Raw genomic sequence first — 288,358 nt, forward strand, 5'->3', positions numbered from 1 at the left:
AATTGACCCCTGGGCCCGTAGCATCAGCGTCACCTGGGTACTTGTTGGAAATGCAAATTCTCACTATTCCTTCCTCCAGCATCACTCACCAACCAGACCTACTGAGTCAGAAACTCTGGGGGTGAGACCCAGCAATCTGAGTTTCAATAAGTCTTCCGCTAAAGTTCAAGGACTACTGCTTTAAAGAAACAAGAAACTATTAGCACCTGACAGAGTACCCCATCGACATACACACAGTCAGCCCTCAATAAATGTTTTGTTGGGTAGGTGTTTAAATGATACAGCCCTTAACATGCTGGTAATTGTAATCCACAGTGGAAAACAAGACACCTGAAGATGCACGTCCTCAACAGAGATGAGAGCACAAACACGGAACTAGCCAGCACTCCATCCCACTAGTTCATCTTGAACCAGCATAAAATGTTTCAAAAGATCATTCCACATAACAGCAGGTATTCAGTCCAAATCAGCTGATAACAGCTTTCTTTCTGAGACATTCCTGAAATGTGTACTAGCAAGAGTTCTTCATTATTAAGGATAGTATCAACTTGGACAGTTCTGAGACTTCTGTTTTCATCCGAAGCTGTTTCACATACTTACAGGATGGAGGCTGCAGCTTTTGGGAGCCCTGGCAGAGGAGGCAGGCAATAACGGTGCTTATTATTGTATAGATCCAATAAAAGCAGGTCAAAATCCTGTTCCCTGGAACACGAAAGCTATCTAGAATAACAGTCTGAAATAACACAGCTGTCCTGTAAACTATTATTATTTTCCTCTACTACCTACTGCGAAGGGTTTCACTTTACCTACCTTCCTAAAGAAAGATTCCTAGTTCCAAAAAAAAAGATACCAGTCCCCTGACCCAGATCTTTTCTATCACAGGATTTTCCCCCTGACAATATCGTGTGTGTATTTTTTCCCACAACCAGATTTTAACAACGCAAATAGGATAATGTCTCGCCAGAGCATTTTTTTTTCTCCTTACTGCTCTTTTCCCCCATTTAATTCTTTCCTTCTATTTAGTTGCATTTTATTTCTTTAAGGAGGGTCAGTGCATTTCGATCATAATGTATACCGGTTTGCTAGAGCTATTGATGAAAGAGTTCAAAGCTCAGCCACTCAGTTCATTTAGCTGGGAACTACCAAGTTCAATGAGAAAAGCAAAGGGTAAAATGAAATTACACAGCCTTTTGGCTGGTTTCCCATTTCTGTGTATATAAAGGCACAGGATGGCCTTTGATGCCCCAGATTCAGGAACAATAATGCCCTAGGAGGAGTTCATATAATATTAATAGTGTGTTATTGAGGGAGATAAATATAAAACCCAAATTTAAAAAGAAAAACTGACTTGGCAAATAAATATTATCAAAAGTCCTTTCTCCCTTACTTCAAAATAACTATCATCACCTAAATAATAACTAACATTTGTACAGTTTACAAATGCTTTACAGTTTACAAAATGCTTTTACATCCATTAAGTCCATTAACCAGCATGGTGATTACTAATAGTTAAGATTTATATGGAGCTTACAATACACCAGGCATTGAGCCAAGCACCTTAACGTGGATTATTTAACTTAATCTTCATAACAGCCCTCGGGTATGTCCTCATTTTATGTACACGAAAACTGAAGTTAAGTGACTTACACTAGGTCACACAGCTTGTAAGTCAATCTAAGACGGAAACCCAAGCTTTTTGATTCTACCAGCATCACTAGCAGCATTTTATAGGAAAGAATTTCAGGCCCAGCCAGTTTAGGTGATTTGATCAGGGTCATCCACCAGTAAATGGCAGAGCCTAAATAGGAACACAAATGTCCTGACTACCAGGTCAAGGTGATGCCACGTGGCCTCTTCACACTGTGACCACAGATGGGTCCAAGAATGAGAAAGGTCCCTGTTGCTATCCCAGCCTGCCTCCTCTGCAGACAGAACTCCTTATATCTAGTTTAATCTTCCTTCTATAACTAACTCACACAGTAAAAAATGAAAGAAAAAGAAGAAAAACTGTGAAGGATGAGTAATAAGTGCTACTGAAAAGGAACATAAGCAGAAGCAAAGCACAGGCAGTGTGTGGGGGGGTGTGGGGGTGGAGGCCTGCAGATTGGAGTGTGAGAATGCAGACTGGAGATGGAGACCTCTTGTGCGTGCTAAAAGCAGAAAGGCCACAGTATACTGCATAGTGGAATCAACCCAAACTGACTCCATGTGCCAAGGAATTCCACTGCAGAACTGTCCTTTGCAGTGACGTGTCATTCAGTGGGAGGACACAAGGGTGACAAGACTTTAGCAGGGCTTCCCTGACTAGATGACTAGATCGTGGGCTTTTTCAGGGCAATGTCCATGCCTGCAGCCACAGCACCTTGCAATGTGCCTGGCACATTTGGAACTCCCAAAGAGTTTTGTTGAATTGAAATACACAGAATCTGGCTGTTATTATCAGCAAGACATGATGCTTCCACTTCTCTGGCTTAGTTCTCTTCCACAAAATGGGGACAATAATAGCACCCCCTTCAGGGACTGTCCTAAAGATTACATACGATGAGGTATATAAGACATACAGCACATGGTCTGGGCCACAGTGCGTGTTCAATAGCTGGTGGTGGTGGTGGTGGCTGTGAAGCTGACATTGGCATCAGATAAAGGCATGTCACTATGTTCTATAATTACTTTGACCATTTAGGCTAGATTCCTCATTTTACAGATGAAGAAGCTGAGGCCCAGAGAGGGAAATAGCTTATCCACAGTTGCTCTGTTTAGCAAGGAGAGAAACAGAAGGCCAAGTCTACCTCCTGCCTCCTGCTCCAGTGTTTGTTTCCACTGGCATGTGCTTCACTGACATAAAGGATGGAGTTTAAGCAGAAGCATCTGAGAGCTGCTCCCAGTCTAGGAAGGCAGAGGGTTGGAGGAGCTGATTCAGAGTCAAAGCTGGATAACTTTCTTTCTTATTTATTCATTTGTATATATTCAAGGTATACAATATGTTTTGATGTACATATACATAGTGAAAAGATTACTACAGTAAAAGCAAATTAAAATATCCACATATCCATCACCTCATATAGTTACCTTTCATGTCTGTGCGTGTGTGTAAAGAGCATCTAAAATCTACCCTTAGATAATTTTCTGTGTATGATACAACATTATTAACTGTAGTCCTCATGCTGTACATTAAATCTCTAGACTATTCATCCTACGTAACTGGAAGTTTGTACCCTTTGACCTACATCTCCCCATTTCTTCCCCCTCCACACTCCTAGTAACCTCTGTTCTACTCTCTGGTTCTATATATTCTGTATTTTTAAAATTCTACATGTAAGTGAGATCATGCAGTATTTTTCTTTCTGTTTCTGGCTTTATTTCACTTAGTATAATGTCCTCCAGTTTCATCCATGTTGTTGCAAATGGCACTATCTATTTTTAAGGCTGAATAATATTTCATCATCTATGTATACCACAATTTCTTTATACATTTATCTGTCGATGGCCACTTAAGTTGTTTCCATATCTTGACTCTGTGATCAACATGGGATCACCTCCCACCTTTTAGGATGGCTATTGCTAAAAAGATAAGAGATCAGTGTTGGCAAGGGTGTGGAGAAAAGGGAACCTTTGTACACCATTGGTAGGAATGGAAATTGGTACAACCATTATGAAAAGAAGAATGAAGTTTCCTTAAAAAATTAAAAATAGAACAACTGTATGACCCAGCAATCCCTCTGCTGGATATACATCCAAAACAAATAATTTCATTGAGAGCCTACGTATTAGTCTGTTTGTGTTGCTGTAACAGAAATACCTGAGACTGGGTAATTTATAAAGAAGAGAGGTTTATTTGGCTTACGATTCTGGGACAGCTGCATCTGGCACAGGCCTCAGGCTGCTTCTATTCATGGTAGAAAGCAGCAGAAAGCAGCAGGCAGCCGGTGGGTACAAGCAGATCACATGGTGAGAGGAAGCAAGAGAGAGAGAGGAGGTGCCAGGGTCTATTAAACAACCAGCTCTCGTGGGAACTTATAGAACAAGAACTCACTCATTAATCCCCCCCCACCTAGGGAGAGCATTAATCCATTCGTGAGAGATCTGCCCCCATGACTCAATCAGTTTGCAACATTTCCACAATGGGGATCAGATTTCCACAATGGGGATCAGATTTCCACAAGAGTTTTGGCAGGGACAACACATCCGAACTCTATGAGCCTACTAAATACTAAATAACTTCACAAATACTATCTCATGTGACACTTCAGAGTAAACCTGCAAAAAGCTGGCATTATTATTATTAAGTCCATTTTGCAGTAGAGGAAACTGAGGGTTGGAGATATTAAATTAAAAAGCTATCCAGTCAACCATTTCCTAAGTGTTGAAGCAAGGAGTCCAATCTAGGTCTGTCTTACTCTGAAGCCCAAGATCTTTCACCAAGACACACTAGAGCTGGAGACAAAAAAGCAAAGTCTAAAGTACCAAGGAAAGCCGCTGTTACTTTTACTCCCAATGACAAGTAGAATTCAAAGCGCAAGAAGCCAGGGAAAATATTTCAGAGTTATCAAATCAACAAAATGTTTTCACCAACATGGGTAAGACTCCTGATTTAGGGCAAGCTTGTCTGCAGTCTAAGCCACCATCTGCCACCCCACCTACCACCATCTCTAGTGACATGTGCCTTAGTCCAAATGGCAATAACATCGCCAGAACCACTGTGATATCTCCTAACTGGTCTCCCTTTTCCCACTCACTCACCCCTATAAGATATTCTCCACCTGTCAGCCAAAGCGATCTTTCCAAACATACATCAAATGAGACCATTCCCCCTGCTTAAACCCGCCAATGGCTTCCACTCTCTTAGAATAAATTCTGAACTCTTTATTGTGTCCTTGAAGGTCCCGCATGGTTTGGCCTCTATCTGTCTCTCTGACTTTATCTGCTACCTCTTTCTAGCTTCCTTCAGATCATCAAACAGACCCCGATCTCTCCTGTCTCAAGCTGTGGTGTGAGGTCCTCCACTGCCTGGAGTGCTCTTCCCCTACGTTCTTCACATGGCTGCTCTTCTTGTCATTAAGATCTCAGCTTAAATGTCACCTCCACAAACAGCTCTTCCCTGGTCACTCTACTCAAGTAGCAGCCCCCAGCTCTGACTCTCCATTACGTCACCTCTTTTATTTTCTTCATAACAATTCTCACAAACTGAAAGTTTCTTGTCTATTTGTCTACGTAATAATTTTCTGACTCTCTCTAGGCACCAAGAGTTACAAGTTTTATGAACAAACAGTTGTGAACAAAAGATTCTAGTGAACAAGCTATCCTAAGAGTGCCTGCCTCCAAGAAGGAGGAAGGCGATAGGTACTGATAATCATCATGTAATTATGGCTAAGGGAGATGAGAGGGCTACTGTCTACAGAGAGGAGAGACCTTCTTCTGTCTTGCAAATGGGTGGTGGTGGGGGCACTATTTTTAAGACTATTTGAGGGAGACACATAGCAGGAAGGAATCCATCAACTGTCTACCCTTGGTGATAGTTACCCTGACAGCAGCCACTGTGGATACATTTCCTGAATACTAAACTGGGTTCATACAGGGTTTCAGATTCCCAAATTTGACAAGAGTCATACTCGAGCCCTGAACCATCAACCTGAAACAGCTCAAACAGTTCCCCAGGGCAAAACAGCACCTGTGAAACCTCAAGTTGACAAGGGAGTGTTGAAACCAAGAGCTGAACAGGTGCACGTACCCCCCACTACAAGGTAAGAAGTGATTTGTACCAAAGAGAGAATTTTCACAAGGTTTACTTCTCTGCTCCCTTCCCTACCCCACCTGCACTATTATTTTTGCAGGCTTTTACTGATAAATATGGGTTTGATCTTAAGACATCAGATTTTCATTTTGAAATCAAGGTAGCTAATGTGAAGGATGATAGAAACAGAAATAACTCTTTTTATAATGATACTAAATCAATGGCTCACTGGTCATGCTTTCAGCCACAAAGAAAGTTTAAGTACTCTTCAGGGTAAATTTTTATAGTTACTCAAAAATGAGAGGGAGAGAGCCAAAGACCACATTAGTTTCTATTTGTTGAAGTCTTTCTATGTACCAGGCATTTTAATTGCATCATCACTACATCTTGCAAATCCCTGCAAAATAAGTGGTAGTATCCCCATTTTACAGATGAAGAAAGAAAACCTCAGAGAGACTAATAAACTTACCCACACTTTCTAGTCAGGAAGTTGCAGAGCCAAGATTTGGACCAAGGTATGCCTAACTCCAAGGTCCATGCATTTTCTGCTATGTTTTGACTCCCAGACCTCTGAGGGCTCAGATCTTAGACTCAAAGACTCTAGGAGCCTACAAAACCCAAAAGCAACAGCCAAATTAAAGAGTACAGAAGTTAAGGATGTAGGGCTGGCCCGTGGTTCACTTGGGAGAGTGTGGTGCTGATAACACCAAGGCCATGGGTTTGGATCCCTATATAGGGATGGCCGATTAGCTCACTTGGGAGAGCGTGGTGCTGACAACACCAAGTCAAGGGTTAAGATCCCCTTACCAGTCATCTTTTAAAAAATAAAAAAAGAAGTAAGGACATGTCCCCTTTGTCTGAGCAAGGCACCTTTCCATCCCTACTCACAGCCAAGCTTCTCCCCCAAGAGCAGTGCTTTACCAAAAATAACTTGATGGTAGGCTAAAATGAAAAAAAGAGCACAGATAAAATGTGGCAAGTTGCCCAAAGGGATTTCCTCACGGACTCACACTCTCCAAGGTAGTGAATTTGCCTTCAGGTAAAATACAAAGATGTGTGAAGTTTAAAAAAAAAAAAAACTGGCAGCAGGGCTGGGTGGCCTACTTCACTGTACCAAACAGGCTCAAGGTAATTAACACCAGCTCTTGAATAAGATGACCATAGTTTTTGTTAAGCATTTCTCTCTAAGTCAACCAAAAAGTATCAATTCTCCTGATAATTTGTATAGAAGAAAATGAAATTGCTTAGAGGGCTATCACAGCAGTGGCTGCCCTGGGTCTACACACCCTGGCCAGAGCACTGCCTTACAAACTCATTCATTCATTTGTGTATTCATTCAGCAAATGGTTCCTGAATGCCTGTATGTGCGAAGCATCTGCTAGATATTGAAGATAAAGAGGGAAATAAATTACAGCTCCTTTCCCCAGAGAGTTGATTCTGGTAAGGAAGAGAGACGAATCAGCACACAATTTAGTGTTGCTAGATAAACAGTAAAAGAAGGTCCATTGTGGAACAATTGGAGCAAAGATAGAAACAAACAGCTCTGTGGGGGAAGGGACTTCTTGAGGCAGACTCTGAAAGACAAAGAGGTCTTTATAAGAGATTTGAGAAGCAGGACAATATCCCAAGCAGAGGGACCAGGCATGGAAATCAGGAACAGGGTGACTCCAGGTTGAAAATGATTCAAAGTGTGGGAGGTTTGGGGGGAGGGGGCAGGGAGAAGGTCACATGCATCAGGCAAACATAAGGTAAAATCAGTGCTTTTCCACTCGTTTCCTTGTTACCCAGTGATGCACCGAAAAAGATACATATGGAAAGGGAAACTCTCATAAGCCAACCAAGGGACATACTACACCCCCTATTCTGCAAGGTGGGTTTTCATCACACCTGAATTTCTGTCCACATATGTGAGGTCTGGTTCTTGAGCAGGTATGTGCCTAATAAGATTCCTACTCCACTCCACCACTGCCTCATCAGAGAGAAGTAAAGAGAAATGTCACAGTGGATCTGTATCTCAAACAAACCCATCGGGAGTATGAAAGGGAAGTGGAGTTTAAAGAATGATATCACCCATTGCTACCTCAGGCACAAGGCTTCCTCTTGGGCAGCTCATGGCTCTTCTGAGTGCTGCCTGTGCACCTTGGGAATATGCAGGAAAAGCTCTGCCTCTTAGCCTCCTCCTGTGTAAAATGGGGAGAATGGTGCCTGTTGCACAGGGTTATCATTAGGATTACAGGGGCTCTATCATGTTAATGTGTATTGCAGTGTTAGACACATACTATTTCCTTACTATCCATGTTAGTTCCCATTCTCTTCTCCTTAATTGAAGAGCCATTTGTAGTAATGGCCATGAAACACAATATTGCCAATTTCTCCTATTATTCTTAGTAAATGATCCACCACGTATGAGCAGAACGTTACAGTTTTAAAAGCACTTTAACATCTGTTACCTGATATAGTTATCTCAGTAACCTCTGTTAGGTAGAAGGAGTTATGTATGGGTGAGGAAATGAGTGCCTTGTCCAAATTCACAGTCATCAAGTGGCAGAACATGAACTGGAAGCTTCAGCCTTTGTCTCCAAAGCCCCAAACCTTTTGACCATATGGCACTATCTCTGAGTACTCTTCTAGAAAAAAATAAAAATCATAACTTGGCAGCCATTAGCAACAAAACCCATCTAACTAAATGCAATGTCAGTGACAATTCCTTATAAACTATGTTAACTTTCTAAGACATGGGTCGTCTATCCATCTGGAGATTTGGAAGACAGAGACCATATCTTATGCTTACTGTACCCCTAAGTGGCTGACAATATTCCCATCATGTAGGCCAAGTTCAACACATTCTCTGAATGAATGGATGGATTTTATAGGCACTTAATAATTTACAAAGTACTTCCACATTCTTCACCATATTTGATTTTCCAAAAAGCCCTGAAACATAAAAGGAAGCTGATATCATTATCTGCATCTCACAGATGATGATGGGCGGGTCACACCCAGGCTGCTGTTTTCTTTCTTTTGAGAATCACAATGGACTCTTACTCCACCTGCAAACAGAACCCAGCTGAATTCCATGCTCTGCTGTTGGCCCTGCCACCCGAGTCTGCTTAAAAGCCAAAATAGACACTGTTTTATTACCTTTCATATCTTATGAAATACATTGAAATATGAAAAACTCTGTGATAATTAGACTAGAAGATAAAAAGAGAAAAGAAAAAGATGAAGCTGAACCATTCAACCTGGAACTCTAATGTGCGGTGATTGTTATATTCCTATTCATTCCATTTCTCACCTCCTTTTGGTTTCCATTGTCTATAGCAAGGAGTATTCATCTTCCTCCACAAAAAGAATCGCTTCCTACAGAATAGAGCCGTCAGGATTGTGGGAGCTTCGCTCTCTGTGTTAACCCTTCCTGTTGGGTTTCACAGCACACAGCTTCCCCTGAATGGCCCCACCACCAGTTTCTCATCTAGCACACTGAGGGCTCTTCCCAAAAGTGGATCTCTTGCTTATACCAGGACCATAAGACTTCCCCCAAGAACTACTGCACATTTTGTTTCTCCTGGTTCTTCAAGGTATCCAAAATCTATATCCTACCTATTTTGCAGCCTCATCTCTCAGGTTTCCTCTCCATGTGTCCTGCCTTCTACCAGACTCAAACTGTCGATGGTTCCCCGAACAACTCCTCACACCCTCCCTGCCCCATTGCCTCTACCGAGGGTGAAGGCTCCACTTGGAAAAGCCCTCCCCATCCTTCAAGAGATTTCCCTTGAAACCTCCTCTAGTTCCCTTCAGCAAGTCATTCAGAAAATATTCAGTAAGTAACTCCTTTATGTTCAACAAATTCTATCCTTAAGGAGCTTAATATCTACTGAACAAAAGAGACTCAGCTAAGAGAAACCCAACTCAGTGAGGGCACTGTGACAGTGGCATTGGAAAGCAGTGGGCCAGCTGCTGAAGGGAGTGTGTACCGAGAGTCCATTCCAACCCTCACTGAGACTGCAATCTAGGCAAAATGTGAGGAGGGGGAAACACTCCCCCGATCCAGCTTGAAACAGACAGGAGTCCTATGTGATGCATTCCTCCATCCATTCACTCATTCATTTGTTAGCACTGTGCTAGGAATGCAGAAATGAATGTTACGTGGTTGCTACTCTCAGGAATTTACAATCTACCAGGAGAAGAAGAGATATACAAGTATACACAGGGCTCCACCACAGGTAAGAAGCACCTGTACCAAGTACTAGAGGACTAAAGCAGAGTGACTGGCAGAGTCCAGAAAAGTTCCAGAAAATATTTGTCAGAGCTCTAAAAGGGAATAGGAGTTTACCAATTAGAGAGAAAAAAAAGGAAGGAATATAAGGAAAGGGAAGGGAGAAAGAACATTGTATCAGTCAGGTACAGGGGAAAATAACTATGTCAGTTATTTTACCATAGAGACTTCAATATGAAAAAAGTTTTAAACAGGTATAAAATAAAATTATCAGCCAAGTAACTGAGAGATTAAAAGGACCTCTAAGGCATCATGAAGGTAGCAGTTGCAAGAGGCAGCTACCACCCCTACAGCTGGAGGAACAGAGGGAGAAACTTAGAAACACAGAAGAGGAACCCCATTGGCGGGTGGTGGTGTGGAACTCAGATCTTCGAGAAGGGGCTCTGCTCAGCTGGGGCTGTGTCTCTGAGCTAAGAGGAGAGCCCCATGGGCTGGCCCAGACCTCTGACAGGGGCCGCTAGCCAGCTGGTGCTAGTGTCACCTGATTGAGGTGTGACAAAAGGGGTCTGCAAGTGTTGGGAAAAGTGTAGCCTGGATTCAGTGGCTACTGTGGGAAGGAACTGCAGCTGCCAGGGTGAAGAAGTGTGTCCATAGCTACACTCTAGGTCAGTGGTTCTAAACCAGGGAGGATTTTACCCCCCAAGGGACAACTGTCAGTGTCCGGAGACATTCTCGGTTGCTACTGAATTTAGTAGGTAGAGGATAGGAATGCTGCTAAACATCCTACAATGGACAAGATAGCACCCCCAACAAAGAATTATCCAGTCCAAAATGTCAACAATGCCAAAGTTGAGAAACCTATTCTAAGTTAACACTTGAGAGGAACAGGAAGCAAACAAGGAGGAGCAAGTCCTCTCTTCCCCCATCCAGCCGTGGCATTTCTCTATTGGCAGAGCCTAAGAGGGAGCCAGTGGGCAAAGCAGGAAAACAGATTTGTCCAAGCCCCTGCAGCACAGAGCTGAGTACAGAAAGATGGGCTTGCAGCTGAGCGCCAGTAACTTAATCATGCACGGCATCACACACCAGGTTCTCAGAACAAGCAGAGACCTCATGGCAGACATAGGAATGGCATTTGAGAGGAAGCGTCAGCAACCAGGAGTGCTTAAAGCAATGCCTGGCATATTGTAGGTGCCCAGCACAGAGTGGGATTCGGCAGGCATTTATTCGATAAATGACTTTGTACTGAAAGATTCCCAAGAAATACTGCTTCCAAACTAACATTCCTTATGGTATTTAAAATTCTTCAATTTGAGAATGAACACAATGCCTCCCCATAGTGAAATTTGCTCTGTTCACGAATTTGCTATTTTCCTTCTGCTTCTCTGTTGTCTTCTGAGGAAGAGAGTACTTCCTGATGTCCAGTTCTCAGAGTTTGTCAAAAGTGTGAGTCCTTTTTGTTCTGTAATTACTTTATATGCAGATGAGATTTCACCTCACTTTCATTCATCATTAGTGTCCTGGAGATATTTGCATAATACTGACAAAGATTTATTTAGTGCTATTATGTCTTCCAATGTACTTTACCACTCTTATCTCACTTTATCTGGCACTTTCTTCCCCATTTTTGCATGAGAAAACTTAGGCTCAAACCAGGTGAAGTGATTGGGTCCCAAGTAGCATCTTAAGTGAAGTAGTAAAACTAGAACCTTCAGAGGTGGCAGAAAAGTGGCTTCTCGGGCTGGCCCCGTGGCTCACTCAGGAGAGTGTGGTGCTGGTAGAGCTGAGGCCACAGGTTCAGATCCTATATAGGGGTGGCTGGTGCGCTCACTGGCTGAGCGTGGTGTGGATGACACCTTGCCAAGGGTTGCGATCCCCTTACGGGTCAAAAAAAAAAAAAAAAGAAAAGAAAAGTGGCTTCTCAGTTACCTTGAGGTGACTGACATTGCTTTGTCCCTGGCTCTTCCCAATCTGGGCATGTTTCAACTGTGGCTAGGTTCCTGTGGGATGCTAAACCTTTAACTTTTCTCTCATGTGCCTTCTATCCCCACTCATTTCTAGAATCAACAGAGCAATTCAGAATGTTAATTTTCCCCAATGAACTGCAGTCTAGGGAGACAGACAGAAGAGATAGCAGACAATCTCAGTACAAAGTGTTAGGACAGAGGTGGGCTTAGGGTAGGGTGCATGGTATCATATAGACAGGGAAGGGCACCCAATCCTGAGAGGTCAGGGAAGCTTTTATGCCTGAGACAAGACCTGAAAGACAGGGAGAAAACAGGTGAAGGAGAGGGCAGGCTGCATAGGACAGAAGAGCATGTGCAAAGTGCAGAGGTAAGAAAGACCATGATACATTAAAGGTCTACCAGTTGACTGTGGAAGGAGTTTAGACTGAGAGAAAAGTAATGTTGCAAGAGGATACCAGTGTGATAAGTGGGAACCAGAACAACAGAGGATTGTAAGCTATAGGAAGGAATTTGTACTTTATAATGGTACTAGCTAATTATGTGAGCACAGCCATTTATCTTCCTTAAATTTCGGTCTTCACTTGTGTAAAATGATGGTAACAGCATCTGCTCTGCCTACCAAACGGGGTCTGGGCTGTGCAAATAAAATACATACACATGTGCATGCACACACACACCAAGTCACATGGAGATTTGCTTAGAAAACCCTCACACATCGTCACTACAGCAACCCAGGTCAGCTTCAAAAAATAGAAGCAGCAGCCTTTCCCTTCCTCTAATTTCTCTCAACCCCTGCAGAGGAAAAAAACTCCCTCTGGGAAAGAAAACTCTCCTTAGTCCTTTGCCAAAGCTTCCTTAAGCAATAATCCGTAATGCAATCTTCACTGAAATTGTATTTCAGCCCCCCTCTGCTAAAAATATAAATACATGTGACTGCAGCCTCGGAATGGCCTTTGTGCCTCCCTGCCCCTGGTGTGCACCTTCCTAAATGGCTGTCCTCACCATGGACACCAGCTTGTGTGATAACATTATAATTTTGTGTACACTGAGCTCTTGGAGGGCATGCTGAGGCCAGCATGAGGGAATGGTAATTGACAGCAGGCCCAGGCTTCTTTGTGAAGCTCTGAGATTTCCTCCTCTTTGGGGTCATTGGATTCCACCCACTGGAATTGGGTGGCTGTCCCCAAGAGGCATGGGCACAGGCACCATTTTGCCTCTAGTTTCAGTGCTTTGCAGAAAAGGAGATAGCTTGAAATTGAGGGTGTTCCAGGCATAGAAAACGGCTTGTGGTGGAGGGCAAATGACAGACCCAGAACTTAGTCACCCGGACCATGTATACTCTGAGTTGCTGGAATCCAGAAACAAATCCGGCAGGGCCTTAGAAATCACCAGGGCATTGGTATTTATCTCCTATTAGTCCATGATCTTTCTACTATATTGCAACAGCTCTCTACCCAAGTAACTTTTACGCTGTTAATTAACAACTCTACAAACATTTGAGAAGTACTTATTAAATGCCTGTTATGAGATAATACTTACGGGCACTGGGAATACAGTGGTGAACAAGGCACAATTTATCATATACTGGGTAAGAATCAATGGAGCAATTAGTGCAAATGTTGATCTGTCTTGATTAAGAAAGGTTGCAAAAGGACAACAGTCCACAAGGGGTTAAAAGAAAAGCCATAATCTGCCTGTCCTAGTGATTCTAAGGCCAGTATTCAAAAAGTTTCAACCACCCTCCCTTTTTACCTTTACTTATTCTCTTTATTTGCATCAAGGAAGGAAGGCCAAAGCCTCTTACCAATTACCTTTTGCACTGAGCCACAGACCCAGAACTAAGATTACGTATTTGATTCTCCAGCCTGCAAGGGGGCATTTACGCATTGTCTGTATCTTATCCAAACGTAATGGATTAGTTCAGAGCCCTGGGGAAAAGGCATGAATACCATGTTTAGAAGGAAAGTTATACAGAGTGGAGATATGAATTCAGAGGATGCCTTTATAAAGGAGAAACATCTAGTGAGTTTGTGGGCAACCCCTGTGAGCCCGGGCATCAGGTCTGGCTGTTCAAAGCCAAGACTCTCTCTCAGTCCACATCCCGATGGCCTTCTGTACTCTGCCAAAAGCTGCCCCAGCCCCAAGCCCACCCAGACAAAGGGTCATCCATCAACAGGGGAACAAGGTGGGGCTCAAGGGTGGGAGGACAGCAAGTCAGGCTACATGCAGGGGAGAAAAACCTACTGCAGCCGGCGTTTCCTTAGAAACCCCCACAAGCTGAGAATGGGAAAGTAGCCGCACAGTCAGACAGAGCTTTGCCTGATTCCTTCATCAAAGATCACAGAGGAGGAAGACATCGTTAAACAGCTTAATCTTTCAGGCAAGACCCAGAGAAAGCAGCTTCCTGCAAAGGCAAGAAAGAAGTGTAACTGGATCCAAAAACAAGGCCAAGTGAGTCAAATTTACACAGGTGAGAAGCAAGGAAGAGGAGATGTTCTGCTGGAATATTCAGATGAAATGAGAGTTCCCATAGAGACCCCTTTGTGAATAACCACACAATAATCATATGACCTTCAGTATAAAACTGGGAACAAATCTGATTTAATCTAATTCTGAAAACACATCAAGCTCTTGCCTTTGCTGGCGAGCTCAGCTCTGGAACCAATTGAATGAGAATTCTGTCTCTACCACTTAACAGCTCTGTGACTTGAGGCAAATTACTTAACTTCTCTGAGCCATATCCATGAAAGGAAGATAAAATCCCTACCTTAGGGTAGTGTGAGCAATTGAGATAATACATGTAAAGCACTTAGGACAGTGTCTGGATCATTCAAAGGACTCATTCAAGTCAACAGAGAAGAATGAACTATAATCCATATACAACATGGAATGAATCCCACTGAAGTTATCCATTCCAATAGACTGGAAGAAGCCAGAGACAAAGAGAACATGCTGTATAATTCCATTTATATGAGGCTCAAGAACAGGCAAAACTAACTGATGGTTAGAAAAGTAATCCCTTGGAGGTACTAACTTAAAGGGCATGAGTGGAATTGCTGGGGTGCTGGACCTGTTCTGTACACTGATACAGTGGTTATATGAGTGTGTACATATGAAAAACCTCCCCACACTGTACATGTAACATTACTGCAATGTGACAGAGCCTACAGATCATCAGTTTTATCACTGGTCCTTACCCTGTGTGACAGCAGATTGAAGGAAGACAGGAGGATTGGGTTGAACCTGGGGTATGTAGTGGCTGATGCCTTCTGCAGTGCACAGTATGTAGATGTTGATGATTAGAACCCTGATTCTTTCCAGCAGACCTCGGGCTAACTCATCCTGTGAGCTTAACAAGAAAGGCGCTCTTATTCTTACTGCTCAGCAGAGGAAAACAAGACTCAAGGTGAGGAGTCCACGAACACAGCTGGTGATGGCAGAGTTAAGGGGTGAAGGCAAGTCTTCACACTCCAAGATACTTCCCCCAGTTTAGAGAAGTTCTTCTCATCTATTAGAAGATAATTCCCTAGTCCTGAAGGAAGAAATAAACACAGGAACTTTTTTCTTGCTTAAGTAGTTCTTCCATAGAGAAACAGACCTTCCAAATATGAGTGAAAAAGAAAAGTAAACTTCATTGCTACTTGCAGCCTCTGTGAGATCCAGTGGCAGAAAGAAACAAGAGGATCTGTGGTCTAAGGCAGAGTTGGCATCACCAGTCCCACTATCCCAGAAGGTGCAGCAGCAGGTGAGGCCATGGGGTAGGGAGGGGTAGTAGGAAGTATCATGCAGTCTGTGGGGCTCTGAAAAGCTCTGGGTGCTTTCCCTAGAGGGAAAAGACTGAGTTTTATTCGAGTTTCAGCAGGTATAAAAGTAGAGCATAGTAGTTCCCTGTTGCCTCAGGCTGCTCTGGATAAGAAAGCAAACATTCAGGGGGCTCCTACTATGTACCCAGCACTATTACAAGAACTCAGGACACAGTAACACCCCCAAAAAGGCAGACCCTGCCCTCATGGGGCTGATGTTCTAATGGGAGAGACAGACCATAAACAAGCAAAGGGATACAAAAATAGTATAATGTAGGGCTATGATTAAGTGGAATAAGTAAGAGCAGAGCAAGATAAGGAGTGAAGAGTGGTGATGAGGGGCTATGTATACAGGGCATTCAGGGAAAGCCTCTCCACAAAGTAGAAATTCAAACAGCAGCCTTTCAAGGCATGAAATTGGGTTGAGTTAGAGTTCTTATGGGGACAACCAGATATATGTGTGTTGGTCCTCACCAGAACAAGTTTCCCTCCAACACACTCTAACTAGATCCCTGAAAACCAATCACATTCTTATAATCCAAGCACAGCATTTACACTTAAATCTAATTGGACTATAAGAAAGTTATATCACTCTGCTATGACATTGGTCCTATAGACTTCAAATAATTTAGGACAGAGGTACCAGACTAAAAGAAGAAAGTCTCTTTATAAAAGATAATATGCTTGGAGTGCCCAGGCCCTGAGACACCTATCAATACCAGTGCAGTGCTTTTAATGTTGTATCACTAATATATGCTGGGAGATTGGGAGGCAAATGAACAAGACAGCTTCTGATTTTGAAAAAAGATACAATCTAATAGGAGAAGCAGTCACATGCATACCTGACCAAGTAGAATACAGGAAGTGCTATAATTGTAGTGTATCTACAGTACTGAGCTGATGTAAGGTGTATCTACAGTCCTAAGCCAAGAAATGTATGGAATATATAAGGGTCCATCAGCCTACTAAATAGAGATTATAACCTAGATAGAAAGATGAGACACAAGTAGAAACAACTCTTACCACCAAAAGTAGTACCATAGTGCTGAGGGAGTCTCAAATAATGGAGTCTTCCTTTCTCACCCACTTAAAAAATATTTAATGAATGTCAACTATATGCTAGGCACTTAATAGGCATGTGATAAATCCCAGGCAGCCCTCCTCCCACCCAAACAAAAGGCAGGAATATATCCCACAACCAGGGACCCAGGCAGAAGCCCCAGACAGCCTCCCCCTACCCAAACAGAAGGCAGGAGCACACATCAAACACTGCTTCTGTGAAGATGGTACATCACAGCCACTTCCACAGCTACTGCCACCACAAGGACAGCTCACCACCACAGTAGCAGCCAGGACAACCCTGCAGAAAGCATGCTGCACACTCAACTGCATTGACACAAGGCAAGTCACCAGCTGAGCCTGCAAAAACTGGAGGAAGTCTTTCTTCTCAAAGCCCACTACTCCAGGATAATAGAAGAAAAAATTGCTCTACCAGATGACCAGACAACAATGTAGAGATAACAGAAATATAAACAAACAAGAAAATATGATGCCACCAAAGAAATACAGTAATTCTCAAGTACCAGACCCCATAGAGCAGGAAACCCTTGAAAAGACTGAAAAAGAATTCTGAGCAACAATCCTAAGGAAACTCAAAGAGATGAAAGAAGACTCAATTAGAGAACACAATGAAATGAGAAAAAATATCCAGGATTTGAAGGAAGAAATTTACAAAGAATTAATACCCTAAAAAAGAATTTAGCAGAACTCCTGAAAATGAAGGATTAATTCAATGAAATAAAAAACACAACTGAGAGCTTAAGAAAAAGGTTAGAGCAAGCAGAAGAGGGAATTGAAAGTCTTGAATATGCTCTTTTCAAAATAACCCAGGCAGACAAAAAAAAAAAAAGGAGAAAAGAATTTTTTTAAAAAATGAAGAGAATGTTAAGAGAGCTAGCAGACAACCTTAAGCACACAAACATGGATTTCCTGAGGAGGAAAAGAAAAGGAATTTAAAGCCTATTCAGTGAAATAATAATAGAAAACTTCCATTATCAGACTAACAGCAGACTTCTCAACAGAACTCTATAGGCCAGATGAGAATGAGATGATATAGTCAAAATAGTAAAAGAAAAACACTGCCAGCCAAGAATACTGTACCCAGCAAGGCTATCCTTCAGAAATGAAAGAGAAATAGTGTATTTCCCAGACAAACAAACTTCAGGAGTTCACCACCACATGACCAGTCCTGCAAGAAATCCTCAAGGAAGTCCTGCATCTGGAATCTGAAAAACAATAATCACGAATACACAGGAAAGAACAAAACCCATTGGTGAAACAAAAATGCAAATGAGAAAGAACGAAACTTAATCTTACCACCTTAAAAAGCCAACAAACTTTGAGGATGAATAATAAAAGGGGAAAAAGGAACAGAAGATATTTAAAACTAAAACATCTAAACAAAAAGCAATAAAATGTCAAGAGTAAGACAATACCCTTCAATAGCAACCCTAAATGTAAGTGGATTAAACTCCCCACTCAAAAGACACAGACTGATGGATTGGATTAAAAAGCTAGAATCATCTATATGCTGTCTTCCAGAGACTCACCTCACCTGTAAAGACACACAAAGACTAAAAGCAAAGGGATAGAAAAAGATATACCATGCCAATGGAAAACAAAAACAAGCAGAAGTAGCTATTCTTATATCATATAAAATAGACTTTAAACCAAAAACCATAAAAAGAGACGAAGGCCATTATATAATGACAAAGGGATATATTCAGCAAGAAGACATAGCAATCATAAATATGTATGTACCCAACACAGTAGCACCCAGATTTATAAAGCAAATATTATTGACCTAAAGAAAGAGATAGATCCCAATATGATAATAGTGGGAGACCTGAACACCCCTCTCTCAGCATTCAACACATCATCTAGGCAACAAATCAACAGAGAAACATGGGATTTAAACTACACCTTGGACCTGGCAGATATTTACAGAGCATTTCATCCAACAGCTACAGGATGTACATTCTTCTCATCAACAAAAGGAATATTCGCCAGGATAAACCACATGTTAGGTCACAAATCAAATCTCAGCAGATTTTAAAGAGTCAAAATCATTTCAAATATCTTTTCAGACCACAATGGATTAAAATAGGAAAACAATAGCAAGCAAAACACTGGAAACTATACAAATACATGGAAATTAAACAACAAGTTCCTGAATGACCTATGGGTCCAAGAAAAAATTAAATGGGAAATCAAAAAAAGTTCTTGAAACTAACAAAAATAAAGACACATCATACCAAAACATGTGGGATACTGCAAAAGCAGTACTAAGAGGGAGATTTATTGCAATAAATTCTTACATCAAAATAATAGAAAGACTTCAAATAAATGACCTAACGCAACACCTCAAAAAACTGGAAAAACAAGAACAATCCAACCCTAAAAGTAGTGGACAAGAAATAATTAAGATCAGAGCAAAACTAAATGAAATAGAGACCCCAAAAATGATACAAAAGATCAACAAAACAAAAAGTTGGGTTTTTATTTTTTTGAGAAGATAAAAAAAATAGACAAACCATTAGCTAGGTTAACAAAAAAGGAAGAGGGAATACCCAAATAACAAAAATCAGAAATGAAATAGGAGACATTACAACTGATACCACAGAAATACAAAGAATCATTAGAGACTATTACAAACAACTTTATGCCAACAAATATGAAAACCTGGAGGAAATTTCTGGACACACACAAACAACCAAGACTGAACTAAGAAGAAACAGAAAACCTGAGTAGACCAAGCAATGAGCAACGAGACTGAGCAATGAGACTGAAGCAGTAATCAGCAGTCTCCCAACAAAGAAAAGTTCAGGACCAGATAGTTTTACTGCTGAATTCTACCAAAGCTTTAAGAGGAATTAATATCAAACTAATCCAAAAAATTGAGACAGAGGACAGTCTCCCAAACTCATTCTGTGAGGCCAGCATCTCCCTGATACCAAAACCAGACAAAGATACAACAAAAAAAGAAAATCACAGGCTGATATTTCTGATGAACATATATGTAAAAATCCTCAACAAAATATTATTAATCAGAATACAGCAACACATCAAAAAAATTATACACCACGATCAAGTGGGATTCATCCCAGGGAGGCAAGGATGGTTCAATATACATAAGTCAATAAATGTGACACATCACATCAACAAAATTAAGGACAAAAACCATATGATTATCTCAATAGACACAGAAAAAGCATTTGACAAAATTGAACATCATTTCATGTTAAAGGCTCTCAGCAAATTAGTTTTATAAGGAAAGTATCTCAATACAGTAAAAGCCATATATGTCAAACCAAATGCCAATATCATCCTGAATGGCAAGAAGCTGAATGTTTTCCCCTTAAGAACAGGAACAAGACAAGGATGCCCACTATCACCACTCCTATGTAACATAGTATTAGCCAGATCAATCAAGCAAGAGAAAGAAATAAAGGGCATCAAGCCTGAAAAAGACAAAGTTAAACTGTCCCTGTTTGCAGATGACATAACTGTATATATAGAAAAACCTAAAGACTCTACCAAAAAACTCTTAGAGTTGAAAAACAATTTAAATAATGTTGCAGAACACAAAGTCAACATGCAAAAATTAGTAGCATTTTAATGCTCCAGTAATGAGCTAGAAAAAAAAATCAAGAAAGCAAGTTCATTTACTATTGTTACCAGAAATATAAAATACCTAGGAATCGACTTAACCAAGAAGGTGAAAGATCTCTACGATAACTACAAAACACTACTGAAATTAAAGAGGACACAAAAGGGTGGAAAGACATTTCATGGCCTCAGATTGGAAGAATTAACATTGTTAAAATGTCCCTACTACCCAAAGTGATTTACAGATTCAATGAAATCCCCATCAAAATACCAATGACATTCTTCACAGAAATAGAAAAAATAATCCTAACATTCATATGGAACAACAAAAGACCCCGAATAGCCAAAGCAATCATTAGCAAAAAACAAAGTCCCACACATAACAATGCCCAACTTCAAATTATACTACAAAGCTATCATAACCAAAACAGCATGACACTGGCAGAAAAACAGACACTGAGACCAATGGAACAGAATAGGGAACTCAGAAATCAAACCACATACTTGCAGCCAACTGATCTTTGACAAAGGTAACAAGAACATACAGTGGGGAAAAGACTGCCACTTCAATAAATGGTGCTGGGAAAATTGGACCTCTATCTGCAGAAGAATAAAACTAGACCTATACCTCTTGCCAAAATCAATTCAATATAGATTAAAAGCTTAAATATAAGACCCAAAACCATAAAACTACTAAAAGAAAACATAAGGGAAACACTTCAAGAAGTAAGACCATCAGGTTTTCAAGATGGCGGCGGCTGCAGCGGCTGGCGCGGAGTAGCTGAGGTGGAAAAGGTGGCCACTGGGACTCAGGCAGCCGGGAAACTTGTGGACCTTCCTCTCGCCATCTCTTAAGGGAGGACTGCTGCTGCTGGCCGGTCGTGGGGGGTGACCGCCACTTTACCCCCGGCAGGAAAGGCTGCCTCATTTACAGGCAACAGCTTTGAAGTGTGGAGCAGGAAAAGAACTGTTTCTTTGCTGCAAAAGCGAGTCTCGAAAGAGGGAACACAGCGCCAGGGCTGCTGTGGATGCAGACAGGACCCCGGAGGCCGGGGCTGCGCTGAAGGCGGCCAGCGGCCCTATTCAGGATTCGAGGTTTCAGGCCAGCATTAAAGAAGATTCCTGGGAGCGCCCGAGCCGCGCCACGACTGAACAACCCGAGGCGGCAGCGGCCGAGAACTGGGAAAAGAGGCAAACCAGAGACAGAGCGAGCGCCCGACCTGGCACAGCACTGTGAGTGACCACTGGCACAGCTCTGTTTGGGGGGTGGATGCCCACGGGGCTCCCGCCTGCACCACCAGGCCACTCACCGCCCCGGTGCTGCCTCCATTTTCCCAGGTGTGGGCAGCTCCGCCCTGCTCGGCCATCACTGAGCTCTCCCACTTGCCTGGCCAGGCGCGGGGCTTTCCGGAGCCTGCAGACCGGCCTCTGCTCCCACTCCCTCCACGGTTCTCTGGCGGGGCTGGTGGCGGGGGGCTTCCCCGGCCAGTGTCGGGAGGGCAAGGAAGTACGGGCGGGCCGACTGTCACTCCACCACACCCTGGACTCCGGCCCCAGGTAAACTCCCTGTTACTGGGAGGCAGATACCATCTCTGCGGCCACCAGTTTGGAAAAAAGCCTAACGAATTTCTGGTTGGGAATAGTGTGGTAGGAGAGTTCCCAGGTCCGCTTGAACCTGCCGGAGACCAGGCTGCAGGTGGGCGCTAGACTCGGTTTATACTGGGGGGATACAAAGGTGAACAAGACCCGAGAAAGATCTACATAGTGCTACAAAGGCACCCAGAGAGACCGGTCGTCTGTGCCTAGCAGAAACCTGGTAGACTTCCTGGGTGAGGCGGTGCCGAGCAGGGTCTTGAAGGCCCAGCTGACAGACGAGGGGTGCAGAAGACACGCCCCAGCCCAGCACAGTGCGCACAGAGTGGGGAAACGTGCGGCCAGGGAGGCGGAGACTCGACAGAAACCACACACCCAGTGGGGTCGCCACTGCACGATCTAACAGCCTGGGCCAGAGCACACGGAACAGGGAGAAGTCCTACACAAGAAGTGAAAGCTCAACAGAGATCACACACCCTGTGGTACGTGATCCACCAGCCCAGCAGAGTCCAAGCTGACCAGAAAGGTGGCTCCCCGGAGAAGCCCAAGACCCAAGGCAACCACACACACAAGGCACTAGAGGCCAACTGAGCAGTCACGGAGGGAGCCATACCAAATTGGCAACCACAGCAACATCCTAGTTAGTCATTAGTCTCAAACCGGTGGACTGTGAAACCCCCTGCCACAATGAATAAACACCAAAGAAAAGATACCAGAAATACAAAAATTCAAGAAAGTACACCACCAAAAGTTAATAAATCTCAAACTCTAGATCCTATAGAACAAGAAGCCTTTGAAATAACTGATAAGGAATTTCAAGTGATAATTCTAAGGAAACTGAATGAGATACAAGAAAACTCAGCTAGACATCATGATGAAATGAGGAAAAGTATACAGGATCTGAAAGAGGAAATGTACAAGGAAATCAATGTCCTGAAAAAAAATGTAGCAGAACTTGCTGAACTGGAGAAGTTATTCAACGAAATAAAAAACACAACGGAGAGTTTAACCAGCAGGCTTGTCGAAGTTGAAGAGAGAACCTCTGAACTTGAAGATGGGCTTTTTGAAATAACACAAGCAGACAAAAAGAAAGAAAAAAGAATCAAGGACATGGAAGAAAATCTGAGAGAGATATCAGACAACCATAAGCGATCAAATATCCGAGTCATGGGTATTCCAGAAGGGGAGGAAAATGGAGATTCCATTGAAAACATATTCAACAAAATAGTGGCAGAAAACTTCCCAGGTATAGGAAAAATCACAGATCTTCAGATCCAGGAAACTCAACGATCTCCAAATGTATTCAACCCAAAAAGACCTTCTCCAAGACGTGTCATAGTCAAATTGGCAAAACTCAGAGATAAAGAGAGAATCTTAAAAGCTGCAAGAGAGAAGCGTCAAATCACCTATAAGGGAGCCCCAATCAGGTTAACATCAGACTTTTCATCACAAACCCTAAAAGCTAGAAAGGAATGGGATGATATTTTCAAAATACTAAAAGACAAAGATTGCCAGCCAAGAATACTCTACCCTGCAAGGCTATCCTTCCGAAATGAGGGGCAAATAGTGTATTTCTCAGACAAACAAAAACTGCGGGAGTTTACTACCACACGACCACCCTTACAAGAAATCCTCAAGGGAGTACTGGGTTTGGTTCCTGAAAAATAACTACCACTGCCATAAAAACCCAAGAAAAATCTAAACCCGCTAGTATAATAAAAATGGCATTCATGAAGAGAAAACAAGCTAACAAAAACACTACCTACAACCTAAAGAACCAACAAACACAGAAAACAAACAGTAAATCAGAAAGCAAGGAACAAAAGACACCTAAGACAACCAAACAACCAATAAAATGCTAGGAATAAATCAACACCTTTCAATAACAACTCTCAATGTAAAAGGCTTAAATTCCCCAATTGAAAGACACAGACTGGCTGACTGGATCAAAAAGCAGGACCCAACTATATGCTGCCTACAAGAGACCAAACTCACCCATAAAGATTCACACAGACTAAGAGTGAAAGGATGGAAAAAGATTTACCATGCAAACAGAAAAGAAAAACAAGCTGGAGTAGCTATTCTTATATCTGACAAAATAGACTTTAAACTAAAAACCATAAAAAGAGACAATGAGGGACACTACTTAATGATAAAAGGACTGATTCATCAAGAAGACATAACAATCCTAAATATGTACGCACCCAATGTTGGAGCAGCCAGATTTATAAAACAAACTCTATTAGACCTAAAGAAGGAAATAGACACTAATACCATAATAGCAGGGGACCTGAACACCCCACTGTCAATATTAGACAGATTATCTAGGCAAAGAATCAGTAGAGAAACACAAGATCTAAACAATACTCTAGACAAATTGGAATTGGCAGATATCTACAGAACATTCCACCCAACAACCTCAGAATATTCATTCTTCTCATCAGCACATGGATCATTCTCCAGGATAGATCACATATTAGGTCACAAATCAAGTCTCAATAAATTCAAAAAAATTGGAATTATCCCATGTATCTTCTCAGACCACAATGGATTAAAACTAGAAATTAATAACAAACGAAACTCTGGAAACTATACAAACACATGGAAATTAAACAGCATTCTACTTAATGACATATGGGTCCAAGAAGAAATCAAGCAGGAAATCAAAAAATTTATTGAAACTAATGAAAACAATGATACATCATACCAAAACCTGTGGGATACTGCAAAAGCAGTATTGAGGGGAAAATTTATTGCATTAAATGCTCACTTCAGAAGAATAGAAAGATGGCAAGTGAACAACCTAACACTTCACCTTAAAGAACTAGAAAAACAAGAACAATCCAAACCTAAAGTTAGCAGACGGAAAGAAATCATTAAGATCAGAGCAGAATTGAATGAAATTGAAAACCAAAAAACAATTCAAAAGATCAACGAATCAAAAAGTTGGTTTTTTGAAAAGATAAATAAAATTGACAAACCATTAGCATGGCTAACAAAAAAAAGAAGAGAGAAGACTCAAATAACAAAAATTAGAAATGAAAAAGGCGATATTACAACTGATTCATCTGAAATACAAGGAATCATTCGAGACTACTATAAACAACTATACGCCAACAAATTTGAAAATCTGGAGGAAATGGATAAATTTCTGGACACACACAAGCTCCCAAAACTGAACCGTGAAGACGTAGAAAGTTTGAACAGACCAATAACAATAAAGGAGATTGAAGCTGTTATCAGAAGGCTCCCAACAAAGAAAAGCCCAGGACCAGATGGATTCACAGCAGAATTTTACCAAACATTCAAACAGGAATTGACACTGATTCTTTACAAACTATTCCAAAAGATTGAAATGGACGCAAATCTCCCAAACTCATTCTATGAAGCAAACATCATCCTGATACCAAAATCAGGTAAAGATATAACCAAAAAAGAAAACTACAGGCCAATATCCTTGATGAATATAGATGCAAAAATCCTCACTAAAATACTAGCAAACAGAATACAGCAACACATACGTAAAATTATTCATCACGATCAAGTGGGATTCATCCCAGGGATGCACGGTTGGTTCAACATACACAAATCAATAAATGTGATACACCATATTAATAAACTCAAACACAAGGACCATATGATCATCTCTATAGATGCTGAAAAAGCATTTGATAAAGTTCAGCACTCATTCATGACAAAGACCCTCTATAAGTTAGGTATAGAGGGAAAGTGTCTCAACATAATTAAAGCCATATATGCCAAACCCACAGCCAATATCATCCTGAATGGGGAAAAGCTGAAAGCTTTTCCTTTAAGAACAGGAACTAGACAAGGATGCCCACTCTCACCACTCCTATTCAACATAGTGTTGGAAGTACGAGCCAGAGCAATCAGAGAAGAGAAGGAAATAAAGGGCATCCAGATTGGAAAAGATGAAGTCAAACTGTCCCTGTTTGCAGATGACATGATCCTATATATCGAACAGCCTAAAACCTCTACAAAAAAACTGTTGGAATTGATAAATGATTTCAGCACAGTAGCAGGATACAAAATCAACACACAAAAATCAGTAGCATTTCTTTTCTCCAATAGTGAACATGCAGAAAGAGAAATCAAGAAAGCCTGCCCATTTACAATAGCCACCAAAAAAATAAAATACTTAGGAATTGAGTTAACCAAGGAGGTGAAAAATCTCTATAATGAGAACTACAAACCACTGCTGAGAGAAATTAGAGAGGATACAAGAAGATGGAAAGATATCCCATGCTCTTGGATTGGAAGAATCAACATAGTGAAAATGTCCATACTACCCAAAGTGATATACAAATTCAATGCAATCCCCATCAAAATTCCAAAGACATTTTTCTCAGAAATGGAAAGAACTATCCAGACACTTATATGGAACAATAAAAGACCACGCATAGCCAAAGCAATGCTGAGCAAAAAAAATAAAGCTGGAGGCATAACACTACCTGACTTTAAGCTATACTACAAAGCTATAATAACCAAAACAGTATGGTACTGGCATAAAAACAGACACACTGACCAATGGAATAGAATAGAGAATCCAGAAATCAACCCACACTCTTACTGTCAGCTGATCTTTGACAAAGGCATCAAGCCTATTTACTGGCGAAGGGACTGCCTCTTCAGCAAATGGTGCTGGGATAATTGGATATCCATATGCAGGAGAATGAAACTAGATCCATACCTCTCACCGTATACTAAAAGCAACTCAAAATGGATTAAGGCTTTAAATATACATCCTGAAACAATAAAACTTCTTAAAGAAAACATAGGAGAAACACTTCAGGATATAGGACTGGGCACAGACTTCATGAATACGACCCCAAAAGCACGGGCAACCAAAGAAAAATAAACAAATGGGATTATATCAAACTAAAAAGCTTCTGCACAGCAAAAGAAACAATTAACAGAGTTAAAAGACAACCAAGAGAGTGCAGAAAATATTTGCAAAATATACATCTGACAAAGGATTAATATCCAGAATATATAAGGAACTCAAACAACTTTACAAGAAGAAAACAAGCAACCCAATTAAAAAATGGGCAAAAGAGCTAAGTAGGCATTTCTCTAAGGAAGATATACAAATGGCCAACAGACATATGAAAAAATGCTCAACATCACTCAGCATCCGGGAAATGCAAATCAAAACCACATTGAGATACCATCTAACTCCAGTTAGGATGGCTAATATCCAAAAGACTCTGAACGATAAATGCTGGCGAGGCTGCGGAGAAAAAGGAACTCTCATACATTGTTGGTGGGACTGCAAAATGGTGCAGCCTCTATGGAAAATGGTATGGAGGTTCCTCAAACAATTGCAGATAGATCTACCATACGACCCAGCTATCCCACTGTTGGGAATATACCCAGAGGAATGGAAATCATCAAGTCGAAGGTATACCTGTTTCCCAATGTTTATCGCAGCACTCTTTACAATAGCCAAGAGTTGGAACCAGCCCAAATGCCCATCATCGGATGAGTGGATACGGAAAATGTGGTACATCTACACAATGGAATACTACTCAGCTATAAAAACGAATGAAATACTGCCATTTGCAACAACATGGATGGACCTCGAGAGAATTATATTAAGTGAAACAAGTCAGGCACAGAAAGAGAAATACCACATGTTCTCACTTATTGGTGGGAGCTAAAAATTAATATATAAATTCACACACACACACACACACACACACACACACACACACACAAAAACCGGGGGGGGGGGGGAAGAAGATATAACAACCACAATTATTTGAAGTTGATACGACAAGCAAACAGAAAGGACATTGTTGGGGGGGAGGGGGGAGGGGGGAGGGAGAAGGGAGGGAGGTTTTGGTGATGGGGAGCAATAATCAGCCACAATGTATATCGACAAAATAAAATTTAAAAAAAAAAAAAAAAAAAAAGAAGTAAGACCAGACAAAGACTTTATGAATAAGACCCCAAAAGCACAAGCAACAAAAGAAAAAATAAATAGATGGGATTATATCAAACTAAAAAGGAAACAATCAACAGAGTGAAAAGACAACCTAAAGAATGTGAGAAAATATTTACAAACTATACATCTAACAAGGGATTAATACCCAGAATCTGCAAGGAATCTAAACAACTTCACAGTAAAATAAACAAGCAAACAAAGTGTCCAATTAAAAAATGGGCAAGGGAGCTGAATAGACATCTTTCAAAGGATGACATATGAATAGTCAATAGATACATGAAATACTGCTCAGCATCACTAATCATCAGGGAAATGTAAATCAAAACCACATTGAGATATCATCTCACCTCTGTTAGACTGGCCATTATCAAAAAGACAGAATAAATGCTGACGAGGATGTGGAGAAAGGGGACCCCTGCTACACGGTTGGTGGGACTGTGAAATAGTACAGCCATTATGGAAAACAGTACGGAGGTTTCTCAAACGACTAAGGATAGAACTACCACATGATCCAGCAATGCCACTTCTGGATATACACATAAAGAAAAGGAAATCATCATGTCGAAGGGATGCCTGCACTCCAATATTTATCACAGCTCTACTTACAATAGCTAAGATATGGAACCAACGTAAATGTCTATAATGGATGACTAGATAAGGAAAATGTGGTATATACAATGGAATACTACTCAGCCATAAAAATGAATGAAGTACTGCCATTCATAGCAACATGGATGAGCTTGGAGAAAATTATGTTAAATGAAATAAGCCAGGCACAGAAAGAGAAATACTGTATGTCCTCACTCATAAGTGGTTCTAATAAAGAAGGAAAGAAAGAAAGAGAGAGAGAAAGGAAGGAAGATCATAATAATATACTGAATTTTCAGAAGGAGAGAACAGACCTATGGTTACTAGAGGTGGGAAAGGAGGAGGGGGAGTGAGGTTATGGAGAAATTGGGTAAGAGACACAAAGAATAACTATGATTTATAATAACAAATATGCTAATAATATTGATTTGATCATCACATACTGTACACAAATACTGAAAGTCAACACTGTACCCCCAAAATATGTGTAGTCAATTATGGTTCAATTAAAAATAAAAATATATAAATAAATAAATGAAATGAAATTTTAAAAAATTAATAGGCATTTGATAAACAGGCCAAGGTCCCTGCCTTAGGGAGCTCAAGTCCAATAGAGAGAAAAAGCTTATAAAACAGACCCTCACAACTGCATATTTATGACATATACATAGAGTAGCAAGAGAACAGGCACAAGAGGATTTTTACTTCTAGGACTTAGAAATGCTTTGAGGCATAAAAGATGAGAGACTGGACCTTGCATTTTAAGCAACAGGAACATCATTCAGAATCACAGAAGTCTGGAAAAGCAAGGTGCTTTACAAAACTGTGGTATAGGTAGCCTACAAGATAAGTTATTAGAGCTGTAGAAGAGAGACAATAATAAAAACTAAAATTTATGGAATGCTTTCTGAGTGCCAGACACTGTTCTCAGCAACATATACGTGCATTCATACATATATATATATATACACACATATATATACACATATTTATGTATATATATGTATATGTGTATGTATATATATGTGTGTGTGTGTGTGTGTGTGTGTGTGTGTGTGTGTGTATCATCTTCTCAGTAACTGTACAGGTAGATATTATCATCCTCATTTCACAGAAGAGAAAATTGAGCATAAGTAACTTGCTTCAGGTCATTCAGCTAATAAGTAGTAAAACTGGGATCTGAATTCCAGAATTAGTGCCTTAATTGCTACATGGTCACCAAGATCCTGAAGGCCAAGTTCAAGACTATTTATTGATTTTATTATTTGGGAATAGGAATCCATTTAAGGCTTTTAAGCTGATTTACATTTTGGAAAGATTGGGCTGGCTGGCAGACAAAGAATGGGATTCAGGGGATACAAGACCAAAAACATGATGAACAGTTAAAAGACTTTGCAATGGTAAAGGAAAGAGAGGCTGAGGATCCAAGGGTAGGAGGTATCAACAGGCACAGAGAGGCTGAGGAAGGCTATTTAAGGGCAAGAGGTGACAGTACTTGGTGACAGACTGGACGCAGGGCATGAGAGAGAGGGAGGTATAAAGGATAATCCTCTGAAGTGCAGATCTTGCCGTTAAAGTAATAGTAAAAGAGGATGTTCTTATCATGGCAAAGGGCAGTGTTAAAAGAGACTGAGGACGATGGTTCTGTCAAGTCTCTTAGCCCAGGTGTGTGATTCAGAGGGCTGATCGAAAGAACAACTCTTCTTAAGCTGGCTGTCAGACCCACCACAACCTCCCTCCCTCCCTTCCTTCCTTTCTTTTGCTTTTAAATGAGGACAATCATATTGGGTTTTTTTAATTGTAAAATAACCCATGTACGTGTAGAAAATTTAAGCAGTACAGAAAAATACAAAGAGAAGAATAGTTAAGTGAAACCTAAAACCTCGGTGAAGATCTTTCCAGGCAGTCGTCACTGCACAGCACACATATGAACATACACATTCACATACTTGCACACATTGTGACTTCTTTATTTTGGAAACCTGTTTTTTTTTCACTTATTCTATTACAGACATCTTTCAAAGTCAATGAATACGGATCTAAATCAACTTTTTCAGTGGCTAGGTGGTATTCCATTGCTGGTATAGATCATACTTTATTATAAGTTCCAACGATGTATGTGGGGATATATATAAAGCTAGACAAAAAAAAATCAACCATTTCAAGCACTCTGGAAATTGACCAACAGCATAAAATCTGGGAAGCATTTATGCTTGGAAATCTGCTGAGCTTTGGGTCAGAATGGGAATCTGTTGCATTCTTGCCTGGGACTGCTCCCATTTCCCCCACCCCTCAGGTTCTGCTGATGTGGAAGTTCTAAAAGGGCAGGGTGAGCCTGAAGACCATACTTTCTCCACCAGGTAGAAGGGGTTCACTGGGTTTGAAAACGTGGGGATGCCCATGCTCAAGGGTATCTTCAGTGGAAGTGATGATTGTCGATGCAGCCAGTGGGGAGGGCCAACAGCTCCACTGGTCTGAGACAAGCATATTCCTGACTGAGGCTACTCATCTGTCCCAAGCTGTTCACACACTCCCGGTTGATCTTGAGGCCAAGTAGATTCACATAGCTCACAAGGAAAGACACAGTAGAAATCTAAGCCAGAGCAGCTCCAAGAAACACCTGAACTTTTCAGTGTACTCTTCTGCCCACACACAGTTTGAAGGAAGCCTTTCTAGCTTGCTCTGTCTGAATACAATCTCTGTCCAGTCACTGGCTGACCGCTAAGCTATGCAAACACAAGGCAACCCCTAGGGCTTAAAAATAAAAAACATGAACAGAAAAGAAAACAACAAAAAACTGAGCAGACATCAGCAGCTGCACACTGCAGAGGAGAGGAAGGGAGGTGAGTTCACTGATTTAGCCCATGCAAGTTACTAAACAACTCAACAGAGCTCAGTTTAAAAAAAATAGTAATTATGAGTGACCAAAGTTGAGAAGAGCTCCTTTTCTGAACTCCAATACTCATACCCAGTTTTAAAGCTCTACAACACATCTCCAAGCAATGGTGGGTAGTGATAACTTTACTTCCATGGAAGATCTTCTCCATTTTTCAAAGTTGGCCTGAAGACACTAAAATCAGCAGTGAATGTGATAGAAGCCATAAAAAATATATCTAATCAGGTGATGGTATTTCCTCAAAAATATCTCCTATCTAAAGCAGAGGTGAGCACGCCCATTCAGAACTGGCATTTAGTGCAAAGCCTTTTCCAATCAGCTCTCATTTTTCACAGCCCTTCTGAGTTTCATAGTTTATAATCGCTTTCTTTTTTTAAAATCTTGAGTCATTATTAAAATGTAGAATGGGCAGGCAAAGGAAAATGGATGTGATTCTCATGCAGATGTTACAACAGACATCATGAAGTGCTACCACTGGTGTTGCCTGTTGCAAATAGCCAGGATGTGGCTGCAGCCTCCAGCCTGGTCCTCTGATATCAGAGAATTAAAAAAGAGAAAGGAGCCTCAATAATAATCTAGTCTACCCTTTACTAAATGTGAGAATCTTCTCTACCACATCCTCATGGGCTCCTTTCTGCTCTTGCTTGAACAATCATAATGGGTACAGAAGATTACTTTAGAACGGAGGTCAGATTTGGGGTCATTCTTGGGTCATGTCCAGTCAGTAGATGTATTTTTTAAAAAATGATAGCAATATTTAAAAATTAGGCTCTTTCACACAAAAACCTGAATGTCTAGTTTTTTTTTAAGGAAACAGTTCTGGCCACTCTGGGCCCCAATTCTACCTGGAAACAACAGGATGAGGCTGATGAACAGTTGCCACCTTTGAAAGGAGCATGGGCCCCCTAGTTCACCACAGTCCTTGCCACTCCCCAATGTCCACAGGACAGTCACCACACTCACACCGTTGTTTTTCTGGAAGTGAAGAAAAATAGATGTGCCCCTGGACCTCTCTCCAATGACAGGAAATGAAAGACAGACTGAAAGCTCTGGTTTCTCACATCCAGGTCACTCACTAAGTGCCTGTCCCTGAAGGATGCATGCCTTAGTCTGAGGAAGCCCAAAGGACCCCTTTCCCCTCAGTCACCTCTCTCCTCAGTCTGCCATGAAACTCCTGCAATTCTCTCCAACCTCTGTGCATCATTTTATCGACCTGCAGAAGGAGGCTCTCTTCCTGATCCTGGCTCCCTCCGCCCGCCTGACAGGAATGACATAGAAGCCATTTGATAGCATCTGTAGCAGGGCGGTGAGCTTCCCAGATGTAAGTACATACAACAGAGTACCCATGTTAACATTTTGAGTGTTATTAAAGCTGTTTATCTACCTCCAGTGACACTCATGTAAGTGGCTAGCAACCCATGGTCAGATAATGCTAAGCAGTATTCCAAGCCCAGACTACAACAGCAGACCTACAAACCAACTAAATTCTGTCAAGAAAATCTACAGGTTGTGGGTGGGGAGGCAGTGAGGAGGAGAGGAAGAGGAACTCTGTTGTAACCACTGTTGTTACAGACAACGAATGAGCAGATCGGAGGTCATGAATCCGGAAGACAATGTTGCTCTCATGCATTGTGAGCTTACCATACGCTATACATAACCTTATATGCATGATCTCATTGAATTCTTTAAAAAACGCCATGAGATAGCTATGATTATTTTCATTTTGTGAATGAAGAGCCTGAGCCTTAGAGAGGTTAAGTAAGATTTTCAAAGACACACAACTATAAGTAAGTGGAAAAACTAGAGCTCAGCTTCAGGGCCTGAACTGTTAACTGAGATACAATTTTGCCTCTCTGTATTTATGGGGGAAAAGGAGGAGTTACATTTATTAAGTAGTTATTATATGCCAGGCTAGGTGTTTGGGGTTTTCTTAAGCTCTATCAAGGTATAATCTATATGCTATAAAATTCACTGGTTTTAAGTGCACAGTTCTAAGATTTTTCATAAATTTACAGAATTAATCAACTATCCACACAATTTAGTTTTTGAACATTACCACCACCCCAAACAGATCCCTCATGTCTCTTTGTAGCTCCAGGCAACCACTAATCTACTTTCTGTCTCTATTGATTTGCTCTTCTGGACATTTCTGATAAATAGAATTATGTAATATGTGGTCTTTTGCATCTGGCTTATTTTACTTAGCATAATATTTTTGAGGTTCATTAATGTTTTAGCATTTATCAGTGTTTCATTACTTTTTATTACACTGTATGGATATACTACATTTTATATATCCCTTCACCAGCAGAGGAACATTTGAAATGTTTCCACTTGTTTAGGTTTTATAAATAATGCTGCTATCAACATTCTCAAACAAGTCTTTTGGGAACACATGTTTTCATAAGGATAGATACCTATAAGTGGAACTGCTGGGTGATGTGCTAAATTCATGTTTAACTTTTTAAGAAACTACTAAATTGGTTTCCAAAATAGCTGTACCGTTTCACAGTTTCAGTAGCATTGTATGAGACAATGTAAATCCAGATTCTCTGCATCCTCACCAACATATTATTATTTAACTTTTTGATTAAAGCCATCCTGTTTGGTGTAGAGCACTATCTCATTGAGTACTATCTCATTGTTTTTTTAACTTGCATTCCCTAATGATTAGTGATGTTGAGACTCTTTTTATGTGCTTGTTTTCATTTGTATATTTTCTTTGGTATAATATCTATTCAAAGTTTTTTGCTCATTTTAAAATTGTTATTTGTCTTGTGCTAAGTTTTGCACATAAATTTCCTCACTACCTCACTGGGAAGAGTCAATATAATCCTCACTTCTGCATATGGAGAAACCAAGTCAGAAAGAGGTTAAATAACTTGTCCAGTGTCATCCTCCCGGCTAATAATGGCAGAAGTTCTTCCTGTTCCAAAGTCTCAGGTTCTTTTTCCTATTAAGTTTGCAATCTGGTGGTCAGTGGCTGATCACAGCTCACATACACATGCTCTGTACCATAAAAAAAAATACCACCAAGACATAAAATTGGAAGGATTCATGCAGAAATCCAGATTTCTGGTTTCTTGTGAAATGAAAGAAGATATAGCAGCATTGGGCCAACATTTCACATTCTGTAGGAATATGGAATTCCATAAAGAGCTGATGTAGTAGCAGTCACTCCCTCCAGACAGACCCTGTACTCACCAAGAGCCATGTGCAGTCCAACCTCCACATCCTTCACTGACATTCCTGGCCCTGTGGGCATTCAAGTGTGCAACCGTGCCCCCCTGTACCTGGCTATGCTCTATGCCATCTTAGGAAACTCTTCTTCATATAGGTAAAAAAAACCAAAAACAAACAAAAAAAAGTATTAGAATATATGAATGTAAGAATCAGATAAAGTAGAGTTTGTGCAAAAAGAGTCTGTAATTTAAGGGAACAAAGTTCCCCTGGGGTAGTGGTATAAAAAAAATGGCTTCCAACCTATCTCTTCAAATCCAATATGTAAAACAATATTGAAAACTGGAGTTGCTCTGACTGAAAAAAGGTAGAGTTGGTGTGTTACTCCATTCTGTGCTGCTATAACACAATACCTGAGACTGGGTGGTTTATAATGAACAGAAATCTATGGGCTTACAGTTCTGGAAGCTGAGAAGTCCAAGATCAAGGTGCCGGCATCCGGCAAGGGCCTTCTTGCTGTGTCATCACATAGCAGAAGGCAAGAGGTCAAGAAGGCAGGAAGAGGCTGAATTCACCCTTTTATAATGGTATTAATCCCACCCATGGGGGTAGAGCTCTTATGGCCTAATTACCTCTTACAGGTCCCAATACTGTTACAGTAGCAACTAAATTTCAATGTAAGTTTTGGAGGGGACAAACATTCAAACCGTAACAGTTGAAGTCATATTACCAACCCTATTTTCTAGAAGAAACTGGGGCTCAGAGAAGTTCAGTGACTAGGTCAGAGTCACACAATTGGTGGGGAAATGACATAGTCAGAACTCAACCCCAAATCCTTGGGAACCAAGGTCAGGACTTACCTGCACAAGAGCTGCCTACCATTTGTAATTAGAACAAAAGCTGCCTCATTAACCTCTGTGTTTCCGGAGCTGGGAGCAATATTTGATACACAGAAGATGCTCCATAAATATCTGATTTTTTTAATTTTTTAAATTTATTTTTTTCATTGTACATGCTTATGGGGTACAGTTTGTTGTTTCAGTACACACACATATTGTATAATGATCTAATCAGAATGGTTAGTGTATCTATCACCCAAAACATTGATCATTTCTTTATGGTTATAACATTCAAGATCCTTTTTTCTGGCTATCTTGAGATATACAATACAATATTATTAGCTATTGCCTCCCTAGGGTGCCAGAACTTATTCTTCCTATCTAACTGTGACTTTGAAACTTTGTACCAGTCTACAAACTTTTTCCTGGCTCCCTCCCTCTCCCCACATTTCTCTTTCCCTGCTTCTGGTAAGCACTATTCTACTTTCTACTTCTCTCTTTTATTTTCTCCCTTTTTAATTTATTCTTAACTGACACATGATAATTGTATATATTTATGGAATACAATATGATATTTGGTACATTCGTACTATATGAAATGATCATATCAGGGTGCCTAGTATATCCATCACCTCAAACATTTGTCATTTCTTTGTGTTGGGAACATTCAACATCATCTCAACTAGTTTTCAAAGATACACAGTACTCTGTTGTTAACTGTAGTCTCCCTATATTACTATGGAACACTAGATCCCATTCTTCCTGTCTTTCTACTATTCTGTATCCACTGACCACCCTCTCCCCATCCCTCTTCCTCTTCCTCCCACCAATCTCTAGTAACCACTGTTCTACTCTCTACTTCTACGAGATCAACTTTTTTAGCTTCCACATATGAGTGAGTATAAATGTGTTAAATGAATGAAAATGCTCTGTAAATAATTGTGATTAAAAATGTCACATTTTAATCTGGTAATCAGCATGGAGGTTCAGGTCAGAAAAAGACAAATAAAGTAAATTCAGTAACTGTCTTAATGTAGCTGAATATTCAAGTGTTATTGGAGGTGAAAGTATCACATTTGCTGAACATTTTCTAAGTATAGGGAGTTATGCTTATTGCTATGAGAGATTCAATAGGACTATAATACACAGTGCCTGGTGGGGAAGAAAATGGATTTATTAAGTGCTTATCCACCCTAGTTATTCTGTTTCCTTTAAGTCCTGCAATAACTTTTCAAAGTATACATAAGCATTCCCATCATCTCACAACCAAAAAAAAAAAAAAACCTACTCAAATTTACCCATACTTGATGAAACTGACTTCAAAGTGCACTTCTGTGCACTACACCACAAAAGATTTGACAATTTACATTTACGACCCAAGAATTAAATAACAGAGGAAAACAACACCTGAACTGTTATAAGGTAGTCCAAAAGTCACAGCAGAACTACTCTGACTTAAAAGTAGAATGACTCTCTGAGCCTCAATTTCCTCATCCGTGAAATGGGTCATAAATATGTCCTCCTCCCAGTGGCACTGTGCAGATCAGAGGGTGTGGAAGGGCTTTTGAAGCAGAAAGTATACGGTTAGTTGTCCTTGAGCCTTTGCAATATGGCCTCTGTCCTCTTTGCATTTTTAAAACTTATTTCCAAGATCACCAGTGACCTCTTACTAAAGTAGTAACCTTTTCTCAACCTTTTCCAACCATACTTCCCCAAACCTTTTAGAAATATTTGATGGTAGTGTCCATTCTTTCCCCTCCTTTCTGAAACAATGTCTGTCTCATTTCTCCATCTCTCTTAAGCACACACACACACACACACACACACACACACACACACACACACACACACACACACACACACACTGTTGTGGGCTGAACTACCTCCTCCTCCCTTCATATGCTGAAGTCCTAACCTCTAATACTTTAGATCATGACCTTGTTTGGAAATAAGGTCTTTACAGAGATAACCAAGTTAAAATGCAGTTATTAAGGTGAACCTTAATCCAATATGACTGATGTCCTTATAAAAAGGGGATGTCTGGACACAGAAACAGACACACACTTAGAGAGTGGTGAAGATTGGAGTTACGTTACCACAGCCAAGAGAGGACCAGAAGCTAAAAGAGGGACTTGGTACAGATCCCTCCTCACCACCTTCAGAGGGAGTATGACCCTGCCAACATCTTGATCTCAGACTCCTAGCTTCCAGATCTATGAGACAATAAATTTTCACTGTTTAAACCATTCAGCTTATGGCACTTTGTTAAGGCAACACTAGCAATCGAATACACACACACATCACACCTCTTTGACCATTTCTTCTCTGGTTTCTTTCCTCTCCCCAATATCTTTGTGTAGCTCTTCCCCAAGGATATGCCCCACATCTCTCATTTCTGTACTTTCTCCAGCTCATTGCTGGATATTCTGATCCAATATTATGGCTTCAATGATCTCATATTTATATCTCCTGTTTGACATTTTCATTTCTAGCAGGTGTTGTCAGAAAGTCTACAACTTCAACAGGTACCTTCCAACTGTACCTGAGTGAGTTCTAGCACATTTCATCTTAAGTAACAAAATAATTTCTCTCTGGGGTAATGTGTACCCTTCACAAGCAACAGTATTGAAAAGTCTGGGCTTTGAAAATAACCAGATCTAAGTTCTAAACTTGGTTCAGTTTACTTCCATGAAAAAACGTTTATAAAGAGGAACTAAGATCTTGTATGTCAAATGCCCAGCACAGTGATAGTGACTGGTTTGTAGTAAGCATGATAAATGGTAGATATTATCAGTAGTAGAGGCTTTCTTATGTACTACATATAGTCAGAGGTCAGCAAACTTTTCTATAAAGGAACAAACAGTAAATATTTTAGGTTTTTCAGAATATATAAAGTCTGTTGCATTTTTCTTTGTTTTTTGTTTGTTTTGTAATGATATAAAATGTAAAAAAACATTCATTTGGTGGGTTATACACAAATAGGATGCAGGCCAAATTTAACTTTTGCCAATCCCTGAGCTAGAACTTTCAGTGCAATGTTAAATAGAAGTGGTAACACCAGATTTCCTGTCTTGCTGCTGATTTTAGGGAGAAAACATTCAGTGTCTCACCATTAAGTATGATAGTATCTGCAGGTTTTTCATAGATAGTTTACCAACTAGAAGTTCCTTCTTCTCCTAATTTATGAAGAGTTTTTATCATGAATGGGTGTTTAATTTTGTCAGATTTTTTTTTGGCATGTATTGAGATGATCGTATCGTGTTTGTCCTTTACTCAATTAATATGGTGTGTTATACTAATTGATTTTCAGATGTTGAACCAGGCTTACATTCCGAGATAAATCCCACTCGATCGTTATGTATAATCTTTTTTATATGTTTCTAAGTTCAATTCATAATATTTTATTGAGGATTTTTGCATCTATATTCATGAGGAATATTGACCTATAGTTTCACTTTCTTGTGATATCTTTGTCTGACTTTGGTAACAGGTTAATACTGGCTTCACAGAATGAACTGGGAAATGTTTTCTACTCTTCTGTATCCTGAAAGAATTGCCAAGGATTGATGTTAATTTTTCTTTAAATATTTGTTAGAATTCACCAGTAAAGCCATCTTGGCCTGGGCTTATCTTTGTCAAGAGATTTTTAACTACTAATTTAGTTTCTTCCTTTGTTATTAGTCTCTTCACATTTTTCACCTCTCTTTGAGTTACTTTTGTTAATTTGTATCTTTCTAGGAATTTGTCCATTTCATCTAAGCTGTCCAATTTGTTGGCATACAGTCGTTCATAGAATTCCCTTGTAATACTTCTAATTTCTGTAAGGAGGTTAGGAATGTCATCTCTTTCATTCCAGATTTTGTTTTATTCATTTGTGTTTTGTCCCTTTTTATTCTTGATCAGTCTAGCAAAAGGTTTATAAATTTTGCTAATCTGATATTTTCATTAAACTTTTAGTTTTGTCCATTTTTCTCTATTGTTTTTCTATTTTCTGTTTCATTGTTTTCCATTCTAATTTGCATTATTTCCTTCCTTCTACTTGCTTTGGGTTTGATTTGTTCTTACTTTTTAGATTTTTAAGTGGAAACTAAGTGATTCATTTGAGATCTTTCTTTTTTTCTAATATAGGCATTGAAAGCTATAAATTTTTCTAAGTACTGCTTTAGCTAGACCCTACAAATTCTGATGTTTTGTTTTCATTTTTATTCAGTGCAAAATATTTTCTAATTTCCTCTGTGGTTTATCCTTTGACTCACGGTTTATTCATTGACTGACAGTTTTTTTAGAATTGTATTGTCTAATTTCCAAATACTTGTGGGTTTTCAAAATTTTTCAGTTGTTAATTTTTAATTTCATACTGGTTTCATTGGGGAACAACCCTGAATAATTTCAATTATTTTCAATTTATTGAGACTTTTTTATGTTCTGGCAAGACTTTTTTATGTTCTGGCATGTATCTATCCTGGAGAATTGTTTTATATGTGCTTGAAAAGAATTCATATTCTTCTGCTATTGGGTAGAGTGTTCGATAGATTTCAGTTAGGTCAGACTGGTTGACAGTGTTGTTCAAGTTGTCTATATAATTGCTGATTTTCTGTCTAGTTGGCCTATCAATTATTATGAGTAGAATATGGAGGTCTCCAATTATTATTATCAAATTGCCTATTTCTCCTTTCAGTTCCTTTGTTTTTGCTTAATCTATTTTGACACTCTGTTGTTATGTGCACATGTGTTTATAACTGTTCTATTTTCCTAGTGTATTGTCCCTCTTTGTCTCTAGTAACACTTTTAGTCTTAAAGCCTATTTTGTTTGATGTTAGTGTAGTGACTCCAGCTCTCTTTCAGTTGTTTGCATGGCATATTTTTTTCCATTCTTTTCCTTTCAAACTATTTGACTCTTTGAATCTCAAGGGTGTGTCTTCTAGATAGCACAAAGTTGGATCATCTTTTATTATCTAGTCTGACAATCTGCTTTTTGATAGGACTGCTTAATCAATTTTCATTTCATGAAACTATGTGGTTGGATTTACATCTGTATTTTGATAATTGCTTTCTGCGCTTCATGATTTTTGTGCTCCTCCTTAACTGAATATTCTCTTGTGTAAAATAAGTATTTTCTATTTTACCATTTTAATTCCTTTTTGGATTTTTTACGTATGTCTTTTGAGTTATTGACATAATGATTTTTCCAGTTATTTCAATATGCATCTTAACTTATCAGACTATACTCTGGATTAATACTAACTTAATTCTAGTAAAATATGAAAATTTTGTTTCAATATATCTCCATTTTCTTTTTCATCCTCTGTGCTGTTATAGTCATATATATGCAGTCATGTGCCATGTAACAATGTTTTGGTTAACAATAAACCACATATAAAATGGTGGTCTCATAAGATTATGGTCTCTTAAGATTAATGGCTACAACATATAACCTAAGTGTGTAGTAGTCTATACTATCTAGGCTTACATAAGTGCACTTTATGATGTTCACTCAATGGCAAAATCACCTAACAATGCATTTCTCAGAATGTATCCCCATCAAGTGACACATTACTATATCATTATATGCTATAAGCCCAACAAATACAGTGTTATAATTATTATTTCAAGCAATTGTATTTTTTTTTTTTTTGGACTGGTAAGGGGATCGCAACCCTCGGCATGGTGTGGTCTGCACAACGCTCAGCCAGTGAGCGCACCGGCCATTCCTATATAGGATCCGAACCCACGACCTTGGTGCTACCAGTGCTGCACTCTCCTGAGTGAGCCATGCGGCTGGCCCCAAGCAATTGTATTTTTAATCAGTTAAGAAAAATATACATTTATTGTCTTTTATATTTACCTACATAATTAAATTATAAGAGCTCTTTATTTCTTTATAAATTCAACTTGTCACCTGGTATCATTTCCTTTCAGCCCAAAGAACTTTCTTTATCTGTTGTAAAGTCTGCTAGCAACAAATTTTCTTAGTGTTTATCTGAGAGTATCTTTATTTCACCCTTCTTTGTGAAAAAATAGTTTTGCTGGATATAGAATTCACAGTTGAAATGAAATTCACAGCACTTTGAATATGTCATCATATTGCCTTTTGGCCTCTATTGTTTCTGATGAGAAGTCAGCTGTTAATCTTACTGTGGTTCCTCTAAATGTAATGAGTTATTTTACTCTTGCTGCTCTTAGAATTGTCTCTTTATGTTTGTTTTCCAACTGTTCCACTGTGATGCCTATAGATGCATGTTTTTTGTGTTTATTCTACTTAGAGTTCATTGAAGTTCCTGGATGTGCAGATTAATTTTTTTATTAAATTTGGTAAATTTCTGGCCATTATTTCTTCAAATAATTTTCTGTCCCTTTCTATCTCTCATCTCCTTGTGAGACTGTCATTAAATGTATGTTGATATGCATAATGGTGTCCCATGGGTCTCTGAGGCTCTGTTCATTTTTTCTTCATTTGTTTTTTCTGTCCTTCAAATTGAATAATTTCTATTTATCTGTCTTCAAGTTCACTAATGCTTTCTTTTGACATCTTGAATCTGCTGTTGTGCCCCTCTGACAAATTTTTGCTGCAGTTATTGTACTTTTCAACTCCAGAACTTCCATTTGGTTCTTTCTTATATGTATTTTATATCTCTTTATTGATATTCTCTATATAATAACTTTTTAAACATGGTTTCCTTTAGCCTATGAAAAAATTTATAATAGCTTCTTCGAAGTCTTTTTCTGCTAAGTCCAAATCTGGGCCCTTCAGAGAAAATTTCTATTGACTACTTCTTTCTTCCTGCATATGAGTCACACTTTCCTGTTTCTTTGCACATCTCATAATTTTTTTTTCACAAATGACATTTCAGATAATATATTGTAGGATTTTTAAATTTCAATTTTCTCCCCAGAGGTAGTTGTTATTGCTGGGGCTTTTGTTATTGTTATTTATTTAGTGGCTTTGTTGGACATTCTGTATAATTTGTCTCCCCCAAATTGTGCAGCTGCTAATGTTTCTACTTTGTTTTTCTTTTATTCCTGTTTTTTCTTTTTAAACCTGAGTCCTAGAGGTTGCCCCTGGTCAGCATAGTTTAGAAATCTTGCAACAATTGGTCAGAGGTAGTACTTAAACACATTGATTCAGTAAGATTTCTACCCTTTGCCAATGGATCAGTACACAGGTTGGAAAACACATTCAAAGTTTAGGAAGTTCACAGATTTGCCCTATTTGATTTTCTGATGGGCCTTCTTACATCTCCTCTGTGAGTTCAGCCATGGATGAATAGTTACTGAAGGTTCTCTCTGATGTCTGCAGAATATGCATGCAGTCATGCCCATGTGTGTAGTGTTCCAGACCAAGAGGGATATGTGGAAGCTTATCAAGATCCACAATGGCTATCTCTTTCCCTGATTTCCTTGTTAAATTTCTGGCTAGTCTGTTGACCTGTGACTTGCCCCACTCAGTACTGCCAGTTGGCTTTCCAATAGTTTGCTGCTGAGATTTCTAGTGTCTTTAACAATGTTCCTGAACATGTACACCACTCCAAATCAAGCCAGTCTCCTCTAACTTTCAGTCTTCCCTGCTGTTATAGAACTACCCTGTAAGTAGTAGGCTTTGCTCCTAAAGGAGTAGGGAAGACCTGCTATGGTCCAGAAGTACCCAGAATTATAAATTGAAAGTCTTTATTATTTTGTAATTCAGTATTAAGAAACCCACTTGCCTACAGATTTCAACCATATTCTCCAACATCAGTTTTATTAGAAATAAAGATTTGTTAAATGTCACATGCTCTTTTTCTACCTCTAATCTCTTAATTAATTAGGTTAGATTTTATGTAGAGAAGTCTCAATAGTTAGGACTAGAACCCCAACTCTGCAAATTCTGGCTCAAACAATTTTCAGCTAGACTATCCTGCCTCCTATTCACATTTCCTGTTTTGAATGATAATGTTAAGAAAATGGGAAAGTAGGAGTCCCCAGTCTTTACGTCCACCACCCAAATATGTGGAAAAGCTACTTGGTACAAACCACTTGAAACATAACAAAATTAGGTAAAAACAATGCTCTGTCCTTTAATCCAGTTTGATGGTTATGTCGATTGGCAAGAGCATGAATTCTAAGAAATCACTAGTTGTTCACAGCAGGCACTAAGGTGAATTCATGTTCTGGGGAAGGCCGTGTTTCCTCTGGCTAGCAGATGTTTTGCTAGCTGACATTTAGAAATAAGTCAAAGTTGTCCTTAGTTATTATGCATAATGGGTCTCAAAGAGTAAATTGAAAGCCTTTTACTCTAATTTAGAATTCATTTTACCTCTCCAAAGGATACATTGGTTGAGCTCTTAAAAGCTCAGGCATGTATACAAGAGAATGATGTGGCTTAATTTGTGTCTATGGGAACAGTCAAAGAGACTAGTCATGTTTAGCATGAAGAAGAGCAGACTGCACCCAAATCAGCCATTTACATTAAGGGATGGGAAAGGTTTCTTACTGCCTTCTCAGCTGGATAAATGCTCTTATCCCACATTCTGAATAATAATAATAATAGTAATAGTAATAATAATAATAATAATGTCAGTTGTCTTTTCTATTCCCTGGTATAACATGAGAGAACCTACTACTAGTTTGATAAGAATTTCTACCTAGTCAGAATATTCTGGGTCTTGTCCAACTCATCATTCTCAAAGCTAACCCTTCCTGTGATCTAAAAACATGAGAGGAAACCATAAGAAGGACAAATAAAGTGCCATGGGTTTATGGCTTCATTATCTACAGGAATCTGAGCTTTTCTGTTGTGTGCTGAGGAAACATACATAAATGGCACTCCCAGCAGTATTTTCCTGACACATCTCTAGGGCCTGCAGCAAACACACGCTGGGTGACATCCTGCTGCCAAGTCATATGGCAGTCACCCAGACTGAGTCCTTCTGGCCTGAAGCCCTACTAATGGTTCAGGAACCCAGAATGCTTTCCTGATTGGACAACTGGCCTGGCGATAAGGTTTTGTCTCATGCTGAGTCCTGAAGCCTACCACAGCCTTTTTGAAGACTTTGCATCTCTAATGTATTATACCCCTCTGCCAATATTTCTGGCAAAGTGGTTTCATGCTGGAACTTCAGTTTTAGCCTCCTAGAAGCTTAGTCAATGTCAGCTCCTTCTCTCACTTCCCAGCCAGCAGTGTTGCCTGCACCTACATTGGACCACTCTCTAAAGCTGTTGTGTAATAGAAATAACCAAGCTCTTGACATCTGAAGGCTTATATTCAGGTGGTGCTGCTCTCTACAACCTGTGTAGCGTTAGGCACATCATTGGCTTTCTCTGAACCTTGAGTTGCTCATTTGTGAAATGTGGACAGAGACTTTGACTCCAGAGTTTGTATGGCAGAGAGTGTAGTTTGCCTCACTCAGCACCCACTTTAACCCCTTCTAACTTGCATTCTATTCTACAAGCAAAACTACATTTCCCAAACTCTCTTCCAGAAAGGGTAAAGTCATGTAACGTAATTTCCTCAATTTATAAGCAGCCACACAAAACTTTTGTACAAAGAGTAAAATAAGAAAATGGCCACCCAGAGGGAACAAATCCTCTGGCAAGCCCAGTGGCAGAGATCTCAGATCTCTGCTTCCTCTAGAATGGGGCCATAAGGTGACTGGAAGCATTTCCTGGCCATGGTGTGGTTTTTTTTAGAGGGACAGGGAGGGTAAAACCATTTTTTTAGCATATTCATCATTACAAATCATACTGTCCCCATACCCTCCACCCAACGCATCACTCCCCAACCCCCTCCCTCTTTTTCCCTCATTTCTAGTATCCTTAGCTTTGTTGTCTCCTGGAAGTTCAGCATATTATTGTGTTCTTTCATGGAAACAATCAAAAGAGCAGAAAGACAACCTACAGAATGGGAGAAAATATTCACAAACTCTACATCTGACAAGGGATTTCCAGAATATATATGGCCGTGGTGTTCTTGGTGGTATAACATCAAAGCCTGGTTCTTTGCTTCTTTCCAAAATATTGTGAGCTACCTACTATCTTTAATTGATTTAAGCCTTTCTGCTTAAATCATTTGGGTAGGTTCTGTCATCTGTCACCAAGAAGCTTGAGAATAGCAGTTATAGTAAAGGAGTAAATAAAAATGAAGGTATCTTATAAACTCTAAGGGTTAGACAAATGGTAAAAACTTATGTTTAATAACTTTTTGTTTTCTTTTTAAAGATTAATACACTGCAAAAAATCTGTAAAAGGGAGTTATTATTTAATTCTCAAAACAATTGTGTGGGCAGCCACTTATATATTAGTTCTCGATTTCCGCAATGATGCTAAATAACAAACCACCATAAAACTCAGTTAATTCTTTGGTTTGAGAGTCATCTAGGTGGTTCTCCTGGTTTAGCTTGGATTTTCTTATATGTGTGGGAGTGAACTGGCTGTTGGATAATCTAGCTGGCTTTGGCTAGGGCAATCAGGCTAACTTTCTCTCTCCCCATGTCTCTCTCATCTTCCAATAGGCTAGACCAAGCATGTTTTCATGACCATAGCAGAAGAGCAAGCGTACAAGTGGAAACACACTAGCATTATTTAAGCTTCTGCTCGTATTACATTTGCTAACATCCCATTGGCTAAAGCATGTCGTACAAGATCAGAGTGAGATAGCACTACTAAGTTATATGGAAAAAGGTGTGAACACAGAAAGGAAGGGTGAAGAATTGGGACTATTATTACAATCTGTCACAGCATATATATCTCAATTTTATATATTATTAAAGAGACTCAAAGGGATTAAGTAAATTGTCCTGTCTCCTGAACACAGTAAATGATGGTGCTAAAAAATTAACCCACTTTAATCTGACTCCAAAGCACCTCAAACATTCTGCTAAACATAAATATATACACACATATATTTTTATTTATATATATTTATAAGTATATTTTATATATTGTAAATATATATGCTAGTATATATATGCATATATAAAAACATATGTACACAGAGGTCTATGTATATATAAACATACACACACATATATTATTATCATGTATGCATATATATTTGTGTGAGTGTGTGTGCGCATATGTATGAAGATCAAACATACAGATCAAGGGTTGTCAAACTATGGCTCATAGACCAAATCCAGGTAAAAATCCTGTTTTTTATGACCTATGAGTTAAGAATAGCTTTTCCTTTTTTTTTTGTTTTTGTTTTTGTTTTTGTTTTTGACAGGTAAGGGGATCGCAACCCTCGGCACTGTCTGGTCAGCACCACGCTCAGCCAGTGAGCGCACCGGCCATCTCTATGTATGATCCGAACCCACAGCCTCGGTGCTCCCAGTGCTGCACTCTCCTGAGTGAGCCACGGGGCCAGCCCAACTTTTCCATTTTTAAAGTTTGTATAATGAAACAGAAAAGGAACAAAGAATATGTGACAGAGACCATATGTGGCTGGTCTGCAAAGACTACAATATTTAATGTATGGCCCTTTACAGAAAAAGTTTACTAGAGAATGGATTCAACGCATGATTTATTGATCCTGGGTCTCTACTTTGGACCCATGTTTAGAACTTACAACATGATCTCTATTAACAAGAATTTTCCCCAAACAGAAGAGACTGAGTCTTCAAGAACTGAGTTTCCTAACACCATAAACATTCAAGTGGAAAGTGAACATTCATTAGGAATAACATATTTCTACTTAGAGTGGTAGTTAAACAAGATAACTCCTAAATTCTGTCTAATGCTAGCATCCTATGTTTATAATCATGGAGCTAGGATTTGCTGCATTATGGGTGATCACTGGAAGATTCAGTTGCCCAGTGATAAAAGAGCCTCTCTAGTGGAAATGTTACGGTTCAAAATTATACAATCAAGCCATGGTATCTTACAGCTTGGAATTTATTCAATTATATCATTAACATGTTAAAAATTGATGGTGGTGGTCATGTATATCTGTCACCATCAAAGACAAGGAAAGGAGTTAACTCACTACGTTTTGTTTTTCCCTGTAGACACTTGTATGACCAAAGCGCTGAAGGTAGCTGAGCCTTCCGTAAATGGAAGTTTGCTTGTGTACCTGAATTCCCTGGGTCTTGAATGTTCCACAAGGGAACTGAGCACAGCAAAAGTATTTATACACCACGACCACTAATCAGGGTTTAATTAGCCTTATAATTAGAAGGGTAAACAGAAGTACAATTCCCAAACTGCTCGTTGTGTTTTCTACATGTCTATAGAGCACTGTTTCATCTGCCTTTGCACCCCCCAGCATTTTAGCACAAAATTAATCACTAAAATTTGTTAACTATTGAATGAATTGCTTGCTTGCTTCCTACAAAATTTAGCTTTATCATATGTGGTTAACTACAATGTCCAAGTGTATCAACCACAAGCTCGTTCAGTTCTGTGAGTGTTAACTGAAAGAGAAAAAGGGTGTTTTTGTTCCCAGCCATCCTGCGGTTGTTCTAGTGCAGATTTCTATGGTTTACTGCCATTTAAGTAGCTTTTTAATGATGTTTATTTAATTTTATCTTCAGGAAAGTGGGTTTAAATGTCATTTTCTTCATTTTACAAATAAGGAAACTGACATACAGAGAAGTGAGTATTTTGCCCAAGGTCATTCGGTTGATGATAAGGTTTCTCAAAGAATGATCCCTAGGCCACCCTCATCAGTATCATTTAAAGGTTTATAACAGACACCTTGTATGTGCCACTGGAGATGTGCTTGGCATTGCCTGGCCACCTGATCCACCCCTGCCATCCCTGTAACAACCAGCCCTGCCCAGATCCCTACCAACTTCCCAAGGTGAGTGCACCTTGGTCATGCCAACAGCCTGTTCCTTCATCTCTTGTCCCTACTGCCCTGGCTGAAGCCTAAGACATCACAGGATCTACTTGGCACCATGTATTTTCAATCTGTAAGTACAGAGGAATTAATGCTCCATGGGGCAACCCTTTAACCCACGAGAATGAAAGATAGTGGATAAATTCTTCTCCTTTCCTTCTCCTGGTCTGACGATCCTGAGACACAGTGGATTTCCAGGCTATTGGAAGACAGTCTTGTCAGAAATTGGTTTCACTTGACACCAGGTGGTAGCTGACTCAATAACATGTCCATGTATGTGTACTTCTTCCTTCCTTTCCTCATTCCCTTTTGTCCTCCTGGTACTCCCCTAGGATTTTAGTCCCCAGTAAAGTAGTAGGATATAAGCTTTTGCCTCAGACTGTGCCTTCTGGGACCCCAGCCAGATATTACTGGATTAGAATAAATGGGAGTGGGGCAGTTTTACAAGCTCCCCAGGTGATTTTCAAGCACCCTACAATCTGATGGCCACTAGATCTAAAATGTGAACACAGTGCATGGACTTTAAATTCAGCACTCTTTCCATACTAATATATGCTGAAAAAAGAAAGACAACCCAGTTGTTCTCATGTTGGGTCAAAGATAGAGAGAGAAACCCCTGACTGACTGTATCACATCCACACTCTGCTTCAAGGGGCTGCTGAGTGGTTCCTGACACCTGACAAGACCTGCTCCCACATGGTGAAATAATCACCTGCCCATCTGGCACCTGTCTAGCCTGTCCCAGCTGCACTGATTTGTGATGTCAGAGAGGCTACACTGACAATCTCCTGCTCACAGTCAGTCAGATACACTGCCTGGATGTTGGCCACAATCATCTCTCTCTCTCTCTCTTTTCTTTTTTTCTTCTGTTTTTTTTAACAAACCACTCCAACTTTAAAGAGCCAGATTTCATCCATTGTATCTCTGTTGGGAAAACACCATGTTAAAAAAATAAATAAATAAAATACTCCCTACCCAAAAAATAATCAGGGGGCAGAAGCCTCTGGTGCTTTGTTACAGCTCTTTTCCCCCTCAGTGTCATATCTTTGAAGCAGGATTAAAAGGGACGCTGCCAGCAAACATCTTTAGAAATGCTATAAATAGCAAATCAGCAGGATCGGAGAACAAAAGAGAAGCATGGCCAGTGTAATTAGTTCACTTACTGAGCACGTTGACTATTCTGAGGCTGAGGACTGTGTTCCAGCTGATGAGACTGTGGGACTGGGAAGGAAAGAAAAATCCACTTCCTGCACAGGCCGAGGGAAGGACACCAATGTTGTGACACCCATTGGGTCCTCACAATCCCCATCCCAGACTCTCAGCAGTAGCCCACAGAAGTAATACAGGAAGCCAGGAGTCCAGGGACCGAGTATAGATGGACTGTGGGAGGAAAGTGAGGAGCCTGTTGTTGGAAAGAAACAGAAATACAGGACACAGAAAGGACAGTGCCACACCCAGGTCATCACAGGAAGGGACTGAGAGATGCTTTTATCCAAAATTTTCCAAATAATAATGATAATAACAACTTCAGCTAATGCTTATTAAGTACTTACTATGACTATAAACACATTTGTCCTCATTAGAACTCTTAAAGTAAGTACTGTTAAGGATGAGGAAACTGAGGCTGAGAAAGATTAGGTACATTGCCTAAAGTTACATCTCTAATAGTAAACTTTTTATAGCAATGAAACTTGTTTTCCTTTTCTTCAGTCAAAACCCTACTACTGAAAACAGACGAAAGCAGAGTGGTGAAGGAAAAGATCCCAGACCACTGAATTCCAGCATGCCATAGGATCCAGCTGGAAAACATTCGCTGAATCCAAGCTGAGGAACAGAGAGGGGAACAGGACTGCCCAAGTCCACCAGGATAGCTGACAGGGAAGCGGGAGAACACGAATGTTCTGGAACCCACACCAGTGCTCCTTCCAGCACTATGTTTCGCAGTTCAGGGACCTCTCTCTTGAAAAGTTCATCTCCCCTTGAAGCCACTGCTGGACTGAGAACTTGGTCCTGTGCATATAACACCTATGACACTGACTGGCATCTGTGTCCCCTCTGCTCCTAACTTGTCTGTGAAATCCTTGAGAACAGAGACTGTACCTTTGTATATTCCCAGGTGCCTAGCACAGAGACTGGCACACAGAAGGAACTCATTAAATTCTATTAAATGAATAAATGTTCTTAGGATAGAAGGGGAATTAATTAAGGGATGAATATGCAAACACCTGTTATAAAAAAAATAGCACTGTGGAGAATACAAAATATTTTCATGCCTAATATCATCATTGCTTTCCAAGGCCAAAAAGGGAGTTATTCCCATTTTATAGATGAAGGACCTCAGGCACCTACGAAGTTTATTTTCCAAAGGCACACAGGTAGGAAGTTGAAGAGCTAAGACTGCACTTATATTTTCCAACTCTTAAAAATTAATAGCTAGGAAATATACTGTATGAATTCACTTCTATAAGGTACTTAGAGTAGTCAAATGCATAGAGATAGAAACAAACAAAAAAAAAAGGTAAAATGGTAGTTGCCAGGGGCTGGGGGCTGGGAATGGGAAGCTGTTTTTTAATAGGTACAGAGTCTCAGTTTTGCAAGATAAAAATAGTTGTGTGGGTGGGTGGTGGTGATGGTAGCAAAATGATGTGGATGTATTAATGCCACTGAGCTGTTTACTTAAAAATGGTTAAGATAGTAAATTTTGTGTTATTTGTATTTTACAATTAAGTCTTTAAAAAAACTCAATAGCTAACACTTATTATTCATCTACTCTGAGCAGCCCTATTTCAAATACTTCATCTTCTTTAATCTTCGCTACAACCCTATGAAATAAGTACTGTTATTATCTCTATTTACAAATGAGAGTATTGAATTACAAAGAGGTGAATAATTCATCCAGAGTCACATAGCTAGTAACCTCACAACCAAACCCAAGGAGTCTGCTTCCAGCCACTACAATAAATGAACAAAAGGAATGAGAAAAGACCTTTGATAAGGAATTTATAGCCGGGGCAGAAGTTGGAGATTAGTCATACATACCTATCTCTATCTAAATCCATATCTGTATCAAATGCCTCACCATACTCATTCAACTGGGGCACCTGAGCAATGTGTTTTTATTTTAACTTCCCAGACTGAAAGAGAGCATTCCGGTTAAAGGAAGCTTGGACACTCAAAAAGCAGTGGCTTTGTAACCAGATAGGACCCAAGTTCAAATCCTGCCTGCAGCACTGCTTGCCTATGTGATATCTGACATTTTATCTGGCCTCTGTGAGCCTATAGAATAGAGACAGTAACATTATTGTGAATACTGTTACTGTGAGCACTAAATGAGATAATCTGCATAAAGCAATAGCCCCACGTGGCTCAATAAATGGCAGTTCCCATTCCCATAAAAAAAAAAAAATTGAGGAATAAAAATATCTTGTCCTTAATTCTTAATACTTATCTAGTGCACTCTTCAGCCTCTGGGTATGAGGATGTTCTAATAGTTCTGGGAAGATTAATATTTGTACTACTTTTCAAGACTTACACAGTAAAAGATTTCTCAATAAGTTGAAATGTGGTCATATGAAAGAAACTCTCTTATTTCTAACCTAAATCCACTCTATTACTGACTGCTGACTAACTTTTTTTGTACTTACAAGCCATTCATAGGTTCTGTGTATCTTCTTCCTACAACCCTTCATTCTTCAAGTTGAATAATTCTCCAAGTTGAATAATTCCCTCTTGAATAATGGTGTCCCTCTAGCCATGGTGTTGCTGCAAGCAGAGCGCTAGGGATCTGATATAATCAGAAGTAATATTATATAAGAATACTGCCCTGATAATCATACAAGCACAGCCTAGAATACTGTTCAACCTGTGGTCCATACTAGTATCTCAGTCCCTTTATGCTTTTATTGTTCTCAGTAATTCCTCTAACACAGAAGTAAACTCAATTCTCAGCAAATAAGAGAGAATGATTTAGTTGTTTCTGTGTCTTTCTTTTTCCTTAAGCTATTGAATACACTAAGTATAAGGCATCAGGGAGAATACAACTTACATTCACACTTTAATTCTAGTCTTCAAGGAGCCTACATTATAATAGGAGAGAAGTGTTTAAATAGTTGTAATATAAAGAGGAAAGTTACAAGGGCCACAGAAAGAGAGAGAGGTCACGCTCTGCTTCTCTAGCTGCGCAGGATATGGTAAGAGCTCAAAGCCCCGTGGCTTATTTGTTGAGCCTATAAAATTAAAACAACATACTGCAGTTCTATTTACAACAGCCAAGAGTTGGTACCAACCTAAATGTCCATCGGTGGACAACTGGATAAGGAAAATGTGGTATATATACACAATGGAATATTACTCTGCCATAAAAAAAGAATGAAATTCTGCCATTTGCAGCAATAAAAAAATAAATAAAATTAAAACAATAAAAAGATACTTATATCCAGGAGCAAGGGGTTGGGGTGGGCAAAAGAAACCATCAAAAGCCCCAGAAGAAGATAACTGACTTGAGGAGCAGGATTTGATATCAGAGGCAGAGGAATGGAACTCTCAGGATGGTCACAATGAATGCAGTGAAACAGAGGCACAAAGACAAGGAAACCTAGAGAAGAGAGTGTTTTGAATGGACAGGGTCTGGTGAAAACAACAAGAAGAAAGGATAATGGAAAAAGGAAGAAGGAGTTGGAACACACACAGGACAAAGAACACACCTATTATTTCACCAAGAGCTCTATGGAGAGATTTTCCCGCTTAAAAAATAGAGGCAGTTTTTGTGGGACACTGGTATAACTCATTCATTAATTAATTCATTTATTCAGCAATATTTTCTGAGCATATGATTCAGAGCTAGAATATATTAAAAATGACTAAGAAGATACCATGCCTGTGTTCAAGACACTTAGAGTCTATAAAGTACAACAGATATAGAACAACAGCAAATATTAAGAGGTAATATGTACTGAGTTTGTATTATGTGCCAAACACTACACCGTATTATTTCATTCAAATTTTACAATAGTCCTAACAGTAAGCACTACTGAGATCTCTATCAACACAAGCACACTAAAACTTTGAAATGTTCAGTAATTTACCCAAGGTCACAGAGCTAGCATGCAGTAAAGTTAAGATTTAAATTCAAACCCAGAAACTGTCTGACTCCTTCACTCTTAAGAATTATGCAGTCCTGCCTGTGAACTGTCTTATGCTCTTTGCAGAAGTATGGGTAGGGGAAAGAAGAGAGACATGAGTGGTTACTTCTACCTGGGGTCAGGGAGTATAGCAAAAGGTTTCACAGAAGAATTGAGCTGAATCTTGAAAGATACAGATAGCTATTCAACCAGCAGATGGAAATGGGAGCTGGGAAGGATATTCCAGGCATAGGAACAGCATGTGCAAATGCAGGAAGTGAAAAAGCAGTCTTGTGTGTTCTGGAACAAGAAATTTAGAAAAGTTGGAGCACTGGGTGTAAGGGAGAGCCCTGGGAGAAAACAGGCTGGAGAAGCAGCGCAAGATCAAGAAGGTTTCTGCATGCCATCCACATAATTTAGATTTTCACTTACAGGCACCAGGCAACTACTGAAATAGTTAGGGAAGTGCAAGGTGACAAATGCACTTTAGGTACCTCTGGCGACAATGTGGCCAGACCTTAGACTAACAGAGCAGTTAGTTAAAAGATCACTACAATATTCCAGGTGTGGCAAAGAAGTTTCCTCTTCCTTCTGGGCACACAGCTAAATAAATTTCCCATCCTCCCTTTAGGTGAAGCCCATGTGACTTAGTCCCAAGGAAATGATGGGAATGATGCGTATTACTTCTAGGTCTGGCCCCTGAAAACCTGCCATGAGATTCTCACACTCTCTATTCCACATCTTCTGACTATATGCAGAGAAGAGGCTGCTAGGTGATGTTGGAATTACACAATGGAAGCAACCTGGGTCCCAGAATGACTACACAGAGCAGAAACCCCCTGCAACCTACACTGGCCTGCAACATGAGAGATAAGTAACGTTTATTATACTTGGACTAGGACAGTGGAAATTGGAATAGTGTAGAGGATGGATACAACAGATATACAGAAGGTAAAACAGACAAAACCTGGTCACAGACTGGATCTGAGATATCCCCTGACTCTTCATGGCCTTAGGAAGAACACAACATTCAGTAGAAGGATTACCATCTCTTGAGAACAGTGATAGGGACACACAAGAAAGGCATGATCAAGGTCCTAGTAAAATTCAAAACTACATTTGAGCTCTCCCTCTTCCTTAATTTCTATTTAACTTCTGAGAAAATAATTGTCTGGAAAAATCTCACTTGGAAATTAAACCCCAGGCATAATGTTAGTTCAACATGAGTGCATTAATACTACTTTGTACTTGAAAGCTGTAAACGTAAATCTATTACCATCATCAAAAATTGGACTGAGACTCCCAAGCACAGTAGTTCACACTGCATCTTATTTTCAGTTCCACTACCAGCCATGGAGTGATTCTTCGAAGAAGAATCTATCAGCTTCACATCCTGTAGACAGGACTCATTGACAAGGCCTTCATTTCACTGAATCCCCAATGCTTGCTGATGGAGTTGGTCAAGAAGTGGTGAGAACCGCATACAGAGGAGAGAAAGCCGGAGGACAGGCAGCTTCCCAACACTCAAAGCAACATTTCCCTTAAGGAACTCAAACCCACTTTCTACAGCAAACAACAATTGTTTATTAAGCTCCACCACACACATGGTAAGTAGTACTATGCAGGTTCTGCAGATACCAAGTGGAAAGAGTATTAAGGTGCAGAGTCAGAAGAGACAGGTGCAAGTCTCAAACATGTAATATTCCTTCCTCTCTTCATCCAAAAACTAGCTGTACCAGTCACTGTATCAAGTAGTGGACATGCAAAGGTAAATAGGATAGATTCATTTCATGTAGGGTATTTCATCAAGTTCATGAGTTGTGTGACTTTAAACAAGTCTCTTAACTTCTCTTGGCCTTGGGTTTGTAATAAAGGTCATTAACTATATTTTGGCTGCCCAATGTCCATGCCTTCTTTTGGTAACATCAGCACATTTCCTCTTGTAACCAATTCCTTCTACATTCTCAGTCATGCACTTCTGGTAGAACTGACTCAGATCCCTAGCTCCAAGATCAGACATGTGACTCAGCCTGGCCAATTAGGATAGTGTAGTTCCTTGGCTATAGTGATCTGTTCAAGATTGAGTGCAAGACCTAATCCAATGAGAGGCAGGACTTTTGTTTGCACTATAGGACTTTTGTTTGTACAAGAGCTCTCTCATTTCTGCTAGATTGGACAAACTTAGAGGATAAATGCTGGCCTGCCAGCAGCCATATTGATCCCATAAGAAGTTTTGGAAAGAAGCCAACCTGAAGAAGAGGTGAGACAAGAATATGAGAAAGACTGGTCTTGGCTTGAGCAGTGCCTAAGGCAAGAGAGAGCAACTTCTTGGCTAAAAGTTACGTGAAGTCTTCAGTACCGTTTTGACTTAAATCAGTTTGAGTCATGTTTCTATAGCTCCCAATAACAAGAGTTCTAATTGATACATTCCTCGTCTATGAACTGACAGAAATCACAATGTCTGACCCACCTAATGTGTAAGTCTCTAGTAAGATAGACTTGATCTGCACCAGCTGTGTAGCCTTAGGTAAGTTACTTAATCTCTCTGTTTTAGTTTCCGTATTGTAAAATGGGGATAATAACAGAACCAGCTTACAGAATTGTTCTGAGGATTATATGAGTTAAAATAAGTCGAGTTCTTAGAATAGTGCATGACACATAAGTGTCATTTAAGTATTTACTATAGTGCTAATTCTACTGCAACTAATAATACTATTTTAGTCAGAATACCTGAGACTGGGTAATTTATAAAGAAAAGAAGTTTATTTGGGCTCACAGTTCTGGAGACTAGGAAGTCCAAGGTTGGGTAGCTGCATCTGGTGGGGGCCTCGTGTTACACCACAGCATAGCAGAAAAGCAGAAGGGCAAGGAGCACGTGTGAAAGACATAAGGATGATACTCACTTTATAACAGCCCACTCTCCTGAAAATTAACCCAGTGCCTCAGAACTAACCCAGTCCTGTGAGTATGTCCTCAATCCACCAATAAGGGCTCTATCCACACACGAAAAACACTTCCTACGAGGCCTACTTCCCAACACTGCCACATTGAGGAACCAAGGATTCAACACATGAACTTTTGGGAGACACACTCAACCCATAGAAATATAGTAAATAAACTATTTTAATAGCAAATAACTTACCAATAATTAGAGTTGCCTGTTAAAGTAGTGAGCTTCCCATCTCCTCACATTAATCAGGGTAGTCTGACTGTTATAACACACAACCTTGAATTTCTGGTGGCTTCGCACCACAGAATGTTATTTCTTGCTCATGTCACAAAACAATGCAAGTGGGTAGGATGGAGGGAACTTTGCTCCACGCAGTCATGCAGGGACCCTAGTTCCTTCCATCTTATGGCCCCAGCCACCTCTAAGCCCTTGGAGTGCTTTTCATTTAGCCAAATAATGGGGAAAGAGAGCAAGGGTTGAAGTGGAGGTTTTCATGGGCCAGGCCTGGAATTTATCCATCACTTCCCTTCACATCCCACCTGTCAGAATTCAGACCCATCCATGTAAGGAGAGACTGAGAAATTGTCTAGCTGTGCCTGGTTGCAAAGGAAACCACAGACACTGGTGAGCACCTGTAACTCCTGCCACATCTGAAAGTTGAGGAGTGTCTGAATGACCATCTCTCAGGGATTCAAAATGTTGCTGGGACTGAAAGTGATAGCATTATGAGAGATGAAAAGCCCCTTAAAGCCTGCCAAGCTCCTTATATGAACTTTCCCAATGTCACTCAGATAAATACTGGCAGAGCTGTAACTGGAGCCCACTTCTAACTTCATGTCATTCCTTTGTGCACCCACTCACCTCCTCTCCAAGTTGTCCTTTCCAAATCTAACATATTATTGGCTTTTTGCTCACTGCTTTAGCTGGCTGTTTGCCTTTGGGAGATAATTTACTACTCCTTTCATGTAGCTCTTATCCAGGTACCTTTATTGTCTTATGCCATCTGCCTCCTTTCACAAAACATGAGTTTGAAGGTAAGGCGACCAGGATGGAGGTTACAGTGCCCCCATTCTTATCAAATCAGAGTGACTGTCTAGATGATACAGGTAAGGGAAAATGTTGACTTTAGCAGAGAAAACATGTGACATATCTGGAACTGTAGTCCTACTGATTATTTTTTAACATCTTCTTGCTTTAAGTGGCAGGTTCTTCAGCGGCAATGAGTAAATGAAACATATGTCCATTCATCAAATCTAGCATTTCACCCAAAACCCAGTCTCCACTGACATATTCACCTGCTAACACATGCAACCAAAACATGAGGTCTACTGAAATCAACAAATAAGTAGCCTCACTCAAACAGCTACCAACAGAGCCATTATTTAGAATTTTGCCAATTTCTTTTCCAATTAGCTTGGTTTCCTCCTTACTGTATGCATGGGCTTCATCGGTACTAATCACTACCTATGAATGATGTGTTCTATTTTGTCTTATTAATTAACTCAGTTGTCTCTCCTGAAAATTCAGGCAGTGAACTAGAAATGCCACTCGACAAGTGCCCTTTCAAAATACTGATTCTCTGGACACGTTGATCTTTCCAAGTTTGTGCCTGTGCTTTGCTGAATACCAAAGGTCCATAATCAGAACTGATGAATAATTCAATTGTTTCACTCCATAGGGAGAAAATATTAGGAAACGCTGTCAAGGATGTCTATAATTCCAGAAGTAGACAAATGTATACTTAAAAGGATCCCAGGTCTCTGGGTTTTACAAAGAGCACTGTTCAACATTCTCTACCCACTGTTAGCTCTAGTCCCAGGGAAGTTTTTTCAGAGAGAGGCAATTACCCCTTAGAAAGCACTGAGAAGCTCCTGGCAGAAATCCATGAGGACCTTGAGCAGATATCTAATTTCCTTCTTTCCCAAATTTCTCAGTTTTTTTAGAATTTTCTCAGAATTTCATTGGGAAGTCCAAGTTTCCTCTATCTTTAAATCTGGGACAAACTTTGATTTAATTATTTGTTTTCAAGGTAAGTATCCCCACCCTGAAATGAGAGGAGTGATTTGCTGTACAGGTAATCTACCTGATAGGTAGCAGAGTATGAGAGTGAAGAGCACAGCACCTGGACCAGCATGCCAAACTCTCCTCCACCGTTCACTTGAGCAAGCTACTCAATCCCTCTATGCCTCAGTTTACCCAACAGTGAAATGAGGATGACAACAATCCCAACCTCAGACGGTGACTGTGCAGATGAAACAAGTTAATAAATGTAAGAACCTAAAACAGTGTTTGGCAAGGAGAAAATGCTTTGTGTTAGCTTTAAAGAAAAAAGCGACCTATAATTTAGATGATAGTGTTTAAGACTCCACAGTAGTCAAAGTTCCTACTTCAGTCTTGCCTTCTTACTTTTATTGGATGTATTTCCATAAAGCTATATATTACAATCAGTTATTCCCTTCTTGAAATGAATCAAATGATTTCCCCATTAGTTAAAGATAATAATTGCCACTATCTGAGCACCTAGTGTAACTCTTACAGTGTAGGTATTATCTGCATTTTACAAATGAAACTGAGGCTCAGAGAGGTTAAGTACCAAGGTCACTGCAGTAAAAGACAGTTCTAAAGATTAAACACGGTGCAACTTCTTTGACACCCTTCCACTGAGAGGTGGGATTTATTTCCCCTCTTCTTTGAAGCTGGGCTGGTCTGTGACTGCTCAGGCCAACAGAACACCCCAGAAGTGATGCTACCCAGGTTCCAGCTGTGGCTTCCCCCACTTCAGAAATAAAGTTTCTGACAATATCTGCCAATGTCTGCTTCACAAAGTTGTTAGGATCAGAGGAGTTAATTGATGTGAATGTGTTTTGTAAAATAGAAAGCACTACCCAGGCATCAGAGATTGCTATCATTTGTACCTGTTAATTATACTCTATATTATTCCATGGTAGTAAAAATCACTCTAGGGTTGCTTAATCCATATGTGTAATGTAGACTCTGGGGACCCTAAAGAACAACATGCAACACCTACACCTCCAAATCATTCTCCACAGGTAGGTTATGTCTCTGCAACAGCAAAACATCTGTTCAGTTCAATTCACCCATGTTTATTTAAAATCACTTAAACCAATTGCTTAGTGGCATGTGGACCAAAAGAAAAGAACCTGGACAACCAGCTTTGCAGCATTTATTTCTGGGAAATCAAACTGAGAAATACTTATTGAGTACCTATGCATCAAGCATTGTGCTGGGTTCTTGGAGATTTAAAAAAGGTAAATCAAGTTAAGAAGGTCCTGCCCTCAAAAAGTTGAAAGTCATGATGCAGAAGGGGAGAAGGGGAGAAGGGAGAGGAGCACTCTTAAAGAAAACCCTCAGTGGAACCGTCGGTAAAACAAAGGCTCTTCAGTCATCTGGAAATGTGTTCCTTAAATTTTCCATTTTATGATTATAAACTAAGTAATGATTTGTCTTTAATCAAGACACAATTGTGATAAAAACATTTTACCTGTTTTTGACTCACCATTAGCAATACGTGAACTTTAAATTATTTAGGTCATCTCAGGATGGGTTTGCACCAAGCCAAGCTATAGCCAACACCCTCATACTGCTCCTTCAAGACCTACATTAGAGTTTACCTAATCCAGGAAGCCTTCCTTGATTTCTCCTCCCACACCCAACTCTCCTCCACACACATATATAAACACACACTCAGATACACCCAGACTTTTCTCTCTTCTGCCATAAAATCCTCTACTTCTCTCTGTTATAGTGGTTCTCAAACTCCAGGGAGCATCAGAATCACTGCAAGGCTTATTAAGACAGATTGCTGGCCCCACCAGCAGGGTTTCTGATTTTGTAGATCTGAATGGGTGGGGCCTGCTTTTCCAACTTTTCAGGTGATGCTCATGCTGCAGGTACAAAGACCACACTATGAGAACTACTGCTATATCATAAAACATTGATCACACTACACCGTAATGATCTCTTTGCATGTCTCTTTCAGTCTGAAATGATGTATTAAGGCTCTACTATGTCTACCAGCTGACTGAGTTGAAATTTTCAAATGCAGGCATTTGTCTTCTTCAGTTTTATAAGACCACAGCCTAACCCAAAGCCTGGCATATAGCAGATTGGTGAATGTTTGTTGAACAAGTAACTAAATGAATGTTACATCTTGAGGTCAAACAGCATGCATACATAAGGCATTTGAGAAAGACTCAAGGATTTAGCCAATGGCTATAAAACATGGCCATGTATCTGGTCTACCTAAGGATTTAAGACATTGCCTGAGACAATTGGCCATACTACCTGGTCACAGAGCAAGCATCGAGTTTATTACTAGGCTCAGTTTCAAACTGCCACCATCTGATTACATCCATGTGAACACAGAATTTAGGTTAGTGAGTAAACTGAAACCCAGTCATGAGAGAAATTTTTTAAAGCATTTGGAATGCAGCTTTTGAAGAAAACAAGATTTGGCAGGGCAAGGACTGCTTGGGAGGGAAAGGAATAAAAGCTATGTTGGCACAAAGAACTATCATGAAAAGAACAGAATGAACTTATTCGTTGGATCCTCAGAGGGGAGAACTTAAATTGAAAATTCATTTAGCAAACATTTATCTATCCCCCCAGGACCAAAGTGTTAGTGTTCACAAATAAATCGGACACAGTCCCTACTGTCTTGTGGCACAAAGATTTAAATGCAAGTGGTTTATCTGGGAGGTGATCCTCAGGAGCACCAGTAGAGGAGTGAAGGGAGGCATGGGAGGGCAGGAAGCCAGCACCAGGGGCGATAGTACACGATGATCTCTGTGTCACCTGCAGCTCAGTCCCATCGGGGACCTCTGGGAGACTGTAAAAAATATGATCCAGAGCAGACCCATCCAAAGAATGAAGAAGCTGAGGAATTTATTCACCAACTCCCCTTTGTAGTTGTTTGAGGGCTGCTCTTGGGAGACATTAATTCCCAGGTGCTTCTAGCCTGCTGTATCTGCAGGCAGATGAGTAGAGCACTGGATAGCATCTGCTATACCTACCTACAAAAAGGTCCTATAAGCACAGAGAAAATGTCCATAAACCATCATCTGGGATGCAATTCCAACTAAGTACTAAGAGTTCCTATGAACCATGAGATTCTAAGTTTTACATGACAGCATTAACAACTGGGAACACCAGCTTGAGTCATGTATGTGATATTATTAGCCTGCTAGCAGCCCTGTAATAGAGGTGCTGTTATAATACTACTACCCATTTCACTGATGAAGAGACTGAGGCCAAGGTGACTGAAGTGACTTGCGAAGGTGACACCACAAGCAGGATTACACAGGAACCCACCTGGCTCTAATACCAGGCTCTTGGCTCTGCAGCCCAGAAGTATGCATTAGACATCCGGAATTTACATCCCACAAACAGACTTCCATCTGAGTAAGGCTTCTTCTGGACAACTCCTTCAGGAAAGACTTATTTTTCCTCTCACAGGCTCTAGTCTACTAATAGTGCTGTTCTGTTCTGCAACGACTGCCTGAGTTTAATTCATCTACCTTCCCCAAATCATCACCCTCCCAGGCCTTTTTACTCCCTAGCTTCTGACCTGGCTTATCCCCACATCCACAATAACCTACAGTGTTCCTCTGCAGGAGTGTGTGATTTTCAAGCAACATGTGTTTCTGCAACTGCAGCTTGCTGCTAGTATTTGAGGTCTTCTCACCCACAGGCCCTTAAGGCCCCGAGATCCTGTTTCTGCTAGTTAAGTATATAAAGTGGCCCTAAAGTAGGTTTTAATTAATTCAGCTGTTTAGTTCATTGAACTAAAAAATATCAAATTAAATGGCTCCTTTTTAGCTTACTGCTTTTGTTTTCACTGTTTTCCACTTCACCAGCAGTTGGGGGCAAACTATACGATTTCCCCAACGCTGTCATTAAAATTCTTTAATTGAGCGATGAATGTGAAAGCAAACCTGATGAACACTGTTCAGTGAAAGTAGCATGTAAACACCAAGATGGTACACAGTCACAGGGAGCAGTCCTACCCTCAGTGCTCTGGAACCCTCTCTGATGCTTCCTCCATCTCTATGGTGGAACAGACCCAATCTGTCCAGAGTCAGGAGGAACCCATCAGTCAATTTCAAGTTCGTATCCCTTTCTGAGGTTGACTTATGAAACTTTCTGAAACTGGCCAGCTGAGTATTTTTCTAACCTTAGGGTTTTATTTGTATATATCACTTCCCAGCAAGAATACTTTGCCATTGTATTAAGACTGTGTAATAACCTCCTGCAAATGATACATCAACCTGCTGCACAAACTTCCCTTTATTTCTAGACACCATACCTCCCAGATCTTGTTGTTTTAAGAATGGTGAGGAACACACTTCCAGACATGGTAGTAGGCGCCTGATAATTATATGACTTCTAACGCCTGCTTTCAGTTAAACATTTATTGAGTGTCAGCTTTGTGTTAGGTTAGTAGTTGTGATGGATGGTAAAAATGGCTACAGTCCTTGCACTCGTCCATGTAGTCATGCCCCTTGCTATTTGATTTTGCAGCTCAAGCAGTGGTGTCTATTTCCCTTCCCCTTAAATCTGAGTGGGACTTGTGCCACAATTGGTCAACAGAATGCAATTCCCAGCCTAGGTCCTGGAGGCCTTGCACTCTTCTTCTCGCTGTCTCAGGACCCTGCCTCCACCGTGCAAACAAACTTGCACTAGTGCTGTGGTTTGAATGTCCCCCCAGTATGGTGGTGGAAGGTGGGGCCTTTAAGAGGTGATTGGATCATGAGGACTGTGCCTTCATGAATGGAGTGATCCATTCATAGAGTTATGGTTGATGGTTTAATGGATGGTCACGAGCATAGTTCTGATAGCTTCGTAAAGAGAGCAAGTGAGCAGGTTAGCTCTCTCTTGCTTTGCCCATTCTCACCAAGTGACACCCTGGTCAACATGGGACCCTGTAGAGAGTTCCCACCCAGAAGAAGGCCCTCATCAGATGTGTTCCCTGGACCTTGGGCTTCCTAGCCTCCAAAATTATAAGAAATTAATTTCATTTTCTTTAAACAGAATACCAGTTTCAGGTATTCTGTTATAAGCAACAGAGACAGACTAATACAACTAGCCTACTGAAGGATGAAGGGACCCCATAAAGCAGAACTGAGTGAGCCAATTCATCCCAGCTGGTGCCCTAAACATGTGTGTGAGAACCTAGTCAGGATTAGAAAAACCTCAGCTAACTTGCCAACTAACCCTGCAGATACATGACGAAAGCCATCCAAGATGAGTCAAGCCCCCTAATGAACTTGCAGACTCATGAGTTGGTTAAATATCTGCTGTTACAAACCACTAAGTTTTGGAGTGGTTTGTTATGCAGCAATAGCTAACTGATACAGTGGCTTTCAAATGTGGTAGGGATGGAGGTTAGGATGAGAAGTATAAAGAAATCTCTAGAGTAGGAAAACATATATGCATGGTTGGAAAAGCTCTCTAGTCTCATAGGTGATGCATGCCCATTAATCCCACTCCTATGCCAAGACATGGAACCAACCTAAATGTCCATCAATGGATGATTGGATAAGGAAAATGTGGTGTATATACACCATGGAATACTACTCAGCCATAAAAAAGAATGAAATTCTCCCATTTGCAACAACATTGTGGAGCCTGGAGAGACTTATGTTGAGTGAAATAAGCAAAACACAGAAGGATAAATACCACAGGTACTCACTCATATATGGGAGCTAAGAGAGAAAGAAAGAAGCAAAGAAAGATCACAGTGGTGCTTTGGACTTGCAAAGGGAGAGAACATTCTTTGGGCTACAAAGTGGAGTGGGTGTGGAAGGTGGAGTAGGGGGAGGTTGGGGATAATTGGGTGGGGGACACAGGGTACAAATGCTATTTGTGGTAATGGGTATGCTGCCAGCATGAATCTGGCCTTTACATCATAGGCCTAAGGGGTGACGATCAGCTCTATATCTCATGAATATTGATGAATATTGAAAAAAATCCAAGGCAAAAAAAAAAAAAGCAACATGCTCAGCGCTGAGAATATAAAGATTAGAGGTCAGACTCCTTACCTTCTGGTTATTTATAATCTAGTGAGGGTGACCATGACCAGCCATCATGGTTTTTTGTGACTGGTCTAATTTCAACACTGAAAGTCCCACACTGTAGGAATCTTCAGTGCTGGGCAACCTGGGATGGTTGGTTACTCTAAGTCCTGTAGAAAAGGTAAATATCTAAGAAGAAATTTTAATGAGGTATATACGTGTTTTGATATGGGTAATTGTAGTAATAATAACAGTAGCAGTATCATCAGTAATAAAATCATGCCCAGCATATACTGAACGCTTCTGATAAATCATGCTCTATGTAAAGTACTCAACACGGAGTTCCTTATTAATATTCACATCTACCCTGTAAAGATACTACATTTCATGGAAGAAAATGAAAACTCATAGAGAGTCAGTATCTTGCCCAAGATCACAAAGCTAGAAGGTAGTGTAACTCAAGTTCACTCTCAGGCTGTCTAACTCCAAAATGTATTTTATTAAACACTTAACTGAACTGCCTCTTCCTCATACACATCCCCATCAAAGCAAAGAACAGCATTGGAGAAGGGGATAACAGGGAGGACTCCAAACCAGACTAGGCCATTCAAAGAAGGCTTCCTGGAGACAGTGACACCTGAGATGAGTCTTGAGAGAAAAGTGGGAGTTTGTCAAGAGGTAAGTGAGGTGAGACACCCCAGGCATCTTGTAAGAACAACTTGGACACATGTGCTGGGGCAAGAAACAATGGTGAAACTGTATGCTGATCAGTTCTGATGCAGATGGTGTGTGTATAGGGGTTTGCTAAGAAATGAAGATGAAGGGACAGTTATAGATTGAGGTTCTTCTAGTAAGTAGAGCCCACCAGAATCCAATGACAGATAGCTTTCCTTCTGTTTCAAACATTTACATAAGAAAAACAATTAATCCTCTTTGTTGTAGAACATTTTCCATGTGACAAACTTATTTGAGAACTAACACCACTGCACTTGCTAATCTGGAGCAAAAACATTGTAGTTTCACATGTTGAGAACCTGAGGCTAACAAAAAAAAAAAAAAAAAAGGAAAAAAAACTATCTTATGAAAAATCTTTGGTAAATGTGCTAAGTAGCTGTTTTCCAATGCAAATAGTGAAGAGAATAAAATAAAACCACCATTTAGTCATTGTTTAATGTTTTTTTAAAGACCAGAAATGTCAACACTGTGTAGACCTTTCAGTAGGAAGGCTAAATATGTTTGATTGACATATACGCAACACGTGAGCAAATTAAAGAGCCAATCAAAATATTTGGTCCAATTTTCCTTGCAATATTAAATGTATTTTTCTAACTGATTTAGGATTAATTCATTTATTCATTCATTGAAAGATCTGGTACTCATAGAAGTAGAGAGTAGAATAATGGTTACCAGAGGCTGGGGAGGAGAGAGGGTGAGGGGGAATTGAGAAGTGGTGAACTAACAAGTATGAAATATACTATCTACCCTAAGTGAATCAACATAGTTATCTAGACCGTAGTATATCTGGTACTGTCCTCAGTGATGAAAACATGTCTGGAGAATATCTGAACCATGTCTTTATTACAATTAGATGGGAAAATGAATATGCAGACAATTAGAGAATAGTGGAAAATTCAGTGAATATAAGATGCAGTCAGAAAGTTCCCCTTAGCCTGCCAGGAAGAATTGAAAAAGTCTTCAAATGGCCTTTGACCTAACTCCTAATGAGAAGAGTTTTCCAGAAAGATGTAATGCTAATAGCACTACCATTTAAGAAGAACTTATGTGCCACTCAAAGCAAAAAGCTCCTTATATGTGCTTTCAAATTTAATCCTTGCAACAGCTCTATAAGGTAGGTATTATTATCCCATTTTTTAAAACAGGAAAACTGAGCCTCAAAAAGTCCAGTATTTAGCAGCTAAGCAGTAGAAGCAAGATTTGGATGTGCATCTGCTTGACTCCAAAGCTGAACTTCTTGACCTTATGTTATATGTTTTCCCACTAGGGAAGGGCATTCCAGGTGCAGGGAAGATCACAAGCAAAGACACAGAAGCAGGAATTGGCACAGCATGTTCACAAAACTGTCAGCAGATCTGCATTATAGGACCACAGACTATGAATGGAAAATGAAGGAAGAGATCCTAAAACCACATCACCGAGCACTTTGTATGTCACGAAAAATAGCTTGGATTTTATCTCACACACACAAAGAAAATGGATTAATAGGAAAAGATAATAGCAGAGCATTCTTCCTCATCAATGTTTTCTTTCTGAGTTGAGAAAAGTCTGTTGCAATCAATATCCAGATTATTTCCACTGCCAGGATGAAGATGAGCAGATCATACCCCTCTGGTCCGAAAGGCTTATGTTTGAGAAGCTGTGTTGTTATAGAGAATCTGCATATTCATTGATTCAGTAATCGTTTTTATTCCAGTTGGTTTTTAGTGCCTATTATGTGCCAGGTCTTGTACTAGGGACACAGAATCGTTGGTGAACATAACGAACACAACCTCACTCTTAGAAAGCTCACATGAGGACACAGTAGAAAATAAATGAGGACCACGTACTTAATCACAGACTTAAGTTCTATGAGGGAAAGGTCCTATGGGGGATTAAACGGGAGGAATCTGGAGGCGTAGACACTTTCTTGGAGGAAATGTTATTTGTGGTGAGTTCTGAAAAGTAAGTAGAAATTAACTAGGGGAAGTTGGGGAAGAGAGCATTCTAGGTAGAAGGAACTAACTTTGCAATGGTAGGAGTTTACGTGGTTTGATGGAGGAGTAGATGGAAGCCTAGAGCAGAGACAGAAAGGTGGGAAGAACAGGAGATGAGCCAGAAAGGCAGACAGGGGGTCCCGTAAGCCACAGTAAGGACACTGGTCTGGAATCTGAACCCTTGTAAGAACGTCTTAAGAGTTATTTCCTCACTCAAGATTTGTCCTGAAAAAAGGAACATGTCCACTGTCTGACACAGTTATCTATATAACTTATATAATCTCCCCCTTTTGTCCTGGTTGCTTAAAAAATCAGAGCTAAAATTATTTTAAACATTCCATTCCAATCAATATGGTGATATGTGGGTCTATTCAGTTCTTCTAGAAATTTCCTCTGAAGTGATATTGATTTTTCGCATTTAGAAATTTCATTCTAATGTAATAACTTATTCTGAAGATCACATTGCACCTGCTTTTTGCTTTGTGAGCTTTGCAATGGATTTTAGCCAAAGCATGAGTAGTTGAAATTGCTAGAAGTAACTCATACATCTACCCATTCCAAGCAAACAAATGGAGAAGAAAGGGAAGGTTAACACAAGGAAGTGAGAAAAGACACAATTTTAAATTGCTACAATTATGAAAAGATATTACTTTTCATTGTCTAGGACTTTATGGCTTAAAAAATATTCTCAAGGTGCCTTCTCCTGTATTCTCTAAATTTTCTCTCACAGCAACTCATGATTCTGCCCACTTTTGGGGTGATGAAACTGAGGCAACAAGAGATGAAATAATTTGCCTGTGGTCTTATTGGTAGTGATAGTGGAAATGGGATTCACAGTCAGGTCTAAGACTCCAAAGTCAATGCTCTTTACTGTCCACCTCACTGCTTTCAACAAACACACAAAAATCGTTTTCAGATGCTCTGTCCTTGGGGATGATCCACAGTGCAAACACAGAGAGTGTGCAATCCTTCCAGCATGTCACTTTTCACAACCTTGCAAAATAGCTGTGATCCCTTGCTCCCCAGATCCCACTCTAAACCCCTTCCCTCCTGCTGGGTTAAACATCACCTCACTGTGTGGTTTGGTTCGATAAAGGAAGCACTAGGAAATTAATGGCCTTGTTACCACGGTTGGTGCTTAATGACCCTGCAGTTTCCTGTGGAGTGTATTCTCCCTGGGCCGGTTGTTAATGAACCCCTTCTTCATTCCCTGGTCCCGGTGGAAGTCTCTTATAGCAGCATCACATTTTGGAGCCAGAAGAGAACAGTTTGAACACCCACTAGGTGCCAAGCACTGTAGTCTGTGCTTTACATGCATTGCCTGTTGACAGCTCGTTTAATCTGAAAATTATCTTATGGTGTAGGAATGATCATCCCCATTTTACAGATGAGTAAAGTAAGGCACAGAAAAGTTATTTCACATGCCAAAGACCACACAGTTAGTAAGTGGTAAAGCCAGGATTTGAATCCATGGAGGTGAACTGTGAGGTTCAGTGTTGATACCCTCAGGCCATTCTGTTGGAGGTCTGGATGGTGAGGCCATCTGGTTGGTTTACTTTGGCAAAGACTGGACAAACCTTCCTACATTTAATGTCTCTCCTCTTAGGCACATCAAGAGCTACAGAAATACACTCCCCCCCTTGAAATTAAGACAAATGCAGATGGTAGGCAGAAACTTAAACTCATACCATCTTATGCTAACTTAACGAGGTATTTAACACCTCAAGGTTTTTATTTCTTCCCATCACCCCCACACCAAATTAGGAGGAAAACTTCATCATGAAGACAGAAGGAGTTTACCAGGGTACATTTCATTGGAATGATTTCTAACTTCAAGTTCCATTCAGGTACACGTTAGCTGGTTGTTGAAAACTTTTAGCAGAATAAGACAAACAAAACTGGTTGGAGGTGGTGGGGTTATCAGTTCCAACAGGGTTAAGAAAACCCCAAACATCACCTGTTTTTTTGCTGCCTTTTAATGCTGGTTCTTAGTCAATTACAGAAAGAGGCTAAAAACACTTAAAAAAAAAAAAAAAAAGACGTAACACTGCAGCTATGTTTTTAAGATCAGTATCTTAGGTAAGAATTCAATGTTGGGAAAGATAGATCTGCAGTGTTCATTTTTAGAGGTCAAATTTGGTAAAAGGAATGGGAGTGAAGAGCTATGTGGCTCTGGGCAACTTACTCTTTTGTGAGACTCAGTTTCCATATCTCTACAAAGAGGAGCTTTGAGGCTCACAGGGGCCTTTTCTAGCCAGGACACTTCATAAAAAGAGGTTTTAAGTCTGAAGATTAAAGAGAAGCATGGTGTAAGTTTGGCGAAGCCTACTTACTTTGTTGAACTGCTTGTGTCTGTACTCTGTTGTCTACTTCTCTGTGTTCTCCTAAATCAGGGCTTCAGCACCCGCTCTCTGCACTTAACAGTCTGTGTCTGATGACAAGTCAACCCCCTCTCTTCCTGTGGACACCACCTCAAGCCAAACCACATCATCTCTTACTGGAGTCTTCCAAGGAAGGGCCTTTTCATTATAATCCTGCCTGAGCCTTGTTCCCACTTAACTATCCTTCACTGCAGCCAAAGGGATCATTCTAAAGTCCAAAATAAGTCATTCTCCAGTTTAAACCATTTCAATGTCTCACCACAGTTAAGGGGGAGAGGGGAGGAAAGTAAGGCCTTCAGCAACCTGCTTCTGCTTACCTTCCCACCTTATTTGCTGCCACTTCCTGTCATAAACTTCTTGCTCTATGAATGCCAAACCTGCAAGCCATGCCATGCCAGTAAAGCCGCTTCCTTCCTTTAGAGATGTGCTCTGAGGGGTGAGCTAAACCAGACAGAGCTCATCAGTAGCTTCCAGCAGGAGAGGCTCTGCAGAGAGGAAGGAGGATAGATAGGAAGCCACAGGAGGCACTCCGGAAGCTGAGCCTGGGTCCAGGGCCCATCCCTCCTCATTCTGGTGCTCACATCACTACGTTCTTATGTTCTTAATAATGGATATATATTTTAAATTGAAACAGAGAGAGAGAAAGTGAATGGCCAGGATTCTGGGGGTGGTTACTCCTTAGAAAACCACTTGCTGAGTGTGTCTAAACCTATCTTCAATCCTTTTTTAAAAACCACCCACAATCAAAAAGGAGACTGTCAAGCACCAGTGTTGGTAGCATCTGCTTTTAGGAAGTTTGAATGTACGTCTTTTGGAAACTCGGGGAGATGGACTTTTCTCTCTGCATGTAAAAAGCCATGAACAGAAACTCCCTCTGGGAAAGATGTGGTCATTGAGAGCACAGATTGTAGTCATTGTGAGAGGGAGGGAGGGAGGAAAGGAAGGAAGGAAGGAAAGAGGGAGGGAAGGAGGGAGGGAGGGAGGGAAGGAAGGAAGGAAGGAAGGAAGGAAGGAAGGAAGGAAGGAAGGAAGGAAGGAAGGAAGGAAGGAAGGAAGGAAGGAAGGAAGGAGGGAAATACTTCTCACACATGGAAAAGCAGGCAGTTATGGGGTCATGGAGGAAGACCTGTATTAGTCCATTTCTGTTGTTTATTACAGAATACCTGAAACTGGATAATTTATAAAGTAATAAAATTTATTCTTACAGCTTTAGAGGCTGGGAAGTCCAAAGTCCAGGGAACAAATCTAGTGAGGGTCTTCTTGGAGGTGACTCTCCACAGCAATGCAGGGTGTCACATGGTGAGAATGGCTGAGCCACAGAGAGATAGCTGCTCATTTGCTCTCCTTTTAAAGCCATCAGAACCATGTCCATTACCACCCATTAAACTGTCAATGGATTAATCCATTCACAAGGGCAAAGTCCTCACAATCTAATCACCTCTTAAAGGCTCCACCTTTCAATTACCATAATAGGATTTCCCACCTTCTTAATACTGTTACAATGGAGATCATGTCTCCAACACATGAACCTTTGGTGGACACATTCAACCTACAACAGGCCCATCTACATCTCCTACTGGCTGAGCATCATCTTGGACAGCCACACATTGGGCTATGCATGGTCCCCGGTTAACATCCTTCAAAGGCTTCTCTGTCCTAAATCACCCAGACCAAGCCAGGCCTGCCCAATCCCCCTCCCACCAATCTTTGGGTCCTGTTCCCAGGGCTGGTGACTGGTTGGCCACTTTCCAGTTCCTCGAAAGCATTGGGCACTTTGCAGCCTCAACACCTGCAGCACACAGTTGCCTTGTGCCCTGCTCACCACCACCCCTTCCTTGGTCCCTTCCTGCCTGTACTCCAGGCCTCAGCTTGGAAGGTTGCTCCATTTAGGAAATCCTCCCTGGCCTCCCTGCACTCACATGTGAGTGCATGCACCTGCACCCACACACCCACGGCCAAGGCCACCTTTCACAAGTGCTCTTGCACCCTGCATGTTTCCTCCATAGCACCCATTGCAATTGTAATTAATTTGCTGTGCAACTCAGTTGTTAATAACTGTCTTCCCCCACTCAAGAAGGCTTCCTGAAGGCCGGAGCCACACCCATCTTGCTCATCAGTGACTGTCCAGTGCTTCTAACAGGTTTTTATTTAGCAGGTGTAAGTTCAGTAAATATTTGCTAAATGAAGGGATAAATGAGCCTGTTTCCTCATCTGTAGAGAAAATAATTTTTTTTAGAAAGTGTGAGGATTAAATAAGATAACAGAAGTGACACGTCCTGACCCATAATAAGATTTTGCTTTTGTTCTTTTGGTTGTCTGTTCCCTAAACAGAGGGACTCAAAAATGAAATCAGCTACCTTCTGGGATGGTACACTTTCTGTCTGTGGGTCAAGCAAAAGGTGGGTGAAGGGGTGGCCAGTTAGCTCAGTTGGTTAGAGCACTGTGTTGGTAACACCAAGGTCGAGGATCTGGATCCCTATACCAGCCAGCCACCAAAAAAAAAAAAGATGGGTGAAAACTTTGCAGGAATATTGTAGAAGGAATGGGCAGTGAGTCTAGGTGAGCAGTTCTCAATTTTGGCTGCACATGAGAATCAAATGAAAATTTAAATAATTAAAAAATGACCAATGGCCCCAGAGATTCTGATTAAATGGTCTGGAGTGGAATCCAGGCAAGAATGTGTTATAAAAGCACCCCAGGCGATTCTAATGTGAACCATGGCTGTGAACCACTGGTTTAAAGAAGATGATCTTTACATTTTCTTCTAGTCAGGAGACATCATGCCCATAAAGCAAAGACCACTCATTCAGAGAGAGAGAGAAGGAGGAAGAGGAGGAGAAGGAGGGAGAAAGAGAACCCTTCAGCATAGTAAAAAAAATTTTTTTTAATTTTAAAAATAAAAGACTACAGATGGATAGCTATAGAGCTGGCCACATGGCAATTTGAAGAGCAGTGGACTTAGAGTATCAGATTCTTTCTACTGAAGAACTTTGGGCCTGTCCAGCTGTGCAACTGGGGTAAGTCATTTTCTCCCTCTGAACCCATTTCCCCAATTTAAAATGGAGATAATGTTCCCCTTCTCATAGAGATTCTGGGAGAATTCAATAAAATGAGACATAAAAAGGGGCCCAGCAAGTGCTGGCACAAGGCAAGTCCTCCTTAGAAAGGGTATGTGTGTGTGTGAATGTATAATATATATTATACATTATATATTATATATAATTATTATGTATTATATATACACACACACACATATATATATAAAAGCAATGTAAACACATTTTGTGAACTAAGTGCAGTTATAGGCATTATCATTGTGATTAGTGGTCAGCCCAGGTAGAAAGCTACGGAATTGATTTTTTCTTCTTTTTTTAAACCTAGAAACATTCTTATGTTTCTATGATTTTCTCTTGTGTACTGGCATTGGTTGAGTCTTTTAAAAAATACAGACACACCACCCTCACATATACAAATGTATACACATATGCAGATTCATACATATATCTCTTTTCATTTCATAATCCCCACTGAACTACAGCAAGCCTGAGAAAATACAAATCAGAATTTATTGTGTTGTGCTGCTTTCCCCCTGGGTGGTGGGATCACATATATAGTGCAAGAAATGCTCCACCCACTCGTTGCTCAGAGGGTCCTTATAGAAATGAACACATCACCGCAAATGATGGGGAAAAGATTCAAACATTGAAAGAAATGGAATTTTAAACAGATCTTAGTACTGGCTTGTAAAATGACACCAGCTCTTGAGCATGCCTTGTCTGAAAGTGTAGTCCCTGGCATGTCCTTGCAAGCAAGCCATGTCATATTTCATTACACAGACACAGCCTCTGGGGCCGGAGACATCCCCAGCACACGGTGGCCAGGGAGGCTGCACACCAGGTGAGTGCTGGCTGCAGCCCTGCCTGACTCTGAGACCACAGAAAGTCCCCTACCTCTCTGGACCCCTCACTTTATCTGTGAAATAGGTGTAACAATACCTGTACTGATGACTTCACCAAGTTGCCTGGGGGTCACTGGCATAGTATGCGGGCAGGTGCTTTGTGCCCCTGGAGAGCTCTGCAAATGCAACATGGCAGCACCAGGAATGTGCCAAGGATGGCCAGGACTGCCAGTGATGACTGCACCTCCCAGAGTCGTATGGAAACATCAGTTTGAACAAGATTTTCAAAAACCTGGTTTACTCGTGAAAATGTCCCTGTTCTATAGGTCTGGCAGTTTCTATAATCCTACAATTCAAACACCTAAATGTTCTAGGTTTTAAAACTGCCCAGCTGGGGTAATACTAGGTGGATACCCAGAGGATAGAACTGAAGAGGCCAGATCTGGAGACCAATTGTGTAATCCTTTGGAACAACCCTATAGGCAGAGGGCCAGGAGAATGGGCTAAAATGGTGATGACGAGAGGTAGGCAGACATGGGTTTAGCATCCAGTGGGCTTTTCAAAGTCCTCTGAAACTGTAAGGATCAATTTTAAGGAAGAGGAGGTCATCAGTTTTGTATAAATTCATATCGCTAATGTCCACTACAGATTCTGATATGCCTTGGTCAAGAGGGTGGAGTGGGGTGAGCTGTGAATATGTATTTTTGGAAAAAATCCCCTGGGTAACTGCTGTATGTCTCTCTCTTCTCATCCCGTCATGATTGTGAACTCCTGCTTTAAATCATATCCTATAGTTAGACACTTACTGCACTGAGCGTGGGGCTTGCTCAACTCCACTTCACCTCCCCTTTCTGCAGAGCTAACTTTCCACATTTTCTATTCCTTCTTGTTATAATGATAATAAGAGCAAAATGAATTCTTTCTAGATGTGCAATACCTTACAATTTGCAAACCTCCTGGACATTTAACTATTTTATTTGATCCTTCCAACTTTATTCCCATTGGACCGAAAAGGATGTGACTTGCCTAAGGTCACACAGCTGAGAAGGGGCAGAGCCTTGAGACAAATGCAGGCCTCCCAGATCTTCATCCAGTGTTATCTCCAGTTCTATCACACACACACACAAAACAAACAAACAAAAAAACTACTCATGCTATTATTCAGCCACTTTGTCTCTTTTAAATAATACTAGTTATTATGTGGCAGGCACTGGGCTAAGCATTTTATACACAGTATACTTTATTTCCCAAACAGCCCTTCAGGGTAGGTATTATTGTCCCATTTTACAGCTAAAGACACTGAGGCTCAGAGGTAAAGAAACCAACCCAAGGATGCATTCAGCTGAGGCATCCCCTCCTCCCAGACACGTGCTCTGAGCTCCAGGACTGGGTTAAGGGTCTGCTCTGAGGCTCTTGTAGCACTTATCATGTTTGTTGATAACATTTGTTCATACATGTCTCCAATGTGTGGGAAACTGTGGTCTCTCCAAAGGTGGAGCTGTGCCTTAATCCCAGGGTTCCCCAGCACCAATTCCAGGGCTGGCACACACAGTACACATGGATAAATATCACAGAACACAGGGAATAAGCATGGAACTGGGATTTTGAACACAGATCTCTCTGAAAACTGAATATATTATTCGGTTCTGTCAAAAATGGCCCACACACAGGGCCAGGCATAAACTCAGGTTCTGTCCAGAGAAAATTCTCACCATTTCTCCTAGCCAGAACCAAAGGTGTAACTGAGTTTCTAATGAAAGAATGCCAGTCTTGTTCCCAAGGATCACAGTGCCCGGTGAGACAAGAGCTAGCTAGGCATAAGCAGCAAATTCTTCCTCCAGCCTCTGCCTAAGAAAGATGAAGCTCCAATTACAAGTTTCCTGGGAAAATTGCTACTCAATTGCATGAAGCTGATTTTCAAGGCTGTGACATCTTCTTGGTTTGCTTGCTTATTAGCTGCAGGAGTTGGGGAGGGTGGAGGAGTATTTAAAAATCTGGTTTGCAGACCAATGAATCTGAGAAATTCTCTTTATTGGTCTGCCAGAGGAGGTGGGGGTGGGGGAAGCAGAACCAGATCTGATAAAGGAGATTAAATGGCCTTATACATCTGACAGCAAAGAACAGTCCCCACGGGAATCCCAAATCTGGTGCTAATAAAGTGCACAATATTACTCCAATAATGTAGTGCACAGTATAAGGCATCCAGATGCTGGGGCCGGAGCCACGACCTACATCTTCCACAAACCAATTTTCTGCTGGGTTGGATGTGTAAAAAAGAATCCAAATACAGATTTTTTTTTTTCCCCTTTGAAAGAAGAATTGCTTCCTTGGCTTTACTCTGCCCTGTCAGCTCCTCCCACCCCCTGCGTTCTCAAAGCGGGAATTACTTCTAATCCACTCACAGGAGAAGCCACTGCCACACTGAACTGTGGGCTATTAGAGGACAATTGAGCTCCTTGTTGGGTTTCTAGTAACAGCAGGGTATGGGAGGAACAAGCCTGGAATTTGCAATCAGATAAACAAAGTTCAAATCCTCATTCTTCCATTTATGAGATGAGTGAGTTTCCCCCTGGCGCTCCGAGCGTGAGTTCCACACCCAACACCCAGAAGTGCCGTGAGCCCTAAAGGTAGTTTATATGAAGTGGCTAGCACAGGGCTTGCAACACAGGAGGTGCTTCATAGGCAGTCACAACAAGTTGTCGTAGTAGCAGCAGCCTCAACTGGTGAAGTTCAAAGGCAAGCTCATTAAAGGAAACACACTTTTTTGGCAAAGAATTTAGGAGGCGAAAGTAGTGAAGTTTATTAATAAGATGAGCAGCAACAAGTCTGTATTTATCTGTTGCCAGTTATCCAGCATCTTCTGAGACGCCTGTAGTGTTATAAACATTGAGAAAACATAGACAACAGTTAATCCCTTCCAAGACCTTGCGGACCAGTGGGGACACCAAAAAATGTCAAATATTGGTCATCTCATTTGACCCTCACAGGAACCTCCGAAAGTAGGTAAGACATGAATTGTTAATCCCCATTTCGTAGATTTAAGAAAAAAAACATCTGAGGCTCAGAGAGATGAAGTGGCTTGGCTAAATCCACACGGGAGGCAGAGCCAGGATATGTCCAGGCCTTCCAACTGCTCATCTCCAGGTCCTGGCTGCTCTGGGCGAGAACACTCCAGGACACCTCTGGCTCTGCCCACAACAGGAGCACTACCTCTGGCCATCTCCAAATCCATGACATCTCCATCAACCACAATTACTCTGTTCAAAAATGTTGAGGATTTCCTGAGACCCAGCTCAGTGTGGCACATAAGAGAAACTATACTAATGTTGCTTGACTGATTATAATAAGAGTAATAACAGATATTGTAATGTCTTTCTTTTGTAGCAAACTTTTCAGTTCAAGAAGTGCTTTCACATACTATGGTGAAAGCACTTTTTTTTTTTTATAGCTCTTAAAGGTAAATGTTATTATCTCATTTCCCATATGGTAAAAAGCAGGCTTATAGAGGTTCACTTCCTCGTAGCCACAAAGTAAGGAAGGCACAGAAGCCGGGCTCAAGGTGGGGGTGTAGGAGCCCAGGTCTTGGGCTCTCCTTGCTTCCTTGTGTGCATCTGACTCATGGAGAGTGTGATGTGAATCTGCAGAGTGGCTATACTTCCCTCATCACGGCAGTCAGGATGCAATGGCACTCTTAAGAATACAAATCAAAATATCATCCACCTCCTCAAAAGTAGCTGACATTTATTGAGTGCTTGCTTGCTCAGTGCAAGACCCTTTGCCGTATGCTTTCCATGGATTAGTTCGTATAATCTTCATGAGGTCAGTTCTATGATCCTCTTTATTTCACAGATGAGGAAGCTGAGATTTAGAGAGGTGAATTAACTGCCCCTAGGCACAGGGTGGTGGGATTTGGATTTGAACCCAGGCAGTCTGGCCCTAGAGACTCTAATGATGCCATCCTTTATTTAATCTCTGGTACAATCTCCCTTCAGTGTCTTCTGGAGGAGCCCAATGTTTATTGACAATATTTACAGATTGTCACTAGGTGCCAGACACAGCCCTTGAAGCTAGGACTCACTTAATTCTCCAGGCACTCGGTAAGGTAGATATTACTGCCGTATTGTATAGAGGAGGAAACTGTGGCTCAGAGATGCTGACAATTTGCCCAAGATTGCACAGCCTGCTAAAAGCAGAATCATTTTCAAACACAGAAATATCTGGGGAAAGGTTTGTTCGTCCTTCAACACCTTGGAATCTCCTAGAAGAGATCTGGCATACACACAGGAGAAAGGTACAAAAAAAAGACAACAGGAGGTAACAGAGCCAAGCAATCATCTTTAGGATTTTAACCACAAAGGCTGCCTGAGATCAGGGAGCATTGGGATGCCAAAGGCTGGATCAGTCTGGGAAGGTTGAACAGAGGAAGCGAAACTCCAGGTGAGCATTGAAGATTGGAGGAAACTTGGACGGGTAAGGTATTTCAAGCAGGGGAAGAACATATTCAAAATTAAAATGGGGCCTGAAACAGACTTGAGTCGTGGAGGAGCCTCGTCAGATGGCATGCAGTGTGTGTCCTGTACTTGCCTCGAGCCCTGTGCCCGCAGCACGCTGAGGTCTCTCTGTTCTCCTCTAGTGTGAGCTCAAGCTACAGTGGAAAAAATCACAGAAGGTACGGGAGAGAAAGTAACCCAAGGAAGAAAAGACACCATACACATCCCACGTGGGGCCTTCTGAAAGAGAGGGAGAAGCCAAGCACGGAGACAGAAGAGCTTCGATTTGCCTACAGTGCAGCCTGGTCTCAGCTCTTCCACTGCCTGTTCCTCCGCCCTCTCCTGCCTTTCCTCCCCTGTCTCCAGCATGCAGTGGCAAGTGTATGAATGCTTGGATGGCCTAGCAAAACACTCTCTGAGATGTCTTTCCGTTGGACAATCTTTCATTCTTTTTTTCCCGCCTGCTGACAACTTTGTCAAACAGCAAACTCTCTCTGTGAGGCTGTGAATTTGGAGATCACATACCTGATGCAGACGTAGTTGCTTACAAACCAGACCAAGAAGTGGGCTCCCTGAGATGAGGATGGCCATGTGGACTGACTGGTTTCAGAGGACTTAGTTCTTTGCCTGGGAGTCAGTGATACCTCACAGCATGGTAACTGAGCAGGAAAAGACCAGATGGGGTGGGAGACAGGGGCAGTAGCTTAAGGCAAGTATGCAGTACCTGATGATGGCTCCAGTAGTTCAAAGACTAAATTCATTTGGATGAAATCCAACAGTGGCCTTGAATTATTTTGAAACCTGAATGTTGATAAGCCGTGGGGTAACAGGTACTAGGTACTAAATGTGAGAAATGGTTTGTCATGTGTGAATTTCTATATCACTGTAAAGGATTGTAATTATTACCTTTTTGTGAAAGGAAGAAAATAGTATCTCTTAGGTCTGTTTTGGAAATTAGGTACCCATAAAGGCAAATAAACTCAGAAGCCTAGAATGTCAGAGCTGGGCAGAAATGCATCCACTCCATCAGCACACATTTAGATTGCACTGGGAATTGGGCCCTGTCTGGGGCTTGGGGTCACGGGAGAAGAACCAGATCCAGACCCCTAAGGTCCCCGCAGAGAGAGTGACAAGTACAGGGACCGGGAGAGTCATTGAAGAGGATAGGAACACACATTTGGGGAGGGGAGGCACGTCAACCAGCATGGGGCATCAGGGAAGGTTTTCCACCCAGAGAGCAGTGAGGGCTGAATTCCACAGGAGGAATGCGAGTGTAGCCAGGCAAAGAGGCAGAAAACACACATGCTGGAAAGGGGTGATGAAGGCGTGTTAAGCATCCTATGAGCAAAGGCGCGGCTTCCAAGCTCTTTGTTTTACAAATGGGAAAGCTGAGGCTCAGAGAGATGAGTACTCACCCAAGTTACCCAGGTAGGAAGTGGTACAACTGAGAATTCATGACAAAGTTTGCTTTTAACCACTCTACAATATTGCCTACATGCTGAACATGGGTTATAACACCTTCACCGGGGGCAGTAACTGACCCACAACTGCACAGACAGGTATTGGCAGCCTTGAGACAAGAACCCAGGTCTCCCTGCTCCTAGTCCAGTGGTCATTCCCTTATGCATGCAGATGGCACAAACTCTCAGTCTCACTGGGTCTTGAATCCCGTGCCATGTCATTGCTCCTGCTCCTTCCCATGGCTCCCTCACTACAGAACTCAGCCATCAAGACTTATGCCTTCTTTTCTTTTTCATTAAGAATGAGGTCACACTCCTTTGCTGTAGTCGTTCCTACCCTTGAAAACTACCGAGGTCAGGAAGTCTCAGTCATTCTCACTTCCAAGCCATCCTTTTATTTTTTTCTTTTCCTTTCAAATTTTATTTTATTTTGTCAACATACAATGTCGTTGATTATTGAGGCCCATTACCGAAACCTCCCTCCCTCCTCCCTCTCCCCCCTCCCTCCCAACAATGTTTTCTGTTTGCTTGTCGTATCAACTTCAAGGAATTGCAATTGTTATGTCTTCTTCCCCCACTCCCCCGCAGTTTTTTTGTGTATTTACTTATTTATTTTTAGCTGCCACAAATAAGTTAGAACATGTGATATTTCTCTTTCTGTGCCTGACTTGTTTCACTTAATATAATTCTCTCTAGGTCCATCCATGTTGTTGCAAATGGCAGTATTTCATTCTTTTTTTATAGCTGAGTAGTATTCCATTGTGTAGATATACCATATTTTCCGTATCCACTCATCTGATGATGGACATTTGGGCTGGTTCCAACTCTTGGCTATTGTAAAGAGTGCTGCGATGAACATTGGGGAACAGGTATATCTTTGACTTGATGATTTCCATTCCTCTGAGTATATTCCCAGCAGTGGGATAGCTGGGTCATATGGTAGATCTATCTGCAATCATTTGAGGAACCTCCATACCATTTTCCATAGAGGCTGCATCATTTTGCAGTCCCACTAACAATGTATGAGAGTTCTTTTTCTTCTGCAACCTCGCCAGCAATTATCATTCACAGTCTTTCGGATATTAGCCATCCTAACTGGGGTGAGATGGTATCTCAGTGTGTTTTTATTTATTTATTTATTTATTTATTTATTTTTATTTTTTTATTTTATTTTTTTAAGTTTTATTTTGTCGATATACATTGTGGCTGATTATTGCTCCCCATCACCAAAACCTCCCTCCCTTCTCCCTCCCCCCCTCCCCCCGAACAATGTCCTTTCTGTTTGCTTGTCGTATCAACTTCAAGTAGTTGTGGTTGTTATATCTTCTCCCCTCCCCCCAGTTTTTTTTTTTTTTTTGTGTGTGTGTGTGTGTGTGTGTGTGTGTGTGTGTGAATTTATATATTAATTTTTAGCTCCCACCAATAAGTGAGAACACGTGGTATTTCTCTTTCTGTGCCTGACTCATTTCACTTAATATAATTCTCTCTAGGTCCATCCATGTTGTTGCAAATGGCAGTATTTCATTTGTTTTTATAGCTGAGTAGTATTCCATTGTGTAGATGTACCACATTTTCCGTATCCACTCATCTGATGATGGACATTTGGGCTGGTTCCAACTCTTGGCTATTGTAAAGAGTGCTGCGATGAACATTGGGGAACAGGTATACCTTCGACTTGATGATTTCCATTCCTCTGGGTATATTCCCAACAGTGGGATAGCTGGGTCGTATGGTAAATCTTATCTGCAATTGTTTGAGGAACCTCCATACCATTTTCCATAGAGGCTGCACCATTTTGCAGTCCCACCAACAATGTATGAGAGTTCCTTTTTCTCCGCAAACTCGCCAGCATTTATTGTTCAGAGTCTTTTGGATTTTAGCCATCTTAACTGGGGTGAAATGGTATCTCAGTTTGGTTTTGATTTGCATTTCCCGGGTGCTGAGTGATGTTGAGCATTTTTTCATATGTCTGTTGGCCATTTGTATATCTTCCTTTGAGAAATGCCTATGTAGCTCTTTTCCCATTTTTTAATTGGGTTGCTTGTTTTTTTCTTGTAAAGTTGTTTGAGTTCCTTGTATATTCTGCATATTAATCCTTTGTCAGATGTATATTTTGCAAATATTTTCTCCCACTCTGTTGGTTGTCTTTGAACTCTGTTAATTGTTTCTTTTGCTGTGCAGAAGCTTTTTACTTTGATATAAACCCATTTGCTTATTTTTCCTTTGGTTGCCCGTGCTTTTGGGGTCATATTCATGAAGTCTGTGTCCAGTCCTATTTCCTGAAGTGTTTCTCCTATGTTTTCTTTAAGAAGTTTTATTGTTTCAGGGTATATATTTAATTCTTTGCTCCATCTGGAGTTGACTTTAGTATATGGTGAAAGGCATGGGTCTAGTTTCATTCTCTTGCATATTGATATCCAGATATCCCAGCACCATTTGCTGAAGAGGCAGTCTCTTCCCAGTGTATAGGCTTGGTGCCTTTGTCAAAGATCAGATAGTTTGATTTCTGGGTTCTCTATTCTATTCCATTGATCAGTGTGTCTGTTTTTATGCCAGTACCATGCTGTTTTGGTTATTATACCTTTGTAGTAGAGTTTAAAGTCAGGTAGTGTTGTGCCTCCAGCTTTATTATTTTTTTTGCTCAGCATTACTTTTGCTACACATGGTCTTTTGTTATTCCATATAAATGTCTGGATATTTCTTTCCATTTCTGAGAAAAATGTCTTTGGAATTTTGATGGGGATTGCATTGAATTTGTATATCACTTTGGGTAGTATGGATATTTTCACTATGTTGATTCTTACAATCCAAGAACACAGGATATCTTTCCATCTTCTTGTATCCTCTCTAATTTCTCTCAGCAGTGGTTTGTAGTTCTCATGATAGAGATTTTTCACCTCCTTGGTTAACTCAATTCCTAAGTATTTTATTTTTTTGGTGGCTATTGTAAATGGGCAAGCTTTCTTGATTTCTCTTTCTGCATGTTCACTATTGGAGAATAGAAATTCTACTGATTTTTGTGTGTTTATTTTGTATCCTGCTACTTTGCTGTAATCATTTATCAACTCCAAGAGTTTTTTTGTAGAGGCTTTAGGCTGTTCAATAAATAGGATCATGTCATCTGCAAACAGGGACAGTTTGACTTCATCTTTTCCAATCTGGATGCCCTTTATTTCCTTCTCTTCTCTGATTGCTCTGGCTAGTACTTCCAACACTATGTTGAATAGGAGTGGTGAGAGTGGGCATCCTTGTCTAGTTCCTGTTCTTAAAGGAAAAGCTTTCAGCTTTTCCCCATTCAGGATGATATTAGCAGTGGGTTTGTCATATATGGCTTTAATTATGTTGAGATACTTTCGGTCTATACCTAACTTATAGAAGGTCTTTGTCATGAATTAATGTTGAATTTTATCAAATGCTTTTTCGGCATCTATAGAGATGACCATATGGTCCTTGTGTTTGATTTTATTAATATGGTGTATCACATTTATTGATTTGCATATGTTGAACCAACCTTGCATTCCTGGGATGAATCCCACTTGATCATGGTGAATAATTTTACGTATGTGTCACTGTATTCTGTTTGCTAGTATTTTATTGAGGATTTTTGCATCTATATTCATCAAGGATATCAGCCTACGGTTTTCTTTTTTAGTTATATCTTCACCTGGTTTTGGTATCAGGATGATGTTTGCTTCATAGAATGAGTTTGGGAGATTTGTGTCTGTTTCAATCTTTTGGAATAGTTTGTAAAGAATTGGTGTCAATTCCTATTTGAATGTTTGGTAAAATTCTGCTGTGACTCCATCTGGTCCTGAGCTTTTCTTTGTTGGGAGCTTTCTGATAACAGCTTCAATCTCCTTTATTGTTATTGGTCTGCTCTGATTTTCTACGTCTTCTTGGCTCAGTTTTGGGAGCTTGTGTGTGTCCAAAAATTTATCCATTTCCTCCAGATTTTCTAATTTGTTGGTGTATAGTTGTTTATAGTAGTCTCAAATGATTCCTTGTATTTCAGATGTATCAGTTGTAATATCACCTTTTTCATTTCTAATTTGTGTTATTTGGATCTTCTCTCTTCTTTTTTTGTTAGCCATGCTAATGGTTTGTCAATTTTATTTATCTTTTCAAAAAACCAACTTTTTGATTCATTGATCTTTTGAATTGTTTTTTGGGTTTCAATTTCATTCAGTTCTGCTCTGATCTTAATGATTTCTTTCCGTCTGCTAACTTTGGGTTTGGATTGTTCTTCTTTTTCTAGTTCTTTAAGGTGAAGTGTTAGGTTGTTCACTTGACATCTTTCCATTCTTCTGAAGTAAGCATTTAATGCGATAAATTTCCCCCTTAGTACTGCTTTTGCAGTATCCCACAGGTTTTGGTATGATGTATCATTATTTTCATTAGTTCCAATAAATTTTTTGATTTCCTGCTTGATTTCTTCTTGGACCCATATGTCATTAAGTAGATGCTGTTTAATTTCCATGTGTTTGTATAGTTTCCAGAATTTCGTTTGTTATTGATTTCTAATTTTTATCCATTGTGGTCCGAGAAAATGCATGGGATAATTCCAATATTTTTGAATTTTTGAGACTTGATTTGTGACCTAATATGTGATCTATCCTGGAGAATGATCCATGTGCTGATGAGAAGAATGAATATTCTGAGGTTGTTGGATGGAATGTTCTGTAGATATCTGCCAAGTCCAATTGGTCTAGAGTATTGTTTAAATCTTGTGTTTCTCTGCTGATTCTTTGCCTAGATGATCTGTCCAATATTGACAGTGGGGTGTTCAGGTCCCCTGCTATTATGGTATTAGTGTCTATTTCCTTCTTTAGGTCTAACAGAGTTTGTTTTATAAATCTGGCTGCTCCAACATTGGGTGCATATATATTTATGATTGTTATGTCTTCTTGATGGATCAATCCTTTTATCATTATATAGTGGCCCTCATTGTCTCTTTTTATGGTTATTAGTTTAAAGTCTATTTTACCAGATATAAGAATAGCTACTCCAGCTCGTTTTTCATTTCTGTTTGCATGGTAAATCATTTTCCATCCTTTCACGCTTAGTCTATGTGAGTCTTTATGGGTGAGGTGGATCTCTTGAAGGCAGCATATAGTTGGGTCCTCCTTTTTAATCCAGTCAGCCAGTCTGTGTCTTTTGTTTGGGGAATTTAAGCCTTTTACCTTAAGAGTTGTTATTGAAAAGTGTTGATTTAATCCTAGCATTTTATTGATTATTGTTTGGATGTCTTAGGTGTGTTTTGTTTCTTTCTTTCTGATTTACTGTTTGTTTTGTGTATTTGTTGGTTCCTTGGGTTGTAGAGAGCCTTTTTGTTTGTTTGTTTTCTCTTCATGAATGCCATTTTTATTATCCTACTGGGTTTTGATTTTTCTTGGGTTTTTATGGCAGTGGTAGTTATTTTTCAGGTACCAAACCCAGTATTCCCTTGAAAATTTCTTGTAAGTGTGGTCATGTGGTAGTGAGCTCCCACAATTTTTGTTTGTCTGAGAAATATACTATTTGCCCTTCATTTCGGAAGGATAGCCTTGCAGGATAGAGTACTCTTGGTTGGCAATCTCTGTCTTTTAGTATTTTGAATATATCATCCCATTATTTCTGGCTTTTAGGGTTTGTGATGAAAAGTTGGATGTTAGTCTGATTGGGGCTCCCTTATAGGTGATTTGACGCTTCTCTCTTGCAGCTTTTAAGATTCTCTCTTTGTCTTTGAGTTTTGCCAATTAGACTGTAACATGTCTTGGAGAAGACCTTTTTGGTTTGAATACATTTGGGGATATTTGAGCTTCCTGAATCTGAAGATCTGTGTCTTTTCCAATAACTGGGAAGTTTTCTGCAACTATTTTGTTTAATATGTTTTCAATGCAATCTCCTTTTTCCTCCCCTTCTGGGATACCCATGACTCGGATATTTGAGCACTTAGGGTTGTCTGATATCTCTCTGAGATTTTCTTCAATGCCTTTAATTCTTTTTTCTTTCTTTCTTTCTTTTTTTTTTTTTTTTTTTTTTTTTTTTTGTCTGCCTGTGTTATTTCAAACAGCCCATCTTCAAGGTCTGAAGTTCTCTCTTCTGCTTTTGCAAGCCTGCTGGTTAAACTCTCTGTTGTGTTTTTTATTTCATTGAATGAATTCTTCATTTTGGCAAGCTCTGCTACATTCTTTTTCAGGGCATTGATTTTCTTGCACATTTCTTCTTTCAGGTCCTATATATTTTTCCTCATTTCATCATGTTGTCTAGCTGAGTTTTCTTGTGTCTCATTCAGTTTCCTTAGAATTATCACTCAAAATTCCTTGTCAGACATTTCAAGGTCTTCTTGTTCTACAGGATCTAGAGCTTGAGAGTTATTACCCTTTGGTGGTATACTTTCTTGATTTTTCATATTTCTGGTATCTTTCCTTTGATGTGTAGTCATTGTGGCGGGGAGTTTCACAGTCCACAGATGTGACACTATTGTCTGGCTAGGATGTTGCTGGGGGTGCCAATTTGGTATGGCTACCTCAGTGTCTGCTCAGTTGGCCACTAGTGCCTTGTGTGTGTGGTTGCCTCGGGTCTTGGGCTTTTCCAGGGAGCCACCTCTCTGGTCAGCATGCACTTGGCTTAGCTGCTGGGTCACGTGGCAGCACTGCAGGGTGTGTGGTCTCTGCCAAGCTTCCACCTCCCCTGCTGGACTTCTCCCTGCTCTGCACACACTGGGCTGGGCTGCTTGGTCATACAGTGGCACCACAGAGCGTGTGGTCTCTGCAGAGCTTCTGCCTCCCCTGATGGATGTCTCCCTGCTCCATGCACACTGGGCTGGGCTGCTGGATCACACAGCAGCGGCACCGCAGGTTGTGTGGTCTCTGCAGAGCTTCTGCCTCCCCTGCTGGACTTCTCCCTGCTTCGCACGCACTGGGCCAGGCTGCTGGGTCACGCAGCAGCACCAGTGTTGGCAGATGGTAGCTATAGAGTGAGCCCTGGCTCTTGCAGGTCTATTTAATTGTCACCTTTAACTCTGGAAGCCCTTGGGAATTTGGTGGGAAACTCATCTTGTTGCCACGATAGTTGACTGCCTCATTTTTCCTTTGTCCTTTGGTATTTCTTTACAGCTGTCCACTCTTCATCAGACCTCCAATCAGTAGGATGCTTCTTAGCCCAAGTCATCCTTTTAAAGGCCAGCTGGTCTGGGAATAAAACATCCCAGGCTCGGGCATTCAAGTTTTAAAAAGAGAGCAAAATGGAAAGGAGACTTTAAAAATTGCTCTTAACTTTGTGTGCAATTGCCAGCCAAGCTGGAGGTCACTACCAATCCCCACATTTCTTGAGACTCCCAGGCTTAGAGGAGCAGGTGGAGTATTTGTTCCTGGAGCCAGAGAAAATTGCAGATGTGATCCTGCCTTCCCTGTGCTTAGAAAGGACCCACTTCTACAACAAAGCCCAATTCCTCACTGAGCTACAGGCTTCTGGCCAGTCAGCCCCCTCCAATGGCTTGACCACTAACAAAGAACTGATACAATGGACAAAGTGTCACCCTCTTAGATGGATTTCCTAGAAGGCCCTTGCGTGTCACTCATGACATCTTAGTTTTTCAGGAAGACAACAGCTCCAGATACCTGGTCCTGAAAATCACAACTTCATCAGAAGCGGACATATGGCCAAAGCAGCAACAAAATAAGTGTTTATTAAGCCTACACTGTGCCAAGCTTCAAGAAAGTGTAACATAAAAATACCGATATTGATTGAATATCCACAATACTACAGAAACTCTCTATTTAGTCTCTCTAACACTCACAGCAGCTCTGCAAGGTAGGAATGACAACATCATGATTGGCAATATGATGTCATAGTTAAGATTGTGGGCTCCAGAGCCAGATAGACTGGGTTTGAATTCTACTTCTGCCTCTTACTAACTGTGCCATTTATTAACTGAACAATTTATTTAATCTCTGTGCCTGTGCATCTTCGGCTTTGCCATGGGGATTAGTAAAGTGCCAACATCATAGGATTATTGCGAGGAGTTAATGAATTAATAAATGTAAAGTGCTTAGAAGAGTGCCTGGCACATAGCAAAACTCAATGACTGCTAGTTGTCATCATTGTCTCCTTCATATATATGAGGAAACTGAGTCCAGAGAGAGTCGGTGAACTAGTCAAGGCCCCCTAGCCAGTAAGTGGAGAAACTAGAAATGAAACTTGGGGCTCTTTCAGCTACATCTCAACTCATATATAGCCTTAGAATATTCTAAGTTTAAAATTATTACCCAAATTTTGTATATCATAGGCAGAGCAGAGAAGGGCTGCTTCAAAGAACATGAACTTGATACTCAACAAAGGGAAATGACTTGGACCAAGACCACACACATGTAAGTGGGAGAACCAGACATTGAACTCAGGTCTCAAGATAGCTGATTCACTCCGCCACGTGAGAGAGATGGTGAGAACAGGGCAAGCCAAACAGAAGGGAAAGAAGATGGAGGACTAGGCAACTGGGGTGTGAGGAGAGGAGGGCTGCAGAGAACTGCCAAACTGGGGGCTAGATACCCCACACCTGCACTGCATGATAATGACTATAATGTTGAGTGAGATGAATTTCAAAGCACAAAATTTGAAACTGGGTTTGCTTTGTTCTGAATGATGACTACCTGTTTGCATAAGAGCACACTGACTATAAATGCAGGGTTCCTGATTGCCATGTAACCAAGCAGGGACAGTCAGAGTGCACAGACTCCAAAGTTCAAATTCAATCATGCACCATCTGGATGTTTTCTTGGTCTTCAAAACAGTCAGTGAAATTGTTACCCATCATTCCACTTTACAGATGAGAAAATTCAAATTTGGAGACATTGAGTAACTTGCTGAAGGTAAAAATGCTGGCAAATGGCAGAGTTTGGATTCAAACCCAGTTCTGCCTGACTCTAAACCCATCTCTTTCCCATAGACTGTGTTATGCTATTTGTTCTTTTGTTTTTTAAACTAATCAACAGCAATACCTGTCACTCACAACTTGTGACCAACACAAAGTTCAAGAAACATCATACTGAGTTGCTCTAATTCCAACCAAAAGCAAAAACACCCAGACATGCCCACAAAGATTAAGTCATTTTCCCAAAGCCACATGGCTTCTGAGAGACAAACATGATTGAAGAGCTCTGGAAATATGAGAAGAGGCGGCCTCGTAGATCTCAGTGCTGAATTTGGATGCAATCTCCGTATCACAGAGCTAGAAGCTGTCACACTTGAGCATGCTTAACTCACAGGAAACAGTGTCCTACTTCTCTGAGAGCAAAGAGCATGCCTCAGAGCTTAGTGGGCTTCCCTAGGGCCATGCTAAGGTATCTCCTCACTACCCTCAATGCGGTCGGGATGGGCTGGCCCCTGAGTCAATCCACTGCCTGCCTCACTCCCTCCATACAACATTTATGAATTCATTCTGTGCCCAGCACCATACCTGGCACTGAACCTAAAAAAAAGAACTCATGACCCTGAGGAGCTCAAGTTGGAAGGAGAAGGACATTAAATGTGCAAAGCACTGAGAGAGTATAGTCATGCTCCACATACGATGTTTCAGTTAACGACAGACCACATACATGAGTGTGATGGTGGTCCCATGAGGTTGTAATGGCTCTACTATATAGGCTTGGTGTGCAGTAGGCTATATTATCCAGGTTTGTGTAAGTTCATCCTATGATGTTCACCTAACAATGCATTTCTCAGATGTACCCTGATCGTCAAGTGATGCATGACTGTATAAGGTATTGGGAGAGCACAGAGGAGGGAGAGGATATCTCTGTCTCAAAAGGTAGCAGAAAAACACGCAGAGAAGGTGATGTTTCAGTGGAGTTTGGATGATGGGAGATTTGCCAATAGACGGTAAGTGACAGGGGAGGGGGAAGCATTGCAGGTGGAGGGAACAGCAAGAACAAGGGCTCTCTGCTCAAATGTCACCTCTTCAGAGTGACCATCCCTGACCACTCACAGCAGACTCTGTCTTTGTTCCCTGCTTTATTTCTCTTCCAATTAATTAACCATTGATGACTTTATATTACCCATTTGTCTATTACCCGTTCTCTCCCACTGAGATGTGAACGCCATCAGGGCAGACTTACTGTTTTCTTCATTGCTGCATACCGATGGAACTGTATGCAGCACACAGTAGCTGCTCAGTAAATATCTACGGAATAAATGAACAAGTTGCTTGCAGGTGTGACTATGAAAACTGTGCACAGCTTATGTGCCTGCTTCACGTGAAGCAGGATGCAGGGAGCATTTTCTTCATCACCTTTCTCCTTTTCTCTCCATTCTCCTAACGTAAATTAAGTATACTGAAATGTAGAGAGGAGAAGAAAGCAGCTAACATTTGTTGAGCATTGACCAGGCTGATAATTCACATAATTTCAATTTCCATAACAACTTGATGAGTAGGTATCATTATCCCCAATTTATAGTAAAGAAATTCTAGATGCGTATGATATACTCAGTCTCCCAGCTGATAAGTGAAGTAGCGGGCTGGAGTTCGAACCCAGGTCTGCTGGATACTGAAGAACCACCCAGTGATGATAGGGAGCCCCCTTTGGCACCCTGACTACATGACATCCCTGGGGAACCTCCCTGCAATGTGAGGAGCTGGCAAGAAGTGTCTGCCCTTATCCAGGTCTTTTCATTATCTCACTAATTCTCATGATAATCTCCCATGCCTAGTATTCACATCCCCTTTAATTGTGCAAGGAAATAGCCTCAGAAACTGAGAAAACTGTAGCAAGGTCATCTGGCTAGCAAGGTGGCTAGGAAAAGCAAAGAATTCGAACCTAGAGTCCAGAAATCTGACTTCCCCAAACTATGATCTTCCCTCTGCAATACTCTGAGCCACAGACCATAGGAATTTAAAATCGAAAAAGAATTCTCCATTTCAGCTCCTGGAACACATGATAGTTTCTCACCCCAGATTGTTCTCAGCTCAGTATGAAAACATATAACAGACTATGAATGCCTGAGTGAAAGAAAGACCTAAACTTAAATTATTCCAGAACGGCAAGCTATTGTCAGTGATTGACAACCAGTCTCGACTCTCACCAGTGACAGCCACACACAAGTTTGCCTTCAAAAAGAGCTTAGTTCTCTTCAATTAGCAGAGCTGAAATGAAATCACTTAGAAAATTATACTATTGGGTGACTGATGGGTTTTAAACATAATGAGAAAAATAAAGGCTAGGCATGATGTTTACCATCAGCTGAGCTAGAGACGTCTGATATGCCAGGACTTGGGACCACGCATTCTCCTGGAACTCACGCCTGTCTGCCTCTCTGCCACTAATCCAACCCTGAATTCATTCATTCTTTCATTCATTTAGCAAATATTTATTGAGTCTCTACTGCCAAGGACTGGAGATACAATGGGGAGCAAAACAAAAACAGTCCATGCCTCCTGGCACTCCCAGACAAGTAAACAGGCATTGAGATACCTTGCAATAGGCGACCTAACAGGGAAAATGCAGGGTGCTCTGAAGCAGAGCAGGGAGAGAGCCCTGTAAAAATGAAATTTCATACTGAGTGGAAAACAGTCATGTGGGGCAGAAATGCCTGCCCAGCAGGCAATGTGCTCAGCCATCGGGAGAAAGACAAGGGTGGCCAGGGCAGGAGGCAAGCAGCTGTGGAGAGAGTGGGCCCTCCTCCAGCTGGGCCCGTGTGTCTATTCCCCCAGGTGTGCTAGAACCACAGCTCTGGAAAGCTGGAAGGGCTTCAAGTCAGTCATCACCATTCACTCAACAAGCCCTGTGCCAGGATGTCCATGGCTCGGAAGAGAATGAGATCATGGCACACACACAGGGAACTACAAGTGGCTTCCTGGGATGGGACTGCCTGGGCCAGACCATCGAGGGCCAACCATGTGAAGGGACGGGCTTCATCATGAGGCAACGGAGAGCCACTGAAGGCTAGAGGCAGAGGAAGAGACACCCAGAGCCTGTGACATTTATCCAGCCTCATATCTGTGGGATTCCTAGATTCTGTAGGTATAAGGCCCAGGAGAAATAGACAAAACAGAGAAGGATGGGTATTATCTGGCTGAAGGAAAAGTACATTGTAAACTTGCTTCTCAGATCTGGATCTCAGTGGAAGAAGACTATGAAGATTACATTCTATTCCTGGCTCTGTCTCTAATTAGCTCTGTAACACAGGATGAGCCAACAATGCCCCCAACACACACACGCCCTGCCTCAGCATCCTCATCCATGTGATGGGTGGAGAGTCAGGTCGCTAATTAAAAATGGTAATTACTAACACTTAATAAAGTATTACTCTGAGCCAAGTGTTTACCTACTTTAATGCCCACAAGCACCCTGTAAAGTAGATCCAATTATTATCATCCCCATTTTACAATAATGGAAACTGAAACTTGAAGATGTTAAATAGCTTGTTGAAGGTCAGATATTTAGTAAGTGGTAGAACTGGGACTTGAATATAGTACTCAAGTGTTTAACCATGAAAATATTCTATTTCAAGGTCCTTGTAAGTTTATTTCATGAGGATTTTCTAAGCACGAGAGCTATGAGGTAAAAAAAAAAAAAAAGTGAGAAAGCAAAGCCTTCCCAGTACAGAAGACAGACATATTCTGTACTCGATTGGGAGCCCTGAATCCTAGTCCTGGTTGCACTATTAATTAAATTTGCCTCTATGTAGAGAGTGTGTGGGGGTGCCTATAAAGGAAGGAGTAAAAGAAATGGTCATGACAAAATAATCTATCTGGGTCTCTTCCTGCACTATGACATCAGCCTGGGCCAACAGCCATGTCCCAAGAGACCCAGGACTGAAATGACTCAGGCCTCACGCAGTTATAACAATGAACTAAACTCCAAAATCAAAACTGATCAGGAACCCAAGTAAAGGGTTGATTGGGCAGCTTGGTCCTTTTCCAGCAGACTCAGTGACAACAGTCTGGACAGAAACTGCCTCTTCAGCTCTCAGAGCCAGGTCATACTTGGTAGACAGAGCCCCAAGGGCCCATCTGAGAGACAGGTCTCCACTCTGTAGGCCCTGAGATCAGGTCAGGCCTGGGGTGAAAACAATGGAAGCCTGCCACAGGAGACACACTTAGACAAGCTGTCCCAACCCAGTGCAGCAATACGCCATCCAATCAGAGTTAATTAGCCACCTGTTGTACAGGGCAGCAGTAAGACCAGAGAGAGGTTGTTGGGAAGCCCATGTCCACCCCTTTGCCTGCAGACCTACCTTCCCACCCCACTTAACTCTCCCAGCTCTGACTAATGAGCCGAGGCCAAGGAGAGAGGGCACAACCTGCAGAGAAATGTTTTCATCCTTCTTCTAATAAACTTCTCAAAAGGCTCCTGAGATCCACGGCTGGATTCTCCCATGAATGCAGCCCCAGGTGCTGAGGGACAGAGGCGCACAGTAACAGCTCATTTAGCAGGGAACAAATGGTCTCCTTCCAGACCAACAAATGAAACGTTCTGCACTCACTCAGGGGCTGGGGCCCACGATGGGTGCTGATCAGAAAGACACACTGGGGACATAGCACCCACTTGCTTGAAATATCCTGTGACTGCTTCAGGAAATAAAAAAAAAAGAAAAAGAAAACTAAAAAGCAATATTTTCTTCAAACAACCCAGAAGGCAAAATGCAAAAGCGCTGGTTAAAATAACATATTGAAACCAAGATGATTATTAACAGTAATAAGAGCTCATACGCGTGTGTGCACAATCGCTTGTCATTCATAATTCACTTTCACATGCATCATCTCTTTGAAGCTTCACAACAACTTGGTACAGCAGGAAAGGCAAGAGGCAGTCTCCCCATTTTGTCGAGAAGGGCCCTGGGAGGCTGAGAGCTTAAGCCCACCATCACACAAGCCAAATGTCAATGCCACAGTTCAAACTAAGTTTTCTGATTCCGAGTCAACTACACTTTCCACATTAGCACAGCAAATCCAAACTTTGTGTTCCTTTTATCCTTTTTTGAAACATTATACATTGAGGTTGGAAAGACCCTTAATAAGGACTGGAAATCAAAACCCAGAAGTTAAACAACAAGCTCAGGATCACACATCAAATTAGGGCTAGGTCCTGGTCCTCTTACTCTCATTCTTCCCACCATACTTCAATGCAGGCCCCCGTAACAAGGAATATTTCTATAGAAACTAGTAATAAACATTTTTATGTGGTGCCCTTAAAAACAGTGAATGCCAGCTACTCACATATTTCTCTTAACACAAGCCTTTACTTCTACTAAAGCAGTAAGGTTAATTTGTGGTGGGACAAACAAGCACAGAAGGAGAGAATCAGTAGAGTTCCCTGCACACAGTAAGGGTTCAATAAATGCTCGCTGAATTGAATATAGTGAAATAAGCACAGTCCCACAGGGAAAAGAGATACCGGAAGGTATTTTGTACATACGTAGATGAAAATGCTTCTACTCTACGTATGACACTGTGCTGAGAATTTGGCACAAAGAAGACATTTTCCATATTCCAAGCTGGTTTTCAACATCAGCTCGAAGCTCCTACTGTCTTAACATCGCACACTTGCAGAGAGAACACAGCAGGGTGTGTGCTCCCAGGCAATCCCTTGGAAAGTGTTTGGCCTTCACTGAAGTTTTGACACTGTTTTCAGTGTCACCTCAATGTCATTTCCTTTTTCCTTTTTCCCCCCCCAAGAAAAATCCTGGGGCAAAGAAAGAAGTATGTAAAGGAGGCAGAATTGCTAGTAAAATCCTGGTGACAGCACAATTACCGAAACCTGCTGTCGAGAGCCATTCTCTCACACTGCTGCTGAACAGCTCTGTGAGTGATTTTGCCCGATGCTGACTTCTGTCAATTTCTGTTCTCACTCCTCTTCTCAAGCCACTGGTGGCTTCAAAGTATTTGGGGGTGGGTTCTACAGTATGTAGGAAGTGTCCCAGATCACAACTTTACACTTTAGTCTGTAGCATGTTCTAGTGACCACTACCATTCATTGAACATCTGCAATAATAATGATAATCTTATCACAATCAAAATAATAACCATCTTTTATTGTCTATGATGTGTTCTGTGGTAAGCACTTCACAGGCATTATTTTATTTAGCCTTCACACAACAACCCTGTGATGTTTAATTTGTCAAAAGCTATACACCTACATGGTGGCAAGGTCAGATTCCAACCTCAAAGCCTGTGTCCTTTGCCAGGACTGCATCGTTCATTTTTTTAAATTCATTTGCACAAGCACTCTGTACCAGGCATGGTCTAGCTACTGCGATACAAAGATAAGAGACCTGGCTCTCAGGAAGCTCGTAGTAACACAAGCAGTCAGATAGACCAAAGGTCACAATAATATGTGCTAAGTTGGTAGCTAGGTGCTTTAGCCATATCCAGGAGGGACAACTAACTCAGTCTAGGAGGAAACAAAGGAAACAATGTCTCTCAGTCTTGAGCGGTAAGTAGAAGATTGTCAAATGACAGAGGGCATGAAGGACATTTCCATGATGGGGGGGGAGGGGCAAATTGTATAGAGACATGGAGGCATGGGAGAGAATGGGCATGTTCAGAAGTCTTCCAAGTAGCTCAGAATAGATGGACCCCCAGAACAGAGCCAGGTAGAAAACAAAAAGAACACTGAAGAGTAATGAGACTGACAAAATAGTGTACACACCGAGGTGGGGCTTTCCTGTGTGAAGGAGTTTGGGATTTATCCTGAAGGCCATGGTGGTCCCTAACGTTTTGTAAGCAAGTGTGTGATTTTCAAACAAAACAATTACTGCCTACTACCACTCCATTCCCCAGAGGGGAAAGCAGGCAGCAGTGTTTCCAGCCTCTTTCCCCAAAGCAAAGAGATTGATTAATCTTCTGGATGACATCAGGAAAAGAGCGCCAAGGCGTGGCTATAGCAGACATGCTACATACAGGCTATTTCAGCACCATCCCAGCATCGTTTTTGTGCTTTCTTATTAGACTTCTGCATGGGAACCAGAAGGGAGTACAGAGTACTCTGGCAACACCAAGCAGACAAGCTTACATGAGATTTAGAGGCACATAGTAAAAGATAGAAGGTATGTTCCATGTGCACAGAGAGCAACTCTTCTGGTGTAACTCAGATGAAGATCTTTCTCTCTGTCCCTAGCAAGAGTGTTGTCTCCACCATAACAATCCCATGGTGTGGTTAGACATCTGTCCTGACACTCAAGCTTGGCCCCCAAACCCCACCTGGAATGCTATAGGTTAATCAATACTGCTTAATAAATTCCTTTCAGCTTATATGATGTCATCTGCAGCTGAGAAGCTAATTGATTCACTAGAACTGCCCCTTTCCTTCTCTTAGAGCTTTTGACCTCAGAAGATCCTCCTTCACTGCTCTCCCAAAAAATTCAGACTATAAAGCCATTTGTGCTCCTACCTGGGAAAGGGAGACCTATAGATATCCAACTGAGAGCAACTTAGAGAGAAATTTTAGAAAGCCTGATGTAGCCTGATGAACCTAAATTCTCAGATCAAGCTTTCATAAAAATTATGCCCATGTTTTCATCTTTGTCTAACTCCAGTGTTCATCTCCCATTTGGTTTTTAACTTGGAGGGAGAAAGGGCATTTTTAGCTATCATTCCTTGAAATTTGCACCCCGACCCCCCAAAATAAATAAATAAATAACAGGACATTGTGCTTTGGAAACAGGGAGACTAGTCAGAATCAGCCATTTAGCTGGAGCAAACCCAATTCCAGAGTCAGTCTGGAGTAAGAGAAGGGATGTTTCCACATTAATCAGAAAGGCAATAGGAGCTCATGGGGTGCAGAAACTTCAGGTAGGAGATGCAATCTGTTGATTACCAGAAGATTCCTTTTGCAAAAGGAAGCATCATCTCAAACCCTCAGCTCACTTGTATTATTTGTAGGGGGCTGATTTCCCCTTTACACTCGCAGAGTTGCCCCAACACACCTGCTTCCAAAGTATGTGGTCTCCACACCTGAGCCTCTTAGAGCTGAAATGAGGGATGAATACAAAATGAGAATAATTAACCCTGATTGAAGCAATAAAAGTCTAGACAGGACACAAACTAAATTACAGAAAAATCAGCCCAGAAGTCCAAAGCCTCCCAGTCCTTGAGCCTCACGTCATCAGCAAGCTCAATTCTCTTCCCTGCATTTCCCCATCACCAAAACAAGGAGAGAAAGATTGCAAATAAAGTTGCCTTTGTTGAGTAATGATTTTACACACCACACAACACTAGGAGGTGGGACGCAAAAGAGGTAGGCAGCTGCTGCCTAGCACTCAAGGGCTGGCAGTCTTACAAGCAAGCTGAGAGGACACCAGGAATGATGAGGGTGAATATGCCAGGTACATGTCCACCCAGAATAAAGGCAATATTCCTTAGTCTTCCTCCTGTTAGGACTGGCCAGATGACTTGGTCCTAGTCACTGACGATGTAAAATGAAACTACGGATGAACCTTCCAGCCATGCTCTTCAAAGAAATGGGGAAGTCCTCCTCTGACTTCTTTTCTCTCTTTCCACCACCTGGAATAAGGTTGTGGTGATGCACCATTGTGGATCATGAGGATGACAGCAGTGTCCTAGGAATGAAGGAGCAGCAAGCTACAAGGGGCTGGATGGCTTCACTGCTTAGAGCTTCCTTATGCACTCAGACTTTTACGAGACTGCTCCAATTGTAAAGAGACTTTCAAGCCATTTTATTTGGGGTCTTGGATACTTGCAGTTGGATCTATATCCTAATTAATTGAGATGGCATGCCACCACTTCACTTATCCAGCAACCTCACTTTTCCAGAATATGTTTGTAAACAAATAAAGATCCCTGAGTAACCAAAGTTATATTTTCACTGGAAGCCGATACACTTTATTCATAGGAATGATAGGCCAAGACTTGGCGGTTACTGATTCTTACCATACCATATTCCCAACAGGCATGGTTCTTGATATATTAGCCCACAGTCAATACAAAGATGGATAGAAAGGAAAGAGGACTGCTTTTGAAGGCAGATAAACTGACAGTACCAAGACATGACAGCACAATCTGACAGTGAGGGAAGGGACTGCAAAAAATATAAAAACAGATTTGAGATTTTTTAAATCCATTCATCCACGTGTCTGGGGCTACTCATATAATAGTGGTAAACAATGTTGCATCTCTAAATAGCCCTTAAGGATAGAAAGCATATAGCTCAGCACAATAACTAATGTTTGCAATATTTCTGAGTCATACTCTATTTTTAAAAATGGGGAAGAATATAATTCACTTATAAATTTTTCCAGAACATTAATCATCCTGAAACTTTGCTTATGTGAAATCTCAGTCCACGTGATGCCACATACATAAATTATTTCACACAATGTATCGTTAAATGAAATACATTTGGTTATCACACATGTAGTCAGTGCTACAAGCCTTTATTCTGAACCTACATTTTTTCAGGCCTGGACCTAGATGTGATGTCCTAGAGACGAATCACGCACATCACTGAAGTCTAGTAATTCCTGGTCTAGTCTGGTCACAGACAGATCAAGAGATCATCACAACACTAGACCAAAATTCTATGGAAGGAAAATCCTTAAATGAAAGAAAAAGATCACTATCTATAACATAAAAGGAGACTTGACAAAATGATAAGAAAGAGGCAAACCATCTGAAAGAAATAGGAGCAAAGACAATGAATTAGCTGTCCACGGAGAAGCAGACCCAAATCTTTTCACAATAAATGTGAAAAGATGCTCCTCCGTGGCAGACATCGAGAGAGTGCAAAGTAGGATAGCCATGAGATATTATTACTCCTTACCTGTCAGGATAGTTAAAGTAAAAGAGAATGATCATACACGCTTCTGGCAAGCGCATGGAGAAAAGGTTACTTCATACACACTATAGAAATGTGAATTATTACATTCTCTTTGGAAAGCAATACAGCACCATCTGTTAAACTTGAAAAAACATATATATCCTTCAACTCAGAAATATTACTTTTCGGAATCTACCCATAAAAGTTAAAGCATCAATAAAAAATGATAAATGTAGAAGGATGCTTATTTCAGTGTTGTTTTTAAAAAATAACGAACAAAGTAAATGCCTATCAATAGAGAAATGATTGAAAAATCTGTGGTATATTCGTCCATTAAAAATGATGCAGCCATTGAAAAGAGTGACGTGACTTATGCCTATACCAATTGACTCAAGGAGAGCTGAAGGAGGGAGGGAATACTTTCCATAGTGTTTTAAGTGACAAAAACAATATGCAAGTGATGTATATATAATCTCATTTTTAAATCAATGGCAAAAATCTGTGTGTATGTATATATGTGTATGACTATATGTGTATGTAAATAATTACAGAAGCTTAGAAGAAGATACAGAAGGGAGCTAGGCTGTTAAATTAGTCTGTAAACAAACAAAAAGCCATATTTTCTGTACTTTTTGTGTTGTTTTACAACTAATTTGTATTATTTATATAATTTGAAAAAAATAAAGTAATAAAAACAGCTAGTGTCACTGCTGGTCACTATTGAATGGAATCATCTAAGATGTCATGCAGTAAGGAAGATATACAAATGGCCAACAGACATATGAAAAAATGCTCAACATCACTCAGCATCTGGGAAATGCAAATCAAAACCACATTGAGATACCATCTAACCCCAGTTAGGATGGCTAAAATCCAAAAGACTATGAACGATAAATGCTGGCGAGGCTGCGGAGAAAAAGGAACTCTCATACATTGTTGGTGGGACTGCAAAATGGTGCAGCCTCTATGGAAAATGGTATGGAGGTTCCTTAAACAATTGCAAATAGATCTACCATACGACCCAGCTATCCCACTGTTGGGAATATACCCAGAGGAATGGAAATCATCAAGTCGAAGGTATACCTGTTCCCCAATGTTCATCGCAGCACTCTTTACAATAGCCAAGAGTTGGAACCAGCCCAAATGCCCATCATCAGATGAGTGGATACGGAAAATGTGGTACATCTACACGATGGAATACTACTCAGCTATAAAAACGAATGAAATACTGCCATTTGCAACAACATGGATGGACCTTGAGAGAATTATATTAAGTGAAACAAGTCAGGCACAGAAAGAGAAATACCACATGTTCTCACTTATTGGAGGGAGCTAAAAATTAATATATAAATTCACACACACACACACACACACAAACCGGGGGGGGGGGGAAGAAGATATAACAACCACAATTATTTGAAGTTGATACGACAAGCAAACAGAAAGGACATTGTTGGGGGGAGGGGGGAGGGAAAAGGGAGGGAGGTTTTGGTGATGGGGAGCAATAATCAGCTACAATGTATGTCGACAAAATAAAATTTAAAATAAAAAAAATTAAAAAATAAAAAAAATAAAAAATAAAAAATAAAAAAATAAAAAAATAAGATGTCATGCAGGACATGATACCTGACCTCAGCTTTAAGAGACTGTTGGATTTGGAGGAGATTTGAAAAGGGAGGGTGTTCCAAGAAGGAAGAACGGCATAGGTAAAAGTATAGAGGTAAAAATAAATACCTTAGATGGTCCTCCTCATCTGGAGTAGAAGAGAAAAACATAGAAGCAAATAGCTGAAGTTCTGTAATAAAACCAAACAGATAAGATGGGGAAATGGTCACCAGAACACATGTACAAAAATGTGATTTTTAGAGTTAACATTAACAAATGAAAACAGCTTGGTTCCTTCAAATCTACAAATTGACAAATATTTTGAGTTTTCTGAGGACTCTGTCCATGGGGACACCATGTGTTGCAAACTTCAGATGCAAACTTCAGTTTAGTAACATTTTCATTTAAAACTCTCCTTCCTGTCAGTTTCCTACTTAGCTGTAAATATTTGCTTAGAGAAAAAATGTCACTAAAGATCTGAGCTCAAGCTTCAAAAAAAAAAAAAAAAAGGTCATTTGAAACTAGAAGAAGCCATATTCTGCCTGTTATCCAAACAAGATGTCTCAAGACCTATGGCTCAGAGCTCATTTAAGAAAAAAATCATTTTTATTTATTAAAAGCCAATGAATACAAATGAATTTTTTTATTTGCTATTCACTCTTGATTGATTCTATCTGCCCCCTTTGAGACAGGAACTACATGTGCTTTGCCAGATAAATTAAAAGGTTGTCTGATGTCACTGGGTTTCCTGTCTTCCACAATATGGCTGTTTTACAAATCCCAAGTGAACAATCCTATATCACATTGATGATATAGTACTCTTGTGCTATCCCCAGCATAAGAGCCCAAATGTCACCAAGTAATGATCACATCCTTGCCCAAATCAACTGTGTCACACTGTTGCCCATGATATTTTATTTCAACCTGAGAAACACTCAATCCTCTTTTTCACAAGGCACTTTTTGCTCTCTAATTGGGGGTTAAAATTACAAGGGCTCCAACTTTCCTATTCCCATAAGCATATTAGGAAACACAGCAGGTAACATTATTATTCCATTTCCAGGGAATTGAAAGAGACACAGAGAACCATCAGGTAACCCTATGTATGCCCAATAGTGGAATAGGAGGAAAAGCTCAAATTCCTGAAATGCAAATAGTATGTCTCCTTAAGTAATGATCCTTCTGAGCATTGAGTCAACAAAAGAAGAGGGAAAAAAATTTTCATCATTTCATGCTCTGCTGGATTTTAAGAGCAGCAACAAGGATCAGTAAAAAAAGAGTCTGGAAAAGAGAAAATGAGAACAGATGTTGTAAAGCTACATGACTATGACACTTGTCGGGTTGGGGCAATAGCTAAGTGACTACGCCAATTGTTAAGCTAGGGCCACAGAGAGTTGTAGGGTTACAGCAATCCATAACTAAAGCCAAAATGTTTCTTTATTTTAGCTATACTAAGTTTCCATTTGTATTGTCAGGGCTAGGGCTCAGACCCTTCAAACCCATTGCAGAGACTGGGTCACAGACCCCTCACATGCCAGGCTGGGTCACCAGACCTCTTACATGCCAGGCTGGGTCATAGACCCCTCACAGGCAGGCCCATGCTAGGTAATTGGGAAAGATCCTTGGAGCCACTGGCAGACGACATGAGCTCAGTCCTCAGCAGTAGCAGAAGCAGCTTACAGCAACAGTAGCAGCAGCAGCGGTGGCCTCTCAGAGCATTCTGGGGGCACTGGCAGCAACAGCTTGCAGCAACAGTCTCCAGTAGCAGTAGTGTCCTTCCCGAGCCCCCCCCCAAGAGGCATCCCGGGGGCTGGGGAGCCACATAGATCAGAGCCACTCATCCTTTATACTTAAGTCATAACCCAGGACACCTGGGTGCACATACCCATTTACATTAGACAATAACCAAGGAACAGCTGGGCACAAGTGCATATTTACATCAAATGCTCTGCAAGACTCTGAACATCTGAGGGGCCCTGACCATCTTCCTATATTTTCCCTACAGATGTTAGACCAGACACAAGAGGTCCCAATGCCAGTCCTGCTCTCACTTGGCACATGACTCTCAGCACTCATTTAACCTCATTGAGCCTCAGTTTCCTTCTATGGAAATATGGATTGTTCTGAGAATTAGTGGGCTGACATATGAAAAGAGCCCATAAGCACAAGGTAGACACTCAGTAAAGACAACTGCTATGAAAGCATCAACAATGACGATGATGATGATGATGATGATGATGATGATGATGATGATGCTGTTAGGTATTCTAAGATCTTACACAGGTCCCAGAATCTTGTATAACTGAGTAGCAAAGAGCATAGACACCTGTGTTCAACTCCCAGCTCTACTACTTAGCTTCACGTCCTATTCCTTATCCATGGAACATGAAGATGAAACAAAATAATGCATCTAAAGTATTTAGAACAGCATCTTGCACAGAGCAAATGTTTCCCTCTCTTAAATAAAGGTGTTGGACCAAAGGTTCTGAAAGTTTAAGCTCTATTAAGTCACTCGGTCAAGGTTACCAATCCAAAAGAAGCACAGTATGTCAAAATAGCACAGTCTCTAGAGTCAGACTTGAGTTCGGATCCAGGCTCTGAAGTGCACTAGCTATGTGAGCTAAGCAATTTACTCAATGTCACTGGTCCTCGGTTTCCTTCTCTATTCATTAAAAACTCAGGAAATATTTTACTGATATGTATAGTGCCAGGCACTGTTCCAGAGGAGGATAAAGTGAAGATCATAATGCTCTCCCTAGCACTGTGAGAAAAATGAAATGAGAAAATACAGGTAGTATGCTCAACCCCATGCCTGACATCCAGCAAGCCCTCAATAAATGGGAGCTGTAATTGCACTACCCTACCCAGAAAGCAGATGCTTTCAAAGCCAAGCTCTGGAAGCTTCCAGCACCCACTACCTCAGACAAAGTACTCCAACACAAAAGTTTTCAACCATCCCATCAGGTTTTGTTGCACACCACAGAACTATGAACTATGTCCACAATTGCTCACCAAAGTCTCAAGCAACAAACTCTCTCCATGGTTCTGATTCCAAGAAGACATCAGACATGCAGATGGGCAGAACTGAGGGGATAGAGGGATCTCTTAATGCAATTGTCCCAGAGAATGTGGACCCTGCCAGTGCTGTATTCCCAGACATGAATGTCATGAAAGCCCACCCCTCCCCAGGAAGCAGCCCTACCAACCAGCCTCTATCTGCCCCATTAAACAATGTAACAAAATGAAGGCAAACGGTGCCCTGTTCCTTTCTGGGATCAATTCTCACATGTAAAGATACTGAATGAGCCCTAGACCCAAAGACCTGAGTTCAACACCTTCACATCTTCCTGGCTCTAGGAACTTGGCCAAGTCACATTAACTTCTTACATGTGCCTCCATTTCTCCTCATTTCTCATGTAAGAGAATAATAACACCTAGTTGGAAGGGCAACTGTGAAGATGAGGGCTAAGGGCTACATAAACTAAGCAGTGGCAATAAAATGAAGATCTGGGTTTGAATCCTGACCCTACTGTTTGTTCCCTTTCAGACTTGGCCAATTTATATAACCTCCTATGGAGCCTAGCTTTCTTTATCTGTAAAATAAGGATTATAGCTCCAATCACTTAGGGCTACTCTGAGGTTGAGTGAAACAATTTATTTAATGTAATTTAAAAAATAAACCCAACTAGTACTCATGTTCTAGTTATTTGAAAATAAACCTAACTTCTTAATTACTTAAAAATAAACCCAACTAGTTTCTGGTTTCATTTATTTCATAGTTTCTGAGCACCTTCCACATGTACCACACTGCATTAGGCATAAGGGGATATGCATACGTATACACTTCATGGTCCCTGCATATAATCGAGTTAGGAAAATATGACATAAAGTAAAGGTCGAGAAGCAATGCAAATGTTTAATAACCTGTGCATCGAACACAAAGGTTATTTAGGTGACACGGACAAAGAATTGTCACTTTTTACCTTACACACTTCTGCATCATTTGAATTTTTAAAAGCTTGTATTATTTTTGTAAACAACAAAAAAAAATAAGAGTAAGAGAAAATAAAAAAATAAGTGAAAAAGATGTCAAGATTGTTAATCATCCCTTAGAAGCTCTTATAGTGAATTCAGTCCTTAAACATCAGTCATACGTCTTTGTGTGGAGGACTGTGTCACACCGTGAGATTGAATGGGGGGCGGTGAGTTATGCCCTGCTGTGGAGGAGTTCACAGTCTATCGAGAGACACGAACTCGTGGAGTCTGACCACACAGTACTTCAAGAGAGTGTTGAGGAAACCCGAGCTTCCTGAGGGAAAGGGACCCCTGAGCGGAAGTCACTTTTGAGATGGATCCTGAAGAATGAGTAGAGTTCACCAAAAGAATAGGAACGTGTTTTTCAGACGGGGGAAAAAAAGTAGCACCTGTGAAGGTATGAAAGGCGTGTGTGTGACGCGCAGATGTGGTGTGATCGTCTGTAAGTGTGCTGATGTGAATGCCGTGTGTGTGTACGTGTGTGTGTCTCGAGTACACTAGGAGGGAGTGAGGCCAGGCGGTGAAAGGCCTTGAAGTCTATGGTTGGGAATTTGAATAATATGCTCTAGGCATATAGGAAGCCATTTACGTTTTTGATCTGGAGAGCAGCATGATCAAAGCAATGTTTTAGAACGATCATGTTACAGCTGGGGAAAGCCCATACTGGAGGCTGGGCAATGTGGTGGGAGGCTCTGAAGATGATCAGGAATGAAGACAGGAGGCTGGAGAGGAGAAAATGAGTTGGAACCATTTTTCCATTGCTTCTAGTCCCAGGTGGCATGCAAGGGTGTTTACTATACTATCCTTTTTTTTTTTTTTTTTTTCCTTTTTCCCCTAAAGGTTAAACAAATAAATAATACACTTTTTAAAATGCTGTCCATTCTATGGAAGGCTGATCTAAAAACAAAGTAACACCTCCTCCAAAATTGCTCAGATATCCAGCCTGTCCTAATGGAGTGTGCCAGCTTGACCCAGACAAGAGCACATTCTCCAGCCTACACCAAGCACATCTGCTGAACAAGCAGACTCCTGCCTAGCTCCTACCACACACCAACAACTGAGTCCCCAGTCAAGGAAAAAATGAGAAACGGAGTTAATGGCTTTCTGTGGAGCGATGTTTATTTCATAAGTAATTGTCTGATGATGTCAAAGCTGAGTTGTAGGCAGCAAGTCTATCTGGAATGAGCTTGTGCAGTTTGAGGTTTTCCATTCCTTTCTTTCCAATTCTGGTGATAAAACAGATCTTGCTTCATGCAGGCTCTGCTCTCTCCCTCTGGGTGCTGGTACTCCCCTCTCTGATTTTCCCCCCCTGCCTTGTCTGTCGCTTCTCATCTTCCTTCTCTTCTACGCTCGCATTCTTTCTCTCCCTCTTTCCCACTGTCTGGCTGTATTTCAAGTCTTAAGCTATCTCTGTCTCTCTCAATCTCTCTTACCACTGCCCCCGCCCCCTTCTCTTTCTATTCCGTTTTTTCCTTTCCTCTCTCCCTTCCTTCTCCCCAGTTATCCCTTCCCAATATATAGGAAAGATTCAATTTTAGAAAAGGAGCAAGGCCTTTGCAAGCACAAGAGTCTGACCAACAAATGTGATCACTGTAAGGCAACTAGCTGAGTCCAGCTTCAAGGAAAAATTCCTTGGCAAAGAGAAAGGGTTGAATGGTGGCCCTTCGCTTTGAGGAACGCTGCTGGAGCCTACGGCTCCCAGTAGTCCCTGGACACCAGCATCACTAGGCAGGCTTCCAGCTGGGCAATTCCTATTTGCTAATAAGCCCAGCCAGCACTATCTCTTCCCACTGGGAGTGAGGTGGCACTGCTGCTGTCACATTGCACTGCTCAGCTACTCCTCCAGCTCAGCTCAGAAAGGAAGAAAAGCCATAAAATTCAGAACCAGCTAATGTCAGCACTGCAGAGGATTTCAGAGACCACCTGATCCCACCCTGGTCAGGTCATCAGTGGAGAGACTGGGGCTCCAGGTCACTAAAAGCCAAAGGGATACATTATTAGAAAACCCAGACCTAGGACCTGTTGCAAAAATCCCTCTGCACAGGGAACACCTCTAGGTTTTTGCCTTCCGAACATAGGTCTACAATCTAGGGTCTGGATGTATAAATAGAAGATTAAAATAGAGACAGAAAGGGTTAAAATGCACATGGTGTGTGCCTGAAATCCACTGCATGCTTTCTTGCAAGAAGCATTTGAGTTGAAGATGGGATTGCGGTGGTGGAGGGCTCCAAGCTCTGAAGACCTTTTTAATATGGCTGTATTGTAATACTGCAGTGCCAAACCACGCCAGTCATTCCGAAAAGAAAAAGGAAGCCCTACTCCGCAGCAGAACTTCCCAGCGATGGAAACAGATTGTCTCCCTTTTGCACCCATTTAGTAACCGCTTTATTTAACACGATCGGGGGAAATGTGCGTCCTCGGAAGGCACCATATGGGAACCTCTGCCTATAACGACGCGATTCCTTGGACAGGAAACTAAAATGCATTCATCCGAATTCAACCTCCCAAAGCAACCGCAAAGCCACTGCGAGGCGATTTACAGCGAAAGCCCCTCAGAGACGAGGGGAAGGGGGCTAGCAGGAAGGGGACACACCTTTCTGAGCTGTTCGAAACACGCTGCCTGCAAAGTCCACCCAGACGGCACTGCTAAGGGTTAATTTCCTCGGCAAAAATTGAAAACACACACACACACACACACACGCACGCACACACACACACACACAACCCTACTGCGCCCCCACGACCTTCGTCACCAACACACACTTGAATCTTTTTAATCGTAAATTCCCAGAAATGCCCTGTTCAACCCTATCTTTTCGGAACAGCCCCTCCACCTGGGCTGGATTCCACCACCTCATCACCAGTGAAAGCCCAGAGAGCCAGGCATAATTATTTTCCTACAAGGTTATGCCTAATTGGCCACTAACCTAATTGATTAATCATCTCATTTTTCAAGGCAGCATCAGAGAACCAAGCTGTGGGGGCAGACAGAAGACAAGCGGCCGGATGGCGCAAGAGGTAAAATTACAGACGCGAGGAAAGACCCCCTGCCAGCTTGCCAGGTTTCTGGATCCAGAAGTGGACAGAAAAGAAAAGCAAACGTGGAACGAGAAGGGAAATGCGCAAGACCACGGGGATTGAGCAAGGAACCTCGACGCTTCCCAGCCAGCCTGAGTCCAGTCGCCACCGACGCGGATGAAGTTGTTGTCCCCGGGCCGGAAAGGGTTAAATGGCTGCGCTTCAACCCGGCCTCGGCTGGGGTGACGGAGCAAAAGCTACTTGTTCCCGTCTCAGGCAAGTCTACGTGGAGGTCCCCGGGGGTCGCCCGGGCGCTCCAGCCACAACTTGCGCGGCTGTGCGCGGTGGCCCTCGCCTGCGCCTTTGCGCGCCACCCAAAACTTTGCGCACACTGCAGCCGCCGCCTGCCAGCTTTTCGCGGCGACACGCGCGACGCCAAGTGCCGCGGGCAGCCCTTCCGCAGCCGCCGCTGCTGCCCGGCTTCGGGCTCCAGACTTTTCCCCCGCTGCCTCCAGTTTCCACCCAGGGGGCTTCCTCGCGGCTGCCGGGGCGCGGCGCCCACCCCGCGGAGAACAGTGCGGGCGCGGCGTTGCGGACCACCACTTACCCGGGTCCACCTAGCCGGGTCCAGGCAGCGCCCTCGGGACAGAGGAGCCCCGGCGCCCGCCCCTGCCCCGGCGCGCCCACCCGGAGCCTCCCTCGCCGCGGCGGGCAGGCGCAACACCTTCTCCTACCTTCCAGCCGCCGAGGTCCACACTCTGCGCTCAGCCCTCTCGACTCATCCTCCGGCTGCAGGAGAGGGCGAGCGGGCTCCGCTTTTGTTCCCTGGGGCGGGCAGGTCCGAGTGGGGCCAAGGCGCGTGGGCGATGCCGCGGAGCTGGATATCCCGGAGAGGGAATGCTCACTCTCAGCAGCTCCGCAGGCAGCAGTAGTGGTGGTGACAGCGGCGGCAGCGGCAGCGGCAGCAGCAGTAGCAGCAGTAGCAGTGGTAGAGATAGTGCCGACTCTCTGCAGGCCACATCTTTCATACCTTATACATCACTACCGCATTCCCCCGAATAGGGGAGCCCTTTAGCATTTCGCCACCTAGCGCAGAAGGAGGGCGCCCGCAGCAGTAGCCGGCCAACCTGGCCAGACGGGAGCTCCGCGAGGGAAGAAGGACCTCAGCACCCACTCGCGGGCTCCCTCCCCGACACAGTCATTCTGAGACCTACAGTTGAAGCCATTCTGCTTTACTCACCTTCTGCAGTTCTCAGTGTCTGCTCCCCTGGGAGGTCCGGACTTCATGTCAAGCAACAGTGATTTAGTAGGGGAAGCCGTGTTTGAGCTGCCTCTAGGGTCTTGGCCTGCACGTGCTTTTATGCAGCCAACTCCTCCTCCTTGGGATCTTCACACATGCAAGATTTTGCAGCAGCAGACACACACCCTCCTGCCTATACATAAACCCCTGAGACACATTTCCACACTCCCCATAACCAAGGGTGTGGGTACTGGAGGAGGCAGACCAGGGTTCCAGTTGCTGCTGTGTGACCTTAGCATATTACCAAATGATTGAGCCTCCATTGCTTCATCTACAAAATAGCGATCAGATTATCTGTGTTATAGGAGTGTTCTGAGAATCAAATGAGATAAGCAGGAGCTGGACACACGGTAAGTGATAACAGATGATAGAGCTTTTCTTCCTTCATCCAGTGCAGGCCTGCCCTTTCTGGGATTATATATCAGTAACAGCTCACGCATTCAGTAAATATTTATAGTGTGCTTACTGTGTGCCAAGCTTTATTTCGTGGAGTGGGGTAGAGCTCTCAAAAAGACAGACAATTAATCCTGATTCTCTTGGAAATTGCTCTCTAGTAGGAGGACACAGAAAATAGACAAGCAAATCAGCAAGAAATTGTTGGATAGTAATGACCTAATCTCTATTCACCAAAATTTAAATAGATGGTGATGTGATAGAAAATGACTTGGTTAGGACATCGGGCTTGAGCGGTTGGGAAAGGACCCTATGAGGACAGGACAATTAACCTGAGAGCTGTGTGCTTAGGAGCCAGTCGTTAGAGGTAGAAGGAACAGCCAGTGCCAAGCCCCTGAGTAGGGACAGGTTGAATGCATTTGAGGAGCAGAAGGAAGGAAGTGTGGCTGAATGTAGTGAGAGTGATGAGCTCACTCCAGCTGCCATGCAGAGAATGGACTGGAGGGGGCATGGGTGGAAGCATAGGAAGCAGTCGAGGCTCCTGCAGTGCTGAATAAAAGCCCCTTTCCATTCCCTGGCCTCCATACCACAGCCACCTCCTCTCATCCCCTGCTTCTGCTCTGGGAAAGGCCACTAGATAGTGACCCAGACAGCCAAGGTATAAGTTTCTCCCAACACTCTCTGAGTATCCTTTTCCTCATCTCTAAGATACAAATGAGAATATATATTCTCATAAAATTATTGTGAGGATGAAATGAGGTGAGAAGGTAACTAAGGTGCAATATGACCGTTAATTCCATCTTCACCATCCACCCAATTTCAGGTCTCCTAGGAGCCTCTGGAGTGCTCCCACAACCCCTCGGTCCCCATCTAGGGACACCCCTATCTTGGGAACTGTCTTGTCCACGGCTGGGTAGAGGTAACCCACTGAGTGCAGGAGAGCCTCTCTCAGTATCTGAGAGTGCTTGTATTCATAATGCCCGCCCATGAACCCATCTGTCATCTTCTCAAGCAGGAAACAGCTTTTCATTTTGTTTAAGTCCTTTTGGATTTTTTCCCGTCTGCCACCCTCATCTAGTTTGAAGCATGCAGGACATCATCATATGAAGCACTCGAGGTATAAAAATAGAAAGGAAAACAGGGCTGGGAGTGGTGGGGACAGTAGAACCAGAGATGGCAGGAAAGGAAAACAGACAGTCCCTTCTCTCTTAGCAACGGGAGGAAAGGTTCTTAGCTGAGACACATGATAATTCCCTTATATCTATGTAGCATAACAGATTCCAGAAACCTTCAGGATCCTTCCCCTCATCATGCCACAGTAACCCAATGAGGTAAGGTAGGAATGACTAGACATTGCCCCCCTTGGACAGATGGGGAAGTTGAGCCCCAGATAGGTGAAGTAGCAGAGCTGGAACTTGGACCCAGGTGCCCTCTCCTTGCCTGCATGTTTCAAATGGCCCCAACCCTAATGGTGTTGCCTATCTTCTGGGACCCTAAAGCATTTATCCAATTGACACCCACAGCTATGGATCTACAAGACAACCAACTCATTCCCTTGTGCCCAACTCAATGTATTGCCCTCTTCTCCATCTTCCTTCAAGTCCCAAACTGTGACCTTGAAGTTTAAACAGGAATCTTAACTGTTACATGACCCTAGAAACTCTTATAACTCTTTGGGTTGCTGTATGGGAATCAGAGAGAATGTGAGACCTGACTTTGAATCTCTGCTCTGTCATTTTTTGTGTGTTCTTGAGCATGTGATGAACCTCTCTAGGTTTTCATGATCTCGAATATAAAATAGGGCCAGGATTGGCCTCCAGGAGTTGTGAGGGCTGAAGGAGATGCTATAAGTGCATGCTCAATCTATACAGTATAGTGCACCCTAAGTATTAGTATCCTTTCTTTCTCCTCCACTTTCATCATCACCACCACTGGTGTGCTGGTTAACAACTGACTTTCCAGGGGAAAAACAAAGCCCCGATTCATGGCATTTGCCAATGTCCTTGGTGTAAATATTCTCACCATGGCTGACTTCAGGTTACCAACATGGTATCACTGAATGTGGGATTGAGAGAGGTGTGCACCATCAGCTCTTGTGAACCTGTACTACCTGGACCCAGCACACCCCTGCTCACCACTCACAAAAGTCAGCCCCAAATAGGTGAGTGGCCCTTTATAGCTTACAGAACCTTTTATTTTATATCATCTCCTGTGACATTCAGAAGAATCCTACAAACTCACCACTCTTGCTACATTCCAGCCACACTTCCTTCCTTGTGCTCCTCAAGAATAGGGATGACAAGGAAAATGGCATCCCTATTGCCTATCTGTCAGACGGGGAAACTGAGACTCAGAGAGACTGATGTACTCAAAGTCAGACAGCTGGTAAGTAAGAGAGCCAGGACTCAATGTTGGGCCATCTGGCTCTAAACCCAGAGATCCTTCCACTCTCAGTACCACCCATTACTTGTGAGATCACTGCACAAGCTCTGCAGATGTCTTTCTCTTTCAGGGCCCAGATACTAGGGCCTGAGAATCTGTTTCTCAGAAACAGAGTAATCCCAGCCCTGCCTTCTTCTCAGATGCCCCAGGAATCAAATGAGATAATGCAGATGAAAATGCTTTGCAGAGCACAAAGCACCTTTCAAAGATAAAAGTATGAAGATTATAGCTAGTGGTTGGAGTAAAAATATGGGAGCAAATAATCCCAGGCCCAGAGGGGCTTATAAACCACAGAGGAGGCAGAACCACCTTGAACACACTCGCTTCAGATCTACACTCAAAGGAAAGCACAGGACAAGATGTATATCCAGTCCCCTTTTAAATGTTTATTAGTACAAAGACAATGGGAATGTGGTGCATAAAACAATGTAATTGTAATTACAGGCATAGACAGTCAGACGTGTTCTTCCGAAGCCCTCTTGCTTTTCCCTTTTGATGTCTGTAGAAATATGGACACTCCTTGCTCCACCACTGCCCCCACCCACCCCACCCAGTTCCTTCCGAGAGACGTCAGGATCGCAAGCTTAAAGCAAAGGGAATTTATTAAGGCAAAGGCTGTGTCACCAGGCAATCCAGGGTGAAGCCAGCCTGGGTCTCCATCGATTCCAGTGATGTCATCATGTCTGTGATCTCTCTCTCTCTTTCTCTCTTTCTTTTCTGCTCCCCTCTCTTTCTTTCCCTTCTTGCTTTCTCTCCACTGCAGAAAGCTTCTTTCCTATAAGGGGTAGGTGGGGACATGGCCACCAAGAGCTCTAGGCTTACATCATCTCGGGAAAGAGATATTCTCTCTCTCAGACTCAAACATATGAAAAAAGAAAAGTTCTGCTTGTCTTTTCTGGGGTCACATGCCTAATCCCTACTTTGGCCAGGGTAAATGGGCACTATGATTGGCTAAGCCTGACACAGACCCAATCCTGTGGCCAAATTTCATGGAGTAGAGAATGGTCCCCCAAAGACAAGAAGGTCCTTTTGCCAGATAAAAGTAAGTAATTACCAGGGAGATTAAATTAACAGACATCCACTGTGGTGGCAGAGTCAAATTCAGACCCTGGCTTCCCTGACGTTGAAGCCTTTTCCCTTTCTGTAATCCCACACCGATTTCAAGCATGGTGCACAGCAGAGTTCAGAAACCTGGTATGGCAAGAGCTCACATCTGGAATGACAGCATCTAAGGACAATGTCTGACCTATTCCTCAGTACCTAGCACATTTTAGGCATTTGGTTAATGTTTATTGAGTGAATGACAGCACCAGTTGATGGACAGGTGATGGAAGGATTCCGAGTCCCTCTCAGGGATCAATAGAAAGGAAGACTGGGATTGATTACTGATAAAGACCGTGAGTGGACCTGGATGGTGGCTGTATTTGCTGCATATTTGCTGACACTGCTCTGTAACCAAGGATCAGCACAGTAGGTTTAATACTGAGGGCCATTCCTCAGAATACTGAGTTGCCAACTATGCTGCAGGACAGTGTCCTATTCGTATCGGCCCCATGGGATTGGCCTACAATTTGTAGGCTGCCATCCTGAGCTTAAAGTAGAATCTGTCCTGAATCACATGCACTCTCTCACACTCGTCTTCTCTATGACCAGCAAGTACCAATGCTGGCCGGTGAACATTCCACAAAGTGAAGGGCAAGAGGATGGGTGAGAGGATTGCCTGATTGGGATCAGAAGACAGGGCAGCTCTCGTTCTGTTTGGGCTGGTATTGCTAAGTGATCTTAGAAATGGTACCTGGGCCTCCGTTTTGGATTCAACGACTGTTCATCAAATGCCTATTCCACTTTCATTTCGTTCTCACAGTAAGCCTGTGAAGTAGAAATTATGTCCATTTTGCAAATAGGGAAACTGAGACCTGAAGAGATTAAACATGCCTAGGCTGCCCTGTTCCAGGGTAACAAGGCCAGGTTTAATGCTGGCACTGCTTGGCCCCAGTGCCTGTGCTATTTCCCTTGCACCAGTGCTGCTTCTATAGGGCCTGTGGCCACAGAGTTCATCTGCAGGGTCTATGAAACAAGCATATCCCTTCCAGCTTGGCCCTTCTTCTAGGAAGGTAAGAGACTGAGAGTCATGTGCTACCTTTCTGAGAAGGTATACGTTTTTCCCTCTTCAGTGGAAGTTTGAGAGAATGCTCTTCACTATCATTGGCATGGTTGCCAACATCTACAGATGCATGGTTGCTAGGGTGATTGGAGTGACTGTAGTGAGGACGGTTTCTTCAGGCAAGGCTCCATGGCAGCTCCATGGAGTTCCAAAGATGGCATGGCCTGCCTCTGCCACTGCAAGCCTTGGTGTCCAACCTGTGTGCCATCTACCCACTCTCCCAGGGCTAGCACCAGATGAGTGCAGTGACCCTAAGAGCTGCCAGCAGATTTGAGAAAAGAAAAGGAGGAGAAATATAGAGGGAGGAAGGAGGGTGCTTTAGAGAATGAATAGATGTTAAATTGTGGAGATTTATACAGAAACGTGTTCAAATGGTAATCAGAAGCTTGGGTTATAATGCTGCAATTTATGACATCACTACTGTGTACATTAGCTCTTTGAGCCCTCCCCCAGGTCGCTATGGTATGTTATTTTATCACCATATTTGTATTGTCTGATTGCCATCCTGTCATTCTCCACTAGGCTGTGTGTTCCTTGAGGCTGTGGACTTTGTGTTGCGCATCTCTGCATCCCCAGCATCTAGCAGACCAGTTGACACTAATATGGACTCAGAAAACATTTAATGAATGAATGAATGAATGTGATATGTAAGTGCATGATCAAGAACTCATCCAGGCTTTCTGACTGCAAGTCCACAAATTGATCTCCCCCACCTTTCTGAACTCCATTAAAAATTATGGCCTGGCAATTAATTTGACACTCATGCTGACTTGCACCATTGTTGTTGTATTGAACTATAATTTGAAAATTTTATTGTTATTAAACATTTCACATAGGGATTTATGTCTTGTTTTCATAACTAGCCTGTAAGCTCATTCATTCATGCAATAACCACTCATTGAATTATGCATTGGGCATTGTTGCATGGGTTATCTCATTTCACACTCCTTCCTTCTCCATGAAGGTATTCATTCAGAGCCTACTGTATGTCACAGGCACTATGCTCAGTGTAAGATACTATCTGTTCTCAAGAAGTGAAGATCAGGAATGAAGTAGTTGACTGCTAAGAGGAAATGGGCGTGTTTGAAAAGGGCTCTGAAGGTGACCATGCAAAGGAGCCCAGATGAGGAGGTGAGGATGGCCTGAAATCCAGCTTACTCTCCATTCACCAAACCCTGCAGCAGGGTGTGGGGCTATGTCTGCCTGCATTAGGGACACCCTTTCCTTCCCTGGAAAGTACTTTCACTTACGAATCCTTGCACCTGAACTGGCCACAGGGCTGCTTTTTGCTCATTTGCACAAGGGCACAGCATGTGGTAAAGAGAGCCTATTATTTATGGTGTGTGTTGAGAATAGGCAGGAAATAAACTTTAGGTTGCACACCCTCTCCCCCGCCCCACCACCACCAAGGTGTTAAAATTCAAATCAAACAGATTGTTGCACAAATGAAACACTTTTATAAAACATCCCACTTGGAGCAACCCATAGTTTCTAGTTGATTCTTTGAACAACCCTACAAAATATACATCAGCCCTCTAATCTTACAGTTGGGACAGCTAAACCTTAGAGAGCTGAAGTGATGTCTGTAAGGTTACAGTTTATGATGTAAGACTCAAAGAGATTAAGTGCGTGCTGGAGCTAGACTGGAATATGGTTTCTATAAAGTAGCAGGACCTGGGCTCCTTTTACTGGGTCTCAGGCTTCTTCCAGGACTCCAAGCATGGAATGTGGTGCTTAGCTGGTGCCAGGGAAGATAAAGACTTGCTGATTTGGATTTTAAATTTGTGCTGTTGTCACAGGACCTTACCCCAACACCCTCCTCCTCCCCCCCCCCCGCCAACACACACATGCATACACACACATACAAGGATAACTTGGGAATGCCTTAGGACAGGCACTCACTGGCTCTCCTGTCCTAGCATTGCCGCATGGGCCTCTTTGCACACCAGGAGGAGTCTGAGAGCCCCACGAAGGGAGGGGCTGTGTCTGTCAGCCTCACAGGCACTGACGAGTTGCTGCAGACAACAGACATGCCGGGGGCACCAAGGACCCATTCTGTTTACTCTGCCTCCCTACTGCTCAGTTGTTCAGTCCAATCTGTTTCAGGAGTTCAGTCAGCGAAAAGAGTAAGAAAGAAAATTCTTTAAAACTAACAGGCTGAGATGTATTGCAGGTCTAGCTGAGGGCTTCCTGGCAAAATGAACAGTATTTGGTTCTTAATGACACAGATTAAATGAGGCTTCTAATTCCAGCTCTGCCATTAAACCACTGTGTGGTCTTGGACCAGTCGCTTACCCTGTCTGGGCTTATTCTCTGTGAATAAGGTGGCCTCTGAAGTTCTTGGCAATTTGGTAGGCTATGGCTTAATGAATTCTGCAAAACTGGACACAGGGAGAACCCCAAGTACTGAAGGGGATTCTGGCCACTGGATGGAGAGGAAGATCTGGTATTTAGATGAGGAGCCCAGCCTCCAGATGAGGAAACTTCAGCACTGATGGCATTAATTGAATCTCCTGTTTGATACCTTTACAGGGCCAGGGATGTTTTCAATTAATGTAGGTTGGCAGGTATTGGGTGGAGGGGTCTATGGAAAGGATGGTACTCTTGCAGATCTGGCCGCCTAGGTAGAGAAGCCACAGCGCTCTGTGTTAACAGGTATAAGGACTTCAAAATTAAAGTGCCCTGAGCTCAATTTCTTGCTCTGTCCCTAATAGATAGAGATAACTACTGAATGAATGAGATCGCTGTGTTCTTGGACAAATTGCTTAACTTGCCTGAGCTGTGGTTTCCTCTATTGTTAAATGGGACAATAATAATGCTGGTCTTGCATGATTGTAAAATTAAATGAGGTGGTATAAGGAACCCATAGTGAGCATTCAAAAGTTTAACTTTTTCCCCCTCTTCCTTTCCCCTGTAGAGGCACAATACGAGACGACAAAATGCTGAAACTAGAACAGAGTTGTAGGATACAGAGATGAAGCAATATGGGCACAGACCCACATGTGCTTTAGAGGACCAGAGAGAGAAGGCAGGATTTCTTGGGAAGCACCTTCCTCAGAATTCTCCAAGAGATGCTGGGAGGTTTGGGACATTCTACCTGTCTTTCTTTTGCTTTCTCTCCCTATGCTTAGGTCTGTTAATGTCTTGCTTGTCATTCAAGGCTCAGTTCAGAAATCATTTTACACGAAGTAATAGCTTGGGGAAGGAATAAGGAGACTAGGACTGGCCTGGCTTGAGGAGTCTCTGGGCCCCTTTCCTATTTCTTTAAGTTGATCCTGCATTCCATGCACAGAGAAGCATTAGCTGGATCTTTCTGCTGCTGTCACCTCTTCTTCCAGCCACGGGACTAATAATGATGCAACATACACATGATGCAACATGCCCATGTTGTCACTGTCCTCGGTGATGTCCTTACTGCCTAATTGTAAGCCTCATGTAATGGGCCCTTTGTGGGCTAGCCACTGCTTGCCTTGCCAAGTCTGTTTCTGGACACTGCAGCCAGCACACTGAGTCCAGCCAAATCAAACCCCTGTGCTTCCTCAAGAGCACCTTCTTTCTCATGCCTTGTACCTTTGTTCTCTCTGTTTCTTCAGTCATCATGTATCATCCCTCCCCTCATGCTCCCCTTCTAGCTTCCACTCATCTTTCAAAAGTTAGCTCAGGCATCATCCCCTCTAAGATTTCCTTGAGACTCCACCCCTGCTCCTTCCTGCTCCCCCATACGCCCAGACCTGTGATCCCTTATCTGTGAGAGCATAGTATTGTCTTTATCCTTTTGAGACGCTTAGGGCTGGGACTAATGCTTTTATTTATTTATTTTTTTTATTTTTATTTTATTTTATTTTATTTTATTTTTTCAAAATTAGTAGTTTTTATTCTTAGTCATATGACATTTAATTTACATTTCTTTTTTGTTGTTGTTGTTATTTTTTTTTTTTTTTTTATTTTATTTTATATTTTTAAATTTTATTTTGTCGATATACATTGTAGCTGATTATTGCTCCCCATCACCAAAACCTCCCTCCCTTCTCCCTCCCCCCCTCCCCCCCAACAATGTTCTTTCTGTTTGCTTGTTGTATCAACTTCAAATAATTGTGGTTCTTATATCTTCTTCCCCCCCCCCCCCCGGTTTGTGTGTGTGGGTGTGTATGTGTGTGTGTGAATTTATATATTAATTTTTAGCTCCCTCCAATAAGTGAGAACATGTGGTATTTCTCTTTCTGTGCCTGACTTGTTTCACTTAATATAATTCTCTCAAGGTCCATCCATGTTGTTGCAAATGGCAGTATTTCATTCGTTTTTATAGCTGAGTAGTATTCCATCGTGTAGATGTACCACATTTTCCGTATCCACTCATCTGATGATGGGCATTTGGGCTGGTTCCAACTCTTGGCTATTGTAAAGAGTGCTGCGATGAACATTGGGGAACAGGTATACCTTCGACTTGATGATTTCCATTCCTCTGGGTATATTCCCAACAGTGGGATGGCTGGGTCGTATGGTAGATCTATTTGCAATTGTTTAAGGAACCTCCATACCATTTTCCATAGAGGCTGCACCATTTTGCAGTCCCACCAACAATGTATGAGAGTTCCTTTTTCTCCGCAGCCTCGCCAGCATTTATCGTTCAGAGTCTTTTGGATTTTAGCCATCCAAACTGGGGTTAGATGGTATCTCAATGTGGTTTTGATTTGCATTTCCCGGATGCTGAGTGATGTTGAGCATTTTTTCATATGTCTGTTGGCCATTTGGATATCTTCCTTAGAGAAATGCCTACTTAGCTCTTTTGCCCATTTTTTAATTGGGTTGCTTGTTTTCTTCTTGTAAAGTTGTTTGAGTTCCTTATATATTCTGGATATTAATCCTTTGTCAGATGTATATTTTGCAAATATTTTCTCCCACTCTGTTGGTTGTCTTTTAACTCTTTTAATTGTTTCTTTTGCTGTGCAGAAGCTTTTTAGTTTGATATAATCCCATTTGTTTATTTTTCCTTTGGTTGCCCGTGCTTTTGGGGTCGTATTCATGAAGTCTGTGCCCAGTCCTATTTCCTGAAGTGTTTCTCCTATGTTTTCTTTAAGAAGTTTTATTGTCTCAGGGTGTATATTTAAATCCTTAATCCATTTTGAGTTGATTTTAGTATACGGTGAGAGGTATGGATCTAGTTTCATTCTCCTGCATATCGATATCCAGTTATCCCAGCACCACTTGCTGAAGAGGCAGTCCCTTCCCCAGTGAATAGGCTTGGTGCCTTTGTCAAAGATCAGATGGCAGTAAGTGTGTGGGTTGATTTCTGGATTCTCTATTCTATTCCATTGGTCAGTGTGTCGGTTTTTATGCCAGTACCATACTGTTTTGGTTATTATAGCTTTGTAGTATAGCTTAAAGTCAGGTAGTGTTATGCCTCCAGCTTTATTTTTTTTGCTGAGCATTGCTTTGGCTATTCGTGGTCTTTTATTGTTCCATATAAATGTCTGAATAGTTTTTTCCATTTCTGAGAAAAATGTCTTTGGAATTTTGATGGGGATTGCATTGAATTTGTGTATCACTTTGGGTAGTATGGACATTTTCACTATGTTGATTCTTCCAATCCAAGAGCATGGAATATCTTTCCATCTTCTTGTATCCTCTCTAATTTCTCTCAGCAGTGGTTTGTAGTTCTCATTATAGAGATTTTTCACCTCCTTGGTTAACTCAATTCCTAAGTATTTTATTTTTTTGGTAGCTATTGTAAATGGGCAGGCTTTCTTGATTTCTCCTTCTGCATGTTCACTATTGGAGAAAAGAAATGCTACTGATTTTTGTGTGTTGATTTTGTATCCTGCTACTGTGCTGAAATCATTTATCAATTCCAACAGTTTTTTTGTAGAGGTTTTAGGCTGTTCGATATATAGGATCATGTCATCTGCAAACAGGGACAGTTTGACTTCATCTTTTCCAATCTGGATGCCCTTTATTTCCTTCTCTTCTCTGATTGCTCTGGCTAGTACTTCCAACACTATGTTGAATAGGAGTGGTGAGAGTGGGCATCCTTGTCTAGTTCCTGTTCTTAAAGGAAAAGCTTTCAGCTTTTCCCCATTCAGGATGATATTGGCAGTGGGTTTGTCATATATGGCTTTAATTATGTTGAGATACTTTCCCTCTATACCTAACTTATAGAGGGTCTTTCTCATGAATGAGTGCTGAACTTTATCAAATGCTTTTTCAGCATCTATAGATATGATCATATGGTCCTTGTGTTTGAGTTTATTAATATGGTGTATCACATTTATTGATTTGCGTATGTTGAACCAACCTTGCATCCCTGGGATGAATCCCACTTGATCGTGATGAATAATTTTTCGTATGTGTTGCTGTATTCCGTTTGCTAGTATTTTAGTGAGGATTTTTGCATCTATATTCATCAAGGATATCGGCCTGTAGTTTTCTTTTTTGGTTATATCTTTACCTGGTTTTGGTATCAGGATGATGTTTGCTTCATAGAATGAGTTTGGGAGATTTGCGTCTGTTTCAATCTTTTGGAATAGTTTGTAAAGAATCGGTGTCAATTCCTGTTTGAATGTTTGGTAAAATTCTGCTGTGAATCCATCTGGTCCTGGGCTTTTCTTTGTTGGGAGCCTTCTGATAACAGCTTCAATCTCCTTTATTGTTATTGGTCTGTTCAAATTTTCTACGTCTTCACGGTTCAGTTTTGGGAGCTTGTGTGTGTCCAGAAATTTATCCATTTCCTCCAGATTTTCAAATTTGTTGGCGTATAGTTGTTTATAGTAGTCTCGAATGATTCCTTGTATTTCAGATGAATCAGTTGTAATATCACGTTTTTCATTTCTAATTCTTGTTATTTGAGTCTTCTCTCTTCTTTTTTTTGTTAGCCATGCTAATGGTTTGTCAATTTTATTTATCTTTTCAAAAAACCAACTTTTTGATTCGTTGATCTTTTGAATTATTTTTTGGTTTTCAATTTCATTCAGTTCTGCTCTGATCTTAATGATTTCTTTCCGTCTGCTAACTTTAGGATTGGATTGTTCTTGTTTTTCTAGTTCTTTAAGGTGAAGTGTTAGGTTGTTCACTTGCCATCTTTCCATTCTTCTGAAGTGAGCATTTAATGCAATAAATTTTCCCCTCAATACTGCTTTTGCAGTATCCCACAGGTTTTGGTATGATGTATCATTGTTTTCATTAGTTTCAATAAACTTTTTGATTTCCTGCTTGATTTCTTCTTGGACCCATATGTCATTAAGTAGAATGCTGTTTAATTTCCATGTGTTTGTATAGTTTCCAGAGTTTTGTTTGTTATTAATTTCTAGTTTTAATCCATTGTGGTCTGAGAAGATACATGGGATAATTCCAATTTTTTTGAATTTATTGAGATTTGATTTGTGACCTAATATGTGATCTATCATGGAGAATGATCCGTGTGCTGATGAGAAGAATGAATATTCTGAGGTTGTTGGGTGGAATGTTCTGTAGATATCTGCCAATTCCAATTGGTCTAGAGTCTTGTTTAGATCTTGTGTTTCTCTACTGATTCTTTGCCTAGATGATCTGTCTAATATTGACAGTGGAGTGTTCAGGTCCCCTGCTATTATGGTATTAGTGTCTATTTCCTTCTTTAGGTCTAATAGAGTTTGTTTTATAAATCTGGCTGCTCCAACATTGGGTGCGTACATGTTTATGATTGTTATGTCTTCTTGATGGATCAGTCCTTTTATCATTAAGTAGTGTCCCTCATTGTCTCTTTTTATGGTTTTTAGTTTAAAGTCTATTTTGTCAGATATAAGAATAGCCACTCCAGCTCGTTTTTCTTTTCTGTTTGCATGGTAAATCTTTTTCCATCCTTTCACTCTTAGTCTGTGTGAATCTTTATGGGTGAGGTGGGTCTCTTGTAGGCAGCATATAGTTGGGTCCTGCTTTTTGATCCAGTCAGCCAGTCTGTGTCTTTTAATTGGGGAATTTAAGCCTTTAACATTAAGAGTTGTTATTGAAAGGTGTTGATTTATTCCTAGCATTTTATTGGTTGTTTGGTTGTCTTAGGTGTCTTTTGTTCCTTGCTTTCTGATTTACTGTTTGGTTTCTTTGTTTGTTGGTTCCTTAGGTTGTAGATAGTGTTTTTGTTAGCTTGTTTTCTCTTCATGAATGCCATTTTTATTGTACTAGCGGGTTTAGATTTTTCTTAGGTTTTTATGGCAGTGGTAGTTATTTTTCAGGAACCAAACCCAGTACTCCCTTGAGGATTTCTTGTAAGGGTGGTCGTGTGGTAGTGAACTCCCGCAGTTTTTGTTTGTCTGAGAAATATACTATTTGCCCCTCATTTCGGAAGGATAGCCTTGCAGGGTAGAGTATTCTTGGCTGGCAATCTTTGTCTTTTAGTATTTTGAAAATATCATCCCATTCCTTTCTAGCTTTTAGGGTTTGTGATGAAAAGTCTGATGTTAACCTGATTGGGGCTCCCTTATAGGTGATTTGACGCTTCTCTCTTGCAGCTTTTAAGATTCTCTCTTTGTCTCTGAGTTTTGCCAATTTGACTATGACATGTCTTGGAGAAGGCCTTTTTGGGTTGAATACGTTTGGAGATCGTTGAGCTTCCTGGATCTGAAGATCTGTGATTTTTCCTATACCTGGGAAGTTTTCTGCCACTATTTTGTTGAATATGTTTTCAATGGAATCTCCATTTTCCTCCCCTTCTGGAATACCCATGACTCGGATATTTGAGCGCTTGAGGTTGTCTGATATCTCTCTCAGATTTTCTTCCATGTCCTTGATTCTTTTTTCTTTCTTTTTGTCTGCTTGTGTTATTTCAAACAGCCCATCTTCAAGTTCAGAGGTTCTCTCTTCAACTTCCACAAGCCTACTGGTTAAACTCTCCGTTGTGTTTTTTATTTCGCTGAATAACTTCTTCAGTTCAGCAAGTTCTGCTACATTTTTTTTCAGGACATTGATTTCCTTGTATATTTCCTCTTTCAGATCCTGTATACTTTTCCTCATTTCATCATGATGTCTAGCTGAGTTTTCTTGTATCTCATTCAGTTTCCTTAGAATTATCACTCGAAATTCCTTGTCAGTTATTTCAAGGGCTTCTTGTTCTATAGGATCTAGAGTATGAGATTTATTAACTTTTGGTGGTGTACTTTCTTGATTTTTTGTATTTCTGGTGTCTTTTTATTGGTGTTTATTCATTGTGGCAGGGGGTTTCACAGTCCACCGGTTTGAGACTAATGACTAACTAGGATGTTGCTGTGGTTGCCAATTTGGTATGGCTCCCGCCGTGACTGCTCAGTTGGCCTCTAGTGTCTTGTGTGTGTGGTTGCCTCGGGTCTTGGGCTTCTCCGGGGAGCCCCCTTTCTGGTCAGCTTGGACTCTGCTGGGCTGGTGGATCACGTACCACAGGGTGTGTGATCTCTGTTGAGCTTTCACTTTCTGTACAGGACTTCTCCCTGTTCCGTGTGCTCTGGCCCAGGCTGTTAGATCGTGCAGTGGCAACCCCACCGGGTGTGTGGTTTCTGTCGAGACTCCGCCTCCCTGGCCGCACGTCTCCCCCCTCTGTGCACACTGTGCTGGGCTGGGGTGTGTCTTCTGCACCCCTCGTCTATCAGCTGGGCCTTCAAGACCCTGCTCAGCACCGCCTCGCCCAGGAAGTCTACCAGGTTTCTGCTGGGCACAGACGACCGGTCTCTCTGGGTGCCTTTGTAGCACTGTGTAGATCTTTCTCGGGTCTTGTTCACCTTTGTATCCCCCCGGTATAAACCGAGTCTAGTGCCCGCCTGCAGCCTGCTCTCCGGCAGGTTCAAGCGGACCTGGGAACTCTCCTACCACACTATTCCCAACCAGAAATTCGTTAGGCTTTTTTCCAAACTGGTGGTCGCAGAGATGGTATCTGCCTCCCAGTAACAGGAAGTTTACTGGGGCGGAGTCCAGGGTGTGGTGGAGTGACAGTCGGCCCGCCCGTACTTCCTAGCCCTCCCAACACTGGTCGGGACGCCCCACACCCCCAGCCCCGCCAGAGAACCGCAGAGGGAGTGGGAGAGGAGGCCGGCCCGCAGGGTCCGGAAAGCCCCGCGCCAGGCCAAGCAAATGGGCTCAGTGATGGCCGAGCAGGGCGGAGCTGCCCGCACCTGGGAAAATGGAGGCAGCACCGGGGCAGTGAGTGGCCTGGTGGTGCAGGCGGGAGCCGCGTGGGCATCCACCCCCCGAACAGAGCTGTGCCAGGGATCACTCACAGTGCTGTGCCAGGTCGGGCGCTCACTCTGTCTGTGGTTTGTTGCCTTCCGTGTTCTCGGCGCTGCCACCTCGGGCTGTTCAGTCGTGGCGCCGCTCGGGCGCTCCCAGGAATCTTCTTTAATGCTGGCCTGAAACCTCGAATTCTGAATAGGGCAGCTGGCCGCCTTCAGTGCGGCCCCAGCCTCCGGGATCCTGGCTGCATCCACAGTAGCCCTGGCTCTGTGCTCCCTGTTTCAAGACTCGCTTTTGCAGCTAAGAATCAGTTCTTTTCCTGCTCCACACTTCAAAGCTGTTGCCTGTAAATGAGGCAGCCTCTCCTGCTGGGGGCAAAGTGGCGTTGAGCCCCCACGACCGGCCAGCAGCAGCAGTCCTCCCTTAAGAGATGGCCAGAGGAAGGTCCACAAGTTTCCCGGCTGCCTGAGGCCCAGTGGCCACCTTTTCCACCTCAGCTACTCCGCGCCAGCCGCCGCAGCTGCCGCCATCTTGAAACTCCTGGGACTGATGCTTTTAGTTCTATTTCCCAAACCTGGGATAGAGGTGTTCAATAAATATTGCTACATAAATAATAATTTGCATGCCATCATTTATTACACAATTACAATGTATATAGCACTTTATATTTTTCTCAGATTTATGAGGAAAATAGGATAGATGTTTGTGGTTATTTGTAATCCCACATCAGAAACAAAGTTTGGCCAAATTCACAAAGATAAAAAATAACAAAGTAGGGGCCACAGCTCAAGTCTTATATCTTTAAACTGTATCCAATGAACCCTACTAAATAGCACTCTTTTCCTGCCTAGTTTTTTGAACAAGGTGGAAAATAAATAATAGTACAGATGAATACCAAAGTGTCAGCTGTATTGCTGCTGGAGGCCAAGTTGAAGGAGATGCCTTAGGTCTCCTAAGTGGCTTGCAAATATTTGATTCCAGAACTGGGCAGACATGTCCATCGGTCCAAGGCATTGCTGGCTTGTCTTACCTTGGATGCCTGCCTACGTAAGACCTAAGGAATGAAAAAGCAGAGGGAAACGAATGCTTTCTGCAGACAAGCCCTCTCCTGAGAGAGAAAGGAAGATGGATCTGAGCTGAGTGTGTCTAGATATTGGTCCCAAATTCACAGATCAGAAAAACTACTTTAATTTCCCCAGAGAAGGAACAAAGAAAGACCAGAGGCATGCAGAGAGAAAAGCCCTCCTCATAGAGAACCAGAGTGGGGGGGAAAAAATGCTTGCATGACTCTAACAATAACCCAGAAGACAACCTTTCAGAACAATTTAAAGAAAAGTTCAATTCCTCAGATATCCCCAGATGAAATTTACTAAACCCGTTCATGGACCCATAACTTTCCTCAATGTAGTGAATTTACTATACCTATAAAACAACCAAGCAATGATGTCTAAAAGGCCATTGAAGGACTGGCCATTAGCTCAGCTGGTGAGAATGTGCTGCTGATACCATCAGGGTCCGGGGTTCCATCCCTGTACTGGCCAAATGCCAAAAAACAAAACTAAACTAAAATAAAATAAAAGGCAATTGAGTCTATATGGCCATAGTGTAGGAGTTAGGTCTGGGCTTAGCTATCATTGTAGAAATCATCAACCTATAGAGGTAAATAAAGAGATGAGAGTGATGAAACTCCCCAAATAGAATGGATAGAGTGAGAATAAAGAGAGCCTAAAACTCGGTTCTCTAGGACACCATCAGTGAAGGGACAGGAAAAGATGGGGAGCCTCTAGAGGGCACTGAGGAGTGGCCTGGGAAGAACTGGCCGTGTGAGCCAAAGGAAAGGGAGATTTAAGATTGAAGGAATGCTCATCACTGTCCTATGTTGTTGAGGGATCAAGCTTGAAATATCGACGGAAAAAAGACCATTGGATTTGAAGCATGTCGGTCAATGAGGAGTCATTTTAGTGGAGTGATAAGGGCAGAATCCAGAATGCAGAGCATGATTGGAGGTGACTGATACGATGATCACAGATAACATCCAAACAGTCTGGTGGGAAGGGAAGTGGAGAGTCAGGGCAAAGGCTAAACGGACAGGTTAAGTCAAGGAAGAGAATTTTTCTTTTATTTAAAATACAAAGATACTTAAATGTACCAAGGGCAAGAAGGAACCAGTAGAGAAGGGAAATATGAAGATAGAGGGAGAGATGATATCCGATGGACAAGGTTCTGAAGAGGCAGGAAGGTGACCTCCAGGTACAGGTGGAAAGTTTGGGAACATGGATTTAGAATCAGGCAGATGAGATTCAGATCTACTTCCTGTGGTCTGACTTCCAACATGTTACTTAGCACTCCTCCGCCCACCAAAAGCCTTCAGTTTTCTCTTTTGCGAACTGAGTATAATACCTTCCTCAAGCAGTCATGAGGACTGTTGACACGTATTTGATTCTCTTATTCTTGGCACACATTAGGATCACACTTCCTCATCCCCATGAAACTCAGGCAAGAACATCTGACCTGCATTGTGCAGTGAAATAGGGACACAGGTGATACGTGTCACTTCCAGGTAGAAGCTTTGGAACTGGTGTGTGCTCACCACTTTCTCTTTCCCCTCAGTCATGACACCTTGTAGTGGCTTTCTCACCACTCTAAGTCCCAGAGTGAAAACGAAGTGGAGTCAGCAGCCAGCCTATGATGAATATGTAGCATGAGCTAGAAATAAACTTTTGTGGTTTTAAACCACCTAGATTTGGGGAGTGCTTGTTACTGAATAGTAACCTAACCTATCCTTACTGGTATACTACCTTGTAAAATTACTGACAGTTACATGAGAAAAGATGTAATATGGCATACAGAATAAGATTAACAGGTACAAAACTATGCTATCTCCCCTAAGCAAATTATGCATGTATATGCATGTACTGAAACAGCGTATTGCACTCCACAAATATGTAAAGGTAAATATTAAAAGTAAAATTTTTAAAAATATAAAATTTAAAAAGAGAATATGGAAAACAAAAGCCAATTAATAAATAACGATTCCTTTCACTTATTGTGAGCAGTAAACAGTGTTTTTCGGTGGATAAGAAATATTCGAAGTTGTTTGGAGGATGCAGAAATTGTTTTAATAGTAATTGACGATAGCTGACATTTATTGAACAATTGCTACAGGCCAGATTCTGGATATCAAGAAAGTCCTTGCTCTTGCTGGCTTCTTTTCACTGTCATTTATTTTCTGTCTCCCCTGAACATTTCTGGTGATCTTTTTCAACCAACTAAATCGTGTACATCTTGACCCGATGCAAAAAAGGACCCCAGAAATCATGTAGATCAATGTCTTCACAATGTCAGAGCTTCCTTTGCAGTTTCCCTGCTATGTGTGCATCCAAACTTGGCTGGATCCCTCTCTGTACAGGGTGCTTGCTACCTCATGAGGCAGATGCTGGACCATAAGTTCTAACATGTCAGAGCTCTCGTGTGTCTTGCTCACTGTGGAATGTCCTGTGGCCAGCACAGTACCTGATAATATAGTGGAAAGTCAATAAATATGTATTAAAGGAATGAATGACCATATGGACAAACTTACGGCTAGCTCAAATTTCTATCTTCCTTGTCTGTAAAATGGTGACAAGAATACTAATCTCAGAAGACTTTAATGAAGGATGTGAAGCATGTGAATGTAACTGATACATTTTAGAAACTGTCTCAATGGTGTTTCCATCCCTTATCTTACTTCTTCCTAAACATAGCTTAAAGTAAACTAATGCCGCAATACAAATTAAGCCATTCACTGGTCTTCCAACTAATTTCCCATGGCCAAATTTCTGAGTAATTCCTGGAACAAAGGCAGGATGTGTATAGGGTGCACTTCAAGTCATGCACTTGCAGATTTGGCAGGCTGTATACTTCAGCAGTGAGAAAATCAGGCTCTGGAGTCCTCCAGATCTGTATACAAATCTACTCCATGTGGATTGCCTGACTGTGCAAGTTTTTAACACTCACCAGCAGCCATCAATCTTCTTACCTTTAAATGGGGATACCCCATAGGGTCGTTGTGAGGTCCAAAGAAGTAGAGGAAAAGTGCTTAGCACCAGGCCTGGAACATAGCAAAATATTTATTAAATATAAGATATTGGAATTATTAGTTTAGGGTGTTAAGAGACCTTAGAGGCCATTTAGTCTAACCCCCAATCAATTCACGATGGCTAGATAGTGAGATCCTGTCTGTGTCATGTTGGCTTTCCCTACCTTTGTTCCATAAATAGACATAATCTATCATCTTGGACTATTCTGGTGTATTAGTTAGGGTAACAGTAGCTGCTATAACAAAGAAATCTAAAGTGTATATGGCTCAGATGTGACAGAAATTTATTTCTCATTCAAGTGTTCTTGATTGGTGGGTGACTTTCCTCCAAGTGATGCGTTAGGAGGATAGGTTACTTCTGCCTTTAACACATTGCTTCCAAGGACACCAAGCTTGTCTACATCAAATCATTAGAAAATAAATGAGGAAGTGGAGAAGCCATATCTGTTTATTGACTATCTTTCCATGGAAGTGACAGACAACCCTTCTGCTCACATTTCATCAGTAAGAACTAATCATATGGTGCCACCTAAATGCAGGGGGTGCTGGCAAATATAATAGCTACCTGGCTTGATAGCTGTCTCCCAGTGGCCACTCTATTCTAGTTCTATGAAAGGAGAAGCATGAATGTTGATGGTCAGTTAGCTGTTTCTCCCATAACTGATAAGTCTGTGGGCATCTGTATTTTCTTTGCTGTGTCACACAGTCCTAGAAGAAAGGCTTTAATTTACACATAGGCATCCCTAAAGCATTATATGCTATGTGGCATAACTCATAAAAATTTAAAATGAATTTTATGATGGAGGCAAAAAGTAGAATGTACAATATGTCAGGAGCAAGGAGGAGAAAGTGACAGAGGAAAAGAGAGAAAATTAGAATAGAGTAGAATGAAAAGAGGCACCTTCCACACAAAACCTGTAATCCTCACATAAAATACAATCTTCACAAAAACTCTTTAGGGAAAACATATTCCCCATTCAATAAATAAGAAACTGAGGTTGAGAGAGGTGGCATGGCTTGCCGAAGGTCACACAGTGTGAAATGGCTGAATTCAGACTCAACCCGAGATGGGTCTAACTGCAAAATCAAAGTTCTTTCCCTCTACCCCCACCTCAACCCCTTAGTTTAACTCTTCCAGTTCTCCCCACTGTCGCCCTCTCTTCTCTGGTTGGTCAAACTTGCACCAATTCCCTGTCCCCTAGGGGCAGTAATCTTGGGGGTGGGTTAATTCCCACTTCCATTGAAGCTGCATTGTAGTCTCACACATAGGTATAATTACAAGAATAGTCTAATGCTCATCACTTTTATTAACTCCCCTAATCAAATCATTGGCAAATTTTTCCATATTACACAAAGGGATGTTAACAAATTCTGATTAAAGTGGAAGCTGTGAATATTACTCTTGAAATAGACCAACAACCCCCTTCCTCAGTCAAATCTCATCAACGTCTTGCCAGCAACGTCCCCATTTTGGATGGGAGAGAAAGGAACAGGATTAGAATTGTTGAGGGTGGGATATGAATTTCCACATTGAGTTGGGCTTTACCTCTTCAATCCAGCTTGAGATCCCAGCTTTGATGGATAATAAAAAAAATATTAGCTTCATTTGCTGTGGGTGATTTCCTCATGAATGATTCATATTTGTCTAATAACTTATACCCACCCCTCTCATCCAGGAGGTACCTATCAGCTACAGAGAGCCAAGTACTGAATTTGACACTGACAAATGATTATTTTTGATCACTCCAACTTATAGGAATCTCTCACTGTCTCTACACACACACACACACACACACACACACACACACACACCACAGAGAAGAGAATCCGGTACAATTCACAGGGAGCATTAATTAGTGCATATCAAATGTGAGCTTGACAAGGCTATGATTTAAATACAAAGATGCCTGAAGAATTATGATTCAATATTTGAGCTCTACACTAGTCTGATGCTATTATATCCACCTGAACAAATACGGCCTGGCATCCTACCTTCTCTGCAGCTGTTTGACTCTCTCCCTACAGGGTGGTGAATCTGAAGGGGCCTCTCTTGTGGGGGAAGAGGGTGGGGAAGGATTCCACATGTGGCTCAGCAAGGGGGAAGACAGCTGGAGGGAAAGGGAGGGCTCATCCCTCCCTCCCTCTGCTGCTGGGAAACAGCAGTTCCATGAAAAGAACAGAAGCACCTGGTCAGCTGGTGGGTGTCCTCATGCAGACTTCCACACGGGATTTGACACATTAACTGCGAGGCCTCAGTAAGTTCCTTTACCCCTGTGGAGCCTCATTTTCCTCACCCATAAAGTCAAGGTAGTAATTCCCATCCCTCACAGAGTTGTTGAGCATTTAAGAATTTACATGCTTGGGGCAATCATTCATGCCAGGCTCTGATCTAGCATTTGCATGCAATTTCTCATCCATTTCTTACAAGGATCCTTTGCATTCATGGATGAAAGAAGAAACTAAGGAGCATAGAATTAGGGGATTTGCCCAAGGGCACCCAACTAGGAAATGATGAAGTGAGGATTCAAGCTACAGTCCACACTCTTACTGTACCCCATCCTGTAGGTTCTCTTCTGGCTTTAGATGGAAGATGTTCAGTTTAAAATAACTTAAGTAGAAAAGAGAATTTATTGACTCTCACAACTAAAATGTTGAAGGAGTATCTAGCATTTGGTCTGGCTGGAGATGGACATACTGAAACAATGTCATCAGGGTTATTTCTTTTGCTGCTCTTCTGCCGTTTGCAGGTTGATGACATTTTTCCTCTCTCGTGAGGTCAGCAAAAATAGGCATAAGCACCTCCAGTTTACATCTCCCTTCTAGTTCATGATAAAAAAAAAGAGAGAGAAGGTACCTCTCACAAAAGGTCTTTTGGCAAAGTCTCCAAAAAACTTCACTTGGCCTACCACAGGTCTAGTCATCTCTCACTGTGGTCAGGAAGTCAGTACTATGGCTGGGATGGGGTTGGGGTGAAGCCATCCTTCACTGAACCTCCTGGAGTGGGGAGGGGTGGTCCCTCAGAGAAAAAGATGCTAAGTAGACATCTCATAAGGAATAGGTGAGCATATAGCAAGAACCTAATACACAACACCTCCTATTCTTAACCTAGAGATGAGATAATTCCTAAAATGCTCTTTAAAAAGTTCTTGTTTCATGTGTTCACCTACGATATATTCAGATCATTCAATTTGGAACCCCATCTATTTCAAAAAGCCTTAAATTCATTCCCTAGCTTTCTATCCCCTGAAACTTCCCTATTGCAGTACTTAATATTCCTGGAATGAGAATTATTTATAGCCATATCTGTCCATCCAATTCCTCACCCCCAGATAGATTCTGAGCTAGGCAGGAATGTCATTTTATTGACACAGACAAGGGTTAAAAGCTTGGTCTTTACAATCAGAGAGATCTGCAAGTGAATCCTAATTCTGCCACTTATGTGCTATATGGTCTATTAAAGTTCCCTATCCATTCTGAAATTCACTTTCCTCGCCTATCAAATTGGTAATAGTAATATATATGTTTCATTTAAATAATTATTCCTCTATAGCCATGCTTCAATTCACAGTGGATTTAAGGCGGCTTATAAAAATGCATACAATAAAGTAAAAAAACAAAAATACTAGGTCCATCCAGAGAAATTATAAATTACAGCAGGCATTTAAGACCCGAGGGAAAGTAAGAATACAAATATATAGACCTTCATAATTATTAAATTATAACAGATAAAATGTAATTATTAAATTGATAGTTTCCTAAGAACCAATAGAAAAGGGAAACCAGAGCAATTAAGTGATTTCCCTTCCACGTGTAAAGGAAACATGAGGAAGAAACAGTCCAGATCCTCACAAAAGTAAAGCTTTTCCTGGTACTTGTTTCTGAATACTCATTCAATGTGAACGAGGTCCGAAATAATATATGTAAAGACTCTGGTTTCTGGTTCAAAGACGAAGTCTGCATGCAGACACCCAGCTACATGCAGACACCCAGCTGATCATGTGCTTCTGTTCTCTTCATGGAACTGCTGTTTCCTGTCATAAATAAATAGAAGACATAAATAAATGGAAAGATATCCCATGTTCATGAATTGGACTTAATATTGTTAAGATGTCAATATTACCAGAAGAAATCTATAGATAAATTTAATCCCTATCAATATCACAGTGGTGATTTTGCACAATAGATAAAATTATCCCAAAATTCATGTGGAATTTCAAGAGACCTCAAAAAATCCAAACAATCTTGAAATAGAAGAATAAATTGGAGGTCTCACACTTCCTGATGTCAAAACTTATCTCAAAGCTACAGTAATCAAAACTGTGTGGTATTGGAAGACAGACAGACATACAGACCAATGGAATAAAATTAAAAGTCCAGCAGTAAATCTTCACATATATGTAAAATAATTTTTAACAAAGGTATTAAGACCACTTAATAAGGAAAGAACAATCTTTTCAACAAATGGCATTGCAAAAACTAGATACCCACATAAAAAGGAATGAAGTTGAAACTTTAACCAATGCCCTATACAAAAATTAACTCAAATTGGATCAAAGACTTGAATATAAGACTGAAAACCATAAAACTCTTAAAAGGAAACATAAAGGAAGAACTTCATGACATTGAATTTGGCAATATCTTGGATATGACACCAAAAGCAAAGGCAATAAATGTAAAAATAGATAAATTTGGACAACATCAAAATGAAACCATTTGTGTATCAAAGGACACAATCAACAAAGTGAAAAGGCAAACTTTGGAGAGAAAATATTTGCAAATCATATATCTGATAAAGAGTTAATATCCAGAACATATAAATAACTTTTACAACTCAATAAAAAACAAATAACCCAATTTTAAAAAGAAGTGCAATAGACATTTCTCCAAAGAAGAAAATGGCCAACAAGCATGTGAAAAGCCCAATATCACTAGCCATTAGAGAAATGCAAATCAAAACCACAATGACATATCTCTTCACACTTATTAGGATGGCTGTTATTTAAAAAAAGAAAAGAAACAGAAAATAACAAAGTTTTGGCCACGATATGAAAAAATTGGAACCCTTGTGCACTGTTGGTGGGAATATAAAATGATATAGCCACTATGGGAAAGAGTATGATAGTTCCTAAAAAAAAATTTAAAATGGATTTATCATATGATCCAACAATTCCACTTTTGGATATATATTCAAAAGAATTGAAAGCAGGGTCTTGAAGAGATATTTGTATGCCCATATTCATAGTAGCATTATTCACAATAGTCCAAAGGTGAAAGCAACCCACATGTTCAGCAACAGAAAGTAGAAGGGTAGCTGTCAAGGGCTGTGGGGCAGGGAGAGTAGAGAGTTGTTTAAAAAGTACAGAGTTTCAGTTTTGCAACAAAAAAAAATGTTCTGGAAATTGGTTGCACAACAATGTGAATATACTTACTACTCAATGGTGCACTTAAAAATGGTTAATATGGTAAATTTTATGTTGTGTGTATTTTATCACAGTTAAAGATTTTAAAAATCTTTCCTCTGTTTCTTTCCTCTGTTTCTAGCACAGTGCTTTTTACAAAGGAAGAATGAACAAAATTCAGTTGGGAAGGTCTGGAAAAGCTACACAGAGGAAATACTAACTGTATCACAAAGTAGTTAGACATTTCCAAAGCAGAGAACAAGCAGCTTGTGTAAAGCACATGAGGGAGTAGTACAAGCCTAAGGACCTGGGAGTCAGGGAGTGCACTGAGTAGAAAGAGCAGTGGCCCAGGAGGCTGCAGAGAGAGGCAAAGTCTGTCTGCCCCATTGAGGAGACTGGGCTTTCACCTGCAGGCACCAAAAGTCATATTTCTCACAAAATGGATTGGAGTCATCAAAACTGTCATGTCTCAATGATTTGAGAACTAGCTATCTAGTGTGTGAATTATCCAAGTCTTGTCATTCCCTCTATGCTGCTTTCTTTTTTCATTTCACTGATCATCAACATCATAAATGTCATAGAAATAAAGAACGGTAGGCGATCATGTAGGTCGTGATACTGTGCCTTGGGGCGGACAGTGTTACATAGTGTGACTTTGGGGTGTGAACTCTCCTCGTAGAGGCTGACTTCTGTGTCCTTCCCAGATTGCAGGGACCCTGCATATACAGGAGGCATTCTCTAACCTCTGGTTGAATGAGGGAGAGAATGCTGCAGAGACTTTTAAAGCCTATTCCTAGCACTTAAGTTTTCCCTGGGTCAGAGTCACTATTCAAATATAATCCCCAATTGAGGGATTTGAGGATGAGGTTGAGCTGTACAGAAATCTCCCAACCATGGCAGAACATTCCAGCATGGAGAAGTTCCTGTTGCCTCTGATGCTTAGTTCCCAGGACACAGAGCTGGCAAGGTCATCCTCAGATCCACCTGTATTCAGTCCCTCCTTCTGTCAGGCACTCATTCAGTCAATACCTCCTACGGGTAGGGCATTGCTCTGGGAATTCAGAAAGGAAGACAGCCTGATCGCTATACTGATAGACATCATGGTCTAAAAGAGGGAGATAAATATAAAGTTCATAATGTAATTTTTAAAAAAGCGCAAATGATGCTCTTTCATAGCATCACCAATGTCGTGTAAAGTGAGCCTCTTCCATGAAACCTTTTTTGACCTGGAACCCTGCGTTGGTCTCTCTCCTATGGGCCCTGAGAGTACTTCATTCTCCACACCACTCACCTGGCCCAGTCAAGCCCTGACAACTTGGTAGTTGTTGAGTATATTCTTCTGTCCACTAACTGAATTGTGATCAGCTGCACAACATGGAATTTCCCGCAGTTACTCAATGCATCTCACTGATTCACATTTCCATGGGTTTGCTCATGCTGTTTCTTTTTTCAATCCTCATCCTTCACCTGGTGGTAAACTCCTATTCACCTTCGAAGGCCCAGATCAAAAGTCCCCTGCTATACAAAGCTTTCCTTCATTTTATGGGCATTCACTCCTAGCTCTTCATGTCCATGGCATTCCCTTTCTACTTCTATTATAGGATTTACCGCACTATTTTGAAATGTATTCATTTATGTATGTCTGCTTCTCCCACCAGGCAGGGCTAGAAGGATGTCGCCATTTATCAGGAATGTATGATCCGGCAATGTACTAGTTAAGATAAAGCAAACTCCTCTAACAAATAAAACCTGAAATCTCACTGATCCAGCATGTGTAAATTTTAACCAGATCTACAGCAGTGAAGGTCTGTGCTCCATGCAATCATTCAGGGACCAATTTGATTGAAGTTTTGCCATGGCTTCCAAGATCTCTTGGTGTCTTCATTAAGCCAGCAGATAGGTAAAAAAAATAATGGAGAGGACACATTCCCTTCCTAACCACCTCAGGTCAAAAGGGGCCCACATGGCCTCTGTTCACATCCCATTGGAAAGATCTGGGCATGTGGTCCCTCCTGGATGCAAGGGGTGGAGACTTGGAAACTGCAGGCCCTGGTCAAGGAGCCACTTCCCAGTGGTGATTCTGCACTACAGAAGAGGAGCAGGGATCTTTGGAAGATATCTGAACATCTCTGCCATGGATGACAAAATGGACTCTTTAGAGACAAACCCATCCTACTCAGGAGATACCGGTAAACTTTCAACTAGCAGCTTTGGGGAAGTTCAGCGTGGAAACACTGAAAGAGAAAGTTGATGTGGAAAAAATCCTCAGATTCCTGAAAGGAACTTGGCAGAGAAAGCCTACAAACAGTATGAGACAATAAAAGATAATGCCATTTAATTTGGTCCTGTAATTATAGTTACTTTTTCCCAAAGAGCTGAGAATAAACACTCTAATTACTCTACAGGTTATATGGAGATTAATAAACCTGGCTCCTTCAAATCTCTCCCTGCAGAAACACATAGCTCATAAACACAAAAGATCACAACTAGACCTGACCGGTTATTAGACCGGACTCGCTGGGTGAAGGAAGGGATTGTAAGGTGAGAACCTAATTTGCTCCACGAATTATAATAAGCATTTTACATAAGTCATTTAAACTAATTCTCAAAGCAAACCCTTGAGCAGGGTATTACTGTCTTCATTTGCATATGAGGAAACTGAGTTGCAGAGAGGTGGAGGTACTTCCCCAAAGTGACATAGCTGGGATTGGAGTCCAGGGCCCCAAAGCCTGTACTCTCTCCACGGCACCAGGATTTTTCCAGGAAACCTCAAGAGCCTGTAGGGAGTCTCTGATCTCAGAACTCTGACCCCAAAAGCATGGCTTGGTTGTAAATACAGAAGTACGTAGTTGCTGAAAGGCAGATGTTGTCACCTAAGGTGCATCCTCAAAGTAACCTAGTAGCTGTGGTAAGGAAGCTTTTTTGGGAGACCTGACCTTCAGATGCCTCCTTCAGCCCGTCAGTCAGAGCCTTTGCTGTGACTCTGTAGATGGGCTCTGCTGAGTTCTCACAGTGCCTGGAATTGGACTCTGTCATGCATTTATATTGGCCTCATCAACAGGATGACTCCAGGAGATCAGGACCAACCATCTGCACACCCTGACAGGGGGTTGCAGGAAGGAAAGAGCTGCCCTGAGGCAAACAGCAGGGAGCAGAGCTGCCATGGAACTGGAGCAGAGGGGATGCTGCTTCAGGTAGAGGTATCGGCAGTGTGAGATCAAGAGAGGAGAAACATCCTCTGTCTGCATGAAACCTGCCCTCCTCTAAGGCAGGAGGTGCCCACCTCTCATGCAGAGCCACGCATCCCACCCTCTCTCTCTCACACTCTGCCTCTCCCAGCCATGCCACATTCTCTTCCATCTTTTAACTCCTATCCCTTTCTGGACACTTAGCAGAGGGGCTGCAGCCTGGTGTGGCAACAAGAATAGGGTCAGAACAGCATGGCAATTAACAGAATGCACTTTGGCAACAAGTAAACCTGCATTCTAGGCCTGGCTCAGCCACCCAAGACCTTGGGCGAATTATTCCATTTCTCTGAGTTTTAGTTTATTCATGTGTAAAATGGGGAAAACAGCAATGCCTATTCACAGAATGATCACAAAAACAATTGTGTAAGATGCTGAGGTTAATACCTGGCATAGAGTAATCACCCATTTTCTGGTAGATTCTTTAAAAGCCTACAAATGAAAGATGAAGAATCTGGAACTTCAAAATCCTACCCGGCACTTTCTAGCTATGCCATGTTGGGCAAGTTACTTAGATTCTGAGTTTCAGCCTCTTCATCTGTAATAGAGGATGATGATGATGATGATGACGATGCCTTCCCTTGGAACTGGCAGAATTGATGAGGGTTTCAAACAAAGTAACATTCATGAAAGCCTCAGGGGCAGGGATTGGGGGACAGCAGGAGCTCACTGTCTAGTTACAGAAGCAAGACCAAGAAAGGGATCTGACGATCTGTAAGGTTGTATTACTGTGAGGCCCAAAGACTGTAAGAACCAAAGATGCTCAGAGAAGAGAGATCCATGAAGGCTCTAAAGGCGGGTGGAATGGGCCATATCTTTATGAATGGGTGGCAGTCGGCAGAGGTGAGTAGGGCATCCCATAAGTGGTGCGATGGGCACAGCCTGTGTGTTTGGGAAGAAAGACAGGCTGAGGAAGGTGAGCAAGAAGGAAATTCCTCTGACTAAATCATTATCAGGCACAAAGGACAATAACGTGATAAGCAGTGTGGGACCTCACCGTGAAAGGGAGTTTGAGAGAGGGCAAAAGGAGGAGACAGACATTTTATTCCCGACTTTCAGTGCAGGGACTCTTCATCCATTTACCCTGATTTTCTGTAGGGAGCCTCAAGCCCCCACCTAACTCCAGGGACTGGAATTGAGGTCTGACAGTTCACCCAGGTGATGGGATTAATTCTTGACTACTTTCACCCTTCCCTTCCAGACAGCCCTCAAGGTCCATAGATTCTACTTTCTCAATTCCTCTGATTCACCCATTTCTCTCCATCTCTTCTAGCACCCCCCAATCCAAGTCATCTTCACTTCTCCTCTGAACAGTTGCTTCTGCCTCCTACTAGTGTCCATGCCTCCATACCTCCTCCCTCCAATCCATTCTACTTTCTGCAGCCAGAGAGATCTTTTCTACAGTGCAGTTGTCCCTCTCCTATTTAATACCTTTTGATAGCTTCACATTACCTAGAGGACAAATTCCAAACTCTTTACTGTGGCAGGTTCCCGTTTACCTCGCATAGTCTCTTGACCCAGGCTGCTGATATGCTTGCTTCATGATCTCAGGCAAGTTACTTAACTTCTCTGTTTCTCAGTTTCCTCATCTGTAAAATGGATATAATAATAGTACATACTTATACTGTTGTTTTGAGGGTTAAATGAATTAATGCATGTAAAACACTTAGAACAATGCCTGGGACATTGTGCATGCTTTTTAATTGCTGCTATTATTACTCCCCCAACCATGATCTCCACCATCAACACCACCGCCACTATTGCCATCATTGTCACCATCACCACCACCATCAACATCTTCATCATCACCACCGTCACTACCACCACTGTTATGTCTTCATCATCACCAATACCACCATCATCATAACCACCACCACCATCACCATCACTACTGTCACCAGTACCATCATCATCACCACCACCATCATGGTCATCATCACCATCACCATCATCATCATCATCATCACCACCACCACCACCATCACCATCATGACTACCACCATCATCACCACCACCATCACCATCATGACTACCACCATCACCACCACCACCAGCACCATCATCACCACCACCATCATCACCACCACCAGCACCATCATCATCACCACCACCATCATGGTCATCATCACCATCACCACCATCATCATCATCATCATCATCACCACCACCACCACCATCATCACCACCACCAGCACCATCATCATCACCACCACCATCATGGTCATCACCACCATCACTATCATCATCATCATCATCACCACCATCACCACCATCATCATCACCATCATCACCACCACCACCACCATCATCACCACCACCAGCACCATCATCATCACCACCACCATCATGGTCATCACCACCATCACCATCATCATCATCATCACCATCACCATCATGGTCATCATCATCATCACCACCACCATCATGGTCATCACCACCATCACCACCATCATCATCATCATCACCACCACCACCACCATCATCACCACCACCAGCACCATCATCATCACCACCACCATCATGGTCATCACCACCATCACCATCATCATCATCATCATCATCACCATCACCATCATGGTCATCACCACCATCACCACCACCAGCACCATCATCATCACCATCACCATCATGGTCATCATCATCACCACCACCACCATCATCATGGTCATCATCACTATCACCACCACCATCATCATCATCTTTATATCTCATATTCTCTCTCTTTCTCTCTGCTGCAGCTATATGAGATTTAATTTCTCCCTGTATACCAAGCAATATCTTCCCACACAATCTTCTTATATTTTGGCCCCTTTTCCTGGGAGCCAACCCCAAATCTACACATTGTGATTCTTCACTTTTATCTTGAGCCTCCTTTCCTCAGAGCAGCCTTCCCTGACCTTCTCAGATGGAGGTAAGATACCCATTACACTCTCCCATGGTGCCCATACTCCCCCACTTTGTAACGTTCATCACACTGGTACTTATTTATTCAGTATCTCTCTGACTCAGTGGATTTTAAAACCTTTCGGGGCAACGACCAGCTATGTCTCAGTCCCCACTATCCCACCTGCCCCACTCACCTCTCTCCCATCTCCAACATGAAAGGTGCTAGCATGTTGCATGCCATTTCTCTATGCCATCTCTCTCCTAGTATAAATAAGTTTTTCACTTATTTATAGCACACTTTTATTTGAAATTATTTTAAAAACTAACCAGAAGATTGCATTTTAATCCTACTAACTAAATCATCTGAAATATTTATAAGGGCCATTTTCAGTATTTGTTCTAAAAAAGGGGGGGTGGGGGTGAGGAACAGACTATAGAAGCCACACATGACTTAGAATTAGCAGAGCTGAGACTCTGAAGGATTATCAAAAGCTGCCACTCTGCCCACGGGAAAGACGTTTCCCAAAATAAAAGACATGCCATCCACTGACACTTGCATAGTCTTGAAACCATGGGTATTCAGCCTTGTGCCAAAAGAGTTTGGGAAAAGAGGAAGCGGCTGCTCCTAGCTCTGTGGGCAGCCGCTTCTGAAGCTGCCATAGCAACAAGTAGAGACTAAAAGCGATCCTTCCATATTAGGTGTGAACTGACACCAGGCAAAAAAATAGCTTGCAGAGAAGAAGCCAACTTTGCTGGGAAACTCATAGGGAGTAATTTGCAGGTGACCCATCCACCCCCAACTGCCTTCCACTTCCCCAAACTACCATGTGGGTAATAGTATACAGGATTTTTTTTAAAACTACAATTTTTCATTCCTTCAAGCAGCCAGACACACCACTTGCTTGGTAAAATTGCACTGGAGTTGTCCCCCACCCCTGAATTCCCGGCACCCTCCTCTTGTTCTGATCCTCAGCTGCCTCAGTAGCCCATCCATCTGTCAGTGCACATATGGGTAAAAGAGGCAAGCCAGGAAGCAGAGAGGAGAAAGCAAATTTGTATTTCAGAAGTATGTTCTCAGCAGAGAAGTAGGAAATGCCTTCTGCCAAAACTGAGAACAGGGTGGTGGGTCTGGAGTAGTATCTTCTCAGCTTGGAATGACCCTTCAAATGGAGATGTCACTCTGCCATTTGGGTACCAGTGGCAGAACCTGCCTCTCTGCCCACAGCTTCTCCTTACCATGAGCACCCTCCCAGCTTAATTCAGTCATCACTCTCACCCAATAGCAAGATTCCTTGTGGCACATTGGGTCCCAGCCCCAGCATATGTCCTTGTCCAGATTCTCCTCTTTAGCACTAAAGCAGCTCAGATAAAAATTCAGACACATAGTTACTGTGCAACTGTGAGCAAGTCACTTCATCTCTGAGCATCAGTTTCCTCAGCTGTAAAACAGGGTTAATAATATTGCCAAACTTGCAGGTAAATTGTGAGGATTAAATCAGATAATGCACATAAACCTCTTAGAACAGAGTCTGGCCCATAATAAGTGATCAGTAAATGTTAATTTTTTCCACTCATGAATTTTATCTTCCAGCTCATTTTGGAGCTGCCCACAATATCTAGTCTTGATGGATTTTTGTCCTCGAAGGCAGAGACCATGTTGTCTTATTCATCTTTGTCACAGTGATTTGTCTGTGGTCTCGGTTACCTAATACATAGTGTCTGGCTCAATGTAGGTGTTTAATAAATGTTTGCTGTGAAAATGCACAAATTGATGGATGGGTGGATAAGTAGATGGGTGGATGCATGAGCAATAAAGAGGAAAATTTACCCCTTTCTTGCCATATAGAATCAGGGACAATCTGGGTCTCTGGTGAGCCATCCAACAGAGACAAGTTGCCGAGGTGAGTTTACACACTTGCCTAGTCTTGAGGTCGTTTCTGACCAGAGGCTGTTAAATGGAGTTGGCTGGATGTTTCCTGCTCCATCCATATGGGAACATGGGAATTTGGCTAAAGTTCTGGTATTTTGTTTTGTTTCTCTTTCTTGCCTTGACACTGAGACTCCTTTCTTTCTCTCCTTGAGTGCCAGCACAGATGCCAGCTGGCCCACTGGCTCTGTTAACCCTTTCCAGACTGCCCTTGGATGGCTCTGCCAATACTCCATATTGCTTGGCTCTGCTGTTAACCCACATGGCTCCCTGCCTTGTGGTGTTTACGTTGCTACCCTGCCTCTCTCTGTTCCCCCAGCCTGGCTTCTTCAGTCACACAAAGCCACATCAGGAGAGAGCTAGGAATAAGCAAAGACCTAGAAGGAAGGCAATGCATCTGGTGCCAGGTGCCTTACCTTTTGCCCATGGCACAGCTAAGATCATTTTATAAATGAGGAAGCTAAAGCTCGTGAAGGTGAAGTCACATAGCTGGGAAGATATGGAGCCACAGCTGAAACCCAGACCTTCTGACCACAGAGCCTGCACTCATTTCACCACACTAAAATTCTTCCACTGAGATGGGGGGAGTTGTTTCTATCCTTCTTTCTGTCCCATCTCCACAGCCTATTTTATGTTCCTTGCCTCCTTATTATCTAATTTTACAGAGGAATAAACTGTGGCTCAGAAATAATAAATCTATATAATCATGAAGGCTCATTATTGAAATTGGAAAGGAAATAGTGAGCCCTCCAGATGATGGAATCCTAGTCCACAGAAATAAAGCAGCAGAGCTAGTACTGAGATAGGATGTGCTCAGTTTCCTTGGGCTCAGATTACAGGGCATACCTCTGCGTTATAAGCCATTCCCAAGGTTTCAAGCCCCTCCTCATCTAGGGGAGGTTTTAGGCCCTCCCCTAGAGAAAAGTTATTGTTGCTAGTTAGACCTATTTTCAGCACCAACATGGGGAAATTGAGAACTCAGGGGACTAGCTTATGCAACTCCAGTGGCTGGGCATGCTCAGTAGAGGATTAAATAACCCTGGTAGATGAATGACTTTCCACTAGGGGTGCTAAAGAGCACAGAATGTTCTTGAATATGTCTGGTGCATGTGATAGGATTTGACCAATGAAGATGCTCCAAAAAGGAGACCAACTGATCATGTGCAAGACTGTGTTACATAACTGGGAAACACCCCCTTAACTGAGTATTCATTAGATAGCATGAATATTCATTAGATAGCAAAACTATAAAAACCCAATCTCAGCAGAAGGCAGGTTGTTGCTCACTTTCCTGGGGCCAATCTGCAGTTTGCTGGCTGAGGTGTGTATGCTTTCTTTTCTATCAAACTTACTTTCAGCAAGCAGCTGCTCACTCTCTTGAGCCAGCCTGCACTCTTAAGTGTGTATTTCTTACTTTTGTATTAAACTTGATGTGGACCCTGCTCAGTCTCTGGAGCTAGGCCACACTTTCTCTGTTAAATCTTTATCTCTTATTCTTTATATTAAACCTGTTCTCACTTTCTACTGTGACTCTGCTTTTGAATTCTTTCCTGTGGTGGAGTCAAGAACCTGTTAAGAGGACAGGGTGGGTTGAGGTTGACAGTTGGACACCCCCAAACCCTTCCTCTGGCATCAGTCCTAGAGTCGACACCTTCTGACTCCCTGAGGTCTAACCTAACTCCATAGCATCTCTACTTACACTGCAGTAGCATTTGATATGTGTTGAAGTCACCTGCTCATACATCTTCCTCCAATTCTCTGATTGATGCTTTCTTTCTTCTTTTAAAATTAATTTATTTATTTTTCATTGGAACATAGTCAATTGTACATATCTGTGGCATACAGTCTTGAATGTCAATACCTGTGTGCAATATGTGATGTTCAAATCAGGATAATTAGTATATTCAGCATCACAAAATGTAATCAATTTTCATGTCCCTTTACCAATTGCTCCCTTTCCCCATCCCCCTCTACCTTTCCTACCTCTAGTAAGATCAGTTGTGTTCTCTTCTTTAGAAAGTTTGATGTATTATTGTGATTGTTGTATATCTATTTATTTATTTGCTTATTTATTTTTAGCTCTCACTTATAAATGAGGACATGTAGTATTTCTCTTTGTGTGCCTGACTTATTTCTTGTACCATAGTTTTCTCTGAGTTCATCCATGTTGCTGCAAATGGCAGTATTTCATTCTTTTGACAGCAGAGTAGTATGTAAATATATCACATTTTCCTTATCCAGTCACTCAGTGATGGACATTTAGGTTGGTTCCAACTCTTGGCTATTGTAAATAGAGCTGTGATAAACATAGGAGTACAGGCATTCCCTTCAACATAATGATTTCTATTCCTTTGGGTATATACCTAGCAGTGGGATTGCTGGATCATATGGAATTTCTATCTGGAATTGTTTAAGAAACCTCCATACCATTTTCTATGATGGCTGCACCAATTTACATTCCCACCAACAATGTAGGAGGGTTCCCCTTTCTCCACATTTTCTGTAGAATTTTTTATTCTCTTCCTTATTAATAATAGCCAGTCTAACTGGAGTGAGATGCTATCTCAACCTGACAGATCTATGGGTTAACTGGGCTCAGCCAAGCAGTTCTTCTTCAGAGCCTCTCTTGTGGTTACAGTTGGTGGCTAGAGCCAGAGTCACCTGAAGACTCACTTGGACTGGTCAGCAAAGGTGGCTGTTCACATGGTTGGCAGTCAATGCTGGCTGCTACTCACTCAGTGGGAGCTGTCAATCAGAGCCTCTACACAAGGCCTACTCATAAGACAGTGGCTTTGCTAACTGTGGCAACTGGGTTCCAAGAGCAAGTGCTTCAAGACACCCAATCAGCAGCTGCAAGACTTGTTATGACCTAGACTCAAAAGTCCTACTATGTCATTTGTCACATTCTGTTAAGCAAGTAAGTGACTAAAGTCAGCCAAGATTCAAAAGAGTAGCAGAGAGTTTGCTGCCATCTTTACCACAGAAAGAGAGGGTCTTTTAATCATCTCTGGGGCCGCCACACCTCAAATATCATCTGGCATATGCAAAGAATAAGTATTTGCTGACCACATTCAAACTGACAAATTGTATGGAATGGAAGACAGGAAGCCTGGAACAACTTTCAAGGCCTCCCTAGGAAGCTCTTGGTGATTTTTACTCCAAATAATACAAGTGCATTTTTAAAAATATCTTTTTATCCAAAGTTTCTGTCTGGGTCTCTCTGGTAATCAGAGATACATCAGCACAGGGCTATCACAAGATAGAGAATATTCCAGCCATGCTGGAAAAGAGAGCTGGTAGCAATCCCATTTTCCTTGACCCCTATCACCTAGTCTTTATAACAACCTATAATTTAATAACAATGGCTTCTCTGAAGAGGGAAAAATCAACTCTTAAAACACTGTAATGCAGATAAATATTTACTTCTTAGTCATTCTCCCAGACATCCATACGTAGTCACATAATCTCAGTATGAAAAAGAGAAATGATCATGCTGGTTAAGTATATAGGCTCTGTAGTCAGGCTGCTTAAATTTGCTTCCTAGCTTCAACCCTTCCCAACATACATGTTTAGACTAAACTTCTTATGTCTCAATTTCCTCACCCATATGATGGGGATGATAAAAGCACCTACCTCCAGGGTTATTATGAAAGGTTCATCACTTAGTATAGTGCCTATTACAAAATAAGTGATCGGTAAATATTGCTCTTAGTTTCAGCTTATAAGCCCCTCCTCTGATCTCTCTTCTCATAAACATTTTTTGCCTCCCATCTACAAGACCCATTTCAGTTACATTCTAGAGAAACAGATTAACTTTTAAGCTTGAGACAAAGTACTCTTTGAGACTCGTTTATTCGGCTCTCTCAGCTTTTTAAGGCTAAAGGGGAAATCTTTATGTGTGCTGGTCATATTTCTCTGCTCCTTCAGTATTACACAGGATTAGGTAGCCTTAGTTAAACTCCAAATGACTTCATACAAGAAGAATTGGCTATCAGTCCCCATCCCATCCCCACGCTCTAACTAATTTTAAGTTCCCCACCCATCCCCGCTTGGACATAACAGTACCGTGGGCTCTTTAGTGCTTTCCTCCTTAGGCTGTTTCTAGGCTTCTCATTTATTGCATCTGCACTGAACAAATATCTCTGCAGCTTTTTCCTTTCACTTTTCTGTTTTTTTCTCTTTCCAACTACCAGTTCCTTCCTTTTCAAGGTATCAGCTTTGTTACTATGCCTTGATTTCTACAGAATTTTACTCTTTTCAAAGCACATTTGCATCAATTTAGTGTATCCTCTTCTCATCTTCAATAGTGATAACAGGATGGTTTCAACTATGTCCATTTTAGATTGAACAGAAGTTAAGAGATGTAAAGTGGCTTCATCAAGATCACTTATATAGCAAATTATCAAACCAGAAATGGAACCTCAATGTTTTGGTTTAGGATCCAGTCATTTTTCCCATTAAACCACATGATCACCAGTGATGTCACTGAAAGTCAGATCACACATGGCTTAAAGTTTAAGGGAAACCATTCAAGTTTGGGCTTTCGGGGCTTTGATATTAAAAGTGAATGCTTAGCCACACTAAACTATCAAAATGGACTTAAGCATCTAGAACAACTTGAAAGGCAATTAGTTTTCCTAAAATAAGAGCAGCTGTTCTTGCCAATGGATATTAAATAGGAGTCTTCTGATGATTTACAATTTGCTAAGGATTCTTGGACACCAGAACCATGATGACTTTGTAGCTAATTCTTGGAAGCAGATGCCCTCGTCCCTCTGGATCTAATTCATGGCTTGTGTGAATTCTGTGGTTTGGAAAGAATTTATGCCCAAAGTAATGACAATCCATCTTGAAATGAATTCTGCCCACTCAAAAGATGACCCACAAACCTTACTCAGCAAAGTGAGCAATTCCTACAAGTATGTGGTATTAGCAAATTAAGGTACTCACCATAGTAGCCAACACAAAGGCCTTCCAACAAGCTAGAGACTGCACAATCTGAGAAGAGAGAACTGGACTGGGAATGAGATAGGAACACACATGTTTTAAGTCCCTATCATGTTCAGCTCAAAACAACAAACATTGAGCATCCCCTTGGTGACATGAATTGTGCTAGAAACAACATCATACGGCCCCTTCTTTCAAAGAACTTGCAGTCTAGTAAATCAGAGACACCAAAATATTCATTATCATGTGGTTGGTGTCTTGATAAGGACGAATATAAAGTTATACGCATAGAATGACATAAGAGCATCTGGAAGGAACACCTAACCCAAAATGATGGGGGGAGGGCAGAGAACGATTTTTAAAGGAGATATCAGCTAATTGTGAATATCTGAATTGTGAGCAATATGTGCTGATTAGAATGGCAGAGAAGGATATTAAGAGCACCACAGGCAGAAGGAACAGTGTGAGCAAGGCATAAAGCAGCATGGTGTGGAAAAGGAGGACTATAAGTCATTGCATATTACTAAAGCACAGCATGTCAGGCAGGCAGCAGAAGATAGGGGTAGAGAAGTAGGCATCAAACAGGCAGTGTGCTAAGGACTTCACACTTATCTAATTTATATGTCAAAGAAAACATAAAATAAAAATGGTATTTCCCCATTTTACAGATGAGGAAAATGAGAGCCAAGTAGATTAAAGGATTTTCTTAGGTTGTCTCTGAAGCTTTGAATATGTCTCTAGAAAAGCTGCATTCTGATATATACTATCCTTAGGGAAATCATTACTCATTTGGGAATCTCTAGTCCAGTTTTATTAAAAATAAAGGGGACCAGACAGGATATTTTCTCAGGCCACTGCCTGCTGCTGCGTTTTAGGATCCTCCAGGCTCGGTTGGCTGCTACTGCAGAGCTAGAACCACGTGCTTGCTTTCAGCACCATGGAAAGGTGCCGCAGTGCTGAGAGCAGCAGACCCAAGGGTCAGCCAATGTGGAGGAAACAAGGAGATCCACAAATCTTCCTTTAAACAAGACATCAAACAAAGACAGAGGGCAAGGAGAAGGAATATCAGGAGAGGAGGAAGAAAGAGAAATTGTCCATCACTAGTGTTTTCTTGAATAGCCGCTGAGTGATATGCTGAGTGAGACAAAGTGAACTAAATAAAGGAAATAAATTGTAGCAGCAACATGTCCTCGACATCATAATACAAATGCTGTAATCATACAAAGCTAATAGTCTGAGTCACTCCACAGCCATTGAGAACAAAAAAATTGATGGGACAAGGCTTGTGGCTGTTCACAAAAACCGATAAATTAAACTTGTTGACCATGGCCTGGGGACAGGGGGAGGCACAATAAAATTATGTAACTGGTGTTTTATTTCCTGAATCACACAGCCTTTTCTTATCTTTGTCTTACTCACCTCCAAAACAGGTGCTCTATAGCCTCATGTATCTCCCTACCACAATCAGAACTTCCTCTCCAGAAGGGATCTACTACCTGATTTACAGTAAGATGCAAGTCTTCTAAAACTTAAAGGTTGTCTCTCATATGAAAATCAGAAGCTGAGGGATTTATTCACTATAATTTAAGTTCTGTAAGAACAGGGAAGTTTTCTTGTTCACAGCATCTAAATGTTGCCTAATGCAAAATATGTGGTAAATAACAACAACGGCAAAATATTGACAACATTCATTGAGTGTTAACTATGTGGCAAGTGCTTTTTTGTGTGCTGTTTTAATCCTCATAACAGCACTATGAGATGAGTAATATTATTATCTCAATTTTTATAAGGGAAACCTCGGACTTGGAGAGGCTATTAACTTGCTAAGTTCACATAGCTGGGAAATGCAGAGGCAAGATTCAAAGCCAGGAAATCTAAATCCAGAACCCATGTTCATAACTGTGATGATTAATTTTATGTGTCAGCTTGACTGCAACATGTGAAACCCAGATTAAACATTATTTCTGGGTGTGTCTGTTAGGACGTTTCTGGATAAGATTGGCATCCGAATTGGTGGACTAGTAAAGCAGATTGCCCTTTCCAATATGGGTGGGTACCATCCAATCCATGAAGGGCCTGAATAGAACAAAAGGCAAAAGAAGGAGGAATTTGCTCCTTTTTCTGACTCACTGCTTGAGTGTGGACATCTCATCTTATCTCTTCCTGCCCTCATACTGGGAATTACACCATCAGTTCTCAGGCCTTCAGATTCAGACTGAATTACATCACCTGGGTCTCCAGCCTCCATAATCATGTGCTCTGAAGAATGCTGACTGATACGTTAACCACTGTATTATACTATTGAGAAGAAAAGAGGGAGAGATGCACAGAGAAAACCAGAAAGAGACAGAGTGACACACATGCAGTAGTGAGAAATAAAGTCTCTTCAAAACTGTTAAAATACTAGTAGAGCCTAAGAGATCATACTGTGAGTGTTAAGGATAAAAAATAAGAATTCATCAGTTCTGTCCAACACATAGGCACTGTGCTGAGCCCTGAGGATACAGAATTAAAGAGAGAAACTGCCCTCAATGTGTTCATATCTAGTCAAAGGCGAAGACAAGTAAAAAGATAAAATGGAAAGATGGATTGATGAGTGTTCAGATAGAGGTCAGTGCATTAGCGCTGGTGCTATGGAAATTCAGAGAGAAGACACATTCTCAGGGTTAGGGAGTGCAAGTGTTGCCAGTGATATATGCTCTCTGAGTGAATCTTAGAAACTCCACAGCTGAGAATGTAATAGGGTTCACAGGTCAAAAGGTTGAGAAGTTTCTCAGAAGGACATGCAAAGATTGGTGGAACATGTTGGAATATTAGAGATTGTGTAGTCTAACCTAATACATTCTACAATCTGTTCATTCAACACAAATTCTGAACACCTGATAGGTTTCAGGCTCTGGGCTTAGCACTGAGGATGCAATAACACACAAGCAGACATGTTTCATGCCCTCAATGAGATCACGTTCTAAGATTCTACACTTGAGAATGGTGACTTTTAGGCCCACTTGAGGCCCAATTGAGGTGAAAATGAGGTAGAGTGTCCTACACAAGATTGCACAGTCAGGTGATGCTAAAAGCAAGAACTCAGAGCCAAGGCTCCAGTCCACTGCTGCCTCTTAGGAATTGTTCACTGAATAGATGAGTAGTGAACAAGAATATATTTTAAAATTCTTTGGTAGGCAAAGAAAAAAAATCATTTAGTTAGGTAGTTAGATAGAAGTCATGGCTTGGGTCTGGCTAGACTATGCAGATACCTTTATGGCATCAGTTGGCAGACAGAGCAACCTGTAATGCCTAAGTCCACAACCTTCATCTTGGACGTCAGCTCTCTCACTCCATCTTCTTATAGCTCCATGTATTCCAGTGAGTTTGTGCATTTTGTTCCCATTTGTTTTTGTTTCTGCAAATCCCTAGCCAAACCAAGAAAAATCAAAATCAAGAATATTGCTTACTGAAGCAGCCACAGAAAGCCCCAGGAGAGACGGCAGCAGTCATAAGCGGAGAAAGCAAACCAGGAGGGTATAAATAAAGCCTGCACAGTGATGGAGAGGATGAAGCACATAGTCTCTCCCCTACTCACCACTGGAAAACCATGGGAGAATCTGGTGCTGGCAGGGCAAACTTCAGATGAGCCAGTTTCCTCTGGCATGAGGAGGGACTCAGAGCCTGAGTCCAGTACCAAGGAGGATTGTATGGAGGCACCAAATTGGCTAACAGGCAGAAGCTGTAAGCCCCTTTCCTTTTGTTGAACTGCCTCATTTTCTCACAAGGTGGTGGGTCTTAGAAAGTTCCAAGACAATGTCCCAGTGCGAAGTGATCAATGGATATTTTGGTAACGTCTGCTCAGGACTCCTTAGAGCAGGACTGGCCTCAGTGAGCCACTCAGAGAACCCTCCTGAGCTCAGAGCTACCTGAACCCTGGCAGAACATCTTGGTGAGAGTGAAGCCCATCCCTACAGGTCCCTGGCCATTTGTAACTGGTGGTTTATTTCCTGTGTCATTCAGCCTTCTCTTCTCATTCTCTTTTCACTCATGGCTGAGTCCTTTAATGTTTTCTATCTTGCTGGGCACTAGGATCTAGTCTAAACCCAATAGACTCAAGCAGCTGACAGCCTGCTAATTTACCTGAGTACTAGAGAGGTGGAATTTCATCAGACAGGACTTGACAATCTTTGACTATGGGAAAACTTGCCAAATCCCTGATGCAATTTGAACTTCTGGAAAAATTACTCTTCTATATAAATCCTATAGAAATTGATTCTTAAAATCTCCATTCATAGCTTCTTAAGTGGCAAGTGGTTGAGGGAAAATTTTAATTCAACCCCTATATGCTTCTGTTTCATTCAACACAATTCAATTTGAGCTAATAAATATTTGTAGTCAATAAATAGAAAGGGGAAAAAGAAATATTCGTTAAGCACCTACTATGTGTCAGGCACTGTGTACTCTTAAGAATATAGCGATTAATGAGACACAGCTCTATCTCTGAGGAGCTTATCATCTAGTAAAGATGTCACAGAAACATAAATCCAATTACTCAAAGAATGTACCATAACCACAACACAGACTGCAATGGGAGCTTAATCACAACCAAGGCAGAGTGGGGAAAGTTTCTGGAAAATACAATATTAGTTGTGATGGACAGGACTTGGCAGCTACACACAAGGAGAAGCAATTCTGGGTAGATAATACAACAAAACCAAAAGCTGACATGATGGATGCACACTGTTCTAAGGAGTAAAATGGCATTCTTTCCCCAAAACTGTGTGTGTGTGTGTGTGTGTGTGTGTGTGTGTGTGTGTGTGAACACATGCATATGTATGGTGGGTGCTGATGAGAAAGATTTGAGGCTGATAGAGAGGATTCAAGTTGGCCTTTGGTTATTCTACTCATTAACAAAGCACTTTGTAGCTATTACTGGACGCCCAGAGGTCATGTTCTTTGGAAAGGCCTCCCTGCCCCTCTGTTGCTGGCTCAGATGTCTCTTCTGCACAACTACAGACTCTGAGATTTGGAATTGTAATTTCCTGTTGCTCCTTGTCCTCTCCTCTATATGGAAAGCTATGTGAGGGCAATGACTGCCTTCTTCACTGAGCTCCCAGGCCAGCAGGGTTCCTGCACACAGTAGGTAATCAGAAGACACTTGCTGAATTAATGATTATGCTTGCCTTTGGTGCCTTTGCCACAACTTCTCACACGAGTGGGAATTCTAAGGCCTAGAGAGATTAAATAATTGGTTTCAGTCTCAAGGCCAGTCACAGCAAAATGTATTTCCAGATCTTGTTTCACAGGGGTGGGATGATGGTTGTAACCCTCTGTCAACTCTAGAGCTAGAGACTGCAACAGTTTTTGGAGTCATTCATCAAAATCTCCCCAACAGAGAAGGTTTTCCCAACCACCTCCCCTCCCCTCATTCTCTACTGCAAGCCATGTTTTCTCTATGTGACTTACATTACATATTTAGGGTTTTTTTTGTTGTTGTTGATTGCCTTTTTTCCTCTCTGAAAGGAGAGTAAAGGAGAGATTTTTGTTTCATTTATTGTCATATTCCCAGCACCAAGATCATGCCTGGCCTCAGCAGGGTCACTATAAATATGTGCTGAATGACCAAGAGAATGAACACTACAGAACGGGAGGGGCAGACATGCTACAGACAGGAACATGATGGACATCAAAAGTGAGACAGCCAACAAGTCCTTACAGCATGTCCACAGCGGTATAGAGCCTTCTGGTGGACAGTCGCCAAAGAGCAATGGTTGTGCTGCCTGAAGGACCCAGTAATACGATCAGCTGGCAGAGGCTGTGCACAGAAACATCAAGATGGTACAGTGTCCTGTGGAGGTAGGCAGCTGCAAGGAAGGGTATCAAGGACACCTGAGGGGCAAAGCCCAGCCTATGCAAGTTGCAGGATTGCCAGAAATCAGAAATGCAGAAGAAAGTGTGAGAACTAAGGGAACTAGAAACTGCAAACATTAACATGAACAACTAAGATGTCCAGTGACATGTCCTGCTGGAGGCTCAGGCATACATTGACTATCTCCCGCTTCATGCTTTTGCTTATGGATTTCCTTCACTTGATGTGCTATTTCTCAGTGATTGCCTGATTAGCACCCACTCAACCTCAAGACAGTGCTTGGGCCATTATCTTTCATGGGAGGCATTTCCTTCTAGCTCATTTCTCCTCTATGCCCCATGGCACTGTGAACACATATTTACCATAACACTTGTATATTGGCTTGCAACTTTAGTGGGCGAAAGAATTGTTGAATGTTTAAAAACTCAGGATGGAGCCGGACTACCTGGGTTTGAATCCCAATCCACTTCCAGCTAGCTGTGTTTACTATGAGCAACTTACTAAATTCTTTTACATCCTGCCTTATACAGTTGTCCAGAGAAGGTACTTCAGACAGTGCAAGATAAATAGTAAGAATTCAGTAAAATATTAGCTCCTGGAGAGTGGTACCTACAATTCCAAAGCATCATCTCTAGGTCAAGTGCTGTACTAAGGCATTTTATATATGTCATCTCATTTTATACATGTCATCTCATTGTTCTTCTCAACAACCTTGCAAAGTAAGTGATATTTAACCAATTTTTCACTTGAAAAAAAGTGGAACTCAATAGGATGAAAAAAGGTGAGCATGTAAGCCCTTCTATCTGTGAAATAGGGTTAATAATGCCTATCTCAGAGTTGCCATGAGAATTGAGAACAAATAATGTAGCAGAGGAAATGAAAGCTAAGTACTTTACATGACCCGTCACTCTGTGATACTTGAATAGGTCCCTTCAAATTCAAATGAACATTAGGCCCTGTAGGTATGAGACTGAGTATAAATATCCTCTGCCCTTGAAGAGCCCATGACTTCTAGTTGCCTGTTACAGTGGCTTGAGGGCAACGATTAGGTCTTGTTCATCTTAGATCTCCCCCACCCCAACAGTGTGTGAATGCTCCATTGAGGCCTCTTACAAACTCTTACATTGCTTCCTGACAATGGTTCCAAGTGGCCTTTGCTCCACTTCTCCTTGGGTTTAAGAGACATAGGGAGTGAAGGGAATGGGACAAACAAATCTAATGCAAATACTCATGTATGCTCTGGGTCAAGGTGGAATATAATAAATATTAAAACAGAAGTCCTAGCAGAGTAATATAAAAGCATGGTGGGGAAGAGAGTAAATCTGACTGGCTGGATTGGAGGAAGGCTTCCTGAAGAAGTAAGATCTAAACTGGGTCTTGAGGGGTGGTGATAACTTCATAAGAAAGACTTTTGAGAAAGTAGAAGAAGATTGAACAAAGTTTTAGGACTGAGCAAGTGCTTGAGTATTTGGAAATATTCAAGTGTGGTTGAATAGGGTGCTCGGGGAGAAAGCCAACCTGAGAAGTAATGTTGCTATAGTAGGATACTCGGAGAACAGCTCCTATCTCTCAGGGCACAGTTTTCTCCATTGTCAGGTAAACCAGATGACCCTAAAATTTCCTTCAAGTAAAATATTATGATTCCATAAATATTATGTATTGACAACATGTTAAAACATTATATGGAATGTTATTTACTGTAAGAGTGTCAAGGCTATCATTCACTTTATCACGCTTTGAACACTTTGTATCTTTGTGACAGTTCTAAGAAAAATTGTGCTTCTCTTTGGCAACTGGTTCAACTTATTCAAAAGGATCCTGTGGAGAATGACAAATGCTGGTGAGGATGCAGAGAAAAGGGAACCCTCCTACACTGTTGGTGGGACTGTAAATTAGTACAGCCATTATGGAACACAGCATGAAGTTTTCTCAAATAACTACAGATAGAACTACCATATGAACCAGCAATCCCACTTCTGGGTATATACCCAAAGGTAGGGAAATCATCACATTGAAGGGATACCTGCACTCCCATGTTCATTGCATCTCTATTTACAAAGCTAAACTATAGAACCAACCTAAATATCCATCAATATATGACTGGATAAGGAAACTGCAGTAAATATACACAATAGAATACTACTCAGCCATAAAAAAGAATAAAATTCTGCCATTCACAGCAACACGGAAGAGCTTGGAGAAAATTATGTTAAGTGAAATAAGCTAAAGAAGAGAAATAACACATGTCCTCACTCATAACAGGGTGGAAAAAGAGAGAGAGAGAAAAGAAAGAGAGAAAAGAAAGAAAGAAAGAAAGAAAGAAAGAAAGAAAGAAAGAAAGAAAGAAAGAAAGAAAGAAAGAAAGAAAGAAAGAAAGAAAGAAAGAAAGAAAGAAAGAAAGAAAGAAAGAAAGAAAGAGCCCACAACAATCTGTCGAACCTTCAGAAGGAGAGAACAAACCTAAGGATACTAGAGATGTGGGGGAAGGGGGAGGGGGATTGGGGAGGGTTTGGTCAGGTAAGGGGTATAAAGAATAATAATGATTTATAATAATGAATATGCTAATAAAAAAATTTTTAAAGCGATGCTATGAATATTATAAAACTAATATTGTTTCTGTTTTTGTTCTGGCTACTAAAGAGCTCAAAGCCAAATTCATGGCCACTTGTAACAGCTGTACAGAACCATATGTTAAATAGTTTGTTTACCGATTCTCCCACTGCCTTCATCTTACTTTCCTACCATTGTTGCTCCTCTAACCACCTTTGCTCCTTTATCTCATCTTTTGAATTATATTACTTGTATCTCTTGAAGACAGTTCAAATCCTGTTTTGAAACAAGGTGGATATAAACAAATTACCAACAGTAAACTCTTTATTGTAACCCAAGGCTCTCAGCAGAGCAGCAATGCACGTGGCCTACAGAGGAGCCCACACCTCTTCTGCAGCTCCGCCGTCGCTGTAAGGCTGTAGCAGCCGGTGGGGCAGGCATTCTGCAGGTCCAGATGCCGCTTGTCCCTGCACACATGCTGGAGATGGTGAGAGAAGGTGGAAAGAGAGGGAAGAGTCAGAGGGCTAGAGCTAAGCCAAATCAATGCTCTGACAGGTGGTGTGGCCCAAACCAGAGTCTGACCCTGAGAGCAAGACAGGCCTGGAATCATCAAGAGCAATGCCTTGCCTCGCTTTCTCCAAAAAGCTTCCCACTCTGGAGAGGGTGCCCTTCCTCCGGGCTCCCAGAGTCATCAGTGTTTCTCACTCTCTTAGTACCTCTCATTACTTTATATGACATGATGTAACTACATCCATTTACCAGTCTGATTAATTCCCTCTTTGTGTACATAAGAATCACTAGGAAACATAAAATGCAGACTCCCTTGTTGCATTCCAACAGATTTTGATTTTATGTCTAGGGTGAGGCTCAGGAATCAGCGTTTTCAAGCAGCAGCTCAAGTCCTCTGAAGGTGGTCCTTCACAGATCCTGGGACATTTTATCTGTATTGAACTCCTGATAAAGGGCCTGTACCCTACCTCTCAATCTGTAGCACCCAGCACAGGGGCTGGCCCACAGTATCACACCCCATTTTATAGACAAGCCAATTAAGTCACAAGGGATTACATCACTTATCTAAAATCATCTAGCCAGAGATTGGAGAAGCCAGGATTAGAACTCAGGTCTGACTGATTCCAATGGCAGGTCCTTCCTACGCTTCCAAGCAAGGAGGCATTAAGGCTTGCCTCAGTGGTGTCCAGGAAGGCTGTGCACTTCCAAGGAGGTGTGCAAGAGGACCGACCGGGGTGTGGGAAGAACATATTAGAACTCCTACTTATATTTGTCTTAACATATCATTTCTCATTTTTATTTTCATATGTTTATGACATAAAATCATAAGTACTGACGTACATGTATATAATGAATAAATAAATATGCATATGCATAAATAAACATGCATATATGGGATGCTTGCTCAAAAATGCCTTGCTGATAGGGGTGTACAGTCAAAACCTTTGGAGACCACTTGTTTAGCTGTCCTTGATCTGTGTTAGTAGCTCAGTGGTGCCCAAGCCCATGCATGGCATCTGACACACCCTGCTGAGACTTCTCAAGAGCCAGAGTGAGAGACAGATGAGCATAATTACTGCGGGAGGATTAAACACTTCTGCTCAGAATTTCTGGGGACTGTGTGTTTTTATCTTCTTGCCTACAAAAAAACTGATTGTGATATACTGGGCTTGGTGGGACTGCCTTCATTTGCCACATACCCAGGGCCTGTCCAGCCATGTGCTTCCTGGAGGCAGAGGCCAGCAGCTCTCTGTAGGGAAGAGGGGCATGAGACCCTGGGATCCAGGATAGGATAAAAGCCCTCCTTCCTCTCCCCTGCATTACATACCACTTATGGTTCAGCCCCATGTGGTTGCTGGAAGAAAGGGCCACATGTAGGAGTGAAATTTAGTGAGCAGACAAGGTTAGGTTTAGGCAAAAAAGTGACTGCTCTAGTGACTCAGGGTAAAGTAGAAAAATGGGTAGGAATGAGCCCTGCTCAGAAGGAAGAGGAGGTTCTGGGATATGTTTTTCAAGGTCTGAGCATGGTAGAGAAGATTAGGACATGGGGGGATCCTGAACTGGGTCTGACCCAGAAAGCTGCTCCTGCAATTTCCCTTTCCCAGGGTGGAGAAAATCAATCTCAGTGTAAAATTTTAATGTATTTTTAATGTCTTCTATGTGCCAGGCATTGTACTTATAGTCCATGTGCATTATGTCCTTTAGTCTTCACAATAGCTCCTTGAAATAGGTAATATTATTAGTTCCTCCAAGGTAACGAAGTTAACAATTAGAGAAATTTCTAAGAATTTTGCAAAGCCAAACAGCTATTAGGTAAGGGCCTAGGACTTCAGACTTAGGTCAGATAGCATGGTAAACAGAGGGGCTCCTAAGCCAGGCTGCCTGCTATTTTTCAGCTGAGTGGTCCAGAGGAAGTTATCTAACTCACTCTCCACTTCCTCATCTGTAAAGTGAGATGATAATAAGAGAAAGTACTTCATAGGGCAGCTATGAGCATTAGTTGCATTTGCATACATAAAGTGCTTAAAACAGAAAATGATCACAGTAAGTAATGAAAAAATAACAGTTGTTATTTTTATTAGTGTTTGTTTTAAATTACTGTTTTTCTCCTTGCCCTAGAGGGCTTCAGCGTCACCCAGGTCGTAATTAGAACTCCCATCTTAAACAATCTCAGTTTCTTAGGTGTTGTGCCAAGCATGTTGTCTGTTTGCATTCAGATCAGTTTCTCAACTTTCCTCTATTCTGCTCTTATCGCAGGGGGCTGACCCCTGCAAATTACATTTTCAAGGATCCCTTGCCAACTGGCTTTCAGCTGGATTCAGCCAACAAGAAGTACAGGCTGGAGATTGGAGGACAGGAAGGGGTTGGCTCCATCTCCCCCAGGAGATGCCTTTTCCCTCCCTTCCAAGTAGCCTCCATCCTGGGTTCCAGTTTCAGCTGGACAGCCCCTGCGGCTGGGCTCTGGGAACACCACCTCCTTCTCCCTTCCTCAGCCCAGCCATAAGGGTGCAGCTGCTTCCTGCTGTTGCTAATCTCTGGGGTGCCTCACTTGGCCCTACTTGGCTTTTCAGTTCTTCCAATGCTTTTGTAACCATTCACCATATGGCATTCCCACCTTCTGGTGGTCCTGCTTAGACCCTGACTGATACACGTGTAGTGTAAGAAGATGAGCAGAACAGTTAAGAACAAAGCCAGGTCTGATACTAAACAGAGTAGCAGGACAAGAACTCAGGCTTTCCAGAGGCCAAAACAGGAGCCCAGTTATCAGGATTGAAACCCATTAAGTGAAGTTCAAACCAGGGAGAGGTGACATGACACCTACTTACAGAGTGCAGATGGAATCCTATACATCACTCCCTCACGAGGGAGGTTGGTGCTCAAATTCGAGGGCAGGACTGAGCCTTCAGGTAGAGATCAGAGGTTTAGCTTATAAGGAGAAGAGGAAACAAGGAAAAGTCTGAAAAAGAGACTATAGAGATTTGGGTGTTAACCACATTTGGGTTAATTTAATTACACTGTAAATGCTGTAGAAGAGCTCACAATTTAAAGGAGCCCTGTGGGGAATCCTTTTGTTCTGCAAATAATTATCCTCCTAATTTATTTGCTTATGTTTGGATTTTCATATATTGGGGTTTTTTTTGTTTTGTTTTGTTTTGTTTTTTTAATTTTTACTCAGGAACAATAGGGCCCAACCCAGCTGGGGATGAGCAGTAGCTTTAAATTAGGCACTGTTTGGAATAAACCACAATCAGTTTAGTAAAATTTTGATTGTATTAGCTTTGCAAATAGGCTTGCCCAGGGTGAGTACCAAAGCATTCTGAGTGGAATCATGATTCCGAGATATATAAGGGTTGGAAAGACCCTGGAGCTGTCAGGAGTAATCTCAAATATCTCAAACTCTAGCACTGTTTAAAACATCTTGCCTAAGTGTATGCCAAGGGTAGCGCTGAAAGCCATCATTTGTCTAATGGTAATTTCCACTCACTGGTCATGGTTTTACCTGCTGAGACCATGGGAAACAAATTTGCTCCCCCAGACACACACTGTCTATTTTTAGATATCTATGCTCTTAAAACAAAAATTTCTAATTTCTTAAGCTTCTCCTCCTGTGACACTTCTTCCAAAGCAGAGGAATGGTTAATGAGTTACAGCATATACACTAGGTAGAATAATATGTAACCAATAAAATAATCATTATATAGTACAAAGGGAAATTCTTCATGCCAAAAGACAAGAGCCCGTTACAAACCAGAAGGAGGCCATTTCCGTGTTGCTGAACACTTAGGTTCAAGCGTGCTTTTGCATCTTCTAATTGTAAAAATAATTTGGCAACAGTATAAAACATTTATGATATAGAAAAAAGATCTCCAAGTCCCCAAATGGCAGCGGTTGTGCTGTGCTGCTCTCTGGATAAATTGTACTATAATCACCAGAAGCTTGTCAAAATTAGAGATTCCAGTACCCTACTTGACTCCCTGAATCTTTGAGGATAAAACCTGGGATTACTTGTTTCTCATGTGCTCTCCAGTGAATTCTGATGTGCAGCCAGGACTGGGAGTCACAGCCTATTTCTCATAATAACAGTGATCATTTTTTATTCCTTTCCACATTTTTTTCACATGTGTAAGTTTACTCAATTGTGAAGATACTATTTACCCAATTTTGGACACGAGTACTTTTATATAACATTGAAAAATAAGTGTTCTTTGAGCTGAAATGTCTGCTTAACACAAAAATAGAGGAAAGTCAAGAGAACAAAAAAATCTCCCATAATCATAGAATCCTAAGATAAACACCATTAACATTTTGATATATAATTCCTGTCTTTTTTTGATAGGTACCATTTTTATTTCATTTATTTTCACTGTGATGGTTCTGCTGCATATGCAGTATCAAAATCCGTGTCTTTCTCTGAGCATTGTGACAGCCAATTTTTTTCCACACTATTACACACTCTTCATGAGATTTGGCCACCACCCTACTGTTAGCCATTATTTCACTTACAAATAATTTTGTGGCAAACATCTCTATGTGTAAAGCATTTTATATTGGAGTATTTTCTTACAATACATGCTAAGAAATTCAGTTGCTAGATCAAAGCATATGAATATTTAAGACTTCGCTTTTTCAAAAAAAGATCAAGTCATCATAATTACCAACAAAGTTCTATCAAGTAGGTCAGCCCATTCCCCAAGCATCTTTGTTCCCAGAATATTTAATTCTAGACTACAAAACTAAAACTGATTTAGCTAAAGGAAATATCTCAAAGTCACCAATGTGCAGAGGATGCTGTGAACAAGCTACACTGAAAGCTCATTATAAGGCTGAATCTGAGGTGTTCTTGTGGTAGAACTGACATGCAGTGAAAGCTTCATAATGAGGGTCTTTCTAGATTTCCAGTGAACTCCTGGGCAGGATAGGTCTGTGACAGGAGTATTACCCACTGGAGTCCTTTCCCTATGAAAGAAAAGAAATCAGCCCACCCAGGGCACACGCATGCTGGTCAGGGCTTGCCAATGTGGGTGACAGGCTGAGAAAGGAGGAGCTGGCTCCTTGACAGGAAGAGAGAAGGACCCTGAGTGAGCACTCATTATTGGAGGTCTCAGACTCTCCTGCAGAAATAATGAGCTCTGTGGGTTCCTGGAGGATCCTTCAGGGGTAAAACAAGCTGGGTTTGATTAGACTAATTCAACAATAATAGTCCACTGAAAGGAGAAAGGCAGAAGGAGGGGAGAACTGGAAAGGGCAAGGGGAAGTTTTGGGGAGGTTGCTGAAATGTAAGGAAATGGTAGATTTTAAATACCTGATATTTAATAGTATGTTCAGTTGACAAAGCATCTTCCCTCATAATTTGGTTGATAATCACAGGACACTTTGAGCTGGTGGACAGATGCTGCCCAGGCCCTGCCCCCTTTCCCCTCGGCCCACCTCCAGGACCACCTGTGTCCGTGGAGGTCAGGTTTGGCATACTAATAGCTTCCTGTCTCGAGTCCCTGCATCTCACTGCTGCTCTGCCTGAGGTTTCTCCAGCATATGGAGGGATTTGTTGGCTACAGCACTGGGAGAAGTCAATGCCCCAGAGCCACCTTCAACCAATAGGGACTGAAGAGCAATCCCGCAGCTTTCAGCTCATCTCTAGAGACAGTTCAGTGGTATGTTCTACAGGGTTTCTCAGAGAGTCTTCAGTAGGATTGGGCCCTCCTTGTCTACAACAGCAACCCATTGTTACTGCATCCTTCACTGACCTGTCTCTCTTTCCTGTCTCAACTTCCCCACTCTCTCACTTGTGTTTCTCAAGACCACCTCCCACATAAACTATGTGACCCAGGTCTTCACCAAGGGCCTACTTACAGGAGGACCAAACTAAGACAGTAGAGAATTTTCATGCCCATTTGACAGGTTAGAGGACTGAATTTCAAAGACCCCCCCACCAGTTGCCATGTGGCAGCATCAGGACCAAAAACTGGCTCGTCAACTAGTATTCTCTCCAATCTACAGAGCAATCTATTTTACAAATGAAACTCTTTATTGTGTGCCTGTTGGTACCATGTAGGGCATTGAGAGTTCCAACCCCAGTGAAAGAGAAAGAGAAAATTCCTCACCATGGAGCAATGTCTTAAGAGTAGCAATCATCTAGTTCCATTTCATTATTAATTATTCAGCATTTGTTTAGCACCTACTGCATGCCAGGCACTTTACTAGACACTGGAAGCCTAAGGATGAATGAAACTGAGCCCCTCCCCTTGAGAAGTTTAGGATCTAGTGGAGGAGGAAGGGAGGTGGGGAAGATCAACAGACGTTAATATAGACACTTTCCAATATAAAGTAGTAACTGAGAAGGTAGGCACAGGATCACACAGGAGCGGAGACTGATGCCCAACTCAGATTGGGGGATGAGTGTCAGAGAAAATGTTTCCTGGAGGAGATTCATTCGTTCATGTGTGCAACCAGCATTTCCTGGGTTTCTGCTACATTCCAGGTGGCATACTGGGAGCTTGGATTACACTGGAGAATCATACAGCTGTAGTCTCTGCCTCAGGCCAGAGCTAAGTCATGGAAGATGCCTGAAAGTTAGCCAGAAAGAGAGAGGAGTGGGGGAAAGCCTTCCAGATGGAGGGAGAAGCATACACAGAGTTGAGAAGCATGAAGTAGTGTCAGGGGTGAGGTATGCTCACTGTGTGGTGAGGCTGGAGTGGAGTGGAGGAACAGCATTGCTAGAGCATAGACACCAAGGAAGGGGTGCCAGGAAATGAGCTGCAGTGTTGGCCAGGGCTCATATCAGAGTGGGGCTTAGGCTAATAAGGTGCTATAGGAACACAAAGAAAAGAGGGGGTGGTTAATTCTGTGGGGATGCAGGAGGCCACAAGGAGAACTTCACAGACACAGTGGCGTTGGAGCTGGACCTTGAACAGCATGAGGGATTTAGCCCCATGTAGGAGAAAGGAGGCTCCCAGAAGATTCTGGGAAGATTTGACTTATTCTACATTCCTCCAGGGTGAGATTCAGGGCTGAGCACATACTTATGCAGAGGCCAACCTGAAAAGCTAAACACAATGGCCTTAGCATGTTTGGGGTATTGCTGGAAGGCTTGACTTCACAAGGGATCACCCTCATCCTTTTATCCAAGCATTTGAAAGGTTTCCGAGATACCCACTTATTTAGATGGAGCTAGCTGCTCTTCAATGATTCTCTTTGGGAGGTGGCAGGGGGAGACCTGACACCTAACATCCCAACACTGCCTGAGTCAACAAAAGGCTGAGAGACGTAACTTATTTCTGACATTCCCCACTCCTGCATCTAACAACTGAGGCACCTGACCCCCACCTACAGGTGTAGGTAAGCCCCAAGCTCCCGGAATCCATCTGAGTCTTAAGCAGGAGGGATTGAGTCAGATGAACTCAGCATCCAGCCACATTGACAGCCTCCAAGAATCCCCTTGTTTGGCATAACCAGGTTTCTATTTGCTATAACTCATTCTCACATTACTCCTTCCTGGGCTCAGCAACCAGCTAGTTAGTCTTGGACCACTGTTGCTGCCATTTTGCCCTCCCTTTACACAGAAATCTCTAGAACACTTGGCTGTGGGTCTTGCCCAATGTGAAGTATCCTCCTTTATTACTTAAAGCTGGACAAGGACCTAATTCCTATGGGTCTCAGACATTCTCCATATTTCAGAGTCTTCCTGGTCAAATTTCCAGATAGAAAGACAACATTTATTCCCTCATTTATTTCACAAGCTTTTATTGAAAACCTACTATGTGCACAGCCTCAAAGAGCACCTCAGGGGTTTTGCAGTCAGGTGAGTGAATGAGTAATTGCCATACAGAGTAAGATGGGAGAGATTGAAATTGAGCCGAAGAAAAAAGAAGGGTGATAACAGAAAAAAGCTCAGCCTTAAAGCCTCTTTGAGCACCAGTTTTCTCAGCTATAAAATGCAGATGACATCTAGGGTATTATAAAGATTTGAGGTAATATATGTACAGCATACAGCAGATATAAATATACCATCATCAATCTTGTGGTGGTGTTTCTAGCTAGGATGAGACTATAGAAAGGACCAGTGTATCATCCAATGGATTGTAGAACCTTTACTTTGGGGGCCTGAAATGTGTGGCATTTAGCATATCACCTCTCCCATGGGGTGCTTGCATTTTAATAGAGCAGCTCTTCCTGACTTTAACATCACAAATGCATTAGAGGTGTGCCCAGATATTGAGCCCCTCATTCCTGCAGGTGAATGGAAGGGGTAGGGGCTTGGGAGGGTGGGGGGTAAGCCTTTCTCTAATTTATAAATTAGAGATCTAAAGCTCAAACAGATCTAGTAACTTGTCCCAGGTTATAGAGCCACTAAAAGCCAGTAAAAGCAATGGCATATATTCAAATCCAGGTCTTCCAACTAACTGCAAGTCCACTGCTTTCTCCCTTTCCCTTTCTACCTTCCTTATTCTAGGCAGGTCCATGTGTTAATCTTGGAATGGGGTGAAGTGAACATTACCCTGGAATGGGCTTCTTTCCCAGTGATATTGAAGGCCCCGTAACTGACCCAGGAGTACTAATGACTGCTTTAATAAATGCTCTCAGCATCTTCAGAGACCTGTGTGTAGATGGACAGGAGCAGACCTGGAACTGCCCGCAGATGTAATGTACTTCAAAGATACCAGCTCAGCAAAAGAGGGGAAAGGGGCGCTCACACAGGAGACTAATAAAATAAGTAGGTTGTTAAACTGGCAGACAGTTGGAGAAATTTGAATCTTGAGGATTCCTGCCTGGCCAGATCTGGCTTAATTATTTTCAATACCTTGATTTCAAAAATAATGTGCTTTTTTTCCCCTGGAACAAATTTGATCAAAACAATTAGTCAAATAACTACTTGGCTGATCACTATCAATCTGTTAGAACACACACACACACACACACACACACACACGTGCGTGCAAGTGCGCACACACAGAGAATCCAACGTGACTGTAGTATAAGGCTGGGGTCAGTACTTTGGCATCCAATTTCTGATTCTTCCATGTGCTTATTCTTTGACATTGGAGGGAAAACCTGTGTCCCCTCTGAACACCTATCCCTCCATATATAAATTGAAGGTAGACATACAAAAAGTATTTGTTTTAATCCAAGTTGAGTTTAAGAAGAATCAGAATAAAGCTGGAGTATAATGGATGCCATGAAAAGAGATTTTGTGGGAAGTTAAGAATTTTGTGGTCCCCAGAGGACAACATTACAGGTAGGTACGGTGTATGAAGACTTTTTAATATTCTGAATTGGTTGCTTAAAAAAAAGTTAAATTTAGAATCAATAATTTGAAAGTTAGAGCTTTGGCCTGCCCTTGACTCAACAATGTCTTTGCCTATAGCTCCTTAGAGTATATTGTATACCATGTGTCTTTTCCAGCTGTCTATGTACACTAACTGCCCAGTTGTTCAACTTTGAGTTCAAGCTCATGGGGACTCCACTTGTTGCAAATTAAGATAGCATGGGCGGCACACTGACAGTGTACAGATGTCATCCAGGTACACTATTGGGTCCAGTTTAGAGTGTCCAATCCTTACATACACTGATATTCATTCATATAATCATCCCAGGAACCTTTCCTGAGTCCTACTACACATCAGGCACTAGGCAGGAGACAGAGGTTGGATAAAAAGATGACCCTGGCATGATTTCTGCCTGAGATGCTCTTCATCTAGGACAGGTGACAGGTGACAAACACTCCCTCCTTGGCCAAACTTTAGTCAGGCTCCTCTGAGCTCTCTCCTTGACTAGACCTCAACCATGCTCCCTGCCTTTGGGTTTCTGAGCTCAGTTTTAATAAAGAATCCTACTGTGTCAGTTTAGCAAGAGTCCCCCGGCCTTGATTTCTAATCAAGTTCCCCTTAGTAATTTTCTATCCACTGACCACCTCACTCTGCTCATGGGCTATAAATCTTTAGCTGGCTTTGCTGTATTCGAGTTGAGCTGAGTTCTGTAATGAGGTCTGTCCCCCCCACTGCAATAGTTTGAATAAGGTCTGTCTTGTTTTTAAAAAGTATCTGGTGAATAACTTCTCTCTGATACAGACAGGCACACAGCTAACCACAGTGCATGGCATGAGGACACTTGTTTTTCAGTCTTGGTGTCAGAGTTCCCCACTGGCCTGGCTGAGACTTTCTCAAAGCCAAACCACAGCCTGGGGTATTTTCTACCCAACTCTCCTTTCCTTCCCCTCTCTTTCCACAGGTACCAGACCTGCATTGTGGTCTGCAGGGTCTCCTTGATTACTCCTGTTCCCTCACCCCTTTATCTTTCACAGGCATGACCCCAATAAATCCCTTGCATTTCTAACTCAGTATTGACATCTGCTTCCTGGAGGCCCTGAACTGACAAATACACATTAGCTCATTTAATCTTCACAACAATCTTGTGAGGTGGATACTATTATTACACCCATTTTATAGACAAAGAAACTAAGACACACAGAGGTTAAGCAACTCATGCACAATTAAATGGCAAAGCATGAATTCAAACCCAGGTATAACTTACTGTACTAAGAGCTTTAGTATCTAATCACTTCACTAACCAATGTGAGATAAAGGAAGCAAGCAAATGCTCCAATCAGGCACAAAGTTCTCCGTGATCACTAGTTTAGCAAGCTACTAGACTGGCAGTTGAGGACAATGTGCTAACAAGCAAGCATAATCCCTGCTTTGTGCATGGTCCTAAAAAAAGAAGGCGGCCCAAGAGGGCTGGGCAACGCAAAAAGGCAGTTCTGATGCTACCAAGGTGATGGATTCCAGAAAAAGAAGAGTATGTGAAAAAAAGAATGTGGTTTTCCTTCACACACTCTAATAAGCTCTAGATTTTAAAGGATATGTCAAAACAATTCATTCGGCAAATGTTTATTGGGCTATCACCGTGAACCAGGTACTGGGATGTGGCAGTGAAAAAGAAATATACTGTCCTTTTCCTGTAGGAACTTGCAAGGTTTATGAGAGAGAATAGAAAATCTTGGGAAGAGTTGAGCTTAGTAAGGACAGCCTCCACCATTCACTGGCTGTGAAAGTTTGGGCTGAATGTTCAACCCTTTGACGGATCTAAAACATCACAGAACCTCTAAGAACCGAGTCAGAAACAGGAGGCTCAGAATGTGCTAAAGCTTACTAAAGTGCTAGAGTCAATGCAAAGAGTACCACTGGCAATTTTCAGAGTAAGAAGGAGAAAAAGGCAGATTCCCATTACTTGGAAAAGAATAACAAATATTTGGTGAGTAGAGGCTTGGTGGTTAAGCCCAGGGGCTCTCTTTAGGGACTATCTGGGTTCAGATCCCAGCTACAGCCACTTACCAGTTGTGTGATCTCAGGCAATTTATTTGACCTCCCTGTCCTCAGCTTCCTCATTCTGTAAAATGGCATTGGCAATACTACCTACTCAATAGCATTGTTATGAGGATTAAAGGAGTTCACAAATATACTGCACTTGGAACAGTTTCTGGCACACAGTAAGTACAATGCTAAACATTATCTATCTTTTTTTCCTTCTAGGGATCCATGCTGGTTATCACCCCACACCCCAGCATGACTATTTCCAAGTCCTGACTCCAGCCTACTCTCTTCTATAGATTTTTTCCAACACTGTCTCTTTAAATTAGGCTGACCCACTCATAGTTTATGCCGACAGAACCCAATAAGACAGAGCTTTGGACGTAAGCCCTGGAGCTTCTGTGTTACTCAGGGAACCAGCAGAAAACAAACGGAACACTTGATTAGGATAGCAGGACTATTTACAAAGCTGTGGGCAGGGTATAGGGAAACCACAGGGGGAGTGCAGCACTCTGGGGCCAGCCATAGGTGGGGCTCCCAACACTGCCAGGTCTGAGGGGGCAAGAGGAAGGAATGGTTACCAGAACCCAGAGAGCATGACAGGGACTGAGACCTGTGGTTGAGGGAGGCAGACATCCCACAATGATGTCAAGGAAGGAACCTGGAGGAACAAATCCCACAACCTCCTTCTCCCCCCCTCTCCAGTCTCCTGCCTGTCCTTCCTATTGGCTGAGCTCATTCAGAAGCCAGAGGATGAGAGATCCATTGACACTCAGTGTTGGTCTGCCTGTCTGGGTACAGAACAGGATGACGAACAGTAGAGAGCAGACCTAACGGGCTAACAGAAGTTATCCAGTGTCTTAGTCGGTTTGGGCTGTCATAACAATACCATAGCCTGGGTGGCTTAAACAGCAAACATACTTCTCACAGTTCTGGAGGCTGGAAGTCCAAGATCAGGGTACCAGTTGAATCAGTTCCTGGTGAGGGCCCGCTTCCTGGCTTGCAGATGGACATCTTCTCACTGTGTCCTCACATGGTGGAGAGAGGGAGAGGGAGAGGGAGAGCTCTGGTGTCCCTTATAAGGGCACTAATGACATTTTGAGGTCACTGGCCTTAGACCTAATTTCCTCCCAAAGACCCCATCTCCGAATACCATCATATTGGGGATTAGGGTTTCAACATATGAATTTGGGGGACACACAAACATTCAGTCGACAGCACCTAGCATGAATTCTAACCTTGTACTGTAATTTTTTCTTTGCCTCATTTTCCATTCTTGATTTTTTGTGGTTCCTGACCATCTAGCTATCTTCCAGTCCCAGACTTAATCTCATTCTGTGGACCTGATTAAAGATGGAGCCCTCTGGCTGTGTTCTTGGTAATAGATCTTGGATGTGGTGGATCTCTAACCCATCTCTTTCAACTTCATCTCACGCCCATACACCATGCCCCAGCAAGCACTCCAAGCAAGCCATAATCCACATAGTCTGTTCTGTTCCTATTCTTATCAGCCAGATTCCAAAAACATGATTCTATTCTATGGCCTTGACTTCATCCTTTAGACCTTTTGATAAGCTCTTCTGCTTGTTCAGTTGACCATGTGTCTGGCTTTAGATATTGGTTTCCCATGTGGTTCCTGAGATTCTGCTGGATCCTTCAGCTTTTGTGCCCTTTTGGTTCGGGTGAAAGCTCTCCACAACTTGGACACGCCCAACTGCTGGGACAGAGTCCACAACTTTGAGCCTCAAGATCCACAAACATATTTTGCACTCAGCTTTGAGTTGTATTTACTATCACAACAGGCGATTGCCTCTCTTGTCTCACTGGGTCGCCAAAACAATCACAGGCGGTGTGTGTCATTTTTGCTCCCTCTTAGTAAACTGAGTAACTTTAACTCAGTAAAGTGAAGCAACTTACCAAATAACACACAGTTGGTAACTACTAGGCACTAGGCTACCTTCTTTATATAGATCATCTCACCAAAATCTAAGCTCCATGACAACAGGGATTTTTGTCTGTTGTGTTCACTATATTTTCTCCAGTGTTTGAAAGAGTCTCTATCATAGCAGGAGCTCAATAATCATTAGTTGGATGAATATTAAATGAATGATTCCACTTCATCCTCATCACAACCCCATAAGAGAAGTATTGCTGTTTTCCTAATTTTATTTTGGGGAGAGTCTAAATTACCTCCCCAAATCATGTACATTGAGTGAGACTCTGGCCCTGCTATGAGTACAAGCCATGTGCTACAACAGTGATGCTAAGGGCCAGAGCTAGATTGTGAACTGTCTGTGTATGTTTTCTGACAAGTCTAGAAATCGAGGGTGAGGTTTTAGAAATTATTAGAGCATTTTGATATTGCTGTAACTCCCCGGTATGTGACCAGTGGCCCTGTCTCATTGTACAGGGTACTGACTAGTTAGGGTGCTGTTGAATTCACAGAGGTGAGTTGCCAGTGGTGCAAAGTATATACTAGCAGTGGGACCATGCATTAATCCTCCACTGAGTAGGAACAAAAGAGGAATCCAGGCCTTCACCACAGAGAGTTTGGGAAGCACTCTTCCAACCATCTCCATTTGTGCCAAATTCTACCACACCACGCTCCTTCTTCCAGACTCAGCCCCACTGCCAAGCACAAGGAGAACGTGTGTTTTCATTTTCTGGTTTCTCTCATCCATCCAGCAAACATTTACTGAGAAATTTCTGTGTGCCAGGTCCTGTGTTGGGTGCTGGGTTGCAGGATGAATAAAACAGATCCTTGTCTACATAGCTGACTCTTGGAGATATTTATATATACTTGGTGTATCTGTGCATTTGTGGTCCTCTCTTGGGTAACAAAGACATGATTAAAGGAAAAATCCTATAGGTGGAAACTGAGCTGATGAAGTAAGTCAGGTTCTCTGTGATTCCCTGGAAGAGTACAATTCCTTTCATTGACACAATGATGGGACTGCAGTGCCAAGATGGGGATGCAGAAGAGACAGGACATGAGTTGGTTTACACCAAGAAACTGATCTTATATTAAATCATGGAGACATCATTGTGAACTAGTTTATGCTATTTGTACCTGTGATGCTAAGATTCTGACTTTCTCCTGAACACTATTAAAGTGTATGAGTTTGAGATGGTGATTCCATGTGTGTTAAAGTGGAAAATTGCAAAATAAGGGAATAATCAGTTCAATGAAATCAGTTGATCAAAGTACTAAATCATTCCCAAATAGCCAAGGTTTGAATCACACAGACTGTAGTTTAAATCCTAAGCCTGCCACATTCTGGCCCTGTAGCTGTGTGCAAGTAAATTAACCTCTCTGAGAGGTAGATTCCTTATTCTAAAATGAAGATAATAATTCTTACTCCCTCATGTTGTAGGAATTGGTGCTACAAATTCAATACAGGAATTCAATACTCAATAAATGGTTGTGGTTATTGGGGTTTTTTGGGGTGGAGGAAGGTGGTTGTTTTTGCAATATAAGGTACAAAGCTGGACAGGAAGGTCTGAAGCTGCATATTTACCCAAGTCAAGTACAGCAGACCGTCTGGGTTTGAAACTTGGCTCTGTTGCTTACTGACTGGCATATAGCAGGTGCTATGCAAATGTTTATTTAAAATGAACTAAACTAAAATGGTGGGTTTGGTCCAAACAAGAAACTGGAGTCTGGGCTCATTGATTCAACACTCATTTACTGAGATCTGCCATGAGCCAGGCATTGTGCTGGGCACTGGGGACACATACAGAATAGGTCCCTGCCATTGCAGTGCTCAAATCCAGGGGAGCATGACAACAGGAATTGAGAGAGAGAGAGAAAGAGAGAGAGAGGAGTATTATGAATAGCATGGGGGCAGAGAGGGGTGTTGACCTAAAGGAGGGTATGCTTGTGTTCAGTAATCAGATGGACAAGAAGGAAATACTCTTTAAAGAACAGAGCAGCACTTGAGCCACTGTAGCACTTGCCTGTCTTAGTTGCCCATTTGCTTATCTTGTCCCACTAGACAGTAAACTCTTTGAGATCAGGATGGCCTGCTTCATTCTCCACTGTATTCCCAGCACCGCATGCTGGCATTTAGTTTGTTCTTAATAAATATTTGCAAATGAATGAATAAATTTTCCAGATCTTGCAAGTTTTCCTATCTTGAGTTATATAATAATAGCTAGTACATATTAATCATTTCGTTTGTTCCAAGCACTGTTCTAAGTACTTTCTGAGCCTTATCTTATTTAATTATTACAGTGATCTATAGCCAATCAGTTAATTCATGAGGAAACTTTTTGAAAACTCTTATGTGCTCAGCACTGGGCTAGCTGCTGGGCAGGGAAGAGAGTGCATTGCATCTGCCACAGGGCTATTCCATCTGTCTTTCCCCCAAAAATCTCCCTCATCCCTACTCTCCCTGCTCAAATCATCCTTAGAAAATCCAGTCAGGCATGTCCCCTGCAAGAAACCTTCCATGATCCCATGGGAGTTGGATGTTTTCTCATACCCCTTGTGGTAGGCAGAACTTCTAGGAATGGCCCTCAAGATCCCACGCCTTATGCCCTGGAACCTGTGAGTGAGATGACATCTCACCCCCGTGACTGCGTTATGGTATAAGCTACAGTGGAGCTTGAAAAAGAAAGATTATCTACACGAACCAGATCTGATCATATAAGCCCTTAAAAGTACAGTACTTCCTGAAGCTGGTGGCAGAAGAGGAGGAAGACAGAAAGTTGCAAATTATGAGAAGGTCTCAACTCTTCATGGCTGGTTTGAAGGTGGAGGAAACGGGCCACTTGAGAAGGAATGCAGGCAACCTCTAAGAACAGTGAGTGACCCCTGGCTTGACAGCCAGCAAAAAATCAGGTGCCTCAGACCTACAATCTTGAGGAACTGGATTCTACCAGTGATCTGAATGAGCTTGCAAGTGGATGCTTCTCCTGAGCCTCCAGATTAGAAAAGCTGACACCCTGATTTTGGTCTGGTGAGACCCCAAGCAGAGATCCCATCTGAGCCCATCTGGACTGCTGACCTACTGTGAGCTTATAAATAGGTGTTGTTTGAAGTTGCTAAATTTGTGGTAATTTCTTACACAACAACGGAAAGTGTATACATCCCTCTATTCCAGCACCCTCTTTGTAAACATCTGTTTACTTGTCTGTGTCCCTCTCTAGACAGTGAGTTTCACAAAGTCAGGGACTGAGCCTTGTGTCTCTCTATCTTCAGTGAGCAGTGCAATGCCTGGCAGAGTAAGTTCTCAATAAATGTTTGCCCTTGAGCTTAGAGAAACTCAAGCAAGGTTAGGGATCCTACTGAGCACATGCAAAAAACAAGAGAACAATTCAAGAGACTATGTGACCTAAGGCTGGACTGTGTGGCTCAGACCACAGCTGCCGGGGGAGGTCTGAGAGATATGTGTGGGTTGGAATCTTCGGGGAAGACTGTAGCATGCTCTTTGTTCAACTTCAAGGCCTTCTCATGTCTGGCCTCATGCTAACCACATCTCATTCCTGCTAATGCAAACAGGATCTGAGCCGGTACTGGAAGCGATGGGTACTCCTGGAATGTCCAGATGGTCCAGACATCACTTTTATGTCTTTGCCGAGGTTGCATCCTGAGGGGACAACACGCAGATGTTTAGTATCCAGCAATTACAATGAAACCTGGGAGAGCCTCCTTCGAGTCTATTGACAGGCCTGGTCTGAGGAGCTGCCCAGGAAGCTGGGGTGGGCCGACCTTGAGAAGTCCACCTTTAGGGCTGTGACCCAGGCTCAAGGCCATGTTGCTGCCCTCCGTAGCATAATCAGACACATAGAACCACCAAATGTATGACTTCTGTAGACTAACTTGCATATTTCACAGGTGAGGAAACTGAGGTGCTGAAAGGGAAAGCTAAAAAGCACAAAGTGCGAGAGCTGGCCTCCAGCCCAGGGCTTCTGACTCCCTGGCCCAGCACTCTTTCCACCTTGTCTCTGCCTCCCAGCATCCATTTGATTAATGGCCTCAGGCTTGCATTCCTCCCCTTGCATTTCCTCTAGGGAATCTAGATCTTTATTCACCTCAAAATTTAAGACCTGAAAGGCAGGAAGAATGAATTTTTTAGCCAATCCAAGTATGCACTGTAAATCTTCATCCCCTTTCTGATGTGCAGAACGTAACCCTCTCAGCAACTAACAGACGCCTGGCATCTCTCCATGGTGATAGCACTGGTTCTAGAAGGACAATTATCTCACTGCCAGAGAGCAGATCATTGTGAGACAACACATTTGCAAGAAAAGGAGGTTTGGGAAAAGAGTGTGAAGTGTTCATGGGGGCCAGAGGAATTTGTGGGGGAATTTGGGAAGAGCACGTCCCTAGGATTACTGATGAGTATTTGCCTCTGAGCTGTAGCAGGGGCAAGGAGAGAGATGGCACACTTTGTTTATGTATTGGCTAGAGTCTTTTCATTTAACACAGGCAGGTTCATCTGATTTCCCTCCTTACAAACTTGCAAAGGCTTCACATTGACTGCAGAATAAAATCCGAAGGTTAAATCTTGGCATTCATGGCTATTGATATTTTAGTTTCCAATTACTTTCCTGCTTCCTATTTCATTTTCATATCCATTTAGAGTGTTTTGTCTGCACATAACAGAAACCAAACTTGAACTAGCTTTAAAAATGGGGTGGGGAGGGAGTCCTTATAATAAAATTATTTTTGTGACTCATGGAATCCACAGACGGAAATGTGACAGGGACAATTTGAACTGAGGACTTGAACACCCAGGACTCTTCTCTCTCTCCTCTTTGTTCCTCTCTGTGCATGTCCTTTTTCTTTCCTCTGTCTGCAGAATGACTTTTCTATATCACCAGGAGAAAAAGCATGGCTGCCAACTTCTGAGTATTACATCTTCAGTCACTGGTAAGTGACTGGCTTCTCTTTATAGGTGTCTGTTCTAAAATTCCAAGGGCTCAAAATAGATTGGCTCTACTTGGGTCTCATGTCCTTCATTAGGGAAATAAACTGAGAACAGTGGCCAGGGTCTCTTTGTACCAGCATAGTAGCTCCCATGGTCATTCTCAGTAAGGAAAGAGCTGCTGAGCTGACATCCAATAGATGTCCAATACCTTTCTCCCTGCTTGCTCTAACCAATTCTAATATTTCATTCATTTTTCTCCCATCTGCTGTTCACTGCATGATGAAAGCCTCACTGCTTTGTTTGGGAAGGGACTAGAAACTAGGCGAAGATGTCTATTACCGATGGGGGCTAGAAAAGGCAGATTGTCATGGCTGGGCAACTTACTCATCTCATTTTTGGTGAATGAATGATAGCAGCCATTTATTCATTCATTCAACATGCATTTGCTGAGCTCATACTCTTTGTAAGCACTATGCTAGATACAGTATGGAGAGAGCAATCCATACCATCCTGCCTGCAAGGAGTTCACACTTTAGTAAAGGAAACAGAGTGTAAACAGATAATTCTAGCATGGTGTGAACTGTTCCCCAATAAAGGTACAGTCAGAATGCCTTGCGTAAACACGGGAAGAAAATCCTGGAAAGGTCTTATTGGATGGTTACACAAACTGAATCCTGAAAGCCAAGTAGTTTCTGTTGAAAGCAGTAACAGTGTGAGTGTGAAGTATTGAATGATTACAGATAATAATCTTAGAATTGCCAGGGGCTGGAGCTCCTCTTCTGTGCCTGGCATGTGCTGCGTTTACGTGCACTTTCTCCTTTAATCTTCATAATTACTCTGTAAGGCAGGCACTATCATTACCATTTAGAGATGAGGAAACTGAGACTCAGGGAAGTGGGGTAACATGCCTAAGGTTGCAGCGTGCCTTAAGTGGCAGTATTGGGACCTAAACCCAGATCTGTTTGCAACCAAATTGATCCTCAAAGTACCTTATAAATTGCCAGGAGCTTAAAGTATTTCTCATGAATGAGATTGTGAAAAGGAAACCAGACATCAACTTCTCCAGAATCCTTACAATGCTCATGATTCAGGGCCTGGACAAGCTAAGCAGAGATATACCAGATTCCTATTTGCACCTGGGCCAGTCCTGAGCCGGTAGCCTCAGACCCATCTTTATCTTTTCTTGCTTGTTGCTATATCTCAGAGTGTCTGAGACCTGAGACTGTTTCCCAGATTCCCACATCAGCTGATTTTACATGGGATCTGTCAGTGGGAGGCAAGAGATTGGAAGCAAGAGAAGGAAAAAGTTAGCTCTCTGTCTCCTTCCCTCTCTCCCTAGGGCAGATCTTGGGTGGTGGTGTTATTTCCCTAATACCTCCAGCTCACACCGGGAAGGTGTGCTGCAATTCCAGCTCCACCCAGGTGACCCAGCCCTTGGGCTCTACTAACACCACCTCCTACCGCTAGTTTAGAAGTTACAGTGGCTTCCTGGTGTTTCTGATCTCTGAGTCACCTCAACAACCCCTCCTGCCTTCTCAGAGCCTCCATTACCTATGGAGCCAATTCCCTATATTAAATGTCCTCAGATTTATATACTTAGAATGTATATAAAGTCTGTTTTCCAGTTTAGACACTGATATGATCTCCTTCTTATGGCTGCAGCAGTGTGTAGGAAGAGTCCTCTTATGGCCATCATTCTCCTTGCTCTTTGCCACTCTTTGGTGGCTAGGTGAGTTAATGATGTTCCCCCCAGGGTTTCTTAGAAAAGTTATCATTTTCTGTTGCCAAAATAGTCAACACTATGACTGCTCTCCTTTTAGTATTCCAAGTCTTATCTTTGTATCTAGACAGGCAGCCAGGAAGCTGCATAGTTGTTTGAAGTGAAATTAGATACCTACTGAAAGGCTTCTCTAAGAGATACTATAACACACTCTGTCCTGAACAGCCTGTTCCATCCTCCACATCCCCATCAGCCAGTATATCATGGAAAAAGTCTAACAAACTCTCTTATATTGTCTGTTGAGTAGGTGCTATGAACTCAACCAGGTGTCTGAGATCCAAAGATAAATAAGACTCAGTCACTGCTCTCAGGAAGTTGACCTTCAAAGTTCTTTTGGAAACTAGTAACTGTAAAAAGTTTACTTTCCCAGGTTTTCTTATTATTTCTATCTGGAAGTGGAAACACGTACTCACCATGATCTTCATTTTGCCTTGTCTGCCAGGAAGCTCAGAGCTAATCCTAATTTTCAACCATAATAAGCACATTAGTCTACAGGGTTAGTGATGTTTGCTTTTGCCTTCCTCCACAGATAATATCTAATTCTATATTAACAGCCTTGTTTTATACATATCTTTAAAGGTAGACCCCCTCAAATGCCTGGATATATAGTAGATGCTCAATAAAGAATTGATTGAGTTATTGTCAAAATCAGATGATCATCTGGACCGTAATCTAATGCAATTGTTAATCTATCCATAACAATTGCTTGTGTCAGTATCCTCAGTGTATTAGTCTGTTTCTGTTGCTTATAACAAAATACCTAGAACTGGGTAATTTATAAAGAAAACAAAATTTATTGCCTACAATTTTGGAGGCTAGGAAATCCAAGTCCAAGGAACACATCTGGCGAAGGCTTTTTTTGGTGGTAACTTCAGTGATGGCAGGGTATCACATTGCGAAAATGGTGGAGCAGAGCAAGCAAGAGAGACTAACCTCCTTATTCACTCTCTTTTTAAAGCCCTCAGAACCACTCCCCTGACTGCCGTTATTAATCCATTCACTACTGCATGGTCCTGCAACCTAATCACCTCTTCAAGGCCCCACCTTTCAATTACCGTAATAGGATTTCCCACCCTCTTAACAGTCACAGTGGGGGCCAAGTTTCTAACACATAGGACTTGGGGGACACAACTTGAGCTTCAATGAGTTTGGGGGGACATTCAATCCACTACATTCCACCCCAGTCCCCCAAAACTCATATCCTTTTCACATGCAAATACATTCATTTCATCCCCAAAGTCTTAACTTGTTTCAACTCAAAAGTCCCAAGTTCAAAGTCACATCTGTAAAATCAAAAACAAGTTATCTACTTCCAAGATACAATGGTGGGACAAACACAGGGTATGTATTTCCATTCTGAAAGGGAGAAATAAGCCAAAAGAAAGGTGTAATAGGTCCCAAACAAGTCTGAAACCCAGCAGGGCAGGCATTAAATCTCAAAGCTGGCGAATCACATACCTTGGCTCTATGTTCGACTTCCTCTGCACACTGGTGCAGGGATTGGGTCCCCAAGTCCTCAGGCAGCTCTGCTTCTATGGCTTTCCTGGTCTCAGGTGATGCTTCAGTTCTCACAGGCTGGCATTGCACACTGGCAGCTCCACAGATCTGGGGTCTCCATGGTGGTCCCTCTCTCACGACTTCATTAGGCATGACGCTGTGGAGTTTCTCTGCTGCAACTCCGACCCCATGTTTCCACTGGGCATTATGCTAGTGAAGATGCTATATGGTGACTCTGACCATGAGACAGATTTCTTCCTGGGCCCCCAGTCTTTTCCATACATCCTTTCAAAGCAGGGTGGATGCTCCCAAGCCTCCACAGCTCTGGCATTCTGCAAGCTTGCAGACCTAACACCAAATGGATGCCACCAAGGCTTCTGGCTTGTATCTTTCCAAGATGCAGGTCCAGTCACACCTGGGACCAATTTAGGCATAATTATAGCAGCCAAAGCAGCTGGGGTGCTGGTGTGGGGAGCAGCATCCCAAGGTATGCCTGGGCAGTGAGCCTGTGGAGGGTGTCTCAGGCCTGTTCCCCAAGACCATTCTATCTCTCTAGGTCTCTGGGCCTGGAATGGAAGAGTTGGCCTCACAGCCTTCTGCAATGCCTTCAGGGCCTTTTCACCTTCTTTTGATAATCCCTTTCTTTTGTACTAATCTTCTTAACACCGTTGCATTTTTCTCCTGAAAATTCTCTCTTTTTCTCTACCATGTGGCCAGGCTACAAATTTTCCAAATCTTTATGCTCTGCTTTACTTTTAAATTCTGGCTTTATGTCATTCCTTTTCTGCTATAACTCAACATAGACTGTTGCAAGTAGCCGTGCAGCTTCCTGAATGCTTTGCTGCTTAGAAATTTCTCATGCCAAATACTCTGGTTCACAACTCTTAAGTTTCAACTTCCACAAAGTCCTAGGGCATAGACACAATGCAGCCAATTTCCTTGCCAGTTCATAGCAAAGGTGATCTTTGCCCCAGTTTCCAATAAGTCCTTTTTCATTGAGGTCTAAGATATTTTCAGAATAGCCTTTACTGTCCATATTTCTATCAGCATTCTGCTTGCCACCATGTGACCAGTCTCTAAGACATTCCAAACTTTCCCTCATCTTTTTGTCTTCTTCCGTGTCCTCTGAACTCCTCCAACCTTCATCTAACACCCAGTTCCATAGCTGCTTCCACATTTTCAAATATTTGTTATAAACAACACTCCATTTCTCTGGTACCAATTTTCTGTATTAGTTCATTTCTATTGCTTATAATGAAATACCTGAAACTGGGTGATTTATAAAGAAAACAAAATTTATTGCTTACAGTTTTGGGGGCTAGGAAGTCCAAAGTCCAGGGTACACACACATCTGGTAAAGGCTTTCTTTGATGGTGACTTCAGTGATGGCAGGTATCACATTGTGAAAATGGTGGAGCAGAGTGAGCAAGAGAGAGACTAATCTCCTTATTCACTCTCTTTTTAAAACCCTCAGAACCACGCTCCTGACCACCATTTTTAATCCATTCACTACTTCATGGTCATGCAATCTAATCACCTCTTCAAGGCCCCACTTTTCAATTACCATAATAGGATTTCCCACCTTCTTAACTGTCACAGTGGGGGCCAAGTTTCTAATACATAAAACTTGGGGGATACAATTCGAGCTTCAATGAGTTTGGGGGGACATTCAATCCACTACACTCATACTCAGGTCTCAGCTCTCTGAGTTTTTCTCATCATACTAAAAAAAAAGAGAGAGACTCTTAAAGATCTTAAAGACTCTTGTTTCCTGATGCCAATTAAGCCATCTCAATTGCCACTTGAGAAGACTAATTGTCTCACTTTTTATGTCCAACATGGTACTCAGCAATTGGACCCCCATCAGGCAATCCCCCAGTTGAGTGAATATAATTTGAATCACCCTCATCATGCTTGGAAAAGCAGCCACTCTCTGGCGTCTTAATATTCAATCTGGGGGAAAAGAATTCAATCCAAAGGTTTTATTTTTCTTACTGTGCTTTTCTGTTCCAAGACACCTGCCTCTTGGTTGATCCTGTCTACATGTTAAAATAAAGCAACTTAGAGTCCATTGAAGAAAAAGGATATGGTTAACTGCTGGATGAGCTACCAGTGCATGCTGGGGGGACCTATAAAACTCAGCTGTTTCAACCTGGGTCTCATTAGAATATATCCCCCTATATATGTATCCATTGCACAAAGAGAAACTAGAGGAGCAGCTGGAATAATCAGAACATAAGGCAGGAGCAGCCAATGCCTGGCACAGATGTCACCATTGCACTGTGCTGTGGCCACCACAGACATGAATAACTAACCTGTTCCTCTTTTCTACTGGGCCCTAATGTGGCCTCAGAATCTTTCTCAACCCAACACACCAGGCAGCCACCACCAGTGGGTCAAGTTTGGCCTATGAGTGACAGTTATGTGTTGTGCTCTCCCTGCTTGTAGCTCTCAGGCCAGAGTCTCAATTGGGCACCTGAATCCTGGGGAACCAGGTGATAAACCCCAGGCTTAAAGGAGCTGATCCATAGGAGACAGGAGCAGATTGCACACCATGAACTTCAACCAATCCTCCTGTTTACCCCCATGGGAGCTGTATGTATGTCTTTGTAATTATTTTTTCTGTTCTCATTTTACCTTTTACTTAGACCTTAGACATGGGCACTTACTACTGGTGTGAATCTCATTACTGATCCAAACCAGTCTTCCTCATCTCTAAGAACACATATATATTCATATATATATATCACCTTCCATAGGTTTTCTGAGATAATGAAACAATATGTGCAAATAAGTACACTACAGGAATTAGCAGCATATACTTTGTAGCCAGAAGAATACGAGTATTAACTACATTAAGCTCTGATCTGCCAATTTCTATTTCTAAGACTTGACAAAATTTCTTAACTTCTCAGGGCCTCAGTTTTCTCATCCAAAAAACAAAAGATAATAATAGTACTGACCTCATAGAACCATTCAAAAGATTAAATTGGTGCTGTATGTAAGGGCTTACCATAATTACATGAAAAGCATTCCATATACATTGGTTGCTATGATTATTTTGACACCTGACTCCTAGCAATCATGTACCAAATTTTAATTCCCCTTTGTCCAACCCTTTCAAAAACAATTTGATCTCCTCTTTTACGTGTTAGATTTAAAGTGAGAGGTGAAGCTTCATTGATCCAAGTGGAAGTAAAAAACCTGCTGTAGTACAGTGGTTAAAGCCACCAGGCCACCTCACCCCACCCACCCCACTCCCTCCCCCTAGCGGTGACGAGCCTCTTTGGCTAAGGAAATCTGCTCCTTCACGTGTCTCCAGGGGACAATGTATTATTCAGCTTTGTAATTACGTGCCTCTCCCCAATCACGTAGCATTATACACCACATCACTACCACGCTGCCGAAAAAAGCCTCAAATGCTAATTAGTCCTCAAATTATCATTGATTTGATTTGATGTTGAATAAGCTCTGCCGTTTATATTTAGGCAAGAACTTCAGATTCAAGATGCTCTCTCTCAGATTGGGGTTTTAAATATCTCAGTGGGCCCGTCAGCTTGTTCAGTGTGTTTGTGACAAGAAATCAGACGGGCTGCTCTCCCTGGCAGCAGATGAATGCCAGGTTGATTGAGTGCAGGAGAGGAATTATCCTCTCGGCCAGAGCTCGAAGCCCTGGAGCCCCTGAATGCAGAAATCCCCATCTTTCGGGAGGACTAGAGGAGCAGAAAGATGGGAGAAGGAGAGGAAGAAGATGGTAGCAAATCACAAACACCTGAAGATGGAGGAACCGTGTTTCTGAGTCACATTCAGCAGGAGCCAGGCCTTTTCAAAGGCATCATCATCTCCTTTCATTCTGACAACAGTCCAATGACACAGGCATTGTTAGCTGTGGAAATCGAGGCTCAGAAACCTGAGGGGATGGCATCAATCTCAGACCGAGTGAGTGAGAGAAGCTCAAGCTTATACCCAGTCCTCTGACTCCATGTCCATGAAGATGGTGTCATGCCTTCTTCATCACTCGCTGTCTCCTGAGTCCCCACATTCCTGCAGCCCACCTTCCAAACCCCTCAGCCCCTTCCCCCATCCCAGACACTCCGCCTGCTCCCTGGCAAGTGAAAAAAAATCACAGAAATCACTCAATGGCTTTGTTTCAGAAAGTACTAAATCACGTGTGTGTGTGCTCTAAAATTTTCCCTCTGTGAACCTGCTTTAAAGTGATCATATTGTGGAATATACTAAAAAGCATATGTACTTCATATGCTTTTCCAAAGCCTTGCAGTTTCAAATATTGACCTTGTGGAGGACTGGAAATTTCTATAAGTCTCTGTTGCAAGATAAGGATTGTGACACAGCAGGTTGCTTGCTGAAAAGACAGACTAGTTACTGATTGTTATGTAAAGATACTGAGAGATTGCTATAAGAAGGAATGTTTACTAAGATCAAGCTTTTGTTAATGGATCACTTAATTGCCTTACTGGAATGTCATCTGTCTTGTTTCACTGAAAGTTACCAACCTATATTGTTAAACTATAACCCCACCTTTGTTCTCTTCCTGTAACTTCCTGGTCTGAAAAATAAATGCAGGATGAGAACCCCAATTCAGCATTAATTTCCCAAAGAAGGTATGGCTCTCTCTTGAGCAGCCCAAAGGAAGATTAACCACTTCGGGGCCTCTCACTGCTCAGTGGAGACGGGCTTTGAGTAATCCTTTGCATCTCTGTCACCCAGGGGAAGTGGGGTGACAAATCTGTGGGGGGCAAAGCAACGCAAAGCAACATCATATCACTTAAGAAAAGGAAGGAATAACCTCAAAAACCTAAGTATTATGTGGCATTCAAAGAACACAAAAACTTGCCATTACTAACTTGTTCCTCTTCTTGCCATTTGATAAAAATTTTTCTGGGGCCGAGCCCGTGGTGCACTCGGGAGAGTGCGGCGCTGGGAGCACTGCGACGCTCCGGCCGCGGGTTCGGATCCTATGTGGGAATGGCCTGTGAACTCACTGGCTGAGTACCGGTCACGAAAAAGACGAAAAAAAAAAAAAAAAGATTTTTCTGTAACTCTTGTGGATAACCTTTTTGAAAGATGGCTTTAAAGATAAGTGCAAGGGCACAATTTCACTGAAGTCTGTATTTACTTTCTTAGTCTCTGTGTTGGATTGTCTGACAACTTAATGCACACTTTATTGAGTTTGACTTTCCTTCCTATGATAATAAATAGTGTATGAGAAAGAAAAGGAAGGGAAGGAGGAGAGGAGGGAGAAAAGAAGGAGAGGAGAGGGAAGAGCAGGCACATCAAGGTCCTCAGGCTGTGATGTTACAGGAGAGCTGTCAGGCCCAGCCCAGTGCCCCCTGACTCACCATCCCGTTCCCTCCCCTCCCTGATACTTTTAGTGACTGGCAGTGTGGGCCAGTGATGAAGTATGAGGGCACTGAAGCCAAACTCTGGAGGGTTATATCCTAACTCCACTGCTTACTAGTTGAGTGACCTTGGGCAAATTTCTTGATTTCTTTGTGCTGCATGTGCTTCACAAGGTGGAGTAAAGCAGAAACAAGTGCTGCAATATTAGTCAGCAGTCCACAGCCGTGAGCTCTCGTAGACACGGAGATGTGCTGCCCAGAGCCCCCTTCCAGGAAAGGCTTGCTGCCTCCTCCAGCTATCAGCTCCTTCAGGGCCACCTCACCTGAGGCCACACCCTTCCTGGAATAACTCATGTCCCTTTGCTGAGTGAGGCAGGAGAACCAAAGCTCGGCCATTTGGTCCAATACAGCCCAGCTCTGATGGTCACTACTTGCTCCCAAGCTTCTGCCATTATGGCCAAGACTTGGTGGCAGTCTGACTTCTCCCTCTGCCCAGCCCTGCTGTTTACCCCTTCCCTTCATGAGTGTGGATTCCTAATAAACATCTTGCACCCCCAAATCCAGCTTTAGCGTCTGCTTCCGGAGAACCTAACCTGCAACAGCTACTACTCTTGTTACTAAAGCCTATCGATTTCTCTTCTTAAGTGACTCTCAGATACAGCCCTACTTCTTCAATCCCTGTTTTCCTCATTCAGATGCTCACCATTTCACACCTTGTCTCTCAGCCTCCTCACTGGCCCCGTTTCCCTCCAATTCATCTCCCCCAGTAGTGTCCATCCCAGCAATCGTCCTCATGAAGAGACCTGCTTAACACTGCTGCTTCTCTATTGCCGCACTACAGGACAATGTGTGTATGTCTTTAACTCCTTTTAGTCTAATGCCTTGTCCACCAAGGCTAATTTGGCTTCCCAGGATGCAACAGAAAAAGATCTTCTGGACAGTGTACCAAAGATTTTGGCTACTAAAAAAGGTATAGCTCCTATTACAAGCAAATAATTTAACAGCTGGTTTCCACATCAGTCTTTTGTGAAGGGGATCTCAGTTTTCCCAGTGTCTAGCACAGAGTAAGGTCTCTAAGTCTTCACTGAATGAATGCATAAAAGAACACATGAATGAAGTCCCTCTGAAGTCATTCACTGATGGTGGAAATAATATTGTTGATCCAAATTTGCCCATATGAAAACAGATTAAACCATGATGACACCTCTCCTGTGAGGGTATCTCAAGGGGAATTTTGTTATTTTTGCCCCATAGACCCCATTTTTGAAATATTTTCTCTTCTGTGATATATTGGGAATTATTTTCTAAACTTTTCTTTCCCTCTCTGAAATAAGATTATATATTTCCACCTATGGCCATGTAACGTGCCTCATTGACTTTGAGTTTGGCTGTGTGATATACTTTCACCAGTGGGACATCAGGAATGTTTGACGTTTGCCATATCCAGTCAGGAGCTTTAAATGTGCTTACATGGTTTGGCCAGATCCTGTCTCACTCCCACCTCCACCAGGAGAACAGCATGTTCCAGACAGAGGTCATTCCTTCAGTTTGAGTTGCAAGATAAGAAGACATGAGCTGACCCACAGCCCTCATGTAAAAAGAGCAAGAGATAAATATTTGTTGTCACAAGCCTCTGAGATATTGGGGTTGCTTATTATTGCAGTAAAACCTGACTAATACATTCCCAAAATAAGCTGTACATATTGTCATATTAACTTATTTTCCCATTTTTTTATTTCATCAACAGCCACATGTAGCCAAGGGCCAGCATAGGTTAAATAGGTGATAATCTGCTAGGGCTGAAAGCTCACGAGCGAAGGGGGCCATCAGACTTTGATAATATCCTGTGGCTCAGATTCTTCATCTCTACAAAACTGTGAGCTGGTAAAAATGAAGATCACATCATTGAAAGGATGAAAGGAAACCATTTGTGTGGGATGCCAGCATAGAGTCTTTTACTTATGAATGGTTCTTCAATGGACGAAGGAAAGAATATGTGAATCAATGAGTGAATTTTGTATTCTATTCATTCAGCCTCTATTTAACACTTAGTTTGCACTAGCCCTTCTGGGAATATAGTGATGAATAAAATGGACAAAATCTCTACTCTCATGAAGAGTAAATGCTTATGGGAGAGACAGAGAACAATCAAATAAACAAGTAAATACGTATACGCAATATAAGATAGAATAAGTACTATAAAAGAAAATAAAGCCAGGATAAGTAAGATAACATCAAATTAAATCATAGATGTTCAAGAAAGCCCTCTCTGAGAAGAAACATTTGAGCAAATGCTTGACTAAAATGAAGATACACACTATGTAAGTACCTGGGGGAAGAGCATCCCAGGTAGATGGACCAGGGAGACCAAAGGCCCTGAAACAGGAATGTATTAGGGTGATCAAGGAAAGGCAAGGAGATTTGTGAAGCTAGAGGACAATGAGAGAAGGGAAGAGAATTAAATGAGGCAGAAGGTGTGGCCTGGAACTGGAACTGAGGCATCTTATAGAATTTCAGATTTTACTCTAAATAGGAAAGAAAGCCCTGGAACATTCTGAGCAGAACAGAGGCAGGCTTTGCCTTAAATGTGAAGTCTGCTCCATGGAGAGTAGACAAGAGCAAGGCAGGAAGAGTCACTGCATGGCACATCTCCAGGAAGTGCTCCTCACATTGCAGTCTGTGAATGGTGTCTCCGGGTTGTGCTGTGCACATGTGTGTGGCTGCAGGCATTGGCCTGGGGGCAATGGTCAAAGTAGGGGGATAGATCAGAAAGCTAGTGCACTAGACCAGGCAAGAGATTGGTGTCTGGGGGTAGGGTGAGTGGAAAGAGAACTGGTAAGAAGTGGTTGGATTGGGATTATATTCTGAAAGTAAACCTGATGATATTTGCTGATGCATTGGATGTAGGGTATGAAACAAAGGCAGAGATCATGGATTACTCCATGATCTGGCCTAAGTAACTGAATCAATTATGGTGCTGTTTATGAAATACGATACACTGGAGAAGGGCAGGCTTATGGAGGTGGGAGGAGAGGATTTCAAGGGTTCTGCTTTGGCCTCATTGCCTTTGGGGTGCTTCACGTCTAAATGAACATGGAAAATAGGCAGATGGAGATGAGTCTGAAAGTCAAAGGAGAAGATAGAACTGAAGAAATAAACTTAGTAGTCATCAGCATTTAGATGTATTTAACGCCATGGAACTGAATGAATCCCCCGAGGAATGCAGACTGAAAAGAGATCCCAGATCCATCCCATTTGCCTTCATGTTTCACACAGTGACTAGCACAGGGCTGAGCACGTGATGCTGCGCAGTAAGTGATGGTTAAGTTGGATGTGAAAGCTTTGGACCAGAAGGAAGAATAAGACACAGATGCAAACATGCACAACATACAAGTGGCCTTGGCATTTTGGAGTCTAGGCTTTCAGATGTGTGTTGTGAATCATCATTGTCATAGTCTGGTGTGGCATGTGAGGGTTTTCTAAGTTCTGACCCCACAAGAGAGAATTCTGTGCCCAGCTGAATTTGCCTTGGGTGTCTCCTCTGAGTACCTAGACCTCTTGATCTGTGCGGTTGGGATATTTAAATTTAGAATAATAATATTTAAAATAATAGTAGCTTCTATTGACTGAGCACTTACTATGTTTCAAGAGCTTTATAAATATCCTCACAGGAAACCAATGAAATGCAGTTGCATAGCACGTGGATCTATCCTAGTTGGTTCAACAGTCCCCTACCTGTGGCTTTTGGATTGTTTCCAACTTTTTGCTATTACAAATAATACTGCAATGAAAAGAGAGAGAGAGAGAAGAAAGAAAGAAAGAAATGAAAGAAAGAAAGAAAAGTAAGAAAGAAACCAGTGAGATAGGAATCATCATCTCCATTTTGCAATAAGGAGACAAACTCAATACTACCAGTAAGTGGCAGAAAAGAGATTGGCATTTAACTCCATTTGACTTCAAATTCTGGGTTCTTTCCATAATTTCCAGCTGCAAGAATTCAGTTTTTTATCAAGAATTGGTTCAGTGAGATGAAGAATCCTTTTTTAAAGCAATTTTGATACATTATCTCATTTATTTCTCATTAGGACAGTACAAGGTAGATGCTACTATAATCACCATTTTACAAATTGAGCCATTGAAACTTAGCGAGGTTAAATGACTTTTCCAAGATCATGCAAATAAGTTAGCAAATCTAACTTAAGTATCTAAATCTGGCTTTAACACCTTAGTACTTATTGGATACAATGGTTAAAACTTGCAAACTCATGATGCTCAGAACAATAAACAAAAGCTAAATAAGAAAAATATTTTAGATTAGAGGAGTTGGTTAAAAGAAAAAAGCAACTTGAGTTTTTTTTTTATATGTTTTGGACTAGAATAACAACATTTATTTTATAAGCATATTTCTCTTTTCCCAGAAACCCAAGAGGCAGTACTACAGTCATTATTTAATGTTATTTGGAATGAATCATTGGTAGCATAATACAGTGGGGAAGAATTTATGTTCAAAAACTGCCTTAAAATCTTAACTCTGCCACTTACTAGTTCTGTGGCCTTGGATAAACCACTTGTACATTCTTGACCACTTACTAGTTCTGTGGCCTTGGATAAACCACTTGTACATTCTTGACCTTGGTTTTCTCAATAACAGTTTGGGAGAGGATCAAATAACAGAATAAATAGGTAGCACCTTATAAGGAAATATAAGAAAAGCACCTTATAAACTGGAAATCATTATAAAAATATATGCTTAAATTATTATGAGTGCATGAAAAATGGACATGGTCTCCAGATGTAAATGGAGAAGGGAGCAAATTACCCAGAGAAATAATGGTTTGCAGTCATTGCAGGAACATAGTAGGTGTTCAATAAATACTTACTTAAGTGCAATGAATATAGAATTTCAGTCATGCCAGATGAAAAAGTTCTAGAGATCTGTTGAACAGCAATGTGCAATGCTGTAATGCATACCTCAAAACTGATAAAAGCGTAGATTTTTATGTGCTTTTTACCACAACTAAAAAAAAAAAAAAGCTCAGCCAAACAAAAAAAAATAGTGAATATTGTTTGAAGACAATTCTCCATTTCAAAAGTTTATTTCTAAAAGCCAAAGTCACTCTTGAACATCTAGGGAACACCTTCAGAATTTGACACAAAAGCAAACCTTTATTTCAGAAATAAACTTTGATGTTTGAAAATGAAAGACAAAAAGCTGTTTCCTGGGGGCAGAGAGGACTTCTCTTAGCTGCTTGAGAGGCACCTGGCAGCCTAGGAGTCCATCTCCCTCCTGGGTCCACCTCTCTTTCCCCCTCCCCCTATGTCACACTCCACTTCCCCCACGCTTTTCCACTCTCTCTGCCACTTCCTCCTCCTTGGCCCTGGTGAGTTCTTCATTCTTTTCACCCACCCTCATCTTTTTTCCCTCTCCTGCAGCTAGCCTTAATGTGAAATTAAGGCATAGATATTCCTTTATATTTGTGGCATTATTGAGTTTTTAGAGGCTGTGTTTCTCTGGTATTTAGGAAATTTCAATCATGATTTTAATTAGAAATTCAAGAGACTTGAACATTTCATATTCAGCCATTTATTGAACAGGCCACAGCTCAGTCTGGGAATACGTCCATGAACAAGACAGACTCAGTCTTTGCTTTTGTGGAGTTCATGGTTTTGTAGGGGAGACAGATGAGGAAAGAGGCAATCATAATATGGCGTGAACACATACTTGCACATAAATGTTCATAGCAGCATCATTCACAATAGAAAAAATGTGGAAACAACCCAAATGTTTGTCAGTGGATGAATGGGTAAACAAAATGTGGTATATCCATATAATGGAATATTACTTGGCCATAAAAAGGAGTGAAGTTCTGGTCCATACTACAACATGGGTGAACCTTGAAAACATGCTAACTGAAAGATGCCAGACAAAAAAGATCACATATATTATATGACTCCATTCATAAGAAATATCCAGAATAGGTAACCTACACATACAGAAAGCAGAGTGGTGGTTGACAGGTTCTAGGGCTGGGGGGAATGGGAGTGACTGCTTAATGGCTAGAGTTTTCTTTCAGTATAATGAAAATGTGTTGAAACTAGATAGGAGTGGTGTTTGTACAACATTGTGAATGTATTAAATGCCACTGAATTGTACACTTTAAAATGGTTAATTAATGCTACATGAATTTCCCATTAAGATTTTTTTAAATGTGAAAAGTGCTGTGATGGAGCAAGTACAAGATGAAACTTGTTTAGAATAAGTTTCATTGAGGAGACGTGCTACAAGGTAAGCTTTTCATTCATTCAACAAATATGTATCAAGATTTCTCTACACATTAGGCTCTGTCCTAGGTGCTGGGAACACAGCAATGAACACAACAGGCAAAATCTCTGTCCTCGGAGATTTTATATTTGGTAGGAAACATGGGAGAGTACAGCAAAAATATAATGAAAACATTTTATATTATGTTAGAAGGTGATAAGTGCTATAGAAAAATAGGATAAGGGTTATGGGGAGCTCCAAAGAAAGGTTGGATATGGAGAAACTATTCAGAAAAAAAGAAAAAAATGTCCAAAGACTCAGGGGAAAGAGTCTGACATTCTCACTAAACCTCATAGAAATTTTTGCTACTTCTGTATATATGACACTTGATTTTTTCCCATCCTAAGCCAGCTTAATTTTTTTCTTTTATTCCTTATCTCAGTTAGCGTTATCTATCAGGCTAAAACTTTAGTGTTATCTTTAGCTTATTGCTATTCTATAATAGCAATGAAGGTAGCTTTAAGGTAATTTTCCAAACAGAAATATTTTAGTTACTCTTCAGTGAAGATTTTATGATACTATTCCTGTCTAGAATTGATATTTAAATACAAGATTTTATAAGACATTCTGCAATCTGATGAATAATTTTGTTATATCTTAGGCCAATATATTTTTTTTTTCACTGAATGCTCCAATTTTATAATTTGAGTTAAGAGAGAAGAATAGGATTTGCTTTTAAAAATTCTAATCACAGCTAATTTTTAAAGAATATTTCTACTTTATAAAATAAACTAACATTGATTTTACTAAATGCAATAAAAGCTGTAAAAAACAAGGAGAAAGCTGATCAGTAAAAGAAAGACATTCCTAACCAAATACATACGGGTGCTTTTCTATATAGACTTCTCCTATGCATTAGTAGGAGAAACTTAGCAGAAAGAGTTTACCACTGCCTGCTGTACCCATTTTCCCTCTCCTCCCCTCAACCCACCCACAAGATCTTTCTATTGTTCTTTATTAGGTGCTAGGGGTATCCATCCCCCAATTTTCCTAAGACAATAATAGGAGAGCAGGAATGAGGATTAAGAGGGGAAGATCTGTTACCCTGATGAGCTGTGCCCCTTGAACCAAAAATCCTTCAGCTCAAGGGTCTCTGGTTTCAGCTTCTATTGGATTTTGTCTCCTTTGCCCACTCCCCTCCCCTACTCAACCTCCAATGAAAGGATGCATAAGGGCGAGGTCATTAGAATGATACAATAAGAGCCCTGTCCACGAGTGGCCACAACTGGGTTCAGGTGGAGCCATATCTTTTAATCATCATAGTCTCTCCCTCATCGAGAGCACATACAAAGTCCTGAAAAAATGTGGGCTGTAACCTCCCAAATCACAAAATTGCATGACACGTGGATGATTTGCTGTGGTTGTTTCTATTCCAGGTGGAAACATAGACATAAGGGTCTAGGCAAGAATGGACTAAGATTTGACATTGGAAGCTGGATTAGAGTCCATATCGGCCCTTATCTCTTAATGTGACCTCAATCAAGTCGCTTCACCTCAAGTCTTAGGTAATATTTTCTCATGTTTGAAATGGAATATCTGTTTCTTAGGGTTGTCTTACATAGGGAGAGAAACGTGGCACATAGTAGGTGCTGGAAAAGGATGAATCTCGACAGATGTTTATTGAAATCTCCATCTTTTTTTCCAGATTGCAGATCCAAAGGATTCTGTGTTTGAGGGTGTGTTGTTAAAAACAGCTGGGCGACTGCCAATATCTTTTTCTCAGTTTCTATCCAGATGTTCTGGGCCCCACACAGACCCAGCTAATGTTAGTGCATTACTCACGTAAATATTATTTATAGGGTAGAAACAATGTGCAGAAATCGGAAGCATAGAAATTAAGAGTTAAGGGAGATGAGCAAAGTGTGTCATATGAATGTCAAGGTTAATTTTTACAACTCTTTCCTGTATCCAAAATAAATCCTATTTCTCTTATCTATCAATAAAAAGAAAGCATCTCAGAGATTATCTGATCTGAACCCACAGTTGGAGGATGGGAAAACCCCTGGCCCAGAGAAGTCACATGGTCCAAAATTGATAGCTACTTAGGAGCAAATCTTGGACTAAAACCCCATAATCCTAATTCCCAGTTTCATGCTCTTGCCGCCTACTCCACCACTTAAGATAACAGGAAGCAATTGAAGAATATTTTTTTTATTTTTATTTATTTATTTTTTGGCCGCTGGCCAGTACAGGGATCCAAACCCTCGACTTTGGTGTTACAAGGTGGCGCTCTGACCGACTGAGCTAACCGGCCAGCCCAAGACCATTTTTTGAACTGGGAAGAACTCTGAAGTTTACCTAAAACATAATAAAAATCAGTACCGTTTATTAACCACAGTATTCTTATAAAGAAGATCATATCTTCATTCTACAGATAAGTGAACACTCAGATGAATTCAGTTATTTACCCAAGGTCACAGTAAGTAAGGAGTTGAAATTTAAACCCAGGTAGTCTGACTCCAAGCTTATGCCCTTAACCACTCCTCAACCATGATTTTAGCAAATCCTATTCCCTCCTAATAAAGGAGGCAACATGACATATTTGGAAAGGACTTAGAATTAGGGTCAGACATATGTGATATCATGATTTTATTCTGCTACGCACTAGCTACTCATCAGAAGAGATTTATTTTTTTGAGGGTGGTGGGGTGGTACCTAATTGATCATAATACAGTACCTCTTCCTCTAGGCTGTATGGTGGTTGCCTGGTTAGTAGTGTTTACCTCCTTCCTGGCAAACCATAAGGAATAGAGCAGAGTCCGTATCTTTCAGTTTCATCATTTTATTTTCAGCACCTAAGACAGTGCTTGGCAAATGGTAGACAATAAATAAACATTTTATTGAATGGAATGGAAGCTCAGAAACTCATTCTATCTGCCTTGGCCTTGAGATTTCCCCCTTTTTTTTAAATTTCTTTTTTGGCAGCTGGCTGGTATGGGGATCCGAACCTACGACCTCAGTGTTATAAGGCTGCACTCTAACCAACTGAGCTAACTGACCAACCCCAAGATTTCCATTCGAAAAATGGAAACCTGTGCTTGATTTGCAAGACCACTTCTGATCTCTGAGATTCTTGAATATTTGATTCTGGGATGCCCGGAGAGATAACGAAAATGGCATTTTTTGAGATGACTAGATATATAAACCTACTAAAGGACAACAGTACTTGAGTTTCTAGAAAACTAGGGCCATTAAAATAAGACATTTGGAAGCAAGAGAGGCCATAACTCAGGCATGATCTGGGGAACTTTGGAGGTTGCTGATCTTGGGAGAGCCTGTAAGATTAAAAGGTGTCTCAGTGAGTTGGTCAGCTTGGATTTATGACCTCAGACTGCGGTAGGCCATGCCCATGGGCTCCAGTGATCAGCAGCATCCTAATGAGAATGGATGAATCAATCACTAGGGTCTCAGCTAGATTAGCAACATATAGCAACATAGCACATATTCATTCAGTGTTCACTATGCATCATTCTCTCTTGAACTCCAAACCTGTATACTGTACTGGATATTTCCACATGATATCAAACTGACACCTCGAACTGGATATATCAGAGCTGAATTCAACATCTTTTAGCTTTCAATTTTATTATTTCTGCACTGTCACCTATATCAAAGCTCATAGCTCAAATGAAAATCCTGGAGGCATCCAAAACCTCCCTCCATCCCCTTTCATCAAAATTCCATCTCCTTATGATTTCTCAGATTTCTCCTTTATATAATCCCTACCACATTTACCCAGCTCAGGACCTCATAACTGTTTGTTTAAACTGTTACAAGTCTCTCTTAAATGATTTCCTGGATTCTTACATTGGCTGTTCAAATCTGGTCTCCACACCACGCTCAAAGTATCTTTTCTAAGATTAAAATCTGGTTGTGTCACTCCCTGCATAAAGCCTGTCCATGCCTCCTTTACTTGTAGGCTTATGACCAAACTTCTTAGCTTGCTATTCATGACTCGGCTCCTGCCTGTCTCTCTAGCTTCATCACCAACAGTCTCCCACGTGCCTTAAATGCTCCAAGCATAGCTCTTGCTCTTTTCCAGAGCCCTGGTAGGACTGAAATGCTAGGTTGGCCGTCCATGGTTCTGACTCATCTTGCACTAACTGCTAGAGTTTTCTCTACTACTAGGATGCTGAACACTCTTGTCCAAATGTTCCTAGAATTCTACATTTTTCTTTGTTTCTATTTTCTGTATCAATTAAAATTTTGGTATTTGTTACAAAACCAAAAATAGACCTACCTCATGTTTATATATTTGGTTTAGATCGTTCTACTTTTCTGTTTTTAGTGTTTGGATAAGAAAAAGGAGACAATCATTTGTGTATCTCTGTACCAACATGTTTTAGTTGGTTACTATAAACATTTATTGATTGTCTACGAAGATGCTGGTAGCACTGGTCCAGGAATTAGGCAAAAGAAAGGGGGGAAGAGCCCCTAACCCCAAAAAGCTCACAATCAAGGGAAGTTATGGATATACAAGTAATTAGAATGTAGTATAATTAAAGGATAGAGGAGATACATAAACTGAGATCATGAAAAAATGGGGAACTTATGGTAGGGGGACATGTATTAAAATGCATTAATTGCTGATGATATTAAATACTTACTGTTCGTTATTTCATTCACTCCTTATGACAACCCTACAAGATAAATATGTTTGTTGTCCTTATTTAAAAGATTAGAAATTGAAGCTCAGAGAGTTGAAATAGTCTCTCTGTAGTCACTTGGCTGATACATAGTGTAACTAGGATTTGAACCTAGGTCTGATGACTCTAGAAACATCACTTAGCTCCTTCCAACTCTGTCTTTCTTTTACTCCAGGGATATTCAGCCGTGTCTGAGAACTGGATAATGGAAGTTATCACAGGAGAAACTGAGATCATTGGTGACTTCAATGCAGCTTCAACCCTTCCTTTAAGGGAATCTCTTAGAATCTCAGGATTAGAAGTGACCTTTGGTATCATCTAGTCCAAAACTCTCTAAATTGGGATGAATTGAGCCCCAGACAGGTTTGTTACTTTCCCAAGGTCACACAGTCATGAAATACAGAGTTTATGTCTACAATCAGATTTCCTAGCTCTAAGTCTGGTACTCTTTCTATCTCACTACATGGGGAGCATACCCAAAGAGTGAAGAAAAATGGCTAGAGCATGAGGTCAAAGCAAGAACAAGAGATGCGTATGGTGGAATCACGTTTTCTTCATCTTTGTATATTCCACATTAGCCTAGTTCATGGTAATTATTAATATTCAATAAATTATTTTTAAAATAAATAAATAAAATGTAAGCAGAACCAAGCCATCTCATCTTAAATAAAACTTCAGTTAAATTTTGATAAGAAATCTATTTTAAGAAGCACCATTATTCCCTCTCTTTCTAATATGTGCTGCATTGAAGGGAAAAAAAAAAAGAATGTTTACTGAGCAGTTACCAAATGTCAGTCAATATGTTAAGTGCTTCACACATGTTATCATACTTAAATTTTTAACAGTCTTATGAGTTAAGTATGTCAATATGTTGCCCCCATTATGATGAGAAAACTAAGTACTGGAGAGGTTAAAAATCACTCAAGATCAGAAGCTATGAGAAGGGCAGCTGGAATTTAAATCCATGCAGTCTGACTTCAGAACCCATGATTCCCATGCAGTACTTTCTGCCAACCTCACTTCAGTGGAACTAAGAAAACTTGTCCTCCTTATGCCCAGGATAGAAAGAAGGATCCTTTGGTCCACATAGACCAGTGTGTTAGTATCAATTGGCGAAACCAGACAGGGAAATGCCTCTGGGCTGGATGAAAGAGGGAAAAACATGGGTGGAGATGGTCTGGAGAGAGTCCAGTGTGTCCTGATCCCAGAGCCACCCCTTTCTCAGGTCTGCCTACAAAGGGTTAGAGAGATACAGACATCAGTTCCCTCCTGGAAACTGTCAAATGATCCCAGGGCTGATGGATTCCACCCACTGAGACTTCTTTGCCTCTATATGTGCCTTATCCTTAATCATATCTCCCTCCCAGGACACTTATGATCTCTGATGAGAAATAGTTCTGAAATCTCATTTCATCCTCCCAGTTGGGGCCTGCTTCTTCCTGGAACCACAATATTTAAGGATGGGAAAGTCCTTACATTTCCCTCATCCTCAGGCTTTCAAACTGTCTCACAAATCCCAGGGTCCAGGGGAACGTCTTTGGGTAGAAGACATGGATCGAGGGGCAGGGCTCCTGATCCCTCTCCCCAGCTTCAACACAGGCCCCTGTTCTATTGCCCTTTGAGGGAGGGAGTGCTGCGTAAGGCTTGAGAACTGGGCTCTGGAATCAGATGTCCTGGTCTGAATCCAGCTCTATCACTTACTGTCTGTCGGACTTGGGAAAACTGCACTACGTTTGTCTCCCTTGCCTTTAATATTTAAATAATAATAGTACTTATCTCATCTCATTGGGTTGTTGGGGGGATTAGAAAAGTTGTTGCATGTAAAGCACTTAGAACAATGCCAGGGCAGGGTGGGGCGGGGAGGGGGGAGAGGAAGACACAACAATCACAATTCCTTGAACTTGTTAAGACAAGTGAACAGATATGATGTTGATGGGTGGGAGGGGAGACAGGGAAGAGGGAAAGAGGAATTGGTAAACGGACATGAAAATCGACTACACTGTATATTGATAAATTAAAATAAAAAAATAAGTTGCAGAGTGGGGAGGGAGGGAGGGGGCTTGGGAAGTGATAAGTTGGGCAAGGGACATGAACAAATATCAGTATTTGTAAAAATGAATATACTAATAATAAATAGAAATTTTGAAAAACAATTCTAACAACAAAAAATTCCTGACACAATATAAGCACTCAGTAAATATTAGCATTCTTATTTTACTTGTTTTTCATATTGGGCTTCTGTGCCACTTTAAAATTCTATAACTGATTGTGAGAAAACCAAGTATTGCATGGGGAAAGCGAGTTATGCATGTGCACAAAACAAGTTAGTGTGGCGCTGAACTTGGAATCCAGGTCTCCTGGCTGCTTTTCCAATGAGCATTCCTTCAGATCATGCCTTTTTATCTCTGCTACACCATCCCTGGTGATCCGGAGAAAGGCTCCTGAACACTCTGATCTTTCATTATCTTCTCTGTAAAACAGGATTGAATCACTAAGAATCCTTGTACTTTTTTCCTGTATTAAGAATATTGGGAAAATCAAGTGAATCTGAATTGAGTGATTGGTAGTGCTGGTGGCCAGCATTTTGCCTATGCAATTCCTATTTTCTCTTCTCAGAAGACTGTTCCCCCAAATCTTGAAAGAGCTGGTTGTAGTTTAAATGTCCGTTAATCCAAAAGGCCCTCTCTGACCATCCAGACTTAAGCAGCATCCTTTAGTCATTCTGTACCTCATCATTTTATTTTATTTTACTCATTGCAATTACCACTATCTGAAACCTTTATTTGTTTTCATAATTATATTCTGTCTGCTCTACTATAATATCTGTGAGAAGAGGAAACCTGTATGTCTTGATCTCTGCTGTGTTTCTAGGGCTTAAATGGTGTCTGTTACACAATAGCTCTCAATATACGTTTGTTGAGTGGATGGATGTATGGATAGTTGGAAGGAAGGAAGGAAGGAAGGAAGGAAGGCAGGAAGGAAGGAAGGAAGGAAGGAAGGAAGGAAGGAAGGTTGGTTGAGATGATGGGTGGATGTATAGATAGATAGACAGAAGAAGAACAGGACAGAACTTTGTGCACTGTAGGACCTGCTCTAGTTCCTGAGACTTACACTTTTGAAATGGAGCAGAATGGTTTTCAAGGGCCATTCAAGTCCCAACAAATCTGAAAGAGAAAAGAGGGCCACACAAGGAATCACAGGTCTGCAGAGTGTGAACACAGGTAGCCCCGGGACAGAGTGAGAAGGCACAAGGTATCAGCTTAGAGCTGCGAGGGAGACTACAGAGAAAGCTTCATCACAGATAAATGAGAGAGTCAAGGTTAACTAACAAAAAGTTGGGAGGGAAAAGGGGAGAAAGACCCAGAGTTCACGTTGTGCTGCGTGGAAAGCAGTGGACACGAGGTTGGACCGCATGACCAGCTGCATGGCCGCACGCACACCACCACCCTCTCAGGTCTGCTGGAGCCGTCTACTCTATTTCCCAGCTCATCTTGTATATGGGAAGAAGGCGCAGAAATTGCGAGCTTTCCAGGGTGGTCATTGGGCTGTAACAAGATAATGAATATAAAATGCTTTGTGTACTGTCAGGTGCTGTAGACGCATGGGTTCCGACCACTTTGAAGGACGAGAGAATAAAAACACTGCTGCTTAACCTCTGTCCTTCCTGTGAGGGTCTCAATGAGAGCATGGGATGCACTGCTTACTTTTGGGGCAGGTCTCCAGGGCTTGTCACTGTACCTGACATACAGTGGGCACTCAGAAAATGTCTGCTGAATGTAAAACGGCATAAAAACAGGGGGAGAGTTTTTTTCATGAAGGAGACTTTGGAAGAGACCAAACCATGTTTGAATCCTATTGTGCCACTTTCTAGCTATGTGACCTCAGGTGACTTATTAACCTCTCTGAGCCCCTGTGTTCTTACCTGTCAAAACAAACAATGCTGCTCAGCTCAGAAGGTTGTTGCAGGGATTAAATTAATTGATGGTATAGCAAGGGAGTGCCTGAGAACATAGTAGGTGATTTAAAGTGACCCTTGTGATAAAGAATAGGGATAACTGAGCATCAGAGATTAAAGGGGTGAGAGATGAAATTAGTGGCCCAGTTGGGGGGGGGGCGGGGAATGTGATGAGATTCCTGACAATCACTTCATCTCAAACTGTGCCAGGAACATAATTGGTTTAACTCAATTTCCTGTCTGTTGGGAGTGTGGTGTGAGCTTCAGAGGAGATGAAGGCTCTCAGTATTGACAACTGAGACTGAGAGGCCGTTTGGAAGAACAGAGAGATCACAGACCTGAGGTGTCTCTCCCTCTACCCCCAGACTCAGTCTTCTCTTCTACAAAATGGGGAAGGGGAACTAGATAATCTGAAAAGTGCCTTCTGGGTATAAAACTCTGCATCTTGAGAGGAAACATGACGGCAGGCTGAGTTGAGTGAACTTGAGAAAGACTCTTTATTCTCTCGGCAGATGAAGCTGTGAGCTGGTTAAAGTCACATTGTGAGGTTAATTGAGCCTGTTTTCTCATCTGCAACAGCAGAATATTAATATTTAACTTGCAGGGTTACTGTAAGGGTTAAATGAAGCAATACACATATAGTGTTGGGCACAAAGTAGGTGCTCATTAAATACTCAAAGTATTGTCATTTTCTACCATCCTATCACTACCCTTTCCCAATCTGACAAGGTCTCTCAGCCTCTCTGTTTTATTGCTACTGTGACAGGCTTCTAATGGCATCCCTGCCTCGTGGAATAGATGTATTTGCTCATCAATGAAGTAAAAAGAGGAAAAAGTCCCATTTAACCCCTTCAGCTCACCTTCCCTGGGCTGCCAGAATTATCCTCAAAAGCACAGTTCTGTTCTTATCAGCCCACTGCTCACAAGACTTTCATAATTCTCTGTCACCCTGAAACTATGACCATATCTCATAACCTAGAATTTGAGGCACTTCCAGATCTAACCTATCTCAGTAGTCTTATTTCACCACTACCTGGAACAACCCATTTCCCAGCTGAACCAAACTCAGCTGCAGGCTCCTGTTTTCCTCCATCCCCGGGCCACCTATAACATCCTTCAAAGGAAAAGAATTATGTCTGCTTTGGGATACTGAGAGCCATGCAGGGATGTTTCACCCAGTGCAGTCCAAATCAGAATTCACTGCATCAAAGTAGGGAAATTTCTGCGTTATTTGTTCTTCTCATGGAAACAGTACTCCCTCAGTAATGCATTCAGCAGGGGCTCATTCCTTCCCCAGTCTCGGGGATTCCCCTAACAGAAGAATGCTTAATTTCCTCCATTTCTCCTCCTCTAATGGGGGCTGTCAGGTACCCTCCTCCCAGCATCCTAGCAAAGGATGCATAAACGCAGCTGGAGGCTTTGCCTGACCATCACATTTCCATTCCAATCAGCAGCCCCTTCCCCACCTCCTCTGTACCTAGGGGACCAGAGATACTCCAATTGCCCTCCCTAGCTGCCCCCATGTGTAAGAGCACTTCTGGCCTTCCCTCCTCCCTGCCCCCATCCCAGGGGGATGAGCCTCTTATTATCCAAGGAGGCTCCTGCTGGGAGGTTCATTTCATCTACCAGTTCTGAGCTTCACCTCTGACCTAAGCCTTCCTTGGGGTTGCAATCTGCCCTTCCTCCCACCCCCTCTCAGGTCAATTCCATAGATTTTTGCTGCTGTCAAGAGCAGCTTCCAGCGGCAGAAGAAATTGCCTGTCTCAGCTCGGAGTGAGACACGGAGGAGAAATGGGCCTTTTAGCAACTGCAGTTCAGTAACGAGAAAGTGATGAGGCCATAGCCATCCCTCAGATCCTCCTCTGAGCCCTGAGCACTTACCAGGTGAGACAGAAAACATTTTGATTAGGCCTAACTGGAGGAAAAATACGGGAGGCCGGCTCACACAGATGCTAAGTCCACTTCCTGCTGCAGATGAATGGGTAGGCAGCCTGCAGCTTGATCAGAATTTTCCTTGGCCAGAAGCAGAAACAAAGGCCCCTGTGCTGTCACCCACTGAACTCCTTGCAATAGCTACTCATTCATTCAGCTTTTACGAGAAGATCCTGTCTTCTGTACAGGCCCCCATATTACAGTTGCAACAGTGGTACGTGGTTGGTGTTTGTTATTTCATGAGTTTACAGAATCAGAGCTGGAAAAAAGACTTTGAAGGTCACTTAGTAGAGTTCAACTTGCTTTTGTTTTATGGCATTGGAATCATTTTGTGCAAATAACAACTTACATGGTTAGCTCAATACAGGAAACAGACAAAAACGGAGTTTCTCTGCATAAATAATTTTCTTCAGAAACTTGGGGTTCCAGAGAGAACCCTTGGAAGTTCAATGATTCCGTCCAGTCATCGAGCATATGTGGGCATCCGTTCTGCCACATCAGGCATGGGATCACTGTCTTGACTAGCTCTAATGATGGGAAGCTCATTGGATTACAAATATCATTCCCTTTCCAGAACCTCTTACTGATGAGTTACGTGACATTGGGCAAGTCATTTACCTCAGTGGACCTGAGTATCTCCTCATCTAGAAATGAGAGAAAATAATAGCCTGTTAGAAGGGAAAATGAAACATCATGTGTGAAACATTTAAAACTCAAGAATTCAGTGGGCACACTAGTGGAGCAGGCAGCATCTACAGGTGAAAGGACCAAATTTGGAGTCAGATTTCAATTCAAACTTGACTCTGCCACCTATTAGCTGTTTGACTTTGGGCAACTTACTTATCCTCTCTGTGCCGCAATTTCACGGTCCATTTTATCATATGACTCATTGGGTTCTGACGATTAAATACATGATAGAAAAGGCACTTTATAAAGCATAGGGAATGATGATCATTGTGGTGAATAGGATACACATAGGAAGCTGGCTCCAGACACCTTGACCTTGGTAGGAGCCTGGTAATGACCACATCCAGACAGCTGGTAAGGACAGTCCTCTGAGGTTTATTCTAGTGTCCTGGAGCCTAGTAATTGTGTCAAATGGAGGAGGACCACCTTTGTGCACAATGCAAGGAGCTTGATGTGCTTGATATGCAGGAGGTCATTTAACTCCTGTTTGTACTCAGGTCCATTCTTAAGCTTCTCTGGTCCACTCTTTGTCACAGGAAGGTTAATCCTGCAAACTACATTTCTGAGGTTCTCTTGCCAAAAGGCTTCCCCTCTATTCAGCCAATGGGAGGCTATAGAGGGAAACTGGAAAGAGGGAGGGAAGGAGAAAAGAAGTCAAGGTGTTTCTCACTTTGTCACCTTAGCTTTGGGCACAGTCTCCAGCAGTGGCTACATCTTCTCCAGGTTCCAGCTTCCAACAATCAGCCCCTCCAACCATGCTCTGAGCTCCTGCCAGGCAGCCTCATCAGTAACTCCAGGTTCTGACTGATTCCCCTACGAATGACTACCCTCCAACTTTCTAGCTCCCACCTGGCTCTGACTAGTACCTCCTCCTCCCTTTGCCCTCCAGCCCTGGGGGAAATAGTGGCTTCCTACACCTGCTAATCCTGGGGTTGCCTCACCTTCCCTGGCTTGCTCTGTTGGTCCCTCTAGCACTTTGTGGCCAATCCTTTATAAGAGGTTCCAATTATTGGACCACCTAACATGGGTTCTGTCTCCTACAAAGCCCTGGCGAATATACCCCCTAGCAACTCTAGGAGACGATTATTTTTTCTCTTTACCTTTGAATGAACTGGGTCTCAGAGAAGACTAAATAATGTACTCTACACTGAGTGGCTGAACTGAATCCAAACTCTGACTTCTGTCAGTCTATGCTTTTCTCACCAAACCATAAGCCTTCCCTTGAGATCAGTAAAATAATGTGAGGCTAGAAGTCTCTCTGAATGCTGGAGAAATCCATACCTCTAGATGCAAAAAAACTGCTGACTTTCTTTCAGGTTTCAGTTTTCTTAGTGTTGCTAGCAGATGCTCTATGTTTGAGACTCAAATTTGCCTTTAAGAAGCAGACGGCGATTGAGTAAAAAGAAAATTGAAGTTTCAATGGGCTCTAGCTTGGACCTGCTCCTAACAGCTATGAGACCTCAGGTGACATCTTTGTCCTCTTGGGGCCCCAGTTTCTCTTCTTTAAAATGAAGTTTTGGGACTAAATTATCCAACATTCTGATTCTGTGATTCCAATTGTGTGGGTTTACAGTGATTTTTGCTTTTCCTTACAATGAGACTTTACACACGTTGGAATGATTTTTTGGTACATGAAACCCTAAATTAAAGTGAATAAATGAAGTGTTTGGCATGCCACTCCTGAAAGGTTTTTAGAGCTCAGATGAGAATGAACAAAGGAAGACTTGGCAGAATATCTCAGAAAGGTGCCTGACCCTGACTTAGATTATCAAGAGGACATTAGGGAGATTCAAGTGGTTGGGGCTGGCTGTAGACCATCTGGGAAGTTTCACGGGGAAGGTGAGCTCAGAACAGGGTATTGAGCTGGAAGAGCATCTTGCCCCTTACCTCTGCCTGCAGTCCTAGCACACCTGAGTCTTTGGAAACTTACCTTGCCCCTATTTAGGAGAAAATTTTAAGCCTAGAAGCTTACTGGCACATGACATTAGGATGCTCGTTGTGCATGGATCTTGGTCTTAACATGGTCTTTGTTTGAGTATCTGAGCTCCTTGGTTGCTCAATATCCTGAGCCCCTGCTTTTCCCTCAGTTCTGGAAGTGGTACCCAGTCTGGTTTTCTCAGTGCCAGATCATTGCTCTGGTACCTGGATCTGAATCATATCCTCATGTCCCAGGATGCAGGCCATGGCAGTGTCCAATGGAAAAAATGTGTGAGCAGCAATTGTTAGCAGTAGCTCTTTGAGCTCTATTCAAAAGAGAAGTTCTCTAGGGCAATGTCTGGACCTGGCCCTGTCAAGTGCATAGGTATCCATTTAAGGAAATGAACTTACCTTAGGCTTAAGGGGGTCTCTTGCCACAAACTCATGCATAATCACAGCCCCTGCCTTCAAAGAGTCAAATAGGAGAAATAGCCTAGAGAAATGGAAAGAGGCTCATGGGCTCAAATGGCTCTTGGCCTCTCACTCTCATCTGCAAGTAGAGGCCTGGCTAGATTCTGACCCTAAGATTCTGGAACTCTCCATTTCATAGCCTGATGATCAGTGGGAGTGAGGGAAGTGGCAGGAGAGGAGCGGATGGCAGGGTGGGTGGCCAGAGAGTAACCTGGAGTAAGTCCTTCAGTCTCACTGAGTCTCAGTGTCCTCATTGATAAAAGGAGGAAAATGGTACTCTCCGTGTAGGCAGAGCCAGGCAGACACTCACATCACTCTATAGAATGTGACAAATCCTCAACAGGGGCAAGAAGATCTCTAACAAATGAGAACATCCATAACAAACAGGAGAATTTTAGATTTACCATGATTCTGTAAAGTAGGATGACCAATTTTTTTTTTTTAATTTTATTTTGTCGATATACATTGTAGCTGATTATTGCTCCCCATCACCAAAACCTCCCTCCCTTCTCCCTCCCCCTCTCCCCCCCAACAATGTCCTTTCTGTTTGCTTGTCGTATCAACTTCAAATAATTGTGGTTGTTATATCTTCTTCCCACCCCCCCCCGGTTTGTGTGTGTGTGTGTGTGTGTGTGTGTGTGTGTGTGAATTTATATATTAATTTTTAGCTCCCTCCAATAAGTGAGAACATGTGGTATTTCTCTTTCTGTGCCTGACTTGTTTCACTTAATATAATTCTCTCAAGGGCCATCCATGTTGTTGCAAATGGCAGTATTTCATTCGTTTTTATAGCTGAGTAGTATTCCATTGTGTAGATGTACCACATTTTCCGTATCCACTCATCTGATGATGGGCATTTGGGCTGGTTCCAACTCTTGGCTATTGTAAAGAGTGCTGCGATAAACATTGGGAAACAGGTATACCTTCGACTTGATGATTTCCAGTCCTCTGGGTATATTCCCAACAGTGGGATGGCTGGGTCGTATGGTAGATCTATTTGCAATTGTTTAAGGAACCTCCATACCATTTTCCATAGAGGCTGCACCATTTTGCAGTCCCACCAACAATGTATGAGAGTTCCTTTTTCTCCGCAGCCTCGCCAGCATTTATCGTTCAGAGTCTTTTGGATTTTAGCCATCCTAACTGGGGTTAGATGGTATCTCAATGTGGTTTTGATTTGCATTTCCCGGATGCTGAATGATGTTGAGCATTTTTTCATATGTCTGTTGGCCATTTGTATATCTTCCTTAGAGAAATGCCTACTTAGCTCTTTTGCCCATTTTTTAATTGGGTTGCTTGTTTTCTTCTTGTAAAGCTGTTTGAGTTCCTTATATATTCTGGATATTAATCCTTTGTCAGATGTATATTTTGCAAATATTTTCTCCCACTCTGTTGGTTGTCTTTTAACTCTTTTAATTGTTTCTTTTGCTGTGCAGAAGCTTTTTAGTTTGATATAATCCCATTTGTTTATACAAATTCAACGCAATCCCCATCAAAATTCCAAAGACATTTTTCTCAGAAATGGAAAAAACTATTCAGACATTTATATGGAACAATAAAAGACCACGAATATCCAAAGCAATGCTCAGCAAAAAAAATAAAGCTGGAGGCATAACACTACCTGACTTTAAGCTATACTACAAAGCTCTAATAACCAAAACAGTATGGTACTGGCATAAAAACAGACACACTGACCAATGGAATAGAATAGAGAATCCAGAAATCAACCCACACACTTACTGCCATCTGATCTTTGACAAAGGCACCAAGCCTATTCACTGGGGAAGGGACTGCCTCTTCAGCAAGTGGTGCTGGGATAACTGGATATCGATATGCAGGAGAATGAAACTAGATCCATACCTCTCACCGTATACTAAAATCAACTCAAAATGGATTAAGGATTTAAATATACACCCTGAGACAATAAAACTTCTTAAAGAAAACATAGGAGAAACACTTCAGGAAATAGGACTGGGCACAGACTTCATGAATACGACCCCAAAAGCACGGGCAACCAAAGGATGACCAATTTTAATTTAAGGGAGGAGGTTGGGGGGGGTGGCTGTTGAGACCCCTATGGAGCCTGCTAGAAGCACACTAGATAAGTACTCTTCTAAGGAGGATAAGCTTGGGTAACCTCAGGGCTGATATTTTCCTGGAGGTGGGAGTAGGGTTGGCATGCAAGTTAAGGGCCAGAGTGGGATGACTGAATAGCTCAGGACGAATACAGAGCCCCTGACCACTTCTGTCACTGGCTGCCCTTCTCTACACCACCCCCTGGTGGCCCCAGCCTCTTCTCTTCATCTATCAGTTTGAAGGGATGCTTTGTTGTTGGCCTGCCCAGGGCACCTCAGACATGTCTCAGTCTGGCCCAACTTGCATATGTAAGGCGCTTCCTCCAGTGGATGCACTTAGGAAGCATTGATATTCTCTCCAGAAATTCTCCCTTTTCCTCTGTGCCTAGATGCTTCCCCTGCCTCCTCTAAATTTATCTGTGCTGGAGACACAAGGTAGGGAAACGGTGAGTATACATCCCAGTGTCTTCTTCAAAATGCTGTACCTGAAATTACGTCTGCAACTCACCCTTCCTATTATAATAATAAATGTATATTGAATATTGAAAAATGCTGATGAGGAAGTAGACTTGTCACTGATCAATATGGTCAGACTCTGAGTAAACAGCCATCACACATGTATTTAACACTTACAGAGAAAGAGACCACCATTTATGGTTAAAGTAAGTTCAGAGATTCATCAAGGGCAACAGCTAATGGGTGCTAGCTCTGATTCTCCAAACTCTGCTCCTTTTACCTCTGTTCAGCAAAGTAATAAGAGACAGTAGAGTGGATCTAGTCAAGACCAACACATTACACAATTCCAAGGGGGTGCCATTTGCAGTGTAGTGTACTGCTATGACCTGTATATTTGTGTCCTCCCAAAATTTATATATTGACATCCTAATCCCCAAAGTGATGGTATTAGGAGGTAAGGGCTTGGGGAAATGATTAGGTCATGGGATAGAGCCCTCATGAGTGGGATTAGTGCCTTTGTAAAAGAGACACCAGAGACTCCCTATCCACTTCTGCCATGTGAGGACACAGCAAAGACACAGCTGCATGAACCAGGAAGTGGGCCCATGCAAGACACTGAATATGCTCGTGCCTTGATCTTGGACTTCACAGCTTCTAGAACTGAGAGAAATAAATTTCTGTTGTTTATAAGCCACCCAGCTTATGGTATTTTACTTAGCCCAAACAGATGAAGACATCTACATAAACGTCCCTGCCTTGAGTTACAGGATGTTGCAGAATTGGATCTACACCAAGGATTCTCTTCCTCCAGAAGTCCATTTATTTGTGCCCTCTATCATAAATTCCATGCTTTGAAATATTTAATTTATCAAATAGACTTAATTTTTAAGGTATGAGTAAATTATTTTCTCATTGTTTTAGTAAATAAAAATACATTAAAACACCCATTGACATTTTGATTACCAGGAGATAACCAAGGTTACGATTCTGAGTTGATTTCATTCCAGCCAAAACACACATAGATTTGACATTTGAGTTAGCACATGGAAGCTTAAAACAGCTAAGTGTTTATTTTCCCTTAGGCCTTCTTATATATTAAAAGTAACTAGAGATGCCCACTGCCACCATGACATCAGTGCTTTACAGATTTTCCTAGCCTGTATAAGATTCTGTTTTAGGAACTACAGACTCCTCCATATCAAAATGACAAGGCTAATTAGATGTTTATTGAGTATGAAATTAGTGGAGGGTTAAAAAAAAAGAAAAACAAAAGTTAAGGCCTTTGTAGAACATACCATAAAATATATACTCAAAAAGACTTTCCATATTTTAATTAGATTTGTTAACTTGGTGCTGTGGGTCAAATGTGTCCCCCAAAAGTTCATGTATTGGAAACTTAATCCACACTCTAACAGTGTTAAGACAGTGGGAAATCCTATTATGGTAACTGAAAGGTGGGGCCTTTGAGAGGTGATTAGATTGTGAGGACTGTGTCCTCATGAATGGATTAATCTATTGATGGGTGTGGTCATGGGTGTGGTTATCATGGCTTTTTAAACAAAGGAGAAGCTTAGCTCTCTCTTGCTGAGCCAACTGCCAAGTGACATCCTACATTGCTGTGTAGTGTCACCAACAAGGAAAAGGCCCTTGCCAGATGCACCCCCTGGACTTTGGACTTCCCAGCTTCTGAAACTATAAGAAGTGAATTTTATTTTTTTAATAAATTGCCCAGTTTCAGGTATTTTGTTATAAGCAGCAGAAAATGGACTAAGACTCTTGGGCAGAATAGAATGAAAAGTAAGAAAATACCAACAATTCTGCTTTCTTCTTTGTTAGTCAAAAAGGTAGGAGTCTAGGAAAATGGAATTATAAGGTATTTTATCTGCTATGTGCTAGGAACTGTAAAATGATAACTATCACAAGTATTTCCCTTACTCAATTAAAAAAAAAAAACCTGAAGTTCAATTAGTTAAATACATTGCCACATATCTAGTTAAGTGATAAAACCAGGATTTGAATTCAAGATTTCCTGGCTTAAAATCCATGTGTATTTTTCCTTCGTTATGCCATTCTACCTCTCTAAGAGGAAAGCAGTTCAGCAAGTAACAAGCTCTTGCTTTGTGCCAGGTATTCATGTTTTGCTTATTCAACAAACATTTATTGAGCCTCTAGTATGTCCCACACACTGTGCCTGTTCTCCAGTAGCTCATGGTCTAATGCAAGAAGCTCCGTTATAGAAATGCTATGGCATGGGAACACACTAATGTAGGAGTGCAGAAAAGAGAGCTTTTTTGGTTCTTTTTGTCCCCCTCAGTGCACCCAGCTCTGTAAGAAAGGATGTTCGAGGCCTCAGACCTATTCAAGTTCAGTGGAGGGATGACACATGAAATACATCAACACAGGTAAAGATCCCTCTCCCTGGAACATATAAAACATGGAGCATGTAAACGTGCCCCATCAAGGGAGCCATAGTAATTGGTGCACCTTCCCTCGTAGCATTTTAAGGTGTTATCTCTATAAATACAGTGCATTTTGCTTTAATAAAAAATGAATTTTCCAGAACAGTGACAGTATTGACCTTACATATTATCCAAATAGAAATTGTAATGAAACAGGTCAAACAGTGAGTAGTTATAATAGATATGCAAATATTGGTCTTTTCTTAAAGGTCTTTCAGCCTACTCACACGTGTCTCTTATGTGTCTGAGAGGGTGGATTCAGCCTGCATGTATAATCTAGGAGGACATGGAGGGAAAGAACAAAGAGGGAGAAGGGGACCTTTGTCAAACAATTGTAGAGGGTAGAGGCGGGAAAGATTGTGCTTGAGTTCACGGCTTCAAGACGCATCTTGGAATAGCTGCTGTGTGCCCAGTGTGTTCATATGTGCTATCTCATCTGATCCACACAACAACCTGTGACATAGGTATGACCATTGCTACTTTATAGGTGAGAAGACCAAGGCTCAGAAAAATGTATGACTTGCCCAAATTTATACAGCTGACAAATAGCATCATTGGACTCAGCACTAATCTTCCCACCCAAAGTTAGTTGATTTTTCAGCTGAAACTTACCTGGTCAAGGTCTAGCTAAAACAGACGAACTGAATCTATAAATTATTTTTCTGAATAACTCAGTGGATAGTTATTGTCTCCTGTGCTCTGGCCTAGGTGTTATAAGAAACTGAAAAATAACTGAGAAGTGGTTTCTGATCTAAAGAGTTCACAGACTGTCAGGGATATGTCATATAGAATTGAGAGACTCAAAAATTAAACTGTGAGAAACAAATGCATTACCCAACTCTCCTTAATACAACCTCACCACAGGCCTTTACCCAAACTCACCAGCCAGTCTCCATCTACAAAGTGGAATAGTTCTATTTCAGAGTTCTCGTGCAATGGCAAGTGTGAATTAGAGGCTGTATTGTTCAATCCTTTATTATTTCTAGGAAGATTATACATTTTATGGCCCGTCAGTGGAAAGTTGTAGCTGATTTATTGACCAGATTGAACTTGATGGAATGCAACCGTGGAAGAGTTTTATTTTTCTCTCATCACTGTTTTCTCTCAAGCTCTGATGAATCTATCCCTTAAGCATATGTCTGGCAGACCTCTCAGCTTTCTGGTCACTTTTATGAATAAAAATCTCCAGGCCTGATTGGATGGGCTTAAAACTTCAATCTCACCCAGACTGATGCTCACTCTCATCTCACTCCTGCCCTCGGCAGGCCTAGGGATGAGCGTGTCTGATCCCTGGACACCTCCTCTTCCTCTAGTCCCGTTCTGCTCTGGGATAGTGGTGCACAGGGAGACATGGCATGGGCTAAGTATCTCTTATCTCCGGCTGTTTCTTCTTTTCTTGACTAGCTGTAGCTGGCACTCACACTCTTGTGTTGTAAGAAACCAGTGATGGCTCTATCGTAGGCAAAAGCAAAGTCTTACGGGTCCCCTGTTTAGACTGGCATGGGGCAGATCAGCTAATCCAATGTACTGATAGACAGCCCACCTGAAAGAGAGGTGCCGATCTCCACTTCTTGAAATCACCCCTCACTTAACTGGGAAGAACACCCACTGGGGAAGGGAAGGAAAAGCCACAGAACTCCTAAGCCAACAACTTCTGACCTGCCATCGTCCTCTCCTCCTTTGTATAAACAGATGGAGATGGGGGAGAACTAGGATGATGACTGAGGGTTCCAGAGTCCTCCAAGTAGTCTCTGCCTTATTTACTTGGTACTTGGTTTCCCTTTGTCCTCAGCTTTGGGTTCTAGTTACTAATCCTGGACAACTGAGAAAGTTCCGTCCAACCATCTATATGTAAAATGATAGTACTGACCTGTATAGTAACCCAAATGAGCAGGAAACTTGCCTGTGTGGGCACTAGAACACTACAGCTGATATAAATGGGTCTGCTCACAAAGAGCTTACATTACAGGACAGAGAGGCAAAAAATATACGCCTGCACATATGACAACAAACAGTACAAAGTCAGTGACATGTGCTATGCAGGTGACTATCCTAGGATGTAACTTCAGCAAGTTTAGGTTATGTGATAAGGAAAAGCTATTCTAAGCAGGTGACTTTTGGGCTGAGGTTTGAGTGACAAGGAAAGAACCAGCATGTGGGGTCAGAAGGAGAATTCCACACAGGAGAACAGTTTGTGCAAAGGCCCTGAGGTGGAGGCCTCATGCAAGGAGCAGAGTAGAAAAGGGGACAAGGGACACAAGATTTGGGTCAGAGAAGTAGGTAGGCGATAGATCCATTGGGTTTTTCCCTAAAGTAAAAAAAAAAATGTTCTATCACATTCTAGATGAAATGTGAAGCAGAGATGTGGAATGATGCATGTTTTGAAATGATTTCTCCAGCAGCTTTTTGGCAAATAGATTGTATGCTGCAGAAGCGGACGCAGATAGTAATTCAAACAAAAAATGATGGGGTGGCTCGGGCTGGGACTCTCAGGGTGAGAACAGAGAGAAGTGGGAGAATGTATCTGCTTAGAGGAATAATGCACAGGACTAGCTGATAAAATGAATGCTGGCAGTGAGGAGAAGAGAAAAATCAAAAATAACATGCACATTTTTTGGCTTGACTAACGTTGTGAGTGGTGGTGCCATTTCTGGGGAAGAGGAAACATAGAGAAGTAGTTTGCAGGGCCAAGAGCTGTCTTTCAGTCATATAAAATTTGAGATGACCTGTGGATTCCAAATGAAAAAGTCCAGGAGGCAGTGGGCATTTAGAATCTAAAGTTCCTGAGAATATCAGGGTTAAAGAAACATATTTATGATTCATCGGTGTTTAGATGGCAATTGAAACTTTAAAACTGTATGAAATTTTCTAAATCGATGTGTTAACGAGCATTTGAATCACCTGGGGATCTTTTTAAAATGCAGATTCTGATACAGAGGGTCTGGGTTAGGGCCTGATACGGTACATATCTAACAAGCTGCTGGTGATGCTGATCTACAGACATCATTTTGCATATAAAGAGTCTAGAGAAAATGGGTAGAGAAGTTGGCCCAGGACAGAGACATGTGATTTCAGACATCTCTAGTGAGTAAAGGAAAAACCAGTAAAGGAGGTGTCCCTCCTCCCCCCTGCATTCTCCCATCTTCCTTCTCTTCCTTCCATCCATAAACATTTATGGAACCAATTAGGTGTCAGTACCTGTGCTGAACAGTTTCTTATGTTTCTCTAATGACTGAAGGTTGCCAAACCTTAATTCAGTCTTTTATTCTGCAGATAAATTTCCTACTCCCTGCTGCTAAGACCTTTCTGCTGAACTCAGAGGCTCTGTTTACCTGTTTCCAGAAATATCCCGATTAGAAATTTAAGAATGTAAACACCTGTTTGATAGGCTCCCCTCAGGAGCCTTAACTACCTGCATGTAGATGGTGTAAAGGGAGCGGGAAATGTGAAGATAGGATGTTTTGGATAAGCTTGTCCTTGGGGAGGATAACAGGTGGGGATTTTGAAGTTCAGCAATTATCCAAATGCAGCCAAGTATGGAGTCGCCCCTTCTATTTTCAGGAACGAAAAGAAGCATTGTTTCTTCCAAAGCCAGGCCTATGCTCCATCAGAATCAACACTGATTGTGCTTGACAAGGGAAAAAAGATAGACAGAGGAAGGAAGGAAGGAAGGAAGGAAGGAAGGAAGGAAGGAAGGAAGGAAGGAAGGAAGGAAGGAAGGAAGGAAGGAAGGAAGGAAGGAAAGAAGGAAGGAAGGAAGGGAGGGAGGGAGGGAGGGAGGGAGGGAGGGAGGGGGAGGAAGGAAGAATGAAAGAAAAAGGAAGAAAGAAATGGGAAAAAAGCACCACCACTACCATCTAGTTAAGGGATAACAGCGCAGACTGAACATGACTCATCCTAAAGCAAACAAGTCAATTAAACCAACGATGTCTCTGAAGCAATCCGGTCCCCCTCTAGCCCAGCTACTAAATTGCATGTTGCTTACTCCTCAGCTCAAAGACAGAAAGGAAACAGAAGGTGGGGACGCAGCCTGGATTTATGTATGAAGAAAACTATGGTGATAAAAGACAGGGCTTTGAAAAGCAATCAGAGCTGCCAGCCTCCCAACTGAGAACTGTTTAAAATAGCACCATCAAATAAGAGCCACATATATACGAGTCAAATCCTAAGATCCTCTTTGGACATGATTTCCAGAATGCCAGAATAATGCAGCTATGTCTCTTGTCCTCTCTCTCTTTCCCCCTCCCCCAACCCTGTGCACATGTGTGTGCGCGCGCGCGCGCGCGTGTGTGTGTGTGTGTGTGTGTGTGTGTGTGTGTGTGTGTGTGTGTGTGTGTGTGTGTGTGTGTTTGAGAGAGAGAGAGAGAGAGAGAGAGACACATGTTGACTCCTGGAAAGAGGTATGAGAGAGGAGTTAGGACAGGTAACAAGAGGGAGAGAGTGATAGTTACAGTGACCACAGTAGTGCTTTATTCATTCAACTAGTATTTCCTGCGGTCCTGGTCCAACGTTGGCGCTGGAAAGATGAGGATGATGATGGTGGTGGTGGTTATGATGATGGAGATGACTGTCAAGCGTGGTGCTGAAAGAGCACAAGTTTGGAGTTAAACTGATCTAGGCTCAAATCCCAGCTTCATCGCTTACTAGCTGAGGGATTTTAGGCAAGGTGATTCATCCTTCCTTGAGTTGTAGTTTACTCCTCTCTCAAATGGAGGTGATGCTAACAGCCTTGCTTGCCCTTACTGGGTTGTTTACTTCATGTCAACAAGTTGAGCACCTATCCCGCACCAGCCTTGGTGCTGAAGCTGAGTACTTAGAAATGAGTAAGATCTACCCCTACCCTTGAGGAGGTCGTGTTCCAGTGAGGAAGACAAAGCAATAGTCCAATACCTACTGTATGCTACCTATGAACATGGCAGGTGTGTACAGAGTGTCTGGGAGCACAGAGGAAGGTGAGACTAATTCTGCCTGGACTCAAGGGAATGCTTCAAGAAGGAGGCACTTGAAGTAAACCATGTAGAATTTTTACACATAGAGAACAGTGAATGCAAAGGCACAGGAACTTGAAATAGGGGCTTATTGTGGGAACAGCAAGCTGCTATTGTGCCTATAAAACGTGTTTGTGGATGTGAAGATGTTCTGTAAGCCATAAAGCACCATCTCTGCACTCTGAGGGGCATATTACTCTGATATGGATCCATGACCAGCATGGAGCACTGAGACTAAGTCCTGTCTTGCAGCCTTTACATCTTTATATCTGCCTTGAGCCTGCTTTCCACTGAAGTTTCTGGAAAAACACAGCCTGCCGTCCTTCTACAGCCATGGGGCTGGAGTCCTGCAAGGAAAGAAGACAGAAAATATATGAGTTTCTGAAAGGACGCACTCAGAGACACACTGCAAAAGACAGGCTGCTCAAGTTGACAGCAGGAGCAATCGAGCGCGTTTGCAGAAAGTCAAATCCTGCACTAATGAGAGGGCTTTGCGCTTAGGACCTATAATAACTCATTTGCTGATATAAAAGTAATGCATATTCCTCACAGATTATTTGGAAATACAGCAAAATAAAAAGAATACTCAGTCTCATCTCTTAGATAAATAACTTTGAAATGGTTTACTTTTTCGTTTTTACAAAATTGGAATTATCTTAAATAAGGTGCTTTGTAACCAGCCTGATTTCAATTAAAATTATTTTGTAATATGAAATTCTTCATATTTATAGAAATTCTTCTATAATATGATTTTTTTAAATGCTGAAATATTTCAGATATATACGGCCTCAAAGGCAGGCCAATAGCTCTACTTTCATGGCTCCTTCATTACAGCCTAAAATCCCACCATCAGAAATCCATCCCTTTGTGATAATCTTATTCCTGTAGAATGTTGAGCCAGCACATACATGCTCCCTTCTCCTGGGAACTGCTTCGCCCAGTCTCCATGGATACCAAGTAAGGTTTGGTATTTAAATTCCCCTGGCCTCTGGTCACAGCTGATTGGTACAGAGGCAGTATCTGAAACAAACTGGGTTAATGACTCTCTCCTTTTGGATTTAAAACATTTGAATCCAGAATGTCAAGGTTGGTTGATTCCTCCTAGTAGCAAATGCTCAAAGATGTAAAACTCGAGAAGTTTCCCATTATGTCTCCCATCCTATGGTGAAAAAAATCAACTGACCTACAGTGAGAGTGGATGGAGTTAACACATGAAAAGGAGCAGACGTGAGAGGTGGACTATCCCAGCTTTTGAGCCTGTGTCCCAGTTGTGTCCCTATTCTTCCTGAATGTTGGGAGTGAAACCATTCCTTGGATTCTCTGGGCCAATACATTTTCTCTTTACTCATGTTCATATTTGCTTTCTATCACTTGTAGCTGAATGAGAGGGAGAGAGAGAGAAACTGATACTTCAGCTCTTCTAATTGCAAATACCCCTAGAAGGGACAATGCATTCCATCAGACATCTTAGAGTGCATTAGAATCAGAGACTTTAAATGTGGAAAGGACCTTAAATCCAACTTAATCTAATCCAACCTCCTAATTGACCAGTGAGAAAATTGCAGTCCAAGGAAAAGGTAGAGCTTGCCCAGAATCACTCAGTGGGGAAAGGCAGAATTACAATGTATTAGTTTCCTCAGGCTGCCGTAACAAAATACCATAGATTGGGTAGCTTAACAAAAATGTATTAATTTATTTACTCACAGTTTTGGAGGTGGGAAGTCTAAGATCAAGGTCCAGAAGGATCTGGTTTCTGATGAGGGCTTTCTTCCTGGCTTGTACACAGACATCTTCTCACTGTATCCTCACGTGGCAGATAGAAAGAGAGCAAGCTCTCTGGAGTCTCTTCCTGTGAGGACACCGATCCTGCCAGATCAAGGCTCCACCCTCATCAAACCCTAATTACCTCCCAAAGCCCCGTCTCCAAATCCTATCACACTGGGGGTTAGGACTTCACCGTATGAATTCTGGGGAACACAATTCAGTTCATATCATACAGCTTTAGAATTTATAGGTCTAGAAATATCTTTAAAGATATTCTAATCCAAATTCCTTATTTGCAAGTAGTGGGAAAATTAAGGTCCAAGCAGATACAGAGATTTATCAAAGACCTATAGCGAACTAAGTGACAGATTTTGCCTGCCAGATTGTTCTCTGGTAAGCTAAAAAAGTTTAGGGGCAGCAAGAAGTATGCGTAGTTTCAGAGAGGCCACTGGTTTGGAATGGGAATGCGGAGAGAATAATGGTAAAGAGGTAAGGACATTCGAATTCAGTCAATTCTGCAAACTTGCAGTTTTGTTAGTGGGAAGTTGATCAGCACAGGTTAGTGTTCAGGTCAGAGGGCTTTGCCAGCCTTGCCCTTTCATTCATCTTACTGCAGTCAACCACCAGGCAGCAATTATTTGTCCACTCCACAGCCCTGAGTATTTGGATATGCGAATCAACTGTGCCCATGCATAATTAAGACAGACTCTGTAGAAAGTTTCATTTTCCAGGGGAAAGTCTGCCAGATGGCTGGAAAGGTCAGCATGGGTCACTGCCTTACTTTCTCACCTCAGACTGTGGGTTAAGGATAACAGCACCCAACCTTCCCCTGCTCTTTTGTTCTCTTCTGTTGGCCTCATGGGGGAGCCTCAGGGGTAGCCCTTGTCTCCCTCCTAGGCCTGGAGAGCCCTGGGGCTTTCTGCAGGAACATGCTGGGATGGCATTTTTTCTGCCTCGAGGAAGAGCAGAGGTAGGAGTGATATGCCTAGAGGGCAGAAGTTTGCCCTCTTTCTGGTGTCAGCAGGCTCACTTTATGACCAGGAGGAAGGAGCTATTTTTGAAGAACAAACATGTGGGGAAGGTTCACAGGAGTAGAATGTGCAGTTTATTAAGCCTTTACCTACCAACTTTAAACACACCTTTAAAACACTGCTCTGTGATACTGGAGCTGGGACCTGAGGAGGGAAGCATGCCCCATCTGGAGCTGGTACCTCTGAGGAGTTGTGAGGAGCTTGGCTCTGAGAGCATGAGGAGAGTCTGGAAACTGAAACCAATGGCTACTGGAACCAACTACTACTTCCAGGGCAATGAGCTGTTGCTGGGGTAACAAAGATAGACATAGCAAACAAATGGGGAGCAGGAAGTTCTTCTCCCTTTTTCGGTCTTCCAGTCCAGCAGAAACTAGCAGGAAGCCAGCTTACAACAGAGAAGTGCATTTCGTAATCAAAGTCCCATTTCATAGTCAAAGTGACCTGAACACTAACCTGTGCAGAACAGAGAAAACAATGGTAGGCTTGGAGCTGAGAGACAGTAATGGCTTAATAACTGGCACAGTCCACCCCTTTGGCTACTCAGCATCCACACCCACCCTTAGTTATATATTTGAACTTCTCAAACTTCGTCACAGATACTTTGAATATTCTGTAAATCAAATGCTACATTGTTATGTTAATCACCAACATCTTTTCTTTTATAAGGATGTTTCAAAAATTTCATGGAAAGATAGGTATTATCTTTTAATTCTATTTTTCCACAAACTTTTTGAGGTACCCTCATAAAATAATAAAGAGAAAAGAAGAGAAAGAGAAAAAGAAAACAGTCTGTATTTATGTATGTGTGTGTGTAAGTGTATGTATGTATTCATAACAAACTAGGAAGAAATCCACGTAGCTTCTACAAACCTTGTTTCTGTGACTAGTCAAAGGCCATCATTAGTATTTATAACTTCTTTCTTTTCTATTCTTCTTTGTTTCCTTTGTTCTCAGCCAAGATCTCACCTGATTGGAGTCTTTACCTGACAGTGTGACCTAAATCTTTACTCTTGAGTGGTCCAAATCATTTGTCTTGTCTTACTTTGGTTGCTGTCATTTTCCATTAACTTTTACTATTGGATATGCAATTACCAAGCAGTAGTCCAGAGAATCCCCTGACTTCTAGTCCCTGACTTCATAGTCCTACCTGCCCTCATTGCATAGCATCCACCCAATTTCTTCTGGGAAATGAGATTCAATCACTCCAATCAGTACATCAACCCCGTTCTTTTCTTCGTTCAGTGGCAAGAGAAGACTGAAATAGCCAAGTGGTAGTCTCAACTTCCAAATCAATAATTGTTTTGTCCCCTGGTGGAAGCATTTCTCTAATGGTAACAAAAACATCCAAATCAACAGAACTCAAAGTTTCAGGGGTAAAAAGCAAAGAGTCTGCAAGAGAGTCATAGCAGATATGGAGCTATGTCACCCATATCCCACTTCAAGGAGGCCCACTGCTCTACTGTCAGCTCCTTTAGGTCCACTTCAGGTGCAAAGAGCCACGTTTACCAAGGTCACACTGTCCATGGGGATGCATGTATCTGATAACCAAGTGAGGTAGGACTATAAATGCCTGGCTACCAACAAATGCAGAACCACTCTGATGGGCAATATGTGCTTCAGAATACCCTGCCTGGTTGGCCAAGGCTTTTTCAGGCCTGCACTGCAGTTTGAATTTTTCCTCTGCCTGACCCTGCTTCCACCTCCTTCTTTTCACAGGTGTTGAAACTGCAACCCAAACTCCATCTCAGCATCAACTTCTAGAAAACCCAACTTGCTAGAGCCAGAACTAGAATGAGGCTAGTGAAGCACCCAGGGCACAACATTTAAGGAGATGTTCACTCTCAGGTGCTGTCCCTGCACTTGCACAAACCTGAGATCGAGGACTTCCTGAAGTTTTATGTTCTAGGCCCCTTGGTTGCCTCACCCTAGTCCTGGCCCTACAACTTGTGATGGTTGGTATTGAGAGTGGTCCAAGAAAGCAGGAGATTAGTTGGGTTCTTGGAGACAGATCATTCACTGTCCAACTGTCAATGAGGACCCCATCACTGGTGACAGGTACAGCACATGGCTCCTGGCAAAAGCTACCAAAAACAGCCACCATCAAATGTCCAACATGCCAATGAGAGATCAGTGCTGAACTCTCAATATAGTACTATTCCTTAAGAAAACCAACAGGCATGTGGGCGACACATTGACTACGCTGGGTACTTTCCACACTGGAAGGGCCAACATTTCATCCTCACAGTGATAGATATCTTATTCTGAGTATGGGTTTGCCTTTCCCTCTTGCAGGCCCTCAGCCAGCTCATCTAAGGGCTGACTGTGTACTTGGTCCACCAGTGTGGAATCCCATCTATCATTGTGCCAGGAAGAATACATGGTTTCAGGAGCCCAAGAGTCGAACAGGAGTGACTATAGTTTCCATTCCTCCCAATGTACCACTTGGGGACTTTGCGCTTACCATCCCCATAGCTCTGGATGTTGAAGGTTAGAGGTTCTGGTTCCCAAAGGGGCAACACTTTTTCCAGGAGATGCAGCAAAAATTCCAGTGTATAAACTACAGCCACTATTTGGGTATTTTAGGCTCCTTGTGTCCAGGGACCAGCAGGCAAGATGTGGAGTCACAGCCTTGATAAGGGCAATTGACTTGAAACAGACAGCAGCATTCATGGAGTTGCATCGAGGTTGTGTTAACCCTCCTGCTCTTTGACATAATGTATTCTGAAGGAACATCTGGACATTCCACAGAACATCATCCTGGTCCACTATATTGATGACCTCTTGTTAATCAGAATTCCAGAGCAGGAATGGCAAGTAACCTGATGCCCTCATATGACACATGCAGACCAGAAGGTAGGCAACAAACTTTACAAAGATTCCAGGCTCACCATATCACTAGAATTTTTAGAGATACAGTCAGTTCTGTTATAATAATTCTTTAGAAAATATAAATTTATTCCAATGCAATTGATCTATCTGGGAACAATTTGAACATAACAGAAATTTCACGTTAGTTTATGTGTGGTTTTGTCTGGCAAGAAACAGTAAGTGAATTAGAACACCTAGGTGAACCAAGCCACATAGGAATAAGCAAAATGCACATGTGTATTCACCAGCTACCTCACTTCAGATAGTCCTCTTTCTACTGCTTCATAATAATTCACAAACTGCAACTTTTCTGACGTCCACATCCATAAGCAAATTTCATATCTTTTCCAAGTTGAAATTTCATAATTATTGTAGTAGTTATGTCATCTGCCCCCGTTACCAACACTTCTTCCTCAGATCACACCTACGGCTTTTCTGGAGAGTCCCTATTACCAACAAAGTAAGCAAAAACTCAGGCTTGTTCAAGAGTGGGTCAACTTCATACAGTGGTACAGGCTGAAAATATATTGCTCTTGCACAATAGCACTACTTATTTGGATGTCTCATATCAATGCCCACAAGAAAGCATCTACTGTAGAAAATACACTAAACAACCAGTTGGACAGGACAATTCATCCCAGGAGGCAGCCAGCTTCTGTCCTCAGCCACCCCGGTGCTTGCCCAGTGGACTAATAAATTGAGTGTCCATGGGTCAGGAGTGGAGCCCATGACCCACAGCAGAGATCCCTCCCACCAAGACTGACCTAACTACTGTGCTGCTGATGTCCTATTGAAAAACAGCAGTCACCGAATTTGAGCATTCAGTATGGTACCATCCCTTGAGTAGACTAACCAGCTACTTGGTTGCAAATTAATTATTATCAGCCCCCTTCCATCCCCTTCCTGCGAAGTGATTTGTTCTAATTGGGATAGATACATATTCTAGGTATGGGTTTGCCTTTCTTTCCCTCAGTATCTCAGCCAGCACTATACCTAAGGGATCCATGGGATCTATGAGATCCTCCATAATGTTATTTTGGTACCAGGCTCTCATTCTATGTCTGTAGAAGTAAGACAGTGGTCATGTCACATGACCATGAGCTCCACTGATACTGTTATATATCACACTATCCAAAGCTGGTGGCTTGATAGAATGTTGGAATGACTCTTAAAGGCATAGCTAAGGCACCAACAGATGACATCTTGCAGTGTGGAGTGCTGTCCTTCCAGATGCCATATAAACTTTGAGCCAATGCCCATGACATAGTGCTGTTTGCCTGATAGGTAGAATACGTAGATCTAAAATCAAAAGGATAGAAGGAACAGCCTCTGACACTACCACTCCCAGTGACACACTTGGGGAACTCATGCAAAATGTTTGTTCTTTGGATATGTTTAACTCCTCATGCCAGTAGATAAGCAGATCTTTAAAAAGAGATCTTATGCTGGCAGGCATTATTGACTACAACTATCATAAGGCACTATTAGGAGCATTGAGGAGTATGCCTGGAATTCAAAGGATTTACTGGGACATAGTACTTTTGTGCCAATGAATTAATAATTGTTGCAATCCCAGCCTGATAAAAGCATGGTAAATGAGAGTTCTGACATCTCAGGGATGAGAATCTGTGTTGCCCAACTGAGCAAGCCACCTAGACTAGCATAAATGCTAGGCCAGGGTAAATAAAATTTAGATGAGTAGATAAGAAGGAAGTGATGATTATTAGTATGGTCTTAGTGCCAACTGCAGGAACAGAGACTCTAGTTTGTCACATTAACCCTTCTGTTTTGGGATTTTTGTTTGTTCTTGTTCATTAGGTTTTTTTTAGAATTGCGACAGACACATTCTTGAAGAATCAGTGAGAAGATGCAGTAAACCTGGGCAGAAACAGGCCTGGGCATTCCAAGGGATGGACTGTAGCAGACAGTATTAATGTTCTACTCCTACTGCCTCAGCCTTACCATTTCCACTTATATGGGCCCATGGTCTCACTGCCAGTGTCTGCAACTCTGCCTGATGATTCTCTTGCCCCTGCTCCAAACATGGGGCAGGGAATTAGCAGTCCCCAAAAGCAGACCTCAAACAAGGACTAACAGAAGTTGGTGCACAAATATCCTAGCTCATTTGCAGCTTGGGTGGAATAACTCTGAGTTTCAATACTGGTTCCTAGAATTTCTGAGTGGAATTATGCTTCAATTTACCACAAAAGAAACTTATCAATGATAAAGCACCTGTTATTGGCTTTCTTTCCTTCCTTGTTTCTGATCTCCTCTCCCCTACCAATGTGTCCTGTATTACCTCCCAAATACAGTGTTAGCATCTGAATCCTTGCCTCAGGGTTTACCTCTGGGGGAACTAAGACAGCACCATAGCAGATTGGTTATAAGACACAGATTTTCAAACCACATTTTAACATTTCTGAAATCTTGATGAGCTTTACAACTGATGATATGTCACAGTTTAATGAACAGTATTGTTTTCTTTCTTAAAGGTATGAAAAGTAATGGTGCATCCTAAAACTCATGACATCTTAGGGTTAATGAATTAGATATAGTACATGTTCCCCAAACTCCCAGTATTATTAAGACAATTTATAAGAAGGAAAGAAATACTTATTTATCCTGCCACATACCAAGCTTTGGCCAGAAGCTTTCACATTTCATTTAGTCTTTAATATGACCTTGCTGGAATATTAATATTTCTATTTTACAGACTAAAAAACTGAGGTAAAAAATTAAGTTACTTACGAAAAGATCTGATGATGTCAAATTTCTTTTCAAGATACTATAGTGCCATAAACTGTTTAGTAAAACATTCTTTGAGAATTTTCTTTGTTTAATTTTTCCTTCAGTTAAGCAGAATTAAGAATGTTAATAACACTGGGAAAAAATATTTAAATGATCATTTCAAGTATTATAAATGTGGGAAAATAGGTGCTATCATACACTGCTAGCAAAAGTATATATTGTTACACGCACTTTGGAAAGCACTTTGCAGCATCTTGTAGAATTTTTTAAAAAATATGTACACTCTAGGACCCAGTGATGGCACATTTAGGGATATGTACCAGGTGAATATTGTCATATGTTTACAAGGATGGTCACTGCAGCATTGTGTATAAAAGAGAAAAAAAGGGAATTTTCAAATGTCCATTGATTGGTGTTTTAGTTCATTTTGTGTTGCTATAACAGAACTACCTGAGACTGGGTAATTTATAAAGAAAAGGGGTTTATTTGGCTTAAGATTCTGGGACAGTTGCATCTGGCATGCGCCTCAGGCTGCTTCTATTCGTAACAGAAAGTGGCAGTCTACCGGTGGGTAAGAGCAGATCACATGGTGAGAGGAAGCAAGAGACAGAGAGAGAGAGGAGGTGCCAGGGTCCTATAAACAACAAGCTCTCATGGGAACTAATAGAGCGAGAACTCTCTCATTACTACCTCCTCCCCCAGGGAGAGCATTAATCCATTCATAAGGGATCTTCCCCCATGACTCAATCAGTTTCCAACACTGCCACATTGGAGATCAAATTTCCACATGAGTTCTGGAGAGGACAACACATCCAAACTCCATCAATCAGGGAATGGAGTTTTTAAATGTGGCATATTCTTAGAATAGTGTACTGAACTTAAAAAGAATAAAACAAATCCACACAGATCAATCTCAATAGGTCTCCAAAACATAATGAATAGAAAAAGAAAGTTATAGTATGATAAGAGCAAAGCAGTAATTAAATATAACTTTACAATATAAAAAGATTCTGTGTGTTACTTATAAATATATATATATGTGAAAGTATTTTTTAAAAATAAGCTTGCAGAATCTAAACCAATCTCATGACAGTAGCTGCCTCTGAAGAAGAGTGGAAGAAAACGGGCTGTTGGGAAAAGTTGGAGGGGTTATTAGAGTTATCTGTTGTGCTTTCTCTTTTTATCCCCAATCTATTTAGATTCTTACACACACACACACAAGGAAAAAAACCTCAAAGCATATATGGAAAAATGTCAGCAATTCTTAATTCTCTGTGAAATAGGAATATTTGCTACTAATTCTTATAGTTCTCAGTATTTCTAAATTTCTTTATTTTTATTTTAACATTTACTTGTACATGCTTCTGGGGTACAGTGTATTGTTTCAATACATGCATAAACTGCACAATGACTCACTTAAGGTAGATAACAGAGTTTCGTACCTGTTACTCCACCACTTCCCCTCCCCTCCCCACCCCGCTGTCCCTTCCCTGCCTCTGGTAACCATAATTCTACTCTCTACTTCTACAAGAACCACTTTTTTTTTTTTTTTAGATTCCACATATGAGTGGGATCATGTGGTATTTGTCTTTCTGTTCCTGGCTTACTTCACTTAACACAATGGTCTCCAGTACCATCCATGCTGCTGCAAATGGCAGGATTTCATTTTTTTTAATAGCTGAGTAGTATTCCATTGTGTATATGTAACACAGTTTCTTTATGCACTCATCTGTTGATGGGCATTTAGTTTGATTCCATCTCTCTTGACTATTGTGAATAGCACTGCAATGGACATGGGAGTCTTTTTGATACACTAATGTCATGGCCTTTGGGTATATACCCAGTAGTGGGACTGTGGGGTCATAAGGTAGTTCTATTTTTAGGTCTCTGAGAAAACCTCTAAACTGTTCTGCACAATAGCTGTACCAATTTACATTCCCACCAACAATGTACGAGGGTTCCCTTTTCTCTGCATCCTCACCAACGTTTGTCATTTTCTGTCTTCTTGGTTATAGCCACTCTAACTGGTGTGAGGTGATATTTCATTGTGGTTTTAATTTGCATTTCCCTGATGATTAGTGATATTAGGCATTTTTTCATCTTCCCATTGGCCATTTATGTGTCTTCTTTTGTGAAATGCCTATTCAAGTCTTTTACCCATTTTTAAATTTTTTTTTTTGATGTTGGGTTGCTTGAGTTCCTTATATATTCTGTATATTAGCTCCTTTTCTGATGTGTAGTTTGTAAATACTTTCTCCCATTCTGTAGGTTGTCTCTTCACTTTGTTAATACTGTCCCTTGCTGTGCAGAAGCTTTTTAGTTTGATGTAGTCCCATTGTGTATATTTGCTTTAGTTGCCTGTGCCTTTCTAGTTCAAAAAAGCTCTGCCTACCTGCATCTCGTGTAGCATTTCCCCTGTATTTTCTTTTAGTGGTTTCATAGTTTTGGATCTTAAGTCGAAGTCTTTAATCCATTTTGAGTTTGTTTTTGTGTATGGTGAGAGATAGAGGTCTAATTTCATTTCGCATGTGGACATCCAGTTTTCTCAGTACCATTTATTGAAGAGGCTGTCCTTTCCCCACTGTATATTTTTGGTGCCTTTGTTGAAAAATAGTTGGCTGTAAGTGTGTGGGTTTATTTCAGGGCTCTCTATTCTATTCTATTGGTCAGAAAAATTTGTCTGTTTTTATGCAAGTACTATGCTGTTTTGGTTACTATGGCTTTATAGTATATTTTGAAGTCAGGTAGTGTGATGCTTCTAACTTTGTTCTTTTTGTTTAAGATTGCTTTGGCTATATGACGTCTTTCATGGTTCCATACAAACGTTAAGGTTGTTTTTTCAATTTCTGTGAAGAACATCTTTGATATTTTGATAGGAATTGCACTGAATCTGTAGATTTCTTTGGGTAATATGGATATCTTGATGTTAATTCTCCCAACCCATGAACATGGGATATCTTTCCATTTATTTGTGTCTTCAACTTCTCAGTCTTTTGAAATCATAAAAATTAATAAAGGTTATTGATGCTTTTCTAACCAAAGTATCCAAGTTAACATTTTCTTCTATGGCCATGGATATCATGGAAGTAGCAATGAGTCATTACATTATATGTTAAATATGATAATTGAAGTTGTTAATTAATAATTTAATAATATATAATATTAATATAATAATATATATAATATTAATATATAATATATGATTAATTATGTATAATAATAATAAATAATATAACTTTAATAATATAACTTAATTTGTTAATCAATAATTTTTAAAATCTTCTAGTATATATAGCCATACAACATGCTACTACTAATGGCTCTGTAAAACATGAAATTAAGTTGGTATGAGCACCCACTCTCTGTATCTCTAGCCATGGATTATAGGCCACTAAAATATATTAATATCTACTGGAGGAGGTATTCCCCCTGGAAACTTTAATTAGCTAACTTTTTGTTTCAAGATAACAGGTTGAACTAAAATCCAAAGTTAGTATTCTTTCTAATAACTACCCATTATGACAAATTAGATAAAAATCATCCAAATCCTTTATTGCTCATTCACTTAACAAATATATTTTGAGCACCTATTGGTGCCACTCTCCTAAGCGTTAGGGACATAGTGGTGAAAAACACAGTTCTGCCCCATGGAGCTGATATTCTATGAAGTGGGGACAACAGAAAATCAACAAAGAAGCAAATAAACATATATAAAGACAAATGGTAATGAGTACTATGAAGTAAGAGAGGGGGTATAAAGAAGCAGAGGTGTGTAGGTGAGACAGAGACCACTTATTTTTCCTCAGTATCCATTCTCTCCACCTTCCTTTTAGTACAGAACTCAAGATCAACCAGCTAGAGATATTTCACAGCCTCTCTTGCAGCTAGGTGCAGATATGTACCTATGTTTGGTCTAATGGAGTAGAAGTGACAGTGAGTTCCATGTCGTCTCCCTAGAGACAAAACCACTTGCCTTGGACTTTCTGTTCCCCTGCTGGCTGAGAAGTGGAGACAACTAGAACATCCTAAGAAGCCATCTGGGAAGGATGTCAGAGACACGCCATGAGCCTTGGAATGTTAAATGAGAAATAAATATCTACTATGTTTGAAGCACATTTTTGCATCTCTTTGATATAGTGCATTATTCTGTCCCTTAACTTAGATGGCAGAGATGAGTATTTTTAGATTTAATTATCAGGGAAGGCCTCTCTGAGAAGATAGGCATTGGAGCAGAGAGCTAATTAAAGTAAAGGAGAGAGTCATGCAATGATCTAGGAGAAAAGCATCTTAGGCAAAAGGGAAGGAAGTCTGAGATTCTGAGGCCAGAATGAGCTCAGCAGATTCAAGAAACATTAATAAGGCCACCATATTGAACTGGGAAGTTAACTCAGTTAGTTAGAGTGTGGTGCTGATAACATCAAGGCCCAGGGTTGGATCCCTGTACTGTCCAACCACCAAAACCAAAACAAAACAAAATGAAAAAAGGCCACCATGACTGGCATGGAGTAAGTTAAAGGAGCAACACGTTACGAAATAAGGTGGGAGAAGTAGGCAAGGGTCAGCCAAGCAGAGCTTTGAAATTATGGTAAGGGTTCAGATTTTGCTTTATCATAGAAAGTAAGTTTTAAACAGGAAAATAATAACATTTGATATATATTTTAAAAAGCTAATTTGGCTGCTGGATGGAGAATGAATGTTAGGGTAGCAAGAATGAAGTAGAGAATCAGTTAGGAGCTATGGTAAATCTTTCAGGGAAAAGACTACAGTGGCCTCAAGTACAGTGTCAGGTATAGAAAGGGGAGATGTGGTGAGATTCAGGACTTGTTTCGAAGACCAACCACGGGAGTTAAGGACAGTTCCAAGGCTTTTGTTCTAATAAACCGAGTGATTACTGAGATGGGGAAGTAGACTGGGAGGTGCAGTACTAAAGTTCATAGTTTGTTTTGGGGCATGTCAAGTGAGAGCTAACTTCTAGATAGTGAAAAGGAGATGTTAAGTAGACGGCTGGATAATTCAAGTCTGAAGTTCTTAACAGAGGTAGGTGAAGGCTGGGAATATAAAATTAGAAGTCACCAGCACATCAGTGGTATTCAAGGCCATGTGATTGCATGAGACCATCAGAGAAGAAAGAGTAAATAAAGAACAACAACAAAAAAGGTCCAATGACTACTTGCATTTGAACTCTGACTTCAGGTCTGCTTCTGGGGAACCCAACTAAGAGAGTGTGGATTGAGGGGGAGACTGCAATGCAGCAGTCAAGTTAGATGGGGAGGTGATGCCTCTTTAAAGTCTTTAAAGTCAGCACTAAACTCCATCATTCCAATGTCTTTCTTCCAGGATTGGGTTGTCCTTTTGATTAATATTCTGGTAGGGAAGAGAATTTCCAAGAGCTTCTGCTTGGTCTTTCCTACCATAATAATCCTCACTCCATAGATCAGAGAGCCAAATTGAGGATTTTGCCAGTCCCTGACTATACCTATTCAATTATACATCAAGAGCTGGGGAAATAATCACAGCATGGGTCCCAGTTGGTCCAAACTCCACTGACTACCAGAAGCCCCCAGTGTGACATGGACTAACCTGCAAAAGTTAACTTTGTCCAAGCCATCCTGGGTATTCCCAAGAGCTGTCACATCTGGCCTTGTGGTTTGTACCCCTGAAAGGACTCCTAGTTGAGTGAGCAGGTGGGAATTGACATCCAGCCCAAGTTCCATTTGCTGACCTATGGCAGAAACTACTGGAATATTCTTCAAAATGCTGTTCAAAAGAAAAAATGGAAATTGGTCAAAAATTGAAAATCTTGAAAGCTTTTAAATAAAACCCAATTTAAACTGATATAGACTTTAAAAATTTTTAAGAGGGACGTAAATTTTGTTGTTGCTCATTTGGCAGATGGACCACTTGGCAGATTGTTTTCTGGAAAATGATTATGAGCTGTGTGTTGTATATCATTCACACTTACCATCTTGTCTCGGTGGGAGACTGGTGCAGTAGAAAAGACACAGGGATAGAAACAGACAGACCTCAGTCCTAGCCAGCTCTGTCACATGTCACCTGAGTGATCATGCCCCTCTCCCAGCATTCAATTCTTTATCTATAAGATAAGAATAAGAATAATTCCTACCTAGTGGGTGTGTTTTAAGAATTTGTGCTAATGTGTATTGAGGGCTTATTCAGTACGTGGTTGCAAGGGATGCATAATAAATAGTCAGAAGAACATAAGAACAGGAATGAGCCAGCAGTATTTTAAGCATATGCAAAGAAGTATTCATGGATCTTTTCTCATTTAATGCCACATTGGTCCTGTTAGTAAGCAAAGTATTATGTCTTGTTTATATAGATGAACCAACCAGGGTACAGAGGTTAAGTTGTTTTAAAAAGGTCAGACATAGTCAGTAGGTGACAGACTCAAGATTCAAACACAGATCTTCTTTTGCCTTAAACGTCATTTGTACATGTTTGTGAGGTGCAATGTGTTGTTTCAATACATGCATATACTATAACTTGATTCACTTAGAATAGATAGAATAGCTTTATACCTGTTAATCTACCACTTTCCCTCCCCTGCACCCTCCTCCCCTTTCCTCCTGTCCTCTGGTAACCACTATTCTACTCTCTACGCCTAGGAAATCCGTTTTTGTTTTTTTTTTTAAGATTCCACATATGAATGACATCGTGCCGTATTTATCTTTCTCAAACTCAGGTCTTCTGACTCTAGAGAGTGTATATTCAGGTGAGATGGCTCCCACTGCTGAGATCCTTCCCAACACTCCAATGCCCCTAGTGGCCCCAAAATACTGAGCACAAAGTGGGTTTTTGAGATACCTCAAGCCCTGTTTGAATCATGTACAAGAATTATACCCTTTCCTGGTTTGCATGCCTTTGACAAAGATGTTCTTTCTCTTCAAATGTTCTCTGTCAATACCACTTTCTTCATCTGAAAAAAAAGAAGGCAATGAAAATAGTACCTACCATGCAGTGTTACCATGAGTATGACTTGAGTTTCATACATACTTTTTTTAGTATAGTATTTTTATTGAGTGTCACTCAATAAAAATACTATACTATTTTTGTATATTGTTGTTGTTCACAACTACCTGTTAAAGGGATTATTCATTTTTTAACCGCAGATCAAATTTTCTGCCTTTTCTAAGCCTTTCATGACCGCAAACACACATCCACCTCCAGGTTAAAATGAGTCTTCCCCTTCATCTGTCAAGTGCACTCGGGTTGTTTCCATATCTTGGCTACTGTGACTAGTACTGCAATGAACATGGGAGTGCAGATATAACTCTGAGATCCTGATATCAATTTTCTTGGATATATACCCAGAAGTGAGGTTGCTGAATCATGTGGTAGTTCAATTTTTAATTGTTTAAGGAACCTCCATTTCCACAGCAGCCGCACCATCTGGATCCCCACCGCCGGCGTAAAAGGATGCAAACTTCACACCCTCGCCAACTTTTGTTATCTTTTGTTTTCTTAATAATAGCCATCCTAACAAGTGTGCAGTGACATTTCATGGTTCTGATTGCCTTTCCCTGATGATTAGCGATACTGAACATCTCTTCATATGCCTTTTGGTTGTGTATATACAATGGAATATTATTTAGCCTTTAAAAAGAGGGAAACCCTACCATTTACAATAACATGTATGGACCTAGAAGTCATCATGTTAAGTGAAATAAGTCAGTCACAGAAGGACAAAGACTACATGATTCCTCTTACATGAAGAATCTAAAATAGTCCAACACATGGAAGTAGACAACAGAATGGTGGTTACCATGGGTTGGGGAAAGGAGTATATTGGGAGTTGTTATTTAATGGGTATAAAGTTACAGTTATATAAGATGAATAAGTTGCAGAGATCTTCTGTACAACACAGCCTATAGTTAACAATGAGGTATTTTGCCTTAGGAATTTGTTAAGAGAATAGACCTTATGTTAAGTGTTCTCACCATAAAAACAAACAAAAACAACAACAACAAAACCCAAAGGGACACAAAGAAACTTTTGAAGGTGATGGACATTTTTATTATCTTGATTGTGGTGACAGTAACAGTGAGTGTATACATATGTCCTAACTCACCAGATTGTATACATTTACTATGTGCAGTTCTTTGTATGCCAATTATACCTCAATAAAGCTAGCAAGAAATTAATCTTCTTTTCTGTGCTTTCATAGCAGCTAATTTACAGCACTTGCCTAATGTCTTATAATAGAGTTGTCTTGCATGTGTATGCCTCCCCGCTAGATTCCCACTGACCAGGTTTTATTCATCCCCCAAAGTACTAAGTATGCATTGGTGAAGATCATATTGCTGAGATTGTCTGTTCTTCCTTTTCCTTCTGCCAGTTCCTCACACTCACCAAGCTGCCAAGACCTCCTGAGAACATTAGGTTTTATTCAAGGCCAAGATTATTCCTTGTGGCAATAGGAGGATTTTATTAAATATGTAATAATACTAATAACTTATGCCCAATAGAACTTTCTGATTTATAAGGTGCTTTCACTACCATTATCCATTTTATCATTCATTTTGGGGGGCCAGGAATTGTCCCCATGTGCTCAGGATGCCAAGGAGGAGGAGAGCTGCCATCCCTGCTATTGAGAGTGGTTCTGAGATGATAATCAGACCCTCTGCTGCTCAGTCCTACACTAAATGAAAAAAGACAAGGGAGTCAAACGGAGGTCAAGTTACCAACATTATTGCCTATAGAGCTTCTTGGTGAACAGAAGCCTCCTCCAGTGTCACCTCCTGCTCATCTCACCAATTACAGCCCTTGAGAGCTGGCCAAGGAAAAAGTTTATGGAAAAGGTACTTACTCAGCCATCTACATGGGAAAAGGCACCCACCTCACACCCAAAAACATGTTAACTCTACACAATCAAGAAGGTTTTCCATGTCATTAAACAAAAAGAAGGAAAGAGGAAGGAAGAGGAAAAAGGAAGCAAGGAAGAAAGGAAGGGAGTTAGTTCTCCTTCCAAAGGGTGGGGGTAAGTAATGGATAAAGAGTTAGGTTAAAAGTGTTCCTCAAATATTCTTTCCTCCTAAGAAATGGAGTGGAAGTCCCTTAGTGGAACATGAGCCCTAAAACATAGGTTCCTCCAAAATATGCCCTAGGAGACTTCTCAGTTTAATGAGGATTACATATCCCTTGTACATAGGGAAAACGTGTAAATAGGTGGATAAGTTCTATACTCAAGGTTGATGAGAAATAAGTTGGAAAAAAGGTGCTAACTTGCTTTGGAGATAATCAGGAAAATGTATTTGAGTCTATTAAATGTTCAGTCTCATATCTGCTGGGCACTTAAGATGCGTAGACACTGGGAATAATTGAGTCCTCATAACGTGACAAGGTCGGTAGGGTTATCATTGCTATTGGATGGGTTAAATGACAAGCAGAGAGAGTATGTGACTTAACCAAAGTCACAGTGTGTCTCAGCATACTGAATTCCATTTCAGGTTTTACCACTTACTAGTTCTATGACTTTAAGCGAGTCACTTAACCCTTTGAGCCTCAGTTTCCTCTTTTGCAGAATGGGAAAGATGATGCCAGACCTGCAGGACTCCTGGGTAATCCATATCCTACCTACTTTAAAAGATTGTCATTCACTTGGTTAGAGCACAATGTTATAACACCAAGGTCAAGGGTTTGGATCCCCTTACAGTCCAGCCACCAAAGGGAGGGAAAAAAATGTTGTCATGGAGATTAAAAGGGATAAAGCACATTAAATTGTTTTTTGGAAATTAAAAACCTGGATCAGTGTTAGGGATTATTGAGGTCATTACTGCACTGCCCAGTGCAAGTTGGTGGCAAACATGCTAGTTCCTTCTCCATATACACTCTCTTTTTTATTATATTAACAGAACTCTGATTCTGTTTCAGGAGGTCATGTACCTAGCTAGAAACACTCAGATCCCAGGTTCTTTCATAGCCAGTGGTAGCCATGTGACCATTTTCAGCCAATTATATGTAAGCAAAGGTTTGTTGAGTGGGGTTTCCAGAAGAGCTATTGTTTCTCTGATAGAAAGACACAGACTCCACTGTCATGTGATTTTTATCCTTCACCCTTTTTTCTGCCTGGAGTGCAGACTTGGTGCTTAGAGACAAGATAGTTTGCAGCCATAAAGACAAAAGTCATATGTTTAGAATGTCAGAGCAGGAAGCTAGAAGGAGCCTGTGTCCTTGACTATCTGCTTGAGTAGTTGCACTAGCTTAGATCACTACCTGAGTTTTGTTTACAATAAGAAATAAACCTTGATTTAGGGAAGCTACTGCGGTCAGATTTCTATCACAATAAACCCTATACAATCCTAGCTGGCAATGGGTGTCAATCACAGCAACAAGAGACATGTTACAATTCATTCTTAGGCTCTTTGCTACCATTTTTTTTTTACCCTTGAATCATTAAAGAACATAATATTGTATGGCATGGTAGGAAGAGACAGATACTTTTGAAGTAACCTATAGAGCTGGAGAAGCCCAAGTGGATTCTATAACTGCCCTTTACTAGCTATGAAATCTTAAACAGAGCTTAACTGTAAAATGACTGTAGTCATCTCCATGTCACTATGAGTTCTAAATACAAAGGGCACAGTGCATATTCAGCACTCAACAAATGCAGATGGTGTTTTTGGTGGGGGCAGAGGAGAGTCTAACAGCAGTCCAAGGTTCCAACCCAGGCTGGAGGGTCATTAATCCTTAATGAAAGCATGTGCTCAGGTCATTTGGCCAAACCTTGTTTAGATGTGGTACTATAGATCAGTAAGAACTGCCTGATATGCTAACAGGCCAGCCCTTTAGCATCCAAATCAGTGTTAACCACTTCAGAGGCAGCATGGCACAAGGGTAAGAGTTCTGGCTTGGGAGCCAGACCGCTCTGGGCTTGAATCCTGGTTGCACCGCTTTCCACTTATGCTTACACAACCTGGGGTAAATGACTTCACCACTCCAAGGTTCAATTTCCTCCTCATCTGGTGCGCTTACCTCACAGAGGTCCTCAGGAGGCTCAAATGTGATAACATGTGAGCATGCTCAATCTGCACAGACTCATTACTACTGTTACTTGGATTCTCCACTCTGGGTGGTAGTAGCAAGCCCAGTGCTGAAGCGGGGGGGGGGGGGGGTGAGGAGAGGGCAGGGGAAGAGAGGAGGTGGTCATGTCTGTACATTGAACTCCAAAGATACAGAATCACTGATCTGCAAAGCACCATGAAGGAGGTTGTTTAGGTCAACACTGGCCTTGAAGCAGACCTGATCTCTAAGCTCGTGAGGTGGTAGCTGCCTGCCGGGCAGCAGCACTTGGGAGGATGGGGTTCAAAGTCCTGCATAGCTCCCTGGTTCTCTCCATGGTAGCCATTTCCCTGAGGACCCCGGTAGAGCTGAAAATAGACTGCCTGCAACACAGCTCGATATATTTTGGGCTGAGGAGGGGCTGCAGGAAGGGAGAGCCAAGCTGAGAGCTCTCTCTATTGGTAATAAAACACTTCTAGAATGTACTCACCTCCTCTGGAGGCATACGTGAAGGGAATTTGCCCAGACAGGATACAGATCCCCCACCCACCCCCTCTTTTGTGAACCTCCCACCACCCCTGCAGAGCCAAAGCCTCCCAGGGGACTTACTGCCAGGATCAGGTCCACCCTGTTCTTGGGTCCTGCATTGGTTTCACTGGGATTTAAATATAGAAGCTTTGGAAGTGGGGAGGGGAGCAAGGACGCCGAGGTCTGCTCAGTGCAGCTGTGGCTGCTGCTGTGAGCCTGTGTCACACAGTAGGGTGTAACCTACACTGGCAAGAGTGAAGCCATGGAAAGGGCACAATTTAGGAGTCAGGGGACCTGGGGTCAAGTCTTATAACTTACTGTCTCTGAGAATGGTCAAGTTATATAACCTCACTGATCCTCCATATCCTTGAGCTTTTTTTTGAAAGAATAATGAAAAAGCAATAAGAACAGCTAAAGTTTGTAATAATTATAGCTAACACTGCACAGTTAATATGTGCCAGGCTCTGCTCTAAGCCTTTGATGTGCAGTCTCTCATCCCATACTCCAGTAACCAAGTGAGGCACATAGAAGTGAAGAAAGTCACCAGGGTCACAGAGACAGTGCATAATGAATGGCAAGTGTCTGGCATGGGGTGTTTCACTCCATGGTAGCTCTCCCGGGACAGCGGGGTGGGAGGGATGCCTAAGTCAGCACAGCAGCTCCTCCCTTCCTTGCTTTCCCTATGCCGTGATGATCCACCCATCATTGCACAGCGACGCTGGGAGGGAGGCAGGAGCAGCCCAATTGCACAGTCAGGAAGACAAAATGCACTCTAGCATTTCACACAGAGGGGATGTAACTCAGGGACCTCATGGCACAGGTGATGGGAGAGCAGAAGAGGTCAGCCAGCGTAGAAACAGCAGGACACTGCGACTGTTTGCAGGCCTCTGGCTGGAGCAGAACCATGAAGGCAGCTGTCAGCCAGCCGGAAGCTGAGCTCTGAGGGAGGGGCTGTTCCTGAACCAGAGCCACAGAGAAGACACAGTGGGGCCACCAGTGGCCTGCCTCCCTCCCCATCCCTCCTCCAGCCTGCTACTGGAACCAGGTGTGGACCAGGCCTGTTTAGAAGCCCATTGGCATGGGAGCTTGGGGCATGTAGCTTCCTGAAACATGCAGCAGAGCAAAGGAGGGGTAAGAACAAATAGGCAAATGACGGACACAGAGAGGAAAATATGTGACTTGTCCAAGGCCATAGCACAGAGGGAGAGAGCCAGGACTTAAATCAGGCCTCCCACCTTTTACACTCCTCCAGGCCACCTCCCAACCCCACGGCTTGTCCAACAATGAACTCTCTTTACTCTTTATTCCATTCATTATACCATATTTTCTGGAGTTTTTTAATCTCTTCAAGCCTGAAACTCTACCCTCACCCTAACCTCTTTCTGCATTTGACCTAATTCCTGCATCTTCCTATGACCTCAAAACCATGTGACCTAAATGCTTTTGACATCCACCCCCTTACTCTTTTCCTGCACCCACTCTTAGTGCCTTCTCTCAATCTGGAGAAGAGAGTCTCCGACCCCATATCAGTCAGGGTTCACTTATGAAAGCTAACAGTCTATGAGTATTCTGGAATGAAGGATTTGTTGTAAGAATAACACTTTCTTTAACTATGGTAGGAACTGAGGAAGTAAGAGCCCAATAGAGGGAGGTGGAAGATCAAATAAAAGTCACTATCCAGCCCTCCTGAAATACTGGAACGGGTATTTACACAGAGGAATATGGGTCTCTGGGTACATGCAGTAGCTGGAGTGGGTCAGCAAAGAAAGCTGGTGGAAAAGTCTTTGGAAGACTGTTGCTGCTTCACCTGGCTGTGGGTTGGTGTCGGTAAGCAGGACAGGCAGGCAGGAAGAAGAGCTAAGTACAGAGTTGAAGGTAGTAAAGATAAGCTGGAATCTTCGGTATTTCTGCATCTCAGTTTCACCACGGAAGACAAAAGACAAGCCAGAGTCTGCCTGTCCCTCTGCGTATACCTCTCACCATGTTTAACCACGATGCCCTTCAGAGAGTGATGGCTACTACTTCACTTCAACCCTCAAATCTCATGCAAATTTCTTTTTTGGTCAACTTCACTCAGGACTATGAAGTGAAATATTGTTTCATCTCAGCGAGTTGACACAGTACAAAGCCACCACCCTCCCCTACGTCAAGCTGATCCAACCCTCCAGATACCATCTCTTCCTGCCACCACAGGGGACTCACACACTTGATTATCCCCTTTCTTCCCCTCCTTTCAAGGATTCCATCTCCACTGGGTCTGCTCCATCTGTCCAGGAACATGCTTCAGTCTCTTCCATACTAGAAACTGAAAACTTGCCTCCACAACCACTATGCTCTACAGAAAGCTACCAACTCTTCTCACCTCTCCCCATTTCCACCAAAATTTGGGGCAAAAAGGAATATACACCTGATGCTCCCCAAGCCTGATCACCAGTTTGCTTCTTAACCCCCTGCCATTGTCCTTCCTGCCCACCTTTCCACTGAGAGCACTGGCTCAGTGGTGATGATGCTGTGCTGCGGCTAACACACAAGTCTTTTCGGCAGGGCCCACCTCCTCTATCACATTTGACATTGTTCGTGATTACTTCCACCTTGGACCTCACTCCCTCCTTGGCTGCTACAACTGCCTAGTTCTCTCCTGGCTTTCGTCCTCCTGTCAAGCGACACAACCTCATCATCCTCTATGATCTCTCTTCCTTTTCCCATCCTTTAAATGTTGAGGTTGGTCAGGGTTCCAGCTGCGGCCATCTCATCTCCCTATACACACTCTCACTCAGTGAGTTCACTCAGGCTCAGGATTTCAAATGATACCTACATGCCAATTATTCCCAAATCTTTAATTCTAGCTCCGACTGCTTTCCTGAGCTCCAGTTATTTCCGGCTACCAGCTGCAGATAATATGAGGTTGGTGTCCAAAGAGGACTATTCTTGATTGAGTAGAGATGAATAAAAATAAAATAACCATTTGTTGATGATTTTCAAGCTCTCATTAAGTTCTAGGCATTATGCTAAGAGTTTTACATGCACTATCTCTTTGAATCCTCACTAACTTTAAGAAGGAGATATATTTTTAGCACCATTTTACAGATGAAAAAACTGAGACTTAGAGGGATAATAAACATCTGGCTTTGATGAAGTAAATGGTATTGGACTTGCCTTAAAAAGCAAGCCATAAACTGAAGAAAATATTTGCAAAACATGTTTGTCATAAAGGACTTGTATTGAAAATATGAAAAAAACAAACGACAGAAAAAAAACAACAACAACAAAAGAAAACATGATCTCACTTATATGTGGAATCTAAAAAAGTCAAACTCGGAAGTAAAGAATGGAATGGTGATTTCCAGAGGCTGGGGAGGAGGATGAATAGGGAAAGGGGAGATGTCAATCAAAGGTTACAAAGCTTCAGTTAGATGAGAGGAATAAGTTTTAGTGATCCATTGTACAGAATGGTGACTGTAATAAATAATAAAGTATTGTATATTTCAAAATTGCTAAAAGAGTAGATTTCAAATGTTTTCACCACAAAAAATGATGTGTGTGAGGTGATGAATTTGTTGATTAGCTTCATTTAATCAATCCACAATCCAAATATATATCAAAACATCACACTGCACCCCATAAATATATGCTGTTATTATTTGTCAATTAAAAAGAAAAACTTGCAACTTAAGAATGCAGCCAACCTGATAATACTGGACAAAAGATTTGAATATATACTTGACCAAGGAAATGATGCTCAACATTATTAGTCATTAGAGAAATGGACGTTAACACCACAGAGATACCACTGCATGCTAGCATGGTTAAAAATGTAAAGACTGACAATATCAAGTGTTGGCAGAGATGCAGAATAACTAGAATTTCCATGCCTTGCTAGTCCTAATGAAGAATGGCACAGCACTTTGGAAACTATTTGTATTAAAAGTCAGTGACTTTTCAAATTAAACATATACTTGCCATATGACCTAACAATCCCAGTCCTGAGTATTTACTCAAGAGAAATGAAAGCATATACAAATAAAACAAGATCAATATGTGAGTGTTTATAGCAACTTTATTCACAATAGCCCAAAAGTGGAAACAAAACAAATGCCTGTCATCTGCTGAATAGTTAAATAAGTTGCAGGGTATTCATACAATGGGAAAGAATGACCTTTTAATTTAACGAAGCTAGAACAACTGTATGACCATTTTAATGCAATAAAAAGGAAGGAATTGCTAATACATGTAACAACATCGATGAATCACAAAAATGGTATGCCGAGTGAAAGCAACCAGATACAAAATGATTCTAATTATATGAACTTCTAGAAGAGGCAAAACTATAGCAGCTGCAATCAAATCAATGGTTGCTTGGGGCTGGCAATGATAGGGAATTGACTGCAAGGAAAGAAGAGCTTTCTCTTGGGAAATGCTGTGCTCTGAATGTTTGTCCCCTCCAAAACTCATGTGGGAGCATGATTCCCAATGTTGCAGTGTCGAGAGGTGGGATGGATCATGAGGACCATGTTCTTTAAGAGGTGATTTGATCATGAGCATTACGATCTCATAAATGGATGAATCCATTCATGGGGTAATGAGTTAACGGTTCAATGAGTTATCACGGATGTAGACCAGTGGCTTTATGAGGAGAGCAAGCGAGCACATTAATAAGCATTCTCGCTTAGCCCTTGCCATGTGGCACCCTGCATTGCCACAAGACTCTGTAGGTAGTCCTCACTAAGAAGAAGGTCTTCATCCTATGTGCCCCTGATTCTTGGACTTCCCAGGCTTCAAAACTGCAAGAAATAAATTCCGTTTTCTTATAAATTACCCAGTTTCAGTTATTCTGTGATCAGCAACAAAGAATGGACTAATACAAGGGGAGTGAAAGTGTTCTGTTACTGGTCACATTACTGTCTATATTTGTACAGTAATTCAAAACCCACTGAATTATATATATATACACAAATTATACATATATGTGTATAATTGGTGAATTTCATTATACAAGTATATAAATTACATATCATAAAAGTGATTTTTTTAAAATATGGAAATCCAAAGAAAAGATATGTACAGGATATAGAGAGAATAAACAAACAAAAGGCATGAGCCAACCAAAAAGTGGTTCCATGTAGCAGGTTCTCCTAAAGTGAGAAGCCCTGTTGCTGCCATTGGCCGAAGGCTGGGAATGGGTCCCCTTGTCAGACTGCATTCAGGAGAGTGGGAAAGGCTTGGTGAGTTCCATTCAAGAATAAAATGGAGAATGGGGTTCAGTGGGGCTTGTACTTACCCATGCATAAGGGTGTGGAGAAAGAAAGACTAAGGATAAGGTTTGGGGAACTTTGAGAGACTGTAGCACTCTTGTTTCTTCCGCCAGTCTCTGCCACAAGAACACGGTATCATACTTTGGGCATGTCACTCTCTTTCTCTGGGACCAGTTTGATCATCTGTAAAAGGGGCGGAAAGTGAGTACACTTGAAGATCTCTAAGGTCTCTTCCTTCTTTAAATATCCGTGATACTCTATGTGCATTCCTCTGTGGGCCTGGATATGTCCAAGAGGCCAGTGTTCTGAACTCCTGCCTTTTCTCTTCATCCTCAGAGCATCAGAGGGCCACATGCAGGGGAGAGAATGTAGACAAAGGAAGACAGGGCTTCTTTAGAAGCACAAAGATCTGGAGTCCAGAGTGGAGCTCAAGTCTTAAGAAGCCAGAGGAGGAAAGGACAAACTAGCCAGAGACTACAGGTCTAGAAGCAGGTAGGTCTGTGCATTCATTTGACCAACACCTACAGAGCACCTCCTGGGTATGATACTATACACACTCATTGAGCACCTGCTGGGAGCTTGGTGCTGGGATTCAGCAGTGAAAAGGACAGATTTGATCCATGCCATGGCAGTCTAAGTGGGGAGACTAATTAGATTTGTTATTCAAAAAGAAAACTGGCTGCCCTGGTTAGAATGGACCTCAGGTATTAGTCACCCAGATTTATGCATGAGGAGATTGGGGCTTAGAAAGATTAAGAGTATTGCTCCAGCTAGAGACCCTGATTTTTAGCTAACTCCATGACCTACGCTGGCTAGTCTGTGCCCCGTCCATTACAGTGTCTCTTTCTATTCATGATATTGGAGAAGTAGTACCAAGAGGGAGGGGGCAGGGGAGGGAGGGGGAGGAGCTGGTGGAAATGAGGCACCGGGTCAGGATGCACTGGGCTCACACAAGTCCTCCGCTCTGTGATACACTCTGTGTGACTGGTCAAGAGGCCAGCTGTTCCCAGGGGCTCTGCTCAGAGGGAACTGCCGGCTGCTGCCGCTGCCCCACGAAGATGTCTCCTTGCATCTTGTTCCTATCGATTACACACCAAAGTGTCCCTCATTGTTAGGCATTCCCCGGGGGGCAAACAGGAGAAAAGGAATCCTTTCTCCTTTTTTATGTTTAATGACATCCAATCCTACCCAGTGATCTCTGCCCTCTTCCTAGAGGCAGGAGAGGAAGAAGGAGGAGGGAAAGGAGAGAAAGAAAACACAGAGGTAGTGGGGGGAGGGTGCAGACACATAGACAAGAGATGGAGATGACAAAGGCAGAGACAGAGAGACAGAGAGAAAGAGAGAGAGAGAGAGACCAACACGCAGAGACTGAGAGAGACAGAGCGAGAGAGAGCTGGAAAGACAGAATGACGGTGGGACAGAGACAGGTGGAAACCAGCAGCAGGGAAGTAAAGAGAGATGGCAAGAGGGAAGCAGGTAAAGAAAAAGAAAGGGAGGAGGAGAAGGGAGTGAGAGAAAGGTGGTAGCAGTCCCATGACCCCCTTTCCTCCTTGAGGTCTATGTGCCGAGAGGACTCACGGAGGAACCTGTGTCTGGCCCAGACACAGCCCAGGCATGACCTTCTGGTCCCGAAATGCATGGGATTGGCTGTTGTGCCATTTCACGTGTGAATCACGTTCATCCCCCACAGGTGGGAACAAGAGCTCCCTGGAGGCATGCAGCCTTGGGGAGCCAGACCCTCCCCTGCGTTCAGTCCAGGGACTGGGAAGGGAACACGAAAGGTGGTGAAGGTCGTGCTCCAGGGCTCAGGCCTCACCTCTCTCACCACTCCTCAGATTGCCCTGAGAAGTTTCTATCTTTCCCTCAGCTTCATGACTCCCGAAATACTGTTGAAGCCCAAACCTTATGTCTGGTGAAACTAGCAAATGCTCTGAGCTCCACACATACCTGATCCCAATGCACCGATCTGCCCGGTGGCCACGGCCTCTCCCACAAGCTCTAACCCAAGCCCCTGCAGGTGCCTTCAGCAGGGACACACCTCAGCTCATTGTCCCTGTCCTCCTTCCCCACCCTCCTCCTTCTCCTGGGCGCCTGGGCCCCCAGCCAGTCATCCCAGCCAGAAACCCAGGTCACCTACTCCTTCACCCTACATCAAATCATTTGTCGTGTCCTGTGGATTTTATCCCCTTAACATTTCTTAGCTTCTCAGAGCCACATCTCTGAATCTATAACACAGGGATAATAATACTATCAACCCCATTGGGTTGTTAAGATAATTAAATGAGCTAATATATGCAAAGCACTTGGAAGGGTGGGTTCCAGGTGTACTGTAAACCCTCAATAAATATCAGCCAGTAGTAGACAAAGAAGCCCTCCCCTGTCCTCTCCACTCTGTAGAAGGAAGGGAGGCTCCATGACCTGTCCAAGTCACACAGGTGTAAGAGGTCAAGCCCAGACTTAAATCCCAGGGCCCTCTGCTCTCACGTCTGTAACCCACTGTGCCGCATCCCAGCAGGTAGTAAAGTATAATAACCTTCGCTTAACGGAGCAGTTACCATGCCTTAGGCACATGCTAAGCACCATAGCATTTTAATGCCTTATTTAATCCTCCCACCCACCTATGAGGTAGGTGTTATTTTGCAGGGATAATTACTCCCTCCATTTCGCAGATGAGAAAATCAAGGCACAGAAGTTGAATAAATTGCCCAAGTTACTGAGCTAGTAAGTGGGGAGCTGGGATAGAAAGCATAGGCAGGCTGGCTCTGAAGTACACTTTCTTACTTGCTGTGAAGGGATGAATGGAGAAAGGGTTTCCAGTTCTATCTCTGTCACTGCTGTACCACTTAGCTGGGTCACTTAATATCTCAGAGCCTCAACTTACTCATTTGTAAATGGTGATAACATCATATTGCCTTAACTCCAAGACCTGGCTGAGTACAAAGTCTAAAAAAAAAATGATAGTGAACTGCTTTGCAAAATCTAAAGGAGGAAGGGAAACTGGGCTACAACTAAGTGCCAGACACTAGATTGTGTTTTCCTATATTATCTTAATTCAGCCTCATTATAACCATGCAATGTTCGTATTATTAGTCCCATTTTACAGACGAGAAAATAAGGTCAGCATGGTAGACAGGCATGCATTTGAACCTTCAAAGAATATTTTATTTACATCCATAAAGCCCTTTACAGTGTACAAAATAAAGCATCATTTCTTGTCTGATCCTCAACGATGTTATGAAGCAGGCAGAAGAGAAATTAGATCTGTTTTGCAGATGAACACTCTCCTAACTCTTAGGTCCACAGAGGTTTCGTGACTTGCTCAAAGTTACGCAGCAAGCGACAGAACCAGGGCTGGGATCCAAGCCTTCCACCTCTTAGGCCAAGTTGGCCACTTGAGAGTCAGAACGGGCAAGTCAATGTGCTTGCAGTGCCACAGATGGGGGCTATTTTTAGATGGGGAAGCCAAGTCTTTTTATAAATCAAATAACTTGCCCAGGCTCACCTGACTGGTAAATGGGGAATCTGAGAACCAAACTCCTGCGGTCAGACTCCAGAGCCCAAACTTTGCATTTGTTTTTTTGTTTGTTTGTTTGTTTTGGTTTGGTTTTTTGTATTTTTAACTTCTCAATATACATTATAGTTGATTTTCATGACCCTTTACCCGTTCCTCTTCCCCCCCTCCCTTTCTCCCTTCCCCCACCATATCATATCTGTTCACTTGTCTTAACAAGTTCAAGGAATTGTTGTGATTGTTGTGTCTTCTTCCCCTCCCACCCTTTATTTGTTTGTGTGTTTATTTATTTATTTTTAGCTCCCACAAATAAGTGAGAACATGTGGTATTTCCCTTTCTGTGCCTGACTTGTTTCACTTAATATCATTTTCTCTAAGTCAATCCATGTTGTTGCAAGTGGTAGTATTTCATTCTTTTTTATAGCAGCCAAGCTCTGCATTTGTATACCATCCAGGTCAACTCTGGGGCAAGGAGCTCAGGAAGAATCATCTGTCCTTTCAAGGATTCCATAACATGCTTGAACAACTGCCAGTCGCTGAGCTAATACGTGCCAAACCATTTCCTCAACCCTACATCCGCATCAGGAAGGTTTTATGATCCCGACTTTACAGATGAGGAAACAGAAGCTCAGAGGGGTGAAGTAATTTGCTGAGATAATTTGTGGAGCTGGCATTTGAACCCAGGTCTATAAAATGCCAATCTGAGATTTGTCCATAAGTGAGATACTGTGCTAAGGTCTGGGGTTATACAAATGAACCAGAAATAGGACTATTTAGGACTCTTGGGTTTTAAGTAACAAAAACCAACTCAAGATAGCATAAGCAAAAAGAAAAAAAAAATATCAAGGAGTTTATCACAAGAATATAGAATATCCCATGAACCCTATAGGTGAGAGTGCAGCCAGCCCTTTGAAAACTGAACTAAGGAAATAGAGATCTATTAGGAACCCAGACAGGGCTTTCTCTGCTCCCTAGTCTCTGCCTTTTTCTGTACCTCATTTCTCTCTCTACAAATCAGCTTTCCACACTTCCCAGTCCACATGGCAGGCAGAAAATGGCTATACAGATGCTCCTGAGTTTACATTTCCTCTGTCAAGAGTGCAGTCTAGAGAGAGCCAGTCTCTGGGGCTGCCTCCCAGCTCTAGAAGAACGGCCCAGCTCAGATTAGGCACCCATCCCCAGTCCAGTCAGCAGTGGCCATTGGAATGGGGGACACATCATTCACCGTGGCAGCAGATGGAGCAGCTCTCACAGTAAGGGAGCAAAATCATTAGGTCATGAGCTGCACAGACACCCCAAGGGTGCTTACTACTGATGTGATCCTGGCCCCTAAAGAACCAGAGTTTAGCAAGCAAGATGGCATATAGACATAGAATCACAGTCAAGCCTTATAAGGGTCGTAGGAGAAATGTATATACAGTGCTGAGACAGCTCAGAGGGGAGAACTATCAACTTTGCCAGGAAAATCAAGGTAGATAACTGTTTTTACCATTGCACAGTAAATGATCAGAACCTCAGTGGCACTAAAGTTTTAAAAGACACCTGTGGCTGTGTATCAAACAAAGAGTATAAAGCAAAGTGTGTTATAGTTGTACTATTAGATTGTGGAATATGTAAGTACAATTCTTTGAAATTCGCATAGCGTTTGAGATAATTACATTAATGTGTTGCTGTAAAAGTTAATATACAAAATTTTAAAAGAAGGCAGATTAAGATGAGTCTTTTAATAATTAAACATGACAAAATAAGGCTGCAAAAACTGAGAAAGCCAGTGTGGTCTAATGGAAAGATCACTGTCATCAGAAATATCTGCATTTGAACCCAGCTCTGAAATGTACTAGTGTTGTGATGCCGGGGAAGTTATATACATTCTCTGATCCTAATTCCACAAACGGGGTACCAATAATACCAGACTCTTGGGGCCTTTGAGAACACCGAATGGTGTAATGTTTGTGAGTCAAATCATGTTCCCTCTCTACTCAAAAGCCTCCAAGTAAAGGCCAAAGTCCTCTCCATGTCCTGCAGGGCCCAGGTGTGATCTTCCCATCACCACCACCCTGTGCCATGACATATCTGCCCTCATCTTCTGCTCCCTCATTCCCTGGCCAAGTCCCTTCCAGCCATACTGGCTTCCTTGCTGTCTGTCAGACACTCCAGGCAGGCTCCCATCTCAGGGGGTGATCCCCGCTGCTCCCTCCGCCTGGAGGCTCTTCCCCCTGACATCTGCAAGACTCGCCTCTTGCCTTCTTCAGGGCTTTGCTCAAATGTCATCTTCTCTGACCATCCTATTTAAAACAGCACTCTCTCTCCTCAGCACATCCTATTGCCCCGTGCTTGTTCTCAATTACACATATCACCTTTCCCTGGCTATATAATATACTTATTTATTTTCTGTCTTTCCCTCACCAGAATGTAGTCTTTGAGAAGGCATCGATTTCTTTTCTGTTTAGTCCACTGTTGTATCTCAGCAACCAAAGCAATGCCTGGCACATAGTAGGCAACTTGATGGATATTTATCAAATGAATGAATACCTAGAATAAAACTCAGCACAAAATAGGTACTCAAATCACTTTACTCCTTCCTTCCACATCTTCTGAAACAATTGCTTTTCCTCAGTTCTAGGTTAGATATTAGTTTCAACCAACATCTTTTTAACATACATAGCAAATTCCATATTTGGGCTACCCATATGTCAGGGGTTTTTCTCTCCTTATGTCTGTCCTTGCTTTTTTACATGTTTCATGAACATAGAGTGTGCTCCATAAATATTTACTGAATTGGCTTATTTATCTGAGTCCCAGGAAAGGAAATAAATGTTCAGCCCAGAGCTGCCAACACTTGTAATGATCAATTCCACATAGAGTCCTGATTATACAGAGGAATCCATACACTGAGAAAGCGTAAGGTTGAGAGTACACTCTGGCGTCAGGCATGAGAAGGGCCCTGTATTCATATGCTCCTGGAGTGGACAGCTGTTGTTTTTGTCTGTCCAGCTCCCTCAGAAGAGCTACCACTCCCTGCTCTAGTCAGATTATCTTAGCAGAGCTGCCAATCTTAGGGCCAGCTCTGCCCTGTATCCTCCACTAATGGAACTCAGGCCCAGGTCCATTTCCTCTGGCCCAATGGTTAGTCCTATGGTAACTCAATCAACCTCTTCTCCCCCACTCCCTAAAAATTAGTTAACTAGCAGGGTAAGGTTCTTGCTTTTTTTGTTTTTTTAACTAATGAAGATGAAAAGATTTGTAGTGATGGCCACAGAGAGCCATCTTTCTTGCTGCACAGAGGAAGTCTGTCTGTGATGGGAGAGAAAGAGATAAACAAGAGATGAGAGGGGAGAGTGGAATGTGAAGGAAAATATCCCCTGCTGGATCCCCAAACCTGGAAGAGTTGCTGATGAGTAGTAGGAACTCTATAAATATTTGTGGAATGAACTGTTGGAGGAAAGAGAAGAGAAAAGAACTGGTGATTTCATTTGTGTCCGGATCCAGATAGTTTTTATTCATTTATTTATGGAGTGAGTGCTGTATGCTACACACTATGCTAGGAGCTGATATTATAATAGCAAACAGGGGGACATACTTCCTGCCTGAGGAAAGCTTATGTTCTAGTGGAGGAGGTAAACAAAATAATTATGGCTTGCCACAAGTCATACACCCTATGAGGACTGTCTTTGAGGGCCGTGGGACCACCAACTGTCTGGACCTATCTTGGACAAGCTGCTGGCTCACAGTAATTCTCCAGCCTGAACCTGCTTCCAATTCTCGGGGTGTGTCCCCAGTGGTGATGTCAATACCATGTGATTATGCTGGGCCAGTCAGTCTCTTTAGCAGGAACTGGGAATTTTGATCCGAGATTCTGAGACTAGGATTCATTGCAGTTGACTTGTATTAAAGTCAGATATTTACAACAGAACTTTATAATTCCTGCTCCCAAGGTCCAAAGACTGTCCCTGGTCCTTGCCCATCCTGAGGTTCAGTTGATTAATTCTTTTGTGTTCTATGAGCTTACCGGGACCCTTAAGTAAATTCCCTTTTTTGCTTAAGCTAATCAAAATTGTGATCCAATTTTTGAACCAAACTTCACCAAAACAAAAACATTTCTTCAATTCTCTGGAGAATAGAGAAAAACAGAAAGAAAATGAAATAAGTAAAATTTATGCAGTGATTTGGGATTTTCATAAGACTTTTTCCTTCATCTCTACCTTTTAACATCCAGCATCATTAAAATCATTAAGAAGAAGGCATTGTTGTTTACTCCCATCTACAGATGCAGAATCTGACCCTCAGCAATATTCATTGTTCTTTAGAGCTTTGAGATCAGAAAGATCTCAATTTAAATCCAATTACTGTCACTTACTAGCTGCGTGTTTTGGGCCAGTTGTTAACCTCTCTGAGCCTCAATTTCCTCATGTGTAAAAGGTGGGGAGGGGCAGTTATATCACTTTCATAGGGTTGTGAGGATGAAATTAGATCTTGGATGTGAAACTCTAAGCATAGACTTGGACCTCGATAGCTTCCCGGGTACTTAAGATCCCCTGCCACTACCCTCCCACCCCCTATATATGTTTGCAAGTGTGCATGCACGTACACACCCACCCACCCACCCACACACACACACACGTTTGAGTGACTTAAAAGTCATAAGTGACTAAACAAGGTTTTGAACCTTGCTTTCCTGACTCTAGAATCTTGATTCTAGAATCTTCACTCTTTTTACTACTCCCAAGCTGTGAATAGAATGGTTGGAAAACTCAAGTCCACATTATCGAAAAACTTGGACTTAGTCTGGAGAAGATTCTAAGAAATGTTTGAGGGATTATCCCTGGGAATAGAGACCAGACTTACTCTGTGAGTTCTCAGTGGTAGAACTGCAGCCAACAGGTGATATTTACTGGTTTCTGTTTACTATAAAGGACTTTTTTAGGGCCAACCATGTAGCCATCCAGAGAGGTGGTGAGATCCATGTTACCGGCACTGAGCACCCACTGAGTGAGCTACTTGGAAGGCAGGTCAAAAGAATACAGGCATGAGACCTAAGTTCCTCCAGGCCCTGTGAGTCTAAGAGCCTCTTTGGACACAAGATGTACACTTGAGGTTGCCTAACAAGACACCACACCTCACGGATTAGATTTCACAGGCAGTGAGTTCCTGTTGAAAGTCCGAGGCTTTAGTGGAGAGGCTGTACCATTGTCGTCTTCAATGGGAGTCCTGGGTTCCTTGTGTCTCACCTCTCTGACCATCAGGACCAATCATGTGATGGATACAAAACTTCCCTCCCCCCGCCTCAGGGCAGCTGGGGACAAGCAGGACCACTGTCCCTTGTCAGTCCTGAGGGCTACCTGGATTAAGTTTGTCTCCTTCAGAGCTTTCCTAGAAGAGTGCCTGGCCAAGAGCAGCCTGTCAGGAGAGTCAGCCCCTTCTGACCAACAGCCGTGGCTTTGAAGTAGGGAGCAGCATGTTGCAGAAGTTGCAAACCCATTCTCAGGAATGCCCAGTTTCTAGGTTCAGGTTGAACTTTGTGACGCAAACAAGTCACTAGACCTCTCCACGGTTAAGTTCCTCATCTGTAACACACGGAGTGCCGGGAAGAGGAAATGAGAAGAAACACTGCGAGCACAGAGCCTGGGGAACAGCGGTGTCCAGTAGGGAGCCCCCCGCACCCTCCCTCTTTCTGCTTTCTTTTCTTTCCTCTTCCGGTTTCCAGCACCCTTCCGCCTATAGTCATCTTCTGATGGGGCTGGTGATTCCAGCTGGACCCTAGCAGGCCCCCCAGCCACACGGATCATCCTAACTCCCTCTGTCCGGTTTAAAAAGCAGTGTTCACACACACCATCGCATTTAATTCTCCAGGTTCGTTTTGCGCCACTGTCCCTCCCCTCTCGCTCCACTCCCAGATTCCCCCCTCCCCATCCAGTCCACAGACACACTGAGCCCTCCAGTGCCCCCTGGGCTGCGCTGGCCGTTCCCTAACCCTGGAAAAACATCCCCAGCCCCGTTCTCCCGGTAGCTGGCTCCTTCACATCCCGGGGGCTCCCTCAGCTGTCACACCTCAAAGAGGCCTTCCCCGACGCCCACTACCGCCCATTACTCTGTGTCACATCATCCTATTTTAATGTTTTCAGAGCTCTGATCATAAGAATCTAGAAATCTATCCTGTGTTTCTTCATTTCATCATTTGCTCTAAGGCTGCCCTTTCAGAGAGTGAGCTGCGGGAGGGAAGCACCTCGTCTCCCCTGCTCATTGCTGTGCCCAGGGCCCAGCAGAGTGAGAGCACTCAAGCACGATAAATAAATGAGTGCACGAATGAGCAAATGAATATTATCATCCCATTTTATGGATGAGGAAGCTGAGGCTCAGAGGAGACTTGCCCCATCTCTCACGGTGACAGGGGGGCTCTCTTCTAACTTTCCCCATGTGCCCTTTGCTTTGCTCTAGGAGGCTGGGGACCAGCCATGTCCCAGGGAAAGAATAGGCCAGATCTCCGGGAGCATCCCTGGCCTGGAGCCTCAGGAATACAGTATTTTTGAGTGCTACCAAGTGCCAGGTACTGTGCTATGTGTTTGACATACACAATCTCACTTAAACCCCCACGGTAACCGTCTATTTGTCTCAGAGAACGAAACTGAGGCACAGAGAGTTCAAGTGCCTTGTGCAAGTTGTGGCAGAGCAGGCCTACAAACTCAAGACCCTCTGGCCCCGAGGTGAGTGACCTACCTACAACACCCGTTCCCTCTTTTCTCCCCTCTCAGCTTCTGCTCTCATGACCCTCAGGCCCCAGACAGACCATATGAGACGCAGGATTGCCTTTGAGTTCAAACAGAGCCAGAAATCTTAAAATCTTTGAAAGCAGAAGAGAACAACCTCTTTTGAGAGGCACCCACCTGTAATTGGCACGGCCTGATGGCATCTCCCTCAATTTGTAACAAGGCAGAAATCCTGCTGAAGTCCCTGGAAGGAAGTCTCTGCTTAACAAGGACACCATCCCGCCCTGGGCAGTTCCGACTGCTTTCAAAGCCACAGCCCAGAGCCAGTTTTAATGATCACAGAAGGAACTTCTGAGAGAGTTGTAAGGGGAACATGGGATAATTGCACTAGAAATATATGCCACCAACAACAATGGCCTATTGGCCCTGGGCTCTTCAGGAGACGTGGCATTCAAGGTCAGCTCCTCTGCTACCTGCTCTGGTTCCCTCGGACTCTCTGCTCCAAGATAATTATGAAAGATAGACAGTATAATCCCTCCCCCCAGCACCATCTCACCGACCGCTCCCTCCTATCCTGATGAAGCTGCAGCAAAGAATGAGTCTTAGTGGCCGAGTTTAATGGAAATACCACAGATTTGGGAGTGGGAGGATTGACCATGCTCCTTACAGGTTGTGCAACTTTGAACATGTTGCTTAGCCTCTGTGGTCCCATTTTCTCAGCTGGAGAAAAATGATCATATAGTACTCACCTGATGGCCATCTAGAATGTCAGTGAGAGGGGCTGACACAGGACGGGTGTGCTAATGTTATCACTGCCAGTAGCAGAGAAATAGAGATGTGACATGTTGACCTAGTGTTAATATATATTTCTGGTCTCCAAAAATTCATTCATGCCTGTATGACGAAATGATTATTGGGTAAGTGTTCCAGTCTTCCCCCTCTTCTTCCCTCCCCACTTCTCCTCATCCCCTCCCTGCTGAAGAGGATTTTGTCTTTGTCTTCTGGCCCCACCCTCCAGGGAGCCTTGTGTCTTTGTTAGATTTCTGCGCTGCTGATCTCAGAGAATGGTTAGTGCTCAAACACCCCAGCAGCCCTGAGGTCTTCAGTCACCTTCCACCTCTCTTCTGCCTCTGCTAGAATTGCAAAATCCATGATAATAGGGACCTGATCTGTTCTGCTCACAGCCATATCCCGGCACCTGCTACAATCTCAGCCTATAGATATTTGTTAGTCTTGATGGATATTTGTTGAATAAATGAGAGAAAGATAAATGAATCCCCAGTACCAAGGGTTCTCAACCAGGAATGATTTTGTCCTCTTCCCCCAGGGGATATTTGGCAATGTCTGAAAGTATTTGGGGATGTCACATCTGGAAGGGACTGCTACTGGCATTGAGTTGGTAGAGGCCAGGGATACTGCTAAGTACCTACAATGCACTGGACAGCCCCCACAATAAAAAAATTTTCCAGCTTCAATGTCAATAGTGCTGAACTTGAGAAACTGTTCCAGTCCAAGTCCAGTCAGCTCTCCCTCCAACCTCCTGTCGTGCACCTATCCTGGACCAAGACACTGTCATTTCTCACTTGTCTCCCTGCAAGAGCCTCCTATCAGAACTCCTTGGGGACAAGAGTGGTCTTGCCCCCTGAAATGCACTCTCTATGCAGCAGCCAGAGTAACATTTAAAGATCAAGTCAGTTTCCTACTAAAAACTTTTCCAAAAACCTGTGGCTTTGCATCACCCTTCAAAGAAAATCCTAACTTCATAATGTATCTTACAAAGCCTTACAAGATCTGGCTCCCACTGCTTCTCAGTCTCTATTCCTACCACTCATCCCCTCACTTACTCCATTCCAACCACAATGACTTTCTGTTTCTCTAACATGGTGGTTCTCAAAGGGTGGTCCTTGGACCAGCAGCATCAGAGTCACCTGAAACTAGTTAGACTTGCAAATTCTCCTGCCCCATCCCAGATGTACTGAACAGAAACTCCAGAGGAAGGGCCAACATTCTGTGGTTTAACAAGACCTCCAGGTGATTCAGATACATGTTCAAGTTTGACAACCAATCACCTAACAGAGTGGCTGATCCCTACCTCAAGACCTTTGCATTTGCTCTTCTCTTTGTTTGGATTGTTCATCCCCCAGATCTTCATGTAAGTAAATCCTTACTCAAGTCACAACTCAACTGGTACTTCCTCAACAACAGAAGCCTTCCCTGAACACTCTATCTAGAGTTGTCCTCTGACCCAAGTTAATATCATATTACTTCATTACAGGTGTTATTTTATTATATAAAGTCATTTATTTGTATTTATTTTCTCCCTCCTTCACTACAACATAAGCTTCATTGGAGAGTGGGGACCTTGTCTGTCTTATTCATTGCTCTATCCCTAGTGCCCAGAGCAGTGTCTGTCAAAATATTTATTAAGTGAATGAATAAGTAAGTGGAAAATCTGGTTAGTGGATAAGCAGAAGAGAAATTAGAAGAGAAACCAAAGAGGATGTATTGGTCCATTTTGTGTTGCTATAACAGAATTACCTGAGACTGGGTAATTTATAAAGAACAGAGGTTGATTTGGCTTACAATTCTGGGATAACTGCATCTAGCACAGGCCTCAGGCTGCTTCTACTCACGGTGGAAAGTGTCAGGCAGCTGGCAGGTACAAGCAGATCACATGGTGAGAGGAAGAGAGAGAGAGAGAGAGATAGGAGGTGCCAGGGTCCTATAAACAAGCAGCTCTCACAGGAACTAATAGAGTGAGAACTCACTCATTAATCCCCTCTCCCCAAGGGAGAGCACTAATCCATTCATGAGGGATCCACTCCCCATGACTCAATCAGTTTCCAACACTGCCACATTGGGGATCAAATTTCCATGGGACAACACATCCAAACTCCATCATTCCACCCCTGGCCCCCCAAAACTCATGTCACTCTCATATACAAAATACAATTATTCCATCCCAACAGTCCCAAAGTCTTAACTTGCTCCAGCACCAACTTAAAAGTCCCAAGTGCCAAGTCCCAAGTCCAAAGTCTCGTCTGAGACCAAAAGCTAAATGCCTTCCAGCTGTGAACCTGTAAAAATCAAAGACAAATTTATCTACTGCCAAGATACAATGGTGGAACAGACATTGGGCATACATTCCCATTGCAAAAGGAATAGATAGGCCAGAAGAAAGGAGAAACAGGCCCCAAACAAGTCTGAAACCCAGCAGGGCAGACATTATGTCTTTAAGCTCCAAAATAATCTTCTTTAACTCCAAGTCCTGCATCCTGGGCACAATGGCCATCTGGGCCCCCAAAGCATTGGGCAGCCAAACCCCCACAGCTCTGCCAGGCACAGCACAGTGGGTTGCATTGGTGCCTGCAGCTTTTCCAGGCCTGTGTTGCACGTTACCAGTGGCCCTGCAGTTCTGAGGTCCTGGCGGCAGCCCTTCTGCCTTGGCTCTACTAGACGTTTCCCTGCTGGCATCTCCCTGTGGGGGGCCTGACCCCACTTCCCCGCTCAGCGTTGCTCTAGTAAATGGCCTCTGTGGTGGCTCCACCCCTGCAGCAGGTCTCTGCCTGGGCCTCCAGGCTTTTCCATCCATCCTCTGAAATCTGGTTGGAGGCTGCCACACCTTCACTGCTCTCATATCCTGCCGGCCTTCAGACTTAACGCAATATGGATGCCACTGGGATTTTAGGCTTCTACTTCTAGAGCTGCTTTGCAAACTGCATTTGGGACAGCGCCAGCCAGAGCAGCTGGGATGCTGGGAGCTGGTTCTTGAGGGCAGCTGCATCCCGGGTCTATCCTCTGGGACAACTCAGTCCTTCTAGTCCTCAGGGCCTGTGATGGGTGGGGCACACTTCCAGACTTCTCAGATGTCTTTAGGGCTTTTCTCTCATTGTCTTGGCTCTTAGCATCTGGCTGCCTCACTATCAAACTAACGTCTTTAGCAATCAGTTTATCTGCTTCATCCTTGCATTTTTCTCCTGCTCTCTGCTTCTCTACCACATGGCCAGGCTGTAAATCTTCCAAAGCTTTACGCTCTGCTTCCCTTTTAAATTCTGGCTTTACATCATGCCTTTGCCACCATAACTCAGAGTAGGCTGTTAAAAGTAACCATGCATCTTCTTTCATGCTTTGCTGCTTGGAAATTTCTTCTTCCAAAAATTTTGGTTCACAACTCTTAAGTCCCACATTCCACAAAGTCCAAGGGAATGGACACAGTGGAGGCAAATTCCTTGCAAGGGTGTTGCAAGGGTTAACTTTTGTCCAATTCCTGATAAGTTCCTCATTTCTATCTGAGACCTCAACATTCTCATGGTCTTTACTGTCCACATTTCTATCAACCATCTGGTCACAATCATTTAATCAATCTCTAAAATCTTCCAAACTTTCCCTCATTTTTTCATCTTCTTCTAAGTCCTTCAAACTCCTCCAACCTTTGCCAATTACCCAGTTCCAAAGCTGCATCCACAATTTTCAGGTATCTGTATAGGAACACCCCACTTCTGGTACCAACTTTCTGTATTAGTCCATTTTGTGTTGCTATAACAGAATTACCTGAGACAGGGTAATTTATAAAGAACAGAGGTTTATTTGGCTTATGATTCTGGCACAGCTGCATCTGGCATGGGCCTCAGGCTACTTCTATTCATGGTGGAAAGTGGCAGGCAGCTGGCAGGTAAAAGGAGATCACATGGCGAGAGGAAGCAAGAGAAATAGAGAGGAGGTTCCAGGGTCCTATAAACAACCAGCTCTTGCAGAAACAAATAGAGGGAGAACTTACTTGTTAATCCTCCCTCCCCCAGGGAGAGCATTAATCCATTCATGAGGGATTCGCCCACATGACTCAATCAGTTTCCAACACTGCCACATTGGAGATCATATTTCCACATGAGTTTTATAGGGGACAACACATCCAAACTCCATCAGAGGGTGTCACTGTGTATTATATTGAGAAGTGAGGGCAGAGGAAAAAAGAAAAGTACATAAAATAAACTAGATATTTAAGAATTTTGGCTCTAGAGGATGGGAGGAGTGAACACTTGAGAAGGAGGAGAGGGGCTTTGGGGAAGTGTTGCTTTTGGTCCTGCACAGGTAGACTCAGTTCCTGCAGGGCTGTTGAACTCTGCTATGTTGAAGGTGACCTTAGGGACCAAAGAGCTTCCAGCGTGAGCTTCCAGCATCCATTCAACACACTTAGAAGTCCCACAAAAAGCCAAGATCTGGGAAGAACACAGTGATGAATTAGACACAAAGCCTGTCTTCAGGAAGCTTAAAGTTTAATAAGGGAGATAAGACTCCCACAGAGGTAATCACGTGTAAAGATCAACAGCGCTAAGAAAGGAAGCATATTTCTCAGCTAATTCCTCTGCATGAAGCATCTCCTCGGTGCTTTCCATGAAGTAACTCATATGATACCTACAAAAACTCTAAGAAGTGTATCCTCATTTTATATTGTCATAAAAATAATAGCATTTGTTGAGCATTTGGTCTGTTTTAAGCAAAATGCTTCTGAAGAATTCTCACTGTATTCTCACAACACTCCTGGGAGGCATTTACTATCATAATCCTCTTTGTACAGATGAGAAAATCGAGCATCAGAGAGGTGTAGTGATCTGCACAAGGTGATGGAGTATCTCTGCTCTAACCTGCCCTCCCCAACCCCCATAAAAACCAAAACCAGGACCCTGGTTCTTCCCACTATGGCCATCCTTCCTTGAGGTTATTCAGAAAGAGACCGTTTCCAGCTCTATGTCAAGAACATGACAATCAGCACGGCTGTCTGACAGCGCAAGGGGCTGTCTTGTGAGATGGTGAGCGCTCTGCAGCTACAGGCATTCTAAAGGATGTTGGACGATCATTCCTCTGGGATAACATAGAGATTTCTGTGAAGTGAGGGATTTACATGGATGACTTCAAAGTTTCTGGATGCAAGATCCCATGATTCTATTCCTAGTCACGTGGCCTTAGGACCATCCGTCTCCTCTCTATACTTCATTTGCATTTCATGGGATTATAAGACCATTAAGATTCCTTCCAGACCTTGCATTCAAAGGTTCTCAGTTTTAAAGGACAGACATGGAGGCCAGAGACACTGGCCACTGGCCAGGATTTTGGCGACCCTCACTGAGTGTCCTGTTCAGACAAGGGACCTGGAAGCTTTGAAACTTTACTTCCTTCCCAGTTTTACCTCCAGCTGGTCACAAACAAACTCGTGCTGTGGAAAATTCCAGGCAGCAAAATACCAGTTTGATGACAAAGTCTTTTGGAGCTGTTCACAGCCGGCTTCGAAACCTGTACTTTCCCACACACCACCTCCATCCCACACCACCCTCCCAAAAAACACGTTTTATTAGAATTCCAATTACGCTCCAGTGATTTTGAATCCCCAGAATTCCTTTATCCCAGAGCAAAAGTAATTGGATTTTTCTCCCCCTCCCCACTTCATCAGCATGCTGGGCTCTGGGCCCACCCGGCCCCATGAAGGAATAGAAAAGGTCCTGCAGCTTTATGAAATCACATGTAAGATCTTTAAGGATGCTTTCTGCAGTGGAGGGGAAGTTTTTATTTTTCAATGAATCACTTCCAGTCTTTGGATAACAATTTTACAGTCCGTTAAAGACCTAAGATAGAATTTATGATTCTGGGGAATTGCTCCCTCTTTCCCATGTGGCCCTTTCTTTTGTCTTTTCCCTCCCTGTCTCTTGTGGATCCAGGAAAGGCAGGAGAGGGAGCTGAACTGATTACCTCTCACACCTAATGCATGCAGTTCCTCCACACACACTGAGCTTTAGTATCCTCAAATGTCATCTCACCCTCATGACGAGGCTGGAAATAGGCTGAGCAGGGGTTACTCATCCCATTTTCCAGATGCAGAAACTGAAGCTCCTAATAGAGGCAAGATTCAAGCTCACTTCTTATGATTCCAAGTCCCAGTCTTTTTGCAACAAACCATGATGCTCCCCTAATTACTGTATGACCTCATTTCTATTCCTGAACTCAGAAGTAACCCAGGTTGGAAGGGCTGGACTTCTCAATTATATCCCAAGGTTTAAAAGGTAATTGTCTGGTCTTCCTTCCCAATCCCACAGCCACCTGTAGATTGAGGTGGTATACCTGTTAGCCAAACATTTGCAATCCTCTTTAACCCACCTTATGTGGCACTTCCAGAGTTATTTCCCCCAAGGACAAGTATGACTGGGTCTCTGTTTTGCTTAAAAGCACCAATCTCTGTTTTGCCTAAAGGGAAAAATTACAGAGTTGGTAGGAAACTTAGAGACCATCTAATCCAATACTCTAAACTATGCAATAATGTGCTCTATCACACCAATATCCTTCAGGCCTCTGCTTGAATAACTCCAGTGGTGGGACTCGAATTACCCTTTCTTCTTCCATTCATTCTTTCATTCACTTACCTTATTTTATCTGAACAACAGTTATTTACTGGACAGCCAGGATGTTAAGCCTAAGAATACAATCCTGAACAACACACACTCAAACAGTAGTTAAAAGAAAATTCTGAAGTCACTGCCTAAGTTCAAATTTCAGCTCCATCATCTGGTTGCTGCATCACCTTGGGCAAGTATTTAACCTCTCATCGGGTCAATTTCCCCATATAGAAAATGGAGATAAGAATGCTGTCAAGCTGGCACATTGTAAGCATTGAATACATGGTAGCTAGTGATATAGACAAGTAAACAGGCACCTACAGTACAATGAAGTATGCATACAGAACGCTGTGGGAGCAGCGACTCCATTTGGGGTGGTGGTCAGGGAAGGCTTCCTGGAGGCAGTGACCTCTAAGTGAGACATTACAGCCAAACAGGAGTTGTCCAAGCAAAGAGGGAAAAACTATTTCAGAGAAGGGAAACAGAACTGCAGACACTGTCCTGAAATAAAGAGGAAGCATAGAGTGTTCAAAGAATTATGAGAGTTCAGCATAGCTGGAGCAAGGGAGGGATGTAAGCTAGCCACTTCCTCTTCAGAGAGCTCCATTACAAGAAAATCCTTTCTGTCTGGACTCCCCGATGGTACTTGAAGACTTCTGCAATTTGGCCTTAACTTACTTTTGCAGATTTATCTCTCAATTCTGTATTATTCACCTGTCTGCCAATAAGAATTATACTTTCCCACATCCAGGCCTTTACTTATGCTGTTTCTCCTCCGAGAAATGTTCCCTAGAGTGGGCACTTGGCATTTGGATTTTCTCAGGACCCCTTCATATCATCTTTTGGTAATAGAATCCCTCTTTCCTACAGGGCACCCATTTCATGTGCCCACCTTATCTAACCCACTCCATGCTGTGTACCACAAAGGATAACCCTTTCTCTGGCCATGGTGATGGGTTCGGGGATGCAGAGCCATGAGAGTCCTTCCTTGGTATTTCCATTGGAGCTAACATTTCCTTGGTGTTGCTCAGCCAGGAAGACATGAGCTTGGGGCTGCCAGACCATTTTTCCTGCCCCACAAAGAAATCGTTCTGAGGAATAACACCAAGTAAGAAAAAGCAGAGCCCATAATATGGCAAGAAAGGCAGAGGCACGATATTAATATCTGAGCCCCTGTACGGAGATCTGCCTAGAACAGCTGCATTCATTCCTGGACTTATCAGTTACATGAGCCAATAAGATTTTTTGGTTTTTCTTAAACTGCTTTGAATTAGGTTTTTGTCACTTCAAACCAAAAAGGGTTCTGACTAATTACCTTCTGGCCCCTTCATCACCTGTCATGGCTTAGCACAATTAGCAACTCTTCCATGATCATCTCAGCCAAAAGCAATGTTCCCACACCTCTCACCCACCTCCCCAACACATTCTTTTTACTCATGGACAATCAGGTTTGCAGTAGACGAATGGCATTTATCACATCCTACCTTCCAGATTAGAATTTGGTCCATCTTATCTAGCATCTGAGAAGAAAACTCCTCATGGGCAGGCAGACTTATATCCCTCATGTTGTGCATTACAGTGCCCACTACCAAGCAGTTGCTTAATAAATGTTTGTGGAATAAAAGAAAAGGAACATAAAAGAAAAGCATTGTGCAGGAAGATTCAAACCTCATGTTTAGTATTTCTTAAGTGAGTATCCTTGGAAAAACCACCTATCTCCCCTAGACTCAGTTTCTACACTTCTTTACTTTATCTATAAAATAGGGATAATATTTACTAATGTCATTTCAAGATGGAATAAGAGAATGAATGTTACATGCTTTGTAAAAAGTTGAAGCTTTGGTTCCTAGCACTGGCCAAGGGGTAAGGAGTCCTGGATTTCTGAGTTCAAGACATCTCTGAGAGCAACAATCTATAGGACAAGTTGGTGATCCTCTCTGGACCTCAGTGTATTCATTTACAAAATGAGGGCAGGAAGCAGAGCATTGGTGGGTTTTAGGAACATTCTATGAATCTCTGACAATATCATTGCTGATAGCTTAGCACTTGGCATATTAGTGTCTTTCCCATGTCAGTGGAGGCAAGATGTTAGTCTGGGAATCTGAAGATGCACAGGGTCCCCCTTTTGTTATTCCTGCATATCAGTATAATCTTTTATTGGGGGCTTAAATTTGGTAGGCATCATTCTAGGTTATTAGCACCCATTATCTTATTTATTCTTTAAAATAACTCCATGAAGTAGGCTCTATTATCCTCTTTCTAAAAACAGAGAAACTGAGGCACAGAACATTAAGTAGCTTGCTTAAGCCCCCATATCTAATAAGTGGCAATGTCATCATTGACACTTGGGTTCTGCTTTCAAAGTCCACGTTCTTAACCATTGAGCTGCACTGCCTCCCTACCACTCACTGTATCATTTGACAACGGCTGGGAAAGACAGACCATGTCTGTTCCAGGTGGCCCGCACAGCCCTGACCATGCTAACAGTCCAGGGTGCTGGGGGCCTGCATTGAGCAGGAATGCCAGGCTGCTAATGGAAGAAAATGTAATTATAGAGCATAATTACAGTGTATCATATTCTGTAATTATACTGATGGTATTTAATATAGAACATATTCTGAAACTAAATGGAATGGAAACACCCCCCAAACAGAACAGAGTCAGAGCTGCTAAGAACCCATTCCCTCAATGATGCAGAATTGCAGGACCTCTATATTACATTCACCATCATCATGGAAAATACCACTGTCTACCAAGGGCCCAATCTGCAACCTCAATAGCCCTCATGCCTACATCCCATAGACGTCCTCTCCAACTCCACTGCTTCTTTCCTGCTTCACAATCTGCCATCTCTGCCCTCCATTATTTTCACAACTTTCCTTCTGGTCTTTTTGCTTCCAGAGGTGCCCTCTGGGTTACACTCCACAGCGTAGGTGAGGGAATGATTCCAGGATGCAAATCTAACCATGCCACTTCCCTGCCTTAAATCTTTTCAGTGGCTGCTGAGTCCGAACACTTTGCGCAGTACATGGGGATCTTGGCGATCACCTCTGCTCTCCTCCCTAGCCTCACCTCCTCACCCCAGCACTCCAGCCATTCTGAACTGTTCATGAGGATTCCGAATCTCTTGTCCACACAGTATTTGTGTACAGTATCTTCCGCCTGCAACGCCTTGCTCTCACATCTTCACCTAACACACACTCATCCTTCAGGAGCAGCTACACCCCTCATCCCCTTGGAGGTTTCTCTGACCCCCGCACAGATTAGGTACTGCTGACATGAGCTCCGTCAGCATCTTCTAGCAGAGAACTCACATATATTCTAGCATATAACTCGGTTTCGTGTGCTGTAACTGTTTGTTTTCTTCTCAGTCTCTCCAACTAGACTGAGAGCAACTCAAGGGCAAGGACTGTGTTTCGTTCGGGTTTTGTTTCTATATCCCAATGCTTAGAATGATGCCTGGCATACAGTATGTGTTCCATGTTTCTTGAATGAATGAATGAATGAATGAATAAAAATCATTCAAAGAATCATATGAAGGCAATATTGTTTTATTTCTATGACTAGGTATGAAGAAAAACCTAGAATTATAGATGGTCACAGATTTGGAAGACTTTTTTACCTTTCTTTAATTTTAAGTATGATTTAAGAAAAAAAAAAAAAGGAAACCAGAGAAGCAAAAAAACTTACCTAAGGTCCTCCAGTAAGTGTATGGCAAAGAAAAAGAAAGAAAAGGTCTTTCCGTTTCAAGTTTAGTACTGTTCCATAATATGGTAAAATACTTAGCTATTTATGGCCAGAGATCTAGGCTAAGGAAAGAGGTGTCTGAAAAATAGAAAAGGCTAATAACAAAAAATATACAGGTAACAATAAATTTGTCATGAGGTTGCGTGGGTTGTAATACTTGGTGTTATGGACTTAATGTTTGTATGCCCCCAAAATGTATATGTTGAAGCCCTAACCCCTATGTGATATACTTGGTGATGGAGCTTTTGGAAGGTGGTAAGAGTTAGTTTAGATCATGAAGGTGGAACCTTTGTGATAGGATTAGTGGCCTTACAAGAAGAGGAAGCAATATCTCTGCCCCACTCTCCCTCATGCATGCACCAAGGAAAGGCCATGTGAGAACAAAGTAAGACAGCTGCCGTCTGCAAGCCAGGAAGAGGGCCCTCACCAGAACCTGGCCATGCTGGCACCTAATCACACAGTTCCAGCCTCCAGAGCTGTGAGAAATGAAATTCTGTTTTTAAGCCACCCAGTTTGTGGTATTTTGACATGGCAGCTCAAGCAGACTAAGACACTTGACATCACAATTTTATGATTTTCATTATCTAGGTTTTAGTAAAAGAAAAGAAATCCATTTCCACTTAGGTACAGGCTCCACTGGGCTTTTTCAGAGTCATATGCATGTGCTACAGAGGAGGCAAAAATGAATAAAGCAGACACAGAAATCATATCTCTAATTCATCCAAAAATATGAATGCACTTGTGAATTTATTTATTTAGAATACCACATACCTATGTGCACTTGTGAAATACTCTAGAGACGAAAAGCTTTGAGAACTAAATTTATACAACATTGCATTTGCTCTTCCTCTCACCCTATGCCTTTGCTTATTCATTTGACAGTGACTGAGTGTCAGTTGCTTGTCAGCACTAGAGCACAGGTGAAAAGAGCAGAACTCCTGCCCTCATTGAGTCTCCATTTCAGAGCGCCGGGTGCCTGCTGATACAGCACCCACCTCAGCAGCCAGACTGCCTGGCTTCTAACCTCAGTTCTGCCACCAAAACTGGATGCTGAATCTGAGCGAGTAACTCTGCTTCAGTTCCTAAATACATTAAATGGAGCTATAATTAGACCCCTCCTCATAGTGTTACTGTGATGACTAAATGAGGCAACACAAGTGCTTTTGTGGCACGTGGTGAGCTTCAGTAAACAATAGCTTCCATAACATTCTGTTTCCCACCCATATCCCCTTAGAGAGGCAGAATGCTGAAGCGACAAAGAGGACACAATCCCACCTTCTTGTTTTACAGACAGGGAAATGCATCTCAGAGAAGACAAGCAGCACATTCCAGGTCACACAGCTCATTCATGTCAGAGCCTTAGTTGTACCCTGTCCCAAGGCCATTCCTACGTGGACTACCCAAAAGAACATAGCCTGGCACTGCTAGTCACACAGACCTGGGTTCCAGCTCTGAACCTATCCTTTCTCAGCTGTGCTACCCTGAAGAAGGTCATTTAATCTCTTTGAACCTCCATTTTTCCATCTGGAGAATGGGTGTAATAATGCTACTGGTAATGGTGATGATTATAGTATTAATAATAATTATAATTCCTCCCTCACAGTTGGGAGGCTTACAAGACTTACAGGATGTGATAAGGGAGTAGTAATTGCAAAAAGCTACACTGTCCAGTACAGTAGCCACCAACTACAGGTGGCTATGAGCACTTGAAACATGACTAATGCAACTGAGAAACAGAATCTTTAATTTAATTTAATTTTAGTTAAGTTGAATTTAAATTTAAAAACTAATACTCAATCCAGGTATTGGAAAACTTCCAAGTAGTCATAATTTGGGTGTGTGAATCTACTTTTTCTTTCTTTTTTAAAGATGACCGGTAAGGGGATCTTAACCCTCGACTTGGTGTTGTCAGCACCACGCTCATCCAGTGAGCAACCAGCCAACCCTATGTGGGATCTGAACCCACGGCCTTGGTGTTATCAGCACCACACTCTCCCGAGTGAGCCATGGGCCGGCCTGAATCTACTTTTTCAGCTGTCTCTATTTTATGAAATCTTAATAGAGATCAAGTATTTCTGATGAAAATGTAGAATCCAAATTGAAACGTAATATTGTAAAATACATGCAGGATTTCAAATACAATATAAAAAAAAGAGTATAAGGTATCTCAATAATTTTTATACTGGATGCATGTTGAAATTGTAGTCTTTTTGGATGTACTGGTTAAATACCATGTATTTTTAAAGTAAATGTCACTGTTTCTTTTCACTTTTTGATGTAGCTACTAGTAAAATTAAAATATCCTATTGACCTGTTCTATCTATCGGACAGCACTAGGAAAGGGCTACCCACATGGGAGGCGTTACAGTCCTTCCTGTTCTCACCTTCTGGCTGTTCTTAAGGTTACTGATTGGGAGAGTGGACCACTTAGGGTTCTTTTGTCATAAACAGTAAAAATCAATTCTAGTTATCCTGACCAAGTGACGAAAGACATGAGAATAACCACAGGCTCTAAGGAAAAGCTGAGGCAGCAGGCCTGGGAAAGAACCTGGGAGCAGGATGCAAAGACAGCTCCTGCCTAATGGAGGCATGGTCTCTAGTGATTTTCAGTCTCCCCGTCACAACACTCCAAATTCCAGGGGAAGAGAATCTGGTTGCCTAGCTTGGCTAACTAGCGGGCCCCATGGCTTGGAGTGCTTGGGGGATGGGAAGGCACTTTGATTGACAGACCCAGCAAGATAATATCCAATGCAGGAGTCAGTTCCCCATAGAAGAATCAATTGGGGTGTTGCTACCAGAAGAAAGAAAATGGACCCTGGGCAGGTAAGAGCCACAGATGCCACTTTGTGCAGTGGCCTGGGTGCGGGTGAATGCCTAGTGGTATACCAAGGAGTGCAGCAAAGGATGGACAAGTCCTGCCCTGACACTGACTCACTGTGCCCTTGGAGGAATTGCTCTGCCTCGTTAGCCTCCATTTCCTCAACTATAAAATGTGAGAAGAGTGTTTGTGCTGGATTCCCTCCCACCTTGAAGCTATCACAATCACTTTAACCCTTGCTCTTGATCTTCTCGGGGCTGGACCCCATCTGGAAACACTAGGTGGCTCTGCATTCTGTTACAGGGGAAGACTCTCTTCTTTGGGAATAGTCAAATAATATTGAGCTCAGCTGTGGCCACCCTCCCAGACCCCACCCCCACTGCCACCACCATGGCACTGTGCAATTCTGCAACTCTCCTGTGTGCCTGAGACCCTCTGCCTCTTCCTTGCTCCCTTGCCCTCTCTCACAGCTTTGCCACAAAATAAAAAAATCAAGAGTTGGCATGTTCAGAGAAAGCCCTTTAGTCTAATTGATTAGGAATTGCTATTTCAGCAAAACTGAAGTCTCAGGAAGAGAACTTAATTCCCTGCAAAATCTCTCCTGTTAAAAGAGAAAGAAAGGACGGCTTAGAGCTTTATACAAACCCATTATATCAGCCCCAATTATACTCCTTGGTCAACAGTTTCCTCCTCTGCTTGCAAACGTGCCTCTTCAGTGCAAAGACCCGTGGCAAGAAGGACTCAAGAAAACTGGGTTTGAGCCTCGGTTATGCATACATGCATGCATGCATTCATTCATTTATTCAGCATAATACAGGGAGACAGAGATGATTAAGACCTAGTATTTGCTGTTGAGGAGTCACAGCCTACTAGAGGAGATTGACAAGAGAGCACATAACCACAGAGCAATACAACAGAAGCAAGAGCAGATCGTTATGGGGTCTGGAGGAGGAACTAACTCATCCTGCGAATGTTCTTCGGGACCAAAATCATTCTAGACAGAGGAAACAGCAAACGCAATGTCACGATGGGCATTATTTACTTGGAAAGTGGAAATAAGTTTAGCTTAAGTGGCATGAGGAGTGGTAAGTGATGAGCAGCAAGATAAGTCATTCCATCTTTCTGATCCTTCAAAAAGGGACATTGTCCACAACCTCCCTGACTCTAGAGGTGGTAGGGAAACTACAATGTAATTCCTTGAACATTGCAGTGTATTGTAGAGACAGGGGTTAAGGTTAGTTCTTAAGAACTGACACATGGGCTCAGGGGCTCTCCGCTCCCCTGTGGCCCCATGTAAATAAAAGGAGCACGTCAGGTCAGCTGTGCAAACAGCTTACTCTGGCAGAATGGCAGGTGCGTTTGCCTTTACTGGCTCAGCTTCTAGCCCCATGTTTATCAAAACTCAGGGACCTCTAGATCTTAGCATCTCCTCTAGCCTTCCCACAAATTCCTTATATTTGGAGTAAGATACATCTGGGGTCAAATCCTGGCTCTGCTACCTGACAAGTGTAAAACCATACGAGTCTCCAGCTCCATTAATTTGTTCCAAATTAAAATTAACAGCCAACCGCTGATATTCAAAATTTGGCTGTATAACACCGAAGTGCTCTCAAACCAGTCCCAAATCATAGGTAAAAGATGTAACTGTATCATTCTCTTTCTTCTCTATTGGTCCTTCTGATCTCTCTCTCATCCTTCTAGAAGCCGATGCTGTGCATCTTGAACAGGTGTGTGTGAAGAGTCTGTTGAAGTCACTTTGCTCAGAGCAAGGATTCCTAGAAAGTGCTCACTAAAAGTTCGGTGAACAAATACTTGCCACTTCATAGGTCTGCTTGGCTTTACATTTTCAGAGTGCCCTGCCTTGCACTCTTTTATAAACTGTTGTCAGATACACTGAGCTCAAATCCTGACTGTGCCACTCATTATTGTGTGACCTTGGGTACCTTAGTTAATATCTCTGTGACATTTCCTACTTTGCATAATCAGGGTACTAGCACCTACCCCATAGGGTTATTGTAAGGATAGATGGAGCAATGGCTGTTTGCTTCCCTCTTTCTTGGACCCTGACTTCCTTGCAAATTTGTGCTTGGCCTCACCTTCTGCCTTTCTCCTGTTTCCATGGTCTAAACTTATCTCTTCTCCTTTGCAGTGATTTGGAACAATAAACTCACCACCCCAGCAAACCAAGCATCTTCCTGGTGGCTCCGTGCTCCACATCTCATTTCCATTGAACTTAACCTAATCCATGAAAGAAAACTAGAACCAGAAACCTCTCTCATTCAAGGGCTACAAACTGAGATGCCACATCTAACATATCAACAGTCCAAGCCAGTTATTCGGATTCCAAAGACGTTGACATATTTCTCTCCACAATTTGCAAGCAAAGCAATAATGCTCTAATTATGTGTCTATTATCGTCATCATCGTAATGCACCCACATGGATGGTGGCAGCAAGGCTGGGTTAATATATTCATTAGGAACAGGCACGAGCAACATGACATTAATACTGCTAATAATACCTAATTGAGCTTAATTACAATGTGATGCCTAATATATTGTGATGAATTTATTCTCAAAGTATTTACATATTTGTAGTTAAGTAATTAGCATTCTGCCCATAAATAACTCCTCAAAAGTCCACTCCAGCTCTGGAGCAGAAGGGGGATGGAACATATCCTCCTGCTTGAAATCGCCTAGCAAAAAAAGCTGTTAATTTGTGTGGAAATACATAAGTCACGTCTTCCCTAAAGGCAAAATGAATGAGTCCCCCGGGGAAGGCATTTGGGGGAAGGTGGCAGAAGGAGAGAGATTTGTTCCTCTTAGCTTCAAGAGTCTTACTAAAATGAAAAGCTTGCATGCTGGGGGTTCTGTTGTGCTTGTCAGAGTACACAGAGAGTTCTGTGATCTGTCTTGAGTGACAGACTTGAAGAGGGATATTCACCAACTGGGGGATGGTGATCCGGGCAGAGAGAGGACTCACAGAGGTGCGGCTGAAAGTAATCAGCGAGGTTAACTTGCAGAGGAGGGTGACTGGGATAGGAGAGCTGTCTTCTCAGATTTGAAGGGCTGTCATGCGCAGCAAGAATAGACAGTGAACTGAGCAATAGCATAGATTTTGAAGCTAAGGAGATGTGTTTGAATCCCTAGTTGGCCACTTACTGCCCACATGAACTTGGGCCAAATGCACAGTGTCTCTAGTTCTCTGTTTCCTCTTTGGATTGTATTAATTAGACCTCAAAAAAAACGGGGGGGATACTATCTGAGATCTGGAATTCCAGAATCCTCAGACTACCTGTCTTATGCTCCAATGTTTAAATAGCCCAGGCACTAGAACCAAACTGCATTTTGTACCTATTTCCACTTTTTAAAATCTGATGATGTCAGGCAAGTTATTGAATCTCATGGGGCTCAGATTTCTCACTTATAAAGTAAGGATTAATATAATACTTAACTCATAGGGTTATTCTGAGAATTGAATGAAGAAATAATTCACATGAAGTGCCTGAAACACACAGCACAGAGAAAGCACTTAATGTTAGCTGTTATTATTATTACTGTGGCCACCTCTTCTGTTCAAGGTCCAGCTGCAGAAGAAAATATCCTTCTTAGTTAGTTGAGGCAGAAATGGAATTTATTACAATAATTAAATGGACAGGAAGATTATTGAGTGCTGAGGACAAGTTCAAGGTTGGATTTTCAGGAAAAAATTCCCAAAGCCCCAAGAAGATGATGCATTTTCTACCACCTAGAAGCCACCAGCTCCAAATCCATAGGCATAGGCAGGAAGCTTCTGTGACCAGGAAACTGCCACTATAAGAAGGCTACACTATTGCTGCCAGCTGTCCAGCCACATTGTGCCCACTGTAATCTGCAACAGCTGACTCACTGCCCAACACCCTGTATCTCAACACCCATCATACTGGTTCATGGACAGTGGAGCCCCTGCCAGTGCTGCTGCAGAAATATAAATCAAGCCTCTGCAACAGTGGTTTCCAGCAGAAGTAGAAGAAGCACGCCTTCCCTCACTTCTTCTCAGCCTAGCGTGAACAAATCTGACCAAACCCCAAAGATAGCTAGAATCCTGGTTGCAAGGGAATCTGGAAAAGGTAATTTTTACCTTTTGAGAGGCCACATTACAAAAAGTGACACTAGAAGGAGGGCGAAATGGATGTTGAGTTCTAATTCACCTTATCCATCATGCTATCTCTGCCCTGCTCTAAGATGAATAGGTAACCTAATAGGAAAACTTGGCATCTATTACTAGCCAGGACTTCAGCCCCAGAGTTCTATCTGGCTGTCCATACAAAGCATGGAAAATCTCTTTTGTTCCTTTAGCTTAAGGGCCAGAGAGGAACTTAAGCAAATAAACTGTTTGGTGGGCCATTCCTTTGACTACATCCCAATCTTAGATCTCCAGATCTTATCATTTCAAAGCAGAAAGAATCTTTGCAAAGTCCTAGAGTAGATTGTATTTTCTATGGGCCCTGTTTCCGTGGACGCTGACTGCCACAGGGAGCACGTCTGGAGACAAGGAGACCATTTAGGAGCTGAGACAATCATTCTGGATGAAGAGATGAGGACTCAAAACTAAGAAAGCAGCAGTGCGGATAAGGAGAAAGGACAGGAGTCAAGAAGCATGTGAGAAACAGAACAGTAGGACTTGGTGACCATTCCAATACTAGATGTGAGGGAGAAAGAGGCATCTGCAATGAGTCCTAAGCCTCTGATTTAGGGAGCACTGAGATGACGACGCCATTCAGGGAGGTGGTGTGGGTGGTGAATATAGCTTGGTGGGGTTTTCAATAGGATATCTAGCCGGAAATTAAGCATACGGCTCTATAATGGACATTTATCATTTCGTTTCCCAGAGCCCCTTCCTGCTGTGAGCAGTAGTCCCTCTGTGTTCAGATAGTGTTCTAAATAAGTGATCTGAATGGAAGCAAGTATCTTTGTGTGAGATTCTGCTTACCTGACTAAATTAATTCATGAAGAGATAGGCCCTTGAACTAAGGCTAGCCAATCTGCATTCTTCACCAGGATTTTCTAACCAAAGTAAAGGAGCCTCTTCCTTCCCTTTTTGTGAAAATTGTGAGCCTAGAGATACGGGCTGCCAGAAAATCATGGAGAAGCCAGTCTAAGAGAATGGAGCCAAGATGAAAGACCAAGCAATGTCCTGATAGTGCTCATATCCTGATTCTAGTTGTCCCCAAGTCCAGCTGTGTCCTTCCCCTTCCTAGGCTGGTGAGCCAGGGTCTTCCCTTAGAATTTGCCTAAGCAAGCCCAAGTTGGCATTCTGCCATCAAGTTTTATGTGGTCTGCAGCTCAGAAGAGCATCAGTACTGGACGCAGTTATGAAGGATATCAGTGGAGAAACAGTAATGGGAGCCTTGAGGACAAAGAGGTTGCCAAGGACAACTGTGCAGGATGAAAAGAGGAGCCAGGGGCAGAATTTGGGGAATTCCCAATATTTTAACAATAAGCAGAAAAGAAACCCAGGAAGGAGCTTTTAAAAAACAGAAGAGTGACCAGTTAGCTCAGTTGGTAAGAGCACACTGTTATAACCCCAAGGTCAGGGGTTCAGATCCCCATACTGGCCAGCTAGCAAAAATAAATAAATAATAGAAGAATCATGGGAGTGTGATCATTGAAATAAAGGGAAAGAGATTTTCTCAAAGGACTGGTCAACAGAGTCAAGCATGGCAGAGATAGATACTAACAAGCATCTGTTAGATCTGATTAAGCAGATTTGTGCAGGTGGAGCCTTCTGGCCCCATGTCTAAGGATGAGTAGCAAGAGAAGAATAAGAGACAAGAAGTGAGAGGGACAGGATAATGGTTGAGGTGGTGAGATATGGGGTTAGAAAAGATCTTTAAAACAATGAGAAGGTGTGGAATGTCTTTACGCTGATGGAAAGTGAGAAGAAAAGAGCCCACGTGGGGAGTAGAGAGGGTACAAAGAGCAGGGGTAGAAATTAAAGTTTGCAAAGCACATCCACACATCTTTTCTTTCTTTCAATACACTTGTGAGGTTGTTCTTGGGAGACTATTATCATCCCATTTTGCAGTGATAAAACTGAGGCTTAGAGAAGTTAAATGACTTACCCAAGACCCCACAGTAAGTGGTAGACCTTGAACTCAGAGAGGTCTTTTGACCACATATCCAGTGCTCTCTCTCCTACACCACATTTTTCTTACTGCTAAGGCTGGGGCTGACCTCTGCCTTGAATGTAGATGAAGGACTTAAGAAAGCAGAAAGAAAGAGAACTAACCCTCATTGAGGACACCTGCCATATGCTACACACCAAGCTGAGCCCTGGGAGTCATTCAGCACATGTTTAGTAAGTACCTAGTACATGCTAGGCATAGGAGCTGGGAATACAGCAGGAATCAAAACAGATGAACCCTTGCCCTTGTGGAAATTACCAGGTGGAACTACCAGGGGATAGACAGAGAAATAAGATGCCTTCTTGTATTCCAACATTCAGCAACGTTGTATTAAATACATACTGTGTGCCAGACTCTATGTAGCACTGGAGATACAGCAGTGACCCAAATTCAAAATAAATATAAAATAAAAATAAATAAATAAGATATATACTCTGTTACATGGTGGTAAGTGTGATAAAGAAAAAATAGTAAAGGAGGAATCGGACTTCTGGAGTGGGAGGATTGCAATTTTTAAAGGGGTGCATGGAAAAACCTCATTGCAAAGGAAAAGTTTGAGCAGGACTCTGAAAGAGGTGAGGGAGTGGTGAGGATAGCTGTGGGAAGAGGAAACAGCAAGTACAATGGCCGTGAAGTGAGCACATGCCAGGAGTGTTCAAGGAACACCAGGGAGGCCACTGTGCATGGGGTGTGGTGGGGAGAGTGGGGTGCAGTGAGGAGGGTACAGCAGATTGGGCCAAGGTGGGATGGCTGGGGTAGAGTGGGTTGGGTGCAGTGGCATGGCGAAGGATGAAGTAGGGTGGACTAGAGTGGGTTGGGGTGGGGCCTAATCAAGTAGAATGTGGAGGTTTTGTAGAATAGGGAAGTGGGATTGGGTGGGGGAGGTGGAGTAGAGTGTGGTGGAGTGGATGGAGGGGAGGGGACATGGAATGGAGTCAATGAGGGGGGTGTGGTGGGTGAATTGAAATGGGCTGGAATGAGGTGGACTGGAGAAGATTTCAGTGTGATGGGAAGGGTGTGGTAGAGGGAGGAAGGGTTGAGTTGGGGTGGAATGGGGCACATGAGACCAAGATAGTGGGGTGGGGTGGGGTGGAGTTGGGTGGAACAGAAATCCTAGACATATTAAGGACTTTGGCTTTTGCTCCAAGTGAGACGGGGAGCTCTTGGCAGTGTTGATCTAATAGTGTCATGATCTCATTTACATTTTAACAGTGTTACCAAGGCTGTTTATTGAGAATAGACTGTGGGGAGAAAGGGTGGAATCAAGGAGGCCCATTAGGAGATTATGGATTTAATTCAGGTGAAAGATACTGGAGGTTTGGACCAAAGCAGCAGCAGTGAAAGTGGTAAAAAATGATTTGATTGTGGATATATTTTGAAAAAAAAAAAGGAGCGTCAAGGACAACTTCAAGATTTTGTTCTGAACAAGTAGAAAGATGCAGTTGCCATTGAGTAAGACTGGGAAGTCCACAGGTCCAGGAATTTGAGGATCTGGTGTTTGGCTTAGAAAATATTAAGTTTAAGAGGCCTTGTCTCAGTGTTGGATAGGAAATTGGTTATGTAAGTCTGAAGTTCAGGGGAGAGGTCTGAAATAAAGATAAAAATGTAAGGGTCCTCAGCTCAGACAACAGGAAGAGGTTCGCAGCAGCCAAATGAGACAATTCATTCAATAAGAATACTAACTACAATGGATTGATACACATAAAATATGTTAAAATCCATACATTCATAATGATACTAAAAAAATACCATTCGTCCCTTTGAGGATACTAAAGAACAAATTCATTATTAAAAAAACTGGTTAGAGAAAAAAATTAAGCATTTAAAGTACCCTTCCTTTATAAATTGCACTTCCAGGTAATCAAATGGTTGATAAGGGGAAGCTTCTCTTATAGAAGTATTGTAATAAATTAAGAATAATAGAATTCGATGACCATCATTTCTTATACCCCTGATGAAATATTGATCCTAGGCAATAATCAATAATCATCAATAGCATCACAAAACCACTAGCTGGACATGATGTGCCCTCTGTCAGACACCAGCTATGAAATATTCTTGCCAAAAAATGGAAACTGGCTCCAATCAAGCCTTCAGATCTGTTTAACCAGTCTGCAGGAAAGACAGGAGATAGAAGACATACTTAAAGATAATAAGTGGACATACTGGGTAGCCATCCAAAAAAAAAAGATACTAAGTGGGTACAATCAGGATTATACAGAATGTGAGAAGCTCATAGCACAAACAACCCAGTTTCTTCGACAAATAAATTGTGAACCAGGCAAGCAATGGAGCACACCCAGGGTCCTGAGAAAGGGGCCATCAGCCACTGCCCCTTCCCACAAGAACAGCTCAGAATGCATTTACTGGCCATCTGTGTTTCTTCGGGGTGTGTGGCTTCTCTGCTCATGTCCTTCACCAAATTTCTGTTAAGATTTTTCTAATTCATTTTTTTTTTTTTCTGACCAGTAAGGGGATCGCAACCCTCGGCACAGTGTGGTCTGCACCACGCTCAGCCAGTGATCGCACCGACCATCCCTGTATAGGATCCAAACCCACGGCCTCAGTGCTCCCAGCGCCGCACTCTCCTGAGTGAGCCACGGGGCCGGCCCTCTAATTCATTTTTTAAGAGTTCTTTATGCATTAGGGATATTAATCTTTGTGTGTTAAATTTGTTTCTCATCAATTGACTTTAAGTGTGTGATGTTTTCTTTCATTTGCATGTTCAGAAAATAATTTTCTATCTAAATATTAAATTTTTAAAAATTGCAATAAAATAAAAGAAGACAGAGTTTTGTATAAATTAAGAGACCAAAGAGCTAAATGTCAACCAAATGTTATGTGTGAACATCATTTGGATCCCAATTCAAATAAACCACTGACTAGATATTTGGTATTAAGGAGCTGTTGCCATTTTTTTAGATGTGATAATGGTATGTGATCATGTTTAAGAAAAAAGAATCATAGTCTTTTAAAAATATGTTTTAAAATATTTACAGTTCAAATAGTGTTATGTCTAGGATTTGCTTCCAAATGGCCTATTGGAAAGAGGGGAAAGCAGATGGGAGAAGAGTGATGGTTCATAGGCATTTATTATAGCACTCTTCCTACTTTTCTATATGTTTGAAATTATCTATAATTTTAAAGAAAGTTTTAATAAAATAGTTATCAGTATAACAAATTATGTATTTGGAATTTTCTATAATAAACTAGACTCAAAAGAGTATAAATAAGAAATTCAAGGACAGGTAAAACTCATCTACTATAAAGGGGTTCCCTATGGGAGGGGTGCTCTTGACTGTGTAGAAGCACAAAGGAACTTTCCAGAATGATGGAAATGTTCTATATCTTGATTGGGGTGATGGTGACATACCTTTTTGTAATCATATCTGAAGAGTCATAAAGCTATAATATTTTCACATTTTACTGTATGTAAAATTATACCTCAATTTGTTAAAAAGGGGGGGAAAAGAGTCATCAGCACATAATGGCACTCAAAGTTATAGACTGAATGAGATCATCGAGAAAGCAAGTGAGAGCAGAAAAGAGGAACAAGGACTGTGTTTGAGGGCACTTCAACCTCCAGAAGCCCAGGGGATGAGGAGAAACCAGCAAAGGAGATGGAGAAGAGCGGTCAGTGTAGGGGGAGGGCAGTGTGACAGTGAGGTGCACTGAGGCCACTGAGAAAAGGGCTTCCCCTATATCAGAGGTTGCTGATGGACTGAGTCAGATGAGAACTGAGAAATGCTCTTGAATACATCCCCCAAGGACCATCTGTACAGTGAGGGAGGCAGCCAAAGAAAGGGCTCGGTGTGGAAGCACTTCATAGACACTGAGCAGAGAGACACGGAGAGGGGTGGAAAAGGCCTGGCAGTGCTGGATGGTTCAATCTGGGCCTCTCCACTTATGAATCTGTAGCCAGGGCATGAGACCCCCGACCCCTGAGTGTTGCTTTCTTCAGGTGTAAAGGAGGTATAGTAATGACATCTGTCTTAGTCCGTTTGGGCTTCTGTAACAGTACCATAAGTTGGGTGGCTTATAAGCAACAGAAATTTATTTTGCATGATTCTAGTGGCTGGGAATTCCAAGATCAAGCCACCAGAAGGTCTGTTGTGTGGTGAGGGTCTACCTTCTGGTTCTTAGATCCCATAGGGGATCCCTGAGGTCTTTTCACTGTCACCTACATGGCAGAAGGGGCGAAGGTCACTCTGTGGCCTCTTTTATAAGGGCACTAATCCCATTCGTGAGGACGGACCCCTCCCAAAGTTCTCCTAATCCCCTCCCAAAGGCCCCACCTCCTAATACTATCACCTTGGGGTTAGGATTTCAACATATGAATTATTTTTCAGTGGGGGGGTTGGATCACAAAGCCAATTTGCACCCAGCTTCAGACCATAGCAATGTCCATCTTGTAGGTGGTTGCAAGGGCAAAATGAGACAACTTATGTGAACAGTCTAGCCAAGTATGTGGCACTTAGTCATTACTTCACAAGCTATCTTGAGTGAGGGTACAAACTGTGAGCATGAAGGAACCAAGAAAGCACAGGATGATTTCAGCCAGAGAGAAGAGGGCATCGGATTGGATTTGCAGGATGGGCTGCATTCAGAACTGGAAGGACCAGAGAGGGAAACCGAAATAAAGTAGACTATCTCCCTTATCAGAAGGAGGAGGAGGAAGAAGAAGAAGGAGAAGAAGAACGTGGGGCTGCGTGGAAAGTCAGGAGAGTGGGACAGTGGGAAGAGAGGCGGTGTGCCCGGCCCCCTGCCAAACCATTTTCTCTGGAGGAGGGTTTTGAGGAAGAAGCCTGCCAGCTACATTCAGGCTTCAGCTGTGACTTTGCTGAGCTCTGAGAGTGACAAGAACAGAGCCCATAATTATTAACCTTGCCACTTGTTTCTGTAGTTTATTGTGTCAAGACAATGCAATAAGGAGGGAGGTAATCAAAAAGCAATTTTGTAGCAGTAAGCTTAAAGTGACAAACCTTGCTTTTCCTAAATAAATCACCATTATTCCCATAAGGCTCAGGACTGACAACTTGGGTTTCCTTAGTAACCGAGTACTTAGCTAAACCTGTGGCCCAGGGTGAGCAACTGCTAGCGGCATCTGGAGAGAGAGACTAGTTAACGACTCTCCCAGAGGCCCCCCTCATACCTTATAGGTGAGTGCAGATGTCATTAGCATTCCTGGCTCTAATATTCTCCATTTGCTCTATTCCCTGGGGATCCCTGAGGTCTATGACATGTAGTAATTTGCCATTTTGCAGCATCATTAATTTGGTTTTTGAAAGCCATTTGCTTCGCTGGTGAGTGGGTTTGGTAACTCCAGCATCCAGATCTCTGCATGGCTTTCGAGGTTTACAAGGTAATACTCGTAAAGTGATTCCTAAAAATGTACCAAAAATGGTTTCTCTGTGAATCATCGTCCTAAAAAAGAAAGCCAAGAGCTAATACTGGTGATGGAAGGGGGAAAAAGTAATGAAGACTAGGAAAGCTGTAGCTCTCAGAAAGGAAAAACTTTCCGGCAAAAATATTTTAGATTGACATTTGCAAATATCTAGATTCCCAAGGGTTTCTGATTATAAGTATCCTTTGCGAGTGTTAAATATCTATCTACACTGTTTTTTAATGTTAGTTCCTTCCTTCCTTCCTCCTTCCCTGTTTCCTCCGTTCTTTGGGCACACTTATTGAGCATCTACCTGGTCCAAATGTGGGTTGTGCACGCAGAGGCCTGACAGCCTGGCTGGGAAGACAGACATGTGAACAAATGAATTACAACTCCAGGCTGGAGCTCAGGGGAGAGTGTGGCCATCCCAGCCTGCAGGCTTCAGGGGAGGTTCATGAAGCAGGTGATAGCTCTGAAGGGTGAGTGGGATTTGACATGTGGGAGGTGTGAAGTTGATCAGGCAGAGGCTCTGGAAGGATGGGCTGGGAACAGATGTGGAAGGGCCTCGACTCCACACTAGAACCACACCTGCCAAGAATGCCTTCTCCAGGCTGCCCCTGCTTATCCTGCCGTTCCACCAGGCTCTTGCTGCTTCAGGGCCTCTGCCCTTCCCCCCTACCTCCATCATCTCCTCCACCCGGTTCAGGGTGTGTCATTAGCACTTACAGCTCTTGCTTTAAACCTCTCTCCCTTGGGATGGGGAGAGACTCCCCTAAATACTCCATCTAAAGTTCCAACTATTTTACCACATGGCCTCTAACCCCCTTAAAATTAATTTCACATTTTCTTTTAACTTACTTGTTATACCTGTCTTCTCTCCTAGACTCTAAGTTGCTTGAAATCAGGGAAAACTCTGTCTGACTCGTCACCGTCCCCAGCACCTGACACATGCCTCCTGGCACATGGCTGATCCTTCAGATACTGGCTGAACGAATGGATGAGTAAAGACAGACCAGAGGTTCCCTCTCTCGCCAGGCCTATCCCCTACAGGCCTATCCCCTAAGTCTGGAATAGGGGGTCCCTCTCCCACGTGTGTTCATAGTGCCTGTGCTTACCTGATCATAGCACTTATTAACAGCACTAAGTGGAAGTGTTTATTTGCCTGCTGTGACCCCTCCCTCTGCCCCATCAAGAGCCCCCTAGAGGCAGGGACCACCTCAATCTCCCCGGTCCAGTGCCTGGCACAAATGTTTGTTGAACGGACATGGTGCCCCAATAACAGGACGGTTCTCCCGGAGGTAGGAGGACTCTACGCACGTTCTGCGAGCTCTAACCCCTCCCCCGCCAGTGAGAGGTGGGGCCTGGATGAGCGGGGCTTCCGCGGCGGCCCCGCCCCCCAGCTCCCGCCGTGCGATGACGTCACCAGGGGCGGGGCGTCTCGGCCTCTCGGGGGCTCCTGGGCTCTTCTGCAAACGACTCCAGCCAGCGGTGGGGCTAGGCGCGTGGCTGCGCCCGTGCGTGTGGATAACGGGGTTGTAGGCTGGTGAGACAGCAGAGCTGCGGCAGCCTGGAGGGGCCGCCCACGCCCGCCTCTTCCATTCTCTCCCAGGGTGCCAGCCAGACGGCAGGGCTTCCCTCCAGAGGGTGGCAGGATTGCACATTTGCTGGGTACTTCCCACGGGATCTCAACTAGTCCTCTTAAGGAGCAGAATGAGTATACGGGGCGGGGTGAGCCGGGCAGCAGTGTGGGTCAGGGGGAGATGGGGTGGGTTGCGATTGTAAGTAGGGTAGTCAGAAGGTGGCAGTTGAGAAGAGATTTCAAGAAGTGAGGGGTTAGCCCTATGAACACCTGGAGGAGGAACTTTCTGGGCAGGTGAGAGAGCCAGTGCAAAAGCTCCCAGGTGGGAGCTTTCTGGAGGTTTTGAGAAACAGCAAAGAGGCCCTGAGGTCCAAATGGAGTGAGCGTGGGCAAGGGCGGGAGTAGGCGATATCAGAGGGGAAATCTGGGGGCAGATCATGTGGGCCGCTGAAGGACTGTGGCTTTGGCTGAGGCAAAGCGGTCCGTGGTCGAATTTTGAGTAGTGGAGTGACATAATGTGACCTGCGTTTCTAAAGGATCACTCTTGCTGCTGTGTTGAGAACAGACTGTAGTAGGGCACGGAGAGAAAGAATTGGTGGAGCAGCTACAGAGCTAATCCAAGCAAGAATAGCTAAGAGTGTGGCTTGTAGTGGAGATGGTGAGAGGCAGTTGCATTCTGAATACAGAAAGTAGAGCCAACGGGATTTCCTGAGGAGGGCTTGGATGTGGGAACTCAAAGAAGAAACCCAAGGATGATTCCATGTCAGAACAGCAGAGAAGCACAAAGGATGAAGTTGCTGTCCACTGAGGAGGAGCATGCAGATGGAGGGAAAATCAGGGGTTCCTTTTAGACTTGTTGAATTTGACTTGTGAGTCTGGAGTTGAGGAGAGAGGTCTGAGTGGGAGATAGAACTTTGGGATTTATTACCGTGTAGATGGCATTTAATGCCATTAGAATGGATGAGGTCACCAATATAGTGAGGGTAGGTGGAGGAAAGAACCGAGTCTAGCCTGGGACACTCACATCAGGAGGTTGCTTTGACACCTGAAAGATATTAGACACATATGGAAAATTAAACAAACTGCATTCTCTGCACGCCCCAGCTCACTCACTCCCTTCTCAGTCAAACCTTGTGAGAATGAAACTAATTTCACATTCTCCACGTTCTCCCAGCCCAACCATCTAGCTTTGGCTCCAACCACTCCCCTGAAATGTCTTCCTCCAGAGTCACCAGAGACTGCAGTGAAGGATCCTTAGCATCATTTGACACTTGTTCAAGAGCACTCCCAGGCTCTTGAAACTCTCATTTCCAGAATATAGGAAATGACAGATAAGCACAGATCTTGCATTGAGAGTGAGACACTGTGGACTGCATTGCCCGGGACCGCTTTTGCTTGACTTCAACTGGGTTCGTCCAGTGGGATATTGGTGGGTAGGAGGAGAGAGAAGTCAGCATGTGTTTTTCTCTGCTTTCTCTGTTTTCGTTCCGTATACCTGGCAGTGGCTGCATTGTCCTCCTTCAGGACTCTGGTTCTCACTGAGCTCAGGCAGAAGTTTTTCCTCTCCTGGTTCTAACCTTGCGGTCACTGACAGGCTCATCCTTCTCCTGTACACTAAGTGCTGGTGTTCCAGCCTCACCAATTTTCTCTTCTTTCACACTGTACATGCTTTTTATGGCCTTGTTTTGTCCCATGATTTTGACTACCACTCATATCTTATGCATCATCAAACACCCCAGCTACCTCTCTTCCCCATACCTTAACAGTGAAGTGCTAACCCATGTGCTCCGCTACTCATCAGACACCTCCGTGGCTGTCCCCCAGACCACTCCACGGCATCATGTCCACCAACAAATCAGGCTTCTGCCTCCACAAAGCCCCCTCTCTTCCTAGGGCCTGTTTCTTTTGCTCTGTCATTCCCTGTTCTTGGAATTCCCTCTCACCTCCCTGCTAGCCTCCTCCTAAAAGAGGAAGATAGTCACCTTTTCTCTCATGATTCCTGTATTTCTGCTGCCTCCAGCCTTGTGTCCTGTCACTGGGTGGAGAGTCTCCATTATTTATGCCTTGGGCCAAACTCAGTTAATCTGTTCCATAATTTATAAGACAGCTAACCGTAGCATGTGTGAGTTATTGAAGAGAGAATTTAGATGTGGTCGCTGACAAACATTGGACCTGCAGTCTGTGGTCTTGGCAGGGCCACCGTGGAGAAGAGATCAGACTGCTGCCTCAGCTTCCCAAACTAGTCATGGTGGTCCTCCCTGGAATAGAAGCTATCCCAGCCTGCTTACCTGAGGTCCTGGAAACATGCCCAGTAGTGAAAAACACAAACTTGAGAATCCAGCCGGCCAAGATTTGAAGCCAGATCTTCATTTTGGCTCTCAGGCAAGTCACTTCACTTCTCCAAGAGTGTAGAATAAGGCTAAGGCTAATACTACCTGCTCAGCTGCCTTCATTGAGAAAATGCATGAATTATATCAAGTGCCAAGAATTTTACAAGCATGATCTCATATAATTATTCTCACACCACATTATTAGCTATTTATACATAGGACACATCCACTGGAGTTTGGGGAGAATATTAAGGGAGGTAAGAAAATAATATTATTCCTTATTCTATAGGATTCTACATATGGATGAGGGGATGGGAACCTTCCCCCAACAGAACAGCCAACTTAACCAGCTGAACAACCAGAAGTTCTGGTCACCATATTCTTAATCTGTCAAGTCTCTTAGCTCTTCAGTATCATTCTCATCTCTCACTCCATGTCACAGAGGTGAACCTGGCTCTTTCTTAAAGGTCTCCCCTTGGTAAATGAATCATACTAGAGACAGAAATTAGAAAGACAAGCAGTACTAACCCCTTTCAGATAAGCTGAAGAAAGAAAGAAAGAGAGAGAGAGAGAGAGAGAGAGAGAGAGAGAAAGAAAGAAAGAAAGAAAGAAAGGAAAGAAAGAAAGAAAGAAAGAAAGAAAGAAAGAAAGAAAGAAAGAAAGAAAGAAAGAAAGAAAGAAAGAAAGAAAGAAAGAAAAGAAAGAAAGAAAAAGAAAGAAAGAAAGACAATTAAGGATTTTTTATTCACCTGCTAAATGTAATCAAATGGCACCTTTGCAATATATGACTCAAATCACTCCTTGGATGTAGAGTATTTGAAGAAAGAAATGCAGTGTCAGTCAGGCAACAAAAGAAAAACCAAACAAATGGGATTATATCAAACTAAAAAGCTCCTGTAAAGCAAAGGAAACAACAGAGAGAAAAGACAACCTACAGGACAGGAGAAAATATTTGCAAACTATGCATCCAACAAGGGATTAATATCCAGTATATACCAGGAACTCAAACAACTTCACAGTAAAAAAAAAAAAAAGTAACCCAATTAAAAAATGGGCAAAGGAGCTAAACAGGCATTTCTCAAAGGAAGACATACAAATGGCCAACAGACAAATGAAAAAATGCTCAACATCACTAAGCATCAGGGAAATGCAAATCAAAACCACATTCAGGTATCATCTCACACCAGTTAGAATGGCCAGGATCAAAAAGAGAATAACAAATGCTGACGAGGATGCAGAGAAAGGAGCATCCTCCTACACTGTTGGTGGGACTGTACATTGGTGCAGCTGTTTTGGAAATCAGTATGGAGGCTCCTCAGACATCTAAAGATAGAACTGCGATATAATCCAGCAACCCCACTGCTGGGTATATACCCCAAAGAATGGAAATCTGTCGGGCCTTAAAAACTAATGCCACCTAAAGTGACATTACAAGCAGCGCCATTATGGGCCCACGAGGGCGTATTAACGTGGCAGCCTAAGACGGCACCAGGAGGAAGTAGGATGGGAGTGTCTGCGGGAACCTTGCCTTAGCCCTTATTGGCCAAATACGCGTTTCTGCTCTCGTGAACACTGTGTGATTGCAATAGCTAGGCATTGAGACAGATGCATGCTCTCATAACCTTTAAGCTGATTGGAGGATGTAAAAACCTCCCTTCCCCATTTGCCTTTAAAAGCAAGTGCTTGTGTGACAATAAACGGAACTGTTCAACAGAACCCCCGCCGCGTCTGAGTGTCCTTTAATGGGCTGGTTGGGGCCGGCGGCTGTGCTCACCTCTCTTCACGGCTCTCTTTCCCCGTCTCCTTCCAAAGCGGACCAGAGGGAAAGAGTAATCCGGGCCATTCGCTCGCCCACCAAAAGGAACAAAGCTAGGGCTGTTCGGGTCGGCTGGTGGCAGACCCGACAGAGTGGTGCCCCATGTGAGGCGTTTTTTAAAACTCGTGGGTGAAAGGTGAGCGAGTGAGGCCCCTGGCTGCTCGGTTCTGAAAGAAGGTCGACGAAGGGTGATCAACCAGCAGAGTGGCCCCCGCAACCGCGGTAGTTGCCGTGAAGTAATCTGCCTACATGTCAGGGTGAGTACCATAACAGGGGGAAGTCCCTGCACTTCTCTGCCCTGTTGCTCCCTTTGTCCCTTCCTCACAGGGCAACGTGGGAGGCGTGTGTGGAAAGAGTGACGAGACAGTCTGCAAGGCTCTAAAGTACATGTTAAAAAGCCGAGGCCTAGAAATATCTGACTCCACGGCCACCAATGCCTGGCATCATGAGGTGAAGGTGGCCCCTTGGGCACCTTCATCCCACTTGTTCTCGTATGAGACTTGGGACCAGGTTCAGACCCTGGCCAGGAAGAACGAGATTAGTCACAGGCTAGACCCCCCCTTAGGGTTCTACCCAACCATCTCTGCCCTAAAGCTTTGCTTCCGTTCCGAGCATCAGGAAGGGGCAGAAAGGGATTGGGCACAGTCCGATGAGATAAATCAAGCAGACAACCCACCCATCCCTATCAGCTTTGGCATGCTGTCTGGAACAGCAGATCTATTGAGTACTGGAATCCAACAGGCGGTTATCCCAGCCCCCTACCAGGACCAGGTTAGGGCAACAGCGTTAGCCGCATGGAAAAAGTTGGCTGAAGGGCCCAGTGAGCCCGCAATGGCCGGGGTCACCCAGTGACCCTCCGAGGACCTGCCCTCTTTCATAGTTCGAGTGGAACAGAGCATACAGAGAAAGTTTCCCCCAGGTCCTCTCCGGGACCAGTTTGTAAAAATGCTAGTGTGGGATGGCATGACTGCTGACCACAAGCTTGCCTGTGCCGGGCTCAAAGATTGTTCTATGGAAAAGTAGGTCATTGCCAGTAGAGACATTGGAAGCTACCAACAACAAACCAGGGCTTTAACTTCCACTCTACAAGCTCAAGCAGAAACCTTGCAGGTGCTATGACCCAGGCTCTTAGTGTCAGGATCCCTAAGGAGAGCCCCAGCCAACCCTCCCATAGGGGTCAATGTTATGGCTGTAGGGAACAAGGTCATTTCAAAAGGGACTGTCCCAACCGGAAAAATAAAAACCTTCCCTCTAAGCCGTGCCCTAGGTGCAGTAAGGGGCTTCATTGGAAGTGTGAGTACTGGTCTAAGTTTGACAAGGACGGAAAGCCTTTAAACTAGAGGAGAGGCAATCCCCAGCCCTGTCACCCCAAGGGGATACAAAGCCAGTGCCTCCATGCCAGTGGAGCCCTGACCCTTTGCTAACTATGGGTCAAGGGTTTGGTTGTGTCTTCCCCCTCAGTGAGTCAACCCCTGTATGGGTCCCAGCCAAAAATCTTAAGTTCTTGCCAGACACCCAGGGTACTGAGGACCCTGAGGAGTTTATTGTTTGTATGTTTCAGACTGCATTATGAACCCTTTGTGGATGCTCCAAGTGGCCGCCCTCCTCAGGTCAACAAGGACAAGGACCCCTGCCACCGGGGGAGGTCCCCACGAGCCAGCCAACCAAACCTGGGAGGTCATACAAGCTGCTACAGAACCTACGCAGATTGGATCTGCGATTTCTACAACAAGGAGGGCTATGTGCCGCCCTCAAAGAAGAGTGTTGCTTCTATGCTGACCACTCTGGAGTGGTCAAAGATTCCCTCACTAAGCTTAGAGAAGGGCTAGAAAAGCGCAAAAAAAGAGTGAGAAGCCAACAGTAACTAGTTCCAAAGCTGGCTTTCAAGCTCACCACCTTGCTGTCCTCCCTGGCAGGCCCCCTAGCCATTTTCCTTGTCTTAATCATCTTGGGGCCATACGCCATTTGCCAGGTTGTGTCCCTTATAAGGTGCAACACCACTTCTCTCGTAATGCTCACCCAGGTGGTAGAGAAGGTGGCCCATAATGAAAGCCCTGGCAGCCCTTGGGTCAATATGGCCCTTCAAGAAATCAACACCGATCTCTAAGGCTCCGCCCCACCCCCGCTTGGCTGGATAGTCAATGATGGGTAAGATTTCCAGAGGGAAACAACCTAAGACAGTCAGAGCCACCAGAGGGAATGGAGGCGAGGCTGGGAAGGTTGGCCTCCTCCAGCTGCCTTCTAAAAAACTAAAAGGGGGAAATGTCGAGCCTTAAAAACTAATGCCACCTTAAGTGACATTACAAGTGGGGCCATTATGGACCCACAAGGGTTTATTAACATGGCAGCCTAAGACGGCGCCAGGAGGAAGTAGGGTGGGGGTGTCTGCGGGAACCTTGCCTTAGCCCTTATTGGCCAAATATGTGCTTCCACACTCGTGAGCAGTGCGTGATTGCAATAGCTAGGCATTGAGACAGGATGCATGCTCTTGTAAACTTTAAGCTGATTGGAGGATGTAAAAACCTCCCTTCCCCATTTGCCTTAAAAGCAAGTGCTTGTGTGATAATAAACGGAACTGCTCGACAGAACCTCCGCCGTGTCTGAGTGTCCTTTAAACCAGGCTGGTTGGGGCCGGCAGCTGTGCTCACCTCTCTTCACGGCTCTCTTCCCCTGTCTCCTTCCAAAGGGGACTGGAGGGAAAGAGTAATCTGGGCCATTCGCTTGCCCACCAAAAGGAACGAGGCTAGGGCTGTTCGGGTCGGCCAGCAGCGGACCCGACAGAAATCGTCATATCAAAGTGATACCTGCACTCCCATGTTTATCACAGTTCAATTTACAATAGCTAAGAGTTGGAACTAACATAAATGTCTATCAATGTTTGAGTAAATTAGGAAAATGTGGCTTATGTACACAATGGAATACTACTCTGCCATAAAAAGGAATGAAATCCTGTTATTTGCAGCAACATGGATGAACTTAGAGAAAATTATGTTAAGTGAAATAAGCCAGGCACAGAAAGAGAAATACCGCATGTCCTCACTCATAAGTGGGAGCTACAAAAATAAATGAATAAGGAAAGAAAGATACAACAATCACAATAATTCATTGAATTTTCAAAAGGAGAGAACAGAACTGAGGCTCCTAGAGGTGGGTAAGGTGGTGTAGGGTGGGGGGATTAGTGAGGAATTGGCAAAAGGCCACAAAAAATTATTACAATGTATAATGTTGAATATACTAATTATCCTGAAAATGGAATAAATAAATAAATAAAGGAAATGCAGTGGCTGTGATGTTCACAGCTCCTGCTTGGGTAGACGGTATCACTACCCCCAGCAATCCAAGTCAGAGCACAGGGAGCCTTTGAGCCCCCCCTCCACCCCTACACCCAGCCAGTCACCAATTCCTGTCAATTGTTCTACCACATCCAGCTGCATGCTCACTCGCTGTCTCTGGGACCTCCAGCCCCTCCACCATGTAGCCTTCAGAGTATCTTTCTAAAACGCAAATGGGATAACTTTCTTCCCTGCTCAGAGCCTCTCTTGTCTCTCTACTGCCTCAGATAGTAGTTTTCAAACTAGAGTGTGCATAAGAGTCCCCTGGAGAGCTTGTTAACAATGCAGATTCTTAGACCTCACCCCAAGGAGTCTGAATCTGCAGGTCTTGAGCAAGGCCTGGGAACCTACATTTTTAACAAGTATCCTGCCCCCACTGGGAGTTCTGACACATGCATTCTAAAGACTACATTTTAAGGAAAATTGCAAAGAAAGGAAGGGTGGAAGGATGCTGGGCATGAGGATTCAGTTCAAATCCTCAATGGCATGGGAGGCCCTTCACCATCTGGCACCTGCTGGTGCCACTTTCCAAGATGCTGCCTCTGACCACCCTGTAGAACACAGAGTACCCTCAGCACACCCTATCCCCTGTACCCTGCTTTGTTTTCCTCCAGAACATACAACCAACCGACACATTTATGATTAATGTGCTTATTTTCTGTCTTCCCCCATTACAGTAATGGGGGGTCAACTCCTCCAGTGTAAGCAGGGACTCACAGTTTATTTACGCTCATATCCCTTATTACCTAGAACAATGGCTGACACAGAGTAGGTAATACACATAGTATTTGTGGGAGAGACAGCATAAAAAAGGCAGAAATGTGTGCCCAGCCCATCTACCATATTTCCTTTAAGGGGGTAGCACTGCCCCTTCAGGTCATTTGACTCTGGTGCAGAGCTGGGTGAGCATGTGACCCAGGCCCAGCCAATCACAGTAGCCCATCTCCCATCCTAGGTGGAGACAGTTCTAGGGTTGGCCATCTAGTAGCTTTAAAGGTGTGGACCTGGAGCCAGCAGTGACCATGTTCCAGCCACATGTGCCATAGCAGAAAAGGAGGCTGAGCAGAGGGCAGAGATAAGGAGAGACAAAGAGCTCGGCTGTGTGGAGGCCTCTGGTCCTGCGCTGAGGCCCTGGGGGTTGCCATCAGTTTGTCCATCCATTCTGAGTCACATCCCACACCCTTTCCAGCCACAGAAGCCACACCCCTTTTTTTGCTTTGGCCAGTTTGAGTTGTTTTCCCATCATTTGCAAATGTCTGACTTCTGCATAATCCATAGGTACTATTTGTTATGAAGTGCCAGGAAGGAAAGCAGAGGGTACACTGAGAACAAACAGGAGCTGGGCCTGGCCTGCTCTTGGTCAGACTGCTTCTTTGAGGAAGCTATGATGGAAAGGAGATGAGGCATCGGCCAGATGAAGCAACAGAGAGAAGGTTCTGGGCAGCAGAGCAGCAGGTATGAAGGCCCTCAGTAGGAGAATTCAGGGTACCAAAAGGTGTCCAGGGTAATGGACACTACTGGTCCCCACCCCCAGCCACCCTCATGCTCTGGGATCCCTTGTCTTGCCGTGTTATTTGCCACTAGCAGTTTACTTACACCTGCTACCTTCAGAGGCTTTCCCCGGGCACTGGAGACACCACACTGCAGGAGACAGCAGTTCCTGGGGGCTATGTGCTCCTCAGGTGCCCGGTGTCAACCAAGTGGGGAAGAAGGCAGGACAAGCTCTGGGTATGATTTCCATGCTAGAGCTTCCTGGGGGACAAAACTGAGTCTGAAACTTCACCTAAATTATACTCCAACTTGGCAGTTTCTTGTTCCCACTCCTGCTTCTCCTGCTTTTTCCTTAGATCTCTTGGAGAAGAAACCACTTGCATCTTTGGCTGAGTCTGCTTTTGGAAGAACCCAACCTCAGACAGCCAGTGTGGCTATAGCAGAGTGGGGTAGGGGAGGGTGCCAGGAAGTAAGATCAAAAGTGGGTGGAGGGCAGAGCAATGGGCATTGACGGGCTATGCATGGGATTCTGGTCTATATTCCAAGAGCATTGGAATGCCAGAGGGATTTTTAAGCAGCAGAGTAACTTATCTGCTCACCCACCCGGTGTCATAGCCTAACCAAACTTTGCAACATTTCTCAGACATTCCTTTCACAAACTGTATTAGTCCATTTCTGTTGCTTATAATGTAACTACCTGAAACTGGGTGATTTATAAAGAAAACAAAATTTATTGCTTACAGTTGTGGAGGCTGGGAAATCTAAAGTCCAGGGAATACATCTGGTGAGGGTCTTCTTTGGTGGTGGCTTTACAGCAATGCAGGGGTCTCACATGGCAGAAAATGGCAGGGCAGAGAGAGAAAGACTCTCACATGCTCTCCTTTTAAAGTCCTCAGAACCATGATTAAGCCATCAACTTAATCACCTCTTCAAGGCCCCACCTTTCATTTGACATAATAAGATTTCCCACCCTTAACAGTTACAGTGGGGATCAAACTTCTAATACATAAACTTGGGGAACACTATTCAATCTTTATCATTCCACCCCAACCCCCAAAGTTCATGTCCTTCTCATAGGTAAATACATCTATTCCTTCCCCAAAGTCTTAACATGTTTCAACTCAAAAGTCCAAAGTCTCAAGGTCCCATCCGTAAAATCAAAACGAGTTATCTGCTTCAAAGGTACAATGGTGGGACAAGCATAGGGTATATATTACCATTCAAAAATGGAGAAATAGGTCAAAAGAAAGGTGTAACAGGTCCTAAGCAAGTCCAAAACTCAGCAGGGCAGGCATCAAATCTCAAAGCTGGTGAATCATTTATTTCGACTCCATGTTCAATGTCCTCTGCACACTTGTGCAGGGGTTGGGCCTCCAAGTCCTCAGACAGCCCTGCTCCTATGGCTTTCCTGGTCTCCAGCCATGCTTCAGCTCTCACAAGCTGGCATTGCACATTGGTAGCTCTATAGTTCCGGGCTCTCCCTGGCAGTCCCATTCTCATGGTTTTACAGGCATGGGAGCTGCTGGGGATTTTCTGCTGCAACTCCAACCCCATGTTTCCACTCCACATTGCTCTAGTGAAGGCTGTCTGCAGCGACTCCGCTGCTGTGACAGATCTCCTCCTGGCCCCCAGGCTTTTCCATACATCCCTTGAAATCCGGGTGGAGGATCCCAAGCCTTCACAGCTCTGTCATTCTGTGAACCTGCCAGAATGCCAGAGGTTCACCCCACATAGAGCACGATTCATTCCTTATCACAACTCACTTATCAGCTTGGCCCAGAGTGTTTCCTCTGCCTGGAGAGCCCTTTCCTATCTTGTTTACACAGTTAAGTCAGACATATCCCATGAGACTCACTTCAAGTATCACCTCCTCCAGGAAGCCATTCCTGACTTCTACTAGTCACCCCCCCCCACTGGGGCTGGACTAGACACTGCTTTTCTGTGCTCCCCAACATCTTCTTTTTCATCATTCATCTCCCTTAAATAAATGAATATTTATTGGGGGATCATGCTCAACCTTTTTATTATAGATGTGGTAAGTAGTCAAAAAAGTTTAGTGACCTCAACCTTAGATTCTGAGCTTCTTGAGAGCAAAAATTGTCTTAGTCCACCCGTTATTCCTTTAAGTCTTATTCAGTGCCTAGTAAAAACTAGTAAATGCCTTCTTGCTTACTATGTGGTAGACCAGTGTCCCAAGCACTTTACATACTATTTATTTTCAACAATCCTGTGGGGAAGGTAGGCATCATCCCCATTTTACAAATAAGACAACCGAGACACAGAAAGACTAAATAATTTGCCTAAGATCACGCAGCTGGTAAGCAACAGAGCAATACTCAAACTCAAGCAATGTTGACTCCAGAACCTGGATGAGTACACAGCACTCAAGAAAGCTGGGTATGACTATGATTATCACTGCCTTTAGAAGATCCCCATATTTCCAGCATCATAAGCCCACTTTTCTTCTGCTACTTTTTCTCTTACTTAACGTCCTTGGAAACTTCCATCACTCCAGCATGGCCTCACAATGGAACAATCACTGTGATTAGATTCCTGCTTATCTCTGTATAGGAACCTGGGAGATCTTTGTCTTCCTGACAAGATTTTAGGAAGGACTGGATGCCTTAATGAAATTTTGGAATCTCCAAGAGGCCCATCAACCACATTTACAAATCCCCTTTGCAGCAGAAATGGGAGGAAAAGAGTATGTCCTGGGAAGATTTCCAAGGTGCTTCCAGTTGAAATCTGAAGACTGTGAGACCCATACACAGACGTACACACTGGGCTTTACCTTCTGCCCACCTCCCCAGCATGCTTGCTGCTGCCTGGTTTGTGTTCTCATTTTTTAGCACTTAGCAGATGCCTACTCTGTGTTGGGCACTGGGCTAGATGCTGAGCTTATGAAGATGCCTAAGGCAAGGTCACAGATTTCAAGGAGCTCGCAGCCTGAGAGAAAAGTCCAACAAGTGAGAAGGCCATATTAATACTCTGGGACTGTTACTGGCAGCCAGGCTCAACTTGCCCTCTCGCTCTAAACAAATGACTCAAAAGTCCAAAAGTTGGTGCAAGAATTGGGAGGTTTATTCAGATAATTGTCATCTGGGGAATGAACAGGCTAAAATCATCCCCTTTTCTGATGCCTATTCTGGGTTTATAATGGGGAAGAGGCAGGAAGGTGAGGTAAGGGTTTTGTCCTGCAAGCCAAGGGGGAGGCTGGTCACAGGATTGGCAGAGAGTCTGAGTCGGGTGTCAGGGTCCCATGATGGACTGGGTGCTTTTGTGTCATGGAGTCTGCAGTTGGTGAACTGGTCAGCTTCAAACCCTTGATGTTATCTTGGGGTCAGAGTCCTTATCTCCCGGGGAGATCTCAAAGACAATAACCTCAGTCAACCATCACTGGAACATAAAAATACTTGACTTATACCTCTAACTAATGTGGATGCAATTTTCCTTTAAGCAAGAAGGTGAGTTCATAATAAGCTAGGGTGCTTTGCCTTTCTCTTGGAATTCCTGTTTGCAGTTGATTAGGGAGGTAAGAAAAACAAGAAAACTTAGTTTCAATCCTTAATTGTAAAGTAAGAGGGTGTAGTGGGAAATAAATGGAAATAAACTTTTAAGAAGGACATTTCTGGGCATGATTTCATTTCCAGGCAGTTTCAGCCATACAGTCAGTTTCTCATTTCTTCTGCTAACCTCAAGGAATTGATGATTATCGGTTCCTAAGTTAATGGCTAACTGAAATTTTCTGCTTGGTTCTCCCCAGACATAGCCATTCTTTGGCTAAGGTCCATTTCAAGACAAGTGCTGTGGCAGAGGTCATAGGAGAATAAGAGGGGAGACCCTTGAACCAGACTGGGAGTGTCAAGGAAAACCTCCTGGCAGAGGAAAAATGGAAGGAGCTTCAAGATGAATTTGTGTTTGGATCTTGATGTTATTCTTTATTAAACTGCATGACTTTGGGAAATATTATTTAACCTCTCTGAGCTTGGATTATCTTATTTGTATAATTGTAGTAATAGTGTGTACAGCATGGACTTAATGCGATAATTAATGAGGTAAGTATTTAGCAGACACATAACTAACATTTGTTAAATTCACACTAAGGTTTGGGCACTGTTCTTTGCATTTTTAGCCCATTTAACTCTAATACCAACTCTCTAATACAGAACTATCATTATCCCAGTTTTATAGATGAGACAGCTGAGGCACTGTCTTAGCTTGGATTAACCAACCAGAGGCAGATCCTGAGGCAAGGACTCAAAGCAAATAGTGTAAGGAGAGATGCAAAGAGTGCAAGTAAGTAACGTCGGGGGAAAGGAAAGCAGCCATATCTGCATTGTTAAGCCAGCTGCTACAGTGGGTAACTAGCGCTTAGTCTTGCAGGGGAACTCTGGAAAAAGGTGCAGAACACATGCTTTGGAATGATCCTAGTCAAGAGGCAAAGGAATGGGGGCATTTATACCCCCACATCTGTCAGTCTTTGGTTAAAGGTTGGCTTGAGGAGACTCTGGACCTGCCATACAAATTGACAAATTAGGTTCTGGAGGCCCAAGGGCAGCAGATGCAGGCCATGGCAAGTTGAATGGATTGGATGCAAATATAGTCATAATAATGTTTGGGCCAGGAATGAACCACATATACGACGGTGGTCCCATAAGATTACAATGGCTATACCATATAGCCTAGGTGTGTAGTAGGCTATACATGCAGGTTTGTGTAAGTAAGCTCTATGATGTTTGCACAACGGCAAAATTTCCTAATGATGCATTTCTCAGAATGTGTCCTTGTCACTAAGTGGTACATGACTGTACTAAGAAGATCTGAAGGAATAAGCACCAAGAGCTGACAATGTCTGCTGCAGGTCCCAGTTAAGGAACTTGCCCAAGGTCACACAGCTATTACATGGCAGAACTGGGATTTGAACCCAGGCAGCCTGGCTCCCATGCCCTCTCTAATAATTCCACCCTGTACTGACTCTACTATGTGCTGGTCACATAAATTCTTGTTGTGGCTCTCATTGTCATTATGATTTTTGTTCTCTGGTCTCACCTCTAGAGATTAAACCCAAGGGCAAGTAGTGAAGTCATTCATTCTACCTTGTGTTGTGTTGGGAAGAGTGAGTTTGGGAATAGGGGCTCCTTAGTTCAAGTCCTAGCTCTGTCCTGCCTAGCTAACAGATCATTTTTTCTCTCTGGCCCTGATTCCCTCATTTGGGAAAGGAGGTGTCAGATTGGATGATCTCTAAGGAAGTTTCTGTCTGACATTCTTTGTTTCTCTCATGGTTTTTCCACTGACGTTCAGGGTGCCCTCCTGGTAGCCAGGGTCAGTGGGAGTCTCTGGCTTGACTGTCTCCGCCCCTTCAGACGGCCAGCTCCTGATTAACCAGGACTGACGGTAATTTATGCACTTACAAACTCCTCCTCATTGGAACAAGAGGAAATTAAATTGCTCACTGGAGTTGGTAACAGATGGTTGGCTCCATCTTCTTTCTGACTGGGACCCCCCCAGAGAGAGTAATTGAGGGCATCCTGTCACATGAAAGGGACTGAGGGCGTGAGGGAGGCTGAAGGATGGTTGGGAGTCCTCTCTTTG

This window comes from Cynocephalus volans, chromosome 8 (genome assembly GCF_027409185.1).
Source record: "Cynocephalus volans isolate mCynVol1 chromosome 8, mCynVol1.pri, whole genome shotgun sequence".
NCBI classification, from domain to species: Eukaryota; Metazoa; Chordata; class Mammalia; order Dermoptera; family Cynocephalidae; genus Cynocephalus; species Cynocephalus volans.